This window comes from Epinephelus fuscoguttatus, linkage group LG20, assembly GCF_011397635.1.
Source record: "Epinephelus fuscoguttatus linkage group LG20, E.fuscoguttatus.final_Chr_v1".
Classification (NCBI taxonomy): domain Eukaryota; kingdom Metazoa; phylum Chordata; class Actinopteri; order Perciformes; family Serranidae; genus Epinephelus; species Epinephelus fuscoguttatus.
In genome coordinates, this window is record NC_064771.1 from 33,923,553 (window position 1) to 34,208,727 (window position 285,175).

The window sequence follows — 285,175 nt, forward strand, 5'->3', positions numbered from 1 at the left end:
TCATGCTACAGTCAGGTTACAGTCATGTTACAGTCATGTTACAGTCAGGCTACAGTCAGGCTACAGTCAGGCTACAGTCATGTTACAGTCAGGCTACAGTCAGGTTACAGTCAGGCTACAGTCATGTTACAGTCAGGCTACAGTCAGGTTACAGTCAAGCTACAGTCAGGTTACAGTCAGGCTACAGTCAGGTTACAGTCAAGCTACAGTCAGGTTACAGTCAAGCTACAGTCAAGCTACAGTCATGTTACAGTCAGGCTACAGTCAAGCTACAGTCAAGCTACAGTCAGGTTACAGTCATGTTACAGTCAAGCTACAGTCAGGTTACAGTCATGTTACAGTCATGTTACAGTCAGGTTACAGTCATGTTACAGTCATGTTACAGTCAGGCTACAGTCAGGTTACAGTCAGGCTACAGTCATGTTACAGTCAGGTTACAGTCATGCTACAGTCAGGTTACAGTCAAGCTACAGTCATGTTACAGTCAGGCTACAGTCAGGTTACAGTCATGCTACAGTCAGGTTACAGTCAAGCTACAGTCAAGCTACAGTCAGGTTTCAGTCAGGTTGCAGTCATGTTACAGTCAAGCTACAGTCAGGTTACAGTCATGTTACAGTCATGTTACAGTCATGTTACAGTCAAGCTACAGTCATGTTACAGTCATGTTGCAGTCAGGTTACAGCCACGTTACAGTCATGTTACAGTCATGTTACAACCATGCTACAGTCATGTTACAGTCCTGTTACAGTCATGTTGCAGAAAGGTTACAGTCATGTTACAGTCATGTTGCAGTCAGGTTACAGCCACGTATCTGTCTAAGGTTCATTTAGAACAGATAAAATCATGCGATTTATTTGTGATAGATCTGAGGTCACGATGAACGATTATATGATTTATCAGGATTAAATATTTTAATCAGTTTAACAGGCTGAATCTAAATTTAACAAATGTAATGCCAACACATTCTGAAAGAGGACAAGGAGGCAGGAGTTCAAACATTAGTTTTATTTCTACAGTCTCAGGTCCTCAGACCTCACATCTACATTTTTACCAGAATAATTCACCTTCAGTTTTTTTTACTTGAATATATCTTTTTTTTTTTCTGTCTGATCTCGACATTTGTTCGTTCTGAGTTTGTTTAAACGAACAGAGTCGGTTTCAGACATCATGATGTTCTGATGGTGTTCCAGTTATTTTGTCCAGCCCTCAGCCGACTGTGTTCACACTGAACAACACACACTTCAGTTCTGACTGTATGCACTGTGTGTGTGTTGGGGGGGGAGGCCTTTAATGAAGCAATCAATTAACTTCAATTAACTTCAAGTGAGTTTAATTAACTTTAAGAGTCACTTTAAACACACACACACACACACACACACACACACACACTTCTGTTGTTTCCTTTGTGATCGGAAGGACACACACACACACACACACACACACACACACACACACACACACTCACTCCTCTGAGGCTTTATTTGAACATTTCGGCCAAACAGTGTTTTTTTATTCTCTGCAAACTGACAGAAAATCAATGAAAGCCTTCATCTCCTCCTCCTCTTCTTCCTCCTCCTCCTCTTCTTCCTCCTCCTCCTCTTCCTCCTCCTCAGACTCAATCTGAGTCTTCTAACAGGAATCACCTGGTGTCAGAGGCTCTGATTGGTTCTTTTGTTTAACTTGTTTCTTGTTTTTCTGTCGTTGACTTTGAGCTGAACTTGTTCTCATTGATTTCTGTGTGTGTGTGTGTGTGTGTGTGTGAGACGTTTCCCTCCACAGTTTAAAAAGTGATTATTAGTTATTATTATTAATCTCTTTGCTTTTTGTTTCCTCTGAAAGAGTTTTAGCTGCAGTTCATGTTTCCCTCATGTGTTTCTGAATCCAGCCTGGAAATGACAGACTCCGTCTCCATAAACTAGCTGATCAACAGACGATTAACAGCAATTTACAGCTGATCGACAGCTGATAACCTGCCGATTACCAGATGATTTATGGCCAATTAACAATCATTTTACACCCGATGAATGGACGATAAATGGCAGCAGTCTTTTTACGAAACTGACTTCAGTTATGTTTTTCCTGCTGCACAGTGTGTGTGGGCGGGCTGTCTGACCTCTGACCCCGCCCCCGGGCTGATGACCTCACTCTGTAATAGAGACTTCACAGCTCACAGAGTCTGCTGACACACACTTAAACACACACACACACTTAAACACACACACACACACACACACACATAAACACACACACACTCTGTGGTGGGTCTACGCGTCAGGCTCTGGTTGGTTGGAAGGTAATCAATCATAGAGCTGTCAGACCTGTCAGTCAAAGTGACATAAAACCTACACACACTGTAACACACACTCACTTTAACACACACTCACCCACACTGTAACACACACTCATATGCACAGACACACAATAAATAGACACATTACACACGTACAAACTCATGTTTTGAATCTACCAGCTGATCTGCATCCATTAAAGTTACAACACATCAGAGCAGGTGAATACACACCTGTCATATCACAAAGACAGACCAGACGGCCTCTGATTGGCCAAAGAAGAAGTGATGTCACTTCCCTGAGGGTGAAATGATGCGTTCAGGGACATCACACTGATGACCTCCACATCTGATTACTGTTATTAAGAAGGAGAATAATCAACAATTGTGCTGAGTTCAAAGCAGGTCTCACACACACACACACACACACACACACACACAGGCTGTCAGCTGTCAGTCAGACAGAAATCAATAAAAGTGTAAAGGCTGTTAAAGTTAATATTTCATCTGAGCAGCTGCTGAGGAACCAATTAATGGAGGGAGTGAACCTGAGAGAGGAGTGTGTGTGTGTGTGTGTGTGTGTGTGTGTGAGAGAGAGAGAACAATCCAACTCAACAATTTAAAGTTTTGTCAAATATTTAAAATCAGTTCATATTTATTCAAATGTTGTTGTTTTTTTTTTACGTCTTTTTGACACAGACGTAAAAAAGAAAAAAAAAAAACACAATTTATGATGATGATGATGATGATGATGATGATGGTGATGATGAAGAGTGCCTCAGTTTTGAAGGCAGAAATTTAAAACATGTTTCAGTTGCGGTTCATAAAGAATTGATGGGACAGGAAGCAGAACAAAGCGAACACAACGTCTCTGCTCAGCAAAATAAAAGTCTTTAAAATGTCTCTTTAATCTGACAGTCACGCTTCACTTCTCTTCTTTCATCTTTTTATTTTTATTTCTGCCTCAGTTTGCTGTCGTTTCCACGCCGACAGCACCAAGAGGAGGAGGAGGAGGAGGAGGAGGAGATGAAGGAGTTTTGGTGTTTTTGGGCCTCAGGGACGAAGATTTTCCGCTCAGAATCCTTTTACATGAAGATAATATTAAACAAGTCAGCGATGGAGGGATGATGATGGAGGGATGAAGGTATGGAGGGATGATGATGGAGGGATGGAGGCCCAGAGGGACAAAATTCATCTCTCTGACCTTCAGTCTGTTTGTTTCTTTCTTGTTCTTTCGCTCCGTTTGATCAAAACAGTTTCCACTCGTTTAACAAAGTCTCAAGAGACACTGAGCATCACTCCATCTGTCTGTCTCTGTCTCTCTGTCTCTGTCTCTGTCTCTCTGTCTCTGTCAGTTGTGTATTTACAGATGAGTGTGCTGCTCATGGAAAACACTCACTCAGTTATTTGTACTTTATATTTTCTCCTCTGTTGTAATCCTACCTGTAAATGCTGAAGGTTGTTTGGAATCAAACCAACGAGCTTGATGTCACCAAGTGAGTCACATTCATGTTTTATCATCATCAACACTCTACTGCCACCTGCTGGACACACACACACCATCAACAATCTCTACTTTTAATACAGTCAGTGAAGAAGATATTAATAATAATATACAGTCTATGATAATAGTAATAATAATAATAATAATAATAATGATAATAATACTCTGACATTCTCTATTCGACAAGCCCAAGCTCTAAATTGGAGCTGAGATTCCAAAATCTCGCGAGAGTATGTGCTCGCTCTGATTGGCTCGCCCGACTCTGACGTCTCACCGTTTGAAATGGAGGCAAGCATGTAATGTGCCCACCGTGAGGCGTCAAGTGGTCATAAATATTAGTTCCGATTCGGTAAGGGGTTTCAAAATAAAAGCAGATGCCTTTTTATTAGTTTTTATTCAGTTTCGTTTTTAACAGTTTTTTTTATTATTATTATAAAGGGATTTTAGAAGATGTCTATTTTGTTTATTTTGGTATTTTGGTTTATTTTAACTGCTTTTACTTCTACTATACTATGTTGTTGTTATTATTATTATTATTATCATTATTATTGTTGTTATTATTGTTGTTATTATTAGTAGTAGTACACATGTTCACAGGTATGTGAAACAGTAGGTGTCATATAGATATTATAGAAATATACATAAAAAGCACTAAATTACTGACAATAAAAATAAGAAGTAGAAAATAAATAAAAAGTTTAAAGTGTACAGTTTAAAGTGCAAAATAAGAAATGCTGGATGATATACATGGACTGAATGATACTGAACAGTATTCGCACGTGTACATGTTATGTAGTACTGCATGTACAGCATGCAGCATTAATACTGATGGATGATATGGACAGTAAAATCAAAATATATAACTTACATGGTATAGAATCTATAACAGTCTTATAATGAGAAAAGAAAGGGCACGTAAATTACAGCATTACTACATGTATTAATTTATTAATTTATTTTACTATTTTTCAATGAAAATACTACTTCAGGACTACATCAATAACCGTATAATAAACTGTTAAAATTAAATTAAATCAAACTAAATTATTATATTAGATTAAACATGTTTCATCAGTCATATTATTGTTCACAGTCATGAATCTGTTAAAATAAAATAAATATGATGTCACGACGACATTAAATTAAATTAAATTAATTAAATTAAACAGGAAACGATGGTGCTTGTAATCTGAAATTTCCGGCACTTCTTATACCGGAAGTATTAGTGTAGTTGCTGTAAACTTGAAGTCGCCGGTCAGCAGAAGGTCGGTCAACAACAACAATAACAACAGTTAGCAGTTAACCGTTAACGGAAAGTTAAACAGTCGTCGGTTAACGTTTAAACTCGTAGGTTTATTCACAGTGAGCGGGAAACTGACAACTTCCGGTCGATGTTTGAACAAAGTAACTCGTCTCCGGATTATCGGCTAATGCTAACGTGCTAACCGGCTAACCGTCCAAGCGAACTGAAGTCCTCTGTGTTAGCCGTTAGCTTAGCTAGATTTGTTAGCCGTTAGCATGCAGTGTGTTAACGCTGTGAAGAAGAGAAGTTTAGAAACGGAGGTGGAGCCGTGGAGCTGCAGAGCGGTGAGTAGTGATGATGATGATGATGATGATGGTGATGATGATGAAAGTGTTGGTGGTCGCCAGGTGTCTCTGCTTCACCTTCGGGTTGTTTAAACTGAACTGTGAAGAAGAGCTCTGACCCTGTGTTACTGAGACAGTACTGAGATCAAAGTGTTTCCTCAGAGTTTGTGAGTCCAATAAAGTTATCAGCCATTATTGATCAGCTGTTATCAGGGGAAGTGACACACCTGTACACTAAAGAGTGTGTTATCACAGCTGTGTGTGTGTGTGTGTGTGTGTGTGTGTGTGTGTGTGTGTGTGTGAGAATCAGTAAAAAATAATCAGTAAGACATCTGATGAACATACAGTGTAATAAAATATGATAACAGGGCTAATCCTGCTCAGAACGAGGCGGAGGTTGATCCATCCTAATCATGTGCACATAAGCGCACGTGCACCGAGCCCTCAAACACTTTTTAGGGAATTAAAAAAGATTTTAGGATTTTTGTTTTCTTTTTAATCAACTTTTTTCCCGCTGTATCAGCACAAACATTCTGGCATCTGTAAAACAAACACAGCATCCTTTAAGACAGGAAGTAAAATAATTCAGATACTTAATATAAAAAATGAGGCTGCACTCAGTCCGTTTCCATGACGATAGAGAAAATGGATTTATTAAAACCGGACTTTGAAAATCCATGTGAACATGTTAGTCTGACTGAAATGGTCCTCAAGTGAATTTCTCAAAGTTGGAGTGAAGGTCTCTACACACTGAGTTTTCTTCGTCCAAAATTGCACGTCTAAAAATAAATACGACCTCATGTTGTGTCATGTTGGCACACTGAGTCTGACACTTTACTCCGTCATAATAATTTTCAGGTTTGGTTGTCTGTGTTTTTCTCCTCTGTCAGAGTCTTTAGAGACGTCTGACTGAATCAGTGAAGAAGATGTGGCAGTGGGACACAGCTGAGATGAGACAGAGGGACAGAATAATTTCATAACTCAGACAGATATGTTCAACAGGTCAGAGAGTGATAATCAGGTGATGATGATGAAGAGGAGGAGGAGGAGGAGACAGAGAGGGAGGACAGCTCTGGTACCATGGTGGACAACTTTACAGCTCTGTACATTTGGTCCGTCCAATGGATGTAGATTTCTCCATGTTGTTACCGGCTTCTTCTTCTCTTACACATTTAATGCTATTGGACTTGTGGGTCAAAGCCCGGGGCGGAAACTGTGGAGCATGCTCAGAGCGCCTCGGCCAGTTTGGGTCTGATTGACTGTATACTGTAGCTAACCGTAGCTAACTTGTTTGTCCATTGTTTGGTCTGTGACGTAATAGGTCAACAGGAAAAAGGTCCAATACTAACAAGCTGAAAGGGGGCATATCTCCACCTATCGTAGAGGAGTCGCACACACTTGGGTCAATACTGGGACAAGGACAGCAGTCCAGTTAAATGTCTCGTCCAGGTGGAACTGTAGCTCCACTTCACTGTTTCCATGGAAACGGACTGAGTGTTTTGTAAATGTGTGAAAGGGGATTACTTTAAATACAACTCTTTTTGAATTATTTTTAAATGCTTCAAAAACAGGACATCTACCTTTGGGTAAATAACAGTTTACCTAATAGTTTGTTAATGTTCTGAAACATAAGGCCTGTTTCCACAGAGCAGTCCGCTTCAGTTCACTTCAGATGTCTAATTTATAAACACTGCGTACGCACCGAACGAGGCCAGAAAGAAGCGTACGCCGCTTCCCATGCAAGAGTTGTGATTAGGGCTGTCAAAAAAAATTTGAAGTTTGAAATATATTCTAACCTAAATTTGATAATTCGAATATCATTATAATTAATTAATAGTGTTAATAATGTATATCATGGCGAATCATGTCCTGCTTTTAAATGTAGCTAGCTACCTCGATCCTCGCTTTCACAAACTAGTGCATCTGTGTCATGACGAGAAGCAGATTGTCTACAGTAACATTGGGGCGGAGATGACTCGTGCACAAGCCAGGCGAGAGAGGGACGCAGAGACTGAGAGAGAGGCGCCGACGGAGGAGCCCGCTGCGCCAACGCCACCCACTGCTCTGTCTGCGATGTGTGACCTGTTCGGGGAGACATACAGGGAGAGTGTTGCACTTGTACGATACCAATGAAAATATCATGGTTCTGAGTAGTATCACGATACCACAGTGAAAATGAGGCAGATGTGCCTTTTGTCATTTATAAAAAGATAAATCACTTTTCTATAATACATCAATGATATTTCAATGGAATAAATTACTTACTGACTTATTCATACTTCAAAAACAGCATCAATAAGTGATTAACATAGGGGGGATCGAAATAAAATAAATAAATAAAATAAAAATCAACCAGCCACCCTCCTCCCCTGACAAGTAAAGAACAGTCCCTTCATAAGTAAAGAACAGTCCCTAAAGTGCGGTGAGGTTTGTGGGACGTGAACGGCTCGTTTCTCCTCTGACACGTCACACACCTGTGTTCGGCTGGCTCAGCTGTTCAGGTACTTCTGGGCAGTCCACACGCCAAGAAGAGGATATTATTGGAGCCAACTTCTCCGCGCCGGTAAGACGATGGCCGCCGTATTTGACAGGAATGCATTACTGTCTGTCTGTGACCCCCGTTCAACCCACAATCGGTGGGATTCGCCTTTCGTTTCTGCTGCTGGTTGAAATCTGTAGGCTGCTCGCACAGCGTGCTGAATGATTTAAGCCTATTTTGCTCGCTCAAAACTATTTTTAGTCGCAAATGCGAGTGCGGTGACGGACGGATTGCCACACTGCCGACATTTTAATCCGCCCATTATGGCACACTGTTTGATTGCATTATCGAAACCGCACCGCTGTTATTTGGCCTTGCTTTTAACTTATTCCACCGAATACCGAATGTGTGTTTTTTTGCAATATTCGGCCGAATATATTCGGTTTCCGAATATTCGGTGCATCCCTAGTCTATCTATTTGCTGTTGTAAGTAAGCCAAAATAGGCTGGCTAAGTTTATTACTTAACCCACACATATTCAGGTGAAACATTTATTATTTATTTATTTTGTTAGGGTCAAGTCCCCTCTCACTTGAGTGTCACGTTCATATTGCACCAGCAATAAGCAGCTTATTTTTTGTAAAAAAAAAAAAAAAAAAATTGCCTGATTATAGAAACTGTGGAATATTACTTGGTGCACGCCATTTTTGGCTTTTGTCCATATGAACGTTTAAGAGGACTGTCTGTGGTGGAAACACCAAACAGGCCGAGGGTCTAGGTACCATGTCTGAAGGTTCACTGTTGGTTCCAAATGTACTGTACTCAAAGGGTTTGGTGATCACATGACCTATCCAGGTCACTTTAATATGATATTAATATTATATCAGAAACCTGCAGATGAAGATTTAATGTCCAGGAATTCACATCACAGACACACTGACGATCTTTTATCAGTTAGAACACAATTTATTAATAATTGTAGTTATATTAATCAATCAATCAATCAGTTATTATATCAACTAAAATACGTTGTACGCCTGTAAAAGTGTTTCCTGAGTCAGTTGACGGCTCGGTGCACATGCAGGTGTGACACATGATCCAGTTGGTGCCACCTCCATCAGAGACAGAAAAACCCTGTAACCTGTGTTGGGTAGCTGATCTCTACAGTCTGGGGATCGACTGATATGTTTTTACAGAGCCGATGCCGATACTGATTATTATGAAACTGAGACACCGATAGCCGATATTTACAACCGATATATGTCTGCTGTAAAAATCATAGTTGACACAGAATTAAAAAAAATAAACACTGACAAAGCAATGCATTCAAATGCAATTAAGCATATATTTATTCTGAGAACTTTTCCAATGAAACAGTGCAGGGTATTATAACAGCACTCATAAAAACGGTAACTGAGGAAACGTTATTATGAGTAAGGAAACACCAGGGGCAGGATAAAAACTCCAAAAATCCAAAAATTTTGGATCTTTCAATAAATAGGAAAATAGATGAGTTAAAAATAAATGAATAAGTAACACAGTTGAAGAATATGCTAGCTAAATAAAAACAGATTAATAAAAATAAATACACAATAATCATAAATACAAACTTTAATAAATAAAATGAAAAACTCAGACAGATGAACCCCGACCTCCACCTGCACCTCTTATTGTAGATTCTTTAAATGTGTTTTAAAGTACTGGATAATAATTTAATGTTTGAACATGGAAACACTTAAATGACTTAACTTAATATGGACATCAGCCACAAACATCCTGTATCATTAATGAGTGATGATGATGACGGTGATGATGATGATGATGTTGACGTTGTTTTGGTTACAGAAGAGAGTGTGTTTGGGGGTGGAGCTCCAGGTGACAGAGTGTCCAATGGAAACGTCCCACAGTCTGAGCGTGTCCAATCAGCAACAAGAACAGCAGGTGACTTTAATGACCACAGATGTGTCCAGATGTTCAGATGTGTCTTCAGCAGCTCATTAAACACACTCAGATCAAACATTCAGGGGCACAGCTCGTCACTGATCACATGATGCTGCTTTATGACCATAAACTGTGTCGATAACAAGAGATCAATAAATCAATCATGCCCCAAGGCTTCAGATAGACTCTGTGATCAATATCAGCTGATCTTGCTTCTATTGATCGCTGATCAGAACACCTGCAGTTATTATATTTAATGTCACAGCTCATATTTCATGTAAACCTTTATCATCATCAGTATGTAAACGTGCTTATTAATAACTCCTCCATCAGTAGTGTCTGCTCTGTCAACACAGCTGTGTGTGCTTGTTTATTGATTATAGATCATTGATCAGACAGTGATCGTTAGGAGCTGTTGCTATAGTAACATGTTAATGTGTGTATGTGTTTAGATGGATGTTGGTGTGGTCCGGCCGAGAGCTCCTCCTCTGCTCTGCTGCCCCCGCTGTCTGGGAGGAGAACCAGTAAGTATCAGTCAGACTTCTGATAATGTTATTGATCATATTGATAACTGTGTTCATCTGATGATGAATGATGAGTCCTCCGTTTAAACTAAAAGTCATAGTATGTTATGTCAAAACCTGGTAGTGGAGTGTAACAGAAGCTCCAGTGAGTCCAAAGAAACTCAGACTGGTTTCCATAGTTCCCAGTTTAATGATCCTCATCAGATGTTTGCATGTGTCTTCAGGGTCACATTAATCACATCATGGGCCACTGAGCAGCTGATCGATAACACTGATACAAGAGGACGATGAAGACGTGGCGCCCCGTCCTGACCTCCTGACCCCTTCAGGGAACGCTGACTTGTCTCACAGCCGTCCAATGAGGCTTCACTCCTGCAGGATGATGTCATAATGACCTGTCCTGCTGAAAGGACCAATCAGGTGCTTCTGTCAGACCCTGTCCCTTTAACAGAAGTTATTTTACACTCCTGCCGATTGTATTTAGTTTTCATAATCTCTCATGGCCCCGCTCGTCATGGAGATGGTTTAGTTATTGTCACATGACCTTAATTCGTAAGAACAAAATCTGTCTTTGATGGTGCATTTAAAGACAATCTGACTTCTGAGCTTCATACTTTTAATAACTGACCGTTTGAGATCAGTTTGATCTTCTGTGTTTGAGTTTAATAACTAAATGTAAATCAATGTAAAGAGAAATGACCACTTCATGTCACCTTCATCTTACCAACACTCAGCAGCCCACTCCGAGTTCTCAGATGTCCACGTGTCCTTGAACACACCATCACGTGTAATTTGGACAGTCAGCAGTAATGTTTAAATCAGAGCAGACTGTTAAAGCTCCTTTAACAGAACAGTATTAGCCCCGCCTCTTTACCTCTCCCATCCAATCACACAACCTTCCTCCTTCTACCAGGTGTCTGATTGGTTCATGCATTTTGTCACCTGAACATTTTATATCAGCTAATGATTACTGATCAGTAATTGCAGCCAGTGATTTGACCTTTGACCTCTGGTCTCGTGAGGCGTTCACTGTCTCTGACAGCAGGCACTAAAAGGGCTATTACAGAGTTGTTGATTCATGAACAAACCTCCTGATGCTCGTTAGCTCGTTAGCTAACTCTCCTCAGTTTAATTAAAGATGTTTGAGTAGAAACCTTCAGGGTTCGTCTCCACGGTCACAAACAACATGTGATGTTGTTAACGTGTGTTGGTCCTCAATTATAAGACGACTTTTCATTTCCAGAAACAAACGTCGTCTCATCATCAGGTCAGTAAGACGAACTGTGGCGGACGTTAAATGTTTCCGACTAATTAAAGGGAACCATTAAGATAATTTCTTTTTTTTTATTTGGCTCTCCAGCGTCAGTCGTACAACAAAAGGGACTGAATTTATTTTTGTGTTTAAAGTTTATTAATAAATCTGTTTTAATTTGTTTCTGTCTGTTAGTCAGGAAGCATTTAAAATTTAAGATGATAAGATTTATGACTGATGTGTTTTCTGTTAAAGAGTTCAGTATTAATGAAAAGGAGAAATAAATATTGTTAATCTGTCCTGTTTGTAGAGATATATTTTTATATTTCAGAGCAGTTTTTTTATTGATCTGACTGAATGTACAGTAGCTTCCTGCACAGCTCTATTTTTGATGGCATCATTTTCTGCTTTGGGGCTGACCAATCAGAACGCTCATTTGTACCACAGACAAATTTTAAAAATAAAACATTGAACTGAAAACTGAAAACTGTGACGTCTGTTTTTAATGAGAAACTAAAAAACTTTATTCAGTCTGAACAACAAACACAAAACAAAGAGCTCGTTAACAGAATGATTGATTTTCTGTTCATCAGCTGTTTATAAAAAATAAGAACACATCAGAATCAGAAGCCCCGCCCTCCTCAGCTGTCCATCACTCGGTCAGGTGAGGTCTGGCTTTCTTGGCTGCAGGAGACTCACCTGCTCAGGTACAACAGACACACGTTTCAGCTCTAAGGTTTTTCATAATTGATCAGGTTGTAAGTGTCAATAAATGAATTGATTAATGAGTCAGTGAACCTACAGTCTGCAGGTGGAGCCTCCTGCTGGCAGCTCGACTCACTGCAGCTCTTCATGGTGGAGATGATCCCGCTGGCCGTCTTCCTCGTTTCTGACAAACAAACAAACAAACAGAGAATGTGTCGCTACACAGCAGTTAATCAATCATTAGATTTTATAATCAAATGATTGATTATCTACCAGTTCATCCCCTGTAGATCAACTGACCGATGGCTGCAGCTTTATTTACAGTCAGTGTCAGCGTGGAGCTATTTCCTGTTCACACTGCAGCACCTGTACTTTATTTACCTGCGTGTAGCACAGCTGATCGACAGGTAGAGGACACGGCTTCTTTGGCATCTTCGTCCGACAAATCGAACAACAAACCTCTGAGGAACCAGATCAGGACGACAACGTCATCTACACACACACACGCACACACACACACACACACACACACACACAGCAGTGCATACAAACTCCAGTTTGCTGTTGAACCAATAGGAAGGATACAGGTTGGTGATGTCATAGGGCCCTCTGAGCTCCAGAGGCTGCGGACACACAGACATTATTGATTACTACAGGTTGATCAGTTGTGTATTTATCACTTCTGATTATGACTGATCACCGACCTTCTCAGCTGCACTGGACAGGATCACATTCTGAAAGACAGAACACTCACAGGTCAGTCACACTGCAGGTGTTTCAGGCTCCACCCCCTCTGACATCACCACTGCATCATTGAATATGTCACAATCGATCCACGAGGAAGGTGAGTAGTGACATCACAGCACATACCTTTCCTTTACAAGTCTCCATCAGACACACAGCATTAATGATGGTGTAGCGTCTCCTGGTGGAGTCTCTGATGGCTGCAGAGTACGACACCTCAAACACCACCCCTCTCTCGATAGCCTGAACACAATTATAACACCACTTTAACACATGTACATACGTATGGATGTGTTTTTATAACATGTTATACTATGATATTTTTTGATGCTTTCGGACGACATGCTATACTATGACGTTTTTCATGATTTCCGACGACATGCTATACTATGGCTTTGTTTATGGTTTCGGATGACATGCTATACTATAAGTTTTTTTGATGAATTTGGAAGACGTGCTATACTATGACATCTTGTCATGATTTCGGACAGCATGTTATTCTATGACGTTTTTTCATGATTTCAGACTACATGCTACACAATGACGTTTTTTGATGATTTTGGACAACATGCTATATGATGACGTTTTGTCATGATTTTGGACAACATGCTATAGACTACTATGACGTTTTTCCATGATTTCGAAGTACGTGGTATACTATGACATTTTGTCATGATTTCAGGCGACGTGCTATACTACCATGTTTTTTCATGATTTGGACAACATGCTATACTATTATGTTTTTTGATGATTTTGGAGGACATGCTATACAATGACCTTTTTTGATGATTTCGGAGGACATTTCGGACCACATGCTTTATTATGAAGTTTTTGAATGTTTTCGGATGACGTGCTATACTACGGCTGTTTTTCATGGTTTCAGACGACATGCTATACTACGATGTTTTTTGATGATTTTGGACGTCATGCTACACTATGACTTTTTTTTCTCCATGATTTCTGACCACATGCTAAACTATGACTTTTTTTCCCCCATAATTTCGGACCACATGCTAAACTATGACTTTTTTTTCATGATTTCGGACCACATGCTATACTATGACTTTTTTTCCCCCATGATTTCGGACCACATGCTATACTATGACTTTTTTTCCCCCATGATTTCGGACCACATGCTATACTATGACTTTTTTTTCATGATTTCAGACCACATGCTATACTATGACTTTTTTTTCATGATTTCTGACCACATGCTATACTACGACGTTTTTGATGATTTCGGACGTCATGCTATACTATGACGTTTTTTTTTTTCCATAATTTCGGACCACATGCTAAACTATGACTTTTTTTCCCCCATAATTTCGGACCACATGCTATACTATGACTTTTTTTTCATGATTTCAGACCACATGCTAAACTATGACTTTTTTTCCCCCATGATTTCGGACCACATGCTATACTATGACTTTTTTTTCATGATTTCGGACCACATGCTATACTATGACTTTTTTTTCATGATTTCGGACCACATGCTATACTATGACTTTTTTTTCATGATTTCGGACCACATGCTATACTATGACTTTTTTTTCCCCATGATTTCGGACCACATGCTATACTATGACTTTTTTTCCCCCATGATTTCGGACCACATGCTATACTATGACTTTTTTTCCCCATGATTCGGACCACATGCTATACTATGACGTTTTTTTTCCCATGATTTCGGACCACATGCTATACTATGCGGCACAGTGGTGTGGTGGTTAGCACTCTCGCCTCACAGCAAGAGGGTTGCTGGTTCGATCCCGGGCGTGGGAGCCCTTCTGTGCGGAGTTTGCATGTTCTCCCCGTGTCAGCTCTCTCTGTCCCCGAGAAGCTCCGGTTCTCTCCGGGCACTCCGGCTTCCTCCCACAGTCCAAAGACATGCAGATTGGGGACTAGGTTAATTGATAACTCTAAATTGTCCGTAGGTGTGAATGTGAGCGTGAATGGTTGTCTGTCTCTTTGTGTCAGCCCTGTGATAGTCTGGCGACCTGTCCAGGGTGTACCCTGCCTCTCGCCCGATGTCAGCTGGAATAGGCTCCAGCCCCCCCGCGACCCTCAAGAGGATGAAGCGGTTAGAAGATGAATGAATGAATGAATGAATGCTATACTATGATTTTTTTTTCCCATGATTTCGGACCACATGCTATACTACGACATTTTTGATGATTTCGGACGTCATGCTATAATATGACTTTTTTTTCCCCCATGATTTCGGACGTCATGCTATACTATGACTTTTTTTTTCATGATTTCGGATGACATGCTATACTATGACTTTTTTTTCATGATTTCGGACCACATGCACCCAAGGGTTTTTATATAAATTGTCTTCCATGTTAATTCTTTCTTTTTCTGCATTATTGTGTCCGTAGAGTAGACTGCTCTTTATAGTGCACTTTTTTATTTTGAAAGTTTTTCAGTTCAATTTAATTCAATACAACTTTATTTGTCCCGAAGGCAATTCAGTGTGACAGTAAACATAGTGCATACATTCATATGGTTACAATCAACAGTCAATAATGTCAGAGACAGCACACAGGCGTCCTCCTGTGTCCTCCCCAGGTGATTTTGAAAGCATCTTCAATTTTGCTTCAATCACTTCAATAAAAATAATGGTGTTAGGCTGAGTGGATTTCTTCACAATTACTATGACATTTTAAATTATTATAACATTTTAAATATTTGTTTTCATTCTCAGAGAGAAGCTGGTTTGACCATGCTGTTGCCATGTGCAAGAAGGTGGTGAGCAGCTTCTCTTTCAGCTGGAAGAGGAGAAGAGACCTGGCCACAGCGCAGCAAGAGATGAATCTCCCTGCACACCAGCTGATCAGTGAGTCTCCTGTCAGGTGGGGATCGTGAGAGAAGATGATTGAGCGGGTGCTGGAGCAGGAGCGGGCTATTTCTCAAGTCTTAGCCACGGACAAGAAAACCCGGCATCTCGTTCTCACCTGGCAAGACCTGGAAGTCCTGGAGTCAGTGCACAAGGCTCTCAAAACACTCCTGGACTTCACTGAAGCTTTATCCAGTGAGAGCTACATCACAGTGTCCTATGTCAAGCATGTGTTTCATCTTTTCCAGTCCAGCATCTTGGCACATCAGCAGGATGACACTCCACTTACCCAGTCTGTCAAAGTCTCCATCCTGGATTACCTGAGGGAGAAGTATTCTGATCCTTCCACTAACAACCTACTGGACATGGCAGGCTTAGTGGATCCCAGGTTCAAGACAACATACTGCACAGAAGAAAAAGGTGGAGGACATCAAGAGCAGAGCCATAACCGAGATGGAGGCAATGCTGTCCGAGTCTAATCAGGGCACAGCTGAGTTGGCTGCTTCACAGCCTCAAGATGCAACAACAGTATCACAGCCAGCAGAGCCACTAAGGAAGAAAACCTTTGGAAGCTTCTTTAAAACGGCAGCAACACCCTCTGCCACACTATCACAGCGAGAGCGTAGTGAAAAAGAGTTGTCTGCCTACTTGCAGTCTGTTAGTGTTGACAGTGAAGCAAATCCCCTGCAGTGGTGGAATGAGCATGAGGAAATGTTCCCAAACCTGAAAAATGTGGCAAAAAAGTATCTGTGTGTGCCTGCCACCAGTTCCCCATCAGAAAGGGTATTTATTACCAGTATAGTTACATGCCATCGAGCATCTCTGCACAAAATGCAGCTATATATTTTTTGAACTTTTCATTTCTGCCATACATTTCATACAGTAGAAACCAAAACTGTGAGCTGTGAACTTTTCCATAATGTACTCCATTCACCTTTTGTTGCCATTGTTTTATGTTTATGCATTGTGGCTGACACCATAGGATTGTGACAGCCTAAAGAACTAAAAGCAGGATCCTTAATAAAGACATTTTCTCTTTCACCATTTGATTTCCTATTATGCAGCTAATTTTTGAAATTACCTGTGTGACATCATGCACAAAAGTGCAATTTCATTTAGTGTTGTTTTGAAATGTCATCTTAGTGACATCATGCACTTTATTTGTTGTAAAATGCTGTAATTACAGCAAGAACGTAAATACACAGATTTTTTGTTTTGAAATGTTTCTGTGACAATCTTGTGTAAAATATGCATTTTCAGTTTTAAAATGACAATTTTATGTTTGTGCTGTTTAATAAATACTGTTTTGGCAAGTTTGACTTTGTTGTGATTTCCCCCTTTTTGCATTAAAGTTTAAAATTAGCATATATTAATGCAGTATGAACAAGAATGTTTTAATGTAGACATATAGAATCATCATACTTGTGTGACTGTGTGCATCAAAAGCATTAATTTAAGGCTGGGGCAAAATATCGAGATATATATCGTGTATCGTGATATGGCCTAAACATATCGAGATATTGATAAAAGGCCATATCGCCCAGCCCTACTATGACCATTTTTCGAAATTATGGACGACACGCTATACTATGACATTTTTTCATATTTTTGGACCACATGCTATACGATAACATTTTTTCATGATTTCGGACCACATGCTATACCATGACATTTTTTCATAATTTTAGACCACATGCTATACCATGACATTTTTTCATGATTTCGGACGACATGCTATACTATGACGTTTTTTGATGATTTCGGATGACATGCTATACTATGAAATTTTTTTCATAATTTTGGACCACATGCTATACTATGACGTTTTTTGATGATTTCGGACGACATGCTATACTATGAAATTTTTTTCATAATTTTGGACCACATGCGTTTTTTATGACGTTTTTTGATGATTTCGGACCACATGCTATACTATGAAATTTTTTTCATAATTTTGGACAACATGCTATACTATGACATTTGTTGATTTCGGACGACATGCTATACTATGATGTTTTTTTCATAATTTTAGACCACATGCTATACCATGACATTTTTTCATGATTTCAGACCACATGCTATACTATGACGTTTTTTTCATAATTTTAGACCACATGCTATACCATGACATTTTTTCATGATTTCGGACGACATGCTATACTATGACGTTTTTTGATGATTTCGGACGACATGCTATACTATAAAAAATTTTTCATGATTTCGGACCACATGCTATACTATGACGTTTTTTTCATAATTTTAGACCACATGCTATACCATGACATTTTTTCATGATTTCAGACGACATGCTATACTATGACGTTTTTTGATGATTTCGGACGACATGCTATACTATGAAATTTTTTTCATAATTTTGGACAACATGCTATACTATGACATTTGTTGATTTCGGACGACATGCTATACTATGAAATTTTTTTCATAATTTTGGACCACATGCTATACTATGACGTTTTTTTCATAATTTTGGACCACACGCTATACTATGACGTTTTTTGAGGATTTCGGACGACATGCTATACTATGACGTTCTTTTCCTAATTTTAGACCACATGCTCGACTATGACATTTTTCCATGATTTTGAAGTACATTGTATACTATGACATTTTTCCATGATTTTGGACGACATAGTATACGATGATGTTTTTTCATGATTTCGGACCACATGCTATACTATGACGTTTTTTCATAATTTTGGACAACGTACTATACTATGACGTTTTTTTCATGATTTCGGACGACATGCTAAACTATGACGTTTTTTCATAATTTTGGACCACATGCTAAACTATGACGTTTTTTCATGAGTTTGGACAACGTGCTATACTATGACGTTTTTTCATGATTTCGGACCACATGCTATACTATGACGTTTTTTCATAATTTTGGACAACGTGCTGTACTATGACGTTTTTTCATGATTTCGGACGACATGCTAAACTATGACGTTTTTTCATGATTTTGGACAACGTGCTATACTATGACGTTTTTTGATGATTTCGGACAACATGCTAAACTATGACATTTTTTCATGATTTTGGACAACGTGCTATACTATGAAATTTTTTTCATAACTTTGGACGACATGCTATACTATGACGTTTTTTGATGATTTCGGACGACATCCTATGCTATGAAATTTTTTTCATAATTTTGGACCACATGCTATACTATGACGTTTTTTGATGATTTCGGACGACATCCTATACTATGAAATCTTTTCATAATTTTGGACCACATGCTATACTATGACGTTTTTTGATGATTTCGGATGACATGCTATGCTATGAAATTTTTTTCATAATTTTGGACCACATGCTATACTATGACATTTTTTGATTATTTCGGACGATATGCTATACTATGACGTTTTTTCATAATTTTGGACCACATGCTATACTATGACGTTTTTTCATGATTTTGGACAACGTGCTATACAATGACGTTTTTTCATGATTTCAGACAACATGCTAAACTATGACGTTTTTTCATGATTTTGGTCAACGTGCTATACAATGACGTTTTTTCATGATTTCGGACAACATGCTAAACTATGACGTTTTGTCATGATTTTGGACAACGTGCTATACTATGACTTTTTTCATGATTTCGGACGACATGCTATACTATGACGTTTTTTCATAATTTTGGACCACATGCTAAACTATGACGTTTTTTCATGATTTCGAACAACGTGCTATACAATGACGTTTTTCCATGATTTCGAAGTACATGGTATTTATTCTATAACGTTTTTTCATGATTTCGGACAACGTGCTATACAATGACGTTTTTTCATGACTTCGGCCCACATGCTATACTACGATGTTTTTTGATGATTTTGGACAACATGCTATATACTATAACGTTTTTTCATGATATCGGACGACGTGCTATACTATGATGTTTTTGATGATTTTGAAGTACGTGGTATATTGTGACATTTTTTCATGATTTCGGACTACACACTCGAATATGACATTTTTTCATGATTTCAGACAACATGCTATACTATGACATTTTTTCATGATTTCAAAGTACATGGTATACTATGACATTTTTAATCATTTCAGACGACATGCTATACTATGATGTTTTTTCATAATTTTGGACCACATGCTATACTATGACGTTTTTTTTCATGATTTCAAAGTACATGGTATACGATGACATTTTTTAATGATTTCGGACAACGTGCTATACAATGACGTTTTTTCATGATTTCAGACAACATGCTAAACTACGACGTTTTTTCATGATTTTGGACAACGTGCTATACAATGACGTTTTTTCATGATTTCGGACAACATGCTAAACTATGACGTTTTGTCATGATTTTGGACAACGTGCTATACTATGACTTTTTTCATGATTTCGGACGACATGCTATACTATGACGTTTTTTCATAATTTTGGACCACATGCTAAACTATGACGTTTTTTCATGATTTCGAACAACGTGCTATACAATGACGTTTTTCCATGATTTCGAAGTACATGGTATTTATTCTATAACGTTTTTTCATGATTTCGGACAACGTGCTATACAATGACGTTTTTTCATGACTTCGGCCCACATGCTATACTACGATGTTTTTTGATGATTTTGGACAACATGCTATATACTATAACGTTTTTTCATGATATCGGACGACGTGCTATACTATGATGTTTTTGATGATTTTGAAGTACGTGGTATATTGTGACATTTTTTCATGATTTCGGACTACACACTCGAATATGACATTTTTTCATGATTTCAGACAACATGCTATACTATGACATTTTTTCATGATTTCAAAGTACATGGTATACTATGACATTTTTAATCATTTCAGACGACATGCTATACTATGATGTTTTTTCATAATTTTGGACCACATGCTATACTATGACGTTTTTTTTCATGATTTCAAAGTACATGGTATACGATGACATTTTTTAATGATTTCGGACAACATGCTATACTATGATGTTTTTTAATGATTTCGGACGACATGCTATACTATGACGTTTTTTCATGATTTTGGACAACGTGCTATACTATGACGTTTTTTCATGATTTCTGACGACATGCTATACTATAACGTTTTTTGATGATTTCAGAACACATGCTACAGTATTTCATTTTTTCATGATTTCGGAACACATGCTTGACTCTGAGGTTTTTTTCATGATTTCCAACGACATGCTATACTATTCCGTTTTTTTCACGATTTAGGACGACATGCTATACTATGAGGTTTTTCCATGATTTGGGACGACATGCTGTGCTATGATGTTTTTTTCATGATTTCGGAACACATGCTGCAGTATTACGTTTTTTCATGATTTTGGACGACATGCTATACTATGAGGTTTTTCCATGATTTGGGACGACATGCTGTGCTATGACGTTTTTTTCATGATTTCGGAACACATGCTGCAGTATTACGTTTTTTCATGATTTTGGACGACATGCTATACTATGAGGTTTTTCCATGATTTGGGACGACATGCTATAGTTTGCATTTTTTTATGATTACAGACAACATGCTATACTATGATGCTTTTATATAGACTTTTTTTTCACTCTTTTGACAATATCAATAATAAAAACTCACCCCATTAATCGGCGCTCTCTTGAAGAAAAAGGGAAGTTTCTCCGTGACTGGGATACAGATGATGTCAACATCATATGTCATACAGGCTGCCTGCGCACACGCATGCGCGCACACACACACACACACACACACACACACAGTATAACAACATGTAGTCTTGTGTAGTCATAGTCAGATTCTTTACTTCAGTACGAGTAGTGAAAATAAATATACTTTGTTACAAGTTAAATTATGTGTAATCAGTGATTAAATGTTGTCACTGGTGAACCTGTTTATATACTGCTGAGTCATGACAACATGTTGTGTTTCATGTGTTCAGTACGACAGTACGTTCAGCTGTGAGGTCAGTGTGGTGAACTATGAAGTAGAATAAAGTAGAAATACTTTATTGAAGACACAGTGTTTAAAACATGTTGTAAAGTAAATGTACTTTGGTGTGGACAGTGTCAGTGAAACTCACATGGAAGAGTTTCTCTGTGGTCGGCTGGACGGCGAGGAGGTCAAAACACCGATACTCTGGAGCGGTCGGCCTCTGAACACACACACACACGCACACACACACACACACGAAAGTCACAGCTCTATTGAGCCTTGTATTCCTTCACCCCTTAGCAGTAATGATTTTATGAGCTTTTTTAATGACAAAATTCTAACTATTAGAGGCAAAATTCATGACCTCCTGTCCTCAGATAGTACCTATCTAACCTCAAACACAGCTGTAAGATCTAATACACATTTCGATAGCTTCTCTTCGAGTTCTCTTCAACAACTGACCTCAATGATTTCTTCATCTAAATCATCAACATGTCTCTTAGACCCCATCCCAACTAGGCTACTTAAGGAAGTCTTACCTTTAGTTAACACTCACATATTAGACATGATCAGTTATTCTTATTAACAGGCTATGTACCACAGTCTTTTAAGGTAGCTGTAATTAAACCTCTACTAAAAAAGCCCACCCTGGATCCAGAGGTGTTAGCCAACTATAGACCAATATCTAATCTTCCCTTTCTGTCAAAGATCCTTGAGAAAGTAGTCACAGACCAGCTGTGTGATTTTCTCCAGGATAATAATTTATTTGAGGAATTTCAGTGAGGATTTAGAGTGCATCATAGCACTGAGACAGCTCTAGTTAAAATTACAAATGACCTTCTGATCACTTAATTGGCCTAAAAGGTTCTGCACTAAGCTGGTTTAAATCTTATTTATCTGATCGTTTTCAGTTTGTTGACGTTCATAATGAATCGTCCTTACGTACTAAAGTTTGTTTTGGAGTTCTGCAAGGTTCTGTGCTCGGACCAATCCTATTTACTCTATATATGCTTCCTTTAGGTAACATCATTAGAAATCACTCTATAAATTTCCATTGTTATGCGGATGATACTCAGTTGTATTTATCGATGAAGCCAGAAGAAACGGCTCAATTAACTAAACTTCAAAAATGCCTCAAGACATAAAAACTTGGATGAGCACCAATTTCCTGATGTTAAATTCAGACAAAACTGAAGTTATTGTTCTTGGCCCCAAACAACTCAGAGACTCTTTATCTGATGACATAGTTTCTCTGGATGGCATTGCTCTGGCCTCTACCACTACCGTAAGAAACCTTGGAGTAACATTTGATCAAGATTTGTCTTTTAATTCTCATTTAAAACAAACCTCACGGACTGCATTTTTTCATCTGCGTAATATTGCGAAAATTAGGCCTATCCTGACCAAAAAAGATTTTACTGAGCAACATCCTCCGCACATGAAACCTGTTACAGGTGACCGAGGTGTCGGCTGAGGTCAGTCGCAGGCTGTGTGGGGTCAGTGTGTGTTGTGACCATGTGGGGGCGCTGTGGGTCCTGTCTGTAAGGTAAGTGAAGCGGCAACACTGAAAGCAGCCGACGTGAAAGTTTCCAAAATAAAGTCCACACTCACAAAGTGACTGGAGTCTGACATCACCACGGTCAGCCTGTTCAGCACTCTGATTGGACGGGACCGACCCTGAGACAGACAGAGACACGTTACCATGACGACAACACAAACAGTCACCATCATCCTCATCTTCATCAGACCCACCTGTACGACCGGCAGCTGGTCGATCAGCTCATTGATCGGTTTGGGGACAGGGATCTCCTGCAAACAGGAAGTAAAGACAGAGTTACAAAATAAAAGTGACACTGATGGTGGATCCATGATTCAGATTGCCTGTAAAATACCAACAACTGTGACAACACACACTCATGTCTTCAGACTTCTATTAATCACATCAAACATTAACTGACATCATTTTAAATTTAATGCTGAGCTGACTGACCTGTTTCTTTTTGACCGTCGGTTCGAACACGTAGTTGATGGCGACTGTGGAGAAACCGACTGCAGGAAGAAGAAGATGACACAGACTCACAGCTAAAAGTCACATCATCACAAAACTCATCATCTTCATCTTAATATTGACCACCGATCATCTCTCTGTCAAATCATTTTAATATCATTATTGAAGTTTTTACCGTCTACAGTTTGTTGATTTATTTGTGTTGCTTATATTACATTTGGATCCTCAGGACTACATTATAATTTAATAAATTAGCTATATGTATTTATATGTTTATCAACTTAGGTTTTATTTAAACATGTCAAAGTTTTAAATGTTTCAGATGTCCTGTTCTTTGACCAGACCACAAGGGAACTTTAAAATGACAACTTTTTGAATGGAGTTTGGTGAAGAGGTTTCAGCAGGTTCCCTGAGCTCATGAATCAATGAACTGTTTTCACATTCTCATTAAATCTGTCATAAACTGATTAATTAATCAATCTGATTACCTGCAGACTAAACAGACCAACACATCACCTGCACTGTTTATCTATTTCAATCAGGTCTGGTGGTATTTTTACTTTCTACAACAGTAAGACCTTATATAAAATATTAGGTTTAGGATTAAATTAATTTGGAATGTATGGGTTCATGTTGATGGACGAATTTGTCGCTGGATCATATTTGTTTTCAGGATGTCTTCAGTTATAACTTATTTCAATTCTATATTTATTAATAACAATGGAAACTTTAAATGGAGCGATTTTCAAACGGACTCTGGTCTGATGGATTGTTACCTGTCTGCAGGTAGAAACAGATTCTTTAAACAAACCTGTAACGTAATGAACTAATAAATATATAGTACCTTAATAAGCCAAACTGTTTACTGACAGTAATCACGTGACACGGGTGGTTTCATCAGGACGCAGTGAAACTTTAAAATGACAACTTTTCAAACGGAGTCTGGTCCAGAGTGTGTCGGTAGTTTGTAGCTCTAACGTTGTATTTAACGGTGAGATAAGCACCAGTCTGATGCAGCAGGTGAGTCATCACCTGTTACAGAACAACCTGAACCCAAACAGAGCCCATAATACTCAGAGCTTAGCTCCGGTGCTAGCTGTTAGCTCCCGGCCCTGCGGACTCTGACTGCCCGCTGAGGAGCTGCTGTCTGCGGCGTGAAGCTGAGGAGACTCACGGTGAGCTGCGGTCTGGATCAGACTCTGCAGGCGGGTCTGATCCGCCGTGTAGTTCAGGTTCAGATCCATAAACACAGACATGATGCTACTGCTGCTGCTGCTTCTGCACGCGGGTCTCTGACACATGTGTGAAGCCGAACGGCCTGCTGGGAATTGTAGTCCTTCGCTCTACACAGCTGTAGGCACAAACCAGATTTACATCCCATCTTTTATTTAACAGGATTATTATTTCTGACCCGCTGTGACGCTTAAATGACAAATAAAACCCGTTCTTATACTTTTTAAAATCTATTTTATTATTTTTTTTATAAACATTTGTATATGTTTTATCTTTTTGTCTCTGAAGCTTCAGTTTTATAACTTATCTATTTGATTTAGTATTTTTTTCTAACGTCAGATTATACATAAATATTCTGCCTAAATTAATATCTCATTTGGATGAAAAAGTTATTATAACTTAATTAAAGTTATTATCACAATGGTTTTTTTATTCTTAAAACAGAAATCTGTAAGTTATTGATAAAATCCTCAAATTTGTGAATGAAGTTAAGAAAAAGGCGTTTAATTTATTAACCCACCAAAATAAATAATGTTGTTATGATAAACATTATTTATAAAGTATTAAATTACGTCTATTTTATCATTATTGTAAATTACTAATGAAAGTCTGAATTAAAAGACAGTAAAAAAAAAAAAAGAATAGATATTAATACATTCGCACATTATATAATCTCTCTTAAACTGCTCGTTAAATTCTTTTAATTAATATTTTTCTTGTTTAAATCAGTTGTTGTTTTCCTGCAGGGGGCGGAAACACGTCAGCTGCCGAATAACAGCAGCAGAAGAAGAAGAGTGAAAGGTCACAGAGCGTGAAGAAGAGAGGCAGCTGCAGGTATCTGACAAATACTAACACCACATACAGAACTAACACAGTATAGTATTCACAGTACACACACACACACACACACACACACACACAGGTCCTTAATACACTGCATCCATCAGCCTGTAGTTCAGCGGTCTGTGTCTGAGCCTGTTTTTGGACTTTATTTGATTCCAGCCTTCATTCAGAATCTGACTTAATGATCCTCTTGTTTTCGGTAAAAACTCCGAACAAACTTTGAAAAGTATTTAGAATCCGGACAGTCAGCTGTGACGTCAGTAAACACCTGATCCACCACAAAGCTCAGGTTAAAACAGAGAGTGTGCTGCAGGATTCAATGTGTGCTGGAGGAAGATTTCACCATCTCTAACAGCATATAGTTTGTATTTCTGTTAAAATATAAGAGCAGCCAGAGTGGTTCAGTGAGCGCCGAAATGAAAACTGGAAACTTAAGATTCAGATATTACCCTGAAATTACTTAATAATGAGTAAACAATGCTATAAAAACAAAACAAAATGTAAAATACTAGATTTTTAAAGGGGGTTTGGCACTGTTGTCTCTCCACACATGGACACTTAACTCCCGTTGCTTATAAAAGCGAACAGTTTCCCTCTGCCTCCAGTCTTTGTGCTAAGCTAGGCTAACAGTTTCCCTCTGCTTCCAGTATTTGTGCTAAGCTAGGCTAACAGTTTCCCTCTGCCTCCAGTCATTGTGCTAAGCTAGGCTAACAGACCATGCTGAGACCTGTGAAGATCCTCCTCTCTACAACATGTCTGGCCACTCGCTGCTGTTCAGGCTTTGTCTCCAGGATAAGGTTCAGTAACTCAGAGAGACTTTGATTTATTGATTGGTTGATTGATAGACTGATAGATCATCTGACTGACTGACCCGTTCTCTCAGGTACATGAACAGGCTGAAGGAGGATGATGAATCGTGCGCCGCAGCTCTACCGAACGGTCGCATGTTCCTGTTCCACCGTATGTCTCCTCTGCTGCAACGCACCGAGCAGGGAACCTTCAGACCTGCAGCACTGATCACCTCAGGTACAGAACCTCAGGTCCTCAGGTCCAGAACCTCAGGGACAGAACCACGTGTAGGGAACTTAAGCCACAGGTAGATAACTTAAACTACAGAGCCTAAGGTACAGAACCAAAGATACAGAACCCTGCAACTTCAAATACAGAACCAAGGGATGAGAGCCACAGGTAGAGAACCAGAGATACAGAGCCACAGGTGGAGAACCTCAAGTACAGAGAGCTGAAAGCCACAGGTAGAGAACTTCATCTGCTGAACCACAGTTAGAGGACCAAGGGAACAGTAGCAGCTCGAGAGTCCCAAGAGGAGAACCTTAGGTACAGAACCAAAGATAAAGAACCATGGGCAGAGAACTGTGGGCCACAGTTGAAAAACCAGTAGATGAGAACCAGGAGAACTGCTGCAGGTAACTAAAGTCAGAGAATCACAGAGAGAAAAATTGACATGAAAAAAAGACATGAGAACCTCGTAGAACCTCAACCAGAGAACTTGGGGCATAAAAAGTCCTGATCTGTGTTTTCTGTTCTAGATGTGCAGTCGATCCTGGAGAGACTGGGTTCTGACAGAGCCCTGCTGAAGGAGTCGGTTCTGATCGGCTGCTCTGAACAGAACCAGGCTCAGTTCTGTCTGGACGTCGGTAAGAACACATCAGTGAACTCAGAGTCCCTGAATACACCAGTCAGTAGGTTCTGTATGTTCTGGTCTGGGTTCTAGGAGAACTGGATCAGGCAGCAGTAGAAGAAGAGTGTGGAGGAAACTTCATCGATTTGAGGAAGGCATTCTTTCTTCTGACCGGAGCAGAGGCGCCTCTGGTGGCCAAGGTGGGTAACTACACCTGAACCAACATGTTCCTGTGAAGTAAGACTCAGATCCTGACCCGGGTTCTGTCCTTCAGGGTCAGGCTCTGCTGCGCTGGCATCAAACCAACAGGTTCTGCAGTGCCACGGGTCTGCCGACCAAACGCAACCAGGCAGGAAGTCAGAGAGTCTGCAGCAGCTCCGGCATCATCTACTATCCCAAGGTAACAACTACAGACCAGGTGTGAACCAGGTCTGAACCATCCTGTTGCCTTGATGTATGTGGTGCCTATGTGGTTCCAGTCTGGACCTGGTCTCTGACTGGTTTGTCCTGGTCTTCCTGCAGATGTCTCCGGTGGTGATCGTCCTGGTGTCTGATGGGAAACGGTGTTTGTTAGGCCGACAGTCGTCTTTCCCTCGAGGGATGTACAGCGCTCTGGCCGGCTTCTGTGACATGGGTCGGTCCAACCTGTCTACAGACTCACCTGTCTACAGACTCACCTGTCTAATAACCTGTCTACAGTCTCACCTGTCTACAGACTTACCTGTCTAATAACCTGTCGACAGTCTCACCTGTCCACCTGTCTCTCTGTGTGTGTTCCAGGTGAGACAGTGGAGGAGGCTCTGAGCAGGGAGGTGGCAGAGGAGGTGGGTCTGGAGGTCCAGAGTGTCTCCTACAGCTCCTCACAGCACTGGCCTTTTCCACATAGCTCCTTCATGATTGCCTGCCACGCCTCTGTTAACCCCGCCCACTCCCAGGTGAGTTCTGTTACTGAGATTTTACAGAGGAAACTTTTGAGGAGGAAATGAAGGACTCATTGAAGCTGTTTTATAAGTTCATTTTTTTCATTTTTACAGTGAGCTAAGGTGTTTTAATGTTTTAATGGCATTTTAAGGTTACTGTGCATTTCCTCTGAAATTTAAGGAGGTATGAAGCAGATCAAAGTTAATGGTTATTAACCCTTAAACTTTTACCAAAAGCCTGAAAGCCACCTAACAACTGCCTTAATGTTTTCCTTTAAGGTGAAAACTCAAGGATGTCTCTAACAGAGCATTTAAAGGCATTTTTTTAAGGTTTTACACCTTAAAAAACCTTGAACAGAAAAGCCATTAATTAATTTAAAGCAAAGTCATGAACCCATTAAAATCTATTCAGATTCTTAATTAAGGGCTTTTAAAATTAAGTACAAGAAATTTAGTAAAATTAAGGTGTGTTTAAGGGTTTAGTGCTGGACCTTTGAGAATCCCTTGAATATAATAAAAACACCTTAAATTGATCATTAATGGAGTTGGGACAAATATTAAAGATGAATGTTTGAATTAAGGGCAAAGTTAAGTCCTCTTTGCATTTGACTTAATTTGTCAATTAAGGGCTTTTTAAAATTAAGTTTGTTTTCATTTTTTCAATTCATGGACAAGTAAAGTTCAGGGTTTTCATGGTAACAGAGCGTAGAACCCCTGATCAGTGTAGAACAGCAGAGGACCAAGCGTGGAGCCTGTCTTCAGTCATGTGACCTGCTGTCCTGTTTGTCCTCCAGTTGGACGTGGACCACTCAGAGCTGGAGGATGCTCGCTGGTTCAGTCTGGAGGAAATCACCGCCGCCCTGCAGGTGAAGACTCCGCCCAGGAGGGGCGACGCCCCCGTCCTCTGGCTACCTCCAAAACATGCCGTTGCCCACCGCCTCATCACAGAGTGGACTGACCGCCAGAGACGCCGCAATGAGGGAGACTAACGTCTCTTGTCTAACGACAATAACAAACCTGACATCCACAACTGGTCCACGCTGAGTGTCTTCAGAGTCCTCAGTCCTCATCCAGAGTTCTCAGAGTCAGAGTCCTCATTCAGAGGACAGGTTTCAGACTGCGAGACGTCTCGCCAGGAGGGAGACAGGTGAGGTAAAGGGACAGGTGTAACAACAGGAAGTTAGTGACTGCAGCAGAGACACATAAATGATGGAGATGAAGACCCAAACTGACTCCTCCTCTTCATCACTCAGCGTCTCTGACATCCATCCAGGACAGACGTCCATTAATCAGCTGAGACATCAGAGACAAATCAGTCATCATGTTTTAAAGTTTTACATCCTCATCGCAGACAGGAACTGCAGCTCACTGTCATCATCATCATCTTCATCATCAGGCAGACAGCAACTGATCTGCTGAGCGGCAGATTAAGATGTAGAAATAAAAGCTCAAACTGTGACACATCTTTTCTGTTATTAATATTAATGAATCACAGTTTGACTTTACGACCTCAGGAAGCTGAGCACAGTCTAGTGATGTGAACGAGAACGGCGTGTCCAACTTCCTGTAGAGTCGAAAGGACGACATCACTAAGTATAAATCAGTCTGAGACAAACAGGAATCAGTTTGATAAAAAACTTTATTTCAAATTAAAGCATCTGAGATAGAAAACATTTATCTGACATGTTGGGCTTTTATTTTGAAGGTGTGTGTGCGTGTGTATGTCAGTGTGTTATGTGCGTGTGTTTTGCAGTAAAGTCCAGCTCTGTCTCCTTGGTGACGGTCAGGGCGCTCTGGACTTGTCTCTGCAGCTCGGCGTCGAGCAGCGTGTCTCCAAACACGAAACGATCCTGATCAATAAAACATGATGGACAGATCTGAGACTGTGAGCGTGAGGTTAATCAATAATCAATGAGTCGTACTGATCAAAGGTAAAGATCTGAGGTGTGTGAAGGTGTGTCTGATTGGTGTACCTTCTTCTTGCTGCCGGGTGGAGCTACAGGAGGGTTAAAAGTCATGTCTCTGACACTGTAGACGTCAAATAACTCCACCGGAGACCTGGACAGGAAGTCGACACACAGACACGTCGCATGTCAGGAAATGAAATGAGTGTACTGCTCCTTTAAGATCACATCACCTGCAGACGCACCTGCGGCTCAGCTCCACAGAGAGCGACGCTGAACCTTCACTGGGCGCTCCCTGACTCAGGTGGACCGCCATTCGCCGCACCACCGGGTGGAAATGTCTCTGTAACACAGTGTGATGTCAGCATGATGTCACATACCATGATGTCACAGCGTGATATCACATACAGCTCCCAGTGTACCTGCAGTGTGTGTAGTTCCCACAGCGCTGTGTTCTGTGCATTGCAATGTTCAGGTTCGTCCAGCTCTGGCAGGTAGTAGCCGCTGCCCTGAACCTCATTATCCAACAGGAAGTCACACTTAGGGAACGCCTGACACACACACACAGACACACACAGACACACACAGAGGAAGTAAAAGTGTATAATTTCAGATCAGACGCTCTTCCATCAGAGACATGATTCAGGTCCAGGTCCGAGGTACCGTACAGTCCACATATAAACCAGGTTCCAGCCTTCCATTGGCCAAACACACTCACATGCATGGCGGCTCTGCTGGCGGCCAGGATCCCCACACTGGCGTTGGGCAGCACGTGCAGACTGAGCATGCTCAGTCTCTTGACGAACGCCATCGCCCTCTGCAGGGTCACCTGCTTCCTGCGGCGGGTCAGCATGGCATCCAGGCACCGCAGCAGGATGATGACATCATCATTGGGCGCCCCTGAGACAGAAGGACAGACAAAAGGAAAGACAGACAGCAGCTTTGAATAAATTGTGATATTCATATATAATATCTGATCAGTCAGTAACTTTTACAGTTTTTACTTTATCAATAAAACACCAATAATATCACATCTAATAATCTGAAACACTGAGACCTATTACTATGGAAACTGTACGTAGACGCAGGACTTTCACCTGTAACAAAGTATTTTCACACTGAGGTGTTAATACTGTTACTGCAGTAATATATCAGAGTATCAGATTACTCTCCTGCTCTGTGAGTTGGTCTGTGAAACAGGAAGTGTGTCTCACCTGCATGGAGCCGCGGCAGCAGTCTGTACAGCTGCGAGTAAAAGTTGAGCGGGTCGATGTTCAGAACGTCACCTGATGAAACACGTCAACAAACTTTAGTGATACAGGTCAGATTAACACACAAACACACACATACACACCTACACACACACACACCTTGTCCTGACAGGATGGTGAAGACAGTCTGGATACAGTGGAGACTCTCCCGATTGGTCAGATCCTGCAGAGGTCACATGATGATCATCAGTTATTATAGAACTAGTTCTGTATGAAAACGTCTGTCAGGAGTAGTGTATGTGATGTTTCCCTGATGTTAGCATGTAGCTACATGTAGCTGCTACATGTAGCTACATGCTTGGGAGATACACTGCTACATGTAGCTGTATGCTAACATCAGGGAAACATCACATACACTGCTACATGTAGCTACATGCTAATATCAGGGAAACATTACATTACATACACTGCTACATGTAGCTACATGCTAATATCAGGGAAACATTACATCACATACACTGCTACATGTAGCTACATGCTAATATCAGGGAAACATTACATCACATACACTGCTACATGTAGCTACATGCTAATATCAGGGAAACATTACATACGCTGCTACATGTAGCAGCTACATGTAGCAGTGTATGTCAATCAACTTATCAATTGATTGACTAATCGATCAGTCTGACAGCAGATTAACAGCAGGTTGTTAAGAGGGCGGGGTCAAGGTGAATACTCACTCCTGATTGGATGAGGTTCTGCAGCACGTTGAGCAGGTCGTCAAAGAACTCCAGGTTTATCAGGTGAGCAAAACTGACAGGAAGTGACATCACAGTCAGTACTGCAGCACATCTACAGTACTCTGTGTGTGTGTGTGTGTGTGTGTGTGTGTGTGTGTGTCGTACTTGGCCAGCCCCTCCAGAACAGCAGGAAGAAGAACTGACTTCTGAGCCTTCTTCAAGATCCTGAAGTAGATGAGGAAGACGATGTTCAGAGTCTCTGTGTGCTGAGGAAGAGGAGGAGGAAGAAGAATAAGAGGAGGAGGAGTTTAGTTTCCTGTGTGTAGAATTTGTTCTTTAAACGGCGGCGTCGATCTGTGACTCACCAGTTTGATCTTCTTCTCTTTGCTCTCGGAGGCGTCGGCCTCCAGCAGCTCCTTCTCCAACTTCTCCTCCGCCTTCTTCCACTACACACACACACACACACACACACACACACACACACACACAGTCAATCCAGGAGTGTTCAGGTGTTACCTGTTGTGAAGCAGCAGACAGGTGTGTGTGATTTACCTTCCTCTGCATCCTGGACAGGTTCTTCTTCCTCTCTTTGTTGTTCATGAACTTCTTCTTTGGTGCCGTATCCTCCAGGTCCTTCTTCACCTGCACCTCCTTTATCCTCAGACTGAGCAGCGTCCGCAGCACCTGGAGGGGGGAACAGGTGAGGTCTGACATCACACTTACACAGGTGACATCAGCACACTGTGGCGTTGGATGTTAAGGGTGCATTTGATTCGTTACCTCAGGTCTGACATTGTAGTTGAGACTCTTTACGAGACCCGAGATGACTCGTACGACCGCCAGCGAAGCTCCGCCCTCTTTGTCCTGCTGGAAGAGCTTCCTGAACGCATCACAGCACATACCTGACACCTGTGACAGACACATGAAGGCATCACACACCTGACACCTTAACGCATCGCACTGCACATCTGACACCTGACAGCAGTCTCACCTGTTTGACGGGGTCATTCATCAGCGGGACGAGGGCAACGATGATGTTGTTGTGGAAGTTGAAGTGAGGAAGAGCGAGCATCAGCTCACACAGGCAGCGAACGGCGACTTCGGCGAGTCCGCGGTACGACTGGAAACCAACCGCCTGACTGCGCTTCTTCTTCTTCTGCTTCCAGTCTGCAGATGACAGGTGAACATGCTGACGTGACACTTGTACATGCTGTCATCACGTGTGTAGCTGTGGTTGTGACGTGTGTGTAGCTGTAGCTGTGTACCTCTGATGGTCTGCTCCAGGTCCTCCAGGTAAAACTTGTACTGACTCACCAAACCTTCTTCAAACTCTCGGAGCTGCTGTGTCTCCTTCTTCACCTGCAGGACACACATCAGATACAGGACTCCTGAGTCACACACAAACACGAACACAAACACACACACACACACACACACACACACACGGTGGTTACCTTGGCGGCCTTCTCCTCAGGGGTCAGAGGTCGTATCCTATAGGTGGGGGTGATGTCTTTGAAGATCTCCATCAGTGAAACCATCACCAGCTTCCTGACCGTCACCGCCACAGAGGGGTCCGACTCCATCAGCATCCCACGCAGCTCCTTCACCCGCTTTATCTGATCACACACACAGGAAGTGACATCATCAGACTGCGCCTGTAAACACAGCGTGTCTGACCTCAGATCAGTGGTGCGCACTTACGTTGCTGTAGGGGTCGGACATGACGGCTGACCCCAGGCTGGCGATGCAAAGCTTCTTCTGGTTGATCTTGTGAAGTCTGAGCGTCTCTCTCTGCTCCGCCGTCAGTGCTGCTGAGCTCTCTGGCTCCCCCTCTGTTCGGGAGGACACAGAAGGACACTCATCACATGACCACATCACATGATGACGGCTGGTCTGACCTCTCTTTTCTTTTGGTCACATCCTCCCTTAAAAACATTCAAACTTCATGAAGCGCCGTTTGAACAGTGTTCGGTCTGACTCAGAGGAGACGCAGTGCATTGTGGGAATCTGAGTGACACAAACAGGTTACCGTTTTCTGACTCCTCCTGCTCCTCAGCAGCCTCCTCTTTCTCCTCTTCCTCCTCCTCTTCCTCTGGCTTCTTTGTGACAGCTACAGAGACAACAGAAGAGACGCTCAGTCAGCTGGTCACCGATCAGATCAATCAGAGCGATCAGAGGATCAATAACTGATCAGTACCTCTCTCCACGCTCTGTGGGATGACTCCTCTCTTGTCTTTGATGGGCAGCAGGTGGATCACTTCCTTCTCCTCCGTCCTCGCCATCTTCCTCGGAACCTTCTCGTAACTCCGGACCACCTCAGCGCTCCTCTTCTTCCCGCCGTGCACCGGCCCGCTGAGACGCCCCGCCCACCGAAACAAGCTCACATCAGTCTCTGTGTGTGTTTGACATCTACATCCTGATCTGTGTGTGTGTGTGTGTGTGTGTGTTACCATGACGACAGGTCTCTGGTGATAAAGGACGCCTGACGAGCCAAAGCGGTCATCTGCTCCACATCATCATCCTCCATCATGTCTGTGGGCAGCGTCTCCAGGAACTCTTCCTCCTCCTCCTCTTCCTCTGTCAGAGACAGTCATCAGGTGAGAGCAGACTCACAGAGGTGCATTGTGGGGAACAAAGTCCTCCTGACTCAGCTGCACTCACCAGGCCTCTTCCTGTACGTCTCCAGTGGGCGTGGCGTCCTGATGGCGGCGTCCTTCACAGCCTGCCGCAGCTTCTTCTGCTCCTTGCGCTGCTTCTTGGCGACGTTCTGCTGCTTCATCTGACGGTTCTTCAGCTTGTTCTCCAGCTTCACGTCGCTCGTCTTCAACAGGCGACGGAACGTTGGACGCCGCTTCTTCGACCGGGGCTGGACGGGAGGGAGGAAGGAGTCAAAGTCAAATAAACAACCATTTATTTTTCTAAACAACATTTCAGAATAAAAGCTGTAACTTTTATTGATGTTTGTGTAATTTAGTGTCTTTAAGATGTCCAAATTAAATCAGTCTCAGTTTTATTGATTTACTGATTTGGATCAGAATACAGATTACAGATTACAGACTACAGATTACAGACCACAGAGTCACAGATGAACCTTCAGCAGCTGATGAGTTTCTGTTTCAGAGTCCTGAGGACAGACTGTCTGCAGCTGAGAGACTCTGAGTTCATGAATTATAATAATAATAATAATCATCATCTCTGGGTCATGAGTCAGAAAATGAATTCATCACAAAGACTGAAATTACTCAGTGAATAACTTAAACTCTGTTGATCACATCAGATCTGAGGCTGGGACAGCTTTACATTTACTGTCTGGAGTCTGGAGTCAGGTGTGAACTTACCGGACCCATGGCGGCTCAGAGTCTCCGTGTCACTGCGCAGGTTCAGGCCGAGCTCCGCTGTCTTCTCCTCGGACAGTGTGGAGGAGAGTGTCGGTGTGTTTTGGTGGAAAATCTCAGTTTGTTTCCACACGTGTGATCACCGGAGGACCTGGTTCACACCGACAACCCGGAAACACTATGACGCACTGATCCCCGAGCAGACAGCGCCCCCAGCGGCCGGAGGTCACATGACACAACACGTCCGAGAATTTTAATTATTATTATCATTATTTTTAACTATGAAAAGGTATTTGATGAACTCCCTGACATTTAATTAAATTAATGATTATAGAGTTTGTTAAATACATTTATGTGTTGACATAACGATATTGAATTATTAATGTGTTATTATTATTTATTTATTTTGTTATTTATTATTTAATTTTTATTTAATGCAAAGGTTTATTTTGAGATCTTGGAAATGTATTTTTTAAATTTATTTATTTTATTCTTTGACTTTTTGTTTTTTGTACGTGAAACAGCTCTCATGTATTGTGTTATGTTATTGTTTGACATAATTTGTAAATTGTTAATATTTAAATAAAATAAATAAAAATAAATACAAATTATTATTATTATTTTACTTATTTATCTATTTTAATCAGGGTTTGTCGCCCTGATGGAGATTATAACAACACGTTTTATTTACTGTAAATAAATCAAAAAATTCTGAATTATTGAATAAAATATATCATTTACATTTTTTTTTTATTTTGTTGAATATTTTATTGAACTGTATTTTTAAATTATTGAGCCAAATCTTCTCAAAACTTTTAACAAATTTATTTTTATTGGCCCTCAAATAGAAATCTTTTTCTCACTAGTTGGTGTTTTTGTGTATTAACCCTGAATTAGTTTGTTTTACTCGTATAATGTTTAAATATATTCTACATATTCATTATTTATACCTGTGCTGTAAAAACAGGATGAATTTATCTTATGTTCTCTACTGACTTTATGCTCCTGTTGGAATTAAATACAATAAAGAAACCTGGTGTTCATTTATAGATTTTGTGTATAAAATATTTTAATTGAAGCTTTAGAACAGATCAGGTCAAATATCTTCTATAAAGTTAAATTAATGTGTGTTGTGTGTGTATTCTGGATTTAATCAACATGATGCAGTGAACATGTCAGAGGTGTCATGTGACCGTGTGACCACACCTTCAGGCTGAACACATTGAATTTGCAGATTTTATTATTTTCCAAACAAATGAAAAATAGAATCTATGAAATTATAAAAAGCAATACTGTGCGTATGAACATTTACACACTGTTTCAACATGACTGAGGTTCAAGGTTTCAACCAATCAGAAGATCAGAGGACAGCATCTCAGTGGGCGGAGCCACGACATCACTTGTTCCATATTCAGTGGATGAAAAACAAAACAAGGTATAAAGATGACGAATGTCCGCTCATTTTGTCAACTGACTCCGGAAGATTTAAACCTGTTGTAGTTTTGTCCCCACAGCTCTGTGTTTTGACAAGATGTCCTTTATTTCCCAGAATGTTGATTCAAAATTTTCCTGTCTTTATGAAAATGCATTTAGTGTTTTTACAGACTTCTCTATCAAAGCAGATCAATATTACATCATCAATTTCATTCTTTTACTTGCAAAATCTCACATTCATAAACTAAAATTTTCCACTCATAAACCCTCCTTCATGATTTTTGATTTCAGCTCAAACAATAAATCCAATTAATTCTGTTCTCAAAAAATCAGAAAGTGGCAAAAACACTGAACCTGTTGTGCCTGCGTCACGTCTCCTGATCTGATACAAGACTTCTGATCAGATCTCCTGGTGACATCATTTGTTATCTGTATTGTCTTTATGCTTATTAATAATAAAAAAAAAAAAATCAGAAGAAAAAGTTAAGTTTCAGGACAGAAGTCAACTCCCAAAAAGCTTTACTGTGAGAATCATCCAATCAGAGAGCTTCAGACTCTGTTACCAGGCGGCTGAAGGCGGGACAAAGTTAAAGGTTAATCATTGTATTCATGAAAATACGATGCTGTGTTGAGTGTGGAGGATCAGTCAGATCACTGTTCAGAAGGAACCTGAATCAGAGGCTCCACCCACTTTAACACCCGCAAGCTCTGATTGGCCGAACAGGTCCACTTTCTGTCTAATACTCCCAACAATTCAAAATAAATTAAGTAAACTCTTTCCTCAACAAAACTTTAATTAATAACATTCAAGTTTTTCTGTCTCCAACTCCCAAACTGAGGAAACTGTAAATGTTCACGTTTCAGAGCTGCAGCTAAAAATGTAAAATTATTTTCCTCAATTAATCATTTTGTCGATAAACAGACTGTCGATAATGAAACACAGCCTGCTGTGTGATTCAATGCCACGTCTTCAAATGGTGTTTGATCTGTTTCAGGTAGGACTGACCAGAATATCCATATTACCGTAAAACTTCTATTAGTGTTGAAGTGTTGTTTGAAAAACGCCTACAATAATAATTTGATAATTAAAATAATTGCAGATAAATTTTCTGTCTACGGCTGCAGCTCTGATGAGGTCACATTCATGCGTAGCTGCACTTGTGCAGTTTGAGGTTACGCTGGTCCGAGTATCTCTTCCCACACTTGTCACAGATGAACTGTTTGCCGCCGGCGTGGACGTGCCTCTTGTGCGTCCTCAGGTGGCTTCCCTGGCTGAAGGTCTTGCCGCAAATGTCGCAGGCGTACGGCTTCTCACCGGTGTGAACACGCAGGTGCAGCTTCAGGCTGTTGGAGTTGTTGAACTTCTTGTCGCAGAAGTTGCATTCGAACGGCCGCTCTTTGGAGTGCGTGCGGCCGTGTGAGATCAGGCTGCTCTGTTGGCTGAATGTCTTGCCGCACTCTGGGCAGCTGAATGGACGCTCGCCGGTGTGGATCCTCCGATGGATCTTCAGGTTCACGGACTGGCGGAAGCTCTTCCCGCAGAGGTCGCAGCTGTATGGCCGCAAGCCACTGTGAATCCTCAGGTGGTTCTTGAGGTTGACGGCGTGGCGAAAGGTTTTGGGGCACTGCTCGCACTTAAAGGGTTTCTGCCCGGTGTGGATGAGCTCATGAGTTTTGAGCGTGACGGCGCGAGTGAAGCCTTTCCCACAGATGCCACAGATGAAGATCTTCTTGCCAGTGTGGGTGTGCGCGTGGCGGTGCAGGTTCTGCAGCAGGTTGAAGCGGCGTCCACAGGTCTCGCAGCCGTACGGTTTCTCTCCCGTGTGGATGATGGAGTGGGTCTTCAGCTGTGTCTGCTTGGAGAAGCACTTGCCACAGGTCGGACATTTGTACGGCCGCTCGCCGGTGTGCGTCCTTTCGTGGCTCTGCAAGCTCTGCCGCCGGCGGAAATCTCGTCCGCAAACGCTGCAGGAGAATGGCTTCTCACCCGTGTGGATGCGGTAGTGAGACTTCAGGTTGCTCTGAGACGTGAAGGATTTACCGCACGCCGTGCACATGAAGTATTTCCACGTGACGCTCTGCAGAACGAACTCCGGCTGCAGCTGGAGGTCAGAGGTCACCGGCTGGGTGGCTTCAACTCGAGCTCCTAGAGAAGAAACACAAACTGTGATTAAACTGAAGTCTGACAGGTAGTGATCAGGTCTGACAGGTACTAATAAGGTACTCACTCTCAGCAATGGCTCCCAGGTCGATGTTGCCATGCTCGTCTTTAATGGTCACTGCCGGGACAAACAGGTTTTCTTCCTCCTCTTGTTTGGTCTATAGTGACACAACATACAGATGTCACTCTCTCTTGTAATGACACATTTCAAGCATTTGAAGAACAAATTATTTTAAACCTAAGGGTCAAATACTCACACAGACATTCACATAGACCAGTCTGAGCCAGCACAACACTTCACACAGACACTTTAATTAGACGGCAGAAGAAACTTAAGGCCAGGCACCAGCCGGGAATCGGTCAGGGTAAATATCCTCTTACTCCATCAGAATGAAAGTTTGCCAGATTACGAGACCAAATAAAGGCTGAGCCTTTGACTGGCCATGAACGTGATTGTCAAGTCAGCAGAGTTGGATTGTAGAGTCCCCATGTCTGGATCAGATCCCCCATAAAAGAATCATGAACCAACAATGATGGTAACACCCACTCCTGGGGGCAGTAGATTCCTTCAGGGGCTCGTCGGCTCATCTCATGAGCAAATGGTAATTTTAACCAGCCACGTTCCGCTCTGGTCCTGGAGAGGGGAAGAGTGGCCGACCAGTATCGATTTACCTTGGAAGGGACCCCTCTTACAGTCAAGGATGCTTCATTGACAGGATGGGTCGTTCCTAGTTGGGTCCTACAGAGGCTAGGCGAGACTTCTTCCTAACATTCGGTGAACACACATTGGAACACGCAAGTGAGTGCCCAGGTGCGTCAGTGAAGAGGCTCCGCCTTCAATTCCAGCGAATCGCGTTCAAAGAATTGTGGGTACTTCATGCCTGCTGAGGATACAAACATGCATCCTTAAGAATACTCTGATGGAAAGACTCTGTCCTAGGTGGAATTCGAAGGATCCTTGACACTGGAGCAGTCTTTTGGTGGGATTCGATGGCACAGCCTTCTTGAAATTTGTTAAGGGATTCTTCCTTGACTTTAAGAAACACCACCAGATTCAAACAGTGGCAGAAAAAACATTTAGGAGCCTGGACAAGATCTCTGACGGTTCTCTGAAGGGCCTGGATTAAATCTGCATTTCTACTCCTGAATCTGAGGTTCAACAATTGGTCAGAGTCTCCTCTCCAGCATCCTGGAATTAATTTTCCCAGGGAGGCCGAGCAGTGTGACACCCCAAAGATTAGAGCACACCCTCCAGTCCCCTTTTATAAAAATGAGAACCATTCCGCAGTCACTGTACCCGACCTCTACGTGACACTGAAAAGGTGTGTCAACCAAGACAGTCCAACAATGTCCAAAGCCTTCAGCATCTCAGGGTGAATCTCATCCACACCTGGAGCCTTGCTGCCAAGAGGCTCTATCAGGGATATGGGCAAGAGTTCCCCCAAATCGTCAGACTCTACCACCTCCACATAGGATGTGATGGCCAAATTCAGGACTTCCTCAAAGCCTGAGACAAGCCCTGCTTACCCTTCCTGAGGTGTCTAATGGTTTGCCAGAACCTTCTTGAGGAAAGTCCTTCTCCATTGCCTCCCCCAACTCCTCCCAAACCTGTGTTTTTGCTTCAGCGACCACCACGGCCACACAGCCCTTCTGATCAACCACTACCTGACCTCCGTCTTTAGCCTGACAGCCTCCTTTACTGCTGTGTCCACCAGTGGGTTCTTAGCTTGGACAACCTTCTGATCACAACTTTTAGCAGCCACAAAGAAGGCTTTGAACATGGCCCACTCAGATTCCATGTCCCCAGCCTCACCCAGGATGGATTGTGGACAGAGGCATCAGCCAGACGTTCCCAGTTCACTCTCACTACATGTTTGGGTTTACCAGGTCTGTCCGGCAGCCATCAGATCCAACTCATCACCAGGTGGTGATCAGCTGACAGCTCTGCTCCTCTCTTCACCCAAGTGTCAGGTCTAATAATACGACCACAAAGTCGATCATCGATCATTGGCCTCAGGTGTTCTGGTACCAAGTACACTAATAAACCTCCCGGTGCTCGAACATGGTGTTCATTACGGCCAATCCACGAACAGCTCAGCAGTCCAACAACACAGCACCACTCAGGTTCAGATCAGGCAGGCTGTTCCTCCCAATCACCCCCTCCAGGTTTCTCTATGTTTGTCTATGTGAGTGTTGAGGTCCCCCAGAGGCACTGACGGACCACATCTGTGCCCTTGTATTTTGTCCGTAGGACAGACGTCATCCTGCAGAAGCACTCCAGATGTATAACAATGGTTTCACAGGTGAATTTAGAGATGACAGAGCGCACAAAACTCAAACTCAAAGATTTTAGTAGGTTTCACTTTAGAACATTCAAAACGTCTTACCTGAGTGGATCTGTTTATATTTGCGTTCTCCGGTGGGGCTCCATACGAGTGTTCAGCGTCTGTGACGGACAAACCACAACTCATGTTGGTCTGACATCATCATATGTTGGCCTTCCTGATTAGTGTGTTTGACTGGCAGGGGGTGGGGCCTATGTACATACCAACTCGTGTGTTGTTGAGGATGTTGAGAACGCTGGTCTGTGGTCTCTTACCGCCCCTCCCTGACTCTGGTTCCACCAGCAGTTTGGCTTCATCCACAATGTTTATCATCTTCCCCAGAGCCTCGTTCCCCAGAGTCTCCATGACTGCGGCAAACTGCACCTGACAGGGTCAGAGGTCAAACAGTGTAAAAACAACTTCCAGGTCAGTGACGTGGCGCCATCAGACCAAACAGACTTTTTCCCACAGACTGACACAGAGGAGAAAAAAGACGTCTGTAAATCAGTTTCTCTTCCAGGATTTGATCCGTTCAGTCTGAGAATGTTGGACAGTCTAGAAGAGCTGATCAGTAATCAATGATGATGTTTGATTATAGATGAATCTACCCAGCAGGATATAAGGTCATTAAACTGATCAACATATTCAGGAATCAGTATCATCAGATTGATTATTCTGCTGACTGAGCACCATTACTGCAGCTACTTTATTGTGATGACAGTACTTTAGTAACACAGTACTTGTACTCTGTGGTATTAGTACCGTTACTACAGCTACTTTATTTTGATGACAGTACTTTAGTAACAGCGTACTTGTACTCTGTGGTACTGTTACTGCAGCTACTTTATTTTGATGACAGTACTTTAGTAACACAGTACTTGTACTCTGTGGTACTGTTACTGCAGCTACTTTATTGTGATGACAGTACTTTAGTAACACAGTACTTGTACTCTGTACAGCTACTTTATTTTGATGACAGTACTTTAGTAACAGCGTACTTGTACTCTGTGGTACTGTTACTGCAGCTACTTTATTTTGATGACAGTACTTTAGTAACAGAGTACTTGTACTCTGTGGTATTAGTACCGTTACTACAGCTACTTTATTTTGATGACAGTACTTTAGTAACAGCGTACTTGTACTCTGTGGTACTGTTACTGCAGCTACTTTATTGTGATGACAGTACTTTAGTAACACAGTACTTGTACTCTGTGGTACTGTTACTGCAGCTACTTTATTGTGATGACAGTACTTTAGTAACACAGTACTTGTACTCTGTGGTATTAGTACCGTTACTGCAAGTACTTTATTTTGATGACAGTACTTTAGTTACGGAGTACTTGTACTCTGTGGTACTGTTACTGCAGCTACTTTATTGTGATGACAGTACTTTAGTAACAGAGTACTTGTACTCTGTGGTATTAGTACCGTTACAGCTACTTTATTTTGATGACAGTACTTTAGTAACAGCGCATTTGTACTCTGTGGTACTGTTACTGCAGCTACTTTATTGTGATGACAGTACTTTAGTAACACAGTACTTGTACTCTGTGGTACTGTTACTGCAGCTACTTTATTGTGATGACAGTACTTTAGTAACACAGTACTTGTACTCTGTGGTATTAGTACCGTTACTACAGCTACTTTATTTTGATGACAGTACTTTAGTAACAGCGTGCTTTGTACTCTGTGGTACTGTTACTGCAGCTACTTTATTTTGATGACAGTACTTTAGTAACACAGTACTTGTACTCTGTGGTACTGTTACTGCAGCTACTTTATTGTGATGACAGTACTTTAGTAACACAGTACTTGTACTCTGTGGTATTAGTACGTACTACAGCTACTTTATTTTGATGACAGTACTTTAGTAACAGCGTCCTTGTACTCTGTGGTACTGTTACTGCAGCTACTATATTTTGATGACAGTACTTTAGTAACAGAGTACTTGTACTCTGTGGTATTAGTACCGTTACTACAGCTACTTTATTTTCATGCCACTACTTTAGTTACAGCGCACTTGTACTCTGTGGTACTGTTACTGCAGCTACTTTATTGTGATGACAGTACTTTAGTAACACAGTACTTGTACTCTGTGGTACTGTTACTGCAGCTACTTTATTGTGATGACAGTACTTTAGTAACACAGTACTTGTACTCTGTGGTATTAGTACCGTTACTGCAAGTACTTTATTTTGATGACAGTACTTTAGTTACGGAGTACTTGTACTCTGTGGTACTGTTACTGCAGCTACTTTATTGTGATGACAGTACTTTAGTAACAGAGTACTTGTACTCTGTGGTATTAGTACCGTTACTACAGCTACTTTATTTTGATGACAGTACTTTAGTAACAGCGTACTTGTACTCTGTGGTACTGTTACTGCAGCTACTTTATTGTGATGACAGTACTTTAGTAACACAGTACTTGTACTCTGTGGTACTGTTACTGCAGCTACTTTATTGTGATGACAGTACTTTAGTAACACAGTACTTGTACTCTGTGGTATTAGTACCGTTACTGCAAGTACTTTATTTTGATGACAGTACTTTAGTAACAGAGTACTTGTACTCTGTGGTACTGTTACTGCAGCTACTTTATTGTGATGACAGTACTTTAGTAACACAGTACTTGTACTCTGTGGTATTAGTACCGTTACTGCAGGTACTTTATTGTGATGACAGTACTTTAGTAACAGAGTACTTGTACTCTGTGGTACTGTTACTGCAGCTACTTTATTGTGATGACAGTACTTTAGTAACACAGTACTTGTACTCTGTGGTATTAGTACCGTTACTACAGCTACTTTATTTTGATGACAGTACTTTAGTAACAGCGTACTTGTACTCTGTGGTACTGTTACTGCAGCTACTTTATTTTGATGACAGTACTTTAGTAACACAGTACTTGTACTCTGTGGTATTAGTACCGTTACTACAGCTACTTTATTTTGATGACAGTACTTTAGTAACACAGTACTTGTACTCTGTGGTACTGTTACTGCAGCTACTTTATTGTGATGACAGTACTTTAGTAACACAGTACTTGTACTCTGTGGTATTAGTACCGTTACTGCAAGTACTTTATTTTGATGACAGTACTTTAGTTACGGAGTACTTGTACTCTGTGGTACTGTTACTGCAGCTACTTTATTGTGATGACAGTACTTTAGTAACACAGTACTTGTACTCTGTGGTATTAGTACCGTTACTGCAGGTACTTTATTTTGATGACAGTACTTTAGTAACACAGTACTTGTACTCTGTGGTATTAGTACCATTACTGCAGGTACTTTATTTTGATGACAGTACTTTAGTTACGGAGTACTTGTACTCTGTGGTACTGTTACTGCAGCTACTTTATTGTGATGACAGTACTTTAGTAACACAGTACTTGTACTCTGTGGTATTAGTACCGTTACTGCAGCTACTTTATTGTGATGACGGTGCTTTAGTAACACAGTACTTGTACTCTGTGGTATTAGTACCGTTACTGCAGCTACTTTATTGTGATGACGGTGCTTTAGTTACAGAGTACTTGTACTCTGTGATATTAGAACCGTTACTGTAGCTACTTTATTTTGATGACAGTACTTTAGTAACTGATTACCTGTACTCTGTGGTATTAGTACCGTTACTGCAGGCACTTTATTTTGATGACAGTACTTTAGTAACACAGTACTTGTACTCTGTGGTGTAAGTATCGTTACTGCAGTTACACGTCACCCAGGGACCCCCGGCTCCTCACCATCTTCCCCCGGCTGTCGGCCTGCAGAGGCGGCTCCTGTCCGCTCCGGACCTCCAGGCGGAGCAGGCAGGTCGAGCTGTCCTCCACCAGCTTCTTCAGCTCCGCCACCGCAGCGTGGACCAGAGACTCCATGACGGCGGCCAGGCCCGTGTACAGGCCCGCGGAGGAGCTCATCCTGCCGGATAACAGCAGCCGCTGCTCCCGCTCAACAACAACCGAGGCTAACTGCGGCTAACGGCTAATGCTAAGCGGCTCGCGGGGGACATGAGCTGAGCCCGGTTTGTTCTAGATTCTTCTTAAATCATTAAAGTCATTAAAACACTTCAGGAGAAAACAAGTCCGACATGAGTTCACAACAACAAACTGCAGACACAAGCTGCTCCGAGGCTGTCTCTGTTCACTTCCGGGTTCACTCTTCTTCTTCTTCTTTTTTTAACGGTGACTTCCATCCAGGCGGAGCATTATCGCCCCCAGCTGTTAGTGTCCTCGTGTCCCTGTTAATTCTTTTAAGGGACTGTTCTCTACTTATCAGAGGAGGGCTCTTTGAATCGGAGGTAAAATAAATGCAAAATAAAACCATTTAAATCTGTATGCCCCCCCAGCCAACATAAAAACACAAGTCCACGCTCAGTGCTTAAAAACATATTTGACACGGCTCCCTCTTTATGCACCACCTGCTCATAAGTAACGAACAGTCCCTAAAGTACAGAGAAGAGTTACATTTAGGGACTGTTTTGATATACTGATTTAAATGGTTTTATTTTGTGTTTATCTTACTGCAGATGTTTGAAGAAAACATGTCTGCTTTATTTTTTTAAATTATTTTAAGTATAAACTGAGGAATTATGTATATTCATATTTTGTAAAATCATAATTATTCAGATATATTAAGATATATCATGTTGATTAAGCTATATATGTAATATTAATATTATATTGGTGACATATATGACACATTCAGACTGGTTTATATTCGTAAGTCAGCGATAATGGTAATTTATATTATACACTGTCAGACAAAAATAACGCACGTAAATATATAATATAAATTACCAAATATCTAACAAAATATGAACCTGTCTATCTTATATGATAGATATTTAGTCATTAAAATTCTATATTTACATGCATTATTTTTGTCTGACCAAGTTAAATGGTAATAAAAACTATATTTATTAAAGTCTGAGGAGGAAGCTTTGTTTCTTATGAAGGAGATGGGATTTAATAAGTTTATATTTCCTCCTGCTCCTTTTCAGATGTGTCAATCAAACTATGAAGTGACAACTGATTTTTACATTTTGCTTTCATAATTATTTTCTGTCTGATTTGTATGTTTTTTACATGGTCAAAATACATATCAAATATTATATTTCTAGCTTTATTTGATCTTTAACTATATGTATATATTCATATTTATTATGTAATATCTTATTGATAAATGTGTTGTAAAGACATAACTTCATATTATGTTCTAAACTGACTGTAGCTGTTTTACATTGTTGTAACTCAACAATAAAAACTGGTGTTACAGAGCTTATGAATAAAATGTTTTATTTTCTTTAAGACTCATGAGGTTAAATATAGATGATAGATTAATAAATTAAATCAACATCGGGCACAGTAAATATGTCAGAGGTGTCATGTGACCACATGATGTCTGACATACGTTTCTACATTTATTATTTTCCAAACAAATGAAAAACAGAGTCTAAACAGTAAGAAAAACAATGTGCACATGTAAATATTTACAAACCATTTCAACAACAGAGCATAACTCGGATATATGGTTTCAACCAATGAGAACACAGCTTGTCAGTGGGCGGGGCTTACATCAGGTGAGGTAACTTGTTCCAGATTCAGAGGTTCAAACATCAGATGAAATCAAAGAAACTATAAAGAATTTCTTTACAGCTTCCTTGGAGGAAATAAGGAAAGGTCAAAGGTCACAGGAGAGAGGGCAACTACAGCTCCCAGAAAGCTTTGCTATAAGAATCATCCAATCAGAGGGCAGCTGAAGGCGGGACAAAGTCACAGGCTTATTTCTGCAGAACTCAGTGGACACGTTTGAATCAGTTAAAAAGTTAAAGGTTCAGTTTGTAACTTTTCACATATATTAAATGTTTTTATTGTGAACAGGTGAACTGACTGTGACTAAACTTTAAGAATGTTTCACCTGTGAGACCGTTTATGTGTTCGTGTTTTTAATGGTGAGATTCTGGTGAAAAAACTTTGTGCTGAATCGACTGGATAAATGAGACCTGGATCAGTTGACCTGCTGTTAAACATGGTCGTTATTTTTGGGATTCTTCATTCACCCTGGAGGCAGGTGAGAGCTAAAGTCACCGCTCTGTGGTTGTATGACTCCGCCCATAAGTCCATTCCGTGGTTGTATGACTCCGCCCACCAGTCCAGTGTCTCTGGCAGTTCAAAATCTTTACAATCAGCACAGTGTCAAGATTAGAGTCACCAATTCAGTATCTGACCAAATGTCTCCCCTTCTGTTCCTGAGATATGATGTTAAAACATGATGATGTCACAGTCAAGCTGACCTTTGACCTTCATTATTTTAGACATTTGTGTCAAGTTTTATTGTAATTAGCGTATGAAGTCACAGTGACCTTTGACCTCCAAATACTAATTAGTTTATTCTTCGGTCCAAGTGGACGTTTGTGCCAAAGATAATCTCATTCCCACAAGGCATTCTCGAGAAGCATGAAAACAAAGTTTTCTACACAAACTCAAGGTAACGTAACATGATGAATGACTGATGTACAAAAGGTCATTTTGTGGTGAAATATTCCTTTAAACACTGAGACTTTCCTCGGTGTGTTCAGTTGCCTCTAAGATCCTGTGGACTGACTCCTATGTGAAGGAAAATCAAAGGAAGTGACATGATGCTGCTACTGACAGTCTTTCCTTTCTTCAGCTGCACTGCAGTCCTAAGAGTAAACAACAGCCGCTAACGTTAGCTAAGAAGCATAGTCTGCTAACGTCAGCAAACAACCTTCACCCACCACAACACAGAGTCCACACATACACATACTGTGTTTCTATTCTGCAGCATCGGCCCAAAGACAGACCTTCAGTTAGCAGCTGTAACGTTAGCAACACAAGCACCGGGGGAAGATCCCAGACCCTCCAAAATCCCCTCCAGATCAGATCTGTTTGTGTTGTTACACAGGTCCAACTCAACGGCACCAGCCAGCTGTACACGCTGAGGCTGGAGTTTGCCACAGCTGCTGACTGACAGACTGTCTCCAGAGCTGCTGTCCGCTCTCGTCCCAGGGAAGTAGTGTCGTAGAGGGTGGGAGTGAGGCAGATGGACCGCACAGTGTACAGGTTCGGTAATTCATCTCATCTGAGGTCTGATAAACGTTCAACAAACTCAGTGCTAGCAAAAAAAACATCATTCTATGTCTTTCCTGGATGTATCAGTCAGCTAGGTTTCCAAAACTACTTCATCAGCTAACCTGAGCCGTGATGCTAACTCATGATTTATGACAAACGGTGTTTGTTAAACAAACAATAAAAGATGTAACGGTACACATCAAAGGTGTAAAACTAACGACTGCTTTCTACCAACTATGAGTGTCCAACGAGCCAACCTGTCACTGTGGCTCTGAACTCAGGACCAATTAGGTCACTGTTCCGTTAGAAAACTACATTTTATTCGTCCAATCACACGAGGTCACGTTCACACCTTATGTGTGCGGCATCAGGTTGTGCTGATGTTGGTGTCTCTTCCTTCACTTGTCACAGATGACCTGCTTGCCGCCAGCGTGGATCAGCTTCTTGTGCGTCCTCAGGTGGTTGTCCTGCCTGAAGGTCTTGCCGCAGAGGTCACAGGCATACGGCTTCTCGCCGGTGTGGACGCGCAGGTGCAGTTTCAGGCCGTTGGGGTTGTTGAACATCCTGCCACAGATGTCGCAGGCATGTGGCTTCTCACCAGTGTGGACACGTCGATGCAGCTTCAGGCTGTTGGCGGTGTTGAACTTGTTGTCACAGAGGTCGCAGGCGTACGGCTTCTCACCGGTGTGGGTGCGCAGGTGCAACTTCAGGCTGTGGGCGATGTTGAACGTCTTGTCGCAGTAGCTGCAGGCAAACGGCCGCTCTGTGGAGTGTGAGCGGCGGTGTGAGATCAGGCTGCTCCGCAGGCTGAACGCCTTACCGCACTCCTGGCAGCTGAACGGACGCTCGCCAGTGTGGATCCTCTGGTGGTTCCTGAGGTTGACGGCATCACAGAAGGTTTTGGAACACTGCTGGCACCGGAAGGGGTTCTCCCCACTGTGGGTGAGCTCGTGATTTTTGAGCGTGACGGCACGGGTGAAGCCTTTCCCACAGACGCCGCAAACGAAGACCTTGTTGTTGGTGTGGGTGAGCAGGTGGCGGTGCAGGTTCTGCAGCACGTTGAAGCGGCGTCCACAGGTCTCGCAACCGTACGGTTTCTCTCCCGTGTGGATGATGGAGTGCGTCTTCATTGTGGTGTGGCTAGAGAAACCCTTGCCACAGGTCGGACACTTGTATGGCCGCTCGCCTGTGTGTGTCCTTGCGTGGTTCTTCAGGCTCTGCCGCCGGCGGAAATCTTGCCCGCAGACACCGCAGAAGAACGGTTTCTCGCCCGTGTGGATGCGGTAGTGAGACTTCAAGCTGCTCTGAGATGTGAAGGATTTACCGCACGCAGTGCATGTGAAGTATTTCCACGTGACGCTCTGCAGAACGAACTCCGGCTGCGGCTGAGAGTCAGAGGTCACCGGCTCGGCAGCCTCTACTGGAGCTCCTGGAGGAGAAAAACAAACCGTCAGAGCTGCAAAGGTCAGTCAGCCGACACAAAACTAACTAACTAACCAGCACCTGTTCTGACGGTTTAATAATCATCTGAGCCATTAAACAAGCAAAAGCCAAAGTTTGATGTCACATGTCAGAACGAGCTGTGAATGTAGACACAGAACATCTGAAGGCTTCAGACCTTCAGGAGGACAGATGGTGAGGACAGGTGGACGTACAGGAGGGGATGAAGATATGACAGAGTTCCCTCAGCCCCCACACCACTTCTATTCTTGCCCATAGCCTTGTCACCTCCCGCTTCGACTACTGCAATTCTCTCTTCTTTGGTCTCCCTCACAAGCCCCTCCATAAGCTTCAAATGGTCCAAAACTCCACTGCTCGTATCATCAACAAAACCCCCTCATTCCACCACATCACCCCGGTCCTCTAGCAACTTCACTGGCTTCCAGTTAAATTCAGGATTCACTTCAAAATTCTCTTTCACACATTCAAGGCCATCCATAACCTCGCCCCCCATATTATTATTATTACTATTACGGGGACTTAAATGTGTGACTCTGATGCCCTCCTCTCTGACAGATATTGATCAGGTACTCACTCTCAGCGTCTCCTTCCTGGTCGATGTCGTCAAGTTCCTCCTTCACGGTGACCATCTCCTCCTCTGGATCTGTCTGCAGGGACACAACATACAGACGTCACAGTCAGGTCAGTGAACGCATCACTGATGAGCAGGTGAGTCTTACCTGAGTGGATTTGTGTGTGTTGGAGCTCTCTGATTGGACTCCATACGAATGTTCTGCCTCTGTGACAGAGAAACAGCACCTCATGTTAGTCTGACATCATCACGTGGTAGCTTTCCTGATTGGTGTGACTGACTGTCAGGGGGCGGGACCTGTGTACATACCAACCCGTGATTCGCTGAAGATCTTGAGGACGCTGGTCTGTGGTTTCTCTCCGCCCCTGCCTGGTTCTGGTTCCACCAGCAGTTTGGCTTCATCCACAATGTTTATCATCTTCCCCAGAGCCTCGTTCCCCAGAGTCTCCATGACTGCGGCAAACTGCACCTGACAGGGTCAGAGGTCAGAGGTCAGACTGCAGCTGACAGGGTCAGAGGTATTAGTAGTATTACTGCCGGTATTTTGATGACAGTACTTTAGTAACACAGTACTTGTACTCTGTGGTATTAGTACCGTTACTGCAGGTACTTTATTGTGATGACAGTACTTTAGTAACACAGTACTTGTACTCTGTGGTATTAGTACCGTTACTGCAGGTACTTTATTTTGATGACAGTACTTTAGTAACTGATTACCTGTACTCTGCGGTATTAATACCGTTACTGTCGGTATTTTATTTTGATGACAGTACTTTAGTAACACAGTACTTGTACTCTGTGGTGTAAGTATCGTTACTGCAGTTACACGTCACCCAGGGACCCCCGGCTCCTCACCATCTTCCCCCGACTGTCGGCCTGCAGAGGCGGCTCCTGTCCGCTCCGGACCTCCAGGCGGAGCAGGCAGGTCGAGCTGTCCTCCACCAGCTTCTTCAGCTCCGCCACCGCAGCGTGGACCAGAGACTCCATGACGGCGGCCAGCTGAGTGTACAGGCCCGCGGAGGAGCTCATCCTGCCGGCTAACAGCAGCCGCTGCTCCCGCTCAACAACAACCGAGGCTAACTGCGGCTAACGGCTAATGCTAAGCGGCTCGCGGGGGACATGAGCTGAGCCCGGTTTGTTCTAGATTCTTCTTAAATCGTTAAAGTCATTAAAACACTTCAGGAGAAAACAAGTCCGACATGAGTTCATAACAACAAACTGCAGACACAAGCTGCTCCGAGGCTGTCTCTGTTCACTTCCGGGTTCACTCTTCTTCTTCTCTCGGTTTATTGGAGGATCGACAGCAACTCTAAGGTACTTACCGCCACCTGCTGTACAGAGTGAGCAGCATCATATCCATTTATCTTGTTTCCTAAATCTTCCTGAGAAGAGGTGGTAAAAAAAAAGTTATCTTAGCCAACACCCTGGACAGGTCACCAGACTATCACAGGGCTGACACATAGAGACAGACAACCATTCACACTCACATTCACACCTACGGACAATTTAGAGTCACCAATTAACCTGCATGTCTTTGGATATATCTTTGGATATATATCAAACATCTCTGATCATCAGGCTGTAATGAGACAGAATCACTGTGCTGCTGCCAGAGGAGCCGCTGAATGAGTTCCCTCTGAGCGGACGCCACAGTTTATTCCACACTACTGAAGCTCCTCCTCTTTTTGGAACCACCGCAGAGTTGATCATCATTTCACTGTCAGCCATGTTTGTTGTTGCCGTGGGTAACAGTCAGACGTCAATATGTCTACAAGTCCAAATATCACGATCATGTCCTGATGTGTCGTCACAGATAGAGAAAATAATTTATTATATAAATATAGATAATATGAAACATATATCAAACATTAATGATGTGTTCATTTGTCAGATAGAAATGTTCCTGCAGAAAGGTTCAAGGTTCATCAGTGTCAAATTAACAAAGTTCAAAGAATTAAATAAACTCTGCTCACAGACTCTGTCACTTAAATATTTATAAAACATAAAACAAGTTAATGATATAAATCAGCAGAATATAAACTGGTTGAACTGCTGACAGCACAACAGGAAATAAATATGTACGTACAGACAGTTTCCTGTGAAGAGAGTGGACGTCTGTAGACATAAATGTAACTGAGTATTTTCACAGCGTACTGTTACTGCGGTCAAAGAGCAGATAACTTCTTTCACCAGTTTATTTCATACTGATGGAAATTAATGATCCTGTAATGAGTCCATGTGTAAACACAGTGTGAAGGTTTCTGTATCATCATCTGTATGAACAATAAATAAACTTTTCTTTTGTTACAGATCAGCCTGTGAGTCGTGTAAAGTCCAGCAGGTGTCAGCATGTCACCACAGAAGAAGAAAAATGTCTCTCGTTTAAATTTTCTCTGCAATGATAAAGTGTAACAGCACTGACACCAACTTTCTGATTCCACTGTCATAACTGAAATAAACTAAAAACACGAACCAGTTGAATATTCTAATATAAAATTATATTGATATGTAGCTGCTGTTTGTAACTCCAAATGAATCTGTTTCAGCAGCTCAGGAGTCAGAAAAGAAAAGAAAAGAAAAGAAAAGAAAAGAAAAGAAAGAAAAGTGACTCAGCATTTAAAAGAAAGGACGAGAATTTCACACAAATATAAATCACTGATACAGACACTGTGTGTTCATTATTAACAGTTACACATGAACTGAAATACACATGGTTTGTGTTGAACAGACCTGCACCTGCACAGGTCCTCTCTAGTCCTCTGACCCCTCAGAGTGTTTATATCAGGCTCCTCTCCTGTGGAATCATCTTCCTGTTACGGTCCGGGAGGCAGACACCGTCTCCACATTTAAGACTGGACTTAAGACTTTCCTCTTTGATAAAGCTTATAGTTAGGGCTGGCTCAGGCTTGTTTTGGACCAGCCCCTAGTTAGGCTGACTTCAGCCTAGTCTGCCAGGGGACCTCCTATAATACACTTCCTATAATACGCCTCCTATGATACGCCTCCTATAATACACCTCCTATAGTGCACCTCCTATAATACACCTCCCATAATACGTTTCCTATAGTACACCTATAATACGCCTCCTGTAATACACCTATAGTGCACCTCCTATAATACACCTCCTATAGTACACCTCCTATAATATGCCTCCTATAATACACCTCCTATAATACACCTCCTATAGTACACCTCCTATAGTACGCCTCCTATAATACACCTCCTATAGTACACCTCCTATAATACGCCTCCTATAATACACCTCCTATAATATGCCTCCTATAATACGCCTCCTATAATACACCTCCTATAATATGCCTCCTATAGTACACCTCCTATAATATGCCTCCTATAATACACCTCCTATAGTACACCTCCTATAGTATGCCTCCTATAATACGCCTCCTATAGTACGCCTCCTATAGTATGCCTCCTATAATACGCCTCCTATAATACACCTCCTATAATATGCCTCCTATAGTACACCTCCTATAATATGCCTCCTATAATACACCTCCTATAGTACACCTCCTATAGTACGCCTCCTATAATACGCCTCCTATAGTACGCCTCCTATAATACGCCTCCTATAATACACCTCCTATAATATGCCTCCTATAGTACACCTCCTATAATATGCCTCCTATAATACACCTCCTATAATACGCCTCCTATAATACACCTCCTATAGTATGCCTCCTATAATACATCTCCTATAATACGCCTCCTATAATACGCCTCATATAGTACGCCTCCTATAATACGCCTCATATAGTACGCCTCCTATAATACACCTCCTATAATACGCCTCCTATAGTCCACCTCCTATAATACACCTCATATCATACACCTCCTATAATACACCTCTTATAATACGCCTCCTAAAATACACCTCCTATAACACACCTCCCATAATACACCTCTTATAATACGCCTCCTATAATATGCAACTATAATATACCTCCTATAATACACCTCCTATAATATGCCTCCTAAAATACACCTCCTATAACACACCTCCCATAATACACCTCTTATAATACGCCTCCTATAATATGCAACTATAATACACCTCCTAAAATACACCTCCTATAACACACATCCCATAATACACCTCCTATAATACACCTCCTATAATATGCCTCCTAAAATACACCTCCTATAACACACCTCCTAAAATACACCTCCTATAATATGCCTCCTAAAATACACCTCCTATAACACACCTCCCATAATACACCTCTTATAATACGCCTCCTATAATATGCAACTATAATACACCTCCTATAATACACCTCCTATAATACGCCTCCTATAGTACACTATCTATCTATCTATCTATCTATCTATCTATCTATCAATAATAATTACAGATTACAGAGTTTTCTCAGAAACTTCACAGAGTTAAAAATAAAGTCAGATCACAAGCTGCGGATTGTTTTCTCTCGCCTGTTTCAACTCGTCTGACTTTCCATTTCTTCATGTCAGGAACAGGAAGAGTCCTGATAAGGTCACGGTGGGTGTGATGTCAGTGTGGTGGGCGGGGCTAAGCTTATATAACAGCAGCGGAGCTCCTCAGCTCAGGCTGACTAAGCTGCCACACATTGACTGACTCTGATGGGAGGATGCTGCTGCAGCCTCTCTGGAACGTTCTGCTGGGACACTCGTCCCTCCTGCTCTCACCTGTCTTCCCCGTCCTCTTCTCCCTGTCCATCTACCTGTCCTTCTGTCTGCCCTTCCTGTTGCTGGACCTGTTGTCCTCCAGGTGGGCCCTGGTGCGCAGGTACAAGCTGCAGCCTCAGAGCTCTGTCAGCTGGGCCTCGGTGCGGAGCTGCCTGGCCCTGACGCTCTACAACCACATGGTCTTCATCTTCCCCCTCACCCTGATGCACTGGTACGTGAGGCCACTCCACCTGCCGCAGGAGGCCCCACCCCTGCCCCGCCTCCTCGCTCAGGTGCTCGTCTGCCTGCTGCTCTTTGACTTCCAGAGCTTCACCTGGCACTTGCTGCACCACAGGGTTCCCTGGCTTTACCGCAACTTCCACAAGGTCAGTACCTGCACGAGACACACTTGAGACACCTGCTGCTGATCAGTGATCAGCTGATTATTGATTGCAACATTTTCTCATAATCACTTCATCAAATTTCATGAAATTCAGGTTGTTTTAATGATTTAATCTTGAAACTGAGAATCTGTGGATTATTATTAATTATTGCTAATAAGTTATTAACGACTAATAATGACAGAACCAAATATTAAATAGATAAATAACCTGATCATTTAATATCTGTGTTTTATTTCCTGACCGTTAACAGTTTGTCATGTTTGTGCTCTTACAGCTGCACCACACCTACACCTCCACCTCCGCCCTCACCACCGAACACTCAGGAGCGTGGGAGACTCTGAGTCTGGGCTTCTTCGCCGCCTGCACCCCCGCCCTGCTGGGCTGCCACCCGCTCACCAAGCTCGCCTTCTTCACGCTCAACATCTGGCTGTCGGTGGAGGATCACTGCGGCTACGACTTGCCGTGGGCTACGCACCGCCTGGTGCCACTGGGGCTGTATGGCGGGGCCCGCCACCACGACCTGCACCACCTCAACTCCAAGTGCAACTACGCCCCCTACTTCACCCACTGGGACCGACTGGCCGGGACACTGTACATACCGCAAGACTGAATTACTGACGGAGGAGTTTGTGAACTGATGGAGGAGTCTGTGAGCTGATGGAGAAGTTTGTGAACTGATGGAGGAATTTGTGAAGTGATGGAGGAGTCTGTGAACTGATGGAGGAGTCTGTGAGCTGATGGTCGAGTATGTGAACTGATGGAGAAGTTTGTGAGCTGATGGAGGAATTTGTGAAGTGATGGAGAAGTTTGTGAACTGATGGAGAAGTTTGTGAACTGATGGAGGAGTCTGTGAGCTGATGGTCGAGTATGTGAACTGATGGAGGAATATGTGAAGTGATGGAGAAGTTTGTGAAGTGATGGAGGAGTTTGTTGAAACAAGGACGTTTGTGAACAGATTTAAAGCTGAACAAATTTCTGATTGTTCAGAAATATTTACGTCAGATTTTCTTTTACAATAAAAGACTGATGACAAACTGTACAGACACAAATATAGACACATATATATTTGTATTATTATTTATTTGTTTATTTATTGAAGAGCGCAGTGAGGACTGATGTGAGCCGTCTGTAACTGTCTGTCTGCAGTAAAATGTTTTTATGTGTTGAATCTTTAAAATCAGAAACTCTGCAGCTTCAGACCAGATGACCTGTTTTAACAGCAGATTTTTTACAGTGTAATTTTGGCCATTAATTTTCATGTTGTTTGAATCATATGAAGAGTTTTATAATGATTTATGTTCCTGTGCAGCTGTGCTGCATCAAGACCACATGTTTATTTATTCTTAATACATCAGTTCATATTGAACAGATGAATAAGGTGCGGACCACGACAGTTTTTATATGAATATATATTTAATATCATTAATGGCAGCTGATTAATGTTGAAGCTACAGTTATATAAAGTCTGAGCGTAAACAGACAACAGGAAGTGAAGAGACTGAACTGTGATCTGTCGAGGAAAGAAACTACTGATGAATGATTGTCTGAGTTGAAAGTTTCAAACGTGACTGAAAATATGAAATCAGTATTTATATGAATCTGTGAGAATAAACTTTATGAACTAAAGTCAGAGTGTTTCTGTTTCTGTTGTTTCAGTCTGATTTATATTTGTTAACAACTTTAAGGACAAATCAGAAAGAAAATGCATGATGCAAATAAATGTCCATAAATACATAAATGAGTACAAGTACTCTGTTACTAAAGTACTGTCATCTAAATAAAGTACCTGCAGTAACGGTACTAATACCACAGAGTACAAGCAAAGATGGGCAAAAAAACATCAAAATGTATTTTGATACAAAATACCCCTCAAATAAATGTATCAAAATAAAATACATGTATTTTGTATTTTCAAATACAGAAAATACTTCTTTTCTTTTTCTTTTTAACAGAGACCTGCAGCTCTGTAAGTCACTCTGACGGTCGGTTGGTCGGTCCACAAAGCTTTTCATAAATAAATCAAAAAGTCCTTGGCCAAAAATGCTCAAAATTTACATGCTGCAATTAGAGACCATGAGTAGTGCACTAACCTAGACAGTTAGCATAAGCATCACTAACTTGATATCATAACTATCATCACCATGTATTTATACAGTAGGCTATGTAGCCAGACCCAGACATAAATCATACATCAAGCCAGTTGACATCTGTCACACTCAGATAAAATATTTACCTTGACAGACAATCTACTGAACTTGGAAGACGTGAGCAGCAAGGTAGTCTACTGGTGGTGTGGGTTCATCCATGTGAGCAGCATGCCTGGCAAGTCCAGTCTAGCTGTGCTGTGAACTGTCCTCCAACGGTCTAGCTAAACAGCAGCAAGATACTGTGGCTACTGTAGCTAGTTAACTTGTTTGCTGTCTAACTTGGAGCCTTTGGAGCCCTGTGTTCAACTTTTTTTCAAGTGAAAAAGAGAAAACAAAGCTAGAGACATGTAGGCTACCCTAAAATATTATTTACTGGTTCAGATTTAGATTCAGACAACTTTATTGATCCCACGTGAGGCAATTAATTTGTAGCAGATGCATCCCAAGCATCAACCACAACAACATACAATTTCCTATGTTATGCACAGTCCAGTAAAACAGACCACTAGGTCATTGAAGGGCACATTGAATGGCCCAAGTTTAAAAAAACATAGATAAAAAAATATATACAGTACAGGCCAAAAGTTTGGACACACCTTCTCATTCAATGCGTTTTCTTTATTTTCATGACTATTTACATTGTAGATTCTCACTGAAGGCATCAAAACTATGAATGAACACATGTGGAGTTATGTACTTAACAAAAAAGGTGAAATAACTGAAAACATGTTTTATATTCTAGTTTCTTCAAAATAGCCACCCTTTGCTCTGATTACTGCTTTGCACACTCTTGGCATTCTCTCCATGAGCTTCAAGAGGTAGTCACCTGAAATGGTTTCCACTTCACAGGTGTGCCTTATCAGGGTTAATTAGTGGAATTTCTTGCTTTATCAATGGGGTTGGGACCATCAGTTGTGTTGTGCAGAAGTCAGGTTAATACACAGCCGACAGCCCTATTGGACAACTGTTAAAATTCATATTATGGCAAGAACCAATCAGCTAACTAAAGAAAAACGAGTGGCCATCATTACTTTAAGAAATGAAGGTCAGTCAGTCTGGAAAATTGCAAAAACTTTAAATGTGTCCCCAAGTGGAGTCGCAAAATCCATCAAGCGATACAAAGAAACTGGCACACATGAGGACCGACCCAGGAAAGGAAGACCAAGAGTCACCTCTGCTTCTGAGGATAAGTTCATCCGAGTCACCAGCCTCAGAAATCTCAAGTTAACAGCAGCTCAGATCAGAGACCAGATGAATGCCACACAGAGTTCTAGCAGCAGACCCATCTCTAGAACAACTGTTAAGAGGAGACTGCGCGAATCAGGCCTTCATGGTCAAATAGCTGCTAGGAAACCACTGCTAAGGAGAGGCAACAAGCAGAAGAGATTTGTTTGGGCCAAGAAACACAAGGAATGGACATTAGACCAGTGGAAATCTGTGCTTTGGTCTGATGAGTCCAAATTTGAGATCTTTGGTTCCAACCGCCGTGTCTTTGTGAGACGAGAGAAAAGGTGAACGGATGGATTCCACATGCCTGGTTCCCACTGTGAAGCATGGAGGAGGAGGTGTGATGGTGTGGGGGTGTTTTGCTGGTGACACTGTTGGGGATTTATTCAAAATTGAAGGCACACTGAACCAGCATGGCTACCACAGCATCCTGCAGCAACATGCCATCCCATCCGGTTTGCGTTTAGTTGGACCATCATTTATTTTTCAACAGGACAATGACCCCAAACACACCTCCAGGCTGTGTAAGGGCTATTTGACCAAGAAGGAGAGTGATGGAGTGCTGCGGCAGATGACCTGGCCTCCACAGTCACCGGACCTGAACCCAATCCAGATGGTTTGGGGTGAGCTGGACCGCAGAGTGAAGGCAAAGGGGCCAACAAGTGCTAAACACCTCTGGGAACTCCTTCAAGACTGTTGGAAAACCATTTCAGGTGACTACCTCTTGAAGCTCATGGAGAGAATGCCAAGAGTGTGCAAAGCAGTAATCAGAGCAAAGGGTGGCTATTTTGAAGAAACTAGAATATAAAACATGTTTTCAGTTATTTCACCTTTTTTTGTTAAGTACATAACTCCACATGTGTTCATTCATAGTTTTGATGCCTTTAGTGAGAATCTACAATGTAAATAGTCATGAAAATAAAGAAAACGCATTGAATGAGAAGGTGTGTCCAAACTTTTGGCCTGTACTGTATATATTAAAAAAAGTGAAAAATACTGTTACATCCATTATCATAAAAATGTGTAGCCTATCATTTTTGTTTTTTGGTTTGTGTTGAAAGTATTTTGAGTATTTTAAATACAAAATTACTCCACTCAAAAGTATTTTGTTACAAATTACATTTGCTTTTTATCGGCCTTATCAAATACAAATTACAAAATACTCAAATGTAATTGAAATACGTATTTTAAATACAAGTAATAGAAATACTGCCCATCCCTGAGTACAAGTACTCTGTTACTAAAGTACCGTCACCTAAATAAAGTACCTGCAGTAACAGTACTAATACAGTATTAGTACCGTTACTCTGTTCCTCTTTGCCCGGAGAACACAACATTCATGATGGACTCGTCAGGCCACAGCACACCTGTTCACTTTGTGTTGGTCCATCTCAGACGAGCTCGGGCTCAGAGAAGTGGGCGGAGCTTCTGGATGTTGTTGATACCTGGTTTTGTCATCGGTACATGAAACAACAAACTGTGTTTACTGACAGTGGTTTTCCAAAGTGTTCCTGAGTCCATGTCGTACTGTCCTTTATACAGTCAGGTCTGTTTTTAATATAGTGCCCTCTGAGGGGTCAAAGGTCACAGCCACTCAGTGCTGGTTTTCAGCCTTGGCCCTCATGTGCAGAGATTTCTCCAGATTCTCTGAATGTTTTGATGATATTACAGATTGTTGATGTTGAAATCCCTAAATTCTTTGCATCTGTGCTTTGAGACATGTTCTTAAACTGTTGGACTGTTTGCGCACACTGTTTATAAAAAGCTCCTTTCATACCTATTAGCAATACTATTATCTGTTACCAGTTAACCTGTTTACCTATGAATGTTCCAACAGGGTTTTTTTTGAGCATTCAACAACATCCCCAGTCTATTGTTGCCCCTGTTCCAACTTTTTCAGAATATGTTGCAGCATCAAATTCAGAATAAGTGTATATTTACAAAAAACAATAAAGTTGAATATCAAATATCTTTGGGCTGTATTCATTTGAATATTAGTACAAATCATTGCATTCTGGGTTTTTTTTACATTTTACACAATGTCCCAACTTTTTTGTTAATTGGGGTTGCATAATCAAACATTATCATTGATTACTGATCAGATTTTAGATCAATAATCTGAATCTGTGAAGCTGTCAGATAAATGTGGTGCAGTGAAACCTCTGAGATGGAGGAGAAAGGAGCAGGAAATAGAATGCATTCAGTCCCATCTGGATCTATTCAGGCTGTTCGGAGGTCTCAGAGTTCCTTCAATTGTTCGTCAGATCACTTTAATCAGAAACTTCAGTTAAGAGTCTTTGGAAACAGGAAAACAGATTTTCAGTAAACATTTGAGAAAGTATTCCAACTAACAGATGACATCATCAGCTGATGAGTTTTACTGTGGTCGAACAAAGAATTTCCTTCTGCAATGTGAAAACCTCCCACCAACACAGTCCTGATAGTGTCAGTGTGATCACTTGAGTCCCCTGAGTGATTGTAAGGCAGCGCCGAGAGGAGTGACTCACAGGAGTTTAATGGTTTTATGATGTTTCCTGTCCTTTCCCCTCAATGTTGATCCAAACACACCCTCTGATACGAGCAGCAACACTGTTAGGATCATTTACTTATGTCATTGATAATAAACCAGGTGAAATGTTTCCTCCTAAGGTAACGTCAGTTCACACAGTCACAACAAGGCTGTCCGTCCTGGAAGAGGGATCCCTCCTCAGTTGCTCTTCCTGAGGTTTCTACCATTTTTTTCCCCATTAAAGGGTTTTTTGGAGAGTTTTTCCTGATCCGCTGTGAGGGTCAGACAGAGAGAGGGATGTCGTATGCTGTAAATCCCTGTGAGGCAAACTGTGATTTGTGATATTGGGCCTTATAAATAAAACTGATTGATTGATTGAACATGGAGTTTAATCAGGAGGTTTCTGATTCTGATGGACAGTAATCATTTCTTATTTCCGGTGGGTGAACGTTGTAACGCAAACCGAACTAAAGAACTGAGACCTTCCTGACTGTCTCTGGCGTCTCTGTGGACTGACGTCTCTGTGACTCAACAGGTAAATCTAAATGATGCGACGTGATGCACACTCCTGAATGTCTTGTTTCTCTTCAGTTCTGCTACAGCGCTAACAGTGAGCACCACTAGCTAAAATTTGCTAACAATAGCTAAGAAATGACTAACATCAACAAACGACTGACACCCACCCCACCTGCTATGTTTCATTAATTTATTTTGCAGCGACGGCCCAGCAGAGAAGGAACTTCACTTTGCGTCCTGTAGCTACATGAATTCATCTCACACCACCCTCTTGATGGCCCTGAGATCTGCAAACTTTCTGTTGCTGCTGTTACATGGGTTAGACCCAGTGCTGCTGCTGATCAGCAGCCTGCTGTGAACTGCAGGGTTGGGAGTTACGCTGGTTGAATTTGAGTTGCTACAGTGGCTAATGTCTCAGCTGCCCTCTGCTCTTATCGTGAGGAAGTACCGACCTAGAGATGGGTAGTGAGGCAGAGGGTCAGCAGGCTGTGCTAACGAGCTAATGTTTGTTATTTGTGGTCTAAAAAACAGTAAATTAACCAAACTCTGGGCTCCATATCATAATTTCAGTTCCCCGCTGCTGAAAACAAAAATACTGTGATAGCGTAGTTTCAGTGGGCTAATGTTAGCTAACCTTAGCTTGCTGGCTAACAGACAAATTGCTAGCTGGCTTGTGTAGGTAAATACTACATTACTACACGTACACATTAGCTAACTTGTTGTTTGCACATTGATTAATCAGCTAATGTTATGAAACAAACAACAGCAGATCAAATGCAGCGTAGCTTCATTAAAAATAGCTGGCTAACTTTGCTTGTCATGTCTGTCAGCCAAGTCACGGCACGATTTTATGACACAATCATGTAATGTGACATAGTGACTTTCAGAACGGGTAGAAAAGTCATGTAGTGTGTACCAGGCATAATGCAAGTCCTGAGTCTGACCTGTCTGTCAACGAGTCCTCCTCCATCTATTAAGTCGTGGGGATTTTACTGACGATCCTGTGTAATGTTTTAGACTCCACCGTAGACAACGGCAGCATTTCTTCTACCACGTAGCGAGCCACAAGCTCCGTGGCTTCTTTTGGACTGAACACAAGTTTATGTGTGTTTTGGGGGCGGGGCTTTAAGATGGTCATGTTAATAATTAGTAGTTGTTACTAATGTTGTTAAGTCATGTTTAAACATTGTCAAATGTCAAAGGTTCATGTGAGTCTTAAATACATTTGTTGTTGTTCACTGATGTAACTTCTGTTAATGAGTGTTTTTGATGAGTTAATAAATCACAATATCCACTCATGTAGAGGAAATAGTTATTGAATAGAAGTTAATCAGGCACCAAAGAGTTGGAATGTGTGTGTGTGTGTGTGTGTGTGTGTGTGTGTGTGTGTGTGTGTGTGTGTGTGTGCAGGATGTGAAGGAGGGAGCACAATGGCTGAGAGGAAGTTTGAGGGTTTCCCAGAAGCAAGCAGTGAGACTGAGGTTATTTGGATTTCAGCCACACACACCCACACACCCACACACCCACACAGACACACACACACAAACAAACACATTCCTGCAGCAGCCCACTTTCCCACTTTTACTAGAAGTCACACGACCCTCACAGTGAGCTCTGATTGGCTGCAGATAACAAACACCATCAGTCATTGTTTCATGTTTTTCATGACTCCAGACTCAGAGGGAGTCTCAACACACTGCAGCACCACACACAGGCCCGTCATCAGGGGAGTCAAAGGATCAAAGGTCTGTGGTCGGTCCTTGACTGGGATCAAATTTACTGACGGACTGAAATCACTGACAAGTTTTATGTGTTTAGATGAAAAATACATTTAGATTTATCATTAAAACACTTTTCAACGTGTCCTCTGATATCATGATATTGACATGATGACTCCACACAGTTGATCCATGATGTTCCAGCACATCCCAAAGGTGCTCTATTGGACTGAGATCTGGTGACTGTGGAGGCCATTGGAGTACAGTGAACTCATTGTCATGTTTGAGATGATGTGAGCTTTGTGACATGGTGCGTTATCCTGCTGGAAGTAGCCATCAGAAGATGGGTACACTGTGGTCATAAAGGGATGGACACGCTCAGCAACAATACTCAGGTAGGCTGTGGTGTTTAAACCATGCTCAGTTGGTACTAAGAAAATCTCCCCCACACCATTACACCACCAGCAGCAGCCTGAAGCGTTGATACAAGGCAGGATGGATCCATGCTTCCATCTGAATGTGGTTTTTCCAATCTTCTATTGTCCAGTTTTGGTGAGAAAACCCGTGTGAATTAGTATTGTGTCGTTCGAGAACAAATCATTCAAAAGAACGAATCTGTTGAGTAAACGTACTGAACTGAATCACTTCTGGAACTGATTCGTTCATTTCTCAGTTCAGTTGAGCTCAGCAGTGAGTGTGCAGGCCGGGAGTGGAACTGCTGATTCGGTCCGTGCGAATGATTAATCACTCGTGAGTCGCGAGGCAGCCAGGGTGCAGGGAGGGACCGCCTACCGCGTGACGAATAACTCAGTGAGCGAATCACTCGGTGAATGGCGTAACCCCGATCCCTGAGTGATTCAGATCATTTCTTCTCAGCGATACCCTTTCATAGGGACCGTTTTCTCCAAGCTAACGGCTAATGTAGCCAGGAGTCAAGCCACATGAACACAATCACACACCTCCCCATTGTTTTAACAGACTCAGTTTCCAGATAAACAAACTTAAAATGTCAGGCTGGCCAGTAATGACACTTACCAGCGCAGGGCAGACGCAGCAGCAGCTCAGCCGTGTATCAGTTCAATCCATCGGACTACGCAGTACACAGTCAGGGCTCCTCCTGCCAAGCACTGAATGATTCAGTGAACGAATCTTTTTAATGAACTGATTCTAGTGATTCAGTAACATCTAAAGAACTGCTTTGCCCATCACTAGTGTGAATTGTAGCTAGTGTTGCTTTCGTCAACGAAAAGTATGACTAAATATCGTCGTCAACGAACCTTTATCACATGACGGTAAAGTCGCAACGTAAATGGTAGTCGTGACGATAACTATAATTAAATATATAATGCAATATTGTTGACGAATAAAAATTAGACTAAATGTGGTTTACAAAATAAAACCTCTGCTAAAATGTCTCTTCATTTTCGCTGACCAAAACGAGACGAGATGAAATAACGTTATAATGTTTAGTCGCGTTATTATTTTGCAGTATTTATGTTTCCTAGGCTGTGCGTCGCACTGCGCAGACGGATTACAGCCGTAACGATATACAGTACAACATCACTCGCTCTCATGTGATATTGCTTTTATACAACAGTTCAACAACAGCTTAAACAGCAATGCTGAGTATGGAAATGTTAACAAAAGGTGATGAAATAAATTATTTAAGTATGTTATGTAGCTGTGCGAAAAAAAACAGTTCCCCCGGTCTGTTGCCAGGCAACGCAGCACACAGGCCAGGAACTCACAAGCTTTCTATTTCCATTGATCTGCAACTGTGTAACTTCGTCCATTTCGGCTGATGAAATGTTGGCAAACCTGGATGTTGGAACGGCCGGATTCAGCTTCCACTCTCCCTCATCCTCATCAGTACCTCATCAGATGATCATTGATAATTCCTGACCGTGTTCGCTTCATTTTTGCTCCTCTCCAGTTTGTCGAGCTCGGCTGATGTTACACAAACACACCTGGAGGTCTCGTTTCCTGACGACCCCTCATAATTTAATTCAAATGTAATTTTGGGGAAAATATCCATCTTCTTGGTGTAACGCTATAGTGTCAGTTTGTGTCAATGTAGCGAGTGTGACAGTTGGTTAATTAACCGTTGTGTTTATATTTATAACACCTGTGAGCGGAGTGATTTTACTGTTACATGTCCCAGTGATGTACTCTATATCAGCACTCACGGAATACCTCTCGTCCAATCAAATTACTCGGTCGGAACTAACTGTTGTATAAATAAATATATATTTAGCTCTAACTATAGGAGCTAATTTAGAAAAGAAAATTTTGGTTTGGTTATACTATACTAGGTACTTATACTATATTGACTGGGTATAATAAAATTGCATTACTGAAAAGAGACTAAAATACAATTTTCATTGACTAAAACGAGACGAAAATAGTCATGGATTCTTCTGACTAAAATAAGACTAAAATGCTTAGATTTTTAGTTGACTGAAACTTGACTAGACAAAGAAGAGTATGAGCGTGACTAAAACTAATAAAAACTAAAATGACAGTTTGACACAAAGACTAGACTAAAACTAAAATTAAAACAGGACACCAAAAACAACACTAATTGTAGCCTCAGTTTCCTGTTGTTAGCTGACAGGAGTGGCACCTGGTGTGGTCTTCTGCTGCTGTAGCCCATCTGCTTCAAGGTTGGACAAGGTGTTGTTGCTTCAGAGATGGTCTTCTGCACACCTTGGTTGGAACCAGTGCTTATTTGACTTCCTGTTGCCTTTCTATCATCTTGAACCAGTCTGGCCATTCTCCTCTGACCTCTGGCATCAACAAGGCATTTTGGCTCACTGGATATTTTCTCTTTTTGGGACCATCCTCTGTAAACCCTAGAGATGGTTGTGTGTGAAAATCCCAGGAAACAATCACCTTTCTTCATCATTCTGATGCTCCGTTTGAACTTCAGCAGCTCGTCTTCACCACGTCTACATGACTAAATGTTAATGAGCTGCTGCCACGTGATTGGCTGATTAGTTATTTGCATTAATAAGCAGTTGAACAGGTGTACCTAATAAAGTGGCTATTGAGAGTGGAACAGTCTGATGTGTGAGCAGAGTGATTGACAGTGTGAATGAGTGATGTAAGAATGAATCAGCTGAATGACTGACAGAACATTCCTTAACTTAACATCTGAACTTTCTGAGATGTTGACATTTACTACACCTGTGATGACTCAACACACACACACACTGATGACTCGGTGATCTTTCCCAGTGACAGTGTTAAATTAATTTCACTGTTAAACAGTCTTCATGTTAAAATCTGTTTTCACTTGTCGAAATGACCTGATGACATCACAGATATCTTTAATTTGATATTTAATAATTTATTTTTCACCTCTCAGAATGAAAATCACAGAAATCTACTGTTACATTTACTCATGTTGAAAAAGAGAAAATATAATTTCTCAGTTCAGAAATGAACACTTGTCTTTCACTAAAATAACAAACGTAATTTTCGATGTGTCCGTCATATTAAAGATGACATTCTGACTGGTGGCAACTGTTTTATTGTTTATAATTCAGTTCTGTCTGATTATAAAACTTAAGACATCTCAGTTACAATATTATTAGTAGTATAGTAGTAAGAATCGTTTTACAGGTGAGTCACCTGTGAGGTATTTATCTCCCAGCAGCCCCCACTGCAGCTCAACCTGACTCATCCTGACCTGAGACACCAGCACAGACCCACAGTCAGCAGTAGGAGTAAAAATAAAATCAGCAGAAGAATTCCCCAGGAAAAGATTAGACAGAATTCCCAAACTGAGATCGGAGAACAAAGACGAGGAGATGAAACAGTCACGAAAATGATGATGATGATGATGAAATCCTCAGGAAGAAAGTGAGTCAGGGCGCAGACACGGCAACACTTCTGGGATAAAGCTCATCAGGCAGCAGTTCCAACATGTGACTGACAGACGGGAAAACCCTGCAGAGCCCCCTCTGCTCAGATCAGAAACCATACATCATCACCGATCATCACATGAACACTGACAGGAAGTGGTTAGTCTAAAACAGGAAGTGAACATCTGACTAGTATTTTAAGTTGCTTCTAATCATAATAAAAAAAGAAGTGAAACCTCATGTTTTCATCTGACTTCCTGTCTGCATCCGTCAGCTAGAAGCTCATTGGTCCAATCTGTGAAAACACAGTCTGATGATTACACTGAATCTGATCAGGGTCTGATCCTGGACCTGCAGAAACAGGGTCTGATCCTGGACGTGCAGGAAAAAGGGCCTGATCCTGGACCTGCAGGGACTCGTCTCATCTCTGAGTTGTTTGAACTCTACAAATATGTGGAACAGAAACCTGAACTCTCTCAGAGTCGTCCACGTGGACGGGGACACGTCGAGACACGACCATGAGTTCAGATCAAACTGCCGACCTGACATCAGGTTTAAAAAGAGTCCTGGTTTCAGACTGTTTTAGTCTCAGAGTCATGGATGTCTCTGAAGACATGTCTCCTGTCTCTGAGCTCTCAGCTCACTGTGTCCTCGTTGAATCAGATGTCCTGACCTCAGCTGGACTGCAACCAGCGTCTCAGAGACAAACAGGAGGCACCTGAGCTGAGACTCAGGTACGAGTCCCTCAGACATGTCCTGCAGTCACGCACATGTCCTCAGTAAGTTTCCAGCTGTGTGAAGAGACGAAGACACGACCTGAGAGGACATTTTGTACGTGACTAATGGACACACAAACTGAAAACACTCACACACACTCAGACCTGTTGGGACACATCGAGTTACACAACAAACTCTCAATGAACACTGAGACAGAGGGACGGATATTACACCATGTATCTGTCCTGACGGGAAACAACTGACAAAACTAGCTCGTCCTCCTAATGTTGACGTACTGAATCGGGACAGAATCTGAAGACAAATGTCTCTTTAACACCGTTTAGAACAGATGTTCAGAGTCACCTATCCTCCACCTATCCTCCAACCTGTCCTCCACCTGTCCTCCACCTATCCCCCAACCTGTCCTCCACCTGTCCTCCACCTATCCCCCAACCTGTCCTTCACCTGATGGACTTGTGTTGTGAACTCTGTCCATCAGTGCTGCTGCAGTCAGGGTCTCCTCTCATTCTCTGCTGAGTGACCTCATGCAGGAAACACTTCAGTAAACAGTCCAAATGGTGCAGTGTTGTCCCCTGGGAAAGTCCAGTGTTTGTGTCCACTGATCTCAAAGTATGTCTGTCCTTTGGGGGACCAATTCACTTCTAGAAAATGAGAAGTGAAAGTGATGATGAGACACATTTAGTGAGTGGGGACGTTTTACAGAAAGTAGATCTTTTTGGTGACAGTTATTTTGCTGACAGTTTGGAAAGTGATGACACATTAAGACATTTGGACACGTTTCAGATTTTGGACAACAGAAAGTGTCTGTGAGGACATGTGGAAACATGCGGACATATTTTAGATTCTGGGGTATTTGGACAGTTATAGAGTGTCTGTGGGGACATGTTGGGATGTTTTTGACCCGGCTCATTATAGATTAAATCATGTTGGAGTTTCGGTCATGTTGACAATCCGAGCTCCATCAGTTCTCACCAGATCAGAGGATCAAAGTGTGTGTGGGTGGACGGAGTGATGATGTCATGTCCACTGCAGATGTGTTTTGTTCTCTTTTCCTGCAGCGTCTGAGCGGCGGCGGTGGCGGTGGCGACAGCTCAGGAGAATTTCTGGGAAACTCCAAGAAATGTTTTTCATTCATCACATGTCGATGATGTTTATATGAATCTGACAGAAGGGACAGATTCACTCTGTGTCCTCATAGAGGACATTCAGCTGTCAGGTCCACACGTCCTCTGTGTCCTCTGTGTCCTCACCAAACCACTCTGAACATTAAAGACAAACATTAAAGGGGGAGGGATTTAAGGGTTTTTAAAATTAAAAGATTGAGGATTTTTACAAGTTAAGGTGTTTTTTAAGGCGACAGTGGTCCTCAGTGTTCAGATGTTTAACTTGTGAAGCAGCAGCTCCACCTGCAGGTCACTGCGTGTTACTGCAGGATGACTGCACCCACACTGCTCCTCCTGCAGGGGGAGCCACAGGATAATAAGGAGGAGGAGGAGGAGGAGGCACAGGTGGTAACAGCAGGTTTGATCTTCAGCTTAAGTTTGAACAGATTCAGATTATTGATACAAAATATGATCAATAATCAACAGTGATGTTTATTTATAAACTGACCAGCTGCAGATACAGCTACTGAAATGAGCTGCAACGTAAAACTAATAATAATAATAATTACTTTCAGTACTTTAAATATATTTGGATGATTCTACTTTTGTACTTTTACTCAAGTAAAGTTATAAATTCAGGACTAATAACATTTATTTTCTATTTTTATATTATCATAATTTTTGTTTGTTTTATCCATGTCGTGCGAACGTTCAGGTGTGGTACCTGTGGAGCAGCAGACGGAGGTGGAGGTTCTCAGAGGGTGTGCTCTGATCATCCAGATATCACACTGCTCAGCCTCTGCAGGAGAGTTTCCTCCTGGAGAGACTCTCCGACTGTTGAAGGTTCAGGAGGAGCCGTGCGGAGCCCGTCCTGGTCGTGGAACAGTGGAGCAGCTCTTTACCCTCACAGGGCTCCTGGAGGGGTCGTTGGAGTTTGTTCGTCTAGTCTACATGTGTTCTGTGGACTTGGAGAAAGTTTACAAGTCCTGTGGGGGGACTGTGGGAATACAGGGTACTGGGTTGTTGTTACGAGCCATCCAGTCCCCGTAAAACCAAAATGAGAGCTGCATCCATACACTCGGCACAAAGTCAGACATGTTCTCAGTGGGTGTCGGTCCTTCGCCAGGGCTGTCCCTTGTCTCTGATCCTGTTTGTGTTGTTCATGGACAGGATCTGAAGGTGCAGCCGAGGGAAGGTAGGGGTCCGGTCTCTGTTGTTTGCAGATGATGTGGTTCTGTTGGCTTCATCTCACCGTGACCTCCAGCATGACCTGGGGCGGTCTGCAGAGTCAGCTCCTCCCAGTCTGAGGTCATGGTTATCTGCTGGAGAACAGTGGATTGTTCCCTCTGGTTGGGAGAGAGTTACCGCCCCAAGAGAAGGAGTTCAAATCTCTCAGGGTCTTGTTCACAGTGAGGGTAGAATGGAGCGTGAGATGGATCGGTGGTTTGGCCTGCGTTTGACCGTTGTGGTGAAGAGGGAGCTGAGCCAGTTTGATTTACTGGTCCATCTACGTCCCAAGAATGACATCATAGATACAAGCGTCTGAAATGAGTTTCCTCAGTAGGATGTCTGGGCTCAGCCTTAGAGATGGGGGAGGAGTCCGACATCTGAAGGAAGAGGTCGGAGTAGAGCCGCTTCTCCTTTGTGTTGTAAGGGGTCAGCTGAGGAGGTTCAACATCTGATCAGGATCCTCCTGGGCACCTCCTGTTAGAGGTGTTCTGGGCACCTCCAACTGGTAGGAGGCTCCGGGGCAGACCCAGAACTGTCTACCTGTCAGCACTGTGTTTAATGTGAGAACATGTGACTGTAGTGCTGAGGTGTGTCCAGCAGGGGGCAGCACACCACAGCAGCTGTATTCTTATTAAACTGTGTGTAAATGTGCTGAAGGTTTCGGAGCCTCAGACAGAAACTGATCATGTGACCGCTGACATCATCACTCTGTTATATTCAGACATAATAATGTGATGGAGTGTGTGTCAGTGTTACAGGACGCCGTCCACAAGACGAGTCCTAAAATAAGCCATCATCCAGTCACATAGCTCCACTTCCTGCTCCCAGCGGTCCGCAGCAGTGATACTCAGCTTACAACCTGTGGGCCAAATGTGTCCCGCTGCAGGCTGCAGGGAGGGCGGACGACTGTTTTCTGATCAGAGTGAAAATAAACTGATTCACACTGAGAGAAGTTTTAATACTGTCAGTGTCAATAAAAGCATCAATAGAGCCGATTACTTAAAACAATAAAAAGGGGGCACGTTTCTGCCATAATGGACGACAGTGAGGCATCACAAGATAAATGTGACACTTTCTAATGTCACAATGGAGGGACAACTACGCAGGTTGATTTTAGCGCTGCTCATCGTGGACTATATTGCTGTCATTGTTCATTTTAGTCAAACCATACAGTTTGAAAACGAGGCGCGGCTCCAACTAGAAAACAATGTTTTGATGCATTGGATGTGCTGAATGTGCGTATTAAGGCAGTACAGGAGGAGGTGCACATTAATAATCCTCCAGGACTGTAACATGCTCATGGGGGTTACCAGCAGTAAGCCTTCAGACATGGTACCTAGACCCTCGGTCTGTTCAGACAGTCCTCTTAAATGTGGGCGGGGTTGTTGTCACTCACTGCTCCGTCCAGCACTCGCTGTATTTCCTCATCAGCGGTGACACAGATGGAAGTCTGCACCTGGTTTATCGTCCACAGAACGAGGCTGCACGCCCACATTTTCACAACAAAATACAACAGGCTGCAGTGAGAGTCTCTCTCCATGGGATATTTAGAAATAGCAGCTTTGTGCATTTAGTCCTTCTCAGGCAAGCTCAGGGGTTTAGTGTTGCTGTAGCCCACAGGAAGTGAGGATTAGAATATATGACCTTCACATAATCCGCTCCAAATGAATCTATATTTTTAAAGTCATTACTAAAAGTGTGTGTCATATAAAAACTAAAGTGATGGTCAAAGTTGTCACAGTGAAATTTAAGGTGTGCTGATGGATTCACGTCATCAACTCATGCATTGAGTAACATTACAAGTTAACGTTCCACCTTAAAAGTTGCCGGCAGTCGGCCCAGTGAATGAAGTTATTTTTTTCTCTTTCATTTTATAGTTGTAGTTTACTGATGTATGAACAGAGGTTACATAAAACCAGAGTGAGCATCCTCTACTGACCAATCAGACTGCAGTGTTCACAGCTCCACCTTTTAGTACCAGATCTGTGTGCTAGGTACCCCAACAGAGGGGGGACCAAACATGGGGACGCTAAGGAACGCTTCTGTTGGTACCATCCACAACTTTTCACTGTGGAAACAGAAACAATGAACCAAACTGAACTGCTGAGTGGAAACAGGACCAAACTGTCCCAGAGTCAGTCGTACTGGACTGATGCTGACTGGTGTCAGAGGAGGGCGGGTCACAGAACAGTGACTGAGTTTAAACATCTGTCTCAGAATAACTGATAATTAATGTTGATGAATCATGTCAGATTATTTATCTATTTATGGGCTGTTCGGGGTTTTTGAGGTCAATAAAAACGGTGCATTTGAAAACTGATTTGGACACTGATCACCATGGCAACGACTGAAGCTTCAAAGCTTCGAAACATTCAGGTCAGTCCTGGTGCCAGAGAACAATCTGAGGTTCAGGCTCCGCCCCAAATGTCCTCAAATCCTACAGACGTCCCGCTGGACACCTGAGCTGCTGCGACTGGGTTTAACTCCTCTATTCTTTTTATCTGACAAACGTTATTAATGTTTGTTTGTTCATGTGTGTGTGTGTGTGATCAGGACTTCGATTTCAGTGTGTTTCTACACTGTTGTTCTGCTGCAGTAAAAGATCTCAGTATTTCTTCCATCTCTGCGTCTCCTGTTGCCATAAACAGAAAAAAGGCAGAACACACACACACACACACACACACACACACACACATTCCTGAGCTGGTTGTGTGAGCGGCTCGCTGTGTGTTGATGTTAGTCGGCCAATCAGAAGCAGTTTCAGACGTCCCTGTAAGGAGTCCAGCTGTTTTCCCATTTTCGGTCAAAGTCCAGGCAGCGCATGTGTGTCTCTGTGTGTGTGTGTGTGTGTGTGTGTGTGTGTGTGTGTGTGTGTGTGTGTGTTGTATGAATGGAGGTGAGGCAGGTGGAGTCGCTCCTCTTCACCTATAAACTGTCAGACTGAGTGAAACATGTTGCTGCTGGAAACATTAAAAATACAACTGTGATAATAATTTAAGATGATATGCAGCCTGTAATTTAATATAATGCATTAAATATCAAAACACAGCACATGTTAGTGAGGACTCTGTTCTGCAGGGATGATGTTTTTCTGTAGTCCGACCCTGAAGTCAGCGTCGCCCTGGTTCCCTCGGCAAACAGCCAATCAGATTGTTTCATTGGATTTTAGATTATTACAGAAAATAAATAAATGTCTCTGATCCTTCAGGTTCTGTTCAGTCAGATGATCTTCACTAAGCTAATGTTAGGCTGTAAACAAACTACACCATGGTCACATGACTCAACGTCACCGCCACAACCAGGCCGTAAAGTCGTATTTGGCGTGATGGCGTTCTGTAGTCTCATTCAGACACCTGTTAGCAACCGTCTTATAAAAACTGTAAAGTTGGAAATTTACTGATATATTTTATGTGACAGAACAAAACGTGACCTTATTTCAGACACTGAACCAAAAACACACTGACTTCAAGACCAGGCTGATGGTGTCACCTGACACTCAGCTGCTCAAATGACCGCCGGCTGGTTTTAAAGCACGTCACCTGTTTCAACAGCCAATCAGCTTGTAGTGAAGTCCGCTGGTCAAGTCAAAATGACCGCAGATGGCGTGTTGGCTTGTTGCAGCAGGTGCTCCGTCCCTACTGAGCCCTCTGTTTCCATCCTCTCAGAGTTGTTGACTAGAGATGATCGCGTCTCCTGGTGGTCACTTCCTGTCAGCGTTACAGATCAGAAGCACAGAGAATCGTTGACTAGAGATGATACGCCGTCTCATGGTGGTCACTTCCTGTCAGCGTTACAGATCAGAAGCGCAGAGAGTTGTTGACTAGAGATGATACGCCGTCTCACGGTGGTCACTTCCTGTCAGCGTTACAGATCAGAAGCGCAGAGAGTTGTTGACTAGAGATGATACGCCGTCTCATGGTGGTCACTTCCTGTCAGCGTTACAGATCAGAAGCGCAGAGAGTTGTTGACTAGAGATGATACGCCGTCTCACGGTGGTCACTTCCTGTCAGCGTTACAGATCAGAAGCGCAGAGAGTTGTTGACTAGAGATGATACGCCGTCTCACGGTGGTCACTTCCTGTCAGCGTTACAGATCAGAAGCGCAGAGAGTTGTTGACTAGAGATGATACGCCGTCTCACGGCGGTCACTTCCTGTCAGCGTTACAGATCAGAAGCACAGAGAGTTGTTGACTAGAGATGATGCACCATCTCATCGTGAGGTCACTTCCTGTGAACCAGCAGCTTTTTACAGTGTTACAGAACGGAGCGTTGACAGTAGTTGTTCTGAATCTTTGGTCTGACCTGGACTTTAGAGACATTATTAGAACCTGCTGCAGGTTTTGATGCTAAGCTAATGGTTTGTTTAGTGGCTGTTCTTACAGCTGTTCCTCAGACAGAGCTTTGTCTCTCTGAAGTGTTGGACAGAGTTTTGTCCTCCATGTTTTAAACTAAAGAACATGTGTGTGTCCCCATCCTGAGACATCAGAGATGATTCAGAGCCGTCTGAGACTCTGTGGACGAGATTATAATGTGTATCACACATGTGTGATTGACGAGTTTGTGTTGGTGCGTTCATACTGATGCGTGATGAGTGCAGAGCAGAAGCAGTGAGAGAGGTATGAAGCTATGAAGGACAGAGGGTGGAGGAGGGTGGAGGAGGAGATGAACACTGTACAACTAAACAAGGACATAGTGAAGGACAGAGGAGACGACTGTACACAGACTGTATGAGCACTCACACACTTTCTACTCAAACACCAGACCACACCCACTGTGTTTCCTCTCCTTACATGAAACGAGGAGGAGGAGGAGGAGGAGGAGGAGGCTCCTCTTATTTACTGACCAGCTTCCTTTTTTGGACTTAAAGCTACAGACACAGACAGCTCTCACTGCTGTCTGTTGTTTTATGTTCTGTTGAATCTCCTCTTACTCTGTGGTCTCTGCCTCGCCGCTCTCACACTGCTGCTGCTGGAGTAAAGTGGGCGGAGCCTCTACTGCAGGAAGTTTTCTTTTCCTCGTAGTAAAGTCTCCTTTTAAGGAGAAGCTGAGTGGAGTCTGCTGGAGACTAATGTTGCAGTCATTATGTGGAGCTCTCCATCCTGACACATTCCTCCGTCAGCCTGCTGCAGGACGGCTCTGAGTACTACGATACCCATCAGCCTCAGTGACCGCCGCCACACACAGCACTGACAGTAACACTGACCTGTCTCCACAGAGTCTCATCTTTAGCTTCAGTTCAGCCTCTGTGATTGGACGTCTGTCAGTGAAAAGCATCCTGGGAGTTGCAGTTTTGACTTTTTATCAATGAATCAGTTTTATATTCAAACTGTCTGAGAAAATGTCCCAAAAAAAAATAAAATAAAACCACAGGACAGGACGAGGACTGCTGGCGTACTGCTGACTTAACCATGCAGCTACTATAGAACACTGTACCATGACAGTTTACTGCAGCAGTCGACCACAGTCATAGAAAATAAAAGTACCTTTAATTCTCTTTAGATGAGTTATGACGTCACTAATGAAGCTTTACAAGGAGCCAATCAGCAGCCTCAGAGCTCAGCTGTGGTGTCACTGTCCTTGTCATCATTTAGCCCAGTGGATCACGCTCCTGAATCAACATCACAGCCTTTCTGACGTCGTCAGTGTGCTGCTCCTGTGCAAAGTTTATGTTCAAGTTCGCAACTTGGCTTGCCACTAGGCTAGAATATTTGCATGGCATCATCACAATGTAAAGTCTATGAGCCGAGCTGGAACATGTGGGCGGGGCCAGCAGGAGAAACACTACTGCACATATTCAGTGAGGTGCACAGAGCACATAAACCTGAAGGATAGAAACTTTTGTTTGGTGTATGCTCCAGGTGAGTGACTCCACTGGATGAATAGGCGCCATCATCATGTTTTAATTCAACTCCTGCTTCAGTCAGACGTTTCCTACATTTCCCAGAATTCCCTCTCACAAACACCATAGAAGGAGCTTTTCTGACGTCCTTCAGATGAAGAGACAAACGACCTCCAGACATTCAAAACATTCAGCAAACATTCTTCTTCTTCCTCCTCTCCTTTTTCTTCTCCTCCTCCTTCTTCTCCTTCTTCTCCTCCTCCCGTGCCTCCTCCAGATCTCCTCCCTGCTGTTTGTCTTTTTAAGGAGATGGCTGCTCTGTAATGTTTCAGCTGAATGTGTGACAGGAAACTAGAAAATGAGGAGCTGATCTTCAGCCAGCAGACGGACTGCAGATATTCAGCGGAGACAAATAAAGTTTATCTCACTTCTGACTTCACACTCAAACCTTCTCTCTTTAAACCAGCTGCAGTCTTTTAGTCTGAAGTTTACAGAGGCTCACGTCACGAGGTTTATTTCAAATATTTAATTGTTTTGCTACAATTTTTTTTTCCTAAAGATTCAGTGAGCGCAGAGACCAAAATCAGGAAAATAAAGGAGCTGAAAAATAACAGGAGAGTAAAATAAATTAAATTCTGCTCTTGCGCTCTCTACATAAAATTAATGCTTGCTCTGAAACTATAAACAATATCAACAATTTTAACATACGTAGGATATATACAAACTTTTTTTGTGTTGCTTTGGGAAATGTACAAACAGTGAGTGAGAATATTTGGATGACAGCGGTGAGAGTGAGGAGCTGCATGAACCTGACTGACGTTATATTTAATGTCCAGTTAACAAACCACACAAAATACGTAAATCTTAAATTCACATTAGATCTGAGCTCCAACACCGTCTCCAGCAGGCTGTCAGACGACAACAACAACAACAACAGGAAACGTTTATAACTTTACGTAATGTTATATCTAAGCTAGCGTAGCTAATGTTAGCCTAACCCAGCGGCCACATCAACGAGCCTCCTGACATCATGACCAACATCATTCACACATAGGCAGATTCAAAGGGGGCGTCTCCTGCATCATGAAGCATAAATAACATAAAGAATAAACAACAACAATAAACATTATGACTCACCATCAGAAGAACTGTCGAGGTTGAACTTGTCCTGTTGGAGAAAAAAGGAAAATATCAGTTTTCTAATAAATCAGGTGTAAATCAGGTTTGATTTCACGACAAACCTGAGATAAAAACACATGTCCTATACTTTCGGACACATTTTATGGTTTTGACCAAATACAGCTCTGCAGGAATGAGTTAGCATGTTAGCATGTTAGCACGTCCTGTTCCCTGGTCTTGAAGTTTAGATGTGTGAAATAAGGTCTGTGGTTAACACCAGGTGAAGAGACGTCAGTAACTAGCCCACTGTCAGTTTACAGCTTTATGTGTCTGAAAAAGGACAGCTGCAAACAAGTGACTTCACAGCCTGGTTGTGGTGGTGACGTTAAGTCATGTGACTGATGTTACAGAAAAATATCATCCCTGCAGAACTACAGATTTTCCCATCAGCCTCAGCTGGACTCATCAGCTAATGTCAGCATGGTAACACACTCTTCAGCACTGTAGCCAGGCTGACAGAAAGTCACAGCTCTATTGAGCCTTGTATTCCTTTAGCCCTTAGCAGTAATGATTTTATGAGCTTTTTTAATGACAAAATTCTAACTATTAGAGGCAAAATTCATGACCTCCTGTCCTCAGATAGTACCTATCTAACCTCAAACACAGCTGTAAAACCTAATATATATTTAGATTGCTTCTTCCTGATTTCTCTTCAATAACTAACCTCAGTAATTTCTTCATCTAAATCATCAACGTGTCTCTTAGACCCCATCCCAACTAGGCTACTTAAGGAGGTCTTTCCTTTAGTTAACACTCATATATTAGATATGATCAGTTATTCTTATTAACAGGCTATGTGCCACAGTCTTTTAAGGTAGCTGTAATTAAACTTCTACTAAAAAAGCCCACCCTGGATCCAGAGGTGTTAGCCAACTATAGACCAATATCTAATCTTCCCTTTATGTCAAAGATCCTTGAGAAAGTAGTCGCAGACCAGCTGTGTGATTTTCTCCATGCTAATAATTTAATTGAGGAATTTCAGTCAGGATTTAGAGTGCATCATAGCACTGAGACAGCACTAGTTAAAATTACAAATGACCTTCTGATTGCTTCGGACAAAGGACTTGTCTCTGTACTTGTTTTATTAGATCTTAGTGCAGTGTTTGACACAATTGACCATCAAATTCTACTGAAGAGACTGGAACACTTAATTGGTCTAAAAGGTTCTGCACTAAGCTGGTTTAAATCTTATTTATCTGATCGTTTTCAGTTTGTTGACGTTCATAATGAATCATCCTTACGTACTAAAGTTTAGTTGGAGTGCCGCAAGGTTCTGTGCTTAGACCAATCCTATTTACTCTATATATGCTTCCTTTAGGCAACATCATTAGAAATCACTCTATAAATTTCCATTGTTATGCGGATGATACCCAGTGGTATTTATCAATAAAGCCAGAAGAAACAGATCAAATAACTAAACTTCAAAAATGCCTCAAGACATAAAAACTTGGATGAGCACCAATTTCCTGATGTTAAATTCAGACAAAACTGAAGTTATTGTTCTTGGCCCAAAACAACTCAGAGACTCTTTATCTGATGACATAGTTTCTCTTGATGGCATTGCTCTGGCCTCTAGCACTACTGTAAGAAACCTCGGAGTAACATTTGACTAAAATTTGTCTTTTAACCCCCATTTGAAACAAACCTCACGGACTGCGTTTTTTCATCTGCGTAATATTGTGAAAATTAGGCCTATCCTGACCAAAAAAGATGCAGAAAATTGGTCCATGCTTTTGTTACCTGAAGGCTGGATTACTGTAATTCCCTAGCTCTAGTAAGTCTTTAAAGGCTAATTCAGAATGCAGCAGCACGTGTACTAACAGGAACTAAGAAACAAGATCACATTTGTCCTGTTTTAGCTTCTCTGCACTGGCTCCCTGTAAAATCCAGAATTGAATTTAAAATCCTACTGTTAACTTATAAAGCTCTAAATGGTCAAGCTCCGTCATATCTTAGAGAGCTCATAGTGCCTTATTATCCCACCAGAACTCTGCGCTCTGAGAACGCAGGGTTACTCGTGGTCCCTAAAGTCTCCAAAAGTAGATCAGGAGCCAGAGCCTTTAGCTATCAGGCTCCTCTCCTGTGGAATCATCTTCCTGTTACGGTCCGGGAGGCAGACACCGTCTCCACATTTAAGACTAGACTTAAGACTTTCCTCTTTGATAAAGCTTATAGTTAGGGCTGGCTCAGGCTTGCCCTGTACCAGCCCCTAGTTAGGATGACTTAGGCCTAGTCTGCCAGAGCGGAGGACCCCCCTATAATACACTGAGCACCATCTCTCCTTCTCTCTCTTTCTCTCCTTTGCTAACACTCATGTCCTGTTACTGCATCTCGCTAACTCGGCTCTACTGCATGTCACTTGGCTTCTTCACCAGAGCCTTTGTGCTCCACTGTCTCGCAGGTTAACATACACATATGATTATTATTTTCACATATGTATACTATCATATACCTACAACATGTTGTACCACAATAGCTGTAATTATTATAATATTACTATTTAAATTAATTTTGTTGTAAGCTATTATCATTACTGCATGTCCTGCATCTCTCTCTGTCTCTCTTTATGTCTCATTGTGTCATACGGATTACTGTACATTTATCATGTTGATCTGTTCTGTACGACATCTATTGCACGTCTGTCCGACCTGGAAGAGGGATCCCTCCTCAGTTACTCTTCCTGAGGTTTTTTCTTCATTTTTTTTCTGATCAACTGTGAGGGTCATAAGGACAGAGGGATGTCATATGCTGTAAAGCCTCTGAGGAAAGTTGTTATTTGTGATATTGGGCTTTATTAATAAAATTGATTGATTGATTGATTGATTGATTGATTGACTAAGCTAAGATGGAGGAGGCAGAAAAACAGCAGAGTGCTCCTTTAATGTCCAGACGTCACGTTAAAGCTTCAGGATCTGCTGTCGTCCTAACATGGGGATGAGTCCAACCACAGTGTGTGTGTGTGTGTGTGTGTGTGTGTGTGTGTGTGTGTGTGTGTGTGTGTGTGTGCTCAAGACGGTCTGGGATCTGTCCTCAGAAGGGGATTGTAGTGTACATCATGTAAACTGATGATGTCACTGTTTTGGCACGTCGCTTAAGTGTATACATGTCTGTGTGTGTGTGTGTGTGTGTGTGTGTGTGAACATGCTACACTGCCATATGAGGAGGTGAGCCAGACAAGACAGACGGAGGTGGTTAATGATCATCAGACCTTTTTAACAGATTGATACAGTTATGAAAGTGTGATTTTATAAATTTGTGTGTGTGTGTGTGTGTGTGTGTGTGTGTGTGTGTGTGTGTGTGTGTGTGTGTGATGCAAGACAGACGGAGGTGGTTAATGATCATCAGACCTTTTTAACAGATTGATACAGTTATCAAAGTGTGATTTTATAAATTTGTGTGTGTGTGTGTGTGTGTGTGTGTGTGTGTGTGTGTCTGTGTGATGTAGATCTGAGCAGCCGTAGTAATTGACTGACCGGTCAGAGTCAGGGCTCTTATTGGCTGTGTCTCTGAGGACAGACAGAGTTGTGGTGGATCAGTTGGACCAGCTGAGGACAGGTGGGCGCTGTGTGTAACAGGATCTGTCTCCATGTGTTTACAGTGAGTGTTGGTAATGAGAGTAAATCAGTAACAGTGACAGTGTGAAGGAGGGCGGACACAGCTGAGAATGGACACCCTGTCCACTCCTGAGGATTCAAACATGTCTCTGAGTCAGCTGCACTGATACAACGTCCACAGCCAGGTCTGACCACACAATGATCCTGTCTGAGGACACCGAGGACATCCCCTGTTGAGGGGACACCACCTGCTGAGGAGACGTCACCTGCTGAGAGGACATCACCTGCTGAGGAGACGTCACCTGCTGAGAGGACATCACCTGCTGAGAGGACATCACCTGCTGAGGAGACGTCACCTGCTGAGAGGACATCACCTGCTGAGAGGACATCACCTGCTTAGCAGAAAACATCAGTTAATAAAACTAACATTGGCATAATAAAAATAATGTTAGCATTGAAAAAGTAATGTTAGCATAACAGAAATAATGTTAGCATAGAAGAACGTAATGTTAGCATAGCAAAAGTAACATTAGCATAGACAAAAAGTAATGTTAGCATAACAATGGTAACTTTAGCATAGAAAAAGTAATTTTAGCGTAACAAAAGTAACGTTAGCATAGAAAAAAGTAATGTCCGCATAACAAAAGTAACGTTAACATAGAAAAAAATAATGTTAACATAGAAAAAAGTAACGTCCGCATAACAAAAGTAACGTTAACATAGAAAAAAGTAATGTTAACATAGAAAAAAGTAATGTCCGCATAACAAAAGTAACGTTAGCATAGCAACTGTAATATCAGCATCCCTTCAAAGTAACATTAGCACAGAAATGTTTTAATTAGACACAGAATTGTTTAGCTGCAGGTGTTAGCGACCTTGTTGCTGCACCTTCATCTTATGATTTCAATGTTACAGAGGTCAGATCCACATTATTTAAAGTTACAGTAACAGTTAGCTCAGTCAATTTGCTACAAACAGTTAGCATAGCATCAGATCTCTGTAGCTCTAACAGGGGAAACAGTGGAGTGAGTGTAGCTGCTGCAGGAGTGGTGAAGCTGAGGTCAGTCTCATATCAGCTCCATCACAGCAGAACCTGGACCTCAGGGAACAACAGAAAATCTGACCCTGATGCTGTTTTATACACTGTATGTTATTGTCTTTTTAAAACCTCTGAATCTACAGAAAACTCTTTAAAACTCTGTAAAGTCGGCTATCTTAAAATCAGTGATTTCACATTAAACATGTTAGAAAATAAAACACGTGAACAGACTGTGAGTTGTGTGGACCTGAACCTAAAAGTCTGTTGGATGATGCACAGGAGTCGTCCTTAAAATAATTTCTCTCCTCTTCTGTATAAATACTACATTACTTCTGTTAAATGTCACAGTTATTTAATCATACATAGCAGCTAGTTCTTATGCTAACGTGTGAGCTTTGTGCTAAAGTTAGCTGTTGTTAGCTGCTAACGAGAATCTGTCACTACATAGCAGCTCTCTAGTTCTTATGCTAACGTGTGAGCTTTGTGCTAAAGTTAGCTGTTGTTAGCTGCTAACGAGAGCCAGAGCCGCAACAGCTTGTTCTTTCTGCTCAGAGGGTGTGATTTGCAACCATAGAATATTTTTACTGAGTTAGCTGCTAACGAGAGTCTGTCGCTACATAGCAGCTCTCTAGTTCTTATGCTAACGTGTGAGCTTGGTGCTAAAGTTAGCTGTTGTTAGCTGCTAACGAGAGTCTGTCGCTCCATAGCAGCTCTCTAGTTCTTATGCTAACGTGTCAGCTTTGTGCTAAAGTTAGCTGTTGTTAGCTGCTAACGAGAGTCTGTCGCTACATAGCAGCTCTCTAGTTCTTATGCTAACGTGTGAGCTTTGTGCTAAAGTTAGCTGTTGTTAGCTGCTAACGAGAATCTGTCACTACATAGCAGCTCTCTAGTTCTTATGCTAATGTGTGAGCTTTGTGCTAAAGTTAGCTGTTGTTAGCTGCTAACGAGAGGCTAGAGCCGCAACAGCTTGTTCTTTCGTTCAGAGGGTGTGTGATGTGCAACCATAGACTTTTGTTACTGAGTTAGCTGCTAACGAGAGTCTGTCGCTACATAGCAGCTCTCTAGTTCTTATGCTAACGTGTCAGCTTTGTGCTAAAGTTAGCTGTTGTTAGCTGCTAACGAGAGTCTGTCACTCCATAGCAGCTCTCTAGTTCTTATGCTAACGTGTCAGCTTTGTGCTAAAGTTAGCTGTTGTTAGCTGCTAACGAGAGTCTGTCACTCCATAGCAGCTCTCTAGTTCTTATGCTAACGTGTCAGCTTTGTGCTAAAGTTAGCTGTTGTTAGCTGCTAACGAGAGTCTGTCGCTCCATAGCAGCTCTCTAGTTCTTATGCTAACGTGTGAGCTTTGTGCTAAAGTTAGCTGTTGTTAGCTGCTAACGAGAGTCTGTCGCTCCATAGCAGCTCTCTAGTTCTTATGCTAACGTGTGAGCTTTGTGCTAAAGTTAGCTGTTGTTAGCTGCTAACGAGAGTCTGTCGCTCCATAGCAGCTCTCCAGTTCTTATGCTAACGTGTCAGCTTTGTGCTAAAGTTAGCTGTTGTTAGCTGCTAACGAGAGTCTGTCGCTCCATAGCTGCTCTCTAGTTCTTATGCTAACGTGTGAGCTTTGTGCTACTGAGTTAGCAGATAAGGAGAGTTCTTGCTTTGCCGCCACTTTGTTGTTCTTCAGCTTGGGGTGTGCATGCTTTTTGCTACTAGGTTAGCTTGAGTTAGCGTGTAATGACTGTCACTGTCTGTCACTTTGCGGTGGCTCGATCATTACATCACCTCCCTCTGTGGACACGTCGCCAGCGTTCCAGAGCAGAAACACTGCTCATTTTTTCATGATATTGAAATGTAATAACATGAAACCTGACGATGTTTTTAATCATTCAAAGTTGCCTCGTGGTTAAACACACGTTCTCCTGTGGCGTGATGAACTTAGAACATGTTTATGTTTGAGTGACCTGGACTTTAACATGTCTCAGTGCTGTGAGGACGACTGAGGGGACGGAGACATAAGGACATTACAGGGATGGCTGAGGTGTGAGACACTGTCACCAAACACTGTCTGACCTTTAACTAAGACACACTGTCTGCCTGCCACTGTCCGTCTGTCCATCCGTCCATCTGTCCATTTGTCTGTCTGTCCACCCAACAGACTTCCTCTTTGTCCTTCGTGTCTCTGACAGCTTCAGTCACTGGACAGATTCAAACATCAGTTTATTTAGTTTGGACATGACCACAGAGTCACACCCATCATCATCATCGTCATCATCATCATCATCACCACTTTAATATGTAACTACATCTGACTGAGTTTCACTGTTGCAGTAACAGATTACTTTTACTGTGTGATCTGAGTACTGTTACAGTAATAGATTACTTCAGTACTTCCTGTCAGATACAGATACAGAGTGAAGTGTAAATATGAATTCTCTCGGAGGAATGCACTGAATGATGGGAGAAAGTCTGACGGCGCCGTGAGCCGTCTGATTGGCTGCCTCCCTCAGGGCCTGCCCTATAAGGACTCAAGCGATGGAGAGAGGGATGAGGAGGGAGGGAGGAGGAGGAGGAGGAGGGACAGAGGGAGGAGGCCCGGCCATGTTTGGGATGAAGGGATGGATGGAGGAGGTGGAGGGTTAATAAACTCAGTCAGAGCCGTTCAGACTCTCACTTCTGTCCTGTCCCCCCCCACGTCCCAGCAGGCCCTGCACTGCCACGGTAAGACCTCCTCCATCACCTCCTCCATCACCTCTTCCATCACCTCCTGCTGCAACTCCTTCTCCTCCTTTCCTCTGTTCTCACTGTAAATGTGACAAAACTGGCAAAAGTTGTAAAATATCTTCCTCTGTCTCCTCTCCATCATCCTCTCTGCTCATCCTGCTTCACCTCCTCCATCACCTCCTCCTCTCCTCTCCTTGCATCATGTCTTATTTTCTTTCCTCTCCTAAATCACCTGTTACCTCCTTGTCACCTCCTGCTTTTTCTTCTTTAATTTTCCTCTACCACTCTCCTCCCCAGCCCTAAAAGCTTCATCCCCTCCTCTTTCACCTCCTCTGGTTTCCTCTTTGATCTTATCTGCTCCTCCACCACCTTGCATCCTCTTCACCTCCTGCTCTCCTGTCATTACACTGCAGACTGGTAAAAGATTTCTCCTCTTCCTCCTCCGTCTTCCTCTATATTTACTCAGGTGCTCCTCCTTCATGTCTTCACCTCCTTTTCTCTGAGTGTTGATGTGAAAGAACTTAAACCTGCAACATATCTGATCTGCTCCTGAACCTTTCACCTCCTCTGTCATCACGTTTCACCTCCTCTCATTTTGGTTCTCCTCTTTTCATCTTCTTGACTTCTTCCTCGTCTCTGATCGTCTGCTCCTACACCTTTCACCTCCTCTCACATCCCTCCTCCTTTCTTCCCTGCTCCTCTTCTCTCAGTTTTACAGAGGAAAACTCTCCTCCTTCATCTCCTCCTCCTCCTCTCCTCATCTTCATGTAAATGTAGACAGAACTGATAAAAGCTGCACCCTGCCTGCACTGCTCACCTCCTCCCTCAACTCCTCTTTCGCCTCCTCTTTCACCTCCTCTCCTCACAGTGGACCTAAAGACAGTTGTCTTCACCTCCATCGTCCTCTCCTCTCTGTTTAACTGTTGAAACATTCTCCTCCATCTTTTCCACCGTGCCACACCTCCTTCCTTTCCTCCCTTCCGTCTCCTCCCCAGGTCTGTTTCTCCTTTCTTCTCCTTCTTTATCTCCTCTGCTCCTCCACCTTCTCTCCTCTTCGTCACATCTGTCTCTCTTTTCGCCTCCTCTTCCTCGTCCTCCTCCTCCTCTCCTTCATGTTGCACCTGCTGAACTGAGACAGAATCCAACACCAGACTCCATTTATGTTTCCACTGTTTTTAGTGTTAGTATTTACTGAGTCTCAGTATGTTGGTGAGGAGGTTCCTGCTGAGCCTTAGTTTGTTGGTGAGGAGGTTCCTGTTGTTCCTGCTGAGCCTGAGTATGTTGGTGAGGAGGTTTCTGCTGAGTTTCAACATGTTGGTGAGGAGGTTCCTGCTTGAGTTGTTCTGTTGAAAGAACCTGAAACAGGAAACAGAAACATGCTCACTTCCTCTTGATGAGCTGCTGATGTCTGAGGGCCAGTTTGTGTGTTTTCTGTGAGCAAGTGTTAAAGTGTGTGATTTTCTGAATGAGGTTTGGTTGACAGGTGTTGAGGTGCGTTTGGTTTCAGTCTCTCGGTGCTGAGTTGAAGCTTTCGTCGCTCTTCTTTAAAACTGTTACTCCCTGAGTCTCGACTGGCAGGCACTCATAGATTCATCTGTAATCAGTTTCTCCTTTCAAACATCTGAGATTTAAAGACAGAAGCTAAAAGTTAAACCTAAATCTAAACTACGGGAGCCCAGAGGAACAGTTTGATTTAAGTTTAAAGATTAATGACAAAATAAAATAAAATAGAATGAAATAAAATAAAATCTGCCTTTGAGAAGCTTTCGACTACTTGTCATGGTCTTCATCAGAGGCTGGAGTAAACTGATGATTTAAAGCTTGAATGTGACTCTTGAGTTTCATTGTTTGGTTCTCCTGAAATATCAAAGTGTTGATCTCACTCTGTTATTGATGACATCATTACTGTTGATATCAATATATCAATACCTACTGATGTCACAAAAACAGGATTAGAAACCCTTTAATTTACAGATTAAATAATGTCATCAGTCTGCTTTAATAAACTTTGTACCAGTCTGCTGTTGATCATGTGACCAGCGGGGGGCGCTCCGTCCTCTGCTCAACACTATTTGGTTTATTTTAACATCAGTTTTACTTCCTGTCAGATTCAGTCTCAGTATAAACAGACTAATATTTTCTGATTCATCGTCGATAAAAACACATCAGTGATCCAAGCATTTGTCCATCACCATCAACACACACCGTCCTGCTGGTTCCCAACCAGAGGGTCCTGACCCCCACCAGGGCTCACCGAATCTTCACGGGGGTCACGAGAACTTTTTGATTTTAAAGGGACAGTTCAGGTTCTTTTAACGTGAGGTTGTGTGTTACCTACAGCAGACGTCATTCAGCAGCTGGCGTCTGACATTACAGCTGAGTGACGTCCTGCTGTGGGCGGGGTCAGAAACAAAATGTATTTTATATCAGTTTAAATGTACACTGTATTTCTATTAATTTCACAGCTTTAACTGAGCGTCAGACAACAGGAGAGAGAAGCCGTTACATCGCTCTCTTAGCAGCCAGACTCCATTGATAAAACCAGTGATTTAACATCAGTGAACACAGGAGCTGCTGGTCTACTGCTGCCTCCACCAGTTAGTGTGTTTGTGTTACTGTGGTTCTTTGGTGTGTTAAAGGGTTAATTCAGATTCACCAAAGTCACACAGTAACACAAACACACAGACTGGTGGAGGCAGCAGTAGACCAGCAGCTCCGTGTTCACTGATGTTAAATCACTGATTTTGTTAATGGAGTCTGGTGACTGTGACGGGAGCACAGATGGAGAACTGAAGCTTCCCAGTCAGAACAGGCTGATGGACATGAAGGTGAAGCAGTGAAAATACTCTCAGTAGATCGTACATTTAAACTAATATTTTTTAAGGTGTCTAAAACACATTTTGTTGCTGACTCCGCCCACTCAGCGCATCACTGAGCTTTAACGTCAGGCTCCACCCTGCTGACTGTGGATCAGCACCTCACACAGCCCCACTTTAAAACATCTGAACTGGCCCTTTAAAGGGTTAAAGAAAGAGGAAGAAAACTGAATTAAATAGTTATTTTAAAAGTTTAGATCATTATTAAAGATATGAACTATGAGAGCACAGTGACGACTTGAACACGAGTTACATTCACTGAGCTTCAGTTTGTTACAAACAGCCTCGTGCTGCTTCACAACAGGAAACAACCACAGAGCTCACAGAACGACGGCTCAACGTCAGGACGGAGAAACACTAAATATGTCAGACAAACTATGGTTGATTGATAATAAATAATAAATATGTAATACAGGTGGGGAGTCATACAAACAGTTACTAAACCTATCAGATAAACTCCTCTATGATTAAATATTCACAGGAAATCATCCACTCAGAATTCATTCAAATCACTGGTTTTACACAAACTTCCTGCAGCTGTTTGTCACATTTACACTTCCTGTTCAAGGCAGGAATATCACGCTGTTACTCCGCCTTGCTGTGCTGTAGAAAAGGACATGATCACAGGATGAGAGGACAGAGTTGTCTCCACTTTAAAAAAAAATATAAAATATAAAAATATATATTATTAAGATATATTGATATTGATTATCGATCAAATGAGTTGTTATAGATGGGCAAAATATCCAATATTATTCATTCCAACTGTTAGCTGTTAGCAGTTATCTGTTATCTGTTTGCAGTTAGCTGTTAGCAGTTAGCAGCTAACTCTAACAATGAGGTCCAGGAGCTCCTTACCCTCCGAGCAGAGGACGATATCAGCCGCCATATAACCGGGATGCTACATGATTGTTATTGACATGTGATGTCATTGTTATTGTTTATAAAGAGCTGCTGACACGTATGTTATATGTCACGCTAGAGGCCGACACTGGCGTGTTACATGTCACGCCTCTTTTGATTCAGTGATGTCATCATGCTGCCTGACATCACACACTGAAGTGACATGATGACGTCGTTGTGACTCTGTAAAATCAGCTGTTGTGTTCAGTGTTTGCTTTGACTGAACAGTTTGTTGTTATTGATATAAAACATCTGTAAAACATGTCGGTGACAGAGAGAGAGGTCTCTGAAGGAAACAGGAAGTGAGACAGTGTAGACCGACAGACGGACATGTTGTTGGTTTGAGTTTTAAATGATGAGAATAAAAATAAAAATCCAGCTGAACGTGACACGTTTTAAACATTAAATTAAAGACGTGTTGTTTTAATCTGGAGGAACGTCTCAGTCTAAACTTAATCTCAGGTTTTACGTCGTTTTATCCTGATGATTGCTTTTTATTTTATTTCATTTTTACTCTGCAGACTTTAAATAACTACTTTACTTTATCATCTGATTGTTGTAGTGTTTTATTCTTGCAGACCTCTCTGTCTACCTCTCTCTCTATCTGTCCTCCTGTCTGTCTGTGTGTCTGTAAGGTAAAGTAGTTTCCTGTCAGACGATGCTGAGGGCACACTGAACCCACAGATCAGATAAATATTTGATTCTCAAATGTGACTAAATATGGACTGAAGACACGTCCGTCTGTCTGTCTGTCTTTCTCTCTGTCTCTCTGTCTGTCTCACTGAGGGACAGACAGAGAGACAGAGGGAGAGAGAGAGAGGGCGAGCGAGGCAGAGTGAACAGAGAGAGAGAGAGGGGGCGAGTGAGCATACCAAACACAGGCAGGTTTCTGCTTCATGACCGAATTAGGAAGTTTTCATTCAGTCACTGCAGGGGTGGGGTGGGCGAGGGAGGGTTGAGGGTGGGGGGTGATGTCACTGCCGTCACGTGAAAACCTCACAAGTCCAATTTTGGTGATTTACAGGATCAGATGGTTTTTTTTTTCTCTGCAGCAGGACTTACATGTTTTTAACACATGCAACCTCATAACTGATCAAACACTCTCACAGCATGTGGACAAAAGTTTGTGGACGGGGCTGCAGCGCAGACATGCTGTGTTTCAGAATAAAAGTCCTGCTTTTAAAAGTTGTAGAACAAAAGTATTAAAACCAAACTGACCTGAGAGCAGCAGCACTCAGGGACTGTTCCCTATTTATCACAGGAGGGGGAGAGGGGCTGCGGTCCAGGACCCTCCCTCCACCGTGAATCAGTTTTTAGATTTTTGAAAGTTAAAAGTTAAAAAAAAATCTCAGTTTTTCACTCCTGTCATATAAACTGTTTATTTTCAACATTTTTTTTTATTTTAAGATTTGTATTTTTTTCTGTCACACACGATGCGTCCAAGGACTGTTGGAATAAATAATTTATGTTTTTATTTTTTTTAACTTCTGGCTGTGATAAATGGTCATTTCGGTGATTTTTTAAAAACATGTTCAAACCCAGAGGTTTTCTTTAAAGAAAACATCCATAAATATTATCAAAGAATAAATTGACAAAATTTTTAAAGATTTTTGAAGAAAAAAAATGAAAGATAAAAACGTCTCATGATTTCTTTCAAAATCTGCGGTAACATAAAAGCAAAATACAGCCATTTACATTTTATTTCTGCTGTCAGACTGGTTCAGACAGGACGGTTCGTTACGACTTGTTGGACTCAGGAAATAGCCTGATCCATATCACACTTTATAAACAACAGACTTTTAACAGGCTCAGGTCCAGGTCAGGTCACGAGTCGTTCAGGGTTCACACACACTCACGGACAAAACTTTTTCAGGACTTTTTCAGGTTTGAAGACTTTTTTTCTTCCTGCCCGGCGTTTTTCAAATGTTTCAGATTCAAACTTTATTAAACAGAATACAGTAATTCATTCATATGCAGTTATGCGACATCACATGGACGGTAACCCTCCAGGACTTTTCCAAAACTTTGAATGACTCTTCCAGGCCTGGAAAAAGAGGTTGTGAAATTTCCATGACCGTAGGAACTCTGGTCATCAGGGTTAAAGTCCATGTTGAGTCCAAAGTCTTAAAATGTGTGACTTGATTCTAACTCAAATCCAAGTCATGAGACTCGAGTCTCGAGTGGACCTGTGAGACGTCCTGCTTGTAGATGAATCTGTGATCATTGATTATTGATCATATTATCAATAATCAGTTTATCAGTGTGGAGCAGTAAAAACCTGTCAGATGGAGGAGAAGAAGAAAACTGTCTCAGAGTGAACTGTGGGTTGTTGTTGCCCTCATCTCTGTCTGCAAGTTAAACCAGTGAAACCAGTCACCTCTCCGTGTCCTCCTTTTGTCTTCATCAATAATCAATAACCCCCCCCCCCTTCTGTCTCTCTGTGTCTCTGTCTCTCAGTGTGACTCTTTAGCGTCGTTGTCGTGTCGTTGCCCGCCCACAGCGCCCCCTGCCTGCAGTCATGTGTGACGACGAGGAGAGCACCGCTCTGGTCTGTGATAATGGCTCCGGTCTCTGTAAGGCCGGGTTCGCCGGGGACGACGCCCCCAGAGCCGTCTTCCCCTCCATCGTGGGCCGGCCCCGCCACCAGGTAACACACGGGGACGTGCTAATGCTAATGCTAATACTAACGCTGCTGCTGGCGACACAACCAGTACAGAACGAGTCCACAGATGCTGCAGAGGAGTCTCTGATTGTTCATGTCAAAGTCATGTGGACAGGCCACGCCCTCTGCTGGATGAGGACCTGATTGAAGACCGAATCTTTTAAAGGGTTTTATTTATTCTGTTTTTAAATGTTCTGCTGTTTTTATGATGCTGCTGAGACCAACACTGACCTGTCTGTCTGTCCCTGTCTCTGTGTTTGTGTCTGTCCCCCCCGTCTCTGTCCCCGTCCCTCAGGGAGTGATGGTGGGTATGGGGCAGAAGGACAGTTACGTCGGGGACGAGGCTCAGAGTAAAAGAGGTATTCTGACCCTCAAATATCCCATCGAACACGGAATCATCACCAACTGGGACGACATGGAGAAGGTTGTCCATTATTATTATTACCTGTCGATGATGATGACGATGATGATGATGATGATGATGATGATGATGTAATGATGGTGGAGGTGGTAACCCTCTGCTCTGTGATTGGTCAGATCTGGCATCACTCCTTCTATAACGAGCTGCGAGTGGCTCCAGAGGAACATCCCACCCTCCTGACTGAAGCTCCGCTCAACCCCAAAGCCAACAGGGAGAAGATGACACAGGTACGGCAACACTATACTACAGTTCATCCCATAATACTGCAGCACACATCCCATAATACTCCACTGTACAACAATACATTATATCTAACATAGTGCAACAAATAATAGTAATTGATGATAACTGATATATTGATAATAAATAAATAAATAAATAACAACAGATATATTTGTGTGTTATTGATTGATATATTGATACTATGAAGTGATTATTGACAGATATGTTTGTTTGTTTTCAGATCATGTTTGAGACCTTTAATGTTCCGGCCATGTACGTGGCCATCCAGGCCGTCCTGTCTCTGTACGCCTCAGGACGCACCACAGGTTGGACCACACTCTTCATCACCCTCATCTTCATCACTGCGTCTCCTCACAATAAACAGGAAGTCAGAGCAAATGATCTGTCAATCAAAGAAATCAATACCACTGATCACCTGAACTCAGCTGATCAATAATATTAATACAGATATGACCTCGGACGAATCAGACGAGCCGACAGACTGAAGACATGTTTATTCTCTGTGAAGACGCCGTCACTTTAAGACGTCTGTTGACAAACGTCACAGACAAACTGTAAACAAACAGACACAACGTCATTGTCTTTGTTAAAATCATTGTAACTATTGTTTTTACATGTTCTGACACAAACACTGACCTGTCTGTCCGTCTCTCTGTCCCTCTGTCCATCAGGTATCGTGCTGGACTCTGGAGACGGCGTCACCCACAACGTGCCGATCTACGAGGGTTACGCCCTCCCTCACGCCATCATGAGGTTGGACCTGGCAGGCCGCGACCTCACCGACTACCTCATGAAGATCCTGACGGAGCGCGGCTACAGCTTCGTCACCACAGGTACCACATCATCACCATCATCATCATCATCATCATGAGCAGGTTTCTGTCACCGTGGTAACAACATGACGTGTCTCCGCAGCGGAGAGGGAGATCGTGCGGGACATCAAGGAGAAGCTGTGTTACGTCGCTCTGGACTTTGAGAACGAGATGGGGACAGCGGCGACCTCGTCCTCTCTGGAGAAGAGCTATGAGCTTCCTGACGGACAGGTCATCACCATCGGCAACGAGAGGTTCCGCTGCCCTGAGACGCTGTTCCAGCCGTCCTTTATCGGTTAGGCATCTGTCCACCTGTCTGTCTGTCTCTTCACCTGTCTGTCCACCAGTCTGTTCACCCATTGGACACGTTGTCTCACCCACTGTCTTCTGGTACGTCCTGCAGGTATGGAGTCGGCAGGTATCCATGAGACGACCTACAACAGCATCATGAAGTGTGACATCGACATCCGTAAAGATCTGTACGCCAACAACGTCCTGTCTGGAGGAACCACCATGTACCCGGGTATCGCTGACCGCATGCAGAAGGAGATCACAGCCCTGGCCCCCAGCACCATGAAGATCAAGGTCAGAGACACCAGGGGACACAGAGAGACACAAACAGACTCCAACAGACACCAAGAGACTCCAACAGACTCCAACAAACTCCAACAGACTCCAACAGACACTAACAGACTCCCACAGACTCCAACAGACACTAACAGACTCCAACAGACACCAAGAGACTCCAACAGACTCCAACAGACACTAACAGACTCCGACAGACTCAAACAGACTCCGACAGACTCAAACAGACACCAAGAGACTCCAACAGACTCCAACAGACACTAACAGACTCCGACAGACTCAAACAGACTCCAAGAGACTCCAACAGACTCAAACAGACACCAACAGACACTAACAGACTCCAACAGACAGCAAGAGACTCCAACAGACTCCAACAGACTCAAACAGACTCCAACAGACACTAACAGACTCCAACAGACACCAAGAGACTCCAACAGACACTAACAGACTCCAACAGACAGCAAGAGACTCCAACAGACTCCAACAGACTCAAACAGATTCCAACAGACACTAACATACTCCAACAGACACTAACAGATTCCAACAGACACTAACATACTCCAACAGACACTAACAGACTCCAACAGACACCAAGAGACTCAAACAGACACCAACAGACACTAACAGACTCCAACAGATTCAGACAGACACCCAGAGACTCCAACAGATTCCAACAGACACTAACATACTCCAACAGACACTAACAGATTCCAACAGACACTAACATACTCCAACAGACACTAACAGACTCCAACAGACTCCAACAGATTCAGACAGACACCCAGAGACTCCAACAGACACTAACAGACTCCAACAGACTCCAACAGACACTAACAGACTCAAACAGACACCAAGAGACTCCAACAGACACTAACAGACTCCAAGAGACACTAACAGACTCCAACAGACACCAAGAGACTCCAACTGACACTAACAGACTCCAACAGACACCAAGAGACTCTAACAGACACCAAGAGACTCCAACAGACACTAATGGACTCCAACAGACACTAACAGACTCCAAGAGACACTAACAGACTCCAACAGACACTAACAGACTCCAACAGACACTAACAGACTCCAACAGACACCAAGAGACTCCAACAGACACTAACAGACTCCAAGAGACACTAACAGACTCCAACAGACACCAAGAGACTCCAACAGACACTAACAGACTCCAAGAGACACCAACAGACACTAACAGACACTAACAGACACCAAGAGACTCCAACAGACACTAACAGACTCAAACAGACACTAACAGACACCAAGAGACACCAACATATTTGGTCACAATTTGCCTCACAGGGCTTTACAGCATACAAGACAAGCATACCAAGAGACAAGATGTCATTAGACATATTAAAAAATCGTCAACGTAATTTTCATTTCAACCAAAATTTAAACTCTGATTGACGTAACAGTCCGATGTCTTTCTGACGTCGTCCTGACATCATGTTGACGTCTGGTGTCAGCGACTCATCATTTCCGTTTCATGTCCACAAAGAAACATCTGCACCTTAAAGATCTGTTAACGAGCTGAACAACCGGATGAGCCCGCAGAACATAAAGTTAACATGCAGACAGGGTCACATGACTCATCCTGTTACAGTGACTGACTGCAGGAAGTTCAGACCTTTGAATTAAACTTTATTGTTCGTTGTTCCGCAGATCATCGCCCCCCCAGAGAGGAAGTACTCGGTGTGGATCGGCGGCTCCATCCTGGCGTCCCTCTCCACCTTCCAGCAGATGTGGATCAGTAAGCAGGAGTACGACGAGGCGGGACCGTCCATCGTCCACCGCAAGTGCTTCTAGAAAGATCCGTCAGGGTCGCCATTTTCTTCCAGCGCCCCCCTCCGCCCCCCCACCTCGTCTTATTTTAGCCCTCACTGAGCACGAGCTAACAGGTCCCAGATCAGATCCCCAAAAACATCCACACAGAGACGGACGGCAGCAACGTGAAGTCAGTCAGTGGTGTTTTTTGGTATTTAGGAAGATGCTAAAATAAATGTTTTTTTCTGACAGCTGGTCAAAAGGAAGTGATGTCATCAGATGTTTTTGGTGAACTGAACCTTTAAATATTCAGAACGTCCTCCCTCTCTGCTCACCTGAAAACTGTGAATGTGGCGCTTTCCTCCATCTGTAGCCCCTCCCCCCACCCTCCCGCTCCACCTGTGGCCCCGCCCCCTCCCGTCCTCCATGTTGGTACTGTTTGTTGTCAAAAAGTGTGTTTTTATTTTTGATGAATAAAGCTTGAACGCTGCCCGCTGGTGTTATCTTCTGTCTTGTAATGATGTCACACAGTGTAATGATGATGTCACAGCTGTTGAACTCTGGGTAGGTGAACAGGAGGCGTGGCCTCATGGTGCTGTCTGTAAAAAGTGAAGTGTGTCATGTGACATCAACAACATGGAGGTGACAGACGATTGGCTGAGGAAGACAATAAAGAGCTCTCATACAAGATCTCTGCGTTCGCTCTTCATTTAACACCCCGCACACCTGTTCTCTTTAGCTAATGTTAGCTTACTTTAGCAACTGTTTTCTACCTACTAGGTCAACTGTTTCCCGAGGTCTGTAAAACACGTAAGCTAACATTACTAGCTAATGTTGGCTAACTTTAGCTACTACTACTAGGTCTACCGTTGTCAGAGGTCTGGTGAAACACTATCAGGCTAACAACACTAGCTAACTTTAACTACTATTTTCTACCTACTGGGTCATCTGCTCCCAGAGGTTTTGTGAAAACGCCGTCAGGCTAATGGTACTGGCTAATGGTAACAAACTTAAGCTACTGTTTTCAACCTACTAATTCAACTGTTCCAAGAGGTCTGGTGAAACACTATCAGGCTAATGTTTCTAGCTAATGAAAACTTAATGGAAAAGCATGTTTATAAAGCAGCTCATATATATATGTAAATAACAGCACCAGACCTTTACTTTAACCCCGCCCCCACAGAACTGAACACACTGTGATGATTTAAACCTGCAGGAACACAGAATTCACGTCTGAAACAACTAATCGTAAAAGCAGTGAGACAGAACATAGACTCTGTTGGAGCAGCAGTTTGTGTTTTATTACCACAAAATGGCATTTTGAAAAACAACCCACACACACACACATCTGCTGGTGCACAAACTGAATCTCATCCAGCTGCTCTGTTCACACTGCAGTGTTAAGAGTTCAGTTCCTGGTCCTGCCTGTAGGGGGCGCAGCACCTGACCTGATCCCAAAACAGTCAGCGTCTGTACGTTTAAATTATATTTCCCATAAAAACAGGTTCATTTAAAATCCAACTGAATCACGTCTGTGCTCTGAATTCATGTCGACGTGGTTTAAAAATGTTTCCTTCATAAAAATATCTGAAGTTTCATCTCAGCAGCTGGAGGGGCGTGTCCCTGTCTCCAGAGAATGAGTGAGTGCCGCCATGTGACATCAGAGAATGAGAGCTCCACAGTGTCAACACAGAGTCTACGCCGTAGTCTGACACTCATCCCAGAAATGTAACTACACGTCGCAGTGACGCAGACCTCCTGTCTGTCTCTGTAAGCTGAAACCATTTCCCTCAGTGGACACAAAGCTTTTATTTACTTTAATTTCACAGATAAAAAACAATAAACTGTGAAGACAATAAAGCCTCCACAGACTGTTTGATTTATCCTGGCTGAAATATGAGCAGAGGAAATCTCTGCTAGCTGCTAGGCTAATTTATACAATGTAAAATGCCATAGGCTTGTGCTAATAACGTTAGCATGTTGTATTTGTGGGGAAAATGTGTCCAGATAAAGACAAGTGTTTGTCTGTGAATGCTGCGAGTTACAGTGAAGCTGATTTATGTACTTGTGTTTGAAACTGTCTCTATTAAGTCATGTTTAATGTGTGTTTAATGTGTTTAATGTGTGTTTTGAATCAACTAAACTTTACAGCACTTAACAGAAACCCCACCGCCCACTAGTGGTTTGGAGGTGTAACTGCAGAGTGACACAGACACACCACCGCACAAGTATAAATGCTCACAGAGGTGTAGACTATGGCGTAGACTCTGCATAGAGCTGACGCACAAGTATAACTCCGCCTTTGCACTTTGCAGAGAACCAGAGAGCGCCACTGTTACACATCAAACGACAAAAGCGTGCTGGTGTGACACCGCAGGTAATCAAAGAGCACCAGAACTAAAAGAACATTTACCTTCAGACTTTCAGGAGCGGTGATTTACAGAGCAGATAAATGTTTCTGCTGTCGACGACAGACTCAGACGTGATGTGGGTGTTTGATGAGAAGGCACTCTGTCACTTCAGCTGTCACACACACGTCATATCTGCTGTTAATATTAAAACACACATCGTCACATCACACAGGGTCGGAGAAACTGATCCACACGGACACCGCAAAAATATAGATTCATATCTATGTACGGCGGCAGCTGCTTCAGAGGCTCAAATAAAACTTCAAAAAACAAAGTTCACAAAAAACTCCCAAAAAACTGAACACACACACACGAATGCACGCGCACACACACATGTACGCACACACACACAGACACACACACACAATGGCAGTGTGTTCACAGTCTCCTCTTCAGACATTAAAAACGAACGCCGCCTCCTGTCTGTCACCTGAGGTCCAGCAGGCTGATCTTTGAGTCCCTCACCTCCACGTGTTTACACACCTGAGAGGGACACACAGACACAGAGGGGACGGAGTCAGTGACAGGTCACCTGTATGAGTCAGCTCATTTTAATATTTAAAGAAACAGTACAACATTTAGTGACTGTCCCCCACAGGTCGATCGTCTCTGGTTCGGTTCCGTTGCTTCAGTTTGTTTTGTTTTCATGGACCTCTATACGACAGGTAGATCTGACCGAGCAATCTGATTGGACAGCAGTTATTCAGTGAGTGCTGATTTATAGCCTAATTACACTGGGACTGTTAACTCTGTGTGCATACAGAGTCAGAGACGTCTCTATAGACTCAAACATGCAGTGGTCCATTGCTGTGCGGTGAGAGGTGTGTGATAACACCATTTAATATCGTGATGATGATGTGACTCACATAAATAAACAAATATTAAATCGTATATATTGGTGTCACAGCTCCGGTCTGTCTGTTTTAATATGAACACTGACACCAAACATTAAACAGCCGACAGACACTGAACACAGGGATCAGTTATTAAGTTATTATAATATAAATTCATATTATTAGGCGTGTGTTGGGTTTGAAATTAGTATTTAGTTATTAAAATAAACTGCTGTAAATAAACTTCAGTCTTCAGAGTTACAGGTGGACCTGCTGCAGGAGAATACTGTGACGTCTGTTAATAAATATCTTCCTCTGAAGAAATGAACAGGACATCGTTCTGATTTTAACATCGAGTTATTAAACGTGTTGCAGTGACGGAACAACAAAGTTGTTTTTTAACAAAGGAAAATAAAATATTAAAAAAAAGTTCTCCTTTTTAGACAAACTTTGCAGAGTGCACTCGACAGACAGACAGACAGGCAGACAGACAGACAGGCAGACAGGCAGAAATACGACTGTAAATGACAGAAACGACGGAATGTCACACGACTTGTTACCCAACAGCGGCAGCGGCGGCCAACTCTCTGAGATTTACTCCTAAACAGAAAGTCACCTGGCGCTCGGCGAATGTGATGTCAGACCTGACGGTGTGACTCAGATTATTATTGGTGGTGTTTTTTAGACATATTGATCGAACATGTTGATATTGATGATCGGTCGGCTACTGACGGAGGACAAAGGAAACAGGAAGTTGCTCACAGTGAAGAGAGGAGGATCCTTGGAGTGAGGATGAAAACCTTTGAGTCTGCAGCCGGAAACTTCCAACATCCCCGGACCGCTCAGCCTGAACACACCGGTGCTGACAGACAGAGAGGGGGAGGAGTTAATGTGACATCATGAGAGACTATATGTTACTCTGTGCGTGTGTGTATGTGGGACCTACTCGTTGTGTTTGGGGGCGCAGACGATGGCAACGGCCTCTGGCAGCATCAGCTGATAAGAACAGTGAGTGTGTAGGTCGACACTGGAAAGGAAGGCCGTCTGAGTGGGATGAGTCTGAACACAGAGAAACATCATCGTCAACATGTCATTACCCTGAGGACGCTCTGAGGACATGAATGTCCACAGTCACTGTGAGGACACAGACATGACTGTCACTGTGAGGACAACAGGACCTGTTACAGCTCAAAGCTGCAGAGTGAGACCTCTGTCTGTCTGTCTGTACAGAGTGAGACAAACAGAAAGACAGAGTGAGACCTCGTGTCCATGTCCTCCTATCTCTGTCCCTCCCCCTCTCCTCTCAGGCACTGTTGCCATGGTGATATTTGATCATGCAAATGAAGGAAAGAAAAAGTACAACGAGGTCATTTTTCTGAGTGTGTGTTTTCTGGGTGGGTGTGTTTGTGTATCTGTGGTTTATATCACACTGTAGGGACAAAAACCTGACCGCCCACTCACACTGTGGGGACCTCATGGGTGGAGCTGTAATGATATGGTCTGTGTGAACCTGATTTATATCACATTGTGAGGACACAGTTGACAGTTTACTAACATTGTGAGGACCCCACACTTCATCACATTCTCACACTGTGGGGACTTCCCAGGTTCGACTGTACATTTGAATGTCACATGTCTCTGGTTTATATCACATTGTGAGGACTCACACCTGACAGCAATAAGTCGAATAATCAACTCGTCAATCAATGTGTGTAACATGTTTTAAGCGTGTGTTTAACATGTATTTAGCATGCGTTTAACATTGGTGTTAAGTGTGTGTTTAATGTTTTTATTTTACCTGTGTGTTTTTTTTTAATGTGTGTTAAACACCTATTTAGGATGTTTGAGTTTAGGATGTGCTTTTAAACGTGTTTTTTAAAACGTGTGTTTAGCATGTTTTTAGCATGTTACATGTGTTTAGATGTATTTAGCAAGTTAAGCATGTGTAGAATGTGTTTAGTGTGTGTCTAGGATATGCATTAAGCCTGTGTTTAATGTATTTTTTGCATGTTTAATGTGTGTTTTACATGCTGTATTTAACATGTTTTATGTGTATTTAGCGTGTGTTCAGCCTGTGTTTCATGTTTTTATATCATGTGTTTAACACCTGTTTAGTGTGTTTGTGTTTAATGTGTTTGGAACGTGTGTTTGGCACGTTTTTAGCATGTGTTTAGCATGTTTTTAGCTTGTCTAATGTGTGATTAACATTTAGCATGTGATTAGCACATTTTTCACTGTTTTTAGCGTGTCTTTAACATGTGATTTTAGGTGTGTCTAAAGTGTATTTAGTGTGTGTTAGGCATGTGTTTGAAGTGTTTTTAGCATGTCTAACATTTATTTAGCCTGTGTTTACACCATGTGTGTTTAGAGTGTGTGTTTACAACGTGTGTTTAGTGTGTAGTCGTACATGAATCCAGCCGAGCGTCAGCAGGTTCTGTTGGTCCTGGAAACTGAAGAGTTCCTCCACGTTCTCCATGTCACAGAAATCCGGCCCGGCCGACTGTTTGGGGATGACCACGTGAGTCAGCAGGAACTCGTTGTGCGTCTGCGGATGACACACAGTCAGTGACATCAGAGAGCAGTAATCGATGACATCATCAGCTGCAAACAGGAAACGGCCTCACCAGTCGTCCACAGAGGACTCCACATGTCTCTATTCCTCTGGCGGTGTTGGAGTCGGCCAGCAGGAGGAAACGATATGTCAGATCTCTGGGAACCACCACCCGCCGCAGACCCTCCACCCTGTGGGCTGCACACACGCATGAAACAAACGCACACAGGAACACACACGATTAACAGACCTGCTTGTGTGTGTGTGTGTGTGTGTGTGTGTGTGTGTGTACTCACTGTGTACTCCAGCCAGCGTGGCGGCTGGTTGGCTGATAGGAGCTAGCGGTCTGTTCCGGTTAGGATCCGCCCCCTGGGATCGAACACTGTCTCTGATTGGTTGCTGGGACAGACAGGAGCCGTCTGTCACTTCAGGCACTTTGGTCTGAACCTGCAAGACGAACACGTCAGAAACATATGACCACATCCTGTCGTACCACTGCTGACACACACACACAGTATTCATACGACTCTGCTGCCTCAGCTCACTTTCAGCCCCGCCTCCTCTCCTCTCCTATTGGCCAGTTCCTGACGCCTCAGCTGGTCCTCGAAGTAACGAAACTGTTCTGATTCAATCTGCATGCGTCGCAGGGCGGCGACACGCTGACGCTCCTCCTCCAACAGCACGTACCGCCTCCTGTCCTCACCCAATAGGGAGAGTCTCTGCAGCTGCTGGCTACACCCATCCACCACCACCGCTGCCGCCTGGCTCTGAGGGAACAGGAAGTCACATGATCAGGTCTGCTGGGTGATTGTTTGACTTCCTCTGACCGCCATCTTTTAAAAGCGGTGTCAGGGCACTTTAAAATCTGCAGTAGAGACGCTCCGCCTCTGGTAGCACAGTGAGATGATGTCATCACGACCGCACACGGTGATGACAGAGAAGACAGAAATCTGAACTTCCTGCTGCAGAAAGATTTAACGTTCTCGCTGTTTTTATTTTAGAACGATTTAAACTGAATCATGTCGAGTTAACTGTGAATCATCCAATCAGATGAACTGTCAGTCAGACACATGATGCAAACTGATTGGACAACACACACACACACACACACACACACACACACACACCTGTGCTCTGAGGTACTCGGTGTGTTCCCTGCTGTATTTCTCCTGAAGACGTTTCTTCAACTCGTCTTTACGAGGAAACGCAACTTCCTGAAGTTTCTGTAAACACAAAGACACAGACAGAATTACTAATGCTAATGCTAACAATACTGCTAACGCTTTATGCTAATGCTAAAGCTAATGCTACCACCATTACTACACTTATACAATTACTACTACTGCTAATACTAAACTCCGACTGCTAATGCTAACGCTATTGCTACTACCACTACTACAACTTTTACAATTACTACGACTGCTAACACTAAACTACGACTGCTAACACTAATGCTAATGCCACTATTGCTGGTGCTGGCCACAGGTAACTGTAGCTGCAGGTGTTTGCACACACCTCCTGGTTACTAATAATCAATAATCAATAATCATTACCTTCATGATGAGCTGTTTCTCGGGGACGCTGCATTGCTGGTAGTCTCTGTGCGTCGGCAGCTTCTCTACAAACAGACTGAACACACAATTCCTACTGTAAACAAACGTCAGCATAAACAAGAAGCTGTGACGGTGGCGTGTCGTGATGTCGCTCACGTGATGAACTTGGTGTAGAGGACGTAGGCATTCTCCAGGCTGCCCTCCTCCAAGTAGACCGCCGCCATGCGCTCCATCTCCACTCCGGAGCGGAAGTAGCGCCTCGGTGCGATGTCTTCGTTGATCTCCACGCTGCATCCCATCTTCCCTAGCGCCCGCACTCGCTCCGCCGCCGTCAGCGACACATCGGTGTAGTCTGGCTCTGCCGCCAGCTTCTTCTGCAGCACAGGAAGTCAGAGTCAGGTTTACCATTTACCTTTCTAAGAATATGTCTTTGGTGGAGATAAATAAACAGGAACCAGTCAGCGGCCCCTACAGGCTGAACTCTACATGACGCAGCCGACGCCCCCTACAGGCTGAACTCTACACAACTTCAGACTGATGATTTAAAGGGACATTCCACCAACAGGTCTCAGTCAGTTTCCTGTTCAGTCCTCAGACGAGCGTCAGTAACGTGTCCTGATATTAACGATGATCATCAAACATCTCGTTAACATCTGACAGCTGAGCTGAACTGGGCTCTCAGACAGGAAGCTGAGATTTACCGTCCCTGCAGAGAGCCTGAATGCAGCGTTTGTTATGCAGCTCATTAACATGAGCGGAGGATAAACACTCGTCTGTTCTCTGAGCTCCCGGCTCAGAACAGAAGACACAGTAGAGACATGATGGACACAGACACAGACGAGGACGGAGACATGAATCAGTCACACTAATGACAGAGAGGACAAAAAGACAGATAGCAGAACATGAACGGAGGAGAGAAATAAAACCAGGACATGACAAGTAAAGAAGTGAAACGTTTATAAATTACAAATCACAGTTTTAATATTTCTCATGTTTCATTTATTTATTTTATTCTTTATTATTTTCCTAATTTAATCAGAGTTTTATGATCACTCGTCATGTCTGAACTGTCTGTGGTGTTTTCTGTAGTTTGGTTAAATGTTTCTGTGAAACAGTCTACGTCCTGAAACACAACATTTGTTTCTGATAATAAAGTGAAATGAAATCAAATCCAACGACAGACAAACGACAGACACACGATGTAAAAAGTCTTTGTGTCCTTGAAACAACGTCTGCAGAGAAAATGTGGAATTCAAATCTGAATTTAAGTTTTAATATTGCATTTTGTTGTGTAGAAATATGTACTTAACTTTAACATGATCTGGGCTTTTAATTTGAAGGTCTCACATGTCCTTGTTTATCTACACCACGCACATAAACATACAGAGACACACACACAAAGTACACTCACCAGCGTGTTTAAGCTGAAGCCTTGTTCCATGATTTGTGTGTGTGTGTGTGTGTGTGTGTGTCACAGGCTCTGGTCGGCCCACGGCCGGCTCCTCCATCTGCCACCTCCCATGATGCTTCACTGCAGGGAGACAAACAGAACAACAGGACGTCAGCTCTCTGAGCCGTCACACACAGAACTCAACGAAAAGCTCCTTTAAGAACTTCCAGTTAGCACGGCAGCTAATGCTAACAATCAGACCCTCATTATCACCATCATCATCATCATCATCACGCCTGTTGTCCTTCAGTTTGGTCCACAGTTACCATGGTAACCAGTAGCTAACAGTCCTGTGAGTCATCCACTCTAAACAACAGAGAGAAGAAGAAAAGAGAAGATGACCTCCCACTCCTCGCCGCGTTCCAACAACTGAAAAACACACAGCTCCGATTCGTCATCACCACCGTCTGCTACACCCGGCGTGGAGGATGTCGCCACGGCAACAGGTGCATCCAAGCAAGAGAGCAGGACGGCAGAGAGATGAAGACTGTTTGTTTGTTCACATCCTCCCTATTTATGTTGTTTACTGTTCAAGGTCTTTGCTTATATCTACTCTGAATGTGGATCTGATTCATGAACAAACAACAAAACACCAGAACACTGAGTCAGAGTCATCGGTTCATCTGCAGATTATTGATCTGATTCATCTCCTGATCAATGAAACGTCAGAAAGCTACAATAATTCTCTCAAAAGTCACTTTAACGATGAATCAATCATCAGATTGATTTTCTGACTTCAGCTCAGATTTAAACAGCTGAAGATCATGGTTCTGTTTCTAACTGTATTCTTGGTTTTTAAAGGAGAGAAGATGTCGGTGAGAGAGAGAGTGGGGGAACGACATGCAGCAAAGGGAGTCCAACTCAGGACCACTGCAGCGAGGCATCCCTTCTAATCATGGGGCGCCGGCACTATGCACTACTGACGCTCCAGACAAACTGCTTTTATTAAATATTCACCTGCTTCCTGTCTCTGACGTTAACGGAGGAAAACTGATCGTACGTATATTTGACATGTTGATCAGAGTGAGTTCTCTGACTATGAGAGGATCTTTGGTTCCTACAGGTCACATGTCATCAATGTTTGTGACTAATTAACCCTTTAAGAGCTGCTGTCATCATGAAATGGTTCCACGCTGTCATGATGAGAGCAGCCTGCAGGGGGCGCTGCCAGTATGACATCATCACACAGGAGTGTTTGTTTATTGATTAAATAACTGATCAAAGTGAACAGTGATCAGCTGTGACCGCTGGGAGCAGGACGAGTTCAGGTTTCAGGTGTGTCACAGCCGTCTCTCAAACATCCTGCTCGACCACATTCACGACCTCTAACCCCCTTCTCTTCTTCTCTGACTCGACAGACAGGAAACACACGCTGCACCTGTTTGTTATCACTGTGTCTTTTACATGAGCTCAAAGAACGGCTTCATGGATATATAGGGGTTAAAAACACCTTAACTATACCTGAGATTTGGAGTAAAGCCATCCATCCATTCATCCATCCATCCATTCATCCACAGGCTGAGGGTTTAAAGAGGGAACATTAATCAGACTAGAAAAGCTCGCTCAGCAGAGTTCAGGTCTGACAGGTCGACCTGACCTCAGCCTCTTCACACAGTCCGTTAGACCTCATCAGACGCCTGAGTTTCAGAAGCATCCCAGAAACTGAGAGATACATGCCTCGTTTATGTTGGACGAAGCTGCGTCTCATTTCACAGAGCAGACAGAGTCCTCCTGCCAACACACAGTATAGGTGTGAAATATAGAACCAGTACCATGATGAGGACTGAAGTGTTTTTAATAACTGAAACAGCCAGAAAACTTTGGTTTATGTTGTTTAGAAATGTGATTAATGTTAACTTGGGATGAGGGCGATTAGACGTCTAAATGATTAAAGGTCCGCCCCCTCGCTAGTTGACACCATAAATATTAGTCGGTTAAACCAATTAGTGTTTTATCCATGTACAAGGCTGCTTAACTGTCATGCAGCCACCCGCCACTAGTGGGAGCTACAGAGCCATCAGACAGCATTCCCCGAGGAAACCCAAGCTGACACAGGGAGAACATGTCGGAGCACCTGGAGGAAACCCACGCTGACACTGGGAGAACATGTCGGAGCACCTGGAGGAAACCCATGCTGACACTGGGAGAACATGTCGGAGCACCTGAAGGAAACCCATGCTGAGTCAGGGAGAACATGTCGGAGCACCTGGAGGAAACCCATGCTGACACAGGGAGAACATGTTGGAGCACCTGGAGGAAACCCACGCTGACACGGGGAGAACATGTCGGAGCACCTGGAGGAAACCCACGCTGACACAGGGAGAACATGTTGGAGCACCTGGAGGAAACCCACGCTGACACTGGGAGAACATGTCGGAGCACCTGGAGGAAACCCACGCTGACACGGGGAGAACATGCTAACTCCGCAAAGGAGTTTAAACCATGAGCGCTCGTAATGTGAGGTGACGATACTAAGCTCTGCAGCACCGTGCCACCACCACTGCTGTTTTTATGCAAGTTTTCAAAATAAGACGTCAGCACTGAAGTCAAATAATAGGCCAAATAATCCAGTACTGATCAGGTTCTAATATATATGATATCTGTCATAAATAAATGTGGGACTGCTCCTTTAACTGATGAGACACTGATTAATACATTTATACTTTATCTGATATTAAGTGATGTTCAGTGAACCATGAAACAGGAAATCAGCGCACTGCACCCTGATCTGAGCTGAGAGACAGGTGAGGAGAAGAGAGGAGAGGAGAGGAGAGGAGAGGAGAGGTGAGGAGAGGTGAGGAGAGAAGACAGGAGAGGAGAGGAGAGGAGACAGGAGAGGAGAGGAGAGGAGAGGAGAGGAGACAGGTGAGGAGAGGTGAGGAGAGGAGACAGGAGAGGAGAGGAGAGGAGAGGAGACAGGTGAGGTGAGGTGAGGAGAGGAGAGGAGACAGGTGAGGTGAGGAGAGGTGAGGTGAGGTGAGAAGACAGGAGAGGTGAGGAGAGGACACAGGGGGGAGGATAGAGAGAGAAGGACGGAGGATAAACAGGAAGACAGACAGGAGGAGGACAGAGAGAAGAGGACAGAGGGGGGAGGGAGGAGGACAGAGGAACAGAGGACAGAGGGACAGGAGGACAGAGGGGGGAGGACAGAGGACAAGAGGACAGAAGAACAGAGGACAGAGGGACAGAGGAACAGAGGACAGAGGAACAGAGGGACAGATGGACAGAGGACAGAGGGAGGAGGAAGGAGGACAGGGGGAGGAGGACAGAAGAACAGAGGAACAGAGGACAGAGGAACAGAGGGACAGATGGACAGAGGGAGGAGGACAGAGGACAGACAGGAATGACCGGATGAATGTACCGGTGTGTTGTCGGTGTGGAGTCCACGAGCTGTCTGCATCACCGCTGTCACATGTGGAGCTGATGGAGGAAGGTAACCCGGGTCCCGGCCGGTCCGTTCACACCTGCAGTCAGACCCGGGTCGGACACGGAGCCGGTTCACACCCTGAGGATCCGGACTGAGAGGAGGCTGAGGAGAAAATGGCTGAAAGCTCCGGAGCTGCTGCCTCACACAGAAACAGTGATGATGGAGGAGCTCACAGATCCTCTCTGGCACAGATGACTCACTCAGCACTTCCGGTTTCACTGCTGTGGGCGTGGAGTGTGCGCATGCGCTCCACAGAGGAGTGAATTATAGAGAGGTCTCACTCTGACACATTTCACCAAACTGATGAGCTGCACCACAACAATTGCAGTAATATTAATGATAATAATATTATCAATAGTAGAATTATTATTATTATTATTATTATTATTACTAATAATAATAATAATAAACTGTATTCTGGGCGTGTTCTGGATGAATTATCTCAGAGCTCTGTTTCCAGAGAAGATCTTATCTGCTGTGACGGTCCAAAGGACAGAGGGATGTCGTATGCTGTAAGGCCTCTGAGGCAAATTGTTATTTGTGGTATTGGGCTTTAAGAATAAAATTGATTGATTGAGGATTGTAAAGGAAACATTTGTGGATTGTAATCTTTATGATTTAATAGATTTTCTGCACTTTACAGAACTTTTAGGTGTAAAAACCTCTTAAAACAGCATGACATTAAATTTAATTTTATATACTTTATTAATCCCCGAGGGGAAATTCAATTTTTCACTCTGTTTGTCAATTACACACAGGTCCGAACACACACATGCACAACCTGACCTATACATGCACTAAGTGGAGAGATGTCAGAGTGGGCTGCCCATGACAGTTTCCTACATGCTGATTTTATGATCTTTAACATTAGAAATGAAATTAATGAGTTTCATGATGCAGCAGCTCGTTAATGTCTGTTTGATAACTGACTGAAGATGTGATGTGTTCAGTTCTCTCTGAGTCTACTGATACTGATTTTAGTTTCACTGTGATCCTGGTTCCTGAGATCAGACTGAGATCAAAGTGAGATCAGATCTGAAATCAGACTGAGATCAAAGTGAGATCAGATCTGAAATCAGACCTGAAATCAGACCTGAGATCAGACTGAGATCAGACCTGAAATCAGACTGATATCAAAGTAAGATCAGACCTGAAATCAGACCTGAGATCAGACCTGAAATCAGACTGATATCAAAGTAAGATCAGACCTGAAATCAGACCTGAAATCAGACTGATATCAAAGTAAGATCAGACCTGAAATCAGACTGAGATCAAAGTAAGATCAGACCTGAAATCAGACCTGAGATCAGACTGAGATCAGACCTGAAATCAGACCTGAAATCAGACTGAGATCAAAGTGAGATCAGACCTGAGATCAGTGTGGTGTATTTCAACCTGGTGCTGATTATCTGAGTCATGATCAGAACTTTGTCTCCCTCTGCTGGAGACAGCGTCCACATGGAGACAAACTGATTCTGTCTGTTACCTGCCGCCTCGTCTCCTCCCTCCTCTCTTCTCCTTGTCTCCTCCTCTCTCAGCTTAAGGTGGGAGGAGCTAAGGAGGGAGGAGGCGATGAAAGGAATGGAGGATGCACAGAGTGAAATGTGAGGAGGGGTGTGTCTGATCCTGTTTGTTTTGCTTCAGGCCTGAGTCCAGCTGTGACACACTTCCTGTTCCCCGCAGCGTGTGTGAGCTTGTCTCAGATCAGATCTGGAGCTTTGAGATCAGATCAGACCAACACTGAGACACTGTGACACAAAGTGAACACACACACACACACACACACACACACACACACACACACACACACACACACACACACCTGAAACATGAAATACAGAGCTGAGTCTTGAGACTGGTGATCAGCTGTCAGGTTACACATACCTGCACACAGCCAGGAAGTACAGACTACAAAATAAAGGTGCAGGTGATAAAACAGTTAAAGTCTTTATTGATGTTGAACAAAGGAACAAAGGTTGATCAAACCACTCAGACATATTCTAATAAATGTTTCAGGATGTTTTTTTAAACTCATAATATTGTGAATCTATGAATGGATTATTGATCCGGTCGAATCCAAACCCTGCAGTTCCTCTGATGTCCACTAGAGTGCGTCCCCGCAGACCTCCATGTTCACATGTACAAATCAACATGATCTCTGGAGATCGTCTCAGCAGACTTGGGTATAGTCTGAACCATACAGGAGTTTAAAGTAGGCCAAGATGGTGACGGACAAAACGCCAAACCTGAGGTTTAAAATCGAGTCCACAAACCAACAGGTGACGTCACAGTGTCAGGTGTGGTAACTGCAGCTACACAACTCACACAGAGAAACTATGATTTAATTTTTTATATTTTATATTTGAAACATTCAGTCCATCCAACATCCAGTGGAATATTTTAGACATTAAAACATTCTTTTGAACAGGGAACCAGCAGCCAGACACTGCCTTTGAAACATGGTGGTGCAACGTGATGATCTCTGTAGACCAGGACCTGCTCCCTATGTAGATATAACCAGGACACAACCATTCTGATTTTCGGACGGTTAAAGAAAACACACTGATCTGATTACACACACTTTAAACCTGACACACTGCAGCTTTAAGTTTTTATGTCTGGTTTGGCTTCACGTAAAGAAAAATAAACCTGAATATTCAATAAAGCTGACTGAGCAGTGACCTAACAGCAGGAGGTCTGACAGCCACAGATGTCGCCTCCTCTTTCTCTCTCAGAGGGTTTTATTTTGAAAGGCGGGACCGGAGGTGCTGCAGGTGACAGTGTCGGGCCTTTGACGTGTCCAGGTGTGTTCCTGCCAGCGGACATGGGGCTGGTTTACTCTGAGGTAAGAACACAAAGCCTCTGTTTTCTGTCTGTTTCATCTTTAATCACCTCGTTTTTTATGTCTTTAAATCTGATCATTGGATCGATCTCACTTCCGGTTTGTGGTGAAGTTGAGCCGACAGGTGAGGTTACCTTTGTGATGACATCAGACATGAAACGGAGCTGAGCTCACCTTCAGCTGACAAACACAGTAACACTCTGTTCAGCAAGAGTCAGTGACAGAGACACTGTGTGTGTGTGTGTGTGTGTGTGTGTGTGTGTGTGTGTGTGTGTGTGTCTGTCTGTCTGTCTGTCTGTCTGTCTGTCTGCAGCTGTGTTAGTGCATGTATAGTTCCAGTTTGTGCATGTGTGTGTTCGGACCTGTGTGTAATCGACAACAGAGTGAAAAATTGAATTTCCCCTCGGGGATTAATAAAGTATATAAAATTAAAAAAAAATAAATTAAAAAAACATCAGGCCTTAAAACTCAGTATTGATTTGCTTTTATGAGGAGTTTATTGCCACAAACATTTGATTTGAGTTCATTCTTTTCAGCTGTGAATTTGTTTCTGTTGAAACGAGTCGAGTTCTTCAAATCTTTAAACTGGCACTGCGCCTCAAACTGTAATCTGTAATCTGTAATCTTAAATATTTAGTCTTTAGTAGTGATGAGATGTCTCGTTCTCGAGCCAAGGTCTTTGAACCGGCTCTTCAAAGTGAACGAGAGCCATCTTTGGCTCTCGTTCACTCGTTCAAAGACCTTGGCTCGTTCGTTCTTTTGTTTGTTTGTTTGTTTGTTTGTTTGTTTTTTGCTGTGTGTGGGGGGGTGTTAGTGTTAGTGGGTTCATTACATTGGTAACGAAGAATCGCATTGCTGATTCATCGCATCACGTGATCTGGATATTGTATCGTGGACCCAGAATAGACTCTGCAGATATAGAGTTTTGTGCAGCCATGGCAACGCCCTTTATAAACAACAAGCCTGTCAATATATATATATATATATATATATATATATATATATATATATATATGTATATATATGTATATATATATATATATATATATATATATATATATATATATATATATATATATATATATATATATATATATATATATATATGTATATATATATATATATATGTATATATATATATATATATATATATGTATTAGGGCATTAACGACTTTGATTTTTTTCAGGTCGACTTATCTGTCAATGAAGTCGAGTCGAGTCGACAAGTCATTTGATGACGTCATCACATTGACGCAGAGGAAAGTGAAGTATTTCTACACATGTGATGTGTGTCTGTCAAGGCCTGAACATACTCGGGCAGAACGTACACGGAACGGACTCTGGGGAGGTCTGCGTGGACTCAAAGCGGACGTCCACAAGCCCTGTACGCGCAAAGCTCAGATTTTTTTTTGACCGCGGGGACTCTGCTCCGCGCACCAGTGACTGCTCGGCATGTATTTTTCACATCGCGGGGATTTTTCACGGACATTTTTACAGGAAACTACAAAGCAGAAGTGCGCTCGACTATGAAAGCCCGAATGACTGCGGACATTCCTCGCGGAGTCCGCTCCGCTTATAGTACGCCTGAGTATGTTCACTTATCAAGGATAAAGTATCAGTGTAAGCCAATCAGAGGCAGCGATTGCATTCCGTACACAAGCACACAGAGAGAGAGAGAGGGAGAAACACACGACTTGTCGACTCCTCCCGGGGGGTGTCGACTTGTGCCACTGACGTCGACACATCGACAAATCGACTTTTCTGTTAATGCCCTAATATATATATATATATATATATATATATATATATATATATATATATATATATCACTCGTTCACTTCAAAGAGCCGTTTCAAAGACTCGGCTTGTTCGTGAACGTCACATCACTAGTCTTTAGTCTGTCTGCCCTGTCGTTAAAGGAGAAGTCCAGTATTTTGCACTTTGAGCCCCATTTCTGGGTTATTTATGATGAAATAGAGTGGTTAAGACCAAAATAGTGACAATTGCTCCTTTTTTGAGAATTTGTCTTTCCCCTGCCTGGCTTAACACTGCTGCCTATGGCCATGTGTGAACCTGTCCTGAAACCACCCTAAACGTTGGTTTTCAAAGCCATGAAACTCAACGAGTGGTCAGTGGTGTTCGTTGACGTTCTGACATAAAAATCGTAGCAAACTGTGGTTTACATCTGTGTTTTCGCTCTTCATCTCGATTGTGGAATTATTTTTTCAGCTGCCTCACACCCGTGTGTAAACTTAAGCTTGATTGTTCGTTTGACCCTGAAGCATTACACACTCCAGGCCACTTGATGGTGATAATGCTCCTTTACGTGGGTGTAGCCAACCGGCAGGAAACCATTGCAATGTAATGGGACACAGAGAAGATGCAGAAGAAGAAGGTTGGCGTTGTGTTCAAAGGCATCGCACTGTGAAGGTTGTTTACAAGCGAGTAATCCATTGAGCAGTTGTTTAAACTTATTACAAAACTTTTGCGTTCGTTCTCGTTCTTGCTCCAGGAGCGCACACAGCACTGTCGAGCCGGCACTTTCGCTGAGCTAAAAGACTACAATGACTACAGCCTTGTCGTAAACAACCCCCTTTCTGTTTCCAGTGGCAGATTACTACCAACGGACAATGAGGCTTCTATAGAAAACCAATGGATTACACAAAATGTCAAATAAATCATTGTGGAAACCACAGTTTGCTATGATTTTTATGTCAGAACATCAACAAACACCATTGACCACTCGGTGAGTTTCATGGCTTTGAAAACCAACTTTCAGGGTGGCTTTAGGACAGATTCACACATGGCCATAGGCAGCAGTGTTAAGCCAGGTAGGGGAAAGACAAACTCTCCGAAAATGAGCAATTGTCACTATTTTGGTCTTAACCACTCTATTTAATCATAAACAACCCAGAAATGGGGCTCAAAGTGCAAAATACCTGACTCCTCCTTTAACATGTAGATGAACCTCACATGTCACAGAATCGTCCAACATGTAAAGTTCAGACTCACCTGCAGAGCTTCAATAAGAAAAACATCATTTGTCCAAAAATCTGTTTGAATTTTGGTTGAAAATAAATTAAAGTGTGTGTGAGCTGCAGACACCTGAAGGACCCTCCCTCTTCCACACACCAGATATTAGATTTTTAATGTTTGAAAGTTTAAAGTGAAAAAAGTCTTTTCATTTGTGTCGTACAGAACAGTTTTCTTTTTTGGACACATTTTAAACGAGTCTGCAGACTGTCAGGAATTTAAAAATATAACAATAATTTATGTTTTCACAGTTTCTGGCTGATAAATGGTGAAAGTCTGGCAAAATGTTTTCTTTAAAATGAGCAGTGGAATAATACAAAACATAGAAGTTTGTAGTTTGGAGCAGACGTCGTCCAGAGCCTCAGTCTGAATCACTGTTAACACCACACAGAGACATGATGTCTCATCACGTGTCTGATGGTCTGTGAGACGTCGAACTGCAGCTTCAGTCCGTCAGCTGGAAACAATCAGAAACATCTGGAGACAAAAAAATCTCAAACATTCAAACAATCTGAACTTTTTTTATCTCCTGATTTACAACAGTGTCTGCAGAGTGTTTGATGGTTGTTCAGAACTTTGACTCCGACACATCAGTCAGTGTTTTACGTCCTCATCACTGACAGGTAAAAGTTTGTCCCCCTGTTCAAAACTTCATTTCCTGTGACGAGTTCGATAAGGAGAAGATGAACTGATCTCCAGAAGTGAAATGTTCCCGGTGTCCCTTTGTCTCATCCATCCACCTCCGTCTGTAACAGGTGGACAGGTGTCCCTTTGTCTCATCCATCCACCTCCGTCTGTAACAGGTGGACAGGTGTCCCTTTGTCTCATCCATCCACCTCCGTCTGTAACAGATGGGGTTTCTCAAAGTCCAGGATCCTTCCTTGGGAGGATGAGTCCTTCCTATCATTCAGTGAACACACACTGGAACAGACTGACTGTCCCCAGGTGTGTCATATCTCTGACTGAAAGACTGACGGTCTCCTCCTCCTCTTCCTCCTCCTCCTCTTCCTTCTCCTCCTCAGCCGGCCTGTCAGTCAGCGTATGACGGAGACCTCCATCAGCTGTATCACGTCCTCATAGAGGACGCTAACCAGCTGAATGTCCAGGAGAAGCACAGCGGGGACACGCCCCTCATCGCCGCCTGTCGGAAAGGACACGTGAGGACGGTCCAGTACCTGCTGGAGAACGGGGCGGATGTTCACCTGACCAATCAGGTATGTTCAGCTGGTGTTGTCATCGCATACCTGTCCTAGGCGGTCTCTGATGAAAAGTGTCTGTGTGTCTCAGAAACAGAGGACGTGTCTTCATTATGTGTCCCGGAGGACGTTCTCTCTGCTGGATTACCTCATGATCACCATTCTCATGCCCATCCTGCTGCTTGGGTACTTCATCATGGTACTGACAGACAGACAGACATGTTTGTGTTTGTGTTAATGGTCATTTTATGAGTGAAGTTTTCATTTTGAGTTTGTTTGCTAACGCCCAGTTAGAGACATGTTAGCTTAGCTTGGGTGCTTACATGACAGTAAGTGTTAGCAGTTGATTCTAAGCTGTAGTTTGAACAGAACAATAATGAAATGAATGCTAACGGTGTGTTTGTTTCGTAGCTCCAGAAACAGAGGCAGAATGTGTCTCTGATGGCGGCCGTGCTGAGCAGCAACGTCAACATCGATGCCGTCGACTACGTGAGTCACAACAACTGTTTACTGTGACTATACATCCTGTCAACTTCCTGTCTGGGCTCTGTTTAAGGTCAAACTCTGCCTTATGCTAACATACTTAGCCTCATGCTAATGTAATTAGGTTCATGCTATTGCATGTAGCCTGGAGCTAATGTACTGTACCACATACTATATGGCCACATGCTAGCATACTTAGCCTCGTGCTAATGTACTTAGCCTGGAGCTAACGTAATTAGCCTCATACTTATATACCTAGCCTTATGCTAATGTACTTAATGCTAACCTGCGAAGCCTCATATTTACATATGAGCTTCATGATTAAGTACTTAGCCTCATGTTTAGACTCATGCTAACATCCTCAGCCTCATGCCAACATTCTAAGAATCATGCTAACTTACGAAGCCTCATGCTAACATACAAGCCTCACACTTACATAGTTAGCTTCATGCGAAGGTAGTGAGCTTCATGTTTAGCCTCATGCTAATGTACTTAGCCCCATGCAAACGTACTTAGCTTGATGCTAACGTACTTAGCCTCATGCTAACGTAATTATCTTCATGCCATTGTACTTAGCCTGGAGCTAATGTACTGTACCTCATATATGGCCTCATGCAAAAATAATAATCCTCAATGCTAATGCCCTTAGCCTGGAGCTAATGCAGTTAGCCTCATACTAACATACTTAGCTTTATATTAACATACTTATTCTCATGCTATCATACTCAGCCTTGAGCTAATGCACTCTAATGTACTCACCCTCATGCTAACTCACTTAGCCTCATGCTAATGTGGGAGCTTGCAGCTCACAGACTAGTTCTGACATAGAGATTAATTTGTAAATATATAACTTCCACAAACTGCAGATGGAACTTTTGTGTAGCTAACTGGCAGCGCTAATGTTAGCATGCTAATATCTGAAGAGTAATAATTTGGAATAAATTCAACACATTTCACCTGAAACCTGGTAAACGATGTTTAATAATAAAGATTTTAATTAATTTACATTTCACTAAAGCAACACAACAAACTTAGTATTATAAAAGGTTATGGTAATAAGTTAGCTGTTAGCTTAGCATGATCAGATACTTCCCTCTCATAGTTAACTGTATGAACAGGCCTCATAGTAACTGTGAATGTGTAGTGAGTAGTGAGTGTGCAGACAGAAATAAATCTCATCCTACAGATTTGATCTGTGCAGCTTCTTAAACTTGTTTTCTTATCTTGATTGAGTGAATCTCTGGTTTGAACCTGGTTAGTTAGTTAGTGAGAAGCTCATGTTCAGTCCTGTATCTTATATCAGCATCATTTCTGGTGTTACTGGATAGTTGGGACGTATTAACACGCCTTCACTGACTGATACACTTTGAAAACTTCTTAATTTTTCCACAAAACTCAACAAGCCAGGACAGATTTGTGAGCATGAGTCAGTGAGTCAGGAGCAAAACCTGCCAACCAGACAGTAAGTGAACACAATAAGACTCTGTTGAATAAAGCTGAAGACAGTTTGGACAAACTTTGGTGAAGACGACTCCTGAATATGTCAGATAACGTGGTGGTGTTTGTGTCCTGACTGTTTCAGAGGGCAGGTTCAACAAACTCTGAGTTCAGCTCATGTGCTGTGAATGAAAAAATCTGTCATTGGTGGTGCTCTGATACGAGTCACCATGGCAACGGGTCAATAAAAGGCAGAGCCTCCATTTTAATCTGGTGGACGCAGAGATATTAGTGCATGTATATTCAGACTGTGCATGTTTATCTAAAAAAAAAGGGAATCTGAGTCAGAGCGAGAAAAGTGTCAGTAAATGAACATAATAAAGTTTTATTCAGTGTTATGTGTTACATCATCACAGCAAACATCACATTTTAAATATTACAGCTTTAATCTGACAGAGACAAAACACAGGGGCCAGAAACTGAAGATGGAAGATCCAGTCGTAGATTTAGAGTATATATTTATATCAGAGATGTGGCTGTGACTGATATTATTTAGCTGTAAAAGAAATGAATAAAGTCAGATAAACAAACTAAAAACTTTCCTGTGAGATAAAAGAGATTTTTTTACTTTGAGGACAAAACCTGCTGTTAGAAAAAGGTGACAGATAAAGATATGTGTTATTTTAATAATCAGCAGATGGCATCACATGTAAAATCGTAATACTAACACTGAACCGTGACATCAGTATGGTGATAATATGTTACCATGGAGCCTCAGGTGATTCCCACCTGTCGTGTTTGACGTGATGTGTGTGTTTCCTGTGCAGAAAGGAAACACTGCTCTTCATTACGTCTGTCAGAGGAAGAGTCATCGTCTGGTTCCTCTGCTGCTGGAGAAAAACGCTGACACCAACATCCAAAATAACGTACGTACACAAATGCACCACGACACCAATCAGTGTCCTGATGAGCCATCTGACGCTCTGCTGCAGCTACTTCTTCTTCTTCATCTTCTTCTGCCTCCTCTTCTTCTTCTTCTTCTTCTTGTTCGACAGGACGGAGAGACACCGCTGGACATCGCCACCAGGCTGAGGTTCAAGAAGATTGTCAACATGCTGAGGAAGACACAGTGACAGACAGACAGACAGACCGACAGACCGACAGACAGGAGGACATTTAGTCTGTAACTGAGTCTCAGTGTTGTGTGAAAAAAATCTTTCATTGCAGGAAGAAAAAATGTTGACTTGTCTCGACCGTTTATTTACCGAATATGAATAAATCTATAAATCAGTAACTGATAATTCAGAGTTCGATCCTCAAGCAGGAAATGTCAGACTGCTCTTCTGATGAAAAACACACTTTTATTTTGACAGTCCTAAATTACCAAAAACAAAGAACTGAAGTTTGGAGTTCAGTTACCTGAGTTAAGAAGAAGGAAGTTCTTCTTTCCAAACAACAACAGTCTCTAAAGGGGACTGTTCTTTACTTCGAGGGAGGTGCAGAAAGGTAAACAACTGTAAATGGCTGTAGTTTGCCTTCCAAAACATGTTTGAAAGGCATGTCTCCTTTAAAAAAAATTGACTTTTTTTTGGCAATTAAAAAAAAAAAAAAAAGGTAAACATGCCTTTCAAGCCCGCCTCAGGTTGGCAAGACATGTTTTCTTTAAAAAACATGCTTAATTTTTTTTTCTTTTAACTTTATTTTGCATCTTTTGTTTGTTTGTTTATGTTGTGTTGTTTTGTTTATTTTTGGAAATTTTATTTCTTGAAAAGTTTTGGATTTTTTTTTTTTTTTTTTTTTTTAAAGAAAAATATGCCTTCCAAACCCACCTCAACCCAACCCAATTTTTTGTTGTTGGAATTGTTGTTGTTTGTTCTTTTTATTATTATTTTGTATTTTTTAAGCACTTGGGGAGGGACGTATGTTTTTTATTTTGGCTCAGAGGAGTGGCATACTGATTTAAATGTCTGTAGTTTGTATTTATTTCACTGCTAATTTTTACAGAAAACATGCTGGTGTGCGGTTTGCAGGCATGTTTTCTGTAAAAATCACCAAAATTACACCATGAATCACAACCAGAAACTGTACAAACAGAAATTAATGTTGGATTTTCAAATTTCAAAAAAAAGAACATATCTTAAAACAGGGTTAGTGATATTGCATCAGAATCACTTTATTGTATGTCTCATTTGAAATTCGTCTAAAAATAAAGTGTTTGAATGACAAGTGAAAAACTGAGACCTTTTCTACTTTAAACTTTCAAACATTAAAAGTCTATAAAATCATTTATGGTGGAGGGAGGGTCAAAATAAAAACAGCCTCTGATAAATACAGAACAGTCCCTAATCTTTTTTTTTTTTTTTTTGTGAAACCAGGATGAAATATTCTGATTAATTTATTCACTCGCTGTAAGAAAGTAAAGCTTTTCAGACTCAGTTAAAAACAGACAGAATTTAAGCAGATGGAGATTTTTGTAAAGTCGTCTTCAGTTTATTGTTACTGAACGTTTTTAATATGATCAGATGTTTTTGATGTTGTTTTTTTCATTTCATTTAAAGTGAATTCTGACTACTGAATCCATCTGTCTCTCTGGTTTTGTTAAACTGTTCATGGTCAAACATCAACAGTGAGCTAACTCTGTTAGCCCAGCTTAGCGCAAAGACTGGAATAACAATAAAATATCCTCATTTCTTCTTTCAGATAAATCAAATAACTAAATAAAAGCAGTAAAACTGTCAGGAGAAGAAGAAGATGAGTAGAAACAGTCTGTAGATAAAAGTGTAACATACAGATCATCTTATACATTTCAAATTCTACTTTTCTGTATTTCAAAATAAACGTGGTTATTAATGAAACGTAAACACTGTGGCGTTGTTTCTCAGATTTATTAGACAGTTTCATCAAAAACTGGTTCATATTTAGCAAAAATACAACAGATTGAGATATGTTGCTGAAATTATTTTGAAGCCATTATCTAAATAAAAGTTTAGCCCCGCCCACGACAATTCAAACCACATGATTAGATATTGCGCCCCCCCCACCAACATTGATTGACAGGTCCTTTAACTAATACTTAACACGTATTTAAAATGTTAGAAACGTTTTGAGATGCTAACATGCTATCATCAACATGAGCTGAGGTTGGATGCAAACGTTAGCACCTTGTATTTTTTTAACCACGCTTCGAGCTGCAGTTCCTCTGACGTCCACCACATGGTGCAGTGATCAAACTCTGTGTTGAATGAGAAAACCTCTGATGTCTCTCTACAAAAACAAAGTTCAGCTTTCAGCAGATTCACTGAGCTTCTTCACACATCTGTCTGACAGGATTTTCACAATAAAAGTTCTGTTAATTACAAACTGAAGAAAAAGAAATCATACACAGGTTTGTTTGGTTAGCATTAAAAAAACACGTCGGACAGAGAAACAAATACACAGGTTTTTATACAGAGTAAACACAAAATAAAACACAGATATAAACACGTGACTATGTTCCAACTGGTAACATGACGGATTAATGAAAAATTAAACAGTTTTGACTTGTTGAAATAAAATCTGACGTAAAATCAATAAACAGCTTCAGTATGTTGTTTTTAGGTGCGTTCATGAGCAGCAGGTCACAGGACGGACTGTTTCAACAGATGAACTCCTCAAACACACCAACTGCTAACATGCTAATAATGATAATGCTAACAGTGATAACGCTAACAGAAATAATGCTAACTTGCTGATGGTTAGCATGCTAACATTAGCTAATAAGCAGTAAACACAAAGTACAGCTGAGACTGACGGGATGTCTTCAGTCTTCAGTGGTGGAAAGTACTTTTACTCAGATGCTGTAGTTCAGTAGTACTAGTAGTTTATTTGAGTATTTACGCTTCATGCTACTTTATACTTCTACTCCACATTTCAGAGAGAAATATTAGACTTTTACCGCATTAGTTTGCCTGATAGTTACATTTATATAAAAAAACTGATATGATGCAGAACTATAATAACAATAATCCATCTATTGGTAGATAAAATATCTAACTGTCTCCACGTTGATGAAGTACAAGTTAAAATGCACTGATTGGTGAAAAACTAATAAAATATCATAATCTATAATAAGAAAACATTCTGCACAGTAAGTATTTTTATGTGTTATACTTCATGGGCATTTTGCTTCAGCATCAGTGTCAACAATATTCAGGCCAACAAAGCTTATTTGAGTTTAAAACAGACTACGTTTTTACTTTTAGTTTGAAATTTGAGTAAAAACAGTAAAAACAAACAGTGTGATGTGGCTGGAAGGTGTGTACAATGTGTTTAAATCCACACACACACACACACACACAAACATAAACAAACAAACAAACAAACAAACAAACAAGCAAACAGTCCACAGTCCTCATTAAAACCTGGAGAACACCTGCTCGTGTACAGTACTGAGATCCTTAGACTGTGGTCCCCTGACTGTAGCACAGACGTGTACATCATCATAGTGTCAGCATAGCGCCCTCTACTGGTGCTCCTGCATCAGCTTCAGGATGAAGGGAAACATCTGCTCAGGAGCGTCCAGACCCCAGATAAAATCCAGATGATCCCAGTGTTCGATGTGCCGATGGAAGACCAGGTTAGACACCTGACGACAGATGGACAGACAGACAGGTACGTTAATCACTTAATTATTGATGTCCTAAATTTTTAGAAGTTATAGTTCTGATAGTGAAAGGTTTATTAAAAGGTCTTTGTCATTAAATTTGGGTGTGAATTAGAAAACTTGGATTTTATCAGATGAAGTTTTGAGGACTGAGACGTAAATAATGTGATTAACAGTGTTCAGGCTGTGTGTTCCTCTCACTGCAGTATTTACAGATGATTTACAGAGACGTGAAATCAGCAGACTTGTTGATTTCTGTAGTTATTTTCAGCTGTTACACTCGATAATGTCACTGATGTATGCCAGGTGCTGCTGTGATCTCATAGAATCAGAGGACTCACCTGCGTGAGGAGGATGGCTATATCTTTGGGGTCCGCCAGCGTATCCCGTCCCCCCGAAAACAGAGCGGTGGGAACCTTCATGTCCAAGACGTTGTACTCAGGGGGTGTGGACTGAGGACGGGACACGTGGACAGGAAGGACACAGAGACATCAGGAAGTAAGATCAGTGTTTATGTAGTTAAGTCAACCCACAGCATCTGAACTTCATCTCTGCAAACTGAGACTGAGTTTTAAGTGATTCAGTCTCAGGTCGTGCAGGTGGAGTCTCACCTGGTTGTAGTGTTTCATGTTTCCTGTATATCCAAAGTCAAAAGCCATCAGCTTTCCTGTGTGAACAGCCTGGAAACAACAATCAGACATTTAGAGTCCTGGGAATGGAGGATTGCAACAAGGGTCCCCACAAGTACAGACAGACAGAAGTGTGTGTGTGTGTGTGTTACCTGGGACCAGTGGATCATGTTCTGGACTGAGGTCCCAGCAGGACAGTGTTCAGTGTAGACCGGAGTCCGAGTCTGGAAACAAACGACTCAGTCAGAGACTGAAGACACTCCTCAAACGTCCCCTCCCCCGTCCTAAATAACTAACAGTCCTTAACAGTCAAACGTCACGCTGTCTGACGGCACTCAGTACAAACCATGTTGAGGTTTTCTCGGTCGAAGCCACACAGGACGAAGAACAGGTTCCCACACAACTCATTGAGCAGCTGCTTCGCACACACGTGTTCTGAAAACCACTCGATCATGTGACTCTGAGGCAGGAAGTCCTGCCTACCAAACACTTCCTGCGGGAGATCAGTCAATCAATTAATCAATCATCAATCTGTCAATCAATCAGCCACACTCGTGTGATGTGATAATAACTTGTTAGCAGGTCATGTGATTATAACAAGTTAGCAGGTCATGTGATCGCGGCTCGTTAGCGGACTTGTTACCCAGATGAGGAACTCTGGCAGGAAGGTCAGTTTGGTCATGGCGCTCTCAGTGAAGGAGGCGGTTGCTACGGGAGCCAAACCGAAGAACATCTTGATCTTACTGGCCAGTTCTGGCAGCGTGGAGAACGCTATGAATGCTGGGAAAAAAGGGACAGAGAGACGTGTCAGAGTGATGTCCAAATTGGTCCACACTTTTGTTACCTCAAGGCTGGATTACTGTAACTCTCTATTATCAGGTAGCTCTCGTAAGTCCTTAAAAACTCTCCAGCTAATTCAGAATGCAGCAGCACGTGTACTAACAGGAACTAAGAAACGAGATCATATCTCTCCTGTTTTAGCTTCTCTGCACTGGCTCCCTGTAAAATCCAGAATTGAATTTAAAATTCTACTGTTAACTTATAAAGCTTTAAATGGTCAAGCTCTATCATATCTTAGAGAGCTCATAGTGCCATATTATCCCACCAGAACACTGCGCTCTGAGAACGCAGGGTTACTCGTGGTCCCTAAAGTCTCCAAAAGCAGATCAGGAGCCAGAGCCTTCAGCTATCAGGCTCCTCTCCTGTGGAATCATCTTCCTGTTACGGTCCGGGAGGCAGACACCGTCTCCACATTTAAGACTAGACTTAAGACTTTCCTCTTTGATAAAGCTTATAGTTAGGGCTGGCTCAGGCTTGCCCTGTACCAGCCCCTAGTTAGGCTGACTTAGGCCTAGTCTGCCGGAGGACCCCCCTATAATACACTGAGCACCTTCTCTCCTTCTCTCTCTCGTATCCTATTACTGCATCTAGCTAACCCGGCCATTCTGGATGTTTCTAACTCGGCTTCTTCTCCGGAGCCTTTGTGCTCCACTGTCTCTCAGATTAAATCATATCACAGCGGTGCCTGGACAGCGTGACGTGTGTGGTTGTGCTGCTGCCGTGGTCCCGCCAGATGCCTCCTGCTGCTGCTGCCATCATTAGTCATTAGTCATACTTCTACTGTTATTATACACATATGACTATTGTCACACATGTATACTGCCAGGTATTAATACATACTTTCAACATGTTGTACCGCAGTAACCAGAACTATAACTATAATATTATTACTTTCATTAATGTTGTTGTAAGCTACTGTCATTACCTGCATCTCTCTCTCTCTCTCTCTCTCTCTCTCTCTCTCTCTCTCTCTCTGTCTCATTGTGTCATATGGATTACTGTTAATTTATTATGCTGATCTGTTCTGTACGACATCTATTGCACGTCTGTCCGTCCTGGAAGAGGGATCCCTCCTCAGTTGCTCTTCCTGAGGTTTCTACCATTTTTTTGGGGGAGTTTTTCCTTATCCGCTGTGAGGGTCTTAAGGACAGAGGGATGTCGTATGCTGTAAAGCCCTGTGAGGCAAATTGTGATTTGTGATATTGGGCTTTATAAATAAAATTGATTGATTGATTGATTGATGTCATCACAGACTCAAGCTGTTAATGAATTAATGATCCTGATGGTTTGATGATGTCCTGATGAACTTCAGCTGGGTTAAACTCTGATTTATTAAATACAGCCAACATGAAGAGAGTGTGTGTGTGTGTGTGTGTTACCTATAGTTGTCCCTTGAGAGTGTCCGACGTAATAAATCTGTTCCTGACTCGTCACCTTCAGGACGTAGTTTATAACAGCAGGAAGATCCTTCAGAGCCATCTCATCATAACTACACACACACACACACACACACATACACACACACACACACACAGTTATTACCTCCAGTACAGAGTCAGACAGGTGTTGAGATGCTGTTCAGGTAGGTGTTTGTACCTGAACCTCCAGAAGTCGTCCTGGTCAGGTGTGAGTGTGCGGTGTTTCCTGGACCAGGTGTTTCCTCGGCTGTTTCCTATCCAGACATCGTAGCCGGCGTCGGCGAGCACGTAGCCCAGACTGGAGTTTGGCAGGTTGGTGATCCAGTTACTGCCCGCCGCCAGGAGGCCGTGCTGCAGGAACACCGCCGGCCGAGAACCTATATGCACGCACACACACACACACACAAACTTTAACAGATCGTAAACAGTGACGTAAAAGTCTTATGCCAATTTTTTAGCTAGTTAAGATTTAATGTGTGTGTACTTGTAAATGATAAATAGTGAGGACCACAATCAGATTTCAGTCACAGTGTGAGGACATTTTTGTAAAGTGAGGACATTTTGATGTCTTCACACATGGTTTCAAGGTTCAGGTAAGGATCAGGTTTAGGTCAGGATAAGGGGCCTGGGAACGCTTTATGTCCACCACAGTCCTTACAAAGACAAAAGTATAAGAATGTGTGTGTGTGTGTGTGTGTGTGTGTGTGTGAGACCTTCAGTGTGTTTGCGTCCCTGTGGGATCCTGTTGAGAGTCAGGATGTACCCGTCCTCTGTCAGCACCTCATGTTCTTCTGCAGGATAACCCCAGTACCTGATGATCTCCGACTGAACACACACACACACACACATGAGGACCTTGCTGAGGGTCCAGACTTCTGTCTCACTTCCTCCTATTAATCCACACAGTTTTGTAATCAGACCACGTGAAGGGAACTTGTGCCTGTGAGGCAGAACTGAGGGCTAAAAATACCCATCCTGCTGACTGACAGGAGGGTTAAAGTGGGCGGAGAGAACACGACCATGTGACCTGTGTTAGTTAATCTCAGCAGCAGAGTTCAACTGGTCATTTTCCTCAGACATGTTCTGCAGTACGAGTATAAATAATTGAGTAAAGTCGGAGTACTTCAAATTATATTTGACCTCCTGTGACTCCGCGTCCTCATATGATGACATCATGTCCTGGGTCTGCTGCACCTCATACTTCATTCTGCTCAACTCAGACCTGTTGTCCTCGATCATGGACACTGTGTCATATACTGACAGTGAGACCGCAACACACTGATCCATGTAAAGACAAGATGGCTGCCGTCTCTGCTGAGTCGGTCTGCAGCTGATCCTGAGACAGACGTGGACGAGGTCCAAAACCTGATCAGATGTTACGGTTCAAACTTTATTTGTGATTACTAATGTTTATAGTTTGATCTGACGACACGTGAGACCAGTTTATCAACACGAACAAGAAGGTGTTGATCAGGAAGGACTAAAACACAGCGACGTACCACAAAAACAGAGACGAAGAAGAAGACGAAGATGAAGGAAGACAGGGAGGAAGAGAAGAGTTCAAACAGAATGATGTGTTCAATGTCTCTGTGTAAATGTGTGTACTCACGATGTTCATGTGCACTTCAGGGTCCAGCTTGTGGTGCAGTTTAACGGAGCGTCGCTGGACGTCAGAGACCCTGACAGCAGATGGTCCGGCATGGACGAGACCGGAGAGGGCCAACACACACACTGCAACACACAACATCATATGTCTGACACACACACACACACACACACACACACGTTATGATGCTGTAACCTCCCTCTCACTTCAGTCACATGACTGACAGACACAAGTTTGATTTTAAAGGGAACAGTCAGATTTATTATGGAGTTTGATGTGAGGTCAGAGATGTGTGTGTGTGTGTGCGTGTGTGTGTGTGTGATGGAGGAGGGTGAGGTCAGTCAGGGTGTCTCACACGAACAACAGTCTGTTAACGGACTTTGATCAGCTGATATCAGCTCCGTGTTCTCTGTTTGATCAATGAGGTCAGAGGTCAGAGAGACGAGTCACGAGCTGACGAGCAGTGTGTGTTCATCTTTATATCCACACTGCTGATGATTATCAATTGATTATTGACCTCTCACTGTGTGACTGTTAAACCACCGATAATAAACTCTACTTCCTGTTTCTCCTGAGGTGAAGGAGGAAGTCTGATCCTCTTCACGTGTTTTCTTTCACAACGTCCTGCTGACGAGTTCTGACTTGTGCGCCACAGCAGTTGAAACACACGTTACAGATCACGTGACCTCACTCAGAAACAGCTGAGTCGGGCCGGCGCAGGCTGCGTTCTGCGTTGCAGAGGTTCAGTGTGCAGCTGTTTAAGTGAGGACTCGCAGCAGCAGAGACTCTGTGTTTACTGTGTGTCAAGTTCACTGATACTGTGATGATGATGATGATGATGATGATGATGATGAAGTGATGTGGGTCATGTGAGGCTGATAAATGAAAGGAACTGTTTAGTTTGTGCGGAGACTCTGTGGCGTCTCTGTCATCATGGTTATCATGGAGCTGTGACGAAGCTTTAATCATCAGAGATCCTTTCACTGATTGTTTTCAGCTCTTGTCAATAATTTGTCACGGCGTCACTTGATGATGTTACTATGTTATAGCCTGTTATAAACCTGATGTTACAGCCTGGTTTCTGTCTCCTCAAAGTTTCTTTTCAGCCTGTTCATCTGTGCCAAAGTTACATCTGATTCCCTGTCTTCTAAAATCTAAATCTTATGTCCAGTTTTCTGTTTGTTTGTCTTCAGGTCATCAGACCTGGTGTAACTCTGACATTCAGACCTGGTGTAACTCTGACCTTCAAACTGGTGTAACTCTGACCTTCAGACCTGGTGTAACTCTGACGTTCAGACCTGGTGTAACTCTGACCTTCGGACCTGGTGTAACTCTGACGTTCAGACCTGGTGTAACTCTGATGTTCAGACCTGGTGTAAGTCGGACGTTCAGACCTGGTGTAACTCTGACCTTCAGACCTGGTGTAACTCTGATGTTCAGACCTGGTGTAACTCTGACGTTCATACCTGGTGTTACTCTGACCTTCAGACCTGGTGTAACTCTGATGTTCAGACCTGGTGTAACTCTGACCTTCAGACATGGGGTAACTCTGACATTCAGACCTGGTGTAACTCTTGACGTTCAGACCTGGTGTAACTCTGACGTTCAGCCTGGTGTAACTCTGACCTTCAAACTGGTGTAACTCTTGACGTTCAGACCTGGTTTAAACCTCTGTGCCTACGTTACGTCTGATTCTGTGCCTGTTGTCCTCCTGTCATATGCCTGATGTTCAGTCTGTTTTTAAAAGCCACATTTATAATAAAAGTTTTCTGTCTGTCTTCAGTGTTCAGGCGTCATGTGACCTGGCCGCCTCTGTCATTATAAGTTGATATTTGGTTGAATTTAGGTTGTGACATCAGGACATCGCCTGCTGGCGATGACGGTTTAAAGTAGAAAACAGACGACAGATGACATTGATTTTGTGTAAACTGTATTATTGAGTCACCAAAATCAACCAACATCTTCTAAACATCTTGTGTCGTCAGTTTGACAGAGAATAACGACGTTTAGTCGACAGGTATGAAGAACAAAACCCAACGTCTGCACAACATTAAATTCTAACATCGTTATCACGGTTGCAGTGATATAAAAGTTAACAGTGTGAACATTTGTTATCTACGATTAGGGCTGGGCGACATGACCAAAATCTCATATCCCAATAACGATACCTATCCTGATATAGCACATTTCAATCCAATAAAATAAAAAGCTGTCCTATGAGGGAGTACAAAAACGTTACTAGTACGAGGGGAGGACATTTGTCCTTGTTTGTTAACATTACGATGAGTCGGGCAACCTCATTTTAAAGATGAGAGAAAAAGAGAGAGAGAGAGAGAGAGCAGCTGTGGTTGAGCAAGCTAGAGAGCGAGTGAAGAGAGGGAACGCTGGTAGCGAGAAAGCTGGTGAATCAAATCAATAAAACGTCCAAATGAGGGAAAAAATTGCCGTAAAAAGTGTAATTTGCGTCACAACGATATAAACGATAGAGCAAATATGTGAAACGATAGACATTTTTCTCTCGTCACACGATATATATCGTCATATCGCACAGCCCTATCTACGACATATATATATACATATATATCTAGATATATATATCTAGATATAGATATATATATCTAGATATATATAAAGCAACTGGACGTTGAATCTCTCCTTTATTGGAGTTATCTATTCTGAGAGGAGACTTTTCACACAAACTTTCATCAACAAAATGTTTCAGTTTAAGTAACACAACATTTGTTTGACCAACAATAATCCTTCTGTTTCCTGTGAGAGTAATTATGACTGATAATAAGATTAATTCTGTGATACTGTCATGTTTTCCCAGACGGTTAAAACACTCGCCATCAGACATTTAAATTGTGTCAACCAGATTTTCATTCCTAACAAAAGTTAGCATCTGTCCAAGGTTAAGAGTCTTTCTGACGTCATGTTAGTGTGTGGTGTGCGCTGGGTTTAACCCTCAAACTGTCTCCAGCCTGTCTGAACCTCTTCTGTGCCCCCGTTTTTACGCAGCCTCTTTTCTGGCTGTTAAAACTTTTTTCAGGTTACATCAAGTTTCTACCTGATTTTATACCGGTTTGTTTCTCCTGTTATAAACCGGATGTCACCACCTGTTTGCAGTTTGATTTAAACTGTTAAAAATTCCTCTTTTGTGCTAATTTCACAACATTCTCCTCCTGTTTGCAGCCTGTTGTTGGAGCTTCTGTCTCCGACCATCAGTAACATGTTGTGCATATTTAGTATCAGTAATCAATCAGTAATAAATCGGTAATAACGTATGAGTAATCAAAGCAGCGTCACTGAGTCTCAACAATAACCAGGTAATAACTGATCGATCACTCACCTGTCGGCTGCTCTGCCCGCTGCTCTGAAAACTGCTCTCTGTTCACATGACTATTTATTACAGCAGCCGGAACAGACCGGCGGTGACGACAGAGGAAGTACCTCTCTGTGATTGGTCAGAAATATAAACGCTCGTTTTTTTCCCTGTTTGATCGATCACCAAATGTTTCTGATCGATTTACCTCTCAATACAGAATCAATAGATAGCGGAAGCATCAACTCCACCAATGACCGGAAACAGAACAAAAAAGCAGAAATCAGCTGATTTGGTCCAAAAACTGAAACCTGATCATTAAAATTAAAAAAAAAAAAAAAAACAGGAAACACGATGAAATGAATCAGAATGAAAATACTAATCACCAGAAAACAAATAAACAGTAAAACATTTTGTTAATTTAGGATTCAAATCAAGTTCAGCGCCCTTTCAGAATAAAAGCACAGCCTGTTATAGATTTAAATAATCAACTGGAACTAAACAAAATCTGATATCTGTAAACACACTGTAGATATTAAATAATGTGTCTATATGAACACATATTGATCTAATCTCATTTTTCACTATTAAAAATATCAGTTTTCAGTTCTGGAACAAAATTATTGTTATTTTTGTTTGTTACATTTTTAATAATTTTTATGTTCATGTTTCTTGTAGCTGTTATTTGATCATTAGAAACAATTTTTTTTTAAGTGTGATGCTCAGACCTGATTATCTTAAATTAGTTTTGATCATTTTTTTTATTTCACACTGTTTAATGTGTCTCAGCCTGTTTTGTGTTTTTATTTGTTTACTCTGTTCTTATCCCGACGATGTTCTGTAGAACTATGTGTATGTGTAAAGTTCTTCATAAATAAAGGTTTTTATTATTATTATCATTCATAGAAATATTTAATCTCGTAATATGAGACAGGTGAACAATATGAGCCCATGACCCTCCCTCCACCATAAATGAGTTTTTAGATTTTTGAAAGTTCAAAGTTTAAAAAGTCTCAGTTTTTCACTCTTGATGTACAAACTGTTTATTTTTGGACACATTTTAAATGAGACGTAGAATAAAGTGATTCTGGTGAAACATAACTGTTTTAAGATCAGATTTGTCTTTTTAAATTTTACTTTTGTTTTATTTATTGTGAAAATCTCAGGCGGATGTCCGGTGCTTTCCCCGGGTAACTTGACACGGGTCTGAACCGGGATAGTTTATGTTTGTCCATCATGTTTCAGCTGTTTTGTAACGCTGGCTGGAGGCGGGTTTAACTCTGCTGCTCTGTTACCGAAGACCCGTTACGACCCGGGTTAAAGTGTCGCTGTCCGGTTAGCACGGTTCCAGTTCAGGGCCAAAACATGTCCCGGGTTCTGATAGTCGGAGCGGGTCTGACAGGCAGCTTGTGCGCATGTCTGCTGAGGAGAGAGCTGCAGAACAAAGTTCAAATCGTGGTGTGGGACAAAGCGAGAGGCTCAGGTGAGTCTGCGGCCAGATCTCCATTCAAAAATCTGACTAATTATATTTACGGTCTCACAGTGTCACACAGGTACACTGCAGGACAGGGCTGAAGGCAGTTTCTACACCTGTAGGGTCTACTCTTTAATTCGGCACTAAAGTGATTCATAAAAATTGTCTGCGGCAGCGTCAGTCAGATCTTCAATGAAAAATCTGGCTATTTTATATCTCTGGCCTCACAGCTGCACAGAGTCACACTGCAGGACAGGACTGAAGATGTTTCCAGTATCAGCAGACTCTCCTTATATATTCGGCTCCACTGTGATGTGTACAGCTGACTTTAATACAATAAAACTTTAACTTTTTATAGATGGTAGTCTGTTGCTCACCTGCAGCCCTGAAAGCAAGTGAGTGTAGAAATCAGAGGTGGGAACAACTTTTACATTTAAAAAGAGTCAGGTTTATAATGGACTTTGGTGCACAGAACATGACAGGAGACACCAGGAAATTACAGACAACTGAAGCTGTCTCTGTCTCTCAGGTGGCAGGATGTCCACCACTCGTCCTTCAGACCCCTCAGCTCACTTTGCTGATCTTGGAGCTCAGTACATCACCGCCACAGCTGCCTACGCTAAGTCACACCACAGGTACAACACACACCTGTCTGCAACACCTAAGACCCGCCTTTTAAGGACACTTCGCCCAAAACTACAAAAGAAATTATATTTATTTATTTGGCAAACGTGTTCACAGTTTTTTATTGGCACTTAAACAGAATAAAATCAGCTGATGTAACCAACAGAATAATCACCTGTAACATTTTTGATAACTGATGAATCCTTGATTATATAAATTGTGTTGAGGTTTTATATCACTGTGAGCTGGATATCTGTGTCTTGGACTGTTGGACGGACAGAAGACATTTAAAGACATCACTCAGAGTTTTAGGAAATTACAAAGAGCTGTTTTTGTACGACTTAAGAAACTGTGATGAACCGATCATCAGTAAAAACAGTCTGTACTCAGAGCTGCTGTCTGCTGGCTCACTGTGTGTCTGTTAGTCTGTACTCAGAGCTGCTGTCTGCTGGAGTCCTGAAGCCTCTCAACGCTCAGATTGAAGGACTGAAGCACAAAGATGGCAGCAAGGACTACATGACACCACTGGGCATGTCCAGTATAGTCAAACACTTCCTGTCTGAGTCAGGTACGCACCAGTACCTATCTTCTGTCCAACTCCCTCTCTCTGTCTCTTCCTGTCTTTCTCTCTTTCACCGTAGTTCCCTCTCTTTGTGTCAGGAGCAGATCTGTTCTTTGAGTGTCATGTGACTGGCCTGTACCGCCGTGGTGCATCATGGGAGGTCCAGAGGAAGGCAGGAGGCAGCGAGATGTTTGACGCCGTCGTCCTGACGATGCCGGTCCCTCAGATCCTGCAGCTGGAGGGAGACGTGGGACAAAGTAAGACACGGAGAGTTATACGTCTGTTAATGTCGGTTGTAGCTTCTCAGTCGTGTTACTGATGCATTCACATCTGAAGAACATAACTTTGGTCTGGGTGTGGAACCTTTAGTCTTAAAATGCTATTTTCCCCGCCCTTCTAAAAACGTCTTCCTACCTGACCTGCCGTAGGTTCCTCTACGATGTCGTTGCTTCACATAAAACCCCAAACTGCCGAGAGTCACACAGTAACAAACAGAAGTACAGCAGCAAGCAGCTTCTGTTCGCCACAGCGAGCAGGTTTTTGTCTTCGTGAGTCAGAAGTCACTTCAGCTTCTTTATTTCTGTCTGAAGACGGAGTGAGAGCGATCACAAACGTGTCCCACCGCCACCGTGAACGCAGCAGTTCAGTAAGAGCAAATAAAATCCCTCCACTCGGCCCTCTTTGATCAGAACATAAGGAAACTTGATCTGCACGTTCAGATGTTTCTACCTGATGTTTCCACTGAGTTTAATCAGGACTGCTCAAAGGAAACTCCAGATATAGTCTATCTCCTGTTAAGCCTCGCCCTTGGTAAGATTTTTTTTTTTCTTCCATAAATGGCGGCCATGTTTTTTGACTGTTTTTTGCTCATATATAATAGTAAGTTAAACATCCAAAGATGCTGTGTACCATGTTTCCTGTTGATAAATGTAGAATTCATCAGGTTCTATTCACGTGACTGTTTTTGAAACAATTTAAAATGGCGGAAAATCCAGTGGGTGGAGCCTAATGGTCCTAGATGCATTTTGTGGTGCGTTCGTTTTGTACTCGGAGGTCGGAAATTTCCCAGTTCTCAGTTGGAAGTCTAAACTCGAATGCACCCTGAGATTGGATTTCCAACTTGGAAACTTGGAGCAACCGCATCAACCCCGAAGTATGAATTCAAGATGGCTGCCGGTCACCTACATAGTGAGGAAACACTCTGCTGAAGTACTGTTTATAGCAATCTTATTTGTTTTACATTAGATCAGCCATGCCCATAGTACTGTTCAATTTTTTATCCATGGGCATGTTGCTACGCTGTCTGTCTGTGCAAAATAAGGTTTTGAAGCTGTCTATACTCCGAAAGTGCAAGGGCAACAAAGGCTTTCTTGCGGGCGTCCATGTTTTTTTCCGACTTGTCCACCATTGTCAACTAGAATGTAAAAACTGTATCAACTCAAGGTGACGTCATTCCCACTTCCGACTACTGACCTCCTACCAACGCACCGTTGTGGTGTGAGGGGCGTGGCCTTTCCAATATTGGCCTTAATGACATCGCCACCGTGTGGCTGTTTGGCGTAATTTTTGTTAGGTATGTTCAGAACGCCACTCCAGACGTCTCCGGTGGGTTTCATCAGGATTGGTCATCCGGAGTTATGAGTTAAAATGTAATAGGTCACGCTCACTTTCAGAAATTAATATGGCACTTCAAAATTCTGGTTAATCTCAGCCCCAGAGCACGCCGACCAAATTTGGTGAATTTTGAGGAACATATTTTTGGTATTTTTGGCGCCCCCTATGGGTCTGACTCAAAATGATTTGGTCAACCTCTTCTGAGCCCCGTTCTGAATATATTCACCAAACCTTATGATGATTTAATACTTTGTTAATGAGTTTTGTGCTAAGCCCCGCCCCCTGCAAAGGTTTATTTGTAGAGGGCGGCTTTGTTTTGGACCAGTTTGACTCATTTGTGGTAGAAAGTCGTATTTTCATCCTCAGATGGTGTAAATTAATTTCAGTGTTAATAAACTCAAAATTCATCAAGTTCTGTTCATTTAACTGTTTAAATCCAACCCAGTAGGCGGAGCTTAATGGGAAGCATTTGCACATCATTTCCAGTTGTTTAGCAAAGTTTCATGTGTTTAGCTCATTCCAGCTCACGGGAGTCTGAGCCGACGAATTCATCAGAGCTAAAACAACAGGGTTATATTAAAGAGTTAAGACCTTTGAACTCTGATAAAGAATCGAGGCCGCAGCAGATCAGCGTTTGTGATGAAGGGAACTCTTAAATCTCACGTCACATGTTGATGAATGACTGCAGTGTAAAATCTTTACTGATGGACAGTGAATAATTAGTTGAGAGCAAAATAACGTAACAACCGGGGTGTCGGTGGCTTAAGTGGTAGAGCAGGCGCCCCATGTACAAGGCTGTTGTCGCAGCGGCCCAGGTTTGACTCCAACCTGTGGCCCTTTGCTGCATGTCATTCCCCTCTCTCCCTCTTTCACACTTGTCTGTCCTATCAATTAAAAAAAAATAAAAATAAAAAAAAAATAGCGTAACAACCAAGATCATCGACTCGCTGAGGGCTGGATTCAAAATCAAAGTCAAACATTAAAATCACAGGATGATCAACTCATCATGTGACTCAGTCGTGTGTACGACCCCACCTGCCTGTATGACCTCCTGACAGTGTCTGGGCTCCTGGTGAGTTGGAGGATGGCGTCCTGGGGGATCTCCTCCCAGACCTGGATCAGGGCATCAGTGAGCTCCTGGACAGTCTGTGGTGGTGGATGCACCGATACATAACGTCCCATAGGTGCTCAGTTGGATTTAGATCAGGGGAACGAGAGGACCAGTCAGTGGCCCAATCCCAAACCGCTCCCACTTCACTACCGAGTGTCACTCCAAATCAAGTTACACTCTCAGCTGCGGAGGGCACTCCTGATTAAGGGGAAGTGTATACAAGAGAAGCCAAACCATGGGATGCCCTCGCCACTCTACTGGAAGAAGGAAGCAGATGTAACCATGGATACCGACAGACGCTTGTGAGAGCAAAACAGAGCAACAGGCTATTAGAAAAAAACATTTAAATATGAATTAAAATGAGTTAGATTAAAATAAACAAGTCAGATAAGAGTTACAGTGCAGTGTAATCAGAGTAATGAACTTGTTCATATTTTCTAGACACAGTTCACACATTCACTGACAGTTAAAAAAAAAGGAACACACAGGACACGATTAATTAATTGTTAATAAAACACAGCTGATCGATCAGCTGATTGATCAGCTCAGTGTTGAAAGGAGGAACATTAATAATTATGTTACACTGACACGAGGCAGGTGCTCAGTGTGACCACAGGGGGGCAGCAGCGTCTCACTGTAAACACTCTGCTGTTGATCTTTATTGATTGTTATCAGTTATTGATCAGTGTTGATCAGATGTGTTTATTTATCAAAGATGGAAACATGAAAAATGTTTGTTTTTATTTAGGTGTTAAAAAACTGATCGGAGAACAGAAACACTGCTGCTTTTATTTTGATGAGACAAGGCTGCTTCCTGTCTCTCTCTCTCTCTCTCTCTCTCTCTCTCACACACACACACATACACACACACACACACACACACACACACACAAGGGATCAATACACTTCCTCTGATGGTAAATCTCTTCCTGCTCTCTGATTGGTCGATGGTTAAATACACTTTTAATAAAAGCTGCAGAACGTTCTGTGTGTGTGTGTGTGTGTGTGTGTGTGTGTGTGTGTGTGGTCGGGCTGCAGACGACAGCCCCTCCTCTTGTGTGTGTGTGTGTGTGTGTGTGTGTGTGTGTGTGTATCCAGATGATGAGGATGATGTCATCTTCAGCTCATCTGATTGGCTGACAGGGGACAGCGCCCATTTCCTCCCTGCTCTCACACACTCTCTCTCAGGTTATTATTAGATGCACTGTGTGTGTGTGTGTGTGTGTGTGTGTGTGTGTGTGTGTGTGTGTGTGTGTCTCAGGAGGCTCTGAGTTCTTCTTTACTGGTTTCTGAAACATTTCTGAGATGACTGCATGTTTCTCATCCTGCGCACGCACACACACACACACACACACACACAGTGTGTACTTGTACTTATGTATATGTGTGTACACATTGGACAGTGTGTAGTTGTTCTGTATCCCAACTTTAATCTGATGATCGTCCAATCAGAGGACACATTTACAGTTTGGAGTCATGAATTATCACAGATACACTGACCTGTCTGTCTGTGTGTCCCTCTGTCTTGTCTGTCTATCTGTCTGTCCCCCTTTCTGCATGTCCCTCCGTCTGTCTCTCAGTGCTGTCTGTCCAGCAGAAGCAGCAGTTGGACGGAGTCGTGTACTCGTCTCGTTTCGCCGTCGCCCTCTTCTTCCCTCCGGACACCGTCTTCAGTTTCTCCTGGGCGGCTCGATATGTCACCGACAACACCTGCATCTGCTACATCGCTGCGGACTCCCGCAAACGCAACGCAGGTCTGTCTGTCTGTCTCACCTGCTGATGTCAGACCAGCTGTGATGTTTTTACACTGAACACTTCAGTTCTCTCTCAGTCGATATGTTTGTTGCAAAATTTGGTCGTAAATTTGTTTAAATCTGTCGATGTTTCTTAAAGTCAAGGAAGCATCCTCAGTAGGATGGGTCCTTGAGTCACTGAAGAGGCTCCGCCTTCAATTCTGGCAAATCGTGCTCAAAGAATTGTGGGTACTTCCTGTCCGCTGACGATACACACGTGCATCCTTCAAAAGTCTCTGAAAGATGGACTCAGTTGTTCCTTCCCATCAAGTCAACACTTGAAGAGCTATTGTTTTATGTTTTATACGTTAACATTATATAAATTATCCCAACCATTGTTTTGTTAACGTACATTAACGTGTCAACAAACATAAGGAACAGTGAGCTGAAGGTAGTTAGCAAGCTAATGTTAGCTAACGTTAGCTTAACAGCAAAGGAGCTTTACTGTAACAAATGAATCTAAAATTTAAAAATCATTCATGAGTTTTTAAAATTTAATATCTTATTGTTCTGATGTTAAAATAACATCACATCTGTTGATTATGACTCGTTCAGGACTCGACACTCAAAGTTTAAAACTTTGGGACTTGTCAGTCTTGATATTGTTAGCAACACTAGATGATAACAACACATTACGTTATATTTTCTGTAGACAAACACTGTAACGTGTCCACAGATCTCTGTTGGACAGGACTGTGTAAGACAACAGAAGAGCTCATGAACATTTTATTACTGCAGTTTAATCACTGTCGACATGCAGAGCAGCCATCTTGGATTTTAAGGTTTAGTTGAGTGAAGCTCCTCCGACTTCCCAAGTCACAAATCCAACTTCAGGGGGCGTCACTGGTGAAATGTCTGACTGGGAAATTTGAATTTCTAACTTACCGGTGCAAATGGAACACACCATAACACCTGTGTGATGTCACAGTCTAACACCTGTGTGACATCACAGTCTAACACCCATGTGTCATCGCAGTGAAGTCACTCTGACCACTCAGTGTCCATGTCTGTGCCCGTTCAGACGCTCCTGGTTGCGGTCCATCTCTTGTCGTCCACACCAGCGTCCCATTCGGCATGGAGCACCTGGAGAAGGACAAGGAGGACGTCCAGCCAATCATCTTACAGGAACTTCAGAAGCTACTTCCTGATCTACCTCAGCCAATCAGCATCAAGTGTCAAAAGTGGAGGTACTCGCAGGTGAGCCTGTGGACACTGGAGTTTCCCACTGACCTTGAACCCCCCTCAGTGCGTTTGATTTACGACCCCTCCCGTCCCTCCTGCAGGTGCTGACCTCGGTGCCAGACTGTCCAGGTCACATGACCGTCCTCGACCGTCCGCTGCTCGTCTGTGCTGGCGACGCCTTCGTCCACTCCAACTTTGACGGCTGCGTGGAGTCTGCACTGAGCACGCTCAGTGTGCTGAAGGCCTCGCTGTGACGCGACAGGAAGTGACTGAGGCTGTGGACGAGTTTCCGAGATGCCTTCAGATCAGTGATCAATACAGGTCATCAGTGAACACATGAACAATTTATGAAGTGATTAATTTTATTTACATATTAATGTTTCATTTATTTTATTGAATGCACATTAATCAACAGTTCAGCTGATTTATTGATCTGATGTTTCATTGATTGTTTTTCACTGATTAAATTAACAAATGTGAGTTTAATGATTCTGTGTCCTAAAATATCAAGGTCAGTTTATCAGTGGGTTAACTTAAACCTGGTTTAACTTAGGGGTTAAGTTAACCCTGGTTTATCTGAGGGGTTAACTTGAACCTGATTTATCTGAGGGTTAACTTAAACCTGGTTTATCTGAGGGTTAATTTAAACCTGGTTATCCGAGGGTTAACTTAAACCTGGTTTATCTGAGGGGTTAAGTTAACCCTGGTTTATCTGGGGATTAACTTGAACTTGGTTCATCTGAAGGTTAATTTGAACCTGGTTTATCTGAGGGTTAACTTAAACCTGGTTTAACTTAGGGGTTAAGTTAACCCTGGTTTATCTGAGGGGTTAACTTGAACCTGGTTTATCTGAGGGTTAACTTAAATCTGGTTATCCGAGGGTTAACTTAAACCTGGTTTATCTGGGGATTAACTTGAACTTGGTTCATCTGAAGGTTAATTTGAACCTGGTTTATCTGAGGGTTAACTTAAACCTGGTTTAACTTAGGGGTTAAGTTAACCCTGGTTTATCTGAGGGGTTAAGTTAACCCTGGTTTATCTGGGGATTAACTTGAACCTGGTTTATCCGAGGGTTAACTTGGACCTGGTTTATCTGAGGGTTTACATCAGAGTTCAGCCTCAGATTGTTTTATGTTTGACTCTTTGATCTCATGTGATGAACTCAAGCTAATAAACTTTATGTGTAAACTGATGGTTCTTGATGATGTGACAAGCTGAAGAGATGAGGTCACCGGGTTGGACTGAGCCGAGGCAAGAGGTCAGACTGTCTCACCTGTGGGCTGACAGGTGTGCCCCAGGTGAACTGATAACTGTGTGTCAGCTGAGGTTGTGTGTGATGAATAAAGTGAAGACGCTTCCTCTGCTGCTTCCTTTGATCTTTTTATAGACGCAGATAAGACAGAATTAGTTATGGTTTGGTGCCCACGAGGCTCACTCTGTGTGTGTGTGTGTGTGTGTGTGTGTGTGTGTGTGTGTGTGACCTAATTTTTCCTTGCCTGTTCTTCAGTAGTTTGGAGTAGTGCCGCTGCAGTGCATTGTGGGGGAAGCGATTATCATTTCTGCCAAGTCACTGGTAGATCTCTCTCTCTCTCTTTCTCTCTCTCTCTCACACTCACACACACACACACACACACACACACACACACACAGGATGCTGGGAGAACATCGTCCTGTAGAAGAGTTTAAATAAAGATTTATTTGAATGAAGTTTTGTCTAAAGGTCGTCAGTCAGTATCTTAAATATCTGCAGTACAGCAGTAACAGTATTAATACCACAGAGTATAAGTACTCTGTTACTACTTTCTTTTACTTTTATTACTTAATATTATCACTAATGATACAACAACTGATACGACTTCTACTACTGCTACTGTTACTGAGAAACATCCCCCTGCTGGAGAGACGCCATTTTAGACGTGCACATGTGCAAGTACCAGACTCTCAGCTGTATGTTGTACAGACGGAGATCGTTAAATACGTGCTTTAGATCTTTGTTGTAAAAATAACGTTAGCCTTGTGTTCACAGTTGCTTGTTTGAAGCAGAAATAGAAAACTTCTACTACCTAGCGCACTAGCTCGTTAGCTAACACCAGCTCCTTATCAGCTCCTTAATCATGGATCAGTAACTTAGAGAATACAGAAACTGTCACCACAGTTATTTTAGGAGGACTGCTCCAAGGAAACGTGTTCTGTGTTTAGATGATCAAACAGACGATGGATCATAGATACTTGATTCTGGCTGCAGGCTGCGTTAGCTGACTGAAAAGTTCCAACTCCAACATGTTGATTGAAAACGTCTCCGTCTGTTGATACCTTGACTCAGATTAGCGCTAAAATAGATGGTCCAGAGGAACAAGTCCACCCATCCAGAGGACAGGGACACGAAACCCCCGGGGACAACTATGACAAACATCCGGACTCTGAGCTCCTAAACAGCCTCCATCAGACCCGCTGATCCAGGCTGTGATCTGCTCCTCCACTACAAGAACCAGAGGGAGGGTGGGACGTCAGTGGGCGGGGTCTGTCGGCTTTCCTCCAGTGTCCACACACCCCTGGATATGGAGACGTGGACTTTGTCATATTTTCCTCCAGTGAGACTGTCTTGTCCCTCCCAACCATCCATTCTAACCAGCATTGCCAAGTGCAAGATAATTATGGTATTTGTACGATGATTTGGCCCTCTGTACGATGTACGATCAATAATCCCAGAAAAGGCCAAATGTACGATAATTTGACCATTTCATGAATGTGTGGTTGTAATCAGTATGCCGGAGTTTTTTTGTGAGCCCCGAAGGCATCTGTTCCCATGTGACATGTTTCCAGCCAATCGCACTTTGCTTAGCGTGAGATACGGGTGACGTTTGTCTCTGAACAATGAGCATGATTGGCTGAATGGTCAGCTGTACCCGCCCCAGGAAACGCTAGGACCCGTCAGGAAGTCGAGTGAGAATGAGATTCAAAACAGAAGAAGAAGAGGAAAAACAGAAGCAAGGAAAATGGAAAAAAAAAGTAAACAAAAGTAAACACTAGAGTGACTATATTTGCCTATAGCGCATCAGTAGTTATTTTGGTTCTGACGGATGTACGATAATTTCCCTAAAAATACAATAATTTTGAGTCTCTGGTACAATAATCCTACGTTTCCGACCTGGCAACCCTGATGCTAACATTAACCCTTGACAGAGTATCAACAGACGGGAACTTTTTTATCAACATTTTGAAGTGGAAATAGACGACTTTACAGCTAACTTAACTAACGTGCTAGCTGTGCTAGCTAACGCTGGCAGCCAGAAACAAACAGCTATGATTCATTATTCGTTAACTGTGCTCTAATTTAAACAAAAGAACATGTTTTCTCGCGGTGGTCCTTTTAAAATGAGCAGTGAAGTTACCATCTCCTGTTATGATGAGTTGATACAGAGACTAACTCGCACTAGCATAGCTAATGAGTTGAAATGTTGACTCCTCCCACTGCTGTGAGGTGATTTTCTGAAATAAAAACTGGTTAGTGTTTGACTGACAGCGGGTTGTGAGCCTCTGATTGGCCACATTAAAAAATGATTGACAGTTACCACACATTCTCGAGCTCACACGTGCACGCCTAAAGTGGCGGCTCTGCAGGGGGGTGATGTTGCTATTACTACTTCTATAACTACTACTGCAACTGCTAGCACTAGTACTCCTAAACGTTTTTTGAGTGTGCACTACTTCTCCATACTTTAAGTTGCAGAAACCGTCCAAATGTTAAAGCAACTCTTGAGACATTTATAGTTCATTTTTTTCCTACTTTTTATGTTTTTAAAGTTTGAAGTTTTCCTTCTTTGAACCTTTTCAGTTAATTTGAACCTTCACCTTTGACACTCTCACAGTTCAGCTTTCACTTCTGACAGATTTTCAGAAGTTTTATTTTCCTGCATTTTCAGCCACAGTTTTCAATTTCAGCATTCAGCATACACACGCATTTTCAGCAGGAAAATCATTTTCTAGTATCAGTAATCTGAATGTATAACGTAACTAAAGCTGCCAGATAAAAATACAAGAGTTACCTCTGAGATGAGGAGGAGGATGAAGAAGCAGAAAATGGAAATACTCAAAATACAAGTACCTCAGAATTGTACTTAAGTAAATGTACTTAGTTACTTTGCTAATTAGCTGCTGCTGGCATGTTAACATTCAGTCTGTGATGAGGGAGATGGGTTTGATCTCACCCTGAGACTCATGGGAGTTACAGTTGTTAAAATAAAATCCAGACAACAACAGCAGATGTTTATAAATAGTTTATTCACCTTTACAGTGTTTTTATTTCATTATAAAATCAGGAGGGACAGAGTAAAACGTGTGTGTGTGTGTGTATGTATGTGTGTGTGTGTGTGTGTGTGTGTGTGGAAGGGGAGGGGGGGGGTTCAGTTTAACATGAAATGTCTTCAGGCCGGTGGTTACCAAGGGTTTTCTGTTTGTTTGTTTGGTTTTGATTTTGTCAACAACAAACAAAAAAATAAGAACAAGACAATCATCATGAACAGAAAAGTTGTGTCCGCTGAAACTGAAACATGAAACTGAACGACGACATCCTGCTCCGACAGTTTCTGATGATCAGGGACGTTTACGAAACCACGTCTGTCACAGAGTCCAGTCTGAAACTTTGACATCACTCCACAAACACCTGTTTACCTGTTCAGGTCCGGTCTACACATAAACTGATATTTTTAAAAACTACCTTGGTTTTTACAAAATGTCTCCGTCCACACCAGAACGACTCAAAACACTCACCCGGCCACTAGGTGTTGGTAAAAGCTGCCTCGACAAAGTGTCAAACACCAAAGAATGATCCCAAAATGTTTTTTATGGACGACTTCAGGCCGCAGATGCTGAGGTCGACCAGGTAACGTTGGGCGCCGCAGACCACTCAACTCGTCTTTGAAGTGGTGCAGCAGCACAGCGGGTTGATGTAACGTCATCATTAGACCGAAGCAGTGCTAACAAAATAAACAAGCTGTTAGCCTGCTGCTGCTGCTGTTGTTTTTGGCGTATGCTCATTGCACAAAGCAACAATGGCCATGTGCAAACTGGGAAGATGACATAGTTTCCCAAATGCTCCAATCAGATACACAATAGCAGAAGTTTAGACAGATCTGCACCGTACGAGGTGTTTTCCAGAATTTGCATTTGTGTGGACGAGAGGTCAAAACGTGGAGGAGAAGAGCGGTTTTCAAAAATAGCTTTATTCGTGTAGACAGGAAGTTAAACACAGTGTTTGGATTTCCCAGTCGGATCTTTATCAGGTCAAACCTGTCAACGGGACGCAGTCTGAATAAAGTTTTCATTCTCTAAACACCTCCCACCAACTGGGACTATCCAATCATATCTCAGCATCTAGTCGAGGTTAGCTTTAGTCTCCATCAATTAGCATCATATCCTGTCTTGTTAGCTTAAGCCTCAATCTGTTAGCATCATATCCTGTCTTGTTAGCTTTAGCCTCAATCTGTTAGCATCACGTCCTGTCTTGTTAGCTTTAGCCTTAGTCTTTTAGCATTATATCGTGTGCTGGAACCTGTTAGCTTTAGCCTCAGTCAGTTTTTACGTTTTTACAGGGTTTTTGTATGTAAAACAAATCAGTCATGAAAAATGAAAATGTCAGTTGGAGAGCGAGTTTTCAACCAATGCATGGAAGTAACGTTAGCTTAATTAGCTAGTGTGACAGTGACAACAGAACTGAGCTGAAATGAAATAATTTATTCTACTTCTGTCTGAAATGAAGGACCAGTTGTTCTAATACTCTGCGGCAACAAAGAGTAACGAGTGGGGGGAGTGAGTGAGCAGTCACTTTTTAACCATTTTGAAATGTTCAGGTTGTTGTGTAGCCATGCCCCTCATCTTAAAGCCTGTGGGTATGGATTTTAAACATTACCTGACAAAGATCCACCTGGGATTGAACTGTTTCCTGTTTACAGAAATGTGGCGGTTTGAGAAACTAACGAACCACAGAGGAGCAGGAAACTGTTGCTGAAGTAAAGGTGCTGTCACATGACGCCCCATCCTACAAACACCGCCTCTCATTCACCTCGATAAAAACCAAATGATGACCTGTTTGGTGCGACTTTCATCCGTCTCCGGCGGAGTCACAGGTTCAGCCAATACAAACACTGATGCAGAGGGTTTGCACAATATGACACTATCAGATGAGTCTGAGTGCAGGGCAGTGTTTGTTGAACGGGAACTCATGTGACGCATCTTAAGGCAGAAAGTAGAAAGAACATGAACATCGGCCGTGTTTACCGTGTCACCTCCAAATTAGCCAGCAAACAATCAAAACCTTAAAAAGAAATTAGAGTCTGAGCTTCGTTTTGGCAGGTTTGATGATGTAAACAGAAAAGAGTCGAAGTGTTGTCCGGTCGGCAAAAACAGACACAACAAATAAGCTCTGAAGGGATCACTGGAGTTTGACTGTCATCTGTAAAATGGTTCACTGCAGCTGCTGAAGGTTACAAGTTTATCCAGAGTTCAGGGTTCCTTCAGAGTCCAGATTCTAACGTCATCGGCTTCATTGGAAACACGGCCGACTCCACTGTTAACACCAAACGTAGAGCTGCTGATCTGAAACACTGAACTCAGTGACATCTGAGGGTTCATGTTCAGGTGTCACTTCTCAAAGATGTCTCTGGGACTTTCTGGAACAGTGCAGGAACCCTGAACATCTGTCAGAACAGACCAGAGAGGGTTGGAGGAGGGTGGGGACAGCTTCACCAAATGTCTTCGTAAAACTCGAGACAAGGAGAAAGTCAACACTGGGTCTGTACGAGTCTACCACACGGACTCGACTCTGCTGGACTAGAATGTGTCGTCCGTGAAACAACTGTAAAATGGTCAAAAGGAAAAGATACCGAGCACCTGAAGCAGTCAGAGACGTGGACAGCACCAGCCTGGCCTCAAATACCCGAAACCCGTTCATTGCACACTGGTATGTGCAGTGTTCAACAGGAAGTACTACAACATATACTTCGTCCTGCTTTTGTTAAGAGTTGAAGGTCATAAAGAGACAGATGCCTGTTGTCATTTCAAACAGGCTGTTGGTGTTGTTGGGGAACACGTTAAGGATTGCGGCTGGCACATGAAAACTTGGGTGTTTGGAGACGTTAGTGTGGCTTTGTGCTTTTATTTACTTGCGTATTTTTTCTTTTTCATTTCAAACCCGCCTCCCAGCAACAAGTTGTACCAACCCATAAGCTTATTTGACGCAAAGGGACGCACAATGTGTTGCTGAGATTTGGGAGGCCTGGGCATCGACTCCTCAGCATTCTAAAGTTTCCCGCGACACATGTACACACACCTTCATAGAACCAGATTTGTGATCAGTCTCATTCGAGCCACATGCCAACACGTTTTAAAGAAAATCTGCAGCAAGAGATGAGTGTCTCCAACAGCCTCCTGAAACAACTGGAATTAATGGTCACTGCTTTAGTTGCAAGGTTCTCGTGGACGATGTAATCCAGGTTTGCTGGTTGAGTTTAGGAGTCCACACCAGTTTGCAGTAGTGTGTTGTGTTTTCTGCGTGACCGCATTCAGGTTTTAAGCCTCTCCACTGAACAAATCTACACAGCAGTCATGCTTGAACGGGGTGCTGACAGGAAGTGAGGCCAGGCTTAACAGCACCTAACAGGAGTCAGGACAGGAAGTGTGTTGTTGTTGTAAAATACACAAACAGAGCCTGTGGATAGATCGCCACACTGACGACAGAGCTGCTCGGCGTCACAGATCAAGACACGAACACTCGTGGCTGGTAGAGAGCACCAAAGATGGACAACAGGCTCAGCATCAGCCCTGGCTAGCTTAGCTTAGCACCTTAAACCCAACGAGATGACATGTAGGACTGACGGTGGCTGTTCAGAAGCACCGGTCTTCTGAGAGCACGAGGCTACGAGAGGCTTTAATTGAGCTGCAGTGCTAATAGCCCCCAAGACATGATCACACAGGACACAACGTCATCAGTGGCAGGCACCTTTTTCTACTTGATCCAACGACTTCAAGGAGTTTGGAGTCCTTTTTTTTGGGATCCAAGGTTTTATGATCTGTTGACCAGAAAGTCAGTTTTGTTTCTCTTCCTTCGGCACAGAGGGGAAGTCAACTAACAATGACCCCTCCAGCTATGAACATCATATCTACACTTTTTATTATTTTTGTGGATGTTTTTCTGGCTCTGGAAGATGGTGTTCCCCTCTTAACCCTGCCTACAAAGATGTGATTGACTTGGTTGTTTTTGGTCATCAGTTAAGAGGTCTGGGACCAACGTACTTTATCTGCCCAGTACACCTCACTGCGAGGAAATAAAGGAACAGAAAAACGGCTACGTCTTTGGGGGAATTTCTTCGCTTTCCAATCAGATGATTAATGAACTGGGTCTTTCTCCTTTAGCTCTGCGATAAAGATGGACATCAGATTACTAGTTTGTGATTGTCATTCCTGTTCAGCGTGTTTCACCTTCACCAAGAGAGGCTCAGTAAACAGCTTCAAACTTGGAGTGTCGGGACCACAGACTGTTTATTAAGATGGATGATGCGTCCCCACCTCCTCCCACTGTACAGAACTCAAGTTAAAATATTCTGGATACGGTCGCTGCCATTTCGTTCTGGTGATGTCATTTGGAGCCAGAGTCTGCGCAGTAGCAAATTCCGTGGTAACAAAGTTTCCTGCTCATGTCCCATCTACTAACATGAAGGGGGCGGGGTTTATGACCTGTACTGCAGCCAGCCACCAGGGGGCAATGTAAATGTTTAGGCTTCACTTTTGGTGAGCTGTCATGTTGTCCATCTTTATACACAGTCTGTGGTCAGGACTAAGAATGGCCAAGTGTCCTCTGGATGCCGGGATCAGTCTCGTATGAGTCCCTGATAAACTTCTTCGTCCCTGCTCTGTCAGGATCAGCCCTGTTCTCTGACACATTTGGGACATCAAGATTGTAACCAGTCGTGCTTGATATTACCGTGATTGGCCTTTCAGTGTGCTGCTGTGTGCCTTTGACCCCTTGAGTTCAGGTTCTGTTATAATGTCGAGATAGAATGTCAGCTTGGGAACTGCCTTCTATTGAACCATCTCCTTGAGAGTCACATGACAGTATCAGTGCTTCTGCCTCTGCAGCTTCTCGGAATAATGGCTGAGGATTTCTTATTTTCAAGTACGTCCTGTGTGACCAGGCTCTTGGTAAGGCCCGCAGGGTCGACATCATGAACTTTAAGACCCAACCCAGACTCTTGATACGACACCTGTGATGAACAATCAGTAAGGACGAACGCAGAGCCAATGATCGGTAGTAGCACCAAATGTTAGGACGGAAAATTAGACATCAGAACTAAAACTTCTACCCACACTCGATCTGAAGGCAGATGTTCCTTTAGATCATGAAGGATGCTCCGTTCAATCAGATGAAATCTGGGCAAAGTGACTGTTTTTTAATAGAAATTACTTTAAATACTTAAAATAGTGCTCTCATGGCCTGTTCTCGACTGCACAGCAATCAGACGTCGCTGCCATTTTAAGTCCAATAAAGGTAATTTTTGCAGTATAAACACTAGCAGGGGCAGAGGAAGCTTCCTTTGCAGACATAAGAAGGTACATCCACAGAATAATCATCCAAAAGTCTGTTTACATTTAGAGGAGGTTTTAAATTTCTCTTTTAGCTTGTTGCACGAGAATTTAAGCCCCTACATTCAGTAAGAGCCCAAAAAACAGGAACCAGTTGGTGATTAGTTCCTGTTTCCTTTGATGTCTAATGCTCTAATGAAGTCTATGAATCTAAAAGACGAATCGGAGCATCCCTAATGTTCATTTATTTCTGTAAAATCCAGACAGAATAGCCCTGAACCTGCTGTAATGCTAATGTGATCCTGTCATCCCTGGTGTTAAAGGTTCAGTTTGCAAGAATGTGAGTGCTTAAATGTCTCCAAGAAGTAGTGTCGAGTACAACGATTAATAGTCTATGGACAGAGCTATACTAGTTACAGAGCAACAACCTTTTTTTTTGAAATGTCAGAAACCAAAGACAAGCAGAGGCTGAACCTCCTGACTCTCAAGACCGACTGAGGTCACGAAACCTGCTGGAAGCTGATTGGTCAGCAGCTGATGAGTTAATGAAACGCTCAAACAAACTTCTTTCACCTTGGTAGAAAGGGTTCCTCAACATCATCTGGCTCATGATCCCAAAATACTCTTGAGGACAGTGATCTGTACCTGATCTTTATCCATGAAACATCAACTGCAAACCCACGTTGGGTCCTGACCCCAAGGCTGAGAAACTCTGAGCTCAAACTTCAAAGATGGCAACTTTATAAAAAGGACTCGATCTAATCAGTACGACAGGAGCCAGACAGGCTTTGTTGGATGGACTGAGCTTGCCTGGAAATTTGCATCAACATTCAGTAAACTGTCCTTTATAAAGTGCAAACCCCACCCGCCTGGCATCCCAGGCACATCAAACCAAGCGCTCTGGAGTTGAAGGTTTCTGCTGTAGCTTGTGTCGGGGTGCGTTAGCCTACATAGCTCAAGGAATGGTTACACTGTGTGTAGCTTGTCTATTGTTTAGCTTAATGTTGGATATAAGTCAGAGTATAACAAAAATACATTTCTGTAGGTGTAGGAGCTGATTGAAGAGCTGAAGAGAAACTGAAGACGGACAGACAGAAAAGCATTTGTTCACAGTAGGTTTGTACTGTTTGTGTTCTCGACAGTAGATGATTGACAGAGTTGCAGCAGATTGTGAAGTTTCTCTTCTTCATTGTCTTCCTCAGACTGTCACTTCTCTCTGTGTGCTGCTCGTCCCAAAGCCAGTCCTGACCAAAACCTGCTAAAGACCAGCAGTGAGACTGGTCCAGCTCGGTCCAAACAGGACTCAGGACTAGGAACAGTAAGTCTGGAGGGCTCAGAAGGTCTTTGGTAGTTTCCAATGTCAACAACACAAAAAAAAAAATCAAAGAAGTGTAAAAACTCTTCACAGATAAAAGAACTCTGTAATTCAGTTTTAGCCCAAAGTTAGACTGCTGACGAACTCAGACCGGTCTGAAACAGCTCAAACTGGCTCACACCAGCTCAGACTAACTGGTCCAAACTGGATCAGATTATTCTGGATAAGTCTGAAGTGATACTGATCCAAACCGACTCACCACTGTCCAGTTTAGTCTGTTCTTCTTTTGAAGACCAGGGTTCTGTTTTGATGTACAAGAACCTACAATAATCTGTCAGGACAAAAATCTGAACCTACAACTGGCTCACCTTCTTCAAGTGGCACTAGAGTTGGGTTGATTTCTGATTCTGCTGGTCCAGTCTGGTCCGGTGTACGACATTAAACCCGTTGGACACAATTTGGCAATTTAAAAAGTCGCCTACATCACCAACCTGCGCCGACCATGTCACAGCACTCAGTCCAACTCATACTGTGTCAGTAGTCCCCAGTTTGACCTCCAGCTAACAGCTGAGAGCTACGTGGTTTGTTTACGTGATGTAACAGCAGATCATATTTAGGTGTAGACAGACGTTACGTGGTGCGGCACAGTCGTCAGACACCAGTTTTCTGTTTGCTCAGTTCAGGAGCACCTGCTGAGTTAAGTGTGACACCTGGTGGTAAAATTTAGTATACTTGTCTGATCTGGTGATTGGCTGAACATCAAACCGGTCTGAACACTGTCACAGCAGCCCCACCTGAAGTGTAGGTGTGATGGTTCTTTATAGTCATCATTAATCTGGTTTCATAGTTAGTGTCCCTCAGTGTCCAAATTTCAGTCCCAGTTAAACGTGACGAGAAACTCTGCAACATAATGACTTCCTGATTTTAAGTGCAGATATAATTTAGCTGAAATCTGCAGATATCATCACTGGCCTTCAGAAACCTGCGACGTCTAAGACAAGTTCAAAAAAAAAAAAAAGTAAGGTTTGTAAATTTGGGCTGAAAATTTGGACGTGCACACACAGAGAGAAGTGTCAGCTCTCAGAAACAGCTTAACACAATTGAAGATTGAAGAAATGGAAAAATAAAATTGGTCGGTATAAAGTTTCCTACAACCGGTCAGGAAGGAAGAAAGGAAGGAAGGACACACAGGGGTTGTGGGTATTTATCCAACAAACATCTTGGTGTAGTCACTAAAGAAGTCTACTTGTCTTTCAGTTTGTTTATATTCAAGTTTTACTCTTTTATTTTTTAAAATCTCCTGTCTGTCCATTCATCTGTCTCATTGTCCATTCGCCGTGCGTTTGCCCGGCCTGGCCCCGCCCACACGTTAATCCCCGCCCTCCTCACCATGTGATTGTCCAGCTGTGCATTGAGCAGAAGATGGGGGGTGGGGTGGGTGGGGGGGTGGGGTCTTATAAACTGATCTGAGCTCTGTGAGTCCCACAGATCAGCCATGGTCCATTGGTTACATCATCCCGTTAGCTAACAACACGCTAGTCTCAGTAACGGGCTCATGAGTGTGTAAACATACTGAATATATATATATACACATATATATCTGTATGTGTGTGTGTGAGACAGTGTGTGTATGTGTGTGTGTGTGTCAGACTTTTGTGATCTGATTGTGATGGTCATCTTCAAACGGCTCGTTCTCCGGGTCCGAGTCCGTTGTGTCCGAGTAGCGGTAGTGATCCGGTTCATTGTCGCTGACGTCCGGCGTCACCGAGGCCGACGTGCTGCTGGCGTCACAGTTCGCTCCTTCCTCTACCGTCTTGGTAAAATACAGTTTCACCTGAAGCAGACGATAAAAACAGGTCGACCGTTAGAGTATAATCATGCAGCGATGTGGAAACCTGCTGACGGTGATGGCGGCTGGAGGCACCGCCTTTTGTAAAGCCGCAGCCCGTCGCTACCAGTAACCGTATTGTTTAGGTGAGGTCATCGGATTGCTGAAGGCCCTGGTGGATCAAACTTTACTATCTACAGAAAGTACTCTCCAACAGTACGCAGTCATTTCATACTGTGTCTGGTAAAATATGACAATATGTGATCACTAGACACTATGCCGACATTAATAGCCTGGAGAGTCCCGCCCCCAACATCCTGTGTTTTTCTCGCGCTGAACGGTGAAACCAACATAAATGTTTTACCTTGAAGTTCGGGGAGAAGTTCCTGTTGGCCTTGTCTTTGTTGGCCTTGTCTAGGTCATTCTTGGTCAGAGTGAGAACCAGGAAGTCTCTGTCGTTGGTTTCTCCTCCCATCATCATCGTCGTAGTCGTCATCATCATCATCCCCGGATTCTGCTGCATTCTGTCGGCCGGTTCCCTCGGCGTCCCGGCACTGCCGTTCTCCAGTTTGACAAGGTTCTCCTCCGGCCCCGGTATGAAAAACGTGTTGACCCAGAAGTGGAACATCTTTTCCTGGAAGGACAGAAGAGGTTCAACCAGCACTCTGAGACAGGTGAAGAACATATCGCACTACTGACCCTCCTCCTCACCTTCTTCATCATCTTGTTCTGCTTGTGGAAGAACTCCACCTTGATGTCTCCGCAGACAGGAAGTGGCTGCGGGAACTCGAACAGCATCAGTTTGTCTTCCCGTCGGGTGTGGGCAGGGTTCGAGGTGTGGATCTTCACCTTCAGCTGGTACACCACAAACTGAGGATCTGCACCACAAACACATCGACCAGTTAACTGTCTGTCTGAAGTCAGACACCGAAACAGACAGACAGGTGGACAGACAGACAGACTTACTGCAGGTGCCTCCGGTGAACATGGGGATGGTTTCAAAAAGCATCTTGTGGAAGAGCAGGGCGACAGGTTTGTACAGCAGCTGGTTCCTCAGCAGGAAGCTGTAGTAGATGACGTAACGCCGCTGACTGGGGATGGTCACGCCCTGAACACACACACACACACACACACACACACACACACACACGGAAATATAACTCATCCAGGTGTTTGTCTCCAGACAGAACTCAGCGACTGTCTCTGGTTCTACTTCATCTCAAACGCTGACGTCACTGTTACCTTCTTGTCGCGGGTGCGGACCTCCCCATAGAAGTCCAGGGCTTCCTGAGCCTCCTGGAACTTGCCTCGGTGCAGCAGGTAGGCGCAGATCATGACGCCGGTGCGACCTTTTCCCGCCTTGCAGTGGATGGCGGCGACGTGCTGCTCGTCTTCGCTGAGCCACTGATCCAGGTCCTCGCAGAACGGCTTGATCAGCTCCAGCTGGGGCGGGTTGTGGTCCTCGAACGGGTACTGAGCAACTGACAGAGACACAGACAGGACAGAGACTCGGCTTGACTCGGTCTGACTCAGTGTGTCAGCTCAGCACAGCAGGAGTTTGTGTCTCCATCCAACATGGCGACCTCGTTCAAGCTGTGTCTAACTTCTGACAGCTCGCTGCTGCGATGATGAACTGTCTCGGCGGCGGACTGTTGGTGTGACGCTGCTGAAGCTCACCGAACAAAGCTCCGCCCTTACTTTTCTCCAAGTGAGGAAATGTAACATCTATTTATAAAGTTCCAAGAATCCGCTTGAACTTTTTAAACATTTTTAAGGTTTGAAGGTCCAATCATCACAACAGCATGCCATCAAGAGAGACTATAACCAGAACTATCACCTAGCTCATCGTTGAGTCCAGGTGGACGTTTGTGCCAAATTTAAGGAAACTCCCTCAAGGTGTTTTTGAGATACTGTGTTCACGAGGATGGGACCGTCGGACAACCTGAAAACAAAACTGTGGCTGCAGCTGCCGCCGGTGCTGGCGCCGAAGCATAAAACAAAAGGAACGATCTGAGTATCGACATTTAAGGGTTGTTACCTGATTCATGAAATGAAGTCATGCATTGAGTGACATGTAAGAAAATGTTCCACCTTAAAAGATGTCGTTAACCTTTAAAGTCTCGTATTTCCTCTCAGTCTGTTTTTAACTAGAGATGAAACTTCCTTATTTATGATGCTTTTTATCCAAACACGTCGCTGATGTCACCGCACACTGTGTGGAGGTGGACGGCGCCCGACTCCGTCTCAGCAGACTCGGCGCATTTAAACAGGTGACGGAAACATGAATGAGCGCAGCGCGGTTTGACTTGGTGAGGCGCCAACATAAAAGACTTTACTGTGTCAGTCTGCATTCTCGGTGACTCACCTCGACAGTTGAACTTTGACGTGTCGTAATGACGCTCTGCACATCTGTGGACAAACAGACAGACAGATGTTACACCAACCAGCGACAGAGTCCTCCAAACTGACCTGTGTCACAGCGAGACAAGATGTCTAAAGTAGCAGAAAGTGCAGATACTCGAGTAAAGTAAGAATACTTCAAACTGTACTAAAGTAAATGTAGTAACTTTCCAGCACCGAGGATGTCTGACCAAAAATAACTTAAACTTTATAAAAATCAGACACTTACAGATTGTAGATCTTGTAGTGATTCTTGTGTTTTGAGTCCAAAAACCTGAGACAGACAGACAGACAGACAGACAGACAGGAAACAAAGGTGTGATTAAACAGACACAGATCAGCAGGAAGTAACTGATGAACCACAACTTGTGAGGTTGTCTCACCGCACGACGTCGTCGATGTTGTTCCTGTATACTCCCTCCAGACGCTCGGCGGGGAAACCCATCGCTATGATGTTCGGATAAATATCTGATCGATTGGTTAAAGATCAATTTTTGTAACAGCTCTGAGAAACAACCTGATTTTAATCAGTCAGTGTTTCCTACATTTCGCAGCATGTAGCTGAAGAGCTGTGAGGATAACAGGAAGAATTTAACACTCAGTCACATGATCACACCTTGTCCTTTCATGTCTGTACAGCAGCCTGTTAGCTTAGCTTAGCATTGAGACAGGAAACAGAGACAGAGTGAGACGTCTCCTGATCAGAGGACAGAAGGACGCCAGCAACTCTTCCTCCTCCTCTTCTTCATCTCTGATTCTTTGTTCCTTCAGCTCCTCTAGTCCACACGTCTCTCCTGTAAAACGCCATGATGTCATCATTGCACACACACTCACACACACACACACACACACACACACACACACGAACACTCTGCAGCCTCTCAGAACGACTTCACATGTTCACATAAAAATACTGACAACCTGCAGACACAGCAACACGACCATCAGACACAGCAACACGACCATCAGATACAGTAACACAACCACCAGGTACAGCAACACGACCATCAGACGCAGCAACTCAACCACCAGATACAGCAACTCGACCACCAGATACAGCAACTCGACCACCAGATACAGCAACACGACCATCAGATACAGTAACACAACCACCAGATACAGTAACACGACCATCAGATACAGTAACACAACCATCAGATACAGTAACACAACCACCAGGTACAGCAACACGACCATCAGATACAGTAACACAACCACCAGGTACAGCAACACGACCATCAGATACAGTAACACAACCACCAGATACAGTAACACGACCATCAGATACAGCAACACGACCATCAGATACAGTAACACGACCATCAGATACAGTAACACAACCACCAGGTACAGCAACACGACCATCAGACACAGCAACACGACCATCAGATACAGTAACACAACCACCAGGTACAGCAACACGACCATCAGACGCAGCAACTCAACCACCAGATACAGCAACTCGACCACCAGATACAGCAACTCGACCACCAGATACAGCAACTCGACCATCAGATACAGCAACACAACCATCAGATACAGCAACATGACCATCAGACACAGCAACATGACCATCAGACACAGCAACACGACCATCAGACGCAGCAACATGACCAGCAGACGCAGCAACACGACCAGCAGATACAGCAACTCGACCACCAGGTACAGCAACTCGACCATCAGGTACAGCAACACAACCATCAGATACAGCAACACAACCACCAGATACAGCAACTCGACCATCAGGTACAGCAACACAACCACCAGATACAGCAACACAACCACCAGATACAGCAACTCGACCACCAGGTACAGCAACTCAACCACCAGATACAGCAACACAACCACCAGATACAGCAACTCGACCACCAGATACAGCAACTCAACCACCAGGTACAGCAACTCAACCATCAGATACAGCAACACAACCACCAGATACAGCAACTCAACCATCAGATACAGTAACTCAACCACCAGATACAGCAACACAACCACCAGATACAGCAACACAACCACCAGATACAGCAACTCAACCACCAGATACAGCAACACAACCATCAGATACAGCAACACAACCACCAGATACAGCAACTCAACCACCAGATACAGCAACACAACCATCAGATACAGTAACTCAACCACCAGATACAGCAACACAACCACCAGATACAGCAACACAATGGTTGTGTTGATGTAACCACCAGATACAGCAACTCAACCACCAGATACAGCAACACAACCATCAGATACAACAACACAACCACCAGATGCAGCAACACAACCATCAGATACAGCAACACAACCACCAGATGCAGCAACACAACCACCAGATACAGCAACACAACCATCAGACACAGCAACACAACCATCAGATACAGCAACACAACCACCAGATACAGCAACACAACCACCAGCAACTCAACCACCAGATACAGCAACACAACCATCAGATACAACAACTCAACCACCAGATACAGCAACTCAACCACCAGATACAGCAACACAACCACCAGACACAGCAACTCAACCGCCACATACAGCAACTCAACCACCAGATACAGCAACACAACCATCAGATACAGCGACTCAACTGCCACATACAGCAACACAACCATCAGATACAGCAACTCAAGCAACTCAACCATCAGATACAGCAACTCAATCAGCAGATAAAGCAACTCAACCACCAGATACAGCAACACAACCACCAGATACAGCAACTCAACCTGCAGATACAGCAACACAACCATCAGATACAGCAACTCAACCATCAGATACAGCAACTCAACCACCAGATACAGCAACACAACCACCAGATACAGCAACACAACCATCAGACACAGCAACCCAACCATCAGATACAGCAACACCACCATCAGATACAGCAACACAACCACCAGATACAGCAACACGACCAGCAGATACAGCAACACAACCACCAGATACAGCAACACGACCAGCAGATACAGCAACACAACCACCAGATACAGCAACACAACCACCAGATACAGCAACTCAACCATCAGATACAGCAACACAACCACCAGATACAGCAACACAACCATCAGATACAGCAACACAACCATCAGATACAGCAACTCAACCATCAGATACAGCAACACAACCACCAGATACAGCAACACAACCACCAGATACAGCAACTCAACCATCAGATACAGCAACACAACCACCAGATACAGCAACACAACCATCAGATACAGCAACACAACCATCAGATACAGCAACTCAACCATCAGATACAGCAACACAACCACCAGATACAGCAACACAACCACCAGATACAGCAACTCAACCACCAGATACAGCAACTCAACCACCAGATACAGCAAACCAGTCTCTCAAGAAAACATCAGTTTCACATAAATCCATAAACACTACAACTATACAAAATACAGAAAAATATACCAATAACACAACTGATAATATACCAATAATATACCAATAGTACAACTGATAATCGACCTGACAGTGGTTTGTGATTGTGGTTCCTGTTGTACAGACTGATTTGAGGTGACAGTCGTCGTATCTGTTGTATTTGTTTGGATGTTAAAATCAGAGGTGTTCAAATCTTGTTCGTGTTGATGCAGCACACTGAACCAGTTGTGATCCAGATGTGTGAGGAGTCTCTGAGGAAGCTGCAAACACCAACAGGAAGTGATGTAAGACCACCTGCTGGGTTTTATTAAATCAGAGCTGACACATTTATCAGCTCCAACCAGAACATAAAGAAATACCTCAGATACCACACGTGAATCTAAACTGTGGGGCAGCATAATTAATATACATGATATGATTCTTAAATGTGAGAATGTGACGCTTTTCTTTGTCATCAGTGATGATGACGTGAACCTGTTTTATTTTATTGCCAAAACCAATAATCGATTGATCAAGAAAATAAAGGGCAGATTAATCAACGATGAAAATAATCGTTAGTTGCAGTTGCAGCTAATAATTACTGTTAATATAATAAAATCACTGTTTTAGTAATTACTATAATATTATTAGAACAGTAATTATTAAAGTGTGTCTCGGTGTGCTAACGTTAGCTCTCCGGACTGATGCAACGCCACTGACACCACTGATAGCTTAGCCTGTTAGCATCTGCTCCCTCAAATAAAAACAAAACATAAAAACAACTCACGAGCGAATAAAAACGTTTTTCTGCCGAGCCGTAAAAAACTGGACCGGACATCCTGTTGAGAGATGATCCAAAAACATCTGGACCACATCATTAAAGACAGACTGGAAACAAACGTCTGCTAACGTCAGCTAGTCCCATTCAGTCCCATTCTCCTGCAGCCTGCGCTCCGAACTCCATTTAAAAAACTGCCAATTTAAGGCAAACCGTCAAAATGTCAACATATATTCCCGTAAACCTGAGAGTATTCTACCAGCTGCTCCCAACAGCTGAAAATCAGACCAACATCACCCTGTAAGGAGCATTTTATGATACTAAAGGCATTTTTAGGATTAGTTAACGTGTAACAGTTTGCTGTGGACGCTGCTGACATCGATTCAGACTCCAGATCCCGCAGCGCTGCACTGCTTCTTAAAGACGTGATTATTACACCGTAGTTTGGTTGTTTAACGGCTGCATGCACGCCGATATGATGAGCAGCTCTATCTGTCATAAAGTCGTGATTTATATGAGCAGCCTGTCGGCCGACACGGGCGGCGTCATTAAATTTCAACATATTTAAACGGAGTCCTGCGCAGCGCAGCGGGCTAACGGAGAGCAGGTAAATGGCAGTAAAAGTGTCGAACAGTGAAAGGATACAGGTCAGGTCCAGGTCGAAGCCGTCCTCCTGGTAGCGTCTTTTATTTCTGCTCACGATCTCCTTGATTAAGGCAGCAGCCATGATCGGTGTCTCCGGTGAGGTCCGTAGAAACGATGAGATGGTACTTGGAGACCGACGGTGCTCCTCCGTTCCCCGCTCCGGAGCCTCCGCTGTCTGGTTACCGGGGAGAGAAGCTAACTGGGACAGCTAGCCTGAAGCTAGCTAGCCGCCAGCTCCCGGGTTTCCAGAAGGTCGCTGTTAAAATCCGTCAGTGCGGATGGATCCGTGTGATCGGTAATTAGAACCAAAATAAGTCCGGTGGGATGCAAACGATCCCGTTAACGGTGCTCCCCGGGAGCCTCCCTGCGAGCTCCGGAGAGGCCAGCAGCTAACCGGCCTTCTAGTTGACAGGCAGGCCGGCTGTCGGTGCTGTTTTCTGGGTCAGAACAAGGGGGCGTCGGGGCCTCCTCCCTGCTCCCGCTGCGGGCCCGGGCTGCCAGGTCCCCCGCCTGGAGACACAACCATCCGCGGCTGTATCCTCGGCTGAGCTCCAGACCTCCGGACGGCGGATGGATCCAGTTGGACTGTTCCCGGCCTCGGTGTGCAGCAGAGCCGCCGTGATTGGACGCGAATCGGCGGAGAGAAAATCTCTCCGATGCGGAGAAAGAGACAAGAGACGGACACGGAGACAAGGTAGAGACAAGAGACACATCCGCTCAGCGCCTTCAAAATAAGACTCTGACTCAAAGCTTTGATTTGGATAAACCCCCGAGGCTGCGGAAGAACATTATTTATTTAACTTATTTTTTATTTTATAAAACAAAACTAATATTTCCGCAGGTAGACTCACATCTGAGATAATAATAAATATGAATAAAAATTAACACAAATAACACACATAAACCGTAAGACACACATTTTACCACCGCTTTCTCCTGGCAAGTATTTTTAACTGATGGTTGTTTTTGTCTTGTCTCAGCCTGTAGATTTAACTGAATATTACTTTTTCTTTAATTTATTATTATTATTATTATTATTATTATTATTATTATTATTATTGTGTATAATAATAATGCTTGCTTTTACATAGAAAGCAAACAGTGGGCTAAAGTAAATCATAATTTAACATAAGTGTCTCAGTATTTTTAATCTTTTTTTTTTTTTTTTTTAGATATTTATTCAATAATGAAAAACTTCTTTTTATTGTACTCCACTGTGGAGGGATTTGTCACAGCGACATGTCTGTATAAAGACAGTCGTGTTGATAAACAGAAATGATTCTGAACTCTGAAAGTCGATATTTCTGGATTTTGGGAGCAGGTTTTTTAACCTTTGGATTGTGTCACAGGTGCAGAGCAGCTGTTCTGTGGTTTCTGCGTTCATACTGAACATGTGACAGAATGTGTTGATCATTTTGATGTTGCAGCTCATTTTAATGACTTTAGAGTCATCTATAATAATGCATCATCATTTATCATCATCATTAAAACAAATCTGTGTCAAAATATGAAAATTTTATTTTATTTTTTATCTTTTTAATGTTTAGTTAAAATATTTTTTATGCCACAGCACAGAAAAATGGATATTTAAGTTGAAATCAGAAGCTCAGTATTTATTTATTTATCTTTGTGTTTTATTATTTTGTTCTATTCTGTTTGGTTTTATTTTCAGAGTAATGTAACTATTCAGGTACACGTTTCATTTTTGTAATTTTTTATCTATGGTTATTCGATCTTTCATTAATATTTATGTTTACTCAGACTGTAAATATTTATATGACAAAGATAGTCTATAAAAAAGTACACTGGATGACGTATTGTGCTTTTATTCTGGAAAACCCGTCATATCCTGTTGTCGAGTCACTCCGCCAACTTGACGATGCTAACTGTTAGCTGCTAGCTGGACTCCCAGAGCGAAACGCATCCTGTCAGCACGCGGGGTTGCCAGGTTCCGGTCTGTTTATCCCCCCTTTACAACATCAATCACAGAAACGCCAAGGGAACATCAGAGAGGCTCTTCAGTCACAACCTGGCAACCCGCAGAGTGTCGCTGACGTTACGTAACAAACCCTCCGGGCCCCGAGAGCCGCCGCACATCTGGACCGGTACACACGGTACAGTGTGTGACGTCTTATTATGTGTCACATATTTTATAGATTATTATTTGATATGATTTAATGTGTTTAACAGCTGAAGACTCGAACAGAGTTTAAAACAGATCTGTAAATATTTATAAATCACTTCCTGTTCATAGAGACGTTAGTAGTTAGTCAGTAGCGGACGTTTAGACATGAAGTCCTCAGTTCAGATGGTTATGAGTTGTGTTACAGCGCCACCTGCTGGTGTGGACGTGTACCTTCCTTAAACTATGTTGTCTGAACTAAATGTGTTTGTTCATGTTTTTAATTCATTTAATTATAATTCTGGAATAATTCTATATTCACAGATCTTAAAATACACATTTCTAAACCTTTATTGAAATCAAACATTCTTAATATAATAATAAGCCATATAAATAATTAAAACAAATAAGATTTTAATTAGAAATTGAAGTAAAACAAATATCAGTTGAACTCAAACCTCAGTTACTCAGGATGAGGATTAACAATCGTTTTTATTTTCTATTTTATTATATATATTTTTAATATTATATTTATGTTATATATACATAAACAAATATATTTAGTCCAGACAATATATTTTAATTATAAAGTGTTTTGGGTTGAACTATTTTTTATGTCTCAGCACAGAAAAAAAGATATTTAAGTTGAAAACATATATGTTGTTTTTCCTTTATAAAGGTTTTTATATTTGTGTTAATGGTGTTCATATCAGAGGAGGGGAGCCAGCTCCTTTAATAGAAAATGTTATTTTATTATGTTACAAAATAATAACAATAATAATTGTTATTATTATTATTATTATATTAATTTATTAATATATGAACTATATTACTGTGATGATAAAATCCAGCAGTACACTGACACACGTTACTCCTCATTAATGTATATTTTAATATTATATTACCTAGCATCATATAACCTTATTAAATATATGGGACAGCACACTGACACATGTTGGTCCTCAGAAAAAATAAGAGGGTCTTTTAGAGTCCTGTGTTGTTGATGTTGTTATTTACAGGTGATTTATGTTGTTTATAGACAACATTAGACATTATTTTAATATTGTCCGCTCCGGCCCTAAAGGTGGCGCCACTGAGTCTCAGTCCGTTACAGTTAAACACAGTAGAAGAAGAAAACAAACCAGCTACCTGCTCCAACACCACCGAAGAACAAACCCAGGAAGTGTTTCAGCTGCGTGACGTGAATACCGGAGGTAAGCGCTCGTCACATTTTACCGGATAAACGGAGATTTTCTGTTTGTTTCCTTGTCACCGTTCTGACGGAGGAGTCGACGCTCCGCGGTGAGTTACCGGCGGTGACATTTGCCGGTTTGTCCGGTGAGGAGCCGCTCTGTTCCCGCCGGGGGGCGAGAAGGTCAAGCTAATGCTAAAGTTAGTAGCTAGCACGCAAAAGTCCTTTCGGTTTTAACACTGAAGGGTCCCAGACTGTGGTCCGGGGACCTGCAGGGGTTCAGGACCGGGTCCGGTAGTTTCCTGTGGGAAAAGTGAAAGTGACGCTTAGTGTCAGTGACAGAGCCGGTGTGTGTCGGAACCAGTCACCGACAGCAGCGTCCCGCCAGACTCGGATCAAAACTTCGGTAATTTACAGTTTGTTCTGTCGGTGTTTGAAAGACGAAACTACAAGATGATGGTGTGACGTCAGAGAAGATTCAGCAGGAGCTGCTGTTCAAATCGGCTCCGATCAAACATAAGTTTCTGTCCAATCAGAGACGGTCCGAGACCAAAAGATCGGCTCACCAAACTCCGTTTAAAAATCTTTAATTTTACGATTTTCCTGCGTCTTATCATCAAGACAAAGCTGTTAGACCATGACTGGAGATCAGAAACTACTCACCAGGAGCTGCTTTTTAATTCGGCTTGTCTCTAAAAGTAAAAGTAGTTCACTTTATTAAACTGAAATTAAAACTGAAACTGACATTAACTTTGGTTTTTCTTCAGTATCCAGTTTAATATTAATTAACTTTTCTGTAACATTTGGTCAGAAACATGTTTATGAATTTATTTTGTGAAAAATGTGAAAATGTTTCTTTGCTCTGATTCAAATCGTTAAATAGATGATTTTCTGACAATTTGTTTCAGTTTTATTGGAGAGAGAAAACTTCAGTGTGTTGTGTTGTTGTTCCTCTGCAGCCCTGCGTGTACTTCCTGTGTACTTCCTGTGACCTCTGACCTTGACGATGGTGCTGAGAGAGGTCCCGGCTGAAAACATCGCCCGTCCTCTGGGCAGGAATGAGGTCATCGGCCTGCTCTTCCGCCTCACCATATTCGGAGCTGTCACCTACTTCACCATCAAGTGGATGGTGGACGCCATCGACCCCACCAGGAAGCAGAAGGTGGAGGCTCAGAAACAGGTGAGACGGGGAGGGGGAGGGGCTTAAACAGCAGGGGCACGCTTCGAGGTGTTTTGTCTTGTTTGGTGGGTGTGTCAGAGCTGTGTTCAATCAGCAGCCACAGGTATATGAATAAATCTCCAGTATTGTATTTATAGTTTTTAAATATTCTTCACACCTGTTCTGGTGATGTCAGCATTTGTATCTCATTCAAATAAAGCTTTTTAAATTGAATTAAACACCTCCACACTTAAAGCCAGTTCACTTCTGTAACACAACAGTGTGTTTAACACACTACTGTTTTCTTTGAATAAACACTTTGCTACGTTTTGTCGGGGCTGAAGTGTAAAGGCACATGTAGCTCCGCCCACTGTGTCGGTGTGTAGATGCTGCCCCTTGTTAAGTCAGTGAAAGCAGTCTGGCTTCAATTTATCGGCTTCAATCCTAATTATCGGAAAAATGCATATTCATAAAAATGTCCCGTTAGCAGCTGATAATTTATCAGACTGATGTGTATCATGCATCCCTGTTAGAGAGACAGGCAGACAGACAGATTTTCAGCAGAATTCTCTTAGAAGTGTTTTCCGGTCAGAGACGCAGATGTCTGTCCTGCTGACCAATAGCAAGAGAGCAGCATCTCCAGAACGTCTGCTATTGCACCAACCACAAAGTTCCAGGCTCTTCCTCAGCAGATACAGTTTGCTCTCCCGTTAATTTCCATGTGCTGATGAAGATCACGTGATGACGACTGAGAGCTCCAGCAGCCACTGGATGGGCCTGTCTCAGTGACCTGTCTGTCTCACACCTGTCTTTCGTTTTGTCTCCCTCAGGCTGAGAAGCTGATGCGTCAGATCGGAGTTAAAAACGTGAAGTTGTCTGAATATGAGATGAGCATTGCCGCTCACCTGGTCGACCCGCTCAGCATGCAGGTACGTTCTGTTATTTACTGTCAGATATGTGTCGTCTCCAGAAAAGCAGTTAAAGGGCTCAGTGGAAAAGAGAACACAGAAATATGACACATGTTGAGGAACCAAGACTCAGACAAAGGTAGAATAAATAAAACTAAGTTTGACAGTGAAGCAGCAGGCTGACGTCCAGAGCTGTGACACCTCGACTGCAGACTGAAGACATTTAATTAAACATCATGTCCACCAGAGGAGCTAAAGCAGAGCCCTGAGGGACACCAGGGCTGAGATCAACTGTAAAACTGCAACTAACCATTATTCTCATTATTGATTCATCTTCAGATTAGTTTCACGATAAGTTATTAGTCATTCTTCTTTTGTCCACTCAACAGTCCAAAACCTGGAGAGGATTCATTTACAGTCATAAATAACAAAGAAAACAGCAAACGCTGCAGCTTTATTAAGCTGGAACTTGCAAATGTTGAAATGTTAGCCTGTAAAATGACTGAAAGGATTCATCAGTTATAATAAAGTTGGCAAATAATTTTCTTTCCTGTGACTAGTCAATGAACTGACCCATCGTTGCAGCTCTAACTGTCAGAAAAGGATGAAGACGCTGAGATAAACACATGCAGGGGATGCAGAGTAACTCTAAAATTAAACATTCAAAGAGGCAGGAGTCAGTTTCACAGCCTGTTCATCTGTTCAAATATAGCCTCAAGCTAACCTAAGTTTTATCACTAAATTAAAACAGGTTGCAGCTCACAGATCAGGTCATACGTAGACAGTAGTTGTTACAAAGTATTTACAGCCATAGGTGGAACTGTTGTGTAGCTAACTGATGGAGCTAACGTTAGCATGCTAATATCTGAGGAGTTAGAGGTAATGTGGAGAACGGTTGACGCGTCCGAACTGAGAGTATTTTTAATAAAGAAAATTTTAAATTACGTCTGAATAAAGTAAAACAACAAACTCAAATTCTGAAACATTTACTACGTTACATTTGATAAAATATCGTAAATAACATCAGTTAGCGTAGCGTAACCTGATATTTCCCACGTTAACAGTGTGAACATATCAACCGCCTGAAACACAGACAGAAATAAAACCCTGAATCATGTCTGACAGGCTTTAATTCAAGGTCAAACAAACATAGAACAAATATTATACGTGTGTGTGTGTGTGTGTGTGTGTGTGTGTGTGTGCGCACGCAGATCACATGGAGGGACATTGCTGGTCTGGACGAGGTGATCACAGAGTTAAAGGAGACAGTCATCTTACCTGTTCAGAAGAGACACCTGTTCCAGGGATCCAGACTGCTGCAGCCCCCCAAAGGTCAGAGACTCAGAGACTGACCTTCGATCAGTTTGATCAATAACCAGTCAGCTTTAAGATGAACATGAACGTGACGTTCCTTCAGGATGAGAACAGAGGAAATGAGGAAAGAAAATAAGCATGCAAGGAAGGAAGGATATGACAGAAGAGTAAGGCAGGATGGAGGAGTTAAGGAAAGAAGACGGTAAAGAAGCATAATAATGAAATATAGGTAGCACTGAGGGAAGGAAGAAAGGAAGGAAGGGAAAAGAGAATAAATGAGGAAGGAATAAAAATGAAAAAGAAGGAAGGAAAGAAAAAGGAGTATTGACCATAACCCCCAACTGTTGCCATGGTAACAGGCGTGCTGCTGTATGGACCCCCTGGCTGCGGTAAAACGCTGATCGCCAAGGCAACGGCCAAAGAGGCGGGGTTTCGTTTCATCAACCTGCAGCCGAGCACGCTGACGGACAAATGGTACGGAGAGTCCCAGAAGCTGGCTGCTGCTGTCTTCACATTGGCCGTCAAACTGCAGCCGTCAATCATCTTCGTCGACGAGATAGGTGAGACACGCCCACACACGCACACAAATACACCTGTCAGTCACATCAGCATCCAGTCCTATGGTCTCATTGTTGGCAGTGGGCGGGGCCAAATTGTGGATCACTATCTGGACTTTATATGTTTTATTGAACATATGATCAGCTGATAGATAATAAATGTTGAACTGTCCCTTTATGATCAGCTGATGGATAATAAATGTTGAACTGTCCCTTTATGATCAGCTGATGGATAATAAATGTTGAACTGTCCCTTTATGATCAGCTGATGGATAATAAATGTTAAACTGTCTCTTTAAATGTTGACTCCATGTTGAAACAGACTCGTTCCTGAGGAGTCGGTCCAGTTCAGACCATGAAGCCACGGCCATGATGAAGGCTCAGTTCATGAGTCTGTGGGACGGACTGGACACAGACCACCACTGTCAGGTATATATACCGTATACACACACACTACAGTCATGTATAGGAATGTCACGATACCAAAAATTCAGTAGTCGGTGCCAATACCAGTAAAATTACATGACACCAAAGTGGATACCAAGGTAAAAGAAAATAAAATCCTAAGATCCCGTGTACTTAAACAAGAAACACTTTATTAAAATATTTGCATATAGAATAACATTTCTATCAACAGATTATTACTTATATTTTTTCTCTTTTCCTCTTTACCTATTTTTGGTTGATCAACTTCCGCAATAAACTCAATAAACTATTTAAATATTTACTATTTAAATCATGCTGACAGCATTTGAGCCGACCACAAGAATGTGTGGAATTTTGTTGGTTTCATTTATTGTTTGTCCTGTTCCGGTGCAAACAGCGTTTTTTGACGTCCATGGTCCAGTTGTGGAAAAATCAAACGTCCCAGTACAATAAATCAAACGCACCCCAACCGCTGTGGTTTGGAAGCACGGAGCACGGACAGTGCAGAAGCAATTCGGAATGAGTTAAAAGCAATTAATAAACAGACAAAAAATAATATTGCTAACAGATCTGTTTTCTGGCCTGAAGTGCGGCCGTGACTAGTTCTGAATGTGGTCTTTAGCAGGCAGCCATGTGTAGTTCTACTTCCTCGTCACCCCCTCGTTCTGAATGTAGGCATGGACTGTAAAGCTATATGGCGTATACTGCCCCCATCAGTTCTGGAAGAGTCATAGCACCGATTCTTACGCTGGTTTCGGTTCTTCCAGTATTTCAAAAAAATTAATATCGCCGTTTTTGTTTTTTTTTTTTCATCAAATCAAACGGTTGCGAGTATCGGTTCTCATGACATCACTAGTCAGGTATATATGTTTATGTATTATAATACTGTATGTTCTGACCTGAGATCAGTCAACGAGGAACCTGTGATGATGAGAACTAATCTTATAATTATTAATTATTATGACACTGTGTGTCTGTGTGTAGGTGATCATCATGGGAGCCACTAATCGTCCTCAGGACCTAGACTCTGCTATTCTGAGGAGGATGCCCACCAGGTTCCACATCAACCAGCCTGTACGTACACACACACACACATACACACACACACACACACACTTGTACTTATGTCCTTGTGAGGACCGTGTGTGACATTATGTTTGTTTTTTAGCAGGGAGGGGTGGTGCAGAAAGGGACTTATGTTTTTTATTTTGGTGTAGGGGAGGGGCATACAGATTTAAATGTATTTATTTTACCACAGATTTTTAAAGAAAACATGCCTCTGAAATTTGATGATTTTCCAAATTCCGGCAATAATTTCTGGAAATTTTGGTGATTTTTTTTTTTAGTAAACATACCTTCCAAATCATGCAATTTACAAAGAATTACAAAAAAAACAACCAAAAAAAAACCCAACCATATCTGATCTTCCATGCTCATATTTCATCAAAATGATCAGAGTGGACTGATTAGTCAAAGGTTTGTAGGCGGAGTCACACAACCGCAGGACAGGTTGGTGGGCGGAGTCATGTAACCATGGGACGGAATGGTGGGCGGAGTTGATCGATTATGTGATGCCTCGTTTTCAAAATAAGAGCGCAGGTCTGTTGAAGATGATGAAAGCCACAGATGAAACTGTGATGGGTGTGTGTGTGTGTGTGTGTGTGTTTGTGTTCGTGTGTTCCTGCAGAGTGTGAGGCAGAGGGAGCAGATCCTTAAACTCATCCTGGAGAACGAGAGCGTAAGTTCACCTCAAACACATCACGTCCACTTCACTGACACTCTGAGACCAGAAACACGTCTGCTCTGTGATTGGTTGGATCGGTCTGATTGATTGCAACCCTCACCTATCACAATAAAAGTCTCGCAGAGCAGCTGGCTGTTTGTGGCTTTTATTGTGAAGCAGCAACAGGAGGTGTTGGTCTAGATCTACCTGTGGACCGTCTAAATGTGGTCCTGCAGGACAGGCTTTTATTGTTGAAGGTCACCAGTTTGTGTCTCTGCAGGTGGACCTGTCAGTGGACCTCATCGACGTTGCCAAGGAAACAGACGGTTTCTCAGGAAGTGACCTCAGAGAGATGTGCCGCGACGCCGCACTGCTCTGTGTCCGAGACTTCGTCCATAATCAGAACGACAGGTACCTGTCTGTCTGTCCGATGAAACAGTGACCTCATCGTCATCATTATTATTATTATTATAAAATATTTTTGTCTGTCTTGAAAAATCTTTTTATTGATTATTGATCAGTTTAAATGATACATCAGACAAATAGTTACTTACTGTTATGACAGTGATGCTAATGGAAACATCTCTGTCTGTCTGTCTGTTCCTGTCTGTCTGTCTCTCAGTCCATCAGAGGACTTCATCCGTCCGATTCATCAGTCCGACCTTCAGAAGGCAATCAGTAAGATGAAGAAATCTAAGATGGCGGGCACCCAAAGCGCTTTGCTGCACGCCGCTCTGGACTGAACACGCGCACGCACACGCACACACACACACACACACACACACACACACTGATCACTTGACAGTCACATGGTGACCTCATGATGACCTCAGCCTGCAGTTGCGGGTTCGATTCCCGACCCGTTCATCAGCTCAGTGCGTTTTTACCGACCTGTTGTCTCTACGTGTGAAATGTGCCACTTCCTGTTTCTGTTTTTGTTTACATCAGCTGATCATGCTGCTGATGTCCAACAGAGATAAAAAAAAAAAAAACAGTAGCAGATTTCAGTTTGTAACAGAGCGAGTCCCCGCTGCTGTTTTTACACTGTAAATAAAATCCACCAAATAAAGTTTGTTTTTAACGATGAAATCAGAGACGGGAGGAACCGACCAGAGAACTACAGTACCCATGAGCCTCAGCAGCTGTTCCTATGGAGACGGCTCCCTACATTGTATTTAATGTCTGAGGTTCTCCATTGAGTTTTACAGAGATGCACCTGTTACACCTTCAGAACAACTTTAATTGTGAAAATCCTCCTTCCCAGAGCTCTGTAACTTCCTGTAATTTCGCAGTTTCCTGGAAACTAAGTTAGGTAAAATCAGATGTTATTAATAATTAAAACAGAAACGTGTTCAGTTACATCTTCACTCTGGTTTAAAATAATTTTTGTTTTTCTTGACATTAGCATAAAATTCTGAACTAAACCAAACGTGGTTAAAGGTCATCTGATGATTCAGGATTATAATTAAAGGTCCAGTCTGGAGGATTCACTGACATCTAGTGGTGAAGTGTCAGATATCAACCAACTGAAACTTTTCCCATCTACTGAGTGTGTCGGAGAACGATGTGAACACATGAACATCTCTGACATCAGACGCTCCTGAATCCAACACACAGGACCTTTATATAATATTATTGGCTAAATAATGGAGATGGGTTTTATTAAGAGTAGAATAAATAAGTAGAGTAAAATAAATGAATGTGTCATCTTTTCAAAACTTTAGATTTATTTTACACTCCATCATTTAACAAACAGTATTTTATATTTTTGTCCCATTGGATGAGCTTATACCACAGTTCCTCAGCTTCATGCCAAATTACTGATTTAATACCAGGAATTTATTTAGAAATCTGAGGAACGGACGGACCTGAGAAGTCGAGTGACACTTCATTTTATGGGACAGTGATTTCCTAAAAATTTCTATAGGGTATTTCCTTTAAAGAAGTTTGTGCATTATTTACTAATGATAGAGAAAAAATGGGAATTTCATTGAAAGAAAAAACTCTTATTTAAAACCCAAATTATTAATTGGAAACTTTAGTATTTATTGTTTATTAAAAACTATTCATTACTTTGTTTATTATTTTCATCATTGTTTAAACTGGCCAGATTTCTGCATGTTCAGCAGACCTGTTGTGCTCTGACTTGAAGACATTATATTAGCTATTAATTACAATTAATTAATCGTAAGGGAACTGATTGAATCTATAAATTGAAGTGTAAGTTGTTGGAATAATATGAAAAAAAAATAGCATGTAACACAGTTCTTTTTGGGAACTGTCCAAATCATTAGGAAGTGACTGAGCTGTTAAATGAAGCGTCGCCTTGATGTTTACAATGAAAAACTAAAATTAAATACAAAGAACGAGTCTCCCCTGCACAGTGACTTTCATCTGTTTCATAAAGTGTACTTTATTATTTTTATTATTTTTATTCTGATGTTTGAATGTGGAGAAGAACTGAACTGTGGTTTCTAGTTGTGACAGATGGTAAAGTGTCAAATAGGAATTATTTCCTCCATCAATTCATCATTTAGTTCATAAATTTATTGGACAAATTGAATTGTCTGTAAACCGCAGTCAGTTCTAATACAGGATGACTTCTTTCTTTTTTTTTTTTTTTTACAGTGTAGAGTTATTGCCTGTTAAGATATGATGTGCAAACTGCTGGATGATGAAATAAACTTGTCAAAACATGAGAAACATGTTTATGTCAGTGTTGTCTGAAGCAAATTTAATATTCAGTTCTGTCTGTTATTAGAATGAAAATTCTCAAATCTCATTCTCATTTTGAAATGACAAATCTTTCAAGTCATCTGAGTCCATCATGTTTGTCATATTTAAACAGAAAAAAAATCTCATGTTGGGAATGAAATTATGACAGTTTTGTGTTGAACTATAGTCATAGTGTTAAAAAAAATCACAGTATGTTAAAAAAAAGCCATAGTGTACAAAGTGTGTACATAGTGTGTAGTATAATTACAAAAAAAATCATGAAAAAACGCCATTACATAGCATGCCGTCAAAAATTGGAAAACAGACATAGTATAGCATGTCGTCCGAAATCATGAAAATATGCCATGGTACAGCATGTTGACTAAAATAATTGAAAAAATGCCACAGTATACCATATCATGCAAAATCATTAAAGAACGTAATGGTATAGCATTTCTTCTGAAATCATGAAAAAACGCCATAGTATAGCATGTCGTCCAAAATCATTGAAAAACACCATAGTATAACATGTCGTCCGAAGTCACAAAAAAATGTCATAGTATAGCATGTCGTCTGAAATCATAAAAAGATGTCATAGTATAGCATGTTGTCTGAAATCATAAAAAGATGTCATAGTATAGCATGTCGTCCAAAATCATTGAAAAACGTCATAGTATAGCATGTCGTCTGAAATCATGAAAAGATGTCATAGTATAGCATGTGGTCCGAAATCATGAAAAAAATTTCATAGTATAGCATGTCGTCTGAAATCATGAAAAAACGTTGTAGTACAGCATATTGTCTGAAATCATGAAAAAATGTCATAGTATAGCATGTGGTCCGAAATCATGAAAAAAACGTCATAGTATAGCATGTGGTCCGAAATCATGAAAAAATGACTTAGTATAGCATGTCGTCCGAAATCATGAAAAAATGCCACAGTATACCATATCATGCGAAATCATTAAAAAACGTCATAGTTTAGCATGTCGTCCGAAATCATGAAAAAACGCCATAGTATAGCATGTAGTGCAAAATCATGTAAAAAATGACATAGTATAGCATGTCGTCTGAAATCATGAAAAAATTCCATAGTATAACATATTGTTCGAAATCTAGCATGTCGTCCGAAATTATGAAAAAATGCCGTAGTATACCATATCATGAAAAAACATCATAGTATAGCATGTCATCCAAAATCATGAAAAAACATAATACTATAGCATGTGGTCCAAAATTATGAAAAAATGCCATAGTATAGCATGTCGTGCGAAATCATGAAAAAACGTCATAGTGAAGCATGTCATCCGAAATCATGAAAAAACGTTGTAGTACAGCATATTGTCCGAAATCTTAAAAAAAATGCCATACTATAGCATGTAGTGTGAAATCATGAAAAAATGCTATATTATAGTATGTCGTCTGAAATCATGAGAAAACGTCATAGTATAGCATGTCGTCCGAAATCATGGAAAAATCCCATAGTATAGCATGTCGTGTGAAATCATTGAAAAAACGTAATACTGTAGCATATGGTCTGAAATCATGAAAAAAAGGTCACAGTATAGCATGTCGTCTGAAATCATGAAAAAATACCATAGTATAGCATTTCGTGTGAAATCATGAGAAAACGTCATAGTATAGCATGTCGTGTGAAATCATGAAAAAAAGACACAGGATAGCATGTCATGCAAAATCATGAAAAAACGTCATAGTATAGCATGTTGTCCAAAATCTTGAAAAAATGCCATAATATAGCATGTCGTGTGAAATCATGAAAAAAAGTCACAGTATAACATGTCTGAAATCACTGAAAAACACCATAGTTCAGTGCGTCGTCCGAAATCATGAAAAAATGTCATAGTATAGCATGTTGTCCGAAATCATGAAAAAATGCAATAGTATAGCATGTACTCCAAAATCACGGAAAAACATCATAGTATAGCATGTCATCTAAAATCATGAAAAAAATTTCATAGTATAGCATGTCGTGGTGAATCATGGAAACGCCATAGTATACCATCTTGTCCGAAATCATTGAAAAACGCCATAGTATAGCATGTCGTGCGAAATCTTGAAAAAATCCCATAGTATAGCATGTCATGTGAAATAATGAAAAAATGCCATACTATAGCATGTTGACCAAAATCATTGAAAAACGTAATACTATAGCATGTCATGTGAAATAATGAAAAAACGTCATAGTATAGCATGTCGTCGGAAATCTTGAAAAAATGCCATAGTATAGCAGGTTATGTGAAATCATGAAAAAACGCCATAGTATAGCATGTCGTCCGAAATAATTGAAAAAATGTCATAGTATAGTATGTCATGCGAAATCATGAGAAAGGTCATAGTATAGCATGTCTTCCGAAATCATGAAAAAAAATCATAGAATAGCATGTCGTCCTTAATCATGAAAAACGTCATAGTATAGCATGTCGTCCGAAATCATGGAAAAACGCCATAGTATAGCACGTCGTCCGAAATCTTGAAAAAATGCCATGGTATAGCTTGTTGTGTGAAATCATCAAAAAAAGTCATAGTATAGCATGTCGTCCGAAATCTTGAAATAATGCCATAGTATAGCATGTTGTGTGAAATCATGAAAAACGTCATAGTATAGCATGTCGTCCGAAATCATGAACAAACCCTATAGAATAGCATGTCATGCTAAATCATGAAAAAATGTCATAGTATAGTATCTTGTCCGATATCATGAAACAACGTCATAGTATACCATGTCGTGCGAAATCATGGAAAAACGTTATAGTATAGCACGTCCTCCGAAATCATGACAAAACGCCATAGTATAGCATGTTGTCCGAAATCACGAAAAAACATCATAGTATAACATGTTGTCCGAAATCATGGCAAAACGTCGTAGTATAGGTTGTCGTCCGAAATCATGAGAAAACATCATGGTATGGCATGTCGTCCGAAATCATGAAAAAACGTCATAGTATAGCATGTTGTCCGAAATCCTGGCAAAACGTCGTAGTATAGGTTGTCGTCCGAAATCATGAGAAAACGTCATGGTATGGCATGTCGTCCGAAATCATGAAAAAATGCCATAGTATAGCATGTCATGTGGAATCATGAAAAAAAGTCATAGTATATAGCATGTCATCTGAAATGATTGAAAAATGGCATATTTCAGTATGTCGTCCGAAATCATGAAAAAATGCCATAGTATAGCATGTCATGTGGAATCATGAAAAAAAGTCATAGTATATAGCATGTCATCTGAAATGATTGAAAAATGGCATATTTCAGTATGTCGTCCGAAATCATTGAAAAAAATGCCATAGTATAGCATGTCGTGTGACATCATGAAAAAGTGCCATAGTATAGCATGTCGTGCGAAATCATGAATAAATGTCCCATTATAGCATGTACTCAAAAATCATGGAAAAACATCATAGTATACCATCTTGTCCAAAATTGGGAAAAAAAACACCATAATATAGCATGTCATCTAAAATCATGAAAAAATTTCATGGTATAGCATGTCATGATAAATCATGGAAACACGCCAAAGTATAGCATGTTGTTCCAAATCATCATAAAATATCAAAGTATAGCATGTCGTCCAAAATTATGAAAAAAACGTCATAGTAAAGTATGTCGTCTAAAAATCATTGAAAAACGCCGCCGTACAGCATGTCGTCCGAAATCATGAAAAAATGCCATAGTATAGCATGTTGTACAAAATCATGAAAAAACGTTATAGTATTGCATGTCGTGCTAAATCATGAAAAAACGTCATAGTATAGTAAGTCGTCCGAAATCATGAAACAACGTCATAGTATAGCATGTCGTCCAAAATCATGAAAAAGATGTCATAGTGAAGCACGTCGTCCAAAATCACTGAAAAACGCCATAGTATATATAGCATGTCGTGCAAAATCATCAAAGAACCTCACAGTATAGCATGTCGCCCGAAATCATGAAAAAATGTCATAGTATAGTATGTTGTGCAAAATCATGAAAAAAACATCATAGCATAGCATGTCGTGCGAAATCATGAGAAAAGTCATGGTGTAGCATGTTGTTCAAAATCATGAAAAAATGTTGTAGTATATCATGTCATCCAAAATCACGAAAAACGTTATAGTATAGCATGTTGTCCGAAATCATTGAAAAACCTCATAGTATAGCATGTTGTCTGAAATCATTGAAAAACGCCATTGTATAGCTTGTCTTACGAAATCACTGAAATACGCCATAGCATAGCATGATGTCCAAAAACATTGAAATACGCCATAGTATAGCATGTCGTCCGAAATCAGGAAAAAACGTCATAGCCTAGTATAGCATGTCGTGCAAAGTCATGAAAAAACGAAAATAGTATAACATGTCGTCCAAAATCATGAAAAAAAGTAATACTATAGCATGTCGCCAAAAATCATGCAAAAATGTCATCATGTAGGATTCCGCCCAAAATCGTGAAAAAAAGTCGCAAAATACAAAAAATGTCGTAGTATAGAACGTTGTCAACAATCATGAAAAGACATCATGGTATAGCATGTCGTCCGAAATAATGAAAAAAATAACTACAGACTGCAAACTTCATCTCAAAGCTTTTTTTTATTGCAGTTGTGTGAATAATTAGTTCAACAGAATTATCCTACTGGTATGATCATACAAATGGTTAAATCAGACAGTTATGTTGATTTAGAGAAAATATGGAAATAAATATCATACCTTGCAGCTTAGACTGAAAATACGTAGATATTATTTAAAAGCCATATCGCCCAGCCCTATATCACAGATATTCTATTCAATTAAATTAAATCCAATTTTATTCATAAAGCCCAATATCACAAATCACAATTTGCCTCAGAGGCTTTACAGAGTATGACATCCCTCTGTCCTTAGGACCCTCACAGCTGATCAGGGAAGACTCCCCAAAAAAGAAACAAAAAACCTTTAATGGGTTAAAGAAACGGTAGAAACCTCAGGAAGAGCAACTGAGGAGGGATCCCTCTTCCAGGACGACAGACGTGCAATAGATGTCGTACAGAACAGATCAGCATAATACATTAACACTAATCCATGTGACACAAAGAGACATAAAGACAGACAGAGACAGAGAGAGATGCAGGACAGACGGTAATGACAGTAGCTTACAACAACATTAATTTAAGTAATAATATTATAATAATAATTACGGCTATTGTGGTACAACATGTTCCAGGTATATATTGATAGTGTATGTGACAATAATCATATGTGTATAATAACAGTAGAAGTGTGACTAATAACAGCAGCAGCAGGAGGCATCTGGCAGGACCACGGCAGCAGCACAACCACACACGTCACACTATCCAGGCACCGCTGTGATATACGTTAACCTGCAAGATAGCGGAGCACAAAGGCTCCGGAGAAAAAGCCGAGTCAGTGACATGCAGTACAGCCGAGTTATTGACACGCAGTAGAGCCCAGATAGTGACATGCAGTAGAGCCCAGTTCGTGACATGCAGTAGAGGAGAGTTAGAAACATGCAGTAGAGCCCAGATAGTGACATGCAGTAGAGGAGAGTTAGAAACATGCAGTAGAGCCCAGATAGTGACATGCAGTAGAGCAGAGTTAGAAACATGCAGTCGAGCCCAGATAGTGACATGCAGTAGAGCCCAGATAGTGACATGCAGTAGAGGAGAGTTAGAAACGTGCAGTAGAGCCCAGATAGTGACATGCAGTAGAGCCCAGATAGTGACATGCAGTAGAGCCCAGATAGTGACATGCAGTAGAGCAGAGTTATAAACATGCAGTAGAGCCCAGATAGTGACATGCAGTAGAGGAGAGTTAGAAACATGCAGTAGAGCCCAGATAGTGACATGCAGTAGAGGAGAGTTAGAAACATGCAGTAGAGCCCAGATAGTGACATGCAGTAGAGCAGAGTTAGAAACATGCAGTAGAGCCCAGATAGTGACATGCAGTAGAGGAGAGTTAGAAACATGCAGTAGAGCCCAGATAGTGACATGCAGTAGAGCAGAGTTAGAAACATGCAGTAGAGCAGAGTTAGAAATGTGCAGTAGAGCCCAGATAGTGACATGCTGTAGAGCTGAGTTAGAAACATGCAGTAGAGCCCAGTTAGCCCCTAACTTTTGGACCAGCCCCTCCAAAACAAGCCTGAGCCAGCCCTAACTATAAGAATTATCAAAAAGGAAAGTTTTAGAAGTTAAGTCTAGAAGTTTAATATGAAGTGTGCGCTGCACATGTGAGCATTTGTGATGATGGCCTCCGTTCAGTCCTTTGGTCTTATCACATTTAACCATAGTTGTCTTTGTTTTTGTTGACGGGCAGTGGTGGCTGGTTTTGAGCCATGACTCCTTCTATTCTGGCTCCAATAACACAACAAGACAAACACATTTTAAGACTCCTACATAGCCTACAGCCCTGTGGGGGAGAGGCAGCTTTACTTCCAGATGATAAAATGACATCATTGTGACGTCGGCCCTAAAAGAGCCTATTGTTTTTCCTCTAGCTAAGCCCCACCCACCAAAAATATCATACTGACAGTAAAACGCTTCTTGGATGGCCCTTCTGGAATTTTCCCACTGTCTTCCCGTAGTCCTTCTGCCTCCATTACTGCTCCTCTCACATTCATTCATTCATTTATTCGGATCTCCATTAGCTGTGACCAAAGCCACAGCTATTCTTCCTGGAGTCCACCCCAAACACTGTGCTTTATACATTACAATCACATTAACAACGACCACAACAACAGTAACAATAACAACACAACACAACACTCAAGACAACAATGTAATGCACACTGTGCGCTGCTGCTTTATAATTGTTTCCAGACTGCAGTGCTAAGTTGTAAGGCACAGCGTCTTTGTTAATGGCCTCTCAGATGGTTCTGGTAATCCACGGTTTCTGATTGTGGAGTGATTTAACTGTGGTTTGGGGCAGAATGTATTGTACACCATAAAATGTATGGTATAGTACAACAGATCCAGGGGGACAGTGCTGTGGTAAACATCCCAAAATACCAAACAAACCACAAGAATGTATTACAGCAGCATTTGGCACAGCACCGCAGGAGCATGAGGCACTGGTACCACAGAAGTTAGATTGTATTTTACGACAGGAAATAGTCGTACCAGAATGCCCCCAGGAAACAGTCTGACACAGTTAATATCCTCCAAGATGTCCTGACCATCGTCTGTCACTGTGACCAGTCAGGGCGTGTCCTGCAGACAAACAGGAAGTGGGTAATCAGAACAGTGTGATTTAGAGAAGTGTTGTTTTTCCTCTTTTCTGGAACATTTTCATATGCACACAGTTTCACACATGGAGAAATGGTGTGCATTAACGGGAACACTGGAACTACTTCACTAAAAGTAATGGATTACAGTTAAAATAGATAGCTGATGGATGAATGGCTGAAACACATCAGGGGCCAACTCTCAGCCAAAACACTGCCACAGCTTTATCGTTCTGTTATCATGTGTTGTAAACCTTTTATTCATTATTATTTTTGTTTGTTTTGAAAATTGGTGTATAAATAAAGTTTTTATTAGCACAATTACTATTTCTTATTAAATGTTTATAATCAAAAACTAATTAGGGAGGCTCAAAATATGTCATTTTGCTTTATTCGATTCACGTGGGTATGCATCAACACCACCCAGTGTTTAAAGAGGAGGAGGAGGAGGAGGAGGAGGCTGGGTGAGTCACGTGTCTCTCTGTGGATGAAAAACTTCTCCGCGGCACGTGAAGCTGCAACAAACTGATCACATGGATCGATCAGGGATCGGTAGGACAGACAGATGAAGAGAGAAAGGAGCCGCGAGGAGCCTCAAAGTTACCGCGACATTTCGGCTGTCTCGGCCATGAAAACATCTGCAGACTGAAGTTGTGCTTGTTTCCATCAGAGTGAAGAGTGACTGCGGCACGGTGAGAAAAGCACACACACACACACACACATTATGTGGTGATGGGTAAAAGTACATCATAAAACAGATTCTGTGACAATAAACTGGAAAACAGAGAAAACAGAAAAGTAAATAGAAAGTAGAAAAGTGAAAGTGTGTAAACTAGAATACAATGTCAGTTCTGAATAAAATGATCCTTCATACTTCCAAGAGAAAGGACGTCTGATGTTATATTTTGTCAAATATATAAACACATAAATATATTGACTGATTTTTAATATAAATGGAATAAAATGACTGATTCACTTCAGCTGGACTAAATGCAGAGTTAGTAGTTTTATTGAGCGAGAAATCAATAATTCAAAGGCTATAATGTGAAGTTTGATTATATGGAATGAAATTTAAATATATGGAATGAATATTAATATAGAATAAAAGTTTGAAAACATGGAATAAAACTTAAATACATAAAATGAAAGTTTGAAAATACAGAACATATATGGATACATGACCCAATATATAGAGAGAAACTTGAACATATAGAATAAAAGTTTGGACATATGGATTGGATTGACTTTTGGACATTATCTTGGAGCTGGCACCATCTTGTGTTAAACAGCGCCCACAAGGGGGCGCCACAGTTTCTTTTTACCTTTGTGACTGAACTTCCTGTCAGGTTCTGTCTGATGGTTACCTGGGTACATGTTTTTCAAGTATTAAGATATTTTCAGTCTCAGAAATTGGAAATAAAAAAACTCTCTGGTCCTGACCCTGTTTGGACCTGGTCCTGGTGTATTTGACTCTGGTCCTGGTCCTGGTGTATCTGACCCTGCTTGACCCTGGCCCTGGTCCTGTTTGGACCTAGTCCTGGTGTATCTGACCCTGCTTGACCATGGCCCTGACCCTGGCCCTGTTTGGACCTAGTCCTGGTGTATCTCACCCTGCTTGGCCCTGGCCCTGTTTGGACCTAGTCCTGGTGTATCTGACCCTGCTTGACCCTGGCCCTGGCCCTGGTCCTGTTTGGACCTAGTCTTGGTGTATCTGACACCTGCTTGACCATGGCCCTGACCCTGTTTGGACCTAGTCCTGGTGTATCTGACCTAGTTTGGATCTGGGTCTGGTGTATCTGACCCTGCTTGGTCCTGGTCCTGGTGTATCTGACCCTGGAGCTTTCAGGACAGAAATAAACCCTGAGGACTGTTTGACATAGATCCTGTCCTGTCAGACCTGCTCGTCTGGGTATGCGTCCTGTTGACACCTGATGCAGGCCTCTCAGACCCACCCCCACTCCTCCCTGTCCCGGGGGGAGGGTCGAGGGTTTCAGGTTCAGGGACTGAAGCGCCCTCCGTCACAGCTGCACATGTTGTTGATGCTCTGAAGGAGGGAGCGCTTGGTTGGAGGATGTCTGAGGATAAAGGGGTTTAAAAACCAAATGCTCCTGTGTCCTGTGGGGGGGTCGTCTGGGTGTACTTGGTTAATATCTCATCACCTCTAGAGTTCACACAGAGAGGTCAGTTAATGATTGAGGGTCTGCTGGTCACTTATTGACTGAGGACACTTTTTAACTGGAGTGTCAGAGACAGACAGTCTCTACTGTCACTCTACTGTGTCTCTACTGGGTTTGATCTCACGGCCAGAGGACAGAGAGGACAGAGAGTACAGAGAGTACAGAGAGGACAGAGGGGACACAGGATGTTCTTCTACCAGTCTTGACTCTTTCTTCACTGCGACTGACTCCATCTTTTCTTTCTCATCCTAAACTTAAATAGTTTTTCACTTCTTCTTACCTCAGCTGCTCAGCTCTCCTGACTCCGCCTGGACACCTGACATGGAGGAGTCATACTGCAGAGACACAGAGCTTTAAGTCTGGTCCACACACAACAGACGCCTCACATACCATCAGCTTTTTCCTCTGCAGAGAATCAGAGCTGAGGCAGCAGACGAGGACAGAGGAGGACTGTTTTTTGGGACCTGAACTTTAAGATTAATATCGGAACCAGAGACCGGCTCAGGGGCATCTGCTTCAGCTGGCAGCTGCAGCAATGGTTGATGGGAAGCGGCGGAACGGCACGGTGCCACCTCTGGATGGAGGATGGGGCTGGGTGATCGTCGGCTGCTGCTTCATGGTGACGGTCTGCACACGGGCTGTAACCAGGTAAAACACACGTGTGCACACACACACACACACACACAGACACACACACAGTCAGGATTGGTAATGTAATGAGACGTTCATGTTCCCCTCAGAATAAACTGTAAAAACCTTCTTGATCACAGTAAACTGAGTATTTTGTGTTGGTGTGACAGAGCAGGGTGTTTACAGACTAGGACTCAGAGATACTCAGATAAAGTTTCAGCTTTGTGTTTGGAGTGTAAAGAGTAAAGAGGTCAGACAGGTTTAAACACATCCCTGCGAGCTGAAACACAATCCTCCACTGAAGTGTAGGATAAAAAGTACAGCACATTCCTCTTCGATTACTGATCTGTCATCATCAACTACAACCACATGAAAAACAACAACCATGTTTTTTTGTTCCCCATGTCATTGTTTTTGTTCCCCATGTTGTTTTGTTCCCCATGTTATTGTTTTTGTTCCCCATGTTGTTTTGTTCCCCATGTTATTGTTTTTGTTCCTCATGTTTTTTTTGTTCCCCATGTTATTCTTTTTGTTGACCATGTTATTGTTTTGTTACCCATGTTGTTTTGTTTGTTCCCCATGTTTTTTTTATTGGTCTGAGATAACTGGTACGTGCAGAACAAAGAGTCAAAATATCACTGGTCTAAGAAACCTGCAGGGTAAAATTGTTTCTAAAAATATAACTGGGAACTATAACAACCTCTAAAAGTGACACTCAAGGAGGTTTATAGAGTTTCAGGTGTTTTTCTTGGTAACTTACCAAATAGTATCACATGTTACCTGACAACACAGACCTGTGTACATATTAGCAGATTTGTTTACAGATTTAGATGTTTACACATTTACAGATTTGGAGCGTTTTCTGAACACACAGCAGATTCCTGAACACAGTCACTAATCTCAGCACCATTTCCAGATTCTTTGACACAGTTACAAGCAGCTATCCACACTCATTAACAAAAAGCATGAACCTCACACTGGTTCCTGGATTAACAGGGAACCTGTTGCTTTAGCAAAGCTCTTCTTCAAACTTCAAATGCCTTGTGGAATGGACTCATAATTTCAGGTAGCCAACAACCCGGTTTTATACATCTGAAGAACTTCTATATATGTATATATGTATATATATATATATATATATATATATATATATATATACAAATAAATATATATGAACTGTTTGGCAACCAGACCAGGCCCCTAATTGAGACAAAATTGTAGCCACACCAGGCTGGGAAAAGGGACTGGGCATTTAATTGAAGCTTTATGGTTTATATATTTTAAGTTTTTTTACACTTAAAATCAAGAAGGCTTCATGACCCCCCTGTGAAGCTTTGGCGATGTCCCCACAGTGTTGTATGATGGGGGAGAATAATGTGTGAACTTGGATCATGAATTTGTTTTTCTATCTCTGTTAATATAGTTATGATTGTAGGACAGAAGAAGAACATCAGTATAACATCAGCTGGTGTCAAACCTCCAACAGGTCCAGTAACAGCTCAGTGGGTCAGTCTATGAATAGTTAAACTCAAAGTGTTGTCTGTGCCCCACCAATGTGAAGACGAGAGGGAGCTTCTGTTCCTGTCAACACACACACACACACACACACCAGCTTGTCTTACAGCTGATGGTCAACAACAACAACAACATGTTCGACAAGTTCTACGTTCATTCAAAACTACATCTCAGTAAAAGTACACGTGTTACTTCAATGATCTAAAGTAAAAGTACTTCACAACACAGAGTAACCCATTATTGTATTTAGTTTTAAACTGAAACAATTAGTCGTTTAGTCAATCAACAGTAAAAGTTGGAAACTATTTTGACAATGAATAAACTGTTTTTTTAACTTCACTTTCAGCCTCTTAAAACTTGACCGCACTTTGATAATACTTAAATAGGACACTGAATATTTCTGGGTTTTAACTGTTGGCTGACTAAAAGTGTTTAAAGACGTCACATCATGTTGGATTTCAGACATTTTATTTTAGACCAAATTATAAATTAAGAAAATAATTGGCAGATTAATCAATAATAAAAAGAGATGAAGCTAATTCAACAGCTGCTGAATGCGTTTTTGTTGTTTACATTTTGTTCATCATTTCAAGTGGAAACACTGGAGGAAACACTGCCATGTTACCTGATATAGATCGATCTACCTACCTGCATACGTAATACGTACCTACCAGAGCATGTGAGCGGAGCGGAGCGGGGAGCGGGAGGATTTTGTGTTGAGCGAGGAGCGGCTATTTTTTTAAAAGGTGGAGCGGAGCCTTATCTCTCGCTCCAATTTTGCTCCGGTCGCTCATGCCCCACCCAGAATGCATCTTTGCACCTGCGCACACCCACACTATTTCTTTCAAAACTATGGAGTTTACTGTGTACTTCAGAAAAGAAACTGAGAAGAGAAGCAGCGGTACCTTGGAGAACGGTCCCTAACTGCGGGGAGAGGCGAGAGGGCTTCCCCGGAGGTCGGCCGCTTAACCTGGTCCGTCTCCTCCACACTTAGACTTATTTCCACCCTGCCAGCGGTACCTCGTAGAACGGTCCCTAACTGCGGGGAGAGGGCTTCCCTGGAGAATCTACCAAGCTCACGTTTTATTGGTGCCGTAGTATTGTTCCGACCTCTCATTGTTCCAACCTCTCATTGTTCCAACCTCTCATTAGTCCGACGTTCCGTTGTTCCAATATGTGATTATTACTGTATTTGTGTACCATAGAGGATCAGCAACGCAACAAAAGCAGGCTACTGGTCGAGATACAAGTGTCATAGAGAGGAGAGAATCAAGAAACACCATAACCTCCTGTTATTAACTCTGGGGTCCGGGTTGTGTGGGGAGCTCTCCGCGGTGCTGAACGGCTCCCGGCAGTGGCTCCGTGATCAGCTCTGAGTCAGCTGGGAAAGGCTTGAGGTGAAGCAGGCTCACGGCTTATGTGTTTGTCACTTTCTTTTTCATTTTAACCCACACCATGATCTTTTCCTGACCCTAACCAAGTGGTTTTTGTGCCTAAACCTAACCAGACCTTAACCACAGGGCATCATGATGATTTCGGAACAACGGGACTTCGGAACAATGAGTTTAATATGGTCGGAACAATGGGCTGTCGGACCAATGGGCAGACCCCATTTTATTTGTGAATAGAAGATTACAGGTTAGGGTAGTACGACGCAGTTTTTTTGAGCGGAGTGGTGAGCGAGTGGAGCAGGATAAAATTTATGATGGAGCGGAGCGGAGAATGCGCAGAACCAAGCGGAGCGGACGAGCGGCGCAAAGTGACAGGTCTGCGAGCGAGGAGCGGAAATTTTCACCTGCTGTGCTCCGCTCACATGCTCTGGTACCTACCTACAAACGTACCTATCTATAACTATGTATCTATATGTACATATACACTCACTGCCCACTTTATTAGTTACACCTGTACATATACACTCACTGCCCACTTTATTAGGTACACCCTTTCAACTGCTATTTAACGCTTACATTAAATCAGCCAATCAGGTGTCGGCAGCTCATTAACATTTAGTCACGTAGACATGGTGAAGACGAGCTGCTGAAGTTCAAACGGAGCATCAGAATGATGAAGAAAGGTGATTTAAGTGACTTTGAATGTGGCATGGTTGTTGGATTTTCAGCACAACCATCTCTAGGGTTTACAGAGGATGGTCCCAAAAAGAGAAAATATCCAGTGAGCCAAAATGCCTTGTTGATGCCAGAGGTCAGAGGAGAATGGCCAGACTGGTTCAAGATGATAGAAAGGCAACAGGAAGTCAAGTAAGCACTGGTTCCAACCAAGGTGTGCAGAAGAGCATCTCTGAAGCAACAACACCTTGTCCAACCTTGAAGCAGATGGGCTACAGCAGCAGAAGACCACACCAGGTGCCACTCCTGTCAGCTAACAACAGGAAACTGAGGCTACAGTTCACACGGGTTTTCTCACCAAAACTGGACAATAGAAGATTGGAAAAACCACATTCAGATGGAAGCATGGATCCATCCTGCCTTGTATCAACAGCTCAGGCTGCTGCTGCTGGTGTAATGGTGTGGGGGAGATTTTCTTAGTACCAACTGAGCATGGTTTAAACACCACAGCCTACCTGAGTATTGTTGCTGACCGTGTCCATCCCTTTATGACCACAGTGTACCCATCTTCTGATGGCTACTTCCAGCAGGACAACGCACCATGTCACAAAGCTCACATCATCTCAAACATGACAATGAGTTCACTGTACTCCAATGGCCTCCACAGTCACCAGATCTCAGTCCAATAGAGCACCTTTGGGATGTGCTGGAACATCATGGATCAACTGTGTGATGTCATCATGTCAATATGGACCAGAATCTCTGAGGAATGTTTCCAGCACCTTGTTGAATCTATGACACCAAGAATTAAAAAAGGGGGTCCAACCTGGTACTAGCAAGGTGTACCTAATAAAGTGGTTGTTGAGTGTCTATCTATATGTATGCATGAATCTATCTGTCTGTCTAATATTATGCAGCTAACATTCTCAGCTCTACTAAAATATAACTCTGATGTAAAGGGAGAGTTCACACAAATAGGAATCATCCTTCAGCAAAAACACAACGAACTGACTGACCTCCGTGTGTGTGTGTGTGTGTCTGTGTCTGTGTATATTGACTAACCAGCTGTGATACATTAAGTGAAGCTATGAAGGTTTCAGTGTGAGACTCCGACACCTGAATAAACAACACTTTCTCAGTGAGATGTCACCTCGGGCAGACGTTCTGCCGACATGTTCTTATCAGGCTCCCAGGAACGTCGCTCAGCCTTGCTTTCAATGTTTCCCAGTGGCAACTCACGAGACCACCAATATAAAAGAGATGTCTGTAGAACTGTGGACAGGACACAAGCTCAATGATGACTCTATTGTGAATTTTTTTGGAGGTTGTTAGAAAAGATTTCCACACACTGACATCTGTACAGTGCTTAACTTTATTGTTGAGCGTTCAGTCTCTTTGATTTATAAGTGTACGTTTTATTTCTACCTGTTTGGACTTATTGATGTGTCCAGCACCTTGCTAAGAGCAAGCCAGGTAGAGCAATGCCTGCTCTGCAACATCTACATCATTCATGGAGGTTAAAATGTACAAATCCATGACATCATCACAAAGTTAAGACTATGAGCTGAGGGGGAAATCGTGGGCGGGGCCAGCAGAGAGACACTACAGAACATATTCAGTTGGCCACATGCTGTGGAGGGAAACCCCGAAGCTACAAACTACACCAGGCGAGCAACATCATTAAACAGAGTGGACTTGGTTCCTGAGTCTAGTTGTTATCACACATCTGTGTTTCCTACAGAAACAGTGTGTTCAGCAGCTCCTTCTTAAATCAGAAACATGCCGTACAAGTGTCTGCACACCTTTAATCTCATGTCACAGGTGTTTCTTAGGGTAAACTCCACACTCACGTGCAGAGACGTCATTTATCACATAGAAAACAAAAAACATGATGAGACGTTCATGTAGAAATGAAATTAAAGTAGAACCTCCAGTCAGCACATCACAACCTCTGAACCTTTACAGATTCAGATCATTAATACTAACTACAATTAACTGAATTAAAATGAGCTCCACTTTAATCAGCTGCGTCAGTAATGCATCAATAATTATAGTTAAATAATATAATGTACATTATTCTGAAGTGGGACGTTCAGCATGATGAGTATTTTTACTGTTGGTACTTTAAATTTATAGGAATTACAAAAAATGTCGGAAGTGCTTGTCCAAACAATTTGTCTTCAGAAGTTAGTAATTTAAAAACAGCGCTGTGTTACTTTTGTTCCCCCCCCCCATGTTTTATGTTCCCCATATTTTATGTTCCCCATGTTTTATGTTCCCTGTGTTTTATGTTCCCCGTGTTTTATGTTCCCTGTGTTTTGTGTTCCCCATGTTTTATGTTCCCTGTGTTTTATGTTCCTTGTGTTTTATGTTCCCCGTGTTTTATGTTCCCTGTGTTTTATATACCCCATGTTTTATGTTCGCAGTGTTTTGTGTTCTCCATGTTTTATGTTCCGCATGTTTTATATTCCCTGTGTTTTTTGTTCCCTGTGTTTTATATTCCCCATGTTTTATGTTCCCTGTTTTGTGTTCCCCATGTTTTATGTTCCCTGTGTTTTGTGTTCTCCATGTTTTATGTTCCCTGTGTTTTATGTTCCGCATGTTTTGTTTCCCATGTTTTATTTTCCCCATGTTTTATGTTCCCCATGTTTTATGTTCCCTGTGTTTTGTGTTCTCCATGTTTTATGTTCCTCATGTTTTATGTTCCCTGTGTTTTATATTCCCCATGTTTTATATTCCCTGTTTTGTGTTCCCCATGTTTTATGTTCCCTGTGTTTTATGTTCCCCATGTTTTATGTTCCCTGTGTTTTGTGTTCTCCATGTTTTATGTTCCTCATGTTTTATGTTCCCTGTGTTTTATGTTCCCTGTGTTTTATATTCCCCATGTTTTATGTTCCCTGTTTTGTGTTCCCCATGTTTTATGTTCCCTGTGTTTTATGTTCCCCATGTTTTATGTTCCCTGTGTTTTATGTTCCCCATGTTTTATGTTCCCTATGTTTTATGTTTCCTGTATTTTATATTCCCTGTGTTTTATGTTCCCTATGTTTTATATTCCCCATGTTTTATGTTCCCTGTTTTGTGTTCCCCATGTTTTATGTTCCCTGTGTTTTATGTTCCCCATGTTTTATGTTCCCTGTGTTTTATGTTCCCCATGTTTTATGTTCCCTGTGTTTTATATTCCCCATGTTTTATGTTCCCTGTTTTGTGTTCCCCATGTTTTATGTTCCCTGTGTTTTATGTTCCCCATGTTTTATGTTCCCTATGTTTTATGTTTCCCGTATTTTATATTCCCTGTGTTTTATGTTCCCCATGTTTTATGTTTCCCATGTTTTATATTCCCTGTGTTTTATATTCCCCATGTTTTATGTTCCCTGTGTTTTGTATTCCCTGTGTTTTATGTTCCCTGTGTTTTGTGTTCTCCATGTTTTATGTTCCTCATGTTTTATGTTCCCTGTGTTTCATGTTCCCTGTGTTTTATATTCCCCATGTTTTATATTCCGTGTTGTGTTTCCCATGTTTTATGTTCCCTGTGTTTTATGTTCCCCATGTTTTATGTTCCCTGTGTTTTATATTCCCCATGTTTTATGTTCCCTGTTTTGTGTTCCCCATGTTTTATGTTCCCTGTGTTTTATGTTCCCCATGTTTTATGTTCCCTATGTTTTATGTTTCCCGTATTTTATATTCCCTGCGTTTTATGTTCCCCATGTTTTATGTTCCCTGTGTTTTATGTTCCCTATGTTTTATGTTCCCCATGTTTTATGTTCCCTGTGTTTTATGTTCCCCATGTTTTATGTTCCCTGTGTTTTGTGTTCTCCATGTTTTATGTTCCTCATGTTTTATGTTCCCTGTGTTTCATGTTCCCTGTGTTTTATATTCCCCATGTTTTATATTCCGTGTTGTGTTTCCCATGTTTTATGTTCCCTGTGTTTTATGTTCCCCATGTTTTATGTTCCCTATGTTTTATGTTTCCCGTATTTCATGTTCCCTGTGTTTTATATTCCCCATGTTTTATATTCCCTGTGTTTTATGTTTCCCATGTTTTATATTCCCTGTGTTTTATGTTTCCCATGTTTTATGTTCCCTATGTTTTATGTTTCCCATGTTTTATATTCCCTGTGTTTTATGTTCCCTATGTTTTATGTTTCCCGTATTTCATGTTCCCTGTGTTTTATATTCCCCATGTTTTATATTCCCTGTGTTTTATGTTTCCCATGTTTTATATTCCCTGTGTTTTATGTTTCCCATGTTTTGTGTTCCCCATGTTTTATGTTTCCCATGTTTTATATTCCCCATGTTTTATGTTTCCCATGTTTTGTGTTTCCCATGTTTTATGTTCCCTGTGTTTTATGTTTCCCATGTTTTATATTCCCTGTGTTTTATGTTTCCCATGTTTTATATTCGCCATGTTTTATGTTTCCCGTGTTTTATATTCCCTGTGTTTTATGTTTCCCATGTTTTATATTCCCCATGTTTTATGTTTCCCATGTTTTGTGTTTCCCATGTTTTATATTCCCTGTGTTTTATGTTTCCCATGTTTTATATTCCCCATGTTTTATGTTTCCCATGTTTTATATTCCCTGTTTTATATTCCCCATGTTTTATGTTCCCCATGTTTTATATTCCCTGTTTTATATTCCCCATGTTTTATGTTTCCCATGTTTTATATTCGCCATGTTTTATGTTCCCCATGTTTTATATTCCCTGTTTTATATTCCCCATGTTTTATGTTTCCCATGTTTTATATTCGCCATGTTTTATGTTTCCCGTGTTTTATATTCCCTGTGTTTTATGTTTCCCATGTTTTATATTCGCCATGTTTTATGTTTCCCGTGTTTTATATTCCCTGGGTTTTATGTTCCCCATGTTTTATATTCCCCATGTTTTATGTTTCCCGTGTTTTATGTTTCCCATGTTTTATATTCGCCATGTTTTATGTTTCCCGTGTTTTATATTCCCTGTGTTTTATGTTCCCCATGTTTTATATTCCCCATGTTTTATGTTTCCCATGTTTTATATTCGCCATGTTTTATGTTTCCCGTGTTTTATATTCCCTGTGTTTTATGTTCCCCATGTTTTATATTCCCCATGTTTTATGCTCCCCATGTTTTATATTCCCTGTTTTATATTCCCCATGTTTTATGTTTCCCATGTTTTATATTCCCTGTGTTTTTTTTGTCACCCATATTTTTTTGTTACAGTTTGTTTGTTGTCTTTTTATAAATGTTTCCTTGGGGGAAACAATGCAGGTTCATTAAGTTGAACTGAATGTCAAAAGTGTGGCTGAAGCTCCGCCTCAGTCACCATCAACACAACGAGTCTTTAAGACCTTTAAGACGACTGTCAATGTTTCTCCACACGTTCCCAGTTTATTCCCAGTCTAACCAGTGTGGACTGTGCCCAGAGTTTCCCCCTCAAACCAGTTACACAACACAGATAACATGTCACTGTCAGACTTTACATAACACACACCTGACACCTGGAACCTGCTGACTCAGTGCTGACAAAAGATTATTCTGTTTACATTCATAATCAATTACTGAGTAATCTGTGATGTCACTTCCTGTCTGCAGGTGTATCTCTGTCTTCTTTGTGGAGTTTCAGTCTCATTTTGAAGCTGACTATGCAGCGACGGCGTGGATCCACAGCCTGGTGGACTGCACCACCATGCTCTGTGGTCAGTATTGCAGACCCACTGGCCAGGGTCGGGGTCAGGTTAGGGTCAGGGCGAGGCTGGTGGCGGTTATGGTTATGATTATGGTTATGGTTAGGGTAAGTCTCCAGGACATTAATGTACATCCATTTAGTGTCCCAAAACATAAGTAAACATGTTTGTGTGTGTGTGTGTGTGTGTGTGTGTGTGTGTGTGTGTGTGTGTGTGTGTGTGTGTAGCTCCTGTGGGAAGCCTGGTTGGTAACCGTTGGTCCTGCCGGGTGGCTGTGATGCTCGGCGGGCTCCTCTCCTCCTGTGGGCTCCTCCTCAGCTCCTTCACCACAAGCCTGGAGCTCCTCTACTTCACCATGGGAATCCTGACAGGTCATGACACGCAAACAATTTCCGCGCTCTTCAAAAAAATGTCCACACTTATCAGAGTGTTCTCAGTTTCCTAAAAATGTCCTTACTTTGTCAAAAATGTCCTCCACCTTTTCCACATGTCCGCACTTTTCAATAATGTCCTCACTTTTGAACATTTGTCAGCCCTTTCTTTAAATGTCCTCACTTTCAAAAAAAAATCCCTTACTTAATATAGTAAATACAGTATGTCCGCAGTTTAAATTGTTTTCCTTTAAAAATGTCTTGACTTTACCAAAAATGTCCACGCTTTCTAAAATACAAACTCACTTTTTAAGTGTGTTTACTCTTTTGTTTTCATTAAAATGTCCGTACTTTGAAAAAAAATGTCCTCACTTATCATAATGTGACTTTTGAACATTTGTCTGACCTTTCTGCAAGTGTTCTCACTTTCTTACTTTCTAAAATATGTCCCCACTTTTGAAAGTGTCTTCACTATTGTTTTCTTTGAAATGTCCTTACTTTGCCAAAAATGTCCTTAATTATCAGAAAGTCCTCATTTTACAAAAAAATCCTTACTGTCTAAAAATGTCTTCTGTTTACAAAACATGTCCCAACTATATAAAAAAACATCCACACTTTTTAAGTGCCCTCACTTTTCTAATTGTTTTCATTTAAATGTCCTAACTTTGCCAAAAATGTCCTAACTTATCAGTGTCCTCATTTGAAAAAAAAGTCCTCACTTTTGAAAAATGTTTTACTTTCCAAGTATGTCCCCAACCTCCTCCAAATGTCCAACCTTCTCAGCAATGTCTTTTGAAAATCTGTCCTTCCTTTCTACACATATCTTTATTTTTAAAAATGTCCTCTCTTAAAAAAAAACAAACACTTTTTAATTGGTTTAACTCTTCAAAAATATGCCCTTTCCCAAAAACATCATTTTGAGAAATAAAAAAATGTCCTTACTAAAAAAACATTTTCACCTGGCCTCGGCGCTGGGCATCGTCTACTTCCTCCATGCCATCCTCCACCTCCTCCGAATGTCCACACTTCTAAGAAATGTCCTTACTTTGGAAAATTGTCCTCCCTTTCTACAAATATCACTTTTTTTAAAAAAAAAAAATCCTTACTTTGTAATACATGTCTAATTCTTCACTAATTCTTCTAATTGTTTACTTTGAAAGATGTCCATACTTTGCCAAAAATGTCCTCACTAATGAAAATGTCCTCACTTTCTAATTGTTTTTATTTTTTTTAAAAAAGTCCTTACTTAACATCAAAATGTTTTAACTTAGCAAAAAATATCCTTACTTTATAGAAATGTTGTTAATTTCCAACATTAGTCTCCACTTTGTACAAATGTCCTCACAAATCAAAGTGTCCTTATACTGTCCAGAAATGTCCTGCCTTCCTACAAAAGTCCACTCTCATATAACATTTCTTGAAATGTTCTTACTTTCAAAAATTGTCTTCATGTTTGTAAAACGTCCTCACTTATCAAAATGTCCTCACTCACCAGGTCTGGGCTTCGCTCTCTGTTACACTCCCGCCATCTACATGGTGGGCTGTTATTTCCACCAACGGAAGGCACTGGCGTACGGCATCGCAATGTCTGGCAGTGGGATTGGCACCTTCGTTCTGGCACCAGCGGTGCAGCTGCTCATCGAGCTGTACTCGTGGAGGGGGGCGCTGCTCGTCCTCAGTGCCTTCGTAGCCAATCTCTGTGTCTGCGGGGCGCTGCTCCGACCAATCACATTGCAGGAGGGTGGGGAGGAGGTGGACGGAGAGGAGGGGGAGTCAGTGGGGGAGGAGAAACCTGGTGAGGAGCAGTGCTGTACCTGCGTCTCTGGCACACAAACATCTCACAGATTTTACAAGATATTTTATTTTTACTTGCAAACCTCTGTTGTCTGCAGGTAACATCTTGTCGCAGGACGCCGAGCTCGCTGTAAAACTTAAAGAATCAGACGACAGCCTCAAGTCATCGTCGCCTTCATCTCTGCCCCTGCCCCTGCTGTCGGGAAACCCCGCCCCTAAGCTGCAAAGGAGGTGGTGCTTTAGCTTCTGCTTCCTGTCCAGTCAGGAGTACCGCTTTCTGCTGCTGCCGGACTTCCTGGGCCTGGCTGTGTCGTTCCTGTTCCTGGCCAGCGGCTGCAGCCTCCCCTTTGTCTACCTAGTGCCGTGCGCTCTGAACAGCGGCGTCAGCCACCATCAGGCTGCCTTCCTCATGTCCATCCTGGGAGTGATTGACATCATGGGGAACATAACCTTCGGCTGGTTGACGGACAGGAGGTATGAACGAGTCTGAGGGTCTGAGCTGAAACTTAAAGGGAGAGTTGTTGGAGGTTTTTATCCATAAACAGAAAATAACACACAGTAGATGTCAGACGGTGCGCCCCCAGTTTGTAGAAGCAGGCAGGAGTCTGACATGGAAGCTACTGCTGTGGAGGGGTCGGCATCAAAACGACATATTTTAGCCACCTAAAAAAAATCAGTATCAGTTTAAGTGTATGCTGTATTTAGAATATTTTCACTGCTTTACCCTAATGTCAGACTGTGATTTCTAGCAGGTAAATGAAGCCGTTATCTTGCTCTCTTCAGAGCCAGACTCCATTAAGAAAAACGGTGATTTAATGTCGCTAAACACAGGAGCTGCCGGTCTACCACTAGCCCGAATGGTTAGTTTGTTTATGTTATTGTGTGACTTTGTGTGACACAATAACATAAACAAACTATCTGATTGAAGCAGCAGTAGACCAGCAGCTCCTGTGTCTGGTGACGTGTTGATGAGAGCAGAGATGATGAACCGAAACCTGTTGATCTGACGTTGCTGGGCCTTCCACAGATGTACATAGTGCAGCTTCCATGTTGGACTCCAGCCTGCTTCTCCAAACCAGGGCCATGCCAACTGATCCGAACTATCCCTTTAAATGTACCATAACGTCACAATATTACTGGAGATCTCACAATGTCCTTACAATTTTAAGTGTCCTCACTTTCTCCTGTTTTCCAAAATAGTCTTCATGTTGGTAAAATGACCTCACTTTTGAAAATTTGCCTTCACATTGTACAAACGCCTTCGCTTTCCAGAAATGTCCTCATAATTCAAAGTGTCCTCACTCTCCTGGTCAGGGCTCACTTTCTAAACTGTTTTCATCTGTGATACATTTCTCACTTTCCGAGTCATCCACCTCCTCCAAATGTCAGAGTGAGAGTTTAAACATTCACACACATTCTGCAAACTTATCACGGAGCTGAACTCTGTGCTGGAATGTGACAGAACAAGATAAAAACCTGTCAGCCATCAGGTTTAAAGATAAAGCCTGCAGCAGACAGACAGAAAAACCTGAGACTAAGACAAACAGGAAAACTCAGACATCAGAAATAAATGAATCAATTAAACCAACATCAGAAGACGCCCACATCATGATAATCTTCGTTCAGACAGGATCCAAATAGTCTGCCTGATACAGAGCTGCAAGAAGTACTAAGACATTTTACTTATGTAAAAGTATCAATACCACAGTGTAGAAAGGATTAATTTAAAAGGACCAACACAGGAAGTGTCCACGCTCAGCAGTCAGACAGGAGTCAGGTTAATTTCCAGGGCTGGTACCTGCGGTTATTCCAGTCTAGTTAATAACATGTCGGGCAGGAAATCCAAAGTGTGGGATCATTTTGAGAAGGTGAAGGACGAACCCAAGGTGATATGTAAACTCATCCTCATTGGTCGACTACAAACATGACGTATCATCTGAAACATGGAAGTAGCTACATGCCCATTAGCCCACAGCGTCATTAACAGGCGGCTCGCTCAGTGTGTGACGTGCACTTGGAGATAAAATATAGGCCTATATTAATGAAGGTTCATTAGTACGGTTTTGTATTTCTCTGTAATGTAGCACAGTGTTAACAATGTTACTGACACTATTCTTTCTCACACCTTCAACTCAAACCACCAAAATATATCATTTAATTCATATCGTAAACATGCAGACAAATAGTTGACCACTGGCCCTAAATGATGACTGTTGGTCCACCAGGAGAATTCTTAGTCGGGGGGCAGCCCTAATTAGTTGATTATATTTTGTATCAATAATCTGAATCTGTAAAGTATCTAAAGCTGTCAGACAAATGTAGTGCAGGAACAATATATCCTTCATAGATGTGGTGGAGTAGAAGTAGAAAGTAGCAGAAGATGGAAATACTCAAGTAAAGTACAAGTACCTTTGATTTCTTACTAATATTTCCACAACACACTTTTTCTTTTGACCATTTTCTGAAAGTTCAGTTTAAATTTGTGCTAAATGTAGATCCGAAGAAGTCAGATTGTCATTTTCAAAGTGTTTTGCAGTCTGAAGAAACAACAAAAGCTGGCGTCAGCACAAAGTATAAGTACTTCTGTGTCCATCTCTCAGGTGTTTGAAGCCGCACCGTCTGGCGTGTTACATCTTTGCGGTGGGGATGGAGGGTCTCTGCTGCCTCTTCATGCCGTTGCTCCGGTCCTTCCCACTCCTTGTGCCCTTTGCCGTCCTCTACGGTTACTTTGATGGCGCCTACGTGGCACTGATCCCTGTGGTGACATCGGACGTGGTGGGATCTCAGTACCTGTCCTCAGCACTGGGCGTCGTCTACTTCCTCCATGCCATCCCCTACCTCATCAGCCCGCCAGTTGGAGGTGAGGAGCCAGAACACCCCTAATTTACACATGGCTGATCATTCACAGTCTGCTGCTGCCAGGTTTTGTCCAGAAAGTAACTTTAAGAGTCACACATGAGCGAATGCAGGTAAGTGACCATTGCCTGCAGAGGCAATATTTGTGCTCAATGTGGGCAGTTCCGGATGTGACGCACTCGTAAAACTAGCTCACCAATACATAAAGCAAAGTCTCATGCCGGAATCCCAGCACAGGGTTAGAGTACTTTAAGCCTTGTTCATGTGCTGGCAGTCAATGAAAAGAGCTGGAGCACCCTCTGCTGGACAAACTACATGATGACACCATTTCTAAATCACCCCAAGCATGGTTTTCAGCATTATAGCCCAGTTTCCACCAAAACCTTTTGCTTTAGTACCTTTAGAACCAAAAGTAACCCTTACAGACATGTACCTAGACCCTGGACCCCTTTAACATTTCCACCAAGATCTGGTACTAAAAGGTGGAGCTGTGAATCCTGCGGTCTAATTGGTCAGTAGAGGATGGTCACTCTGGTTTTATGAAACCTCTGTTCATACATCAGTAAACTACAACTATAAAATGAAAGAGAAAAAATAACTTCATTCACTGGGCCGACTGCCGGCAACTTTTAAGGTGGAAGAACAGCTGCATGGTACGGACATCTGAGATAAATATGATCACTAATAAATAATATCACTTACTTTTTGTTGAATCTTCTTCTCGTCCTGCAGGTTGGCTGGTTGACATCACAGGAAGTTACACTGCCACCTTCTTCCTCAGCGGCACCGCTCTGCTGGCCAGCGCGATCGTTCTTTTCACAGTTGCTGCAATCCGTCGCTGCCACTCCACCGCTGCTGTAGTCGTCACCAAGGACATGAAGCATGAGCCCCTCCCTCTCCCCGACCCATCAGACTGCTTTGTTGCCTTTGACAAGGAAGCGGTCAATCAGGCTGTCATCTCATAACCTCAGAGGAAACAACCAATCTGATTCATCGACACCACAGATTGTGGTCTGGCCGAGGCAGGCTTCAATCAAATGCTTTACAGAAAGTGGATTTATTTAGAGTCTGCTGAAGGACAGATTTCAAGTCAAGAATCAACACTGACAAATTTTATAGGTGCTTCTTAAAGTCAAGGAACAATCCTTACATTTTATGGATGCCGCCAAAGGACTTTTCTGATGTCTAAGATCCTTTGAATTCTACCAAGAATCGAGTCCTTCTTTCAGACAATTCTCAGGGATGCCTGTATCTATCCTCAGGCTCTTAAAGCGCCCACAATCCTCTGTGCACAATGAGCCAGTCCTATCGTCGGAATTGGAAGCAAGGAAAACATGCTGTAAACTTTCAGTTAAATCTGCTTAGCAGTCCCACAGAATCTGTCTCTGAACAAATCTGAGGCGAGTAATCTTCATTCATTACATCTAGAAGGCCAGTTCAAAACTTTGTTCTGACTTTCATAGGGCGAAGAATGAGAGCAAAGTGTCGGTGCTGCTGACAGTTCTGTATGCAGTTATTAGTAACTTCGGTAAGGATGGGCATTTTAAGTAACTTCCATACTAGAGTATCTGCATTACATTATGATAGAGTACTTGATTACTTGCAAAGACAAAAAAATCTAATGCAAGAAATATGAATGTTAATTGGCCAACAACGTAGTGCAATCTGAAATCCATTTATCGAGTGACCAGGCGCTAATTTGCCTGTTAAGCCATAAATTCAAGTAAAAAAAAAATCAACAAACTCTCCAGAGTCCAGAGCTGCTCTCCTCCTGGTGACTTCGACAGCTGCCAGGTTAGCACAAGCTTGCATCCGACATCGAGCTGTTTAATGTCACCAATCTCAAAACATTACTTAATGTTACGGCCCAGACACGCCAAACCCACTTGAGAGAATCAACATGGATAATGGCCCCCTGCTGTGTCGCCCGACATCACTGCGTCTTGGACAAACAAGTTGCGCTTGAACACAACACAAAGACACAGCTGACGGCCAACCTGCATGCACGTTCGGCGCCTGCATGAGAGGAAATAACTCTCCACAGCAGCAGGCAGTGGTCGTCTGTATTCATCATTCAAAAAGGGAAACAGGACTACTGTCTTGATGCTAGTTAGCCAGTTAGCACGTGTGCCAGTGAACAATAACACAAACCGCAAGGAAAGGTTTCTGCTTAAGAGAAAAATAATCTGACCTTATGGAACAAGTTGGTTTTGGTCTCACTCCCTCTGGACTTTAGCTCCTCCTTTACTCACTTCCTGTCTGTTCTCCTGTGCTGTGCTTAACTGCCAGTCAGAGTTGTTTCACTCACAGACGGGCTCCACCGACACTGATTCTTTAACCCCTGAGCCAACAAGGGCCGATGAGGGCCAATGGTGTTAAACACACCACACTGACTAGGGCGACGGATGCTCACCAACGGCCAACGATCTGCTTGGTGTGTTAGGGCCTTAAGCCGTGTGATGCTAACAATTAGCATCACAAGGCCAACATGCCCCCCGGTGGAGAGCTCACACTCCTGCAGCAGTAATCTCATGTTAAACAAAGAGAGAGCGCCAACGGGGCAAAAAGGTGCCGCAGCTCTACAGTGAAATAAGATCTTACCTTTTAAATATTAAAAAAAAAGTCATGTTCACACGTGGGAGGTTGGGCAAGGATTACGTTGAATGATGTCCAAATTAAGTACTCATGCCCATCCCTAATTTTCAGCGTCTTAAATTTGTCACCTTAAATGTGTCCAAAACAAAACATGTTAACGCCATCATAAATTGCTATTAATTAGCGAGACAACGTAGGCTAACTGAAGCTCTCATTGTATAGGCCAAATTTGTGAGTCAAAATACTGTCACCATCTTCAGACTATTCAACGAAATAGTTCAAGGGCACAATTAGCAATATGGCGTCTAGTTCTTCTGCTGATTCTGAAATGAAAGCACAGGACTTTTTTGGTGATGCTCACCTGCGCACTCAGTAAACTGTTCTCTGAATATGAGGAGAGAGGACCTGATATCGAAAGACTCGTCCTACCAAAGAAGCCTCCTTGACTTTGAGAAGCACCTTTTGTTTTTAAAGAGAAACCCAAAACTCCAACTTCCTGTCTGGAAGAAGTGCCTTTCATTGTTTATTTTTGTTTGTTTTTATGCCTCGTCCTCAGAAAGAAGGTTTAACAGACTGAGTTTAACCCTGAACTCTGAACAATGAATCCTGAGATGATGTATTCTGATCTGAGGGCGACTTGATGCTGCTTTTTAATGTGAGGGCGAAAAAATGCTATTCACAGAAATGACTGACGCACAAACTTTACATAATCTTGAGCAGGACCTTGATTCTGACGCACAACAAACCTCTACTAATTAATGGGATGCAAACATTAGCCAGTGAGGGAACAGGCAACTCAAAGCGAGTCCTTTTTTCAGGAGGACTTGGTTTGTGCACAAATATGAAGTTAAATATGTTTGAGCCTGAGAGCTGAAACCCTTTAAAGAAACATCTTTGTTTTCGAGTCGCTCACTGGTTGAATGAATGAACAGAAGCTCCACCAAACTCCAAAGCTAAAAAATGGATTTAGCGTTAAGTTATTGTTTCAAGCAGCTTTATTCAGGGAAAACAAAACACAGCAATAACAGATGTTTGTGTTTGATGGCTGACTGAAATGTGTTCACATCAATAAATATCAAAGACTGTCACGTAATATTACAGAGCTGAAACCATTAGCCGATTAATCAGCTGACAATCACCATCTACTGTCATATTTTTGATTAATCGTTTTTCATTGTTTGCATGTTAACACTGTGAGGTCATCGACAAAACAGAAGTTTGATTCTTTTCATTCTTCTTTTGGGGCCAAAACTGTTTCAGATGTAAATATTACATTTGATGTCTGAATTATTCTGTTTTTACCTCTGTATAAATGGTTACTATTGAAGGAAACATCACAAACATTTTAACAGTATATTAATTTTTTTGTAATTAATTTCTGTTTGTTTGAACTGTAGCTGGACTTTTGGAAATATGCCATGTTTCAGATGTGCTATTTAGCTTAGATATTTCGACACTGCCCTCTGTGTTGACTCAGGTTTGTTGGACTATTTTCAAGTTTTTTTGTTTAGTTTGAAAATGATGCTTTAACATATCATGTTCTGGACTCAGGACTGAAGAAGTGTGTTTGTCTCATGGAGTCACACTAATGTAATGATTAAGAAATCACTAGTAACGCTATGGAGTATTTCTCATGTGCCTCTGAAAATGGCTGCATGCCGACACCATCACCATCCATCCATCCATCCATCCATCCATCCATCCATCCGCTTATCCGAAGCCAGGTCTTGGGGGCAGCAGGCTGAGCAAAGTACCCCAGACGTCCCTCTCCCCAGCAACACTTCCCAACTCCTCCAGGAGGACGCCGAGGCGTTCCCAAACCAGATGAGATATATAATCCCTCTAGTGTGTTCTAGGTCTGCCCCGGGGCCTCCGACCAGCTGGACCAGGAGGATCCTGATCAGATGTTGAACCACCTCAACACGAAGGAGCAGCGGCTCTACTCCGAGCTCCCTCCAGATGTCTGACTCCTTCCCCTATCTCTAAGGCTGAGCCCAGACACCCTGGAGGAAACTCATTTCAGACGCTTGTATCTGTGATCTCATTCTTTCAGTCACTACCCAGAGCTCATGACAATAGGTGAGGGTTGGGACGGAGATTGACCAGTATATCAGCTCCCTCTGAACCACGATGGTCCCCGATCCATCTCACACTCCATTCTACCCTCACTCATGAACAAGACCCAGAGGTACATGAACCCCTTCCCTTGGAGCAGCACCTCACTCCCAACCAGGGTGTTTGAAATGTTTCCGCCCCCTGACGTACAGAAACTACAGAGACTAAAAGACCAGGTCCATGCAGGGACAGGATGTGACTAGTCTGTCGGCAGAAGACAAAAACCTGATGCAGCGGAATGATCGTCAGATATACAGGAAATAAAACGATGTCTCTACGTGTCAGACGTCAACACGAGTCTCAACAGTTCCAGACTTGTTTCCATGAGTTTGTTACGACAGCAGCTAACCTGGTTTATCCTCTCAGCGCACAAAAGCCACAGAGCAGCGACAGAAGCTGCTGCTCTTCAGTAGGATAATAACATTTTACCTTAAAGTTCTTACAAACATAATTTCATTAAAAAAAATGAAGAGTTTTGTTTTCATCTTTGTTGTTAATGTTGATGGATTAAAGGGACGTTCAGTCAAACCATGTTTGTTCCCTGATGTTTTTATTATGTCTGCTTGATGTATAAACCTGAGAGCTGTATCCCAGCTGCTGCAGACTGTGACGGAGCCAGGATGTAAATCACTGGTGTATATTTTGGGAGTGTCCTGTAATAAGACAGTTCAGGCTCTAGGCACAGTGAATACATCAGCACATCAGTGATGCCGACAGAGTCGGGACACTTCGGTCAGATTCCCTCCTGTGCCTGTATCCCAAGACGAGGCCAGTCATCCCTTTAAATGACCTCGTCGAGCTGTAAAGGTGTGGACACACCAAACTGACATCAAAGAACTAGCGGCAGCGAAAGCCAACTGTTGCGTCATCTACGACACCTCACGTCGCCCTGTGTCAGTTGCATTTGAACACACTATACGGACTACATCCAACGGCCAAGTGGCACGTACGTTCTGCGCCTGCGTGAGAGAGAGCGGAGTGAGAGAGTGGTACATCCTGACAGCCTAGGTGTTACCTATCTGTGCAGCTGAGCACCGCAGCACCTCCACGGACTATTACAACGAGACGGTCCCGGTGTTTCCTCCGCAGGCTCCACTTCACTCAGCTGCCCGATAAACCCGCTGCTTCTTCCCACTTTAACCTGAATAACAAACCAGGACTCGGTGCTCCGGTTGGATCCAAACGGAGAGCCAGGGCTAGCTGGGAGGCTAGCGGAGGCTAACTGGCTATGCTTCCCTCCGGTCATGCTGCGGCTAACGCTCCACTAGCCGCTCCCAGCTAGCTCCGCTTTGTTATTCAGGTTAAAGTGGGAAGAAGCAGCGGGTCTGTCAGGCAGCTGAGTGAAGTGGAGCCTGAGGAGGAAGCACCGGTTAGCCCCGGTTCCACTACAGACAGATTCACTCGCTACAGGGGCGAGGAAATAAAACCTGAACAGCCAATCAGAGTGATCTCTCTCACCGACAAGCTCCGCTGGCAATTCAACATGCTCAACTGACCGAAAAGCAGCCAATGACGAAGTGCCGATGGTGTGGGACACACCACAAAAACTAGGGCGACAGACTCTCACTGACGGCCCGACTTTGGTCGACGGCCGACCGTCGGCTTGGTGTGTCAGGGCCTTAGGCGTCGCAGTGTGCATGGAAACATATTGACAAGACTATTTAAGAGAAGGCTGGGACACGGGGTCAAACATGGGGGGATTGCACATGCGCAGTGTAACTTGAGCTGCGATGCTGGAGGGTGACAGCAGGGGCGCTAGATAAAAAGCGCAGGATCCGCTCAGGCGATCAAGGAGTGTGCTTGGTGCGGTCTGCTTGGACTTTTGGACGGCGGCTGCCTGAAGTTGTCGGAATTGCATCTCTGTCATTCTCACCCACTACGCAGGCCACCAGTGACAGTCCAGTAATAAGCTGTGAAAATGACATGCATACACATATCCCAGAACCAACAAAATGGAGCCAGCACCTCAGTGACATGAAACAAACATCCCCCTTATTCCGTGGTCTCACGCCATCTACTGAGCCTTTGAGGAAGTGCAGACCAGATTTTACTGCGCATGTGCAATCCCCCCATGTTTGACCCTGTGTCTCAGCCTTCTCTTGATAGCCTTGCATACTGAGTGTTTGTTTAGAGCCTGAAGAAGAGGGGCGGGGCTTAGACAGGAAGTTGATGACCACCTTTGTGGCGTATCCCTCTGATGTTACTCTACGTTTCTGATAGTGGACACATGCCAAGGAAAATAATGCCACACTGTGACATCATCACTGTCTGATATTCACACTTCATAAAAAATTCTAACATAGGATTATATTTCATTCTTTTATTTTGAAGACCCAGACACAAGTTGTATCTGGTGTTTCCTGTTTCCTGTACCTGCAGGCTGTGTTTGGACCTTCTCAGCCACCGTAGATACTGAAGCAGACAGACGAGCGTTTGATCAGACGAAGAAGGTGGCAAATGATTTTCATTTTCCATGAAGTGAGAATGTTGTTCTATTTAACATTCACCCCCAGAAACAAACAAAAAATAAAACTAAAATAAAAAACTATACAGGTATTTAAAATCAAACTCCTCCTCAGGGTCCCCACAGGTTTAAATACCACCTGTGTAGTGTTGTCACATGGTGATGATGTCACTTCCTGCAGGTCTTAGAGCGCAGCTTCTCCTCCTGACACCTGAAACACAGAGCAACAACACTGGGCGTTAAAAACACACCTGTATATTCTACTTTACAATAATGTCCTCATAATGTAAAACGTCCTCACTTCTTTAAAAACGTCCTCACTTTACACTTCACACTTGAGGTCTGGAACTGTACTTGGTCCTCACAAAGACAAAAGTCTACAAACAAACACACACTCTTCCTCACCATGTCTTAAAAAGCGTCTTTGTCGTCGTTTCACATTGGTTGCTGTGTCAACCGTCTCCTTCTCCACTGAATGTCCGCTGACCAGACGATGATGGTTTTAGCTGCAGAGACACAGAGAGGATAAAAAAAGGTGAAGACAGATGTTAAAAACAGTTTGATGGAGAAATAAATATTAAATAAAGCTCACAGATCAAACATGGATTCACACAGAGCTTCTGCTGTCATGGAGCGACAGTCCACACTGACTAACAGAGGAGCAGCGCCCCCTGCTGTCTGATGTTGTTAATGCAACAAGAACCAACCACAGCACTGTACACAGCATGATGCATTCACCCCACTATAAAACAGACCAGTACAGACCAGTTTGATATGAGTTAAAAGTCACACTGACCTTTGCTGCCCAGGATGGAGGGAGAGTCTTCTGAAGAGCCCTGTCTCTCTTCTCCTTCACCACACAGAGACAGGATGAGAGACGGGCAGACAGAAAGGGTGAGAGACAGGGTGAGAGACAGGTCGACAGAAAGGATGAGAGACAGGGTGAGAGACAGGTCGACAGAAAGGATGAGAGACAGGGTGAGAGACAGGTAGACAGAAAGGATGAGAGACAGGTCGACAGAAAGGACGAGAGACAGGGTGAGAGACAGGTCGACAGAAAGGATGAGAGACAGGTCGACAGAAAGGACGAGAGACAGGGTGAGAGACAGGTCGACAGAAAGGGTGAGAGACGGGCAGACAGAAAGGATGAGAGACAGGTAGGCAGAAAGGATGAGGGACAGGTAGACAGAAAGGATGAGAGACAGGTAGACAGAAAGGATGAGGGACAGGTAGACAGAAAGGATGAGAGACAAGGTGAGAGACGGGCAGACAGAAAGGGGGAGAGACAGGTAGACAGAAAGGATGAGAGACAGGTAGATAGAAAGGATGAGAGACAGGCAGACAGAAAGGATGAGAGACAGGTCGACAGAAAGGATGAAGGACAGGGTGTGAGACAGGTAGACAGAAAGGATGAAGGACAGGGTGTGAGACAGGTTGACAGAAAGGGTGAGAGACAGGTAGACAGAAAGGATGAGGGACAGGGTGAGAGACAGGTAGACAGAAAAGATGAGAGACAGGAAGACAGAAAGGATGAGGGACAGGGTGAGAGACAGGTAGACAGAAAGGATGAGAGACAGGTAGACAGAAAGGATGAGGGACAGGGTGTGAGACAGGTCAACAGAAAGGGTGAGAGTCAGGTCGACAGACAGGGTGTGTGATAAGACTGATACAAGAACGTTTAGCAGAGCAGCAGACGTTTGCTGATTTCAAACTAATGAAATGTCTTACGTTGAACTGAATGAACTGAACGTTGATTCGACGCAGACGTATAAATCCGACTTAAATTGGCGAATCAGCGCAACATTAGCTAACACTGGCCGCAGCTATTTCATTAGACTGAAATGACAACATGAATACATGTGAATAAACATAATTAAACATTTCTTCATCCATGAACATGATTTTACTTTAAAACATGAATTTCACCAGCAACGATATTTGTTTAACAATAACCCGGAGGTGAGTTAGCATTTTAGCGCTCCCAGTTCCCTCGTCTGAAGCTCAGTGGGTTTTTGGTTAGATGTCTGAAATATGGTCTGTGGTTCACACGCGCTGAAGAGACTTTCATGTTTTGTTCCACAACATAAAATAGGTCAGTAAAAAAAATTAAAGCTTTTTCATGTCCTGAAAAATATAACTGCTGACAAGAGGCTGAATGAGACTACAGAGCGTCATCACGACCGACGTTAAATTCATGCGACTGTGCTGCGGTTGACAAATACATGTCACTCTATGAGGACAACAACTCCCATGATCCCATGCTACTTCATGTCTTAATAAAAAGGACCTTCTTGTATATTTTTTTCTTAATTTCCTATTTTAGACAAATAGAGGATATATAGTCAAATAGGAAATAGGAAAATATATCAGTATTTTAAAACACCTCACAACTAACATCACATAACAAGATGACAGAATGGGGCCATTCCAGGTCAACAGGATTCCTCTGTTTGGAAAATCAACTAAAGGTAAGGACAGGTAAACAGTTTGTATTTGCTGTTGGTCAGCGCTGACAGTGGGTCTCTAACTGCAGGTCATTAAACATCAAAACATGTACCTGATAGTTTGAGTCAACACAGACAATGTTTGTTTCTGCTCGTCTCTGCAGCATGATGTCCTCGTCATTGTGAAATAATCAAACTTCCTGAGACAAACATTTGGGAGCGTGCTGCAGTGCGTCCCCACAGTTAAACTGTGTAAACTGTGGACTTTTCAGTCTGTTGAAAGAGGAACATCAGCCTCTGTATAAAACTCGTGTGAAGCCTGACTGAAGCCACAGAAGAAACTTTTCATCTGGAACAAGAGCTGAGATTTGAAGATGAGACGTGTCACCGTTTTGCTGGGTAAGATGACCAATCAGCTGCTGCTGATAATCCTGATTATAACTGACAAATCAGAAGATTAAAACTCAGACGTGTGAACTGTAGAGCACTGACAAAGGTGACAAGATATGAAATCTGAAATCAGATATGGGGGTACAAGCCTATGGCATTTTACACTGTAAATAAACTAGAAGGCAAAATCTATGTTTTAATAGGGCAACACACGGCCAATCATTGTGTATCACTGAAGAAGGCTTAGGCTGAAACGTGTCTGTCATTTTGTGAGTACTGTTGCCTACTAGTTTCTTTGGAATCCCTCTGCAACTTGCACCCATCACAATTGGAAATGTTGGAGTTGTGCGTCCTCCTTCCTTCAATTTTACACTGTATAAATTAGCCTAATGACAAGCGGAGATTTCCTCTGCTCATATCTCAGCCAGGATAAATCACACAGTGTGTGGAGGCTTTACTGTCTTCACAATTTATTGTTTCTTATCTGTGAAATTAAAGTGAATAAAAGCTTTGTGTCCACTGAGGGAAATGGTTTCAGCTTACAGAGACAGACAGGAGGTCTGCGTCACTGCGACGTGTTGTTACATTTCTGTGGAGGTGCACGTCAGGCTGCAGTGAAGGCTCTACGTTGACGCAGAGCCTAATATTTTGTAAAGGTTTCGATAAGTCACCAGGGAATTAATGTAAGTATATTCAATGTTAATCTGTTAATGTGTGTGTGCGTGTGTGTGCGTGTGTGTGTGTCTCCAGCTGTGATGTGTGCGTGTGTGTGTGATGGCGTAAAGTTCGGACAGCTCTGCGATGGAAACCCCAGCAACACCAGGAGGACGTCTGACACATGGGGACATGGACACTACGGAGCCAGCCGGTAACCATAACAGCTGCACCATAACACTACACTACTGTTCAGGTGCATTTTGGGACATGTAGGCTCCAGTGTTTGTGGGCTAGAAGTCTATAAGTCAGGATATCTCAGATTTGATCCGTTCCGTCATTGATCTGCTCCTCAGAACATATAAATCAACCAATCGACTGAGGCACACGGTGGAGACGATGTTGAGCAACTAATCAGAAAAAGAAATGAGCAGAGGCAACTGTTGTGTGGTTCATCATCTGGACGTCTGCTGTGTTTCAGGGAGACCAGGCAACACAAAGGTCTGGACATTGTGTGCCAGGACGGCTCAGTCGTCTACGCTCCGTTTGACGTGACTCTTCACGGAAAGGTCATTGTCTACAACAAACCCGAGAAGGCGGCCATCGACAGCGGCATCAACCTGAGAGGAGAAAGTCAGTCCATCAAACATTTATTACATTAAAACATGTTGCTCAAGTACTGTGGGCTACTGAAAGAGATACTTTGGAGTTTTGCAAGTGGGGTTGTGTGAAGTATTTATCTATAGTCAGTAAATTATACCTGCAGTAGATGTCAGATGGCACGGCCCCAGTTTGAAGAAGCAGGCAGGAGTCTGACATGGAAGCTAAGCAATGTGCTGCTGTGGAGGGGTCAGCAACAAAATGTATTTTAGCAACAACAAAAATCAGTGTACGCTTTATTAAGAATATTTTCACAGCTTTACCTTAACGTTAGACAGCCATTACCAACATGAAAATGAAGCCGTTACATCATTCTCGTCAACGCCAGACTCCATTGAAAAAAATGATGATTTAAGCTCATTGAACACAGGAGCTGCTGGTCTACTGCTGCCGGCCTCCATCAGTTAGTGTGTTTGTGTCTTTGTGTGACTTCAGCTGAGGCTGTTAATAGCTTCCCTGTCTGACGGAAGGTGAAGCAGTAAAAATACTCTCAGTATAGCATACACTTAAAATGACATTGATGTTTAAGGTGGGACCGTTTTACATGTGGCTAAAGTATGTTTTGTTGCTGCCCTCGATTCACACCAACACAAAGTTATCCTTACAAACTTTACTAAGGGAAGTTTTTCACTGCAGGACTTTTACTGTAACAGAGTATTTTTTACAGTGTGCTATCAGTACTTGTACTTCTGTAAAGTATCCTAAAACCTCATTTAAAAGCCTAGTCCCATTTACTAGCCTGAAGTGGCTTCACATTTTGACAAATAAAGGTCTGTCTCAATTAGAGGCCTGGTGTGGTTGTCAAGCAGCTCATTTTTATAGAAGTTCTTTGGATGTATAAAACCGGATTGTTGACCACCCACTTGAGCTAACGCTGGTTAGCTGTTTAGATCGTGCATACAGATATAAATGTTGTAACATTCGTCAATCTAGAGATGCTACACATCGTTAGCTCGGTTGATTTCATTCTATGAGCACCAGAGAAGACTGTATTTCATTCAGATTCACTGATATGACAAAAAAAAACAAGTGGTGACTCCCTTCCTCTGAAGCTATAATTAAGTCAGAATATTTAGTGGTAGGTGGACCCACCTGATGCTGACGTCGCGATCACCAGCTAATTGGATTGGCGTAATGAAACAACTATGCAGGGAGGCGTATCCCATAGTAAGACATCTCACTCATGCTACTCTGAGAACTGGGGTTACACAAGTAACCTAAAGTTATGTATATTCCTTTCATCTGTGAGGGTCCTCAGATCAAAAGAATCAAATGTTTTTTTTTCCAAATAAACATAAGCAGTTTGTGCTCCAGAGAAAGGATCAGCACTCAGTGAATAACCTCCTAAGCCCTACGATAAGCTATTATGGCAAGGCTTAACTATACAGACCAGTGAGCAGTGATAACTAACATGTCTTTGGGGTCATCGGGTGGGAACCTCCTTTCACCAGTGTTTCGTCTAGTTGGTCCCACGACACCTCCAGGAGGCTAGACAGTGATCTCTGGCGTCCCAGAGACACTCCCCTAATGCCAGGTCTCACTGCTCCCCGCACCGACCCAACAACCTCCTTTACCTTACTTACACATGGCTTTCTCAGCCCAAACAGCACTGCCACCTTCAACAAACCCATAAAAATTAATCCAAGTTATGAATATTGTTTTAAGTGATGTTGTGTTGGTGTGCCGGGTGCTTTCAAACAAGTGTTATAGCATAATTAATTTGATTCAAGGCCTAATTTTATCCAAGTAATGTTAACACTGATTCAAATAAAACATTTAATTGCAACAGTTTTGTGTAAAAGGAATTAAAGGCCCGTCCCAAATAAAGGCCTGTCCAGTTCAGTGATTTAAGAAAATAATAGCCCGGCCAACTATTTAAGTTTTACGGTATCTTCTCCTGCAGATCTGTGTTTCAAGCTGTTCTACGTTCAGCCGGACCGAACCTCTGGCACAGTGAGGAAGGGGGAGAGGCTTGGCGTCATGCTGCCCATGCAGAGTGTTTACCCAGGTATCACCTCACACATCCATGTCCAGATGTGCAACAGGGAGATCGACCCCACGCAGTACTTCGATTAACTCACAGAGGACTTCTGTAAACTTTCTGTGTGTCGACATTAAAACCTTTAAATTCAAACAGCAGGTTTGTTGTGTTTCTTTCATCAGCAGAAACAACACAAACATCACTTTGTGTAATGTTTGAGATCTTAAAAGCTCTAGAAATAACATTGATCACTAAGAACCAATAAATCTCATGTTTTTTCACAGTTTATTTTTTATTGAGGAGAATTTTGTCCCCTCAGTCAGTCTCCTTATTTTAACCCTCTGGACACCAGTTTTGTTTTTGCTTTTTTCTCTTTGATATGAACTGGGGTGAAACAAGGCAGAACAATAAATACACAGCAATCATAAAAACAACCCATATAAAACTTTCTTCAGTGAAATGAATTCAAACTACAAATACAGAGCTGAAAGAAATACAATATCAAAACAACAATCAGTCTAAAGCTTCAAGTTAAAGACAACCTGGATATCAGAATCAGTTTCCTTATTGTTATCACCTAGTGACATCATTCTTTACAGGATGATGACCCGTTCAAAATGATCTGAGCACCGTTTGAAGCTGCTGAGAATAAATCTCTGCTGGAGAAATACTTCATTGAAAAAATAAAGTAGAATTAAAATGTCCCATTTAAAGGGCCGGTCTATCTGCGTTCTTTTCCTTGTTTTTTATATCTTAGCTGTTAGCAAAATGCAGTGATGTAGGAGGAATTACATGTCTTGTCTGGCCTGGGAACACCTTGCTGGGGAGAGGGACATCTGGAATACTTTGCTCAGCCTGCCACCCCCCCAATGGATGGATGGATGGATGGAGAGAGGTAGGTTACAGCCTTGGTGCCACATCCCCAACCCCTGGACGCTCTTCGCTTACAGTAGCCATTTTTTTGTGTGATGTTAGACAGCATGTTCAGCCACTAGTGTGACATATAACAAACGTGTCTGCAGCTCTTAATAAACAAACAATAACAATCGTTTACCATCACTGTTAAATAGCAGTCGATCTCATCCTCTGCTCGGAGAGTAAGGAACTCTTGGACCTCATTGTCTCCCTGATTTGTGAACATTTTCGGCTGTTTTTCTTCTTCGAGTTAGCTGCTAACTGCTTTTTAAATCTCCCAGTGGTGAGTCACACCTGTCCAATCCTGCCAGCCCACACCTTTACAGGTGTCAATTTGGCACTGTTAGTACCTCTGCTGCTGGCTGAAAGGCGAGATGACTCTGTCTCTCCATTTCATGATCGTACCATTGACACAGAACAGCGAGGCGGAACAGGGCACTACATTCCCACTTTACAGAGGCTGCAGACCTTGGAAAATGCTTCTATTTTATTGTTATTAAACCTTAATCTAACGGTGAAGACACTCAGATTCAATATGATATAATACCACATTTATGCTGTATAAACAGATGTATACATCCAGTCAGTGTATTACCTGCAGTAGATGGCGGTTTAAGTGGCTTGGGAAAATGGCATTTTGACACTAAAGCATACGCACTTAAACCAAAATATGTGGATTTGCACACATAATGTGGACGACTGGGAGGCTACAAAATGATTGAAACACCTAAAAAAAAACCTTGACCCTGCTGTACCACCAAACAATATATTATTATTTTTCACTCTGAGTTTGTCTGATCTCAGTCCTGACTGTCAGTCAGCACCAGAGACTGCACAAAAAAATTAAAGGTGTGAAACTTAAAAACTTGAGAACTTAAATCAACAGTTTAAATCATTTTCAGTCACTCTTGTTTCTTCTCATCTGGCACTTTTCTGTGTCCGTGCAGTAGAGTTTATTCACGATGACATCATGTTATCAGCTGGAGGTGCAGCTGCCTCTCCCCCACAGGGCTGTAGGCTACATAGGAGTCTTAAAATGCGTTTGTCTTGTTGTGTTATTGGAGCCAGAATAGAAGGAGTCATGGCTCAAAACCAGCCGCCACTGCCCGTCAACAAAAACAAAGATGGTTAAATGTGATAAGACCAAAGGACTGGACGGAGGCCATCATCAAAAATGCTCACATGTGCAGCGCACACTTCATATCAGGTTAGGGAAAAAGTATTTCCTGTTGTAGGGATGAATAAGGTTATGTGTATTAAGGGTTATCATGTCCACCTCATCAGAAACTGGGGAGGGATTAAGAGGAAGATTGGATTTCTCTGGAACGCTAACTTTTTAGCACATTAGCTAACGTTAGCTTCCATAGCAAAACAAACAAGTGTGCTCCTCCTTTGTAAGATTGGCTTCCTGTGACATCATCCATCCACTGAGTGAGAGCATACGGGTCGGCCAGTCTGGTCCCGTTGGTCAGTGTTTACTTATTCAAGTAACACTGGCGGTCCTGGAGAGTGAGTGACCTGACATGGTGCGTTGGTAAATTCAGTCTGACGCTCTACACTAAAATGAGAGCCCTGTTGGTGGAAGAAACGCAGCGTTATATTTCTACATGAATGAACCAACGGTTAAGTTAATCACACATTCACTCACCTTATTTGGGAATTTTTATTTATTAAAAACTGCTTTGAAAACGTTTTAAAAAACATTTCAGGTTGTAATGAACAGTAAATACATTATCAACAAATCCGTCTCAGTGTTTCAGTATCTTCAGTTTCATTCATTCATTCATCTTCTAACCGCTTCATCCTCTTGAGGGTCGCGGGGGGGCTGGAGCCTATCCCAGCTACATCGGGCGAGAGGCGGGGTACACCCTGGACAGGTCGCCAGACTATCGCAGGGCTGACACATAGAGACAGACAACCATTCACACTCACATTCACACCTACGGACAATTTAGAGTTACCAATTAACCTAGTCCCCAATCTGCATGTCTTTGGACTGTGGGAGGAAGCCGGAGTGCCCGGAGAGAACCCACGCTGACACGGGGAGAACATGCAAACTCCACACAGAAGGGCTCCCACGCCCGGGATCGAACCGGCAACCCTCTTGCTGTGAGGCGAGAGTGCTAACCACCACACCACCGTGCCGCCCATCTACAGTTTCAGCATCAAGTAAAAAAAGTTCAGAAAAAAAAAATCATTTAAAAAATACAGTTTTACTCGTTAGACGCTAACCTTCTCAGACACGTCTTCATACAGATCGAGGATCCTGATTTGCTTGCTGTGTCAGGTGACAGTTGAGGTAGTGTCTGTTGCCGTGGTGACCGTGCAGCTGATGAGCTCGGTCTCAGGTGGAGGAAGAGGAGGGGTTTCTTTTTGCGGCAGGATGGCGGTGAGGAAGAGGAGGAGGAGGCTGCCGGCCATCATGCAGGCGCCGCTGAGGTAGAAGGCGAGGTCGTACGACTGACTGAAGTCGTAGAAAGAACCTGAAGAAGACACGAGATCATCTGCTGTAGATAAGAACGTAAACACGAGGCTGATGTAAATCCAAATAAATATGTAATACTGCCCCCACATGGAAACAGGAACTCTGTGTTTATGGTGCTCACAGGAAGTGTAATAAAGTTAGAGTAGCAACGTCCCTACAAGTAGAAAAGTTCTTGTTACATGACGAAACATCACAGTGAAAACATTCTTACTACTACATTACTGTTACAAGTTGAAATGTCATCACTGCAGGTGCAAGTGCCACTGTAACAAGAAGAGACTTCATTACTACAGGTACAACTGTCACTGCTACACATACAAACATCATCACTACTAGGAATGAATTAAAACCAACATCTGTCAGCCTGGAGGGAAGGAAACCATTACTGACGCAGAATCTCTCGTAGAGTTTGTAGACCTCTTGTCACGTCTTACCTACGACAGGAGGGCCTAGTGTGATGCCAACACCTCCGAAAAACATCAGGATCCCATGAGCCTCAGGGAGCTTCTCCACGCCGACTACCTTACTGGTGACGTACGGCGTCAGAGTCCAGTTCCCGATCGAAAAGCCCAGGACCGCCGTCAACACCTGCAGCTCCATGTACGAGCTGAAACCAGACAAAAAAATAAAACAAAAACTATGAATTACAGAAGCTGAGAATGATGATGCATCAATAGTTCTAATCCAATAATATATTGGTTATTATTCGGCACCGTGAGTGAAAAACTGATGCTGATGCTTTTGTTCTTTTACTCTTAAATGCAGGACCTGTACGTGTACTTGTATTTCTACTTTTGCGGCAGTAAAAGATCAGAGTACTTCCTCAAGCTCTGATAACAGCTAACAGACAATTATATCATCTTCTGTCCCTCCTGTCTGTCCCAGTGTCCTCTGTGGTCTCACCTGGCGAAGGGGATGAGCAGCACCCCCAGCCCGCTCACCGCCACCGTCAGAGCATACAGGAGGACACTGTTGACACACGACACGTCGGCTATGACACCCAGCCCCAGTTTACCCACACCGGTCGCGATAGAGTTGAGGGACACCAGGGAGATGGAGGTGACGCCCTTCGACAGCCCGGAGCTCCGAGCTAGGTCCTCCATGAACATCTGAGGGGGGAAACTACCTGCAGGAGGATGAGGAGCTTCAGGTGAGGAGGTCAACTCTCCACTGACACGTTTGATTGTTTTTTATGGCCTTTACTTGAGGAGAGAAGTACCAGGACAAAAAAAGGAAATACTCCAAACATGGTGCGAGTTCAAAAGTACAAAACTACTTTACGAACAACAGAAGGAGAGTAAACAGACTGACTGAGGGCTGCGACAAACGGTTAATCTATACATAATTTTCTCCATTAATTATTTGGTCTAATAAAACATTGAGCATCAAGAGAGAGGCCTGTCATAATATCCTAAAGTGACTTCATCAAATTTCTCATATGTCCGACCAACATTTCCAAACCTCAAATATCAAATTTACTATCATGTAAAGCCAAAAGAAAGCAGAACATCCTCACATCTAAGAACCAGGAAATATCTTTAACAATAAATCATAAAAATAACTGCATATTGATTTTCTTTAATTTGAATAATTGATGAATTGACTGATGGTTGAAGATCTGGAAACTGACCGAGGCAGAAGAGGAGGAAAGTGACACAGAACGCCATGAGCACTCTGTCCTGAAGGAGAGACAGCATGGAGGACAAACATCTGAGGAGAGAGAACACGAATTCTAATGTAAGTCAGAGTAAACGTTTCAACTTAAAATCAGAGACATATGGCGTCCATTTTCTTCTACGAACCGATTATTGTTGGTCATTTCACCATCTGGTACGCTGCTGCCACTGCCAAGGACAAAAGTAGACTGCAGCGTATCATCCGCTCTGCTGAGACGGTGATTGGCTGCAATCAATCTCTGAGGCATGCAGGAAAGATTATGGCTGATCCCTCCCACCCTGGACACAAACTCTTTGGGACTCTCCCCTCTGGCAGGAGGCTGCGGTCCATCAGGACCAAAACCTCACGCCACAAAAACAATTTCTTTCCATCTGCAGCTGGCCTCATCATCAAGACCAGAGACCCTCACCTACTCTACCTATTACTATTATTATTGTTATTTGCATTCAGATTTTAAATTTAATTGTTTATGGTATTTCCTTTTTATATTTATGCTTCTAATTACTCTATATTTTTTTTTATATATTTTATATTCTTTGTTATGCACCAATACACCAAGCCAAATTCCTTGTATGTGAAAACCTACTTAATAAAAACCGATTCTAATTCTGATTCTGATTCTTAATTATTTCACCTTACTTTCAGGCAGAAGATCTTTACAATCAGCACAGTTTCAAGATAAGAGTCACTAATTCAGTATCTGACCAAATGTCTCCCCTTCTGTTCGTGAAATATGATGTTAGAACATGGTGATGTCACAGTTAAGCTGACCTTTGACCTTTTGGATATAAAATGTCATCACTTCATTATTTCATCCTGTTGGACATTTGTTTAAAATTTTGTTGTAATTAGCATAAAAAATCATATTTTGTGATGACACAGTGACCTTTGACCAACAAATTCTCATCAGTTCATCGTTGAGTCCAAGTGGACGTTTGTGCCAAATTTGAGGAAAATTCCCTTAAGGTGATCTTGAGATATCTAGTTCATGAGAATGAGATGAACGCAAGGTCACAGTGACCTTGACCTTTGAGTTACAACCAGCAAAATATGTCAAGTTCATCCCAAGTGGATGTTTGTGCCAAATTCGAAGAAATTCCCTTGAGGTGATCTTGAAATATAGAATAAGATGGACAAGGTCACAATGACCTTTGACTTTTAACCAAATTCAAAATTCATTGTTGAGTCCATATGATGTTTGTGCCAAATTTGAGGAAAATTCCTCAAGGCACTCTTGAGATAAAATGTTCACAAAAATGGGATTGACAAGGTCACAGTGACCTCGACGTTCCACCACCAAATTCTCATCAGTTCATTGTAGAGTCCAAGGGAACGTCTGTGACAAATTCCAGGAAATTCCCTTAAGGTGATCTTGAGACATCCCGTTCACGAGAATGAGCTGGATGCAAGGTCACAGAGACCTTGACCTTTTGACTTACGACCAGCAAAATATAATCAGTTCATTCCTGAGTCCAAGTGGACGCTTGTGCCATCTGCAGGAGATGAAATCTGGGAGTAAATTTATTACATATTATCACACTCACTGGGAATAATGTTTCATCTTTTTGACGAAGGTCGAGAAGCTGAAAAAGCTCCTCCTCCTCACAAGTGGCTCCTTGGTTTCCATGACAACAACGGGATCTTTGGCTGAAGGCTCCTGACTGGACAACTCCTCTTCTTCCCCTTTCACCTCTTCCTGAAGATGCTGCTCCAGGATGGCGGCGCGCTGTTTGAGGTAGTACCTCGGCGCGGTTAAAGGTCGCATGAGGCCGCCACATGGCACCACATTGAGCGCCAGCGCTCCAATGATGAGGAGGCAGCCCTCCAGACCGAACAGCTCAATGAGCTCACTCTGCAGCGTGGCAAACAGGGCGCCACCCACGCCTGTACCTGAGGACAGACAGACAGACAGACGTGTGGTGACCAGTTACTCAGGTAATCATGTCAGACAGTTTCAATAAAGTGAAATAGTGGGCATCCTTTTCTCCGACACCTGCAGGGCTGTCCATTAGCCAAAGAAAGTTATGCTAAATATGCAGCTAAAAATTTAGCTGCGTAGACAGCGTAGAGTGGCTAACCAACCAGAGGACAGCAGAGGGCGCCATATTTCTGCTTGTTAATTCGGCTAACCGGCTGTTTGTCAGCGAAGCCAACAGAAATTAGAATAAATGTCAAGACATTTTTACATCACAAAATTCCACCACTTCTAAATGTAAAGTGTTTTAAAATTCAACACTAAACCTCACTGAGTCAATGGAGGGCCGGACGAAAAGGAAAGGCCTCTTGTATTTTACGCCAGTTTGTGTTTGTTTCTGAAAAATGTATCTGTTAGTCACTGGTTAGTCAGCACTTTGTCTGCATTAAAGAAAGGTCTGGAATCACAGATTGTGTTTATGCAGTAGGAGAAAAAAATGCTCTCTTGTTTATATTTCTTTAAACCAATTACAGTCGTCCTGGGCAGAGCTAAGCCAAGGATGCAGCGACAGTGCTCCGGCCAAGTAGTGTCGGGGGGTCACCAATTAACCTGCACGTCTTTGGACTGTGGGACAAAGGTGAAGCACCTGGAGAAAACCCATGCTGACACGGGGAGAACATGCAAACTCCACACAGAAGGGCTCCCTCCTGGGATCGACCAGGAACCCTCTTGCTGTGAGGTGACAGTGCTAACCACTATACCACCGTGTCACCCAGTCCTCACACACTGCTTCATATTATATTTTAATACTAAACACACATTTAGGAAGTTACCAGTGGATCATCTCTGCAGACTAGTTCTAATAAAGGGATCATTTGACAGACGTACCTGTGCTCACTATTCCCAGCGCCAGCCCTCTCTTCTTGTCAAAGTACAGACAGGTGATGATGACGACGGCAGCATACAAGAGACCTAAACCAACACCTGAGATGCACACAGAGGACATCATTATAACATCTCATCACTACAACAGACTGGAACAACAACTTGCACTCATTGTTGGTTTGGATCTGAACACCAACAGTAAGAAAAATGAGATTGTTTACAGTATCAACAGAGGTGGTACCAGAAGACAAGTTGAGTCAAGTCATACCATGCAGTGGAAACAAGGCATTGATGACCAAAAGTATGTGGACGACAGTCATCTGGCCCTCAGGTTACAGCCTGGGCAAAATATGACAATATAAAATACCAGTGTATGCTGAGAGGCCTAAAGCCTCCATCTTACCGACCACGATGCCGTAAGAGAAAATGAGGAATGGGACGTTGGGGGCGAAGGCGCTGAGCATAAACCCCCCCGCCACCATCACACCACTGAAGATGGTGACGGGCCGAACTCCGAAGTTCACCACACAAACACTGCAGACAGGACCTGAAGGAGAGGGAGGAGTTAATGTATGATCTAGCTCGGACCTCTGGGTTCGCTGCTAAATGCTTTGTGTTAAGGTGATATTTCAGACTGAGGTTCTCTGATGGTACGAAAATTCCTTCCTGCAGAACCTGCAGAGAACAGTGCTCCTATCAAAAGCTCCATCTGGGCGTTTTTTAAATGTAAATGTTCCATTCACGGGGCCGAGCAGCGTCGTCTCGTCTGCCTCGATCATGTGACAAAGATGCCGCGGCCTTCAATGACACACCGGGTCAAAGGGCAACATGAAATGTGATAAACCAGCTTTAATTTTTTTTAACATGTTTTACATTTTTGTGATTAAGTCATTGAAATAGACACATTATCCTGACAGCCCTGATGTATGTGTTTGGTTATTTATAATATCACACTGTCGGAGTACGAGCGCACTAAGCTTATTTAAAGTGAGACTTCACTGTTCATTCTGCTGGGTCTGAAAGTTTGCATTCACTTGCAGCAGCTGCTCCTCTCTGATCTGATCAGCTCTGAACGGCTCAACAGATCAACAGATCCACCCCGCGAGTCACAAACTGCTGCTGAGGACAAAAGAACTCATGGAAAGCTCCGTCTGCGCTGTGTTTACAGACCTGCAGAGACTTCCAACTTCAGAGGTAAAAAATGATTGAAATGTTTCATCGGTTAAAAAAATAGTGGCCGATTAATTTTCTGGTTGCAATACCGTGAGTGGCCACTGTGACAAATTTGCTGCAAGGCTTAACCGTGTTCCTGGGCGCCTGGTGGAATATAGCTACAGTAGGTTAGCTGGCTAGCTAGCTGGTGGTGTTGGTGATGTATATTGTGTGAGACCAGAGCTGTAGTTCACTGACTTGCAAAATGATCTTTAGAATGAGAGACCTCGTATGTGTGATTCATGGCACAATTCGAACAAGACCATTTGTCTCAGTGCTGACTACTGTACATACTTTTTCAGGTAAGGTCCCACAGGAGACACTGGAAGGGGAGGGACTCTCTATGTGGCCTGCAGTAATTTATTTCCCCTCCATTATTGTTGATGTGACCCTTCCTCCACTCTGATTGGACACTGGGTTAAAAAAATAACAGTCCCCGAAGTTGAACATTTTAACTCACACAACCAGAAAAAAATACGCCAATCGTGCAGTGCTCAGCGCAAAGTAGAAGCTTGGCGCATCATCAGGCTGAAAGCAGTTGTGTCTTGGTGTAAATATGAAGAATGGATAAAGTATGCTGTGATCACAGTGCAAAGTGTAGTGGACCCAAAACACCACCAGGCAGTGGTTTAGTTCATCTAATCAATCAATCAATTGGTTGAAGTTGACAAACATTTTCTTTGGTTGATTACAGCTCTACAGATCACACTACACTACTCACCCACTATGAGTCCGACTCCAGCCACCGCTGAGCCCACCCAGGCTGTCATGGCCTTCCCCTCCCCGTAGGCGAGCAGCCACTCAGGGTAGAGGACGCCCACCGACTGAGAAGAGCCATACCCCAGCAGCAGAGCCAGGAAGCTGGACACTACAATCACCCAGCCCCAGCCCCCGTCAGGGGCCGGGGGCTGGGCAGCTGGAGGGCTAGGGGCCGGGGGCTGGGCAGTCTGGGCAGTTGTAGGGTTGGGGGCTTGAGGCGACATGGTGAGATGAGGGGTGATCTGCTGGGACACTTCAGGACGAGGAAACAAGCTGAGCAGTCTTCTGTGGAGGAGAGAGGAAGGGTGCAGGTGAAGAGGGAGTTCTGTATGTCATTCAGTGTAGTGCAGTACTACTACATGTTTTACATAACGAGTATTATCAGCTAAATGTAGTCGAGGTATCAAAGTTTAACTCAGGAGCACTTCAGTCCTTTACTTAAAGATAAGATAAGATAAGATACACCTTTATTGATCCCACAATTGAGAAATTCCAGAAAGGAACACTTCACCTGTAAAATAACCATTTCTGTATCAGTTACTCACCTCATGTTACATTTCATTTACTAAGAAAACTTTGTTTCTGTATGAACTGAGGAAACCAGGACCACGTTTAACAACAGCGAAACTCTGTTGAAACATCAGTTTATTAACTGTTTTAATTGAGTGAAAATATTCATCTACACCTCAGCATGTTTATCACCCTGTATTTCTACTTTAGTGATCATTTATTGTTATTGTTGTTTATTGTTTTGTATGATTCCATTTCTGTTTTAACTGATATTCATGATGATTTCCCGAGTCTTAAATAAAGGTATGAATGAATGAATGAATGAATGAATGAATGAATTGGATCACAGTGTTAACGTGTTGATCTGGTACACATCAGCCTGCCGCATCATCTGATCTGATTCATACATGTTTGTTGTAATTCAGGATGAAAAAGCGTTAAGTCCGTCAGCAGCCACAGAGCTGCAGCCTGTTTACACTGCAACTACCAAATGTTGAATAAAGGCTGGCTGTATGTTCACCCCTTAGGTTTGTTTGCTTGTGAGTCAAGCAAACAACACTATCATGTAATAGAAAGTCACACTTTGAAGGAGGAGACAGCAGTGTGCTCCAGGACCGTCATTATCATGTGAAACTCTAAGGACAAGGACCACAGAGTCAAAACCTGTCAGTGTTTTAATGTTAGCAGCCATGTTTTGGAATAAAGGCTTTTTAACTTGACTCAGATGCATCTGTTCCTGCTCCACGCACAAGTGCCTGAGTTCATCCTTTCTTTCCATGTGCTGACTATCATATAATACTTTCACTTCTGTAGGATTTTAAATGAATTCTATTGGTTATTAAGTATGTTTATGTCGATTTTTTGGTACTTCTGATACTTTTGAATACTTCAACCCCCAAATGACCATTTGTGTATTAATTACTCAGCCCAGGTTAGGGTGTATTCGTCGCTTGTTTCGACGGAGAACTAAGAATCCAGAAAGGCGAATATTTTTTATGATTTGAAGAAAACGGGACCGTGTTTAACAACAGCAAAACTATATCAAAACATCAGTTTACAAACTGTCACACAGCTCAAACAGTATAATCCAAGTCTCCTTTATCCAGTTGTATGATCAGTTGTGCACAAAGACGTGCATTTTTGCTAAAAGAAAAACATCACTATTTAAAACACACCTGGCACAAGTTTCCGCCCTGAGCGTTCCAGAGCATGTGTCTGCGTTTGAGCTTCCCTTAACCCTCTGAAACCTGACAGTAAAATGGTATATCTTCTAAAAACAGGGAAGGAGGCAACGAGCCACAAAAGAGGAAGTGACCCGAAAAATTGGCAAGAAATTTGTAAAAAAAATAAAAATAAATAAATAAATAAAATTCAAACAACACAAAATCATAAGTTTTAAATGTGATAATAAGAACAATAACAATAATTCTAAATTATTATAAATCTAAATTGCCCGAGCTCTGTCCTTATTTTCTCTAGCTTAACAAAAAAAAAAAAAAAAAAAAATCTAAATCTTTTATTTTTCTTGCAATTTCCTTGACATTTCTCAACAAGTTGCTCATTGCTTTTTTTTTCGGTGGGGGGGGGGTATGTTTTCGATAGAAATTGCACCAATTTGCTCAGGGCTCATAGGTGATGACACTCCTTTATTAAATATGCAAGTGGTGCATTATGTAATATTATATACTTTCTCATAAATTTCCAAAACAGAATTCTGAACTAAAATAAACACCTAAATGTGTATTTTTAATGTGATATGGAAGCAAAATCGCCCAAAATTTCAAAATTGATCAGTGCATGAAAAACTATGTCTTCATCCAGGGGGTCTGGCCTGAAGTAAAAGTACATGATCGTATTATCAGCGGTGAGGGGAGTATTCAGATCCTTTATTTAACTAAAAACATTTGTGTTGTCACTGTGTAATTTTGTGTTTAAACACAACATTTGGTGAAGTTTCAGTACTTTTAGTTTAATAAAGGATCTGAACACTTCCTCCACCTCTGATAACACTACCATGTACTGTAACTTAATTTAAATGAAGTTGCAAGCAGTCAGATTCAGCCCAGCTCTCCACCACAGTGACTTCATGCTGTCAGCGGGGGGACGGGATCATCTGGACCGGCACACTGTCGGTCGCACTGTCCCGTCAGCCTCACGAGTGTCCGGTCCTCTCCTTGCCACCAAACAAACACGGCGACACACAAACCAACGCGGTGACGATGAATAAAAGTTTACCTGGTTCACAGGGCTCCTTCCTCCTGCGGCCCCACAGGCTGTCTCCATCTCCCTCGGCTGCTCTCGGTGTGTTTTCACGGCTCCAGCTCCTCCATCCTCCCGCTGCGGGAGGCGGGGTCCGTTTAACAGACACACAAACCGGTTTGATGCTGTTCCTGCCTGCGTGTGTCCTCCTGCTGCCTTGATTGACATGTTGGGGGGGGGGGTCTCTGTCTGCAGGGCTGGAAGTAAAAGCACCTATACAACAATCTAAAATACAAATAACAATAACATGTTCAATTAACAGTAGGGACAGTGGCGTAAGGTAGTGACAATGGGCCCCAGTGCACACTATTATGAGGGGCCCTATTACGCCCTAGTTACAAGTTATGAAGCATGCGCGCACACACAGTTTTAGGTGTATATTTTAGCATATTTTACTGCCGCGTTTACGTTACATCCACCTGCAGATACTTGATACTGGACACATTAACACACATATTACACAGCAATCATCATTACATATCTGCATAAGACAAATCTACAAAAGAAAATAGGAAATTATTAGTTTAACTTGATCATTTTTTATTGGTAAATTATAGGTTTTTTAAATAAGTTTATAATTTGTTATAGATTGACACTGTTTTACTGAACCAGAAAACCATGATGGAGATGGGTTTGCCTTATTTAGAGCACGTATGGAAAATTTTTGTTTTAATGTGAGTTCTTCTTTGAACACGGGCACATTTCCATGTGGCAGTTGGGCCCCTCCACCCCATGGGCCCCAGTGCATTGTCTATATTTACGCCCCTGAGTAGGGGGCAGTCATTAGATCTGTGCTCCCAGAGGGCACCCTCAAATTTTCAGAATTTGAGGTCAGAGGTCATCAAAGGGACATTTCAGGAATAAAGTGGGATTTATAGTTGTGTGTCAGCTCTATGAGGAGCCCACACCTCTGTGAGCATTTGTACTTGTGTGGTGGTGTGTCTGTGTCACTCTGCAGTTACACCTCCAAAACACTAGTGGGCGGTGGAGTTTCTGTGAAGTGCTGTAAAGTTTGATTGATTGAAACTAAATCACACATTAAACACACATTAAACATGACTTAATAGAGACAGTTTCAAACACAAGTACACAAATCAGCTTCACTATAACTCGCAGCATTCACAGACAAACACTTGTCTTCATCTGGACACATTTTCCCCACAAATACAACATGCTAACGTTATTAGCACAAGTCTATGGCATTTTACATTGTATAAATTAGCCTAGCAGCTAGCAGACTTTTCCTCTGCTCATATGAAGCCAGGGACAACAGCAACATTTAACAAAGGTAACGTTACAAAGTTCGTCTCCATTACAGCTCACAAGGTTCACCGACAAAACAACTGACTGACTTGGAGACGAGGATCAGACAGTGCTAACATGCTAACTCATTTCCAGATTTTAGCGTTCCCTCCTGGAGCACTGTAGGCCTATAGACAGTCAGTGCGACTAAGCTTACTGCGACCTCTGATGTCTCACTGGAAGTTGCACCCATAATCACCTCTACAGTCAAGCCCTCAGGAATAAAGTGGATGAAATTTATGGTGATATTTTAAACCCACTGTGTAAATGTCTGGAAGAGAAACATGGAAAAGCTGGATGTCAAGATTTTGACATGTAAAAATACTAAAAGTCACTTAAGGTGTCTTAAGCAGGTTTTATACTTCTGCGTCAAATTGACGCTGCACCTCCAACGTAGCCTGACGTGCACCTCCCCAGAAATGTAACTACACGTCACAGTGACGCAGACTTCCTGTCTGTCTCTGTAAGATGAAACCATTTCCCTCAGTGGAAACAAAGCTTTTATTTACTTTAATTTCACGGGTAAGGAACAATAAATTGTGAAGACAGTAAAGCCTCCACATACCATGTGTGATTTATCCTGGCTGAAATATGAGCAGAGGAAATCTCTGCTAGCTGCTAGGCTAATTTATACAATGTAAAATGCAATAGACGTGCCTGTGCAAGCTCAAGAGGGCAGATATCTGTCTGTCATTTTTTTGATGTGGCCAATCAGAGGCCCACAGTTCCCTGTCAGTTAACCAGTGAGATGCTATGACATACCGCAACAAAATACCGTCTGTCTCTGCAACCTGGTCTCACTCTGAGTTGTCAAAATCCGGCGCCTGGGCAGTGACTTGCGGCGTCAGAGACTGACGAAAAAAGCTGCCCGTTCCTGATGACATGATACAAGGCTGGAAACGTGGTGGGACAAGAACGAAAGTTAAGGTGGCAGAAGTATGCGTACAGTGGAGGTTAGGGGTTGTGGATGGGCTCAACAACCTCAGACTTTCACCCTAAAGAGAGCAGTGTTCACATCCCGTAAGATTATTAAGTCAGACCATGTTCTTTTTTTAATAAACCCGTGTGTGTGTGTTGCTGAAGGAACAAAAACTCAGTTGGCAGTGTTATACTTACATAGTGCTTTTATTTTGAAAGAGACTGTTTGCAAACTGTGCATTTCCTGTGAAAACAGAAGTGTATTTTGAAAACAGACAATGCATGTAACAGGCTGAAGTTGACACAGCGTCCCAGAACGTCAACAACCAACACACCCAGGGTACCTTGGACGTCATATGTGGACGTGGAAAGTCCATGACCAAACGCGGACATGTGACGAGGTCACAGTGAGGATGAGTTGGTCTCTGCTCAGGCAGCACTCACACATCGGTCCACATCAGTCTGGTTGGCCGTCACCTGGAATGTGACACACCAGTAAAAATACAAACAAACAAACAAACAAAAAAACAGGCATTACTTGTCTGCTGCAGAACCGTGTACACAGCCCTATCCCACTGTCAAGTGTTTTGTGTTTAAAAACCCACGTACACGCGCTAATTTCGGAGGTCAAACAGTCATTGTTCATCACTCAAGTCGACGTTATGTCACAACAGTAAGACTGGACTGCATTAGACTATACAGGTGTACCTAATAAAAAGGACATTGAATGGAATTAAAGCCAGTCTTTAAAGTCAGAGGTTAAAAAGTTCCCTCACTGGTCCTTTAATGGAAGCAAGTCGTGTCAAGTTTGGGTGCCAACGATGTTACGTAATCCAAAGGCAGACACAGACTCAAGGACATAAATTTCCACCTGCGTGGCGCAATGTTTAACCTGTGAGAAACAGCAGCTGTTCAGTAATATTTGGAATATAAATATGTGTCAGTAAGAGCGTCCAAACAGACCGACGTCTGGATTTTCATCTGATCACTTCAGCAGAAATCTGACCATGAAGGTAAGTCTCAGTATGATTATTTAAAATAATAATTTTATTACAGTGATTTATTTCTTGTTTCTGTATTTAGCACTTACATTTAGACGGGTGACCAAACATTTTCATGGGAAAAAATTTCAAAACTTTTCCATGACTTTTCAAGGACTCATAAGAAAATTTTTCGAGATCATTCATAACGTATAAATCGAACAGAACTGTTCAGTATACTTTACTCCTAATGTCAGTTACTGTATGAAAATTAATCAGCAACTTTTTGCAATCTCTAGTGTTATGTTCATATTCACTTCAATAATGATAATAAATTCTATTTATATAGCACCTTTCAAGACACAAAGTGCTTTACAAAACCGAACAAAAGACAAGGTAAAAGAAGAAAGAATACACAAAAAGTAAAACGTGCAGTCATAAAGCTGATAAAATCAAAGGTCATTGAGTTTGCAGCTCAATGGTTGGTTTGTAACTGCAGAGTAGTAGAAGTAGAATCCTGATCAGAGGCCTGAACCATCTCAACTGGACCCTTTTGACGTGACGCAGCAGCTTCACTCTACAGAGAAACTGTGGTTTTAATAAAACTGAATTTCAATCTTCTGTTCCAGCTGGTATCCGTCATTGTCCTCCTCCTGGCTCCGGTGTTGACCAGCAGCTACAAGCTCGTCCTCCCAGTGGACTGCGGTGACATCTATAACAATGACAACACCCAACCCAGTGGAGTGTACACCATCTATCCCATCGGAGCCACGTCTGCTGTCCAGGTACACTTCATCCTCTCTGGGACACAGAGTGACCTTTAGCCTACCATAAACTAGTAGACTTTTAAAAGACTTTGAGAAGACAGTCTGACACCCTCTCACATCTAAAGACAACGTGGGTCACACACACTAGAAGATTTTACAAAGACTGGGGATCCTGCAGGGTCACTGTTTACAGGACTACAACTGGACTTCTTTTGAGATTATTTCCCATCCTGCTCCTGGTGAAATATTACACCAAACTCCCTTTAAGAAACACGACAGATTAACAAGTCCTCAGCAAAAACACATATTATTCTATTAACATCATTATTGTACTTCTGCACTGAATTAACGCTGTAGTACCTCTTCCCTTGTGCCGTGATCCCGGGACCGAATTTCCCTCTTAAAACTCCTTTGTTCTCCTCCACGAGCTGCGCCAACAGCAGGCACTGCTCTTCTGTCCAGTTCGGCTTTCTCGTTCTTTTTTTCTCCATTTCATTCATTGTTTTGGTCATTCTGCCAAATCAAACCGCTTTTTACAAGGAGGCCAGCAATCACAGTAACTGCTGACAGCTGAGTCTGCGTCCACCATTACTATCAAATAGATTAAGTAGTAAAATTGCCAGCATGGCGAGTAAACATAACAATAAGCAAATCAATATAATGATCGGCATGTGAATGAGGTACGTTCAAACATTTTGAAGCTGTGTAACAATTAATTTAATTTTGCTGAGTTTCATCATCATGACATAAAATTATTTTCACGATTACACATTTCTTAATACGGTCTAAGTTCTATGATGGGTTCATTTCACTGTCTGTTCATTACTAGGAGCGCATTTGTTTTTCTTTTTTTTTCTTTATTCCTTTTTGTAACGACCAATCACAGCGTCATACCTAGCAACGGGGTCAACCACACCTCCTCACTAAGATAAAAGTTTCTGTCCCCTCCTTGCTTAGAGTTGCTCTCACAAACTTCCTGAATCACTCTTAAGGTAAGATTCCTTGCTAGAATCTTTGTGAATATGGGCCCTGGTTTACTGTGTCGTATTTGGTGCTGGAGAGAGTGTAACGATTGTTGTTGGCCACGTTCGTGTCATTTAACTTCAATATATCAACCAAAACTAAAGACTTAATTTTATCAGAGCGTCAAGATGAGAAAAAGACTGACCTACGACAACTCGGACTGAATTTTATGACCATTTTACACCAAACAATCAAGATCATGGGAACGCGCCACAACTAAGGTAAAACCCTTAGGATTTTATGACAAAAGTTTTCAATGTGTAAAGACAGTGAGATCATCTCTGACAGAAACATAGTGAGTTCTGACTGATGCTTCTGACTCGACAGATACAAGTAGTCGTAGTTGTAGCAGCAGCAGTAGTAGCTGTGGTGCTAGAAGGCACTAGTAGTACTGGTTGTGGCACATATGGATATATTTACTAGTTTCAAATGGATCAGGTTTATTAATGAGTGTGTGTGTTTGTGTGTGTGTTTGTGTGTAGGTGTACTGTGACATGGACTCACTAGATGGACGGTGGACGGTGAGTATTTCAACTCTAGTTATCAATTCCAGGACCTGTTCAGACTGATCGGAGGCCGTCATTAATTCCACCAAGTGCGCTCTGCTAACTATCTGATCTCTTACCAACAAGTCATCTTTAGTGAATGTTCCTAGTGCCAGAGGTGCGACCGAGTCGTTGTTTTGCAAGTCCTGTTTCCACACTGCAGTCTGACTGGTCAGTAGAGGACGGTCCCTCTGCTCAGGGCTGAGTTGTGTCTGGTTTTGAGGCTCATGTAACCTCTGTTCACACCGTGGCAAGTCTTATGGTGGGTTCATATTACACACTATCAGTCCAATGCAGCGTCGTACGGTGTCGGCTCAGATTGTGAACGACAACAAGTATCGTACGCAATAATCCATCCTTTCATCTTGTGTAGTGTCATAGCAGACGACAACCGACGCCACATCTGGGATGCCTCACAATGTCCCGACAGAAAGTCTAGCATGTTTGATTTTCTTTTTGTTGTTCACGACTTCTCTCATCACAGCCGTCACTTTGACCAATAGGAACACAGAGCGATCTGCTGCCCTGGAAACTGTAAAACAACAGCCCAGCCTTTTTCCCTCTAGGGATGTTACCATGACAGAGTATGAAAGGAGAAAATTAAGCAATAAAATTAATCTTATTAATCTTCATCTGAAACAGACTACATTATAAACAGGACTTTATTTATTAATCCCTCGGTATTTTTATATCTTTACTTTTGATCTGCTCCCGTTTGCCTTGGTAAAGTTAATGCATTGCACCGTCATTTCAAATTTACCAAGTGCAGAAATAGAAACGTGACATTGTGGTTTAAAAAGCCGCCTCCTTATAGTTTGAAGTAGCTTAGCCCCGGGGCCTGAACAGGGTTCACACAGCCTGATTCCTGACTGCAGGCCTACCACTGGTACAAACTTTGTGTTGAAACATGAGGTGTCTGATATTTTGTGTGTTTCACTAGTTAACCCTCCATCCTGTTCCTCCAGGTGTTCCAGAGGAGGATGGACGGCTCGGTGAACTTCTACAGGCCCTGGGATCACTACAAGATGGGCTTTGGTGTCGCTACTGGAGAGTACTGGCTCGGTGAGACATGAAACCAAACTAACAGTCCCGACTTCATCAGACTGTTTCTATAATGTTTATGTCTGTGTTGGTGTTCAGGTCTTGAGACTCTCTTCCACCTGACTCTGAGGAAAAAGTACGAGCTGCTGGTCGACATGGAGGACTTTGGTGGAAACAAAGTGTTCGCTCGTTACTCCTTGTTCTCCATCGATCCAGAGTCCTACGGATACATGCTGCATGTGTCTGGATTCACTGATGGAGGGGCAGGTCTGTAAGAGTTTTGTATCCACAATGTCTTAATTGAAGTAGCCCCTCTTCTAATTTTGAAAACATAACTTGGTTAAGGTCCAAAGGGTTCTGACTGTTGGTAGCTGTAATTAGTTAAACATGCTGAACTGTTGTTTTATGGCTTATTTGTTGTTTCAAAGTTTAAGCTAAGATAATATGAGCTGATTTGCCAGGAAGGGGTCCAGTTTCAGGGCCTCAGAATTGCATCTCTGCTTTTTGCAGACGATGTGGTTCTGTTGGCTTCATCACACCGTGACCTCCTGCCTGACCTGGGGCGGTGTGCAGACAAGTGTGAAGCTGTCAGGATGATTCAGCACCTCCAAATCTGAGGTCATGGTTCTCTGCTGGAAAACGGCAGATTGCCCTCTCCGGGTTGGGGGAGAGTTACTGCTCCAAGAGAAGGAGTTCAAGTATCTCAGAGTCTTGTTCACGAGTGAGGGTAGAATGGAGCGTGAGATGAATCGGCAGTTTGGTGCAGCTTCTACAGTGATGCAGGCGTCACCATTGTGGTGAAGAGGGAGCTAAGACACAAGTCAAAGCTTTTGATTTACCAGTCCATCTATGTCCCAACCCTCACCTATGGTCATGAGCTCTGGGTAGTGACTGAAAAAACGAGATCGCGGATACAAGCGGCAGAAATGAGTTTCCTCCGTGGGGTGTCTGGGCTCAGCCTTAGAGATAGGGTGAGGAGTCAGACATCCAGAGGGAGCTCGGAGTAGAGCTCCTGCTCCTTCATATTAAAGGGGTCAGCTGAGGTAGTCCTGGGTGCCTCCTGTTAGACGTGTTCTGGGCACGTCCAACTGGTAGGAGGCTCCAGGGCAGAGCCAGAACACAGTGGAGGGATTAAATATCTCATCTGGCCTGGGAACACCTCAGGATCCTCCAGGAGGAGCTGGAAAGTGTTGCTGGGAAGAGGGATGTCTGGGGTGCTTTGCTCGGCCTGCTGCCCCATGACCCGGCCCTTTTTAATTTTTGCCTTGCGGTCAGACAGTCTTTTCCAACAGGTTACTGAAGACGTTATATCAAAGCCACCAGACTCCACTGACAGTGGGAGGGAGCCGGAGCACCTGGAGGAAACCTACGTCGACACGGGGAGACCATGCAAACTCCACACAGAAGGGCTCCTCCAACCCTCTTCCCATGAGGCGACAATGCTAACCACTGCACCACCCCGCCGCCCTATGTCAATGTTAGCTGTATCATAATGTTCTGATTATACACTGTTGTGTTTCTGTAGGAGACTCCCTGAGTTATCACAGTGGACGTCAGTTCTCCACCTTCGACAGAGACCAGGACACCTGGGGGGACGGGAACTGTGCCAAATTCCACCTGGGGGCGTTCTGGTATGGACACTGTCAGCTTGCAAATCCAAACGGGGTTTATCGATGGGGGGCTGACAGCACACTCTCTCGTGTTGGAGTGGAGTGGCACTACTGGAAGGGCAATGACTACTCCCTGAAGGCCATCAGTATGAAGATCCGTCCTGTGCAGTAGTTCTCCAGGACCGACGTACAGCACACTATCAGATGATTTTTTTTATTTTTTAACTAAAAAACAAAAATGATTCACTGCTGGTTAAGATGTGACCTTCAGTCTGCTGGCTGCAAACTCTCTGCTGTAAAGTCAAACTAACTAGCTTCAACAATGTTTGTTGGAGGTTTGAAACATTGATGTGAACCATTATCTGCTGTATGGTGACAATAAATGAGAAGCTGAGCAGAAATCTGATGTGAGCTGATGTCTTCACTTTGTCTCCTGTGTCTCTATGTCTTAACTGACCCTTTCACTACACCCCGACCCTTTGTGATGGTCTGACAAGCTGTCAGAGTAATCATGGATCCCACAGTGGAGAAATATTCCCTGAAGAAATATTATCATATTTTTTTGGACAAATGAAAGAGTGATTCCAGAGAGAAGCAGACAGAGGGGTCTACAGTCTGTGTTTGAAGGATATATCCAGGATGTCAAACTGACTCAGCAGCAACAACAGGTTAAAAAGACAAAGATCGTTAGAAGCTAAAGCCGAACTATAGGCTACAGATCACAGTGTAAAAGTGAACCACCACATCACTGCTGATCGCCACACAAGACGTGTTTGGCTTCACCGTCGTGCTGCCAGCCAGCACGGGCAGGGATCTCTGGGGGACCACTACGACCACTGGAAAGATAAGGCATTAGAGGAGTAGCTCACAAATGACTCAGTAACTCATTTTAAAATAGACAAGAAAATAGACAGTGCAAATAAATAAAATAAATATGTGCAATTAGTCTGACTTACCAAGGGTTATATGTGGGGTCCCACAAGGGTCAGTGCTGGGTCCAAAACTGTTTATATTGTACATAAATGATATCTGTCATGTGTCCGAGTTGTTTAATTTTGTTTTGTTCTGGTAAAAACCTCGAGCAGCTTCTGGATACAGTGGAAACAGAACTGGATATTTTAAGACGATGGTTCAACATTAACAAGTTGTCACTGAATTGTTATTTATTTAGGGTTAGGTTAGGTTAGGGCTAGATGGAGGAACAGCTGCAGCAGAGCGACATCAGCAGAGTCTGGAGAGGTCTGAAAACCATCTCAGGACACAAACAACCAGACTCCCAGGCCAGAGGTGACCAGCAGTGGGTGAATGATCTGAATCTGTTCTTCAATAGATTTGATCAGTCTGCCCCTCCCCTGGCCCAGACATCACGGCTGCAACCCCCCTCATCCTCACCTTCACTTTCCCCCTCACCTACACTCCTGGCACACTGCTTTGACACCTCCCCCACCCCCGCTCCCCTGGACATCTCACCAACCCCCACCCCTCCCCCCACCTCATCACCCCCACCCCCCAGCACACAGCCCCCCTGCTCCAGCTTGTCCTTCACTACCTGTCAGGTGAGAGATCAGCTGAGGAAGATAAAGATGAGGAAGGCTGCAGGTCCAGACAGCATCAGCTCCAGGCCCCTGAAGTCTTGCGCAGACCAACTGTGCGGGATAGTTGAAACCATCTTCAACCTGAGCCTGAGGCTGGGGAGAGAACCACAGCTGTGGAAGACATCCTGCGTGGTACCTGTGCCCAAGACTCTGCCCCCCAAGGACTTCAGCAGCTTCAGACCAGTGGCATTAACATCGTACCTCATGAAGACTCTGGAGCGCCTGGTCCTGTCTCCACCCCGGAGTAGGCGCTTCAATGGACCGGCCACAGTATGTCAGGACCCAGGATTGTGTATCGGACTTGGTTGTCTGCAGTACGGGGGCCCCGCAGGGGACGGTGCTGGCACCGTTCCTCTTCACCCTCTACACTGCAGACTTTTCACACGACACCCCCACCTGTCATCTGCAGAAGTTTTCTGATGACTCTGCCATTGTCGGCCTCATCACAGATGGGGACAACAGAGAGTACAGAGAACTGAACCAGGACTTTGGACTGGTGCCTGAGGAACCACCTTCAGATCAACGTGGGTAAAACCAAAGAGCTGGTGGTGGATTTCCGCAGGCGCAGACTCCTCCCCCCAACACCGGTGGACATCCAGGGAAAGGACATTGAGATGGTGACATCTTATAAGTACCTGGGTGTTCCTCTTAACAATAAACTGGACTGGACTGATCACATAACAGCACTGTACAAGAAAGGCCAAAGAAGGAGTGCAGGGGCGCTCCTGAAGACCTTCACTGACACTGTGGTGGCATCAGCCATCTTTTACGGAGTGGTCTGCTGGGGCAGCAGCATCTCGGCTGCAGATAGGAAGAGACTGGACAAGCTGATCAAGAAGGCCAGCTCTGTCCTGGGATGCTCTCTGGACTCTGTGCAGGTGGTGGGAGAAAGGAGGATGACAGCCAAGCTATCATCCCTGAGGACTAACGACTCCCATCCTCTGCAGGAGGAGATAAAAGCTCTGGAGAGCTCCTTCAGCGATAGACTGATTCACCCTAAGTGTGTGAAGGAGTGAAGGAACGCTATTGCAGGTCCTTCTTGCCTGCTGCTGTCAGGCTTCACAACCAGCACTGCTCACAGTAAACTGCACCATGACACCACAGCTGTCTGCTGTTTTGCACATAAAATCACTTGCACTAGATGTGCTCCCTTTATCCACTGCTCATTTTCATTCACTGCTGCTCATTATTATTATTATTATTATTTATCGCTGACTCTTGGATTTTTGTACTTATTTGCATGCCTAGTTATTTAAGTTTTTTAAGTCTAATTTTGAAATCTTTAATCTGACTCTTTTTCCTTGACTGCTGTAACACTGGAATTTCTCAATTATGGGATCAATAAAGGTGTATCTTATCTTATTTAACCTGTTATTAACCAGAAAAACCTCTTCAGATTAAAAATTTCTTTTTCAGGAGTGACATCATAGATTTAAAAAATTATTTGAACACAAGATGATGAACAAATGTAAAACTGAAGTACAAACACCAGAGTGTACAGTACAGGCCAAAAGTTTGGACACACCTTCTCATTCAATGCGTTTTCTTTATTTTCATGACTATTTACATTGTAGATTCTCACTGAAGGCATCAAAACTATGAATGAACACATGTGCAGTTATGTACTTAACAAAAAAAGGTGAAATAACTGAAAACATGTTTTATATTCTAGTTTCTTCAAAATAGCCACCCTTTGCTCTGATTACTGCTTTGCACACTCTTGGCATTCTCTCCATGAGCTTCAAGAGGTAGTCACCTGAAATGGTTTCCACTTCACAGGTGTGCCTTATCAGGGTTAATTAGTGGAATTTCTTGCTTTATCAATGGGGTTGGGACCATCAGTTGTGTTGTGCACAAGTCAGGTTAATACACAGCCGACAGCCCTATTGGACAACTGTTAAAATTCATATTATGGCAAGAACCAATCAGCTAACTAAAGAAAAACGAGTGGCCATCATTACTTTAAGAAATGAAGGTCAGTCAGTCCGGAAAATTGCAAAAACTTTAAATGTGTCCCCAAGTGGAGTCGCAAAACCATCAAGCGCTACAACGAAACTGGCACACATGAGGACCGACCCAGGAAAGGAAGACCAAGAGTCACCTCTGCTTCTGAGGATAAGTTCATCCAGTCACCAGCCTCAGAAATGGCAAGTTAACAGCAGCTCAGATCAGAGACCAGATGAATGCCACACAGAGTTCTAGCAGCAGACCCATCTCTAGAACAACTGTTAAGAGGAGACTGCGCGAATCAGGCCTTCATGGTCAAATAGCTGCTAGGAAACCACTGCTAAGGAGAGGCAACAAGCAGAAGAGATTTGTTTGGGCCAAGAAACACAAGGAATGGACATTAGACCAGTGGAAATCTGTGCTTTGGTCTGATGAGTCCAAATTTGAGATCTTTGGTTCCAACCGCCGTGTCTTTGTGAGACGCAGAAAAGGTGAACGGATGGATTCCACATGCCTGGTTCCCACTGTGAAGCATGGAGGAGGAGGTGTGATGGTGTGGGGGTGTTTTGCTGGTGACACTGTGGGGGATTTATTCAAAACTGAAGGCACACTGAACCAGCATGGCTACCACAGCATCCTGCAGCGACATGCCATCCCATCCGGTTTGCGTTTAGTTGGACCATCATTTATTTTTCAACAGGACAATGACCCCAAACACACCTCCAGGCTGTGTAAGGGCTATTTGACCAAGAAGGAGAGTGATGGAGTGCTGCGGCAGATGACCTGGCCTCCACAGTCACCGGACCTGAACCCAGTCGAGATGGTTTGGGGTGAGCTGGACCGCAGAGTGAAGGCAAAGGGGCCAACAAGTGCTAAACACCTCTGGGAACTCCTTCAAGACTGTTGGAAAACCATTTCAGGTGACTACCTCTTGAAGCTCATGGAGAGAATGCCAAGAGTGTGCAAAGCAGTAATCAGAGCAAAGGGTGGCTATTTTGAAGAAACTAGAATATAAAACATGTTTTCAGTTATTTCACCTTTTTTTGTTAAGTACATAACTCCACATGTGTTCATTCATAGTTTTGATGCCTTCAGTGAGAATCTACAATGTAAATAGTCATGAAAATAAATGAGAATGAGGTGGTGTGTCCAAACTTTTGGCCTGTACTGTACATGAGATGTGATTAGGATATTTGGGCGACAACAGGCCGATATAATGTAGTTTCTGTCAGTTTCTTATCGCTCTGAATGATTTAAACTAAATTGATTTCAGCTATCAGCATTCACACTGTATTTTTCTGTGGAAAATCTCTGCTCTGGTTTTTGTGCCTTTTCGCCACTGAAGAAGATTGAGTTCAGCTCTGTGACCAGTAGAGGGCAGCGATTCACCATCATTTCTGTTTGAGAACAGGAAGGAAGGTGAGCGTCCTCTGAACTTTTGAACAAAGAGAATGAAGACAGAAAGACACAGGAGACAAAGTGACATCAGATTTCTGCTCAGTTTCTCATTTATTGTCTCCATACAGCAGATAATGATTGACATCAGTGTGTCAAACCTCCAACAAGTGTTGTGGTCAGACTACCCAGTGCAGGGTGACATTTGGTCTGAACGTCTAATACCTCTTTTTATCCAGCTAAAATGCAGGAACAGCATCAACATGTCAAAGTTACAAATTGTTTAATTATGTTGGTAATTTGTTCAGTTGTAGGTCAAAAGAGAGACGATACTGATCAGTGTGTGAGCTGTTAGTTTGACTTTAAAGCTAAGTGTGTGTTTGTCTGCAGGATTTTATTATTAGGCTTTTATTTTTTTATCATGTTTTCTTTGTCATTTCATTTGCTGTAAATTGTGTTTGCAGTTAATGCAGTGAACAACAGAGAGAAAAGAATAAAAAGACTACTGCACAGGACGGATCTTCATACTGATGGCCTTCAGGGAGTAGTCACGACCCTTCCAATGAGCCCACTCCACTCCAACAGCATAGAGTGTACTATCAGCCCCCCATTGATAAACACCGTTTGGATTTGTTGAGTGACAGTTGCTATACCAGAACGCCCCCAGGTAGGTTCTGGCACAGCTCCCTTCCTCCCAGGCGTCCTGGTCTCTGTCGAAGGTGGAGAATTTCTGTCCATTGTGACCACTCAGTGAGTCTCCTACAGAAACACAAAGGTACCATCAGAATACTGTCATACAACTAAAACTAGTATATTTTTAACCTGTATAACCACAGTTAACTTGTCTAACCTTTAACATACCACTGTCCACCTCAGTATGACTTCAGTACCAAGACAACAACTACTGAACTAACCAGACACTCAGCACGCCCACAGACTGGTGACTTTTAACAGCTGCAGACCCTTTTATGGCTGATGTCACGATGACATCATGTTATCAGCTGGAGGTGCAGCTGCCTCTCCCCCACAGGGCTGTAGGCTACATAGGAGTCTTAAAATGTGTTTGTCTTGTTGTGTTATTGGAGCCAGAATAGAAGGAGTCATGGCTCAAAACCAGCCGCCACTGCCCGTCAACAAAAACAAAGACAACTATGGTTAAATGTAGGGTGACCATATTTTGATTTCCAAAAAAGAGGACACTTGCCCTGGGCCACAAGATAGCCTACTTAAATGATACTTGCAGTTTACTCAAAGATGCCTTATAATTGTAATATATTTAAAGTTTGTATGGATAGAAAATTCAGTTATATTACAAAATAATATCTCTCAAAAACAGAAACTTAGATAGGCTTCTCAGAGGTTACTCAACTTGCTTTTATTATGCCTAAAATAATAATTTTTTTTACAAGTTTCAATTGTACAAAAATAATATAAAAGTAAAACCTCTGGAATGAAATAATGATAGAAATAATGTCTCTTCTGTATTAGAAAAATCAACTTGTAAAATAATTGCTATCTTTTCAAGTCTTACTGAACAAATAAATAAATAAATAATATGAAATAATGTTCTAAATAATACCTCTTCTGTACTGGAAAATCCAACTTTGAGGTCCCCAGCACCTTTATTAGACACAGAATCATATGTGCCAGCTTTGCACACGGTGCACTCAGCCTCCCATATATCCCGACCGGGTCGGGACGGTAAGTTGGGAATTTTTTCTGCAGTTCATCTGTAAAACTGCACTTGCGCTTCGGCATCTTGGAAGTTTAGAATAATGCTGCGCCGCCGGTGTCTGCTGCTTCCTCGTTGTGAGTGTTGAAGATCCGCCGATAAGGCAGCCTCTCGGAGATTACGCACGCGCGCGCGCACACACACACACACACACACACACACACACTAGGGCTGTACCCAAATATTCGGATATTCGGATATTCGGATATTCGTTTCTATGGGTAGGTATTCGTTATGAAAATTTGGTATTCGTTTTTTTATTTATTTATTTATTTATTTTTTACATGTTTTTTGGTGCTAAATGCAGTCTTTTTGTTGTTGGTAAATGTAGGTTATCAATAAAAATCAAAACTTTTAAATTGTATTGTTAAAAATGTGAAAATATAGTATAGCCTACAGAGCTTGTGTGCATGGCACGCTTGAGCGCATCCGTCTGAGGCTGTGGATCAATGCCAAGTTTTACCACTTTATCACTATTCCCTCTAACTTGTAGCTGTTTTTCGTTATGTTTTGAATTTAATATGAATTATGGATTGTTTTTGTCAACGTTTGTTTCCCCCGTTTTGTACAATAAATTATTGTTTAAAGTTTCAACAAGTTTCTTTTGGAGTGCGTGACACAAGTGTGTTTTGAAAACGGCCGCGGACTGTCACCTGCTCAACGCATCAGTACCTTCGGATGCCATGACAGTAATAGCCAATAATGTCAAAATATCATTTACAGACCGATTTAACAGACGATCACTGCTGCCCGACCTGCAGGTCCATCTGCGGGTCCCGCGGGTTACGGGTCGACCCGCGCATCACTACTCAGCTCAGTCTATAAATGCTGTACACACAACAGTAAGGCTATAGACATTATATTCTATTCAGGTCGGCAGAACCAGCAGCGCATCGGCTCCACAGTGCACGGCACTGCTGATTAACCATTTTATTGCAGCACAGAGTGTCTGCCAGCAACCAATTACTTGCAGAGGCTTCCTACAACTTTCAACGGTTCCGATTTAATCAGAAGACAAATTAAACAGGATGACTAGCCAATGTGAAAATCAAAAGAAAGCATAGAATAATGTACTGAAGGAGACTGTTGTGCCATCACATTTTTTTGTGGTTTGAGAGCAAAGATCCGGTCGCCGCTGTGCAAAACTCCGCAATACAATTAGGTCTGAAAACCCGCGGAGGAGTACTTCGGTGGTAGAGCAGGCGCCCTATGTACAAGGTTGTTGCTGCAGCGGCCCGGGTTCGAATCCAGCCTGTGGCCCTTTGCTGCATGTCATCCCCCCTTCTCTCTCTCCCCCTTTCACACTTACCTGTCCTGTCCATTAAAGGCAAAAAAAAAGTGGAGCTGCATGATTATGCCCAACATGATAATCATGATTATTCTGATCAATATTGAGATCACGATTATTTATCACTATTGTTTATTGGTTTTAAAGACCTTTTTTTTTATTGCACCGACATATCAAAATCAATGGCTTTTACTTACACATTGTGCCACACTGCTAATTAACACATCTTACATAAAAACAAGACTTATAACAAGACTTATAACTAGACTCCTCGTCCCACGCTTGTGTTACTCCGCCTACCAGTCCGCCCCATGGTTGTATGACTCCGCCAGAGCATGTGAGCGGAGCAGAGCAGGTGAAAATTTCTGCTCCTCGCTTGCAGACCTGTCACTTTGCGCCGCTCGTCCGCTCCGCTTGGTTCTGCGCATTCTTCGCTCCGCTCCATCATAAATTTTATCCCACTTCACTCGCTCACCACTCCGCTCAAAAAAACTGCTTCTTACTACCCTAACCTGTAATCTTCTATTCACAAATAAAAAAACAGGGTCTGCCCGTTGTTCCGAAATCATCATGATGCCCTGTGGTTAAGGCCTGGTTAGGTTTAGGCACAAAAACCACTTGGTTAGGGTCAGGAAAAGATCATGGTGTGGGTTAAAATGAAAAAGAAAATGGCAAACACATAAGACGTGAGCCTACTTTGCCTCAAGCCTTTCCCAGCTGACCCAGAGCTGGTCGCGGCGCACCATCAAGGCAGAAATACGCCCGCCGGGAGCTGTTCAGCACCGTGGACTGCTCCCCACACAACCCGGACCCCAAAGTTAATAACAGGCGGTTATGGTGTTTCATTCTCTCCTCTCTATGACACTTGCATCTCGACCAGTAGCCTACTTTTGTTGCGTTGCTGATCCTCTATGGTACACAAATACAGTAATAATCACATATTGGAACAACGGGACGTCGGACTAATGAGAGGTCAGAACAATGAGAGGTTGGAACAATACTACGGCACCAATAAAACATGAGCTTGGTTGGTAGATTCTCCGGGGAAGCCCTCTCCCCGCAGTTAGGGACCGTTCTCCAAGGTACTGCTGCTTCTCTTATCAGTTTCTTTTCTGAAGTACACAGTAAACTCCATAGTTTTGAAAGAAAATAGCGTGGGTGCACGGAGGTGCAAAGATGCATTCTGGGTGGGGCATGAGCGACCGGAGCGAAATTGGAGCAAGAGATAAGGCTCCACTCCACCTTTTAAAAAAAATAGCTGCTCCTCGCTCAACACAAAATCCTCCCGCTCCCTGCTCCGCTCACATGCTCTGGACTCCGCCCACCAGTCCAGTGTCTCTGACAGTCTCCATCCATGTCAGTGAAAACATGGATGCTTCACACACAGAAGATCTATACAATCAGCACAGTTTCAAGATTAGAGTCACCAATTCCGTATCTGACCAAATGTCTCCCCTTCTGTTCTTGAGAGATGACATTAAGACATGATGATGTCACAGTCAAGCTGACCTTTGACCTTTTGACTTAAAAAATGTCACCACTTCGTTGTTTTATTCTTTTAGATATTTGTGTGAAATTTTGTCAAAGCGGTCTTTGGTAAGAAAATCATTGCCTGAATATCAGAGAAACCCGAAACAGCTTCTGCTACCACAAACTGACCTGCCCCTCCATCAGTGAATCCAGACACATGCAGCATGTATCCGTAGGACTCTGGGTCAACGGAGAACAAGGAGTAACGAGCGAACACTTTGTTTCCATCGAAGTCCTCCATGTCGACCAGCAGCTCGTACTTTTTCCTCAGAGTCAGGTGGAAGAGAGTCTCAAGACCTGAACACAAACACAGACATAAACATTATAGAAACAGTCTGATGAAGTCGGGACTGTTAGTTTGGTTTCATGTCTCACCGAGCCAGTACTCTCCAGCAGCGACACCAAAGCCCTTCTTGTAGTGATCCCAGGGCCTGTAGAAGTTCACCGAGCCGTCCATCCTCCTCTGGAACACCTGGAGGAACAGGATGGAGGGTTAACTAGTGAAACACACAAAGTATCAGACACCTCATGTTTCAACACAACAAAGTACAAATGGTAGTCCTGAAGTCAGGAATCAGGCTGTGTGAACCCTGTTCAGGCCCCGGGGCTAAGCTATGCTACAAACATCTGGTTAACAGGAAGTATTGAACTGAAGACATCTGTGGATAATTCAGCTCCCAGTAAAAAAACATCCTGAACAATAAACACTGAAGGAATTCTAACTAGGAGAAGTTTCAGCTGGTTGCAATCTGCAGTCATCACTGCTCCACGCAACTAAATCCCACTAAATTTTACAGACTGCTCTTTTTAAGAGATCAGATAGTTAGCAGAGTTCACTTGGTAGAATAAATGAGGGCCTCTGATCAGTCTGAACAGGTCCTGGAGTTGATAACTGGTGACCCAGATTTAGCAGCTGAATTAAAATACTCACCGTCCACCGTCCTTGTAGTGAGTCCATGTCACAGTACACCTACACACAAACACACAAATCATAAACCTGATCCATTTGGACATACATGCTACATACATACATCATAGTGCGTATAGCCATTCCCATACACTGGGACATTCTCTGCCTGGATGTCCATTGAAATGCATTACAGAAAGTCAGTTTTGTTCGGTTTTATGAGCTTTTTCTGAGATTTGAGGTTTAAAAATGGTCAAACGGTGTGCATGGGGTACATGCAACTCTGACACAAGGTATCCTGAGAGGCTGGGCGACCAGGTGTATTTTTACACTTTAAACCACATCTCAAGCGAGAAAAGTGTCTCCTTTGGATAAAGTTGTGTGGTAACGTTAGACCACAACATCAACTCAACGTGAATAAGATTAACAATGATGTCTACATCTGTTCTAAGGTAAGTCAACATTGTGTTTGAGGCAACATATTGTCACTTTGCTGGAAAGAAATATAAAGTTATCTTTAACATCTCTAGCTAACGTTAGCTAAAGGTAGCCTAACGTTAGCTCCTAGCTGCGTTGTTCATCATGTCACCTTGTTTGCTGGGAGTTCATTAGCCTATTTTGTTCTAGTTTTGTACTTTGGTGATGGTACATCATTGTTAGCTGTTGTCCAAAGGGCTCTAGTTAAGCTAACGTTAACTTCTGGAGCTTAGCTTCATTAACTTATCTGTAATGGCAGAGATAACAAAGGTTGGCAAACGTTATGCTGAATGATTCAGTGTAAATACTGTAGCACCAAACTAACGGAGAGACACTCTTGGTAAAGATGGTAAAAAGGCCGTTATCCTTTTCTCATATTCTGAGCCAAAAACCTTAACTTCAGTGGCACTTTAACTTGTTGTCTTTGATGGTGACGGCAACCAGATGCGGTTCACAAGCGTACACTGTGACCTGTAAATTTTGGCTTGTAATTTAAGCTTTTCATCGACCTTCTAAACAATAAATTGATGAATATATCCCTCCAATGCGTAGTTTAGGCCCTTTTGGTTACTTCTCAATGACATCTGATCGTTATGTCTCCAAAAATCATCAGTTGCCTGAATGTTGATAGTTTGTCCAGAAATAGTCTAGAAATAATCACGACACTTGCTAAACTTAAAAATTCTTGAATGTTGTGTCAAATGTGTTGATAAATTTAAAATTAGGTTAAAAACTCACAATTTTCCTGCTGTTTGTAATAGCAGGGAGAGATGTGCCCATGGATGTATAAAAAGAACTGAAGACAACGTTGGAGATGGGGCCAGGGTCATTCCTATGAAAGCTGCTGAGTGACACATGAAGCCAAAAATGTTCGACCTCCTGGATATAATATGACCTGGATCTCCCGCATTATTGGGCCCATAGAGCAAGCGCACTAGAGACTTCCGGTGGCTGGGAAGCTAACATTAGTGCTCCATTAACTTGAATGGAGATAAAAAGATTTAATCTTGCGGCTCTTCTAGACTTTTCAAATGTTATCAGACAGAATGGATCAAATCCTGATAGTGAAACGAGTCATTTGCAGGGTTGTGATGCTAAAAACAATGTATCCATTGATTTACGGACAGTGTTTGGCTTCTTACTCTAAAAATGTAATATATTACTCTTTACTCCTTTTGAAAGTAATTACATTACTTCACTTATTACTCCTGCCAACAGTAATTTGTTACACTACTCGTTATATTACTTTTCCATACACCCCATAAAATTGGTAGTTGCGCATCTCCCCAAAATTCTGAGGTGTGCCTCGGTACGTTTTTGTATTTCAAGTCAGTAGAGATTGGATAACAAAAGGAACCTTGTAATGAGTTGTTCTGGCTAAATGTAATAATGTTAATGAAATTTTATTAGTGACACAACTGGTTACTGGAAAAGTTATATTATTACTGTTACTGCCCAACACTTTTTACAAATTTCTCTTTCACCATGTATGTCTATGGGAAAAAGTCTCTCAGGGCATCACATGACAGACCCTTGCAGTACCATTGATTGGACACTGTAAAAACTGGCGTCAAAGCCTGGTGCACTTCCTGTGGGCCTGGGCATGCAGTAAGTTAAAATTACGAATGGCTAAAGATGGCGGCTAGCAAAATGTATTTTCCATTTGATTAATTTCTTGGCTCCTTGACACTTGATTTTTGTAATGTAATGTCCCAAATTCAGGTTCTTAAACACTGTGCATGTAAGAAAAGAGTGCTTTGGGTTACAGTATGTAATGTGTATGGCACTCCGCCGCTCTCTATTATCCCTGTTCAGCAGTGAGCTGGTACTGCAGCAGGGAACTGTGAGCTACACTAATTGCAACCAGGAGATTTATTTGCTGGTTCAGTCTTTTTGTTTATTTAGTTATTTTACAGCAGTAATTGTTTAATGACATTGTTGATCTCACTGTCTCACATGTTGAAGACAATGTACCTGAAGTGTACCTGGACAGCAGACGTGGCTCCGATGGGATAGATGGTGTACACTCCACTGGGCTGTCTGTTGTCATTATTATAGATGTCACTGCAGTCCAATGGGAGGACGAGGGGCATACAGCTGGTCAACACCGGAGCCAGGAGGAGGATGAAGACTGATGCCAGCTGGAACAGAGAAGAAGTCATTTTGTTTCGTTAAGAAAACATGGTTTAGAATTGGAATATTTTTGCCAAACTCTGCTGTGCTGATATTGTACTCAGTCTGGGTATTTAGCAGGTTCCTCCCACATTTAACCCGAGTGTAGCACTGCAAGAATATTCTGCAAAGCAACATGCACGCCTTTTCTTTGCATGTTTAAAATCTGGGGCCACAAATGATTAAACTGTGTTTACAAAATAAAGATTTACCAGTTGAAAAAAGCACTGTGGAGAAAAAAGGACAGAGGAGAGTAGGGCTGAGCCAGCACACCATTATCTGTGTCTGTATCTGTACTCGAAATCAGACCCTCAGGAAGTGCGACAGACTTTGAAGTCAAGTTTCGTAGTGGCCAAACAGTGATACTGCAATTTCCAGAGTCCATCACGTGATGCTACTGGGTCCAAAAGACTTTTTTTCCCCATAGACTTACAGTGTGAAACAGACATCTGTAAATCAGTGGACACGTTTTTCTGAGCATCACAACCCCCACGAAATGACTCGTTCCACTGTTAAGATTTAACCCATTTAGTCCAGTAACATTTTGACAGCGCTGATCATCTGAGTCATTTCATACAGTGGAAAAGAGCTTTTCTGGCTTCATGTGCCACTGAGCAACTTTAATGGGAATAAATGGGCCCTGTTGTCATTGCTGTATCCAAGCTAACACATCCATGCTTGGAATCAGCGGAGTTTAAACCAACTATAGGTGTGGTATAACCTTAAAATGGGTGTGGCCAAACATAAGTTGATATTTTAGCCTGAAATTGATGTGGGTTGATCAGAAGTTGTTGCATTTATCATTTATTAGAAAACTACTTACAGAACAATCCCTGATCATTTTTGATCCCGAGAGTTTGAACACAGTGACCCAAATGAGGAGTTTCCTTTATCATGAGTTCAGATATTGACACATTTTCACTATCTGTCAACCCAGTGACTAAGATTTTACCTTTTACTGTTTAAAAAAAAAAAAAAAAAAAAAAAAAAAAAAAAAAAAAAAAAGTGTCTCTGAGGTGATAAATAAACTCAAGTTTAATGAAAACATATGTAGGTAGTGCTAGGTAAATCTAGTCCTGGAGTGAAATATACAGAAATGAGAACAAAATTAATTGTAAGTAACTAAATATTTTAAATTATACTGAATCTGTTAACCTGCTAAAAAAATAATTGAGTCAAAGTGTCAGATATATGAAGTTACAAACTTACCGTCATGGTCAGATTTCTGCTGAAGTGATCTGATGAAAGTCCAGATGTAAATGTGTGTCTGAATGTTCTGATGTCTCTGTCTTCTATTTATACTCCAAAGATTAATAGATTACTGAACAGCTGCTGTTTCACAACAACAAAACAATAAACACATGGAAACATACGATCTTGAGTTTGTGTGTACTGTTGTATTAATTAACATTGATGGCACCCAAACCTGACACCATACTGTGGGGACTCGCTCCCATTAAAGGACCAAAGAGGCAACTTTTTAACTTCTGATTTATATTGTAGCTTGTTTGTTCAAACTCTGCACAGAAGGGCTTCTCCACCCCAGGTTGTGGTTTTAATTTACGCTTTGTGTCCACTTTATTAGGTACAGCTGTACAGTCTAATAGAGTCCAAACAAACTGTCATAAAGTTGACTTTTATGAAGCCAGTGACAACGTTCAGTTTTATTAGGACTAATTTCAGTTATATTGTAGCAGGCTTGTTTGTTTAGTTTGCAAAAATAAGGCGAAGAGATGAACTGTGAACCAGGAAATGCTGTCATATCCACACAGACGAGAGGTCACTAACCATGTAATCTCTCAAGACAGATTCTGCAATTTACACTGTAGAATCTGTCGACAGCCCTGTGTGAAAGACGACTGGGGGGGGGGCTTTGAGTCTGAACGATGCTGCGCTTTAGCCAATCACAATGGAGGGGGTGCGGCCGAGACGTGCAGGTGTCCCCAGGAGATGTGTACCTACAGAAACAGCAAGCTCCGCGTCCATAGCGATCGCTCCTCCATTTTATTCACAGACCATTTATTGAGTTATTACCTTATTTTTATACAGTCTATGGTTATTACAGACACCGCTAACGGCTTATGTTAACAGCTAACGGTTAGCCCAGCTAATCTACAATAACCATATTAATTATGTGCACACAGAAATAGTAACATTTGTTAAGTCATTGTGTTTATAGACTTTAAAAACATCAGATTAGTCTACACGGTGATATAGTGATGTGAAAAATGTGATATATATATCTATAGCTAAACTCTGCTGGTTTTCTACCCGAAGTATATGTAAACAACACGGCGATTCCCTGGGGGCACCGCCGGAGGTGAAGGGCGTGAGGCCCCTGCACTTCCGTTAGTAGAAAAACTCTGGGCTGTGCCTCCAGAGGTAAAGGGAAAAAAAATTATTATTATTTATTTTTATTTTTTTTACCAATGGATTTCCAGATTGCTAACCATGTGACTTAACTCACGGTGCAAAATGTCTTTGATCACGACATTAAGTGGAACATTAATGTTGTTGCATTGCAACAATTTTAAACTGGGAAACTCCACCAACTTGACCCCAACACACCACAATATGTTTTATCCCTGAGGTCATAGTTTGTGGTGTTGTATCGTATTTGGAGGGGTTTCTAATATTCTGACCTCCTCATGTATGAAAACAGGGAGGACAAAATAATAGAAACAGCCTTCAACGTAATGTAGTCAAGTTCAGCAACAACCTCCAAGGCTGAAAAATGAATTTAATGTCGAAGCACCTGGAGGAAACCCACGCTGACACAGGGAGAACATGTCGGAGCACCTGGAGGAAACCCACGCTGACACAGGGAGAACATGTCGGAGCACCCGGAGGAAACCCACGCTGACACAGGGACAACACGTCGGAGCACTAGGAGGAAACCCACGCTGACACAGGGAGAACATGTCGGAGCACCCGGAGGAAACCCATGCTGACACGGGGAGAACATGCAAACTCTGTGCAGAAGGGCTCCCCCACCTGGGTTCTAACCCCCAAACCAAGAACCCTCTTGCTGTGAGGTGACAATGCTAAGCACTGCACCATTGTGCTGCAGGACGATTGTATTTATGCTTCAAAACTTATCAAAGTGTTCATTTGTGAAGATTATCCTGCTGAACAAAACGTGTAAGAATCGTGAAAATTTGTTTAGCACAGAGATTACTTTCTGCAATCATCCAAAATCCAATAGAAAGATCCCATAGGCTTTGACGAGGTAACCAGGACAACGCTAACTTCTGTGTCGGCCTACAGATATCAGTCACCCCTGCAGCACTCTATAAGAATGAAAGCTACATAACAAAAAATTAGAAGTGAGAGACACAACTGGTGATAGCAGTCACACAAGTGTAGTTCTGTGACAGCTGAGCAAACTCCATTTGATGATGAAGATCATGTGATTTGGTCAAAAGCTCTGGAACAAGTGGACCTTGATTTGAGACTGTTTTATAAGTCGCTGTGCTGTTTTCAAGGTCGAGAATGAACTGTCTGTCTAAAAAACAAAACCGCTTGATAACAGCCTGATGAATTTATTACCTGTATAATCTGTTATCTGCGGTCATTGATCTGTAATCTACAGTCTGAGTGACGCTCAGGTGAGGGACCTTTGGAGTCAGAGGAAAATACCTATAGACTGTTTATCAGTTAGATAACAGCTGAATTGCTCCGCTGGATCTGAGCTGGTACACAGACCAGACACACTCAGCTCAGACACACTTTCTCTTCTGGTTTTAACCTGCAGGTGAGTTTGATTATGTTGTTTCTACTCAGTTTCTGATGATTTCAGGCCTGATTTTCCTCTGTGGTTTCCTGGAGTCCAGGATCTTGGCTCAGTGGAAACAGACCTCAGACCAAAAAAGTATGGAAGTTATTTTTTCATCATGCAGTGATTCATGGCAGCTGGGCAACTGTTTAACACTGCAGTCCTGTCTGACTTCAGGTTTCAGTGGTATAAATTTAAACAGATGTTTCGTGTCTTAATGTGAGGAATGTTATAATATCCTCATCGCTTCACTCAGATCTGATGTTTCACATGCATCATATCGGTCATCATGTGTTAACTGAGTCCATTTGTTTTTTATCCACAACTTTTACACCTCACACAGGAAACACTTTTGGTGGTTTCCTCACCGAATGCTCTCTGATTGGATGCTGCCACAGTTGATGACGTGGTCTCCAACTTAAACGTTACTAAGGGCCCTTTACACCTTCCTGTCAGACTTCTCAGTTCGAACAAAACCAGAATTACAGGTGAAACCTTCCAGGCTGACAGTCCGGACCGAACCTCGGTCCGTTCAAAAGATCAAACAGAATCATGTTTCGATTCGTTTCTAATGTGAAAAGATTTTTTTGGGATGGTTCAGATTTTACATGACAGAAAGCTTCAGGCCAGAGGATGGAGAACAAAGGTGATGATGACAGGATGTAGGGGATGACAAAAGGACAATTACGACTGGACACAAGTGGTGACAAAAGGACATAGAGGATGACAGCAGGAAGTAGGTGATGATGACGAGATGTAGCTGATAGAACAGGGCAAAGCAGATGATGAGAGGACGTAGCTAATGATGAAAGGATGAAGGTGATGTTGACAGGACTTTGGCAATAACAACTGTACATAGGTGATGACAAAAGGACATAGGCAATGAAGACAGAATGTAAGTAATGACAGCAGGACAAAGCTGATGATGACAGGATGAAAGTGATAATGACAGGATGAAGGTGATGATGACAGGATGAAGGTGATAATGAAAGGATGAAGGTGATGATGACAGGGTGAAGGTGATAACAACAGGATGAAGGTGGTAATGACAGGATGAAGGTGATAACAACAGGATGAAGGTGGTAATGACAGGATGAAGGTGATAATGAAAGGATGAAGGTGATAACAGGATGAAGGTGGTAATGACAGGATGAAGGTGATAATGACAGGATGAAGGTGATAATGAAAGGATGAAGGTGATAACAGGATGAAGGTGGTAATGACAGGATGAAGGTGATAATGACAGGGTGAAGATGATAACAACAGGATGAAGCTGATGACAACAGAATAACAACAGGATGAAGGTGGTAATGACAGGATGAAGGTGATAATGAAAGGATGAAGGTGATAACAGGATGAAGGTGATAATGACACGACGGAGGTGATGATGACAGGGTGAAGGTGATGACGACAGGACGGCGGTGATAACAACAGGATGAAGGTGATAATGACAGGATGAAGGTCATGACAACAGGGTGAAGGTGATAATGACAGGATGAAGGTCATGACAACAGGGTGAAGGTGATAACAACAGGATGAAGGTGATAACATAATGAAGGTGATGATGACAGGATGAAGGTGATAACATAATGAAGGTGATGATGACAGGATGACGGTGATGATGACAGGGTGAAGGTGATAATGAAAGGATGAAGGTGATGACGGGAGGACGTTGGCACGTCATATAGGGTTCTTGCTCTATAGTGTGCTCGCATGACTGCAATATGAGACCAAAATGAAGCAGATCTATTATCAGCAGTGAAACAAAAACTCAAACCCTGGTTGGTGTGAAAGGTCCCTGAGGCACATCTTACATTTGGCTGGTGCAACACAAGTTAGTAGCTTGGGAGTTTGAAACTGGACGATACTTACTACGACATTAGGAAGGACTTAAAATTTAAACTTTGCCAAGGAACGATGAACAGCTGGTACAACCTAGTCTCCAGGGTCGAATCGGTTTTCTTCATGTTCTGGTTCCGGTTTCATTATCCAGGACACTCCTGAGTGTCTGTGTTGATGATGATTGACAGAATAAATCTGAAATGACCTCACAACTCACTCAGTGTTTTCCCTCCAGTGCTGACAGACAGTATGGCGGGCAGGAAGACGGTGTGTTGTGGTGTTACCCCTCTGGTGGCAACGCTGGGTGCCCTGTTCATCCTCATAATAGCTGTGGGTGTGACACTGATCACACTGATGGTTACCTGGAAAACAGGTGAGAACACGTACACACAGTAGAGTACTAAATGTTGTTTGATAAAAACTACAGTGATCAGCTGTTTTAGGAAATTACTGAGCCTTTAAAAAAAGGACTATATATCTGTGTTTTTGATGAGTTAAGTCGAACAGCTACTGTATATAAAATGTGTCAAAACAACAATGTGCTCAGCTTCCTAGTTGTGTCAGGTGTTTGTCTCATACCTGCTTTCAGGCGAGCTAAACAGATGACGACAGCGCTGCGACGATGAAGTCCGGAATCAGTCAGTAAACACTGCAAGACTGCTACGGATGAACACCAGTTGTTTGAAACGGCTTTGGCCGCTACAATGAACGAGTTAGACTTGGCTTTTTCTCTAAAAGAGGAACAGAAGAGGGCGCTCAAATCTTTCCTTTGCAAGAAGGACGTTTTTGCTGTTTTGCCGACCAGATACGGCAAGAGTCTAATCTACCAGTTAGCTCCGCTGGTTGCGCTCTGGATACGTCACCCCGTGTATTGTTCTGATTGGTTGTAGTGTTATCCAATTGCGTGCAGTGATATTTTCAAATGCATGCTTGGTGCCGCCCCTCGAGTTGGGCCATTTGCATTACTCATAGCCAGACCCTAAATCTTTCTAGATTTGAGTCTGGATTTCCAGGCTAGCTACATGTCCCTCCAAATGCAGATTTCTTTAGAGACACACTCCGGACCAAATGTTAGGAGAAAACATTGTCAAGTTGACTTCACAAGCCACAAAAGAAACACGGAAATGTATTTTCTTTGATAATAAAGATTTAAAAATTATGATAACCATTCTTTTATCCTAGTTTAAAGTCATTTCAGTGGATTAAGGCCTTTTTAAAAAACAACAACAAAAAAACAAGCATAACAAAAGAAAGTGCTCGTATGTCTTGGTAGCTAACTAGTCAAATAGCTAACGTTACATTGTCCATCTTTGATGGAATATGACACCTGAAATTTCCAACCGCAAAACTGCTGCAGGTGTTTCTGCAGAACTAACAACTGACTGACAGGGTACATAGAAGCATAGGTTGCTAACGTTAGTCTGCAGACCACTGCTAATGGTCCGGTAATGATGCAGTGTTCTTTTTTATTCGATGACTTGTCTAAATCTATTGATAGCATGAAGCTAGCATCCTGACAACTCAAAAGGCTGCCTGTAGCCCACGCAAATGAAATAACCTCTGCAGAAGATGTCATTTTTACAGTGTCCAACACTCCTTGTGTCTGTTTATGTAAATGTCAGCATATCAATGACGTACCAGGGTCTTTAAGGGTTGTCCCATTAAATAAGAGAAGTCTCAAGCATTACCCCTTGTAACTCTGCTCTGAGGAACATGGTGGCACTTGAAAACCAGGGATGGGGGTAAAATATGAAATGCCATTGGGTCTGAGTGTTACTTGACTCAACTCAGGAATTGATACGACTGCTAGATGGGTTGACAAAACATTGACGGTGATAGATTATCTCTCTGCAACAAGTTCCAAGTCACTTGTGTTAGATTTGACTAAAAATTAAAAGAAAGGAAATGACTCTAAAAACTGATGATTATTTGGAAAACGATCGTGAAGAATGTGAAGTATGCAAATTTGTAGTGAACTAAAAAGAGCATCAGTATAGTCTTTAAAAACTAACAGCTACCCTTCTCTGTTGTCTTGTCAGGTCCTCAACATAAACCCTACCTGATCGGAGTGGGCCGGGCCGACTGCACCGGGCCTCCAGCCGATATCCCTCTGGTCAGTACCAAAAAACCACACACCAGACTCTCATGCTGCCTTCAAGGCCTCCTGTCTCACTGCTTCACATGAGAAGGTCCCCATTTACAGATGATAATGACTGCTAGATGTCCACATAGAGACAATAAGGATTCCCAGGTGTCCATAAAGAAATGATAACGACTCTCAGGTGTCCCTGTAGAGACGAGAATGACTGGAACATACCTGAGACACTTGAGCCTCCTGGTGGTGTAAGGTATTTTTGACCACAGTAGCCAGACTGGGGTGTAACGTAGCAACAATAGCTTAAAAACCAAACTCGTCATAGGTTGTTACTGGACTCATTCCAGATTTGAGATGAACGGTATGTCATAGTACCCCTGTGTACCCTTGTCCAGTCCCTGGTTCTAACAGTCTCTTAAATGTGACCCTAACTGGACCTGATTCTCAGCACCACATCAGACAAACTCTGCATCCCCAGAAGCTACCTGACCTTGAAGCTTGACATTTTTGATGCGGTGGTACCAGAACTCAGCAGGAGGCACGGCTGCAGCTTGACTCAAGTTGAGACTCTTCCATACCCTCAAGATCTCAAGGCACAGTTTTGGGGACCTCTGAATAATTTCTCTGCTCTTTGCAGATGATGTGGTTTTGTTGCTTTCATCAGAGCGTGACCTCCGACACACCCTGGAGTAGATTACAGTTGAGTGTGAAGCAGTCAGGATGAGTGATAACAGATAAGAGAGATAAAGGATAAGAGACACTTTATTGTCGTCCATCCATATACAGTGCAGTTCAGTACGCAGAGGAACAAAACTGTGTTTCTCTGGTCCTGGCGCAAAACAATTATTGTAAATGTATCATTAGTTATAACTAGAGCAGTGACCATGAAGCATTTGATCGCTATCACAAACACATTGATGTCCAGTATTTGGGTTTAAGGAAAGAGTGTTAACCAACTGGTGCCCATGTGGAGACGATAACGACTCTCAGGTGTCCATACAGAGACAGTAACAACTCTTAGGTGTTCACGTAGAGATGGTAATGACTCTCAGCTGTCAAATTCAGGTAGTGTAAATAAAATGTAAACAAATGTAATGTGCAATAAACAACAGTCAAACAGTTCCCTGAAGATTTCTCTGTAGAAAGATGGAAGAAGTCCAAGTAACCTTACTACAGAAATATCCTCAGGAACTGCTGAAGTGTCGGTACCTCCAGTCTGAGGACACACTTCTCTGACAGATAACGGTGGGTTTCTTCCCTTACCGCCCTAAAGGAAGGAATTCCTGTATTTCATGGTCTTGTTCATGATTGAGGGTGAAATGGAGCTGGAGACGGACAGGTGGACTGGAAAGACGTCGGCAGTAATGTGGACGCCGCATCAGATTGAGAGAGCTGAGTGCATTAAAGAGTCAATCTACGTTCCAACTCTCACCTGTGGTCATGAGCTTTGGGTGGTGACAGAAGAAAGAAGGTTGTAGATACGAGTCCAGCCTTAGGGATGGTGGGAAGAGCTCACACATCCAGGGGGGAGCCCAGGGTAGAGTGTCCACAGGGGTCAGCTGCTGAGGTGTTTAGGCGTTTGATCAGGATCCTTGTGGGTGCCTTCATTCAGTTTTCTGGGCATGTCCAACTGGTAGGAGACCCAGGGGCAGATCTAGAACATGCTGGAGGGATTATATACCTCAGATCTCTGGAGGAGTAGCTGGAAAAAAATTGCTTGTAGAGGGACGTTTGAACCACCTTGTGTAGCCTTCAAGACCTGGTCCTGGATAAGTGGAAGAAAGTGGATGGATGGTCAATAAATAATAAACAACACTGACAAAGATGATTAGCAAGTCAAGTAAAAAGTGGATTCATGTTTGTATTTTTTTTTTTTTTTTGATATAATGTAATTGTGTTTGTGTTCAGATGGGTTATGCGAAGTCTCAGCAGATGGCTGCAGGCATACACACTCGCCTATACAGCCGAGCCTTCATCATCGACGACGGGAGGCGGAGAGTCGTGTTCGTCACCGTAGATGTGGGAATGATATCGCAGAGGCTACGACTGGAGGTGAACACACACACACACACACACACACACACACATTATAAAAGTTTACCATGATATTGAAATAATCCATTACTGGTAAAAGTCCAGCATGTAAAACATTTTTTTCAGTGCAAGTACAGAAGTATAAACAGCTACATTTACTTATCAATTGTACAGTAAAAGTAGCATTTCAGTGTTACATTAATATATGAACTATTATTCTTTCTTAATGATGAATAAATATTAATAATGTGAAACTACTAATAATAACAGCACTTTTCAAAACAAAGCTACAAAGTACGTCACATGTTTGAACCAGAGAAGACATGTTGGAAATAATGATAATCCAACACCTCAAATACTGACATGTGGTCAGTGGCTCGTCACGTCAAAACATGACGCGCTAGGCTGGATCTGAAACCAACTGCAGTCGCATGACACACTGGGTGCGTTTACATGGACAGTTTAATTCCCTTTTCATTCAGAATGAAAGTTCATTCCTATCAAAAGTGATCTTGTAAACACCTAATTAGGAATGAAAATGGCCAATGCGATTGAAAATTCAATCCGATGTAAGGGGCTGGAATATTCTGTTTCTAATTCCGAATGAAAGAATTTCTCTCACTCATTCCTCTTTAAGTTCATTCCAGTCTTTCTGCGCATGCTCGTTTCCTTGCCATTCTGGCGCGATGACGTATATCGCGCGCATAGCAACGGGCTGAGATAGAGCAGTCGGACTCGTTGCACTCAGTGGTTTCCATTCGCCAAAGCACGGTCATCTACCTCCCTTCTTCGACCTTCTACCTCCCTTCTCCTCCTCAACAGACGAAGCATTAGCAGAACAAGGTTGTTGTCGTACTGCTGCTTCAAGAATATAAGCAAAACAAGCCAGGAAAAGGGACTAAGAACGGCATCGTCAAGCATCTTGTTATCCGGAGTGAGGACTACAGTGTTTTCTTCTGGTAAACGTAAACACGTAACATCCACCCCGCCCCCTATCCAATCAGAAACCTTCCCTGCCCCAAACCTTGTGCAGACCCGAATACAGGCGATTAAAAGGCGATTAAACTGATCTCCTGTGTAAACCCTCATTCAGAATAAATATTTCCCATGTAAACTACCTGGAAAAACTTTTATTCCGATTAATTTCATTTAGATTTATTTCATGCTGAATGAGAAGCCATCATGTAACCGTAGCCAATGTTTGGGTTAAACATGAGCATGTTACAGTCCTGGAGGATTATTAATGTGCACCTCCTCCTGTACTGCCTTAATACGCACATTCAGCACATCCAATGCATCAAAACATTGTTTTCTAGTTGGAGCCGCGCCTCATTTTCAAACTGTATGGTTTGACTAAAATGAACAATGACAGCAATATAGTCCACGGTGAGCAGCGCTAAAATCAACCTGCGTAGTTGTCCCTCCATTGTGACATTAGAAAGTGTCACATTTATCTTGCAAGTGTACTCTTCTTCAACGTTTGCTTTACTTCCTGGATTTTTCCCACATGGAAATTCTGGCCAATCAAGAGCAGCTTTCTCACACAAGGCATTTAATCTGGTCCTCTTGTAAATGCTGCCGTGAGAACACGAACCGACTCTAGGCAATTATACAACTTTGGAACAACATGAGTCCCTGATTCAGACCAAAGGAGACGACTCTAGGTCTGACAGCAGCCTTAAAATAACATTGTTACTGACGTAATATAACATCTATCTACGCTGTTATTAAAACAACATGATTGACTTTCGTACAGGTCATGAACAGCAGTCTCCCAGGTGTCCGGAGTTTGTTTGACCCATCCACCTCCACCGCCAACCTACCCGATATGGACTCTCTTGCTCTTTTTACGTACAGTACATGCCCATATCAACAAATACTGCTGCCTGGGTCATCTTATATTGCTGCTTGAGGGTGGCACCTCTGTTTATTGGGGTCTGACGCCAACAGGCCACTGACTAAGCATTAATAAAGAGCTTTTTTTAAAAAAGTACAAGGTTTGAGAGATTATTTAAAAGATGTTCGATTCAGCAAAATAAGGATAAAAATAAAAAATAAAAAAATGAGAATAAGGAATTATGTATAAAACAAAACTGTGTGTTTGTGCATGCAGGTTCTACAGGCGCTGCAGGAGAAGTATGGAGATCTGTACCGTCAGGATAACGTGGTTCTGAGTGGGACTCACACTCACTGTGGACTGGGCGGATATTTCCAGTACACACTGTTTATGCTCAGCAGTAAAGGTTACATCAAGGAGTCCGTCAAGCCTCTGGTCAACGGCATCGTCAAGGTGTGTGTGTGATTTATTGATCGCTTCATTTCAGCACCTTACACACAGTCAGACGCAACATACAGCTGCAGAGGTGGAATAAAACAACATACTTAACAATTATTAAACCTTGTTTCCAGTACATAGACATAGCCTGATCCATTGAAACCCTGTTTTCAGAGTATAGACATTCCCAATCATAACCATTTAAGAATATCAAACGTTGTTTTCAGAATATAGACACGGCCTGATGTAACCTTGAGTTGTATTTATAAATGTAAAACCCTTTTATCTCCAGAGCATAGACATAGCCCAACATAATACTGTAGACTACTTCTGAAAGTAAAACTGTTTCCAGAGCATAGATACAATATACTATATATAGTACCTTAGTATATCATACTATAGTATGTACTATGTAATAATAATTTAAATCTTTGTGTCCAGAGCATAGACACAACCCAACATAACATAAAACTGTACTTCTTAAAGTACAACCTTGTTTCCAGGGTATAGATATAATATGTAAGATATAATATATTGCTGTAGTATGTAATACTATAGTATATACTATGTATTATTAATTTAAACATTTGTTTCCAGAGCAGAGACATAACCCAGTACATTTTAAAGCTGTATTCTGAAACTATGACCTTGTTCCCAGAGTATAGACGTAGCCCATGGTAACATGAAGCCAGGCAGGATTTACAGGAGCAGAGGAGAGCTGGACGACAGCAGCATCAACAGAAGTCCTCACTCCTACCTGAACAACCCTGAGGACGAGAGACAGAGGTACATAACGACAAGACAGAGAGACACAGAGGGAATTATTAGATTAACGGTAAACTAAATAATCAATGAGTGTTGTTATCGATCCTTCAGGTATAAGTGGAACACAGATAAACAGGTGGTGGTGCTGAAGTTCACTGATCTGGATGGAGGTGGGATCGGTATGCTCAGGTGAAAACACACAGCATCCTCCTGTAATTAAAGAATAACAATGTTACAGTGATTAAGTCTGACTACGACTATGACTCCGTCCCTACCCCGACAGCTGGTTTGCCGTCCACGCCGTCAGCATGAACTACACTAACCGCATGGTGAGCAGCGACAACATGGGCTACGCCTCCTACCTCCTGGAGCAGGACAAGAACCCTGGAGAGCTACCTGGACAGGTGACAGGGCCCCACTGATGTGATGAGGTCATTCTGGAATCAGCTGTTGATGTTTGTCTTATTCAGCTGTTGCTCTGACGGATCTTTTACCTTTTTCCCACACTTGTGCTGGCTTGTTTTGTTTTGACTCAAAGAATCAGCCAAGCGCGGCGAGGTTTGTGTCTCCATTGCCACCTGTTTGATGGTGTGTCTATGACTGATGTAGCCTACATCTTCTCTTGAGGGATGACATTTAAAAGCAGCGGGCTGTGTGTTTGGATTACATGAACAGAATTAATGACGTGGTGAACAATAATTCATCATCATGAGACTCAAATCTGTCAAACATGGATTTGTCTTATTGTCCCTGGTTAAACCTTGTGGAGATGTCCACATATAATATACAATTTAAGGTGGAAGTAACAGACAACTTTTTAACTAGCTAGCTAGCTAACGATGTCCGTTTATTAACTCCATAATCACAACAGAATATAGAAACTTTGACTGCTGCTCATTTTAGAAAGGACACCACAAGAAACATGTTCTTTGTTTTAGATTAATAAACAGATGATGGATCATCATTTGTCTCGAGCTGTCAGTGATCAGCTCTAGGGAGCTCGCTAGCTACATTAGCTACATCGCTAATGTTAGCGAACCTTTCATTTTCCCTGTCTGGATGCAGATGAACCGATCTGAACACACACTATAGGTTTTCTTGCGTGTCCTTTCTAAAGTGAACAGTGGTGGAAGTTATTATATTTTGTTATGATCAAGGCTTAATAAGCACACAGTGTTAGCTAGCTAGCGTGCTAGCACGTTGATAAGTTGTACTTACATATTAAATTAAATTATATGAACACATCTCCACAAATATTAATCAAAGACAATAAGCCAAATCCATGCTTAACAAATGTGGGTTTTAACAGTTCTTATGATAATTTATCTTTCACCATGTAAATAATTAAGTAATTAAAGTAAGTATAACACACCCTCCTCTGTTGGGCGTCCAGCAGCGATGAGCCTAAATACCGAGATTCTAATTAAATGAAGACCAAATTTTTTTCCCACTACACATAGATCATAAACTCATGGATATAGAAACTCAACTCCAGAGATGGACCGTGTCTGGTGCAGCTCGGCGCGGCATGGAAAAATAGTATTTCTCTCTTTGATGTGCAATGTGTGTGTGTGTGTGTGTGTGTGTGTGTGTGTGTGTGTTCACTCTCAGGGAGGCTTCGTTGCTGGTTTCTCCTCCAGTAACCTCGGTGACGTCAGTCCGAACACCAAAGGGCCTCACTGTATGAACACCGGGCTGCCCTGTGACTACCTGAACAGCTCCTGTCCTGTAGGCGGGGTAAGCGCGCACACACACACACACACACACACACACACACACACACACACACATTCAGTACTATCACCAGATGGTAAACAGGAAGTGTGTGTCTGTCAGACTATGATGTGCAAGGCGTCTGGACCTGGGGAAGACATGTTTGACAGCACGAGGATCATTGGACACAACATCTATAGGACGGCCAAGGTACCTGTCTGTCAGTCTCATCAATAATTAGTAAAACTACTGAATTTAGATAAAAATTAATGAATGTAATCAATGAAAAGTCCTCACAAGTGTGAGTAATTTTACCACAGTGCTTTGTGGGGACTTACATTCCTTATAGGGACAAAAACCCATGTCCCCACAAGGTGTACTTTTTACTCTAAGGTGAGGACCTGGTTTTTGGTCATGGTTGAATCAAAAATGAATCCAGTGTCTTCACAGCTGGTAAAATGTCTTAATGTGTGTGTTGCTGTCCCCTGTAGGAGCTGTATGCTAACGCAACTGAAGAGGTGACCGGCTTCGTTCACTCGGCCCATCAGTGGGTCAACATGGCGAATGTCACTCTTCAGATCAACGACACACACACGGTCAGCAAACATATCATTCAAAACAGGTTTCAGCCACACTCCCAAACTTTTTAAAACCATTTCCCAAACTGTACCTCAATCTGTAAGTGTGTCACATGACCAAAAACAGCCAACTGAGAGGCATACCAGGGGTGGAAATGAAGAATAATCTATTCTTTTAGCTCTTTAATGTAATTACATAGTTTTCACTCATCAATAAAATACCATACATATTCAATTTTTTGAGTGCAGATTGTTTTACACATCAAGTTTATTTAATTTATATAGCGCCAAGTCATAACAAAAGTTATCTCTCCGGGACCGCCAGTGTTACTGGAATAAGTAAACACTGACGAGACCAACGGGACCAGACTGGCCAACGCGTATGCTCTCACTCAGTGGATAGATGATGTCACAGGAAGCCAATCTTACAAAGGAGGACGACACTTGTTTGTTTTGCTGTGGAAGCTAATGTTAGCTAATGTGCTAAAAAGTTAGCGTTACAGCATGTGAGCATTTTTGATGATGGCCTCCGTCCAGTCCTTTGGTCTTATCACATTTAACCATAGTTGTCTTTGTTTTTGTTGACGGGCAGTGGCGGCTGGTTTTGAGCCATTACTCCTTCTATTCTGGCTCCCAATAACACAACAAGACAAACACGTTTTAAGACGTTTTGGCTCTCTGCTGGTGTGATCAAGGACGCACAGACATCTGAGATTTAACTCTTTTTTTACTGGGTTCATGTTTGTTTGTCTCTCAACAGACATCAATATTTGTGTGTAATATATCTCTGTGTATCAGGTCAGCACATGTAAACCAGCTCTGGGTCACAGTTTTGCAGCAGGAACGACAGATGGAGGAGGAGACCTCAACTTCACTCAAGGTGACTCCACTGTGGTTTTGTCAGACTGCTTTTATTAGTTTGAATCCCTGTAAACCTGACACTCCCTCTCTCTGTAGGCGCTGTGGAGGGCGACCCATTCTGGGACGGCATCATAGGCGGTCTCCTGGGTAAGCCGTCCAATGAGACGCAGGAGTGTCATCATCCCAAACCGATCCTGTTCAACACGGGGGAGGTGAGGACGAGCTTTACAACGGATGAAACTGTGATGTGATGGTGTTGAATGATGTGAAGTTTATGGTGTGTTATTTGTTAATGCACAACTGTTTTATGTTGTGTGCGTCTGTGTGTGTGTGTGTGTGTGTGTGTGTGTGTGTGTGTGTGTGTGTGTTTGTCTGTGCAGATGAACTGGCCTCTGCCGTGGCATCCTCAGATCGTCGACGTTCAAATCCTCACCATTGGCTCTGTAGCTGTCGTCGCTGTCCCTGGAGAGATGACGTAACAGCCTTTTACTAATACTACAATGTTAATACATCATACTAAGAAAAAATACATAATGGTACTAATACAAATACCCACTACATATTATAATACATAATAGTAGTAATTAAAATGTATAATAGTACCACTAAATACACTGAATTATAATACATAATACTACTGATAAAAATACACAATACAATTTAAAATACACACTGTGAATGGTAGTACATAATACTACTGTTGAAAATACATCAAAGGAATAATAATACATACTGTAATACAACTCAAATCTATTTCTCACTTGGCGAGTGTATTGCTGAGGACCAAAAGACACCCAATGTTAAAAACTGGACATGTACACGTTCAATATCAGTCAATTTAGATTTAACAAGTGAACAACTCTGTTGCTCTTTGCCACGGTGGGGGCGGGGCTTCAGGGCTCTGCAGAGAGTCAAACATGTCTCACTCAATCTATTTAACCTGTTTTTGACCACGAGTAGCCGTGACTTGGCTGTGTCTTTCTTTGCCACACTAACTCATAACTAGGGCTATCAAGTGATTAAAAAAATATTCTAATTAATTACATGTTCTGTGATAAATTAGCCTAACTTAATCGCATACATCAACTTATAACCACAGTGCTTATGCCAAAGTGACTAATACACTTATTTGGAAAATAAAAATTTAATAAGTGTTTTTTAATCAGTGTTTTTAACTGAGAGTAGCCGTGACTTGATTTAGTAATTTAGAGGTAAATGTAGTAGTACAGTGATTTAGTTATTGAGTCCCTTGGGGGCCTTTTGTAAGTTATTTCGGGGTACAATGAGTCTGAATAACATAATTCAATATCTAAACATCATAATATATCTAGAAGTGTTTGGGGCCGGGGTGTTTTGTTCAGGACCAAAGGAAACAGTGCTGAGTATGATGTTGTCTGTATTGCAAGCAGTAATACCACCGACCACCTAGTCCATTTCAAACAGGCATGTTTTGAATGGGAACTGCACTAATACAACAAATTAAAATACATAATACTACTGATGATACATGATACTAGTATACAAAAATAAGATTACAATTACACGGCTGGTAATGTAACTGATAATCAGTGCATTAATCACACTCATTATTAGTTTCAGTTTTCTAATCACACTGGCAATACACTGGTAACCATGAGAACCCTTCCCCCACTACCTGCCACCCCTCATGACATCCCTTCTCACCCCCTCACCTTGTTTCTTTGCTCTGCACACTCACAGCACCATGTCAGGGAGGAGGTTAAGAGAAGCCGTCAAACAGGTGAGACACAACAAGGACACAAACATCAGCACCACTTAACACCTGAAACACGTCATGTGATGATACTGTGTGTGTGTGAGATAGGAGCTCGAGTCGGAGGGGGCATTCCAGGACTCGGAGGTGGTTATTGCAGGCCTGAGTAACGTGTACACTCACTACATCACCACCTATGAAGAGTACCAGGTAGGCGGCAGCTGAGGCTCATGGGTAACGTAGTGTAAATGATTCACGTCAACTGTTGTTATATCTCTGAACTGTTTTTTTCAGGTGCAGCGGTATGAAGGAGCCTCCACCATCTATGGTCCGCACACGCTCAGTGCCTACCTGCACAAGTACCGAGGCCTGGCCAGAGCCATCGCACAGGTGAGACCAGCCGGATTACACCTTTAATGATTAGCACTGATACAAGCCTTTTACTGGAAGGAGTGGATGAAAAACACTCTTCTTACACTAGGTTTCTACTGTGTTACTGATTGCTGTAATTTGCATCACAATCCGCACTCCTACTTGGACTCATAACTTAGTCAAATCTGAACACACAGACTAAAGGCCTAAAGGCTCTCTAAAAGTCATGAAACTTTGGGCACACATCACGTCTGGTGAAAAACTTGATATTTTAGGGGTCTCATGCTTGGGCGCAAAAAATCGCTCAGTAGCGCCCCCAACAAAATTTCAACGAAGCAGCCCTGGAAGTTAGTTTCACCTACATGTACGAAGATTGGTAGGCACATGTGACGTCGTATGACATACAAAAAAGTCTCTTGGAGCCATACCCTAAACCCGGACTCAGCCATTTTGAATCTACTGGGCAATTTTGGTGCATTTTTGGCCATTTCCATGGGATGCAGTTTGACGAACTCCTCCTACGATTAGATTCAATTGACTTCAAAATTGGTGTGTACCATTTTAAGGCATTGGACATCAAAAGTTGCTTAAAGCTTGAGTTTTCGTCAAACTGTGCAACCATGGGAAGGCGTCAAACTTCCATGTTTTACCACCACACAGGAAGTGGTTTATTACTCAAGCACACATTGTCCAGTCTGCCCCAAACACGTATTATAAGGCTCATGTAAATTAGGTGTAATGGTGATGGCGCCACCTTCTGGCAACAGGAAGGACGTCTTTTCAGACACTTATCTTCTGGAGTCTACAATTGATGGACAGAAATTTGATGAATAATTGTCTTCTCCAGTACTACGGAGTGGAAACAGGAAGTAGCACAAAATGTAAAATAGGTCATTCCAGCTCCCAGACTCGAAGGATATGCCATCTCACTCCTGCATCCACGATCTGACTTTCACAGAAATGAACTGCTACATCAGCCGGCCTCCTGCCAGCGTGCCCGAGTTGCGCAGAGGTGCGAGGGCCCGTTCATCGCTGCTTGACATTAATTTTTCAAATTAATGTCATTAACACTTTCCAACAATGTCACTTTCTCTTTTGTCCATTGTGAACAAACGTCAATAAATCCACTTAGAAGTTATAGAAACACAGACACTGCAGAACCTTCCTGAGAATTATCACATTTTTAAGTGTTCTTTAGGATCAAAGTAATCCAGAGATAGTTGTCTGAACATCCACGGGTATACTGCAAACAGGAGCTGCTAACAGCTAATTCAGCATACAGCTGTCCTACATGTGTCATTGTTTTTATGTCTTCAGGACAGAGTGTCGGACCTTCCGACCGGCCCTCAGCCTCCCTTCTTTCAGAAGAATCTCTTCAATCTGCTGACTGATGCACCCATTGACAAAAAACCAAAGAACAGCAGATTTGGAGATGTCCTGCAGCAGGTTTACCCCGTCTACAGACAGGTAGGACATTCATAATTACATCTTCTGTGGCATCCCTCAGGGCTCAATACTCGGCCCAATTTGTTTCAGTGTGAATATGCTGCTGCCCTTTGCTCATTTTGCTCTATCAGTTTAAACTAAATTGGTTTTCTACCATCGTTATGCCGACAACACCCTGCTGTTTTTATATGAACATCAAGTATTTTAATGTGTGTTTCAGGGTGATGTTGTCTCCGTTACGTTCGTTGCAGGAAACCCCAGGAATTCAGGAGACATCGTAAGGACCAGAAACTGCTTTATCTTTACTCCTTAGTTTTGTATTTGTTTAGATGATTCTCAGTCTCTTTGTTACCTTCTTTGTTTCTTGCTTTCTGTTTTCTCTAACCTCCTTTGTGTTTTCATCCGTTACAGAGAGACAAAACTTTTGTTACTGTGGAGATTTATGACAACAGAACAGACACCTGGAAGGTCGTCCACACTGATGCATCATGGGAGACTAGGTAAGTTAGTGCGTGGTAGATGAGTACTCTATGTGAAGGCCAGGTGTGGAAGAAGTTTTCAGATCCTTTACATAAAGGAGCAGTGTGTTGGATTATGTGGCATCTTGTGGTAAGAACTGCGGATTGCAACCAGCTGAAACTTCTTTCATGTGCCAAGTATGAACTCCTGGTAAGAATTCCTTCAGTGGTCATTCTTAAGGAGGTTTTTATCGGGCACCAAAAAATCTGCAAAGGTCTCTTTCTCTCCAGATCAAACAGACCAGCTGATTTAAACCAGTAAAAACACTTAATATTGCAGTGACACATTGAGAATCTGTGTTTCTAGGATGCCGTTCTGCTTGTGGAGGGGCTACGAACTACGGGAGCAGATGCAAAAAAATGCGAATGGCTCTATCTAGAACCAGTGTTTAGTTTGTCTGTTCTGGGCTACTGTAGAAACATGGCGATGCAACATGGCGATTTACACAGAAAGAAAAACATTTATTCTATTTCATTTCTGCCAATTTTTAACCTAAATCCTACACACTTAACCCTTCAGTAGATGTACTAATACTACACTGTAAAAGTACCATGTTACAGTAAAAGTCCTGCATTGAAAATGCTAGAAGCTCAACCCTGATTCCAAGTAGTTGGAATGTTGTGTAAAGTCCAGTTCAGACCAAAGACTCGCGACGAGAAGAAACCATTTTATAATGCTGCAGAGAAAAGTGTCAGCTGTGTGAACTGGCCAGTCTGAGCTCGACTCAAGCCGGCTCATGGTGTCACTTGACACTCAGCTGGTCAAATGGCCGGCGGCTGGTTTTAAAGCACGTCACCTGTTTCAACAGCCAGTCAGCTTGTAGTGAAGTCCCCTGCTTGCTGCGGCAAGTGTTCCGTCCCCGCTGAGCCCTCTGTTTACATCCTCACGATGTGCTGGTGTCGGATGGTGGGTCGCTGCTGCTGGCTGTATGTGCTTATGCCCCCCAACACGCACACATTCTCACTGACTGATGAATTGGCGCTGCTTATTTATATTATTGTGGCGTATTAATTATGAATACAGTCCACCTGATGCTGGTTTTGTTTCATCACTGTAGCCAGTGTCTCACTATCACGATCCTCATTCAGATTTTAAAGAAGCTACAAATTATATTCAGCCACAAAATAAGTCTGAAAAGCTGCAAATGAGATCAGAAGTACAGAGAGTTGTTGACTAGAGATGATACACCATCTCATGGTGGTCACTTCCTGTGAATCGGCAGCTTTTTACAACATTACAGAACAGTGCATTGCAGGTTGCCTGTTTCAACACAAATCTTTGGTCTGAACTGGGCTTAAAACATAAATAAAACAGAACACATTGGTCTGCAAATCCTTTTTTGACATATATTAAATTCAATACAGTACAGAGACAAAATATTTAATGATATTTAATGACCACTTTGTTTTTCTGCAATATGTTTCAAAAGAAGTTGAGACAGGGTCATATTTACCATTGTGTTCCATCACCTTTTCTTTGGACGAGAAGAAGCTTTATTGTCATTGTACACATGATACAATGAAACTTTGTTTGGCAGCAATTCCTGTAGCAGCTATCGTATATCGAGTATATCAACACTTTGTCAAAATGTGTGATCTTATAACTGGTCAGTATGGTAATTTTACCTGGCTGACACTAACCTTTAACTCCAGTTGTCATCAAGGACTTTAAATAACGTCTCTCCACAGGTTTCACTGGCTGAAGGGTTCAAACCAGCAGAGTAACTCCACCATCGAGTGGCACATTTCCCCGTCGGCCCCCAGCGGCTACTACAGGATCAAACACTTCGGACACTACAAACAGCGGAAAAATCTGAAACCCGTCATCACACCGTACGAAGGCACGTCAGACGTCTTCAGAGTCACTGCCAGCTTTTACTTTCAGTGAGATCATCAGTACCTGCAAGGTCCCAACTGATCATGGAGAAACTCACAGAAAGCCCCCAGAACTTTATGGAACAACTCTGGTCTCTTTTTGTTTCCACAACCTGAAACGAAACACACTCATAAGCTCATGATACAAACAACACAACAGGAAACTGTGGAAATAAAACAGCTATCATACCTCATGAGTCCCAGTGCTTGAATTCATTAATTAAGGCAAAACATTTTTCTCCAGTCAAATTTAAATATACTGAGTCTAAAAATGCAAATGTTTGGGCACCTCTGGTCAAAATTTTACTTACTGTGAACAGTTAACTAAGTAGAAGATGAACTGATCTCCAAAAGACATGAAGTTAAAGATGAAACATGCTTTTCAACATTTTAGATAAGTGTATTATTTATTTATTTTTAAATACAATTTTAGAGTAAAAAAAGAAAGAAAAGGAGCACCGTCCAAAAGTTTGGGAACCTCAAGACATTTGAGCTGTGAGACAACTTTTGAATGAAAGGAAAAGAGGGCAATGATCCGTAACACACCTCCAAATCCACAATGGACGACCTCAAGAGGAGCAAGCTGAAGGTTAGGCCACGCCCCTCACAGTCCCCCGACCTAAACATCATTAAACATCTGTGGATAGAGCTCAAAAAGCAGAGCATGAAGACGACCCAAGAGGAAATCCTCCAAACAAGAACTCAAAGACTCTGAGCTGGATACAAACAGGGTTTAGAAGAAGGGGGTACTACTGAGCACTGACCATGCAGGGGCCCACACCTTTTTTTTTGTTATTTTGAAACTGTAAAAGGTTTAAATGAACAATTAGTCTTGCTTAAAATATTAAAGAAAATGTCATCTTTAACATTTTGTCTTTTGGAAATCAGTTCATCTTTTACTTGCTGAGTTTTTCACAGTAAACCAAACTTTGCCCAGGGGTGCCCAAACGTCTGCATGTAACTTTATAGTAATTGTTCTTATTCTAAGTATTACAATAAAAATGACAACATTCTGTTGATAGCAAAAATATTTATTTTAAACTCGTCTGTATAGAAATTTGTCGAGCAAACCAGAACAGCACAACAACAGGAGACGTTTTAATCATCACAGCATGAAGTCAGGCATGATAAGGTCATAACATCAACGCTGATGTGTCATGAAAGTTCGGGACAGAAAACCGTCGTAAGATTTTACCTCAGTGGGAAATGTTTGAGACACATTTTACCACCGACATCAAGGATACACAAAATATTTCACCTCTGTCACATATATCCAGGTGTTTGTTGTCTGGTGGCTAAACTCAACCCTCTCTACTTGACATTAGGTTTCTTTAGTTTTCCCAATATTTTGTGATGAAAATGCAGCATTTTCTTTTCTTCTCAGGTAGGATGTCGGGTTGATGGGTGAGCATACGAAGCTCGGGATTTAATCTGGGTTTATACTGGACGGTAGGGGTTAACAAGAGTCCTGCTGTATCTACTGCATAGGTTTTGATTTACAGTCGAGCACCAGATTTCACCTCCGCAACACGAGACGCATGTGTTCTACATGATGTGTTATATTCCCCACAGTAACATGTTTACATTCTGTCACTGACTTCATGATAAAGAGACAGAAGGTTTTCACATCTGGGACCCGGCTTGGTTCTGTGTTCACTTGACCCCAAAGTCCAGTTCGTTTGATTAGTGTGAACACTGTGTACTGTACCTGGGCACAGCACGCCAATCAGACTCAAGTCCACTTGAAAAGGTGACGTTGAGTTCTGTTCATGTGTATCCTGGTACAGTACACATTAGGTGTGAATACCAACTGTACCAAAACACAGAGCTGCACTGCTATTGAATGTGACTACAAGTCATTTTAACAGTTTCAATTTAATACTGTTGCCTTTATATGACAGCAGTCATATTCACGAATCAATCGCATCGTATCTAATATGAAAACGCCTGTAACACAGGAGGCTTTCACATCAGGGACCCAGAGCAAGATCTGAGTACACCTGACCCCAACATCCAGTTGTTTTTAATTAGTGTGAACACTGTCAGTGTGCTGACCTGTGTCAATTGGTACATGTGTACTATGGTACGGTTCGCATCAGGTGTGAAAACCAACCGTAGTACACCTGAAACACGTAGAGTTGCAAAGACATATCTCAGCACCGTTGGCTCCCTTGAAATCTGTACATGCAGCACTCGCCCATCTCATCCTCTGAACTGCACGGCCATGGGTGGTACAGTAGGAAGGTAGCCGAGAAGGTCGTTCTTGACCTTGTCTCCATAATATAAACTGTAGTAGGCTATAATGTGAAGGTTGACTCCATTGTTCGGGCTCGGGATTGGTGTGCTTTTCTACACTGTAGCAGCAACATCAACAAGTATGACGTAGATGATGACGCACGATTTCTCTGTGTTACCATGGAGACGAGCGTCAGCTTGCATTTAACAAAATGTCTGCAGTATGATCACTGTTTGACGTTTGTTTTAAAAAGGAGAAAACTACTGAATCTAACTTCCTTCCTGTCATCTTCACTCTCAACAAGCTCCATCACAAACATGACAACACAAGCAGCCAATCACAGTTCGTGCAGCCCTGACAGTGCATCAGCCACATTGAAGGCGACGATATAACTTCTGAAATGTCATACGTAGCTGCCGTAGGTGCGATGTAACCTCTTCAGTCTCAAAGAAATAGCTCACCTGCCTGTTCACCAACACCAGCACTGATCTTTATCAACGGACCGTATTGCATATTAAACATGAGACTTTGGATAAAAATAATTTCCCTTTTTCAACATAAAGTGCTATGATATATATATACCAATGCATTCATCTCTCCAAAGCATTATTTTCCAACATATGTTGACATACACAAGACTAACAATAAGTTGTACATTGCATCTTTGTCCCAAACGTTTCTAGTCCAAACACACGTTTTAGTTTAACCTCATCAGCTCCTTCAGAGGCAAAGTCTGAATGGTGTTTAATGTTGTTGAGAGGAAGCCAAACTCTCTTCTTCATCTTGCAAACCCCTGGTGACAGATTAAAGTGCTCTCAGTTCGATACACACACATTTAGTCCCGTATAAAAAAAATAGTTTGGTCCGTTAACTCAAACAAGATGGAGGGAACGCATGTCTGCAGTTAATTTTACCTCTGGAATCGTCTTCATCATTGCAGACTGGAATAAATGCAGTTGTACAATATTCAGACTTGATGCAGGTAAATAAATACTGTAGGATGCTGGTAGGTAAGTTTCCACTGACAGAATGGCAGACAGATCTCTTTTTATACCTTATACAACTTTTCTGGAGTAACGTTATTTATAGATTTTACAGTTTGGAGAGGAAGTAGTGAGAAGTCTGTTATTGTCCAAAACTCACAAATGTAACGTTACAGAAAAAAATTAAAGTTTCCTCCAACTTGTGAGCGTCCTTTACAACATAAAGGTGTAATCCATCTGAATGTGAAAATGCTACCTTAACATGCTAAATGTGTTATCCTAATATGCTAACATTAGGTTAGGCACAACTCTCTGTGACAATGTAGAACTTAATGCTAATGTGTGTTGTTCAAATGGAACTCGTGAGCTCGTGTTTATGACATGGGTACTCGTGTACATAAAGTCATGAACTCGGAGCTCTCAGAAAATGTATCTGAAAGTTTTGAATACCACGGTGAACATGACACTAACTGAACGCAGCAATAGCATTACCTGGTGTATGCTACCACGGTAACCAGGTTACAACATCTTAAACCTTTCATGCTAACATTAAAGTTACTATGCTAATGTCATGGTAGCATATTAGCATGTAAACATTTCCTTATCAACACCCAACATGCTTACAGTTGTCACATTAGCAGAGCAATGGTATGTTAGCATTAGTTCTGCGTACAGCTGAGTCATGCTGAGTTGTGTCTAAGCTAACATTGGACTGTTAAAATAGAAATGTGTACATGTTAAAACCGTATGTTAGTGTAAATGTAACATGATAGCACAACATCAAGATAAATCTATGAAACATTTAGGATGTAGCATTTCCTGCTGCATGCTAACGTGATAACTGCGACCACATTACAATGTTTCATGCTGACCCGCTAAAGTTAGAGTCAATGTCATGGAAATATATTACACGATGGTAGCATGTTAGCGTGTAATCATTTCATTATTAAGGTCCAACATACATGATCATTATCATGGTATGTTGGCTATGTTCTACATACAGCTGTGTCATGTTATGTTCCTTTGTTAGCACAACACATTTAGCATAGTCATGTTGAGTTGTGGCTAAGCTAACATTGGACTGAAACATTTAGCATGTTAACATTAAATATGGTGGTTAACGTCCGCAAGACTAACATTAAGATGTTTCCGTGACACATTTAGTATGTCACGGTAGCATGCTAGGAGCTAGGCTAGCTGTTTCCAGGATTTATGCTACGCTTAACTAACCAGCCGTGGCTTTAGTTTCACATTTACTGTACTGACATGAGAGTGGCATCAATTTAAACAGATAAATGGATTCCCAAAATGTTGAACTATTCTTTTAAATCAACATATTCCTTGATGGATGTGACAAATTATAATGGCTTCGAATCTAAATCAGAACACTGAATAATGAGGTCAAAGATGATCAAACTATAACCAACTGATGTCATTTCTTGAGCTATGCAGCTAACATAGCTGAAATAGGCTGTATTTAAATAATGGCAAGGAAAAAGTGTGGCCTCAGCCAAAACACAATCCTTTCACCACTTCCTCTTCTCTGAACAGAAGCACATAAAAAGACCTTTTCTGCTCTCAGATAATCACATTAAAAGTTTTCAAGTGTTTTGGGGAGCTTCAGTTTCCTCTCACATGGTTTTAGGGACTTCCTGTTTGCTTAGAAGGACTTCCAGAAGACGGAGTTTCGCCTTGAGCTGTTTGTATTCCTGGTATTCCTCCTTCATTGGAGTACGATCCTCTTTTTGACAGATTCTGTCAATAAAACGTAAGAGTATCAGTGAAACTGCAGAGGAGTTAAAACAAACAAAAATTGCTGTATCACTGACTTAAATAGAAAGAAAAAAAGCAACGGGCCTAGTATAGATCCTTGTGGCACTCCAAAGAAGCTTTCTGACATGACACCATCAACAACGACAAACTGTTCTCTGTCAAATATGTATAACTAACAAAATATTTAAGAACAACATACTGAATTTTATATCTTTGAATGTTAGAGATAAAAATGTTATTATCAATGTAAGTCTAAAAATGCAACATCCAAGTAAGGCTGAGGTGGCAAAAACCCTGAGTGTGTTCAACTCAGCATGTTTTATTGTGAATTCAGCTCATTTGTGACTGAATGAATGTGCTATGTCTTCTTTTAAAAGTCACATATCACCGCTTTAAGGATTCTTGATTTACAAGAGAAGAAAAAAGGCATTTCTCTTTTACAACTACAGATTTCGTATAATGTTTACATAAAAAAAACACACAATTATGGTACTATCCAACTCATTTATATATATCCCTAAAATATCTTAGTATAATAGTAATAGTAATATCTGTCATTTGTATTTACAATTTTAATGTGCAAATGTAGTGGAGCAGAAGTACAAATAAGGTATTGTAAATATGAAGAACTTTAACTTTAATTGAATATTTTGGAAACTGACCCTTCGCTAAGTCCTGCCCCAAGACACAGACTGGCAAATAATAACGTAACATCGGTCCGACAACAAAATAGCTGTGCTCCATTGACTAATGCAGTCGCTTCAGATTTCCTTCATTTTCAGGCTGGTTTTGTGGCTGTTGTGCCTGGAGCTCGTCGTGTATTTGTTGTTACCTGGAAAAAGATATACGTTTCTTCCCTGTTCCAAAACCAAAATCAAACCCTGAAAAGTGTAGGGTTAGCTAGCTAGCTACTGAAGATATAGCCTACTGAATGTATACACATGCTGCTTTTGCTTTTTACTGATGATAACAGTGAAACAAAGACCGACCCTGCTGTACAGGAACCAGTAAGGGGAAGTAGGGAAGTTTTGCTGATATGCTGTAGCCTATACAGTGGTGGAAAAAAGTTTTCGGACACCCTTAAAATTTTACACAATCTCAAATATTATCATGAAATATTTGTGGAAAAATCTTTTTTGTGTTTCAAAAGGTGTGGCTGCATTAGACAGATACAAACAAATACAAATTATATTTTTTTTGTTTATTGTTTACAACAAAAACTAACAAAACTAAATTCTTGACAGTTTCAATATGTCAGTTCTCAACATTGTTGGTATCAAAGTCAACAAATAACAGAGAATGTGTTCAAAACTGAACAAAAAATAAATAAACCATCACATCATCAAATTAATATTTAGTAGTCCTGCCATTGGCACGTAGTAGAGCTCTAATCCTGGCTGGCATGTTCCCCACGAGCCTTTCACACTGTTGAGGGGTAATCTTGTCCCATTCTTCTTGAATTACTGCTTTTAATTCTTCTAAATTCTTTGGTTTATGCTTTGAAACAGACCTTTTGATAATCCACCACAGATTTTCAATGGGGCTCATGTCCGGGGATTGAGCTGGCCACTCTAAGACCTGGATACTGTGCTCCTGCAGCCAAGTTCTACTGGCCTTGGATGTGTGGCAAGGGGCATTATCTTGTTGAAACATCCAGTTTTTACCTTGACGGAACAGTGCACGCGCAGAAGGGAGCATGTGGGTTTCGAGAATGGTACAATACTTGGTAGAGTTCAATGTGCCATCACAGACAGTGAGATGACCAACACCAGCAGCACTCATGCATCCCCAAAACCATGATACTGCCTCCACCATGCTTGACAGTAGGTACTGTACATGCTGGAGATAATGCTTCGCCTGGCCTTCTGCACTCACATTAGTAGGAGGAAGATAAAGCTGGAAACTGGACTCATCTGACCACAAAATCTTCTTCCAATTCCTGGCTGTCCAGTTCTCGTGTGCCTGGACCCAACGACGCTGGGCTAACCTCTGTCTCTCATTGATCAGGGGCTTCTTGATAGCCTTGTAGGACCTTAAGCCATGATCTAAAAGTCGGCCATGTACAGTGCGGGTGGAACACTGGACACCAGTTTGGTTTGACCACTGCTGCTGAAGCTCCTGTGATGTCATTCGGCGGTTTTGCTTGCACATGCGGATCAGGATGCGGTCATTTCTTGCTGAAGAAACCCATGGACGCCCAGATCTTGATTTGTCTTCCAAGCTGTTGGTTCGTCCGTATTTCTGCAGAGTGTATCCAACTGCTGAAGGACTGCATCTGCACTTCCTGGCTATCTGGCGGCAGCTGTACCCTTCCTGGCTGAGAATCTTTATCTTCAGGCGTGTTTCCTGCGTTAGGTTCCTTGTTTTAGCCATTTTTGTGTCTGAAGAACTTTCAGATGTGCTGGCTTTATGTAGACACGAAGCTTGGTAACAGAAATTGTGTCTTTTAATAAAAAGAAGGACCTTCATCACTGGTACCAAAATGACCCAATACTCAAAATTTCTTATGTATTTTTATGGAACCAATCAATTTTAAGTTTTTAATGGCTTTTTTTAGGATTTATTTAGTATTTTGGCTGTGACTGTACTAAAAGAAATTGCACTTGAAGACCTAAGAGTGATTCTTAATGCAATATTTCACAAATACATGGGGTGTCCGAAAACTTTTTTCCACCACTGTAGTTCGGCTTTAGCTTCTAACTATCTTTGTCTTTTTAACCTGTTGTTGCTGCTGAGTCAGTTTGACATCCTGGATATATCCTTCAAACACAGACTGTAGACCCCTCTGTCTGCTTCTCTCTGGAATCACTCTTTCATTTGTCCAAATAAATGATCATATTTCTTCAGGGAGTGCAGTTAGTTACAGTGCGGGCTCCATGATTACTCTGACAGCTTGTCGGACCATCATAAAGGGGCGGTACTTAATGAAAGGTCAAATATGGAGGGATTCAGCTCCTTCTGTTTCAGATGTAAATGACAGTTATCATACTGCATTTATCAGACAACTTGTCTATCAGGTAGCTCTGCAAATTCTGATCATTATAGATTAAGCTATCCAACAATAAATACATTTGTTAAAGCTGGCTCCACCCTGAGTCAGTTTGAGGACGCCCTGTTTGAGTCATCTCTCACCTTCCAGTCTGGCGGTAAAACTCGTCTTCAAACTCTCTCAGAACTTTACGTCTCGTCTTCTTCTCTGCCCTTGTTTCCCGCAGACACTGCAGCAGTTGAGACCTGGTTCGGTTTGAGCACAGAGCAAAGAGGTTAATGTCGGAAGAGAAGGAGAAACCACCAAGACCGATGCTGCACACATAAAGACCAAGCTAAACCCTGATTCGTTTCCCAGACTCTGATGAAAATGTTTTACTGTGAAGCAGCTGCGTAAAAATCTCTGGATCAGCAAACCTCTGAATCTCCGTCCACAGAGAGCTGAAGTGAAACCAGAACCTCCAGTGTTGTAATGTCACTCTGACATCTCTCCATTTAATGCATGTAAAGGTCCTGTTTGTGCATGTGTGTGTGTATTTCAGGCCTGTGTGTGTATGTATATGACAACGCAGTGAAAACATTGAATTTCCCCCTTGGGGATTAATAAAATTAAAAAATTAAAAAACATTAAATTAATAAAATTAAATTAAACAAACATACAGACCTGGATGCTTCGTGCAGGTTGGCCATGGTGAGAGCAGGTTGTTGATGGACGGCTTTCACCTCGTCTAATGGGGACACGAAGGCCGGGTCACTGTCCCTGTCACTGTCCTCCTCGCCGGCAGCAGGTCGTGCCGCTCTGCGAGGAGGCGGGACGGGAAGTTCTTCGACTGTCGAGGAGCTCATTGAGTCTTCATCAGAACCATCTTCTTCTTCCTGAATTATCAGAGATAATTATATCCTCAGGAAGTGTAAGTCACACTGAATGTAATGTTAGCTTGTTACCAGTGTGATGATGATTGAACAGTGAAAATGTGTGTGTGTGTGTGTGTGTGTGTGTGTGTGTGTGTTTCTCACTATAGTGGGGATAGTCGGGCTGGCACACAGTAAACGTTTGATCATCTGGTATCTGTCGTACAGAGGCTTCACCAGGTTCTTCTCCTGTTTACCTCCCTGAGAGAGAGAGAGAGAGAGAGACAGACAGACAGACAGACAGACAGACAGACAGGTGTTACCATAGCAACATCTCAGTGGCTGTAGATGAATCTGAGGGGCAGTAAACTGTAGCAGTACTGTTAAAGTCCTGCAGAACCACTGATGCTTGGAAAAAAAGGGTCAAAAGGTGTCGACCCATTAAATTTATTTCACTTTCATTATGCTCCATTAAATCCTTATATTTGCCCTCTGATCTCTGGACAGCTTTTATAATTCCATGTGTTTCAAATTTGCATTTAATTAAATCATATAAAACATACTCATAATTCATATTTTTTGGACATATGACCATATCTTTGTTGTTTATATTTTTTCTGCTGTGCATGTTCGATATTACTCAAGGGAGTAACAGAGCATTTCACTGCACAATGTAACTTACTAACTAGCTACCAAGTTAACTAACTAACTAATTGCACAACAAACGACACAAAAAGTACCAAACTACCTAGCGTAAAACTAACTAATCAACTATCTATCTATCTAACTGGCCTGAGGTGTAGACAGACACACAGGTGGTGTGATATAATATTTCTTTGACATTTTTCCCTGCAGAGGTGCTTTAAAAACAGAAATCCTTCACATATATTATTTTGTCTTATTTTGTTCAACGATCTTTCTGAGAAGCAGAAACAATATTCTCTTTATATTTCCACATTATAAGGAGCATTCGCTCTTCAGTCCTCCTCTACATCAGCTTTGTATTTCCTGTTCCTGTACAGTTTATTGAAGAGCTGGTGACGACTCACCGGCCGCCCGTGTACACTCTCAAAGTAGAGCAGACATTTCTGCAGAGTGATCTTCTCCAACACCATCTGAGCCTGCGTCATCTCCTGCACACGGGGAATAAAACAGGGCAAACATTAAACAGGGTCTGGGGAGGATGCATGTCAACGTGCTCTGCCTTTCAGTGCGTGTCACTGTCCATACTGTGACAGTTGTACTTGATTCATGCTGTGAGGATTGAACATGTGCAGCTCTGGTTTGTTCTAGATGAGATTAAAGTAAATACTTTTGTTAACACATCTGTTATGTGTACTTCTATTACACATTTTTATTATGTTAGAATCAGCACAACATAACTTGAAGATAATTTAAGATTGGTTTATCCTGATGGAATTGTTTGTGCCTAAAACTGCTCAATATAATGAGAAATACACTCATCGCCCACTTTATTAGGTACACCTGTTCAACTGCTCGTTAATACAAATAGTTAATCAGCCAATCACGTGGCAGCAGCTCATTAACATTTAGTCATGTAGACATGGTGAAGACGAGCTGCTGAAGTTCAAACGGAGCATCAGAATGATGAAGAAAGGTGATTGAAGTGACTTTGAACGTGGCATGGTTGTTGGTGCCAGACGGGCTGCTCTGAGTATTTACTGGGATTTTCAGCACAACCATCTCTAGGGTTTACAGAGGATGGTCCCAAAAAGAGAAAATATCCAGTGAGCCAAAATGCCTTGTTGATGCCAGAGGTCAGAGGAGAATGGCCAGACTGGTTCAAGATGATAGAAAGGCAACAGGAAGTCAAATAAGCACTGGTTCCAACCAAGGTGTGCAGAAGAGCATCTCTGAAGCAACAACACCTTGTCCAACCTTGAAGCAGATGGGCTACAGCAGCAGAAGACCACACCAGGTGCCACTCCTGTCAGCTAACAACAGGAAACTGAGGCTACAATTCACACGGGTTTTCTCACCAAAACTGGACAATAGAAGATTGGAAAAACCACATTCAGATGGAAGCATGGATCCATCCCGCCTTGTATCAACGCTTCAGGCTGCTGCTGGTGGTGGTGTAATGGTGTGGGGGAGATTTTCTTAGTACCAACTGAGCATGGTTTAAACACCACAGCCTACCTGAGTATTGTTGCTGAGCGTGTCCATCCCTTTATGACCACAGTGTACCCATCTTCTGATGGCTACTTCCAGCAGGATAACGCACCATGTCACAAAACTCACATCATCTCAAACATGACAATGAGTTCACTGTACTCCAATGGCCTCCACAGTCACCAGATCTCAATCTCAATGTGATGTCATCATATCAATATGGACCAAAATCTCTGAGGAGTGTTTCCAGCACCTTGTTGAATCAGTGACACCAAGAATTAAAAAAGGGGTCCAACCTGGTACTAGCAAGGTGTCCCTAATAAAGTGGCCGGTGAGGGTAAATACATACTGCACTCACAACTCTCAGTTGTCGACCTCAGTGTGTGAAGTCATATAAGTGCAGCAAAGCAGAATAAAACACAGCAGGAACAAATGAATGTGGTGAGGATGAATTTTGGATTCTGTGACCTTCATGTTGTCTGGCAGGCCCAGAGCCTGTCTCTTCTCTCTCAGCCGTCTGAACAGAGACTCCACCGTCTCCTCCAGTGTGGGTTTGTGGTCCGGCGCTCCCTGCTGGCCGGAGCCGTACCTGCAAGACACATTGACACTGATGGATCTGACCTGAGGACCACACTGAGTCCATGTGCAGTGGGTGTGTTGGTGTGTGGGTGTTACCTGCAGGTGTTTCCTGGACCGTCTGGCTCCTTCGACTCAAACACCGACTGTCTGAGCCTCATCTCTGCAGAGGACACACCGTCACACATTAAATATTGTGTTAATCTGGGACCTAAAGTTCCTCTGAAGCTTTAAAGAGTGGAGGATTCAATCAGCAAACAATGTTAGTTTTCTTTTTTAACTAATCTGGAAACAAAGACATGAACACATCAGGCTGACAGTTTTACCTTTGAGCTGTTTGCGAGCCTTCGCCAGTTCCCCCATCACTCGGATCATCTCTGGGTTGGAGTATTTATCGTTGTGGGACGGCTGAGGGGAGGAACAGAGACACACACCATCAACGTCATTATTACAGAACAGGATGACAGACATCCAGCCTGAAAACTTGAAGCGTTAACTTCTAGTAGTTACTGTGCTCTGAGTTTGTAATCTGTTTTAAGAACCCCACTGGATCCTTAGATTATGAATTATGGAGTCCTGGTCCCTGCTGTGTTTACCTTGTAGTTCATCTCCTGCTCAAACTGATCCTCAAACCTGCGGACCTTCTTCTTCAGCATCTGAATCTGTCTGGTGAGGAACGGGATGGAGGAGGGACACTCCGGGTCCTCCGAGCCCTCGGCCCGGTCCCGACCCCGACACCTGGACACAAACACAAACAGTTTAGAATCACATCAGTGTTATCGAGACATGATGATGGAGGAAGAAGAACTGGATGGATTATATGAGATGCAGACAGACAGATGGAGCGGCTCTCTCTATTTAAAATACTTTAATACCATCATGTAACAGGATGTTTGTGGAGCTGAACTGAGACAAATCGTCGGATTTTCTTTAAAATGTTTCCTCAAATAGAAATCGGTCCTCCGTCACTCAAAAACAAGGAACATAAAAGCTTCTGAATCATTTAAAACACGAAAAACATGCTTGATAACCTGGAACTTTGCTAAACCTCCACCATCCTCTTAGACGGGCTTAAAATACAGTACACGGCCAAAAGTATGTGGACACTTGAATATTGGTGCTAATTGTAAAGGCTAAACATGGCATTAAACTACACATGAGACCGGTCAGTGCGGACAGACTCACTGTATGTACTGCTGGCTGCAGGGCGGTGACGGTGCGGTGTCGGGGTCAGAGTTGAACCTCAGGCTGTGGCTGAGGCTGGAGCAGCGGGGGGAGGGCAGAGGGCTGGGGCCACCCGCCAGGAGCTGGAGGAGAGCCCCACATCCTCCCTCGCCTCCCCCTCCTCCCCCCTCACCTCCAGGGCTGCTCCTCTGCGGGGAGTAGGGGGAGTGGTGAGGGCTGGGGGGCAGAACTCCATCGGGGGTCAGGGGCTGCTGGCCAGGGTGGATGGTGGTAAACGGCTGATGTCTGGGAGACTGTGGAGGTCTGGTCACTACTGTCAGCAGCTCTAAAGAGACACGCAGTGTGTAATCAGATTTAGGCAACATTTTAAGGATTTAGCATTTATATGCAATATGTAAACATTTGTCAACAGTGAACTTCTCCAATAAAAACACATTTTAAAGAATTACCTTAAGGATCTCTAGAACCACCTCAATTACCTCAAGAATCTCTTCAGTGACAAGAACAACCTCATGGGTCTCAAAAATCAGCTGAACGACCAACACAACTTCTTCATTGTCCACTAGAACGATCTAAAAACAACCTCCAACAAGTGATCAACAGAGCAACCTTAAGGATCTCTAGAACCACTTCACTGATCTTAAGAACCTCCCAATTAACTAGAACCCCCTCAACAATCCTTAGAACTTCTTCAGTGACCTCTAGACCCATCTAAACGACCAGTAGAAGCTCCTCATTGACCAGCAGAACCACCGGAGGGTCCTCTACAACCTCCTCAGTGATCACTGAAACAACTTCATGGATCTCTAGATCTAGATGAGCTCAAAAACCCTCTCGTTGACTAGAACCACCTAAATGATCTCTAAACCATCCTCAGTGATTACTATAACCATCTAAAGGGTCCTCTATAACCTCCTCAGCAATCACTAGTGAGCTAATAAGCTCAAGAACCTCTTTATTGACTAGAACCACCAATGAGACCTTTAAGGATCTCTAGAACCACCTCAATGAGCTCAAGAACCTCATTATTGACTAGAACCACACATGGGAGAACTAGAACCTCCTCATTTACCACTAGAACCACCTGAGGGTCCTCTGCAACCTGGTTTGTGATCACTAACAAACTTAAGGATCTCTAGAAACACCTATTTGACAAGAACTCCCTCAAAAATCCATAGAAGTTCCTCAGTGATCTCTAGAGCCACTGAAAGGACCAGTAGAACTTCTGCATTGACCAGGGGAGCCACTTGAGAGTCCTCTACAATCTCCTGAGTGATCACTGAAATAACTTCATGGATTTCTACATCCACCCCAATGAGCTCAAAACCCCTCTCACTGACCACCTAAAAGGATCCCTAGAACATCCTCAGCAACCAACAGAACCACCTGAAGGTCCTCTACAATCTCCTCAGTGATCACCAGAACAACTTTAAGGATCACTAAAACCACCTCAATGAGCTTATGAACCCTCTAGTTGACTAGAACCACCTAAAGGATCCCTACAATGTCCCCACCTTAAGGATCTCAAGAACCACCTAAAGGACCAGTAGAACGTCCTCACAGACCACTAGCACCACCTAACTGTCCTCTACAACCTCCTCAATGGTCACTAGAACAACCCTAAAGGTCTCTATAACCACCACAATTACTCCAAGAACATCCTCGCTGACTAGAACCACCACTTCTAGAAAGTTCTCAGGGACTCCTAAAACCTACTCAAAATATCACCACAACTTCATCATTGACGAGCAGAAGCACCAAAAGGACCTCTAGAGCACCCTCAATGATCCCTAGATCACCCTTAATAATCCCTAGAACACCCTCAGTGATTCCTAGAGCACCCTCAGTGATCCCTAGAGCACCCTTAATTATCCCTAGAACACCCTCAATGATCCCTAGAACACCCTCAATGATCCCTAGAGCACCCTTAATGATCCCTAGAGCACCCTCAGTGATCCCTAGAACACCCTCAGTGAGCCCCAGATCACCTTCAATGATCCCTAGAACACCCTCAATGATCCCTAGAGCACCCTCAATGATCCCTAGAGCACCCTTAATGATCCCTAGAGCACCCTCAGTGATCCCTAGAACACCCTCAGTGATCCCTAGAACACCCTTAATGATCCCTAGAACACCCTCAGTGAGCCCTAGAACACCCTCAATGATCCCTAGATCATCCTCAATGATCCCTAGAGCACCCTCAATGATCCCTAGAACACCCTCAGTGATCCCTAGAACACCCTCAGTGATCCCTAGAAAACCCTCAGTGATCCCTAGAGCACCCTCAGTGATTCCTAGAGCACCCTCAACGATCCCTAGACACCCTCAGTGATCCCTAGAACACCCTCAGTGATCCCTAGAAAACCCTCAGTGATCCCTAGAGCACCCTCAATGATCCCTAGAGCACCCTCAATGATCCCTAGAACAACCTCAGTGATCCCTAGAACACTCTCAGTGATCCCTAGAACACTCTCAGTGATCGCTAGAGCGCCCTCAATGATCCCTAGAACACTCTCAGTGATCGCTAGAGCGCCCTCAATGATCCCTAGAACACCCTCAATGATCCCTAGAGCACCCTCAATGATCCCTAGAGCACCCTCAGTGATCCCTAGAGCACCCTTAATGATCCCTAGAGCACCCTCAGTGATCCCTAGAGCACCCTCAATGATCCCTAGAACACCCTTAATGATCCCTAGAACACCCTCAGTGAGCCCTAGAACACCCTCAATGATCCCTAGATCATCCTCAATGATCCCTAGAGCACCCTCAATGATCCCTAGAACACCCTCAGTGATCCCTAGAACACCCTCAGTGATCCCTAGAGCACCCTCAATGATCCCTAGAACACCCACAGTGATCCCTAGAACACCCTCAATGATCCCTAGAGCACCCTCAATGATCCCTAGAGCACCCTCAATGATCCCTAGAGCACCCTCAATGATCCCTAGAGCACCCTCAATGATCCCTAGAACAACCTCAGTGATCCCTAGAACACTCTCAGTGATCGCTAGAGCGCCCTCAATGATCCCTAGAACACCCTCAATGATCCCTAGAACACCCTCAGTGATCCCTAGAACACCCTCAGTGATCCCTAGAGCACCCTCAGTGATCCCTAGAACACCCTCAATGATCCCTAGAACACCCACAGTGATCCCTAGAACACCCTCAGTGATCCCTAGAACACCCACAGTGATCCCTAGAACACCCTCAGTGATCCCTAGAACAACCTTAATGATCCCTAGAGCACCCTCAGTGATCCCTAGAACACCCACAGTGATCCCTAGAACACCCTCAGTGATCCCTAGAACACCCTCAATGATCCCTAGAGCACCCTCAATGATCCCTAGAACACCCTCAATGATCCCTAGAGCACTCTCAGTGATCCCTAGAACACCTTCAATGATCCCTAGAGCACCCTCAATGATCCCTAGAACACCCACAGTGATCCCTAGAACACCCTCAGTGATCCCTAGAACACCCTCAATGATCCCTAGAGCACCCTCAGTGATCCCTAGAACACCCTCAATGATCCCTAGAGCACCCTCAATGATCCCTAGAACACCCTCAATGATCCCTAGAACACCCACAGTGATCCCTAGAACACCCTCAGTGATCCCTAGAACACCCTCAATGATCCCTAGAGCACCCTCAGTGATCCCTAGAGCACCCTCAGTGATCCCTAGAACACCCTCAATGATCCCTAGAGCACCCTCAATGATCCCTAGAACACCCGCAGTGATCCCTAGAACACCCTCAGTGATCCCTAGAACACCCTCAATGATCCCTAGAGCACCCTCAGTGATCCCTAGAACACCCTCAATGATCCCTAGAGCACCCTCAGTGATCCCTAGAACACCCACAGTGATCCCTAGAACACCCACAGTGATCCCTAGAACACCCTCAGTGATCCCTAGAGCACCCTCAGTGATCCCTAGAACACCCTCAGTGATCCCTAGAACACCCTCAATGATCCCTAGAGCACCCTCAATGATCCCTAGAACACCCTCAATGATCCCTAGAGCACCCTCAGTGATCCCTAGAACACCCACAGTGATCCCTAGAACACCCTCAATGATCCCTAGAGCACCCTCAGTGATCCCTAGAACACCCTCAATGATCCCTAGAACACCCACAGTGATCCCTAGAACACCCTCAGTGATCCCTAGAACACCCTCAATGATCCCTAGAGCACCCTCAGTGATCCCTAGAACACCCTCAGTGATCCCTAGAACACCCACAGTGATCCCTAGAACACCCTCAGTGATCCCTAGAACACCCACAGTGATCCCTAGAGCACCCTCAATGATCCCTAGAACACCCACAGTGATCCCTAGAACACCCTCAGTGATCCCTAGAGCACCCTCAATGATCCCTAGAACAACCTCAGTGATCCCTAGAACACCCTCAATGATCCCTAGAACACCCACAGTGATCCCTAGAACACCCTCAGTGATCCCTAGAGCACCCTCAATGATCCCTAGAACACCCTCAGTGATCCCTAGAACACCCTCAATGATCCCTAGAACACCCTCAGTGATCCCTAGAGCACCCTCAGTGATCCCTAGAACACCCTCAATGATCCCTAGAACACCCTCAATGATCCCTAGAACACCCACAGTGATCCCTAGAACAACCTTAATGCTCTCTAGAACGTCCCAAAGGCTCACCAAAACCTACTATATTGCCACCTAAAACTCTTCTACAATCACCTCAAGGACGAACACTATATATGTGTACACACATATACACACACACACACACACACACGTGTACATATACACATATATGAAAAACAACCACAGTGATGAAAGAGACCTGAGTAAAAGCAGGCAGTCAGTGAGTGTGTCTCATGTGCTGCAGAGTGTTTTACTTCTGTATGCCGTACTATAAATAGCAGCAGCACACACACAGACGTGGAGCTCGGCTGGTGGCGTGCTGTGCAGAATAAGCAGTCTCACCAGAAACACCGGTGATCATGTTTCTGTACCATATGGAGTGTATTTACTGTGCAGGATGACGAGAACATGTCAGTGTGCGAATCCACAGCTTTTTATCTCAGATAACATGCAACCTGCACGACTCATGACACATCTGTTTGTGAATGAAAACATATTTGAGTTCGTGAGGAACACAAGTGCAAAGAATTGTTCTTTAAATACAGAAATCTAGAAACTGTTTTTACCTGCAGTAGTACGTCCCAACAACTGGAAATGGTACGCTGATGTGACCGAGTGGTGGGACACTGTGAACTATTAACTTACTACCAGTAGTATTTCTACTACTACCTTCAGTCACACTTCATAGTGACCACACCGCTGACAGTCGGGGCTGCTTTGTTAAAGTCACAGATGTTTTGTTTCAGGGTCTAGAAGACAGAATTATTGGACAAACAGACAGGCGGACAGACAGACAGACAGGTGTATGTACCTGGGGGGCTGTTTTCATCAGCGGGGACGCTGTGGCAGAGAGCCAGCGTCTTCCCATCTTTCCCTCCAAGCTCCACTGACCCACAGGGGCTCTTCTGCTCCTTGCTGCCCAGGGCAGGGGGGCTCTCCTCTGGGGACGGACCCAGCGAGGTGCCCCCCTCCACCTCCAGTGCCTGAAGCTTCAGCAGGGAACTCTGCAGGCAGAAGCAGAACATGCCAGACACGTTGATCCAGAGATTAACCTGGTCCCAGGAGGAGGCTGTAATACAGAAGGTAGTCCAGTTAGTGTGTCGGTGCCGCTCTGAATCACTGAGTCCAGATATTAGCCAGATCCCAGCCTCTGACACACCACATGAGGAGGAGTAGGACAGATTTTCTGAATAGCCAGTTTGTTAGGATAGACAGTGAAAGGGGAGGCTTGCTGTTCAGGATGTAGTCTGTCCCCACAGTCCAAAAGATGAGACAGTTAATCGCCTATCCATGAAATAGTCAGGTATCATCCACTGAAACAAACCACGGTGCCTCCCCTCTTGTCCAGCTCTTCCAGAGATTAGTCTGTGACGCTCCACATGCAAGTGAGCAGCCCAAAAATCCTTTCTATTCCTTTGGTCTTTTCTCTGGTTCTCGTCTCTCCAGTGATTAGCCAGTGCCAGTGCCTGCAGAACGTACTGTACGAATTCACCTCATCCTTTCTTTCTCCTGTTGTATGCAGCATGTGACAGTCCAGGAATTAGGAGGACATGACTGAGCTGAGAGGTTTTGAATTTTCATCCCCACGTCCTGCACGTTCACTGATGATGATGATGATGATGATGCTGATGCTGTGCTGGTATCCCCCTCCCCTCTCTCTCTCTTTGGATTACTCATCCTCAGGCTGGTGAGGGAGGGAGGATGGAGGGAGGATGGAGGGGTGGGGGAGGAGGGGAGGTGACGTTTGTTCACCCGACTCCCGCTCTGAGAGAGGAGAGAGACATATGGGAAACATGAGGATGCCTCTCGCTTCCTGATCGTGAGGTTTTTCCCGCATCAGTGGGGGATGGGCTTGTTGCTGACATCACTGTGTGTGTGTGTGTGTGTGGGTGTCTCATTCATAAAAAAGGGAGTAGGAGGAGGAGGCAGCTACACCCATTAACATCCACTGTGTGTGTAGGAAGTGTTTGTACAGACAGGAAAATCAGTGTCAAACATACGAGAAAATATGTTTTTCATCAGCTGCCACAGGGTTTGATGTGGTTCAGTCAGAGGTGTGAAAGGACGACTCCACATGTCTGCATGGTCTCTGGTGCTTTGAGGTCGTGGAAACTTTCTCTACTAATAGATTTTCATTAGTATGAAGGATTTGTCTTGTACAAGGAGAACACAACGCTGCACGATGTGTTCAACCAGACCGACAACTGACAGACACACGGATCCACAGTTTCTGTGTCAAGTGCTCAATAATATCTCAAGCTGCTTCAGCAAAACTAAAACCCTCCATTCAGAGAAGGAAAAACTCTCCAGAGATGTTAAACCCAGTTCAGACCTAAGATTCACCACAGCTACTGTCAACGCTCTGTTCTGCATCGTAGTAAAAATAAGCCGGTTGACAGGAAGTGACCACGATGAGACGGTGAACAGTGACGGTGAACCCCTACATCAAATACATCTCACACTGGAAGAGATACTTGGACGACATATTCTTCATTTGGACAGGTTCAGAAACAATGCTGCTAGAGTTTTACAGTTTCATTAACTCCAAGAATCAACATCTTCAATTCACATTGTCATCTGACCATAACAAAAAGAACTTCTTGGACATTTTGGTCATCAAAGGAAACAATAATCTCAACACGGACCTGTACCGTAAACCCACAGACAGAAACTCTTTATTACACGTTGACTCTTACCATCCTACTGTCCTTAAAAAAATATTCCACTCTCCCAATTTAATCGCATCAGACGGATTTGCAGTTCTGATGAAAGCTTCCTAACACAAACAAAAGAACTTGAAAGACGATTCAAACAAAGGGGCTTTAAGACGACCTGGATCCACAATGCCTCTTCACGTTTTTCTAATGTATCACAAACTGAATGTCTGACCTGTACGAGACCCAAAAGAACGGACAATGGAGTCATATGTGCCATTCAGTACTCACCTGTATCCAAAGACACCGAAAAGACTATTAAAAAACACTGGCACATTGTGGAAATGGACCCTATGCTTAAGAACTGTGTTTCTAAACCCCCTCGAATAGCACACAAATGGGGGACATAAACACTTTGCTACTTAAAAGGGAATTATTCTGGATATATATGTTAGGCACTTTAGCTCCTTTTTATCTGTTTTCATCTATAATCTGAGTGAAGTGTAAGGCGTTTCTATTTCCCTGACTAAAAGTTTACATAAGGGCCGCCTCTTATAGGTAGTACAGTATGAAGGCTTTAAGCCTGAGTCCTTGATTGTGAGTACTTCTACTTTGGGGTATGTGTAAAATATGTAAATTGTATATATATATATTTTGGATAATATGCCTCTATATTTTCTATGCAAGTATGGACTTTTTTGGGCTATTATGTATTCGCTGGTTTTGTACTATATGATGTGAACTTTCATATTTATGTAGGGTGACGTTTTTTTTTACATATATGTGTACTTTAGATATGTGTGTACTCAAGGTCACTCTTCATGTTTATGCTGGACTACTGTATTTATATGAATACATCTTTGTCTGTATTTTTTCATTTTTTTATATGTCTGGTTTACACACAGCAGTGATTTATCTCACTGATCACGGTGGGTATTTAAAGATGGCGTTTCTGGTTGTATCTTATTACAAGTCTGAGGAAGAGCCTGCTTTGCTTGAAACATCACTTGACAGAAAATAAATGGATTAATGGGAGCTCTATCAGTGTGTGGATCATCTTTTCCTTTTTTGATGCACGATGAGACGGCGTATCATCTCTAGTCAACAACTCTCTGTGCTTCTGATCTGTAACGTTGACAGGAAGTGACCGCCGTGAGACGGCGTATCATCTCTAGTCAACAACTCTCTGTGCTTCTGATCTGTAACGTCGACAGGAAGTGACCACCGTGAGATGGCGTATCATCTCTAGTCAACAACTCTCTGTGCTTCTGATCTGTAACGTCGACAGGAAGTGACCACCGTGAGACGGCGTATCATCTCTAGTCAACAACTCTCTGTGCTTCTGATCTGTAACGTCGACAGGAAGTGACCACCGTGAGACGGCGTATCATCTCTTGTCAACAACTCTCTGTGCTTCTGATCTGTAACGTCGACAGGAAGTGACCACCGTGAGACGGCGTATCATCTCTTGTCAACAACTCTCTGTGCTTCTGATCTGTAACGTTGACAGGAAGTGACCACCGTGAGACGGCGTATCATCTCTTGTCAACAACTCTCTGTGCTTCTGATCTGTAACGTTGACAGGAAGTGACCACCGTGAGACGGCGTATCATCTCTAGTCAACAACTCTCTGTGCTTCTGATCTGTAACGCTGACAGGAAGTGACCACCATGAGACGGCGTATCATCTCTAGTCAACAACTCTCTGTGCTTCTGATCTGTAACGTTGACAGGAAGTGACCACCATGAGACGGCGTATCATCTCTAGTCAACAACTCTCTGTGTTTCTGATCTGTAACGTTGACAGGAAGTGACAATGAGCAAAGGGACACCTGTCCACCTGTTACAGACGGGGGTGGATGGATGAGACAAAGGGACATGGGAAATGGTTCATCTTTAACTTCATGTCTTTTGGAGATCAGGTCATCTTCTACTGATACTCACAGTAAACACATTTTTGATCAGGGGTTCCCAAACTTTTGCATGTCACTGTATTTTGGTACCAGTTGCTACTTTTGTACTTGATTAAAACTTTGATGTCTGAATGTTCATGCCTACTAAATGTCTCTTTTTTTTTAGAGCTGCACTGGAGCAAATCAAATCAGGCTTTAACTGTCATATCACCAAACACTCAACAGTAATGCAGGTAAAAGGAAACAGTGTTTACAGGGACGTTTTTTTACATTAAAGTAATAAATAATAAAACAATAAAATGGACATCTATAAAATACAAAAACAAAACTTTAATCTGGGTTTCCAAATCATCGGTAGTTTAATGGTTCACTGGATGGATGAGCCAGGCTAAACAGAAAATGAGTTGAGTGTATTTACCGCTGCTTCAGGTGTATTTAATGTGAGCCGAAATTCTCAGTATAACTCCTAGATTTTCAAAAAAGCCCAAA

General features: G+C 42.5%; 20 protein-coding genes and 1 long non-coding RNA gene across 28 annotated transcripts; 11 read left to right on the top strand and 10 right to left on the bottom strand.

The window, feature by feature from the left end:
- Nucleotides 1–5,019: 5,019 nt before the first annotated feature.
- Nucleotides 5,020–12,013, top strand: si:ch211-221j21.3 (uncharacterized). Its single transcript, XM_049562685.1, has 4 exons — nucleotides 5,020–5,378; nucleotides 9,702–9,797; nucleotides 10,250–10,321; nucleotides 10,546–12,013. Exons 1-4 carry the CDS (start codon nucleotides 5,310–5,312, stop codon nucleotides 10,573–10,575), a joined length of 267 nt encoding a protein of 88 aa, XP_049418642.1. The 5' UTR covers nucleotides 5,020–5,309; the 3' UTR covers nucleotides 10,576–12,013.
- Nucleotides 12,014–12,072: 59 nt separating this feature from the next.
- On the bottom strand, nucleotides 12,073–25,112 carry rpp30 (ribonuclease P/MRP 30 subunit). The gene is made up of 12 exons (XM_049562684.1): nucleotides 24,984–25,112; nucleotides 23,792–23,850; nucleotides 23,554–23,610; nucleotides 23,413–23,478; nucleotides 21,950–22,021; nucleotides 21,490–21,579; nucleotides 13,149–13,265; nucleotides 12,983–13,012; nucleotides 12,864–12,901; nucleotides 12,660–12,739; nucleotides 12,376–12,462; nucleotides 12,073–12,272 (listed from the first exon to the last, which is right to left on the bottom strand). The coding sequence occupies exons 1-12, from the start codon at nucleotides 25,108–25,110 to the stop codon at nucleotides 12,226–12,228; spliced, it is 870 nt and encodes a 289-aa protein (XP_049418641.1). The 5' UTR covers nucleotides 25,111–25,112; the 3' UTR covers nucleotides 12,073–12,225.
- Nucleotides 25,113–25,804: 692 nt separating this feature from the next.
- nudt13 (nudix (nucleoside diphosphate linked moiety X)-type motif 13) lies at nucleotides 25,805–30,117 on the top strand. Of its 3 annotated transcripts, none has more exons than XM_049562680.1 (9): nucleotides 25,805–25,876; nucleotides 26,575–26,682; nucleotides 26,769–26,911; nucleotides 27,433–27,540; nucleotides 27,618–27,724; nucleotides 27,799–27,924; nucleotides 28,047–28,158; nucleotides 28,305–28,459; nucleotides 29,239–30,117. In XM_049562680.1, exons 2-9 carry the CDS (start codon nucleotides 26,603–26,605, stop codon nucleotides 29,431–29,433), a joined length of 1,026 nt encoding a protein of 341 aa, XP_049418637.1. In that variant the 5' UTR covers nucleotides 25,805–25,876; nucleotides 26,575–26,602; the 3' UTR covers nucleotides 29,434–30,117. The 3 variants fall into 3 exon arrangements, with proteins under 3 accessions (XP_049418637.1, XP_049418638.1, XP_049418640.1); XM_049562681.1 differs by having other exon boundaries at nucleotides 25,846–25,876; nucleotides 26,491–26,682; XM_049562683.1 differs by lacking the exons at nucleotides 25,805–25,876; nucleotides 26,575–26,682 and having other exon boundaries at nucleotides 26,775–27,309.
- noc3l (NOC3-like DNA replication regulator) lies at nucleotides 30,066–35,811 on the bottom strand. 2 transcript variants are annotated; one of them, XM_049562678.1, is made up of 21 exons: nucleotides 35,641–35,811; nucleotides 34,964–35,168; nucleotides 34,753–34,879; nucleotides 34,500–34,654; nucleotides 34,332–34,412; nucleotides 34,004–34,134; nucleotides 33,757–33,918; nucleotides 33,568–33,661; nucleotides 33,294–33,469; nucleotides 33,083–33,211; nucleotides 32,855–32,986; nucleotides 32,668–32,748; nucleotides 32,468–32,568; nucleotides 32,303–32,375; nucleotides 31,719–31,782; nucleotides 31,563–31,634; nucleotides 31,067–31,248; nucleotides 30,771–30,899; nucleotides 30,594–30,691; nucleotides 30,418–30,502; nucleotides 30,066–30,294 (listed from the first exon to the last, which is right to left on the bottom strand). In XM_049562678.1, the coding sequence occupies exons 1-21, from the start codon at nucleotides 35,647–35,649 to the stop codon at nucleotides 30,169–30,171; spliced, it is 2,412 nt and encodes an 803-aa protein (XP_049418635.1). In that variant the 5' UTR covers nucleotides 35,650–35,811; the 3' UTR covers nucleotides 30,066–30,168. The 2 variants fall into 2 exon arrangements, with proteins under 2 accessions (XP_049418635.1, XP_049418636.1); XM_049562679.1 differs by lacking the exons at nucleotides 34,500–34,654; nucleotides 34,753–34,879 and having other exon boundaries at nucleotides 34,332–34,394.
- A 1,048-nt stretch (nucleotides 35,812–36,859) lies between these two features.
- LOC125881291 (zinc finger protein 420-like) lies at nucleotides 36,860–52,183 on the bottom strand. Its single transcript, XM_049564379.1, has 10 exons — nucleotides 51,540–52,183; nucleotides 50,994–51,153; nucleotides 50,833–50,891; nucleotides 50,688–50,760; nucleotides 49,069–50,081; nucleotides 45,305–45,535; nucleotides 41,781–41,940; nucleotides 41,620–41,678; nucleotides 39,300–39,390; nucleotides 36,860–39,217 (listed from the first exon to the last, which is right to left on the bottom strand). Exons 1-10 carry the CDS (start codon nucleotides 51,711–51,713, stop codon nucleotides 38,214–38,216), a joined length of 3,024 nt encoding a protein of 1,007 aa, XP_049420336.1. The 5' UTR covers nucleotides 51,714–52,183; the 3' UTR covers nucleotides 36,860–38,213.
- A 1,640-nt stretch (nucleotides 52,184–53,823) lies between these two features.
- Nucleotides 53,824–54,315, bottom strand: LOC125880779 (uncharacterized). The gene is made up of 3 exons (XR_007448160.1): nucleotides 54,283–54,315; nucleotides 53,905–54,198; nucleotides 53,824–53,834 (listed from the first exon to the last, which is right to left on the bottom strand). It is a non-coding gene; the product is annotated as an uncharacterized LOC125880779 (long non-coding RNA).
- An 850-nt stretch (nucleotides 54,316–55,165) lies between these two features.
- Nucleotides 55,166–57,380, top strand: ch25h (cholesterol 25-hydroxylase). The gene is made up of 3 exons (XM_049564380.1): nucleotides 55,166–55,194; nucleotides 55,279–55,732; nucleotides 56,025–57,380. The coding sequence occupies exons 1-3, from the start codon at nucleotides 55,166–55,168 to the stop codon at nucleotides 56,358–56,360; spliced, it is 819 nt and encodes a 272-aa protein (XP_049420337.1). The 3' UTR covers nucleotides 56,361–57,380.
- Nucleotides 57,381–84,982: 27,602 nt separating this feature from the next.
- acta2 (actin alpha 2, smooth muscle) lies at nucleotides 84,983–96,085 on the top strand. The gene is made up of 9 exons (XM_049562737.1): nucleotides 84,983–85,114; nucleotides 91,354–91,543; nucleotides 91,854–91,982; nucleotides 92,096–92,206; nucleotides 92,443–92,527; nucleotides 92,894–93,055; nucleotides 93,138–93,329; nucleotides 93,438–93,619; nucleotides 95,294–96,085. The coding sequence occupies exons 2-9, from the start codon at nucleotides 91,415–91,417 to the stop codon at nucleotides 95,435–95,437; spliced, it is 1,134 nt and encodes a 377-aa protein (XP_049418694.1). The 5' UTR covers nucleotides 84,983–85,114; nucleotides 91,354–91,414; the 3' UTR covers nucleotides 95,438–96,085.
- Nucleotides 96,086–96,672: 587 nt separating this feature from the next.
- On the bottom strand, nucleotides 96,673–107,796 carry stambpl1 (STAM binding protein-like 1). Its single transcript, XM_049562928.1, has 12 exons — nucleotides 107,555–107,796; nucleotides 104,155–104,274; nucleotides 102,900–103,117; nucleotides 102,744–102,819; nucleotides 102,318–102,413; nucleotides 101,736–101,957; nucleotides 101,487–101,637; nucleotides 101,264–101,388; nucleotides 101,047–101,184; nucleotides 99,586–99,698; nucleotides 99,402–99,501; nucleotides 96,673–98,289 (listed from the first exon to the last, which is right to left on the bottom strand). The coding sequence occupies exons 2-12, from the start codon at nucleotides 104,182–104,184 to the stop codon at nucleotides 98,233–98,235; spliced, it is 1,326 nt and encodes a 441-aa protein (XP_049418885.1). The 5' UTR covers nucleotides 104,185–104,274; nucleotides 107,555–107,796; the 3' UTR covers nucleotides 96,673–98,232.
- A 2,588-nt stretch (nucleotides 107,797–110,384) lies between these two features.
- Nucleotides 110,385–119,187, top strand: ankrd22 (ankyrin repeat domain 22). The gene is made up of 6 exons (XM_049562930.1): nucleotides 110,385–110,465; nucleotides 114,518–114,709; nucleotides 114,783–114,890; nucleotides 115,103–115,180; nucleotides 117,439–117,537; nucleotides 117,667–119,187. The coding sequence occupies exons 1-6, from the start codon at nucleotides 110,445–110,447 to the stop codon at nucleotides 117,742–117,744; spliced, it is 576 nt and encodes a 191-aa protein (XP_049418887.1). The 5' UTR covers nucleotides 110,385–110,444; the 3' UTR covers nucleotides 117,745–119,187.
- Nucleotides 119,188–120,036: 849 nt separating this feature from the next.
- lipf (lipase, gastric) lies at nucleotides 120,037–129,246 on the bottom strand. Its single transcript, XM_049562929.1, has 11 exons — nucleotides 129,096–129,246; nucleotides 125,750–125,894; nucleotides 124,854–124,965; nucleotides 124,319–124,517; nucleotides 124,102–124,211; nucleotides 122,526–122,662; nucleotides 122,229–122,375; nucleotides 122,035–122,106; nucleotides 121,865–121,933; nucleotides 121,595–121,705; nucleotides 120,037–121,235 (listed from the first exon to the last, which is right to left on the bottom strand). Exons 2-11 carry the CDS (start codon nucleotides 125,888–125,890, stop codon nucleotides 121,113–121,115), a joined length of 1,221 nt encoding a protein of 406 aa, XP_049418886.1. The 5' UTR covers nucleotides 125,891–125,894; nucleotides 129,096–129,246; the 3' UTR covers nucleotides 120,037–121,112.
- Nucleotides 129,247–130,268: 1,022 nt separating this feature from the next.
- On the top strand, nucleotides 130,269–137,914 carry rnls (renalase, FAD-dependent amine oxidase). 2 transcript variants are annotated; one of them, XM_049563751.1, is made up of 7 exons: nucleotides 130,269–130,551; nucleotides 131,072–131,177; nucleotides 131,592–131,734; nucleotides 131,833–131,985; nucleotides 136,034–136,207; nucleotides 137,268–137,443; nucleotides 137,530–137,914. In XM_049563751.1, exons 1-7 carry the CDS (start codon nucleotides 130,434–130,436, stop codon nucleotides 137,680–137,682), a joined length of 1,023 nt encoding a protein of 340 aa, XP_049419708.1. In that variant the 5' UTR covers nucleotides 130,269–130,433; the 3' UTR covers nucleotides 137,683–137,914. The 2 variants fall into 2 exon arrangements, with proteins under 2 accessions (XP_049419708.1, XP_049419706.1); XM_049563749.1 differs by having other exon boundaries at nucleotides 130,271–130,551; nucleotides 131,827–131,985.
- Nucleotides 137,915–141,731: 3,817 nt separating this feature from the next.
- ptenb (phosphatase and tensin homolog B) lies at nucleotides 141,732–158,061 on the bottom strand. The gene is made up of 9 exons (XM_049562993.1): nucleotides 157,346–158,061; nucleotides 152,931–153,015; nucleotides 152,777–152,821; nucleotides 152,513–152,556; nucleotides 151,390–151,628; nucleotides 151,114–151,255; nucleotides 150,859–151,025; nucleotides 150,512–150,781; nucleotides 141,732–150,153 (listed from the first exon to the last, which is right to left on the bottom strand). The coding sequence occupies exons 1-9, from the start codon at nucleotides 157,425–157,427 to the stop codon at nucleotides 149,965–149,967; spliced, it is 1,263 nt and encodes a 420-aa protein (XP_049418950.1). The 5' UTR covers nucleotides 157,428–158,061; the 3' UTR covers nucleotides 141,732–149,964.
- A 2,527-nt stretch (nucleotides 158,062–160,588) lies between these two features.
- atad1b (ATPase family AAA domain containing 1b) lies at nucleotides 160,589–169,526 on the top strand. Of its 3 annotated transcripts, none has more exons than XM_049563605.1 (10): nucleotides 160,589–160,681; nucleotides 161,619–161,839; nucleotides 162,649–162,747; nucleotides 163,938–164,058; nucleotides 164,400–164,600; nucleotides 164,920–165,026; nucleotides 166,008–166,097; nucleotides 166,711–166,761; nucleotides 167,027–167,157; nucleotides 167,369–169,526. In XM_049563605.1, exons 2-10 carry the CDS (start codon nucleotides 161,666–161,668, stop codon nucleotides 167,487–167,489), a joined length of 1,095 nt encoding a protein of 364 aa, XP_049419562.1. In that variant the 5' UTR covers nucleotides 160,589–160,681; nucleotides 161,619–161,665; the 3' UTR covers nucleotides 167,490–169,526. The 3 variants fall into 3 exon arrangements, with proteins under 3 accessions (XP_049419562.1, XP_049419563.1, XP_049419564.1); XM_049563606.1 differs by having other exon boundaries at nucleotides 160,636–160,769; XM_049563607.1 differs by lacking the exon at nucleotides 160,589–160,681 and adding an exon at nucleotides 161,045–161,065.
- Nucleotides 169,527–178,763: 9,237 nt separating this feature from the next.
- Nucleotides 178,764–198,983, top strand: slc16a12b (solute carrier family 16 member 12b). The gene is made up of 7 exons (XM_049563746.1): nucleotides 178,764–179,502; nucleotides 188,636–188,739; nucleotides 188,955–189,098; nucleotides 190,594–190,893; nucleotides 190,991–191,366; nucleotides 193,493–193,752; nucleotides 194,481–198,983. Exons 1-7 carry the CDS (start codon nucleotides 179,390–179,392, stop codon nucleotides 194,711–194,713), a joined length of 1,530 nt encoding a protein of 509 aa, XP_049419703.1. The 5' UTR covers nucleotides 178,764–179,389; the 3' UTR covers nucleotides 194,714–198,983.
- Nucleotides 198,984–203,605: 4,622 nt separating this feature from the next.
- LOC125881197 (leukocyte cell-derived chemotaxin-2-like) lies at nucleotides 203,606–207,204 on the top strand. The gene is made up of 4 exons (XM_049564245.1): nucleotides 203,606–203,765; nucleotides 204,507–204,624; nucleotides 204,892–205,043; nucleotides 206,974–207,204. Exons 1-4 carry the CDS (start codon nucleotides 203,741–203,743, stop codon nucleotides 207,144–207,146), a joined length of 468 nt encoding a protein of 155 aa, XP_049420202.1. The 5' UTR covers nucleotides 203,606–203,740; the 3' UTR covers nucleotides 207,147–207,204.
- Nucleotides 207,205–209,852: 2,648 nt separating this feature from the next.
- LOC125881294 (monocarboxylate transporter 9-like) lies at nucleotides 209,853–217,449 on the bottom strand. Its single transcript, XM_049564381.1, has 9 exons — nucleotides 217,445–217,449; nucleotides 216,862–217,184; nucleotides 215,332–215,475; nucleotides 214,932–215,027; nucleotides 213,673–214,018; nucleotides 212,082–212,161; nucleotides 211,355–211,577; nucleotides 210,886–211,058; nucleotides 209,853–210,449 (listed from the first exon to the last, which is right to left on the bottom strand). Exons 1-9 carry the CDS (start codon nucleotides 217,447–217,449, stop codon nucleotides 210,250–210,252), a joined length of 1,590 nt encoding a protein of 529 aa, XP_049420338.1. The 3' UTR covers nucleotides 209,853–210,249.
- Nucleotides 217,450–222,763: 5,314 nt separating this feature from the next.
- On the top strand, nucleotides 222,764–228,255 carry LOC125880600 (microfibril-associated glycoprotein 4-like). Its single transcript, XM_049563198.1, has 6 exons — nucleotides 222,764–222,901; nucleotides 223,498–223,653; nucleotides 225,141–225,179; nucleotides 226,169–226,265; nucleotides 226,344–226,511; nucleotides 227,770–228,255. Exons 1-6 carry the CDS (start codon nucleotides 222,896–222,898, stop codon nucleotides 228,024–228,026), a joined length of 723 nt encoding a protein of 240 aa, XP_049419155.1. The 5' UTR covers nucleotides 222,764–222,895; the 3' UTR covers nucleotides 228,027–228,255.
- Nucleotides 228,256–232,881: 4,626 nt separating this feature from the next.
- LOC125881204 (microfibril-associated glycoprotein 4-like) lies at nucleotides 232,882–242,228 on the bottom strand. Of its 2 annotated transcripts, XM_049564256.1 has the most exons (6): nucleotides 242,107–242,228; nucleotides 240,711–240,866; nucleotides 238,273–238,311; nucleotides 237,717–237,813; nucleotides 237,471–237,638; nucleotides 232,882–233,550 (listed from the first exon to the last, which is right to left on the bottom strand). In XM_049564256.1, exons 1-6 carry the CDS (start codon nucleotides 242,110–242,112, stop codon nucleotides 233,294–233,296), a joined length of 723 nt encoding a protein of 240 aa, XP_049420213.1. In that variant the 5' UTR covers nucleotides 242,113–242,228; the 3' UTR covers nucleotides 232,882–233,293. The 2 variants fall into 2 exon arrangements, with proteins under 2 accessions (XP_049420213.1, XP_049420212.1); XM_049564255.1 differs by lacking the exon at nucleotides 242,107–242,228 and having other exon boundaries at nucleotides 240,711–240,887.
- Nucleotides 242,229–244,613: 2,385 nt separating this feature from the next.
- On the top strand, nucleotides 244,614–262,927 carry asah2 (N-acylsphingosine amidohydrolase 2). The gene is made up of 21 exons (XM_049564254.1): nucleotides 244,614–244,651; nucleotides 246,750–246,887; nucleotides 248,554–248,627; nucleotides 250,518–250,661; nucleotides 252,757–252,933; nucleotides 253,577–253,704; nucleotides 253,795–253,872; nucleotides 253,967–254,087; nucleotides 255,295–255,420; nucleotides 255,520–255,606; nucleotides 255,888–255,992; nucleotides 256,773–256,854; nucleotides 256,932–257,047; nucleotides 257,216–257,310; nucleotides 258,555–258,594; nucleotides 258,679–258,777; nucleotides 258,862–258,957; nucleotides 260,257–260,406; nucleotides 260,606–260,662; nucleotides 260,797–260,885; nucleotides 262,593–262,927. The coding sequence occupies exons 2-21, from the start codon at nucleotides 246,764–246,766 to the stop codon at nucleotides 262,789–262,791; spliced, it is 2,187 nt and encodes a 728-aa protein (XP_049420211.1). The 5' UTR covers nucleotides 244,614–244,651; nucleotides 246,750–246,763; the 3' UTR covers nucleotides 262,792–262,927.
- An 867-nt stretch (nucleotides 262,928–263,794) lies between these two features.
- LOC125881196 (protein FAM13C-like) lies at nucleotides 263,795–281,780 on the bottom strand. Its single transcript, XM_049564244.1, has 11 exons — nucleotides 280,932–281,780; nucleotides 275,505–275,829; nucleotides 274,916–275,057; nucleotides 274,646–274,727; nucleotides 274,419–274,482; nucleotides 274,212–274,332; nucleotides 272,660–272,743; nucleotides 271,776–271,871; nucleotides 271,423–271,634; nucleotides 270,903–271,004; nucleotides 263,795–267,752 (listed from the first exon to the last, which is right to left on the bottom strand). The coding sequence occupies exons 1-11, from the start codon at nucleotides 281,143–281,145 to the stop codon at nucleotides 267,629–267,631; spliced, it is 1,566 nt and encodes a 521-aa protein (XP_049420201.1). The 5' UTR covers nucleotides 281,146–281,780; the 3' UTR covers nucleotides 263,795–267,628.
- Nucleotides 281,781–285,175: the final 3,395 nt, after the last annotated feature.

Excerpts from the sequence above, each read along its gene's own strand:
- si:ch211-221j21.3 (XM_049562685.1), top strand. The coding sequence starts at position 5,310 with ATGCAGTGTGTTAACGCTGTGAAGAAGAGAAGTTTAGAAACGGAGGTG. Across the intron at positions 5,379-9,701 it reads AGCCGTGGAGCTGCAGAGCG|AAGAGAGTGTGTTTGGGGGT; the intron begins GTGAGTAGTGAT and ends TTTTGGTTACAG. Across the intron at positions 9,798-10,249 it reads ATCAGCAACAAGAACAGCAG|ATGGATGTTGGTGTGGTCCG; the intron begins GTGACTTTAATG and ends GTATGTGTTTAG.
- rpp30 (XM_049562684.1), bottom strand. The coding sequence starts at position 25,110 with ATGTGTCAGAGACCCGCGTGCAGAAGCAGCAGCAGCAGTAGCATCATG. Across the intron at positions 23,479-23,553 it reads ACCAGCTGCCGGTCGTACAG|GGTCGGTCCCGTCCAATCAG; the intron begins GTGGGTCTGATG and ends TGTCTGTCTCAG. Across the intron at positions 12,463-12,659 it reads ATCAGCTGTGCTACACGCAG|AAACGAGGAAGACGGCCAGC; the intron begins GTAAATAAAGTA and ends TTTGTTTGTCAG.
- nudt13 (XM_049562680.1), top strand. The coding sequence starts at position 26,603 with ATGCTGAGACCTGTGAAGATCCTCCTCTCTACAACATGTCTGGCCACT. Across the intron at positions 26,912-27,432 it reads TGCAGCACTGATCACCTCAG|ATGTGCAGTCGATCCTGGAG; the intron begins GTACAGAACCTC and ends TTTCTGTTCTAG. Across the intron at positions 28,159-28,304 it reads GGCCGGCTTCTGTGACATGG|GTGAGACAGTGGAGGAGGCT; the intron begins GTCGGTCCAACC and ends TGTGTGTTCCAG.
- noc3l (XM_049562678.1), bottom strand. Across the intron at positions 33,470-33,567 it reads CCTGGAGCAGACCATCAGAG|ACTGGAAGCAGAAGAAGAAG; the intron begins GTACACAGCTAC and ends TGTCATCTGCAG. Across the intron at positions 32,376-32,467 it reads GTTCTGGAGGGGCTGGCCAA|TTTTGCTCACCTGATAAACC; the intron begins GTACGACACACA and ends ACTTCCTGTCAG.
- LOC125881291 (XM_049564379.1), bottom strand. The coding sequence starts at position 51,713 with ATGAGCTCCTCCGCGGGCCTGTACACTCAGCTGGCCGCCGTCATGGAG. Across the intron at positions 50,082-50,687 it reads CCAGGAAGGAGACGCTGAGA|GAGCTCCAGTAGAGGCTGCC; the intron begins GTGAGTACCTGA and ends TTTCTCCTCCAG. Across the intron at positions 41,941-45,304 it reads CCGACAGCCGGGGGAAGATG|GTGCAGTTTGCCGCAGTCAT; the intron begins GTGAGGAGCCGG and ends TGACCCTGTCAG.
- ch25h (XM_049564380.1), top strand. The coding sequence starts at position 55,166 with ATGTCAGGAACAGGAAGAGTCCTGATAAG. Across the intron at positions 55,195-55,278 it reads ACAGGAAGAGTCCTGATAAG|CTGCCACACATTGACTGACT; the intron begins GTCACGGTGGGT and ends AGGCTGACTAAG. Across the intron at positions 55,733-56,024 it reads TTTACCGCAACTTCCACAAG|CTGCACCACACCTACACCTC; the intron begins GTCAGTACCTGC and ends GTGCTCTTACAG.
- acta2 (XM_049562737.1), top strand. The coding sequence starts at position 91,415 with ATGTGTGACGACGAGGAGAGCACCGCTCTGGTCTGTGATAATGGCTCC. Across the intron at positions 92,528-92,893 it reads CGCCTCAGGACGCACCACAG|GTATCGTGCTGGACTCTGGA; the intron begins GTTGGACCACAC and ends TCTGTCCATCAG. Across the intron at positions 93,056-93,137 it reads CTACAGCTTCGTCACCACAG|CGGAGAGGGAGATCGTGCGG; the intron begins GTACCACATCAT and ends GTGTCTCCGCAG.
- stambpl1 (XM_049562928.1), bottom strand. The coding sequence starts at position 104,184 with ATGGAACAAGGCTTCAGCTTAAACACGCTG. Across the intron at positions 101,185-101,263 it reads GAGTCCTCTGTGGACGACTG|ACGCACAACGAGTTCCTGCT; the intron begins GTGAGGCCGTTT and ends TGTCATCCGCAG. Across the intron at positions 99,699-101,046 it reads TGACGCTCGGCTGGATTCAT|ACTCATCCCACTCAGACGGC; the intron begins GTACGACTACAC and ends CTCTGTGTTCAG.
- ankrd22 (XM_049562930.1), top strand. The coding sequence starts at position 110,445 with ATGGGGCTGGTTTACTCTGAG. Across the intron at positions 110,466-114,517 it reads TGGGGCTGGTTTACTCTGAG|CCGGCCTGTCAGTCAGCGTA; the intron begins GTAAGAACACAA and ends TCTCCTCCTCAG. Across the intron at positions 117,538-117,666 it reads ACACCAACATCCAAAATAAC|GACGGAGAGACACCGCTGGA; the intron begins GTACGTACACAA and ends CTTGTTCGACAG.
- lipf (XM_049562929.1), bottom strand. The coding sequence starts at position 125,890 with ATGATGTTGTGTGTTGCAGTGTGTGTGTTGGCCCTCTCCGGTCTCGTC. Across the intron at positions 124,966-125,749 it reads CTGAAGTGCACATGAACATC|TCGGAGATCATCAGGTACTG; the intron begins GTGAGTACACAC and ends GTGTGTGTTCAG. Across the intron at positions 121,706-121,864 it reads ACATGAAACACTACAACCAG|TCCACACCCCCTGAGTACAA; the intron begins GTGAGACTCCAC and ends TCCCGTCCTCAG.
- rnls (XM_049563749.1), top strand. The coding sequence starts at position 130,434 with ATGTCCCGGGTTCTGATAGTCGGAGCGGGTCTGACAGGCAGCTTGTGC. Across the intron at positions 131,178-131,591 it reads TACGCTAAGTCACACCACAG|TCTGTACTCAGAGCTGCTGT; the intron begins GTACAACACACA and ends TGTGTCTGTTAG. Across the intron at positions 131,735-131,826 it reads ACACTTCCTGTCTGAGTCAG|GAGCAGATCTGTTCTTTGAG; the intron begins GTACGCACCAGT and ends TCTTTGTGTCAG.
- ptenb (XM_049562993.1), bottom strand. The coding sequence starts at position 157,427 with ATGGCTGCTGCCTTAATCAAGGAGATCGTGAGCAGAAATAAAAGACGC. Across the intron at positions 153,016-157,345 it reads CTTCGACCTGGACCTGACCT|ATATTTATCCGAACATCATA; the intron begins GTATCCTTTCAC and ends CCAATCGATCAG. Across the intron at positions 150,782-150,858 it reads AGAACAAGATGATGAAGAAG|GAAAAGATGTTCCACTTCTG; the intron begins GTGAGGAGGAGG and ends CTGTCCTTCCAG.
- atad1b (XM_049563605.1), top strand. The coding sequence starts at position 161,666 with ATGGTGCTGAGAGAGGTCCCGGCTGAAAACATCGCCCGTCCTCTGGGC. Across the intron at positions 161,840-162,648 it reads AGGTGGAGGCTCAGAAACAG|GCTGAGAAGCTGATGCGTCA; the intron begins GTGAGACGGGGA and ends TGTCTCCCTCAG. Across the intron at positions 167,158-167,368 it reads GTCCATAATCAGAACGACAG|TCCATCAGAGGACTTCATCC; the intron begins GTACCTGTCTGT and ends TCTGTCTCTCAG.
- slc16a12b (XM_049563746.1), top strand. The coding sequence starts at position 179,390 with ATGGTTGATGGGAAGCGGCGGAACGGCACGGTGCCACCTCTGGATGGA. Across the intron at positions 189,099-190,593 it reads CACCATGGGAATCCTGACAG|GTCTGGGCTTCGCTCTCTGT; the intron begins GTCATGACACGC and ends CTCACTCACCAG. Across the intron at positions 191,367-193,492 it reads GGCTGGTTGACGGACAGGAG|GTGTTTGAAGCCGCACCGTC; the intron begins GTATGAACGAGT and ends TCCATCTCTCAG.
- LOC125881197 (XM_049564245.1), top strand. The coding sequence starts at position 203,741 with ATGAGACGTGTCACCGTTTTGCTGG. Across the intron at positions 203,766-204,506 it reads ACGTGTCACCGTTTTGCTGG|CTGTGATGTGTGCGTGTGTG; the intron begins GTAAGATGACCA and ends GTGTGTCTCCAG. Across the intron at positions 204,625-204,891 it reads GGACACTACGGAGCCAGCCG|GGAGACCAGGCAACACAAAG; the intron begins GTAACCATAACA and ends GCTGTGTTTCAG.
- LOC125881294 (XM_049564381.1), bottom strand. Across the intron at positions 211,578-212,081 it reads TTTCCTCCTCTTCTGCCTCG|GTAGTTTCCCCCCTCAGATG; the intron begins GTCAGTTTCCAG and ends ATCCTCCTGCAG. Across the intron at positions 211,059-211,354 it reads CTGCTCATCCCCTTCGCCAG|CTCGTACATGGAGCTGCAGG; the intron begins GTGAGACCACAG and ends GTCTGGTTTCAG.
- LOC125880600 (XM_049563198.1), top strand. Across the intron at positions 226,266-226,343 it reads TACTGGAGAGTACTGGCTCG|GTCTTGAGACTCTCTTCCAC; the intron begins GTGAGACATGAA and ends GTTGGTGTTCAG. Across the intron at positions 226,512-227,769 it reads ATTCACTGATGGAGGGGCAG|GAGACTCCCTGAGTTATCAC; the intron begins GTCTGTAAGAGT and ends GTGTTTCTGTAG.
- LOC125881204 (XM_049564255.1), bottom strand. The coding sequence starts at position 240,887 with ATGACTTCTTCTCTGTTCCAGCTGGCATCAGTCTTCATCCTCCTCCTG. Across the intron at positions 237,814-238,272 it reads CACTACAAGGACGGTGGACG|GTGTTCCAGAGGAGGATGGA; the intron begins GTGAGTATTTTA and ends CTGTTCCTCCAG. Across the intron at positions 237,639-237,716 it reads TGCTGGAGAGTACTGGCTCG|GTCTTGAGACTCTCTTCCAC; the intron begins GTGAGACATGAA and ends GTTTGTGTTCAG.
- asah2 (XM_049564254.1), top strand. The coding sequence starts at position 246,764 with ATGGCGGGCAGGAAGACGGTGTGTTGTGGTGTTACCCCTCTGGTGGCA. Across the intron at positions 253,873-253,966 it reads GGTGGGATCGGTATGCTCAG|CTGGTTTGCCGTCCACGCCG; the intron begins GTGAAAACACAC and ends CTACCCCGACAG. Across the intron at positions 260,886-262,592 it reads GATGCATCATGGGAGACTAG|GTTTCACTGGCTGAAGGGTT; the intron begins GTAAGTTAGTGC and ends GTCTCTCCACAG.
- LOC125881196 (XM_049564244.1), bottom strand. The coding sequence starts at position 281,145 with ATGTTCTGCTTCTGCCTGCAGAGTTCCCTGCTGAAGCTTCAGGCACTG. Across the intron at positions 275,830-280,931 it reads TGATGAAAACAGCCCCCCAG|AGCTGCTGACAGTAGTGACC; the intron begins GTACATACACCT and ends GTGTCTCTTTAG. Across the intron at positions 267,753-270,902 it reads TTTTACCGCCAGACTGGAAG|AATCTGTCAAAAAGAGGATC; the intron begins GTGAGAGATGAC and ends TTTTATTGACAG.